The 288,358-nt window shown below is 43.6% G+C and overlaps 5 protein-coding genes across 12 annotated transcripts; 3 read left to right on the top strand and 2 right to left on the bottom strand.

The window, feature by feature from the left end:
• The first annotated feature begins 57,211 nt into the window (after positions 1-57,211).
• FAM169A (family with sequence similarity 169 member A) lies at positions 57,212-122,884 on the top strand. Of its 3 annotated transcripts, XM_089779354.1 has the most exons (14): positions 57,212-57,368; positions 85,655-85,801; positions 88,937-89,036; positions 90,873-90,958; positions 97,514-97,685; positions 105,600-105,779; positions 109,023-109,151; positions 109,419-109,531; positions 110,801-110,855; positions 111,215-111,350; positions 112,671-112,839; positions 116,411-116,617; positions 118,949-119,527; positions 120,105-122,884. In XM_089779354.1, exons 2-13 carry the CDS (start codon positions 85,667-85,669, stop codon positions 119,495-119,497), a joined length of 2,031 nt encoding a protein of 676 aa, XP_089635480.1. In that variant the 5' UTR covers positions 57,212-57,368; positions 85,655-85,666; the 3' UTR covers positions 119,498-119,527; positions 120,105-122,884. The 3 variants fall into 3 exon arrangements, with proteins under 3 accessions (XP_089635480.1, XP_075788386.2, XP_075788388.2); XM_075932271.2 differs by having other exon boundaries at positions 118,949-122,884; XM_075932273.2 differs by lacking the exon at positions 88,937-89,036 and having other exon boundaries at positions 118,949-122,884.
• A 3,832-nt stretch (positions 122,885-126,716) lies between these two features.
• NSA2 (NSA2 ribosome biogenesis factor) lies at positions 126,717-134,233 on the bottom strand. The gene is made up of 6 exons (XM_006124280.5): positions 134,042-134,233; positions 132,263-132,450; positions 131,026-131,176; positions 130,055-130,234; positions 128,267-128,459; positions 126,717-126,990 (listed from the first exon to the last, which is right to left on the bottom strand). The coding sequence occupies exons 1-6, from the start codon at positions 134,042-134,044 to the stop codon at positions 126,923-126,925; spliced, it is 783 nt and encodes a 260-aa protein (XP_006124342.2). The 5' UTR covers positions 134,045-134,233; the 3' UTR covers positions 126,717-126,922.
• Positions 134,234-134,281: 48 nt separating this feature from the next.
• Positions 134,282-168,471, top strand: GFM2 (GTP dependent ribosome recycling factor mitochondrial GFM2). 3 transcript variants are annotated; one of them, XM_014574162.4, is made up of 22 exons: positions 134,282-134,622; positions 137,146-137,255; positions 137,760-137,849; positions 139,466-139,553; positions 140,991-141,039; positions 141,753-141,850; positions 142,801-142,926; positions 146,241-146,329; positions 149,674-149,762; positions 150,049-150,109; positions 150,339-150,524; positions 153,528-153,608; positions 154,229-154,377; positions 155,614-155,754; positions 155,838-155,937; positions 156,352-156,541; positions 160,086-160,162; positions 162,024-162,162; positions 162,320-162,505; positions 165,246-165,361; positions 166,651-166,833; positions 167,240-168,471. In XM_014574162.4, the coding sequence occupies exons 3-22, from the start codon at positions 137,787-137,789 to the stop codon at positions 167,366-167,368; spliced, it is 2,340 nt and encodes a 779-aa protein (XP_014429648.2). In that variant the 5' UTR covers positions 134,282-134,622; positions 137,146-137,255; positions 137,760-137,786; the 3' UTR covers positions 167,369-168,471. The 3 variants fall into 3 exon arrangements, with proteins under 3 accessions (XP_014429648.2, XP_075788380.1, XP_089635479.1); XM_075932265.2 differs by lacking the exon at positions 137,146-137,255; XM_089779353.1 differs by having other exon boundaries at positions 134,282-137,255.
• Positions 168,472-169,131: 660 nt separating this feature from the next.
• Positions 169,132-192,686, bottom strand: HEXB (hexosaminidase subunit beta). The gene is made up of 14 exons (XM_075932266.2): positions 192,146-192,686; positions 191,028-191,179; positions 188,905-188,970; positions 186,898-186,944; positions 186,466-186,576; positions 182,245-182,346; positions 180,021-180,150; positions 178,804-178,984; positions 177,118-177,204; positions 175,854-175,926; positions 174,297-174,471; positions 173,523-173,613; positions 172,148-172,252; positions 169,132-169,398 (listed from the first exon to the last, which is right to left on the bottom strand). Exons 1-14 carry the CDS (start codon positions 192,418-192,420, stop codon positions 169,335-169,337), a joined length of 1,659 nt encoding a protein of 552 aa, XP_075788381.2. The 5' UTR covers positions 192,421-192,686; the 3' UTR covers positions 169,132-169,334.
• Positions 192,687-222,273: 29,587 nt separating this feature from the next.
• Positions 222,274-237,092, top strand: ENC1 (ectodermal-neural cortex 1). 4 transcript variants are annotated; one of them, XM_089779352.1, is made up of 6 exons: positions 222,274-222,520; positions 223,546-223,632; positions 224,336-224,443; positions 224,538-224,604; positions 227,909-229,719; positions 233,847-237,092. In XM_089779352.1, the coding sequence occupies exon 5, from the start codon at positions 227,921-227,923 to the stop codon at positions 229,688-229,690; it is 1,770 nt and encodes a 589-aa protein (XP_089635478.1). In that variant the 5' UTR covers positions 222,274-222,520; positions 223,546-223,632; positions 224,336-224,443; positions 224,538-224,604; positions 227,909-227,920; the 3' UTR covers positions 229,691-229,719; positions 233,847-237,092. The 4 variants fall into 4 exon arrangements, with proteins under 4 accessions (XP_089635478.1, XP_075788378.1, XP_075788377.1 ...); XM_075932263.2 differs by lacking the exon at positions 224,538-224,604; XM_075932262.2 differs by lacking the exons at positions 224,336-224,443; positions 224,538-224,604.
• Positions 237,093-288,358: the final 51,266 nt, after the last annotated feature.

Genomic DNA, 288,358 nt, shown 5'->3' with positions numbered 1-288,358 from the left:
TCTCTTTAGTGACCCCTCTCATTGCAAAATCTCTCCTGCTGGCTCTGATCACAGCACTGTTCTCTGGCAGCTTGAAGGCCTCCTCTGAGCCATTCCCAATGCTGCTCTTCGGTTGTCAGAACGCAGTTGAGTAGCAAGCATGCGGCACTTTCGTTCTGTAGCCCAAGCACTTCCCCTTGAGAGAACAACCTCCTCTAGCATTAGACATGTAACTTTTGATTTTCCTCATCATGACAGCCTTCTCTGACAAACAGGGCACAGATTATAAAATCTCTTTGGTGTGGTTACTTCTCATAGATTGGGCCAGGGGTAGGAACAAACATTCTGTTGCATTTACTTGTGCTAAACATATAAAAAGGAATTGTGGTTAATTCAATGGAGGATTATTTCTTAAGGCAGTCTGAGGAACTTATCTGTTATATTGTCTCTTTTACCCTAATGTGTCTGAGTATTTTTAAAAGTGCTTGGTTCTGACCTAATTCTGCTCTGATTGAGTCAATGGGATTTTTACATGGATTTCTGTTCTCTGGCTGTTCTCATCCCTGTGGCATGGGAGCAGAATAAGGCCAACACTGAACACTTTTGGAAATCCTGACCTCTGTTTCAGTAATCTATACAATATGGTCTAGTTGTCAGAGCAGGGGACTGAGAGCCAGAATGTGTAGAAATGATGTCCCTGGCTTCTTTGTCGGGCTGGAAATGGATGACAGGAGAGGGATCACGTGATGATACCTGTTTCTGTTCACTCCCTCTGGGCCATCTGGCATTGGCCACTATTGGAAGACAGGATACTGGGCTAGATGGACCTTTGGTCTGACCCTGTATGGTTGTTCTTATGGGAGCCAGGAATCTGAATTCTGTTTCTAATTCTGCCACTGATGGCTTGTTTTAGTGGTGCATTGCAGCACTGTGTAGGGGAAATGATTTCTAAACGTGCCCAGAGGCTATACACTAACAGGCCCTTGTGGACCCTGATGAGATGCACTAAAAGACTATGTCTACACTCACAGCTTCTTGCGCAAGAAATATGTAAATGAGGCTAATTGTGGAATATCACCGAGCCTCATTTGCCTACCTAATGAGCCGCCCTTTTTGCAGAAGAGGCTCTTGCGCCAGAAGGAGCTGTCTACATTGCCCCTTCTTGCGCAACAAAACCCCTCTTGCGCAATGCCGCTACGCCAGTTATTTTCAGGAATAACGGCATTGCACAAGAGGGTTTTTGTTGCACAAGAAGGGGCAATGTAGACAGCTCCTTCTGGCGCAAGAGCCTCTTCTGCAAAAAGGGTGGCTCATTAGGTAGGCAAATGAGGCTCGGAGCTATTCCATGCTTAGCCTCATTTGCATATTTCTCGTGCAAGAAGCCGTGAGTGTAGACATAGCCAAAGTGTTCCTAGTGTGCATTAAGATAGTACCATTTCAACATCATTATGTTCATGTGCACTAGGAAACTTTTAGCAGGGTCTACATGGGCCAGTTAGAGCACATCTACACAGCAAGGCTAAAGCCGAAATAAGCTACGCAATCGTAGTAGCTGAAGTTGTGTAGCTTTAGTCAAAATAGCATATTTTGGCTTGTCTACATAGCAGGAAGTCTGAGGAAAAGTACTCCTCCTTTGACTTCCCTTACTCCTCATGAAATCATGGTTACAGGCGTTGGAGTAAGAAGTCCTCCAGTTCAACATTATTTCGACATTATGTCAAAATAACTGCTTGTGTGTAGACACGGACTATGTTATTTCAGAATAACATCAGTTATTCCAAAATAACACTGCTGTGTAGACATACCCTTAGTGGGCAACACGTTGAAGTACGTTAGGCCTTGTCTTCACTGACAAGGTGCTGTGCAGTATCTTTATTGCTCGGGGTGTGAAAACACCCCACGTTCCAGAACACAGCAAGTTACAGTGCTGTAAAGCACCAGTGTAAAGCAACGTTCAGTGCTGGGAGCGGTGCTCCCAGAGCTGTTAGCTACTTGTCTCTCGGAGATGATTTACCTAGATTGCCGGGAGAGCTCTCTCCCGGTGCTCTTACTGCATCAGTGTGATCACAGCAAAACAGCTGTGCCTCTGACATCACACTCCTCTAGTGCACAGTCCCTTAGTGGTTGAATCAGAAAAGGAATTGGTGACTTTGGACACGACACTTAATCACTGTGCGCCCATTTATCCATCTATAAAACATTTAGCTATTTCATGGGGGGGGGGGGGGGGTGTAAAGCTTAAGCAACAGTATTTGTATAGTGCAGCATTTCCCAAACTATGAGTACCGGGCCGCGGCAGAAATATACCGGGCTCAGCATGGCTGCTGAGGCACTGCGTCCCGGAGCCCTGGCCCGGGCTGCACAGAGGATGCAGCCGTGAGTTCCTGCCTCCCAGCTGGCCTGTGTGGCGCCACGGCCCCGAGCCCTGGCCTGGGTTGCCCGCAGAATTCAGCCGGGAGTTCCTGCCTCCCAGCTGGCCCATGTGGCGCCGCATCCCTGAGCCCTGGCCTGGGCTGGATGGAGGATGCAGCCGGGGTTGCTGGATTGTGGTCTCCATGGGTGAATGGCGGACTACTTCCTATGGGATTTGAGTGGCTCCTCCAGGGGGCGGGCCCTCTGGGGCAGCACAGTGCTTTGGCAGTGCTAGGGAGCGCAGGCCACCTGACAAGGGCAGGGAAAGGGCTTCGTCTCCCCAGAAGCATGTGTATTTTCATGCAGCTAAGCCTGTGTCATTGGTTTTCTTGTCCCATGATACAGCAGCCTCATCTTGTTTCTGCACAGTGGTACACATCCTCTTAGGTTAACTGCTTAAGCTTTCTTCATTTACTTTCAGTAACATACCCTCTCATTTTCATCTTCAAAATGGATAAATGGCTGAAGACGGTGACTGTAAATACAACATAAAATGTTTGAATGATGTGCAGCCTAGTACCAGTGTGCAGCCTAGTACCAGTGAGATTAAGAAGATAAAAATTTCTTGGATCCGCAATTATTCTGATGAGTATTTGAAATTTGGTTTTATAAGTGTTGGTAGCGATAATCACTTGCCATTATGCCTAATCTGTCACACAGAACTATCCAACGAGTGCATGAAACCATCAAAACTGAAACGCCATTTGGAATGCAAATATCTAGAATACGCGAGTAAGCCCATAGATTTTTTCATAAATAAGAGAAATTAATTAGCTTTTGCTAAAAAAAGCATGAAAAGTGCACTTTCAATGGGCTCTTCAAATGAAAACTTTGTGTTGGCTTCATATGAATTTTTACAGAATAGTCAAGTTTTTTGCATTACAAGTGGATGAAAGCACTGATATAGCTGATGCTGCCAATTTGATGTGCTTTGTTAGATATGATTATGAAAGCTCCATTCAAGAAGATCTCTTATTTTGTAAACCACTTCCAACAAGAACAACGGCTGCCGAAATTTTTAAGCAAATCAATGATTTTACTATTCAAAGCGATATTGACTGGAAAAAGAGTGTTGGACTGAGCAGTGATGGGGCTTGAGCAATGGCAGGGTCTCGCACTGGGCTTGTCCCACGGATTTGAGCTGTAGCGCCTAACTGTGTATGGGTGCACTGCAGTATTCACAGAGAGGCACTAGCTGTGAAAACTATGCCATCACTTTTGAGTTCCACTCTTCAAGAATGTGTGAAGTTTATTAATTATATAAAAGCTCGTCCTTTGAATTCCAGAATCTTTACTGCTTTGTGCAATGAATTAGGAAGTGAACATGAGCATCTCTTACTACATTGTGAGATTCAATGGCTATCGAAAGGAAACATTTTGAAACGACTCTTTGAAATGAAGGATGAAGTTTTATTGTTCGTGGAGCGATACCCTCCATCAGCAAAAGATGTTATATTTACATTTAAAGACAGGCCATGGCATGTCAGGCATCTTCTGCCTCAATTTCCCCTTTCACAGTCCCTATTAACTCCATGCAATTTCTACTGATTAAATGCCGTGCAGACTATTTAATTAATTCTGTTTCATTTCTGTATTTAGCATCTTTCTCCCTTTACCAATACCCAGACATTATTGTAGATTTTGCATGCAAGTTGAAGTCCCACCTTCCTCTTTCACCATGGTGATACATTACTGAGTAATGCACATATAGCAAAAAAATAAATTAGTGCAATTGAGGGGGAATAGATTTTTATGTTTAAAAATAATTGTTAGATGAGATTCTAATATGAGAGAAAGAATACAAAGAGACCCTCCACATTGAAAAAATAATATGAAGGATATGACATGTTTCTCCAATTTATGCCTCTTAACTGTATAAGAAAAGAGGGGAAAACACAATGGAATTCAACTGAAATAGAAATGAGAAACCAATGGACTACATAAAATATATTTTTGTGCTCTGAAGAGGAACATCTTAGCTTAAATATTACCTACGAGTTAAGGAAATCCCCCTGAACTAATCAACACTGATGGCTGGCTGTCCTGTGTTTTTTCAAAGTTTCACAGGTAAATCTATTTTAGATCATCCCCTTTATTACTGTTCCTAGAAACTTGTCTGCAGTCTGACCTTTGAAACACTGAACCCTGCTGGTGGGTTCATAAAGAGAATGATTCATATCTGATAACCATGATACTGACAGTAAGGCTATGTCTAGACTGCAAAGATGTCCTGAAAAAACTCTGCTGCATCCAGGGAACGTGTCCACTTTTTCGGAACACTTTCCAAAAAAGCAGGCACATTCTTTTGGCATCCCTGTATTCTTCTGCATGAGAGAAAGAAGGGATGTTCCAAAAGAGGGTTTTCCAAAATTTGGCCCCATATGACAGGCCAAATTTCAGAAAAGCCTCTTCCGAAAAAAAAAGAAAAAGATAAAAAATTGCGGTTTGCAATTTGCCTATTTCCCCCCCCCCCCCCCAAAAAAAAAAAAGTGCAGTCTAGGCTTAGCCTAAGAAGGGAGGATGTTTGGTTAGATCAGGGAATTGAAAATCAAATCCCTATGTGTTTTTCTCAGTTCTTCTTGGGCCTGACCCATAGCCTTTTGAACTAATGGGAGTTTCTGACTTCAATGGGTTGGAATTTGTTTAGTCAACTTCTTTGCCATCAGAAGGCTGTCTAAAAGTGGTTCTTGGACATGGGCACTAATTAAATAGGATCCTGAATATACTCAGGATAGCACTGCATAGCTCAATTTGAGCCAACTAAACACTGAGCTACTTCTACACTGCAGGCTTCTTGCGCAAGAACTGTTTTGCTCAAGAGTTTCTGTGCAAAAATTCTTGTGCAAGAGTGCATCCACACTGCCATGTGCTTTTGCGCAAGAGCACCCATGGCTGTGTGGATGCTCACTTGTGCAAGAAAGTTCTGATGGCCATTTTAGCATAGGGGTTTCTTGCGTAAGAAACCCCTGTTGCCCATCCACACTGCCTTCTTGCGCAAGACAGATTATTCCTCATCGGGAGAGGAATAACTCTTGCGTAAGAAGCCCTCTTTTCTGACGCATTACTATAAATTTATTTGAACAAGAACACATGTGCAGTGTAAAGGCTCCATGGGCATTTTTGTGCAAGAAGCCTGCAGTGTAGACATAGCCTGAGAGCAATGCTGTGTTTATGCTTAAACCAGTCGTTCTCAAACTTTTTGACCCGCGGCCCACCTGACTCAATGCAAACCTTTCCACGGACCACCAGTTGCTAATGAAAACTCACGGTTAATTGCATAATTATGCCAAAGCCATTTTGCTAGTGCGGCAACTAGGTAAAATGGTTTAATTTAAATTATTGAACAGATTAAGTGTTTCAACTTTCTCATGTTAGTTTATCAAACTTCATTTTAAATAAAGTAAAATATTAATTTATGTCCAACACAAAAGATTTCAATTTTTTCACAAGATTTTCTTTATGGCAAGGGTGGGGAATCTTTTTTGGGTCATGGGCCGCTGATCCACAGAAACATCAGTTGGGGACCACACAAGAGAGAAATAAAAAAACTTCTCCAAAAACCCCCAACCCTCACTGATGTGGCCCCCAACTGAGACACCTCCCCCTCTGGTGCTCCAGTCCCACAGGGTGAGGGACACAGACAGGGAGGACTGAGGTTCAGGGCTTCCCATAAGCCAGATTAACTTTTCTGGGGTTCTGGAGTTAGTGGATTTTGTGGACCCCCTTAGGCTTTGGGGTGGGGACAAAACTGAGAGGTTCGGTGTCTGGGATAAGGCTGCCAGTGAGTAGGATAAGGAATGAGGGTGCAGCATCTGGGCATGAGGTGGAGTGCAGGAGGGGGTGTGGTTGCAAGGGCTGGGTGGGAGGTTGGGCGCAGAAGCAAGGGCTGGGTGGGAGGTTGGAAGTAAGGTATTTGGCTGGAGCAAGAGCAATGGAGGGTGCGGTTTGTGGCCAGGAGGGAGGGTGCGGGAGCAACAGTAGATGCAGGAACAGGATTGGGAGTAGGTGTCTGACCAGGGGGAAGGTGCAGGAGCAAGGGAGGATGCAGAGTCTGGCCAGGAGGGAGGGTGTAGGAGCAAAGGAGGGTGTAGAAGCAAGCTGGGACTGCAGAGTGTTGGCAGGGGAGGGGGGTTGAGTGAGAGGGATGGGGGGGTCTGGGCAAGAGAGGGGGTGCTTACCTGGCTTCACACCCCCATCGACCAGCCAATAGAAGCAGTGGGGAAAGCCTCCAGGCAGCACATCTCTGCGCTGCCATCCCCCCAGAAGGATGGGGGCAGGGAAGCTCCTATGCTGGGGAGCCCATGCTGCTGTTCCAGTCTTGCGGTCACTGTACAGTCACAAGTCTGGAGCACCAGCTCCGGATTCCTGCTTGGAGGACACAGGGTGAGGTGAAGAAAGCCCCGTCCTTCCCCACCACACCTGGCTCACAGAGACAGGCTGAGGAAATGGCTCTGGGCACAGCCATTCGGAGCGGCAGCACACCAATCCACGTGCTCTGCCTCTCTCTGCAAGCCGGGTCTGGTGGGGAAGGACGGGGCTTTCTTCACCTCCCCTCCAGTCCCCCATGCCCTCTGAGTGGGAAGCCAGAGCTGGTGCTGCTCTGCAGTCACAAGGCTGGAGCAGCAGCGCAAGCTCCCTACTGTGTGGGGGAAGGGAGGGCTGAGCTCGAGCCATGGGCCACACTTTGAGAACTACTGGCTTAGCCTGATGTGAAGGCTCATTGGCCTTGAACCCAGGCCCACAGACAACACTCAGGCCACAGCAACCCGTTAGCAGATTACTCCAGTAACTAGGAAAGGGTCCAATGGGGCTAGCTTGCACAGAACCCTGCCACCAAACTTGCTGATTGAAAGAAATATCCAGCCTCCCAATTAACTAAGGAGTACTAGATAAGCCAGGAAGTTTTCTGAACAACTAGAGGACTCATTGGCTGACTAGGATGGTGCTTACTTCCTGTTTAACTGAAACCAGTTCCCCTACCTTCTCCTGAGTCTTGTCTACCCCTTCCAGATTCCTGTCCACTCAGTCTGTGCTCTTGTGCCCTGCTCCTCTGTTTTGCCCCTGACTTTGTCTCTCTGGTTCTGCCCATTGGTCTGGTACTTGACTCTGGCTCTGTTCTTTGTTTGGCACCTGATGCAGCCTGTTTTTGGTTTGGTTTGATGGCTCTGACCATTAGGCATAACTGCCCATGCCCCAATCACTGTAGCCAGTGTGAAAGAGAATATAAAATAACAATGAGGATTCCCATTGCATCTTAGAAACTAACAGATTTATTAGTGTATAAGCTTTCATGGGTAAAACCCACTAATCATCTGATGAAGTGGGTTTTACCCATGAAAGCTTATGCCCTAATAAATCTGTTAGTCTCTAAGGGCATGTCTACACTAGGAAACTATTTTGAAATAACTCCCAAAATAACTATTTTGAAATAAACTTATTCCCCAAGGAAAGTAGGAATTATTATTTTGAAATAACCAGCCCCTTATTTCAAAATAATGGGCTTGGTAGTTTGGACGCTCTGTTATTTTGAAATAACAATGTAGACCAGGGCTAAGGTGCCATTGGACTCCTTGTTGTTTTTGCAGAGACAGACTAACACCGCAACCTCTTGGAGACTAGAAAATAGCAATTATTGCAAAATATGTAACAAACTTACCTCATCATATAGCTTGGGCTTGCTATCTGTATGATATGGATGGACACCCATGTTCAAGAAAGATGTGCTCAAATTGGAACAAGTGCAGAAAAGGGCTATTATATTCTCCATTCCCAGAGTTATCCTATCTTATGAGAGGAATCTAAAAGAGCTTAGCTTATGTAGACTAGCAAAACAATGGCGGAGAGGGATATGGTTGCTTTCTACAAATACTTCAGGGGAAAAATACTAGGGAGGGAGAAGAGGCATTTAAGCTACAGGACAATGTTGGCACAAGAACAAATAGCATAAACTGGCCATTAATAAATTCAGGCTGGAAATTAGAAGATGGTTTCAATGTATCAAAGGAGTGAGGTTCTGGATCATCTTACCTATGGGAGCAAGCAACCTAACTAGCTTTAAGATGGAGCATGATAAGTTTATGAACAGGACGATATGATGGAGTTGCCTTCCATAGTAACAGACCAACCTCCCTTTTCCTAATGCATTAAATATCTCCTTGTCACCTGGATTCCCATATATATCTCAAAACAGTCTTTTTTTTCTACACTTACTTGATTTACATTTGGGTAAAACAAAGAAGAAAAGTTCCATGGAAGTACAGGCAGTCCCCGGGTTACGTACAAGATAGGGACTGTAGGTTTGTTCTTAAGTTGAATTTGTATGTAAGTCGGAACTGGTACATATTGTAGGGGAAACTCTAGCCAAACATTTCTCCAGAGCTCAGTTTTATTCTCCCACACCTCACTTCCCTCAGTCCTTTATTCTCAAGCTGAGGTGTCTGCTGAGAAAAGCCGCTCCGTGTCTCCCTGGTCTGCTGGGGGGGAGGGGCGCTAGCTTCGCGTCTCCCTGGTCTGCTGGGGGGAAGCAGCTAGTGCGGGGTTGCCTCACCCCGTTTGTAAGTAGGGATCCGATGTAAGTCGGATCCATGTAACCCGGGGACTGCCTGTAGTTGAATACAAAAAGATATATCAAATCACAAAAAGTAAAGGAAAATAATTACATCTTTACAGTAGTCAATATCCATTAAGGACTAGTTTTGCCTGGCTCCTTTTTATAATTCATATTTCACGTGGAAATTGAAGTTTCCAACTAACGAATTTTCCTTCACATCCCTATTAAACTTCATTTAAAATCGAATTACTAAATGCTGATAATATTTTGTGGAATACAGGTTGATTTGGAGGAACACTTGGGTATCTTTCTACAGTCTAAAGTGGGAGGTCACTGCATTTACCATGTTAGTACCTGCACAGTTTATAGAAGCTTCTTCAGTGTTCTGTTTACAGTGAGTTAAGAGAGACTCAGCTTTCATATAGCCATATGTGTAAAGTGACATTGTTGGAACAGTCAGTAGATTTATGACAAGGGTGTTTTTAACTACAATACACTTTGTAATTTGTACTCTTAAATCATTGCCAATGAGTTGGCTTTAAGTTCAACTTCCATGATATATAATAAAAGTTTAAACAGTGAGTCACCTATTAACAAAGGTATGAAATGGTTTATTGTTGCCTAAAATTGGCACATATGAGGTGGCTTCATTAACTATGCAAGCATGAGGCTGACAGTCATCTTTAGAATATCTTAAAGGTAGATCTTGATTTGTTTTGTTCAGAACGCAAGGTAAATTCATTCTGAGGTGTTCAAAGTTCAGTACTGTTAGGTCCCTAGGAAAAGTTTCTGACTGTCATTTGACACCCCTTCTTTTTCAGTTATCATCTTGCTGTTTGGGAGGAAAAGCTACTCGCCTGCGTGTTTGGAAAGATGCACAGAATTTAGCCCAAATTACTTGATTGCCTTTCTCTATAGTTGCTGAATGGTGTCTAGAATAGGATGTTGTCTGATCTCCTGAGGCAGAAAAGTGTCTTTGCCATAAATCAGTTTGAAAGAAATAAAAGGAGATCTCTGTACTGCTCCAGGACTTTAGTAGGTAGGGCTGTTCTGAGTTCATGTAAAATGTAACCCATTTCAAACATTGAATGATAACTGCTCAATAATCTGAAAGTTTAAAAAAAAAGTTTAAACTTTTTTTTTCTGCGTTTTGAATCCAAGAAGTTAATTCTTGGTTTCTTTGCAAGCCAGGTAAAATGGCTGCTTTTTCTATCAATGAGGTAGAAGTACTTGGAGGACTTGTAGGAAATTCAAATTCTCTCACCTTTTGTAAGGCTTAAAACATAAGCACATGAGAACGGCCGCACTGGGTCAGACCAAAGGTCCATGCAGCCCAGTGTCCTGTCTTCTAACAGCAGCCAATACCAGATGCCCCAAAGGGAGTGAAGAGAACAGGCAGTTATCAAGTGACCCCTCTCCTGTCATCCATTTCCAGCCTCTGACATACAGAGGCTAGGGACACCATTCCTGACCATCTTGGCTAATAAATATTGATGGACCTAATCTCCATGAATTTATCTAGTTCCTTTTTTGAACCCTGTTAATGTTCTGGTCTTCACAAGCATCTTTGGCAAGGAGTCCCACAAGTTGACAGTGCACTGCATGAAGAAAAACTTATTTTTGTTTGTTTTAAACCTGCTACCTATTAATTTCATTTGGTGACCCCCTAGTTCTCATATTATGGGAACAAGTAAATAACTTTTCCTTATTCATTTTCGTCATTTTATAGACCTCTATCATAGCTGGAGTACTGTGTCCAGTTCTGGGCACCACATTTCAAGAAAGATGTGGAGAAATTGGAAAGGGTACAGAGAAGAGCGACAAGAATGATTAAAGGTTTAGAGAACATGACCTATGAAGCCAGGCTTCATGAACTGGGCTTGTTTAGTTTGGAAAAAAGAAGATTAAGGGGGGACATGATAGCGTTTTTCAAATATCTAAAAGGGTGTCACAAGGAGGAAGGAGAAAATTTGTTCCTCTTGGTTTCTGAGGACAGGACAAGGAGTAATGGGCTTAAAGTGCAGCAGGGGAGGTTTAGATTGGACATTAGGAAAAAATTCCTAACTGTCAGAGTGGTCAAATATTGGAATAAATTGCCAAGGGAGGTGGTGGAATCTCCCTCTCTGGAGATATTTAAGAACAGGTTAGATAGACATCTGTCAGGGATGGTGTAGACGGAGCTTGATCCTGCCTTGAGGGCGGGGGGCTGGACTCGATGATCTCTCGAGGTCCCTTCCAGTCCTATTATTCTATGATTCTATGATATTCCCCCTTAGTCTCCTCTTTTCTAAGGTGAAAAGTCCCAGTCTTTATAATCTCTCTTCATAAGGCTTGGTGTAATGTGCATGGAAAGGGGTGGAGATTTTACATTATAGTAAAATGTGAATACTTTTGTGTCCTTGGAATGTGAATGTCTCAGGGGAATATCAGCCTGGAAATTTACTAGTCTCACTGGATGGTTGCCTGAGAACATCACCTCTGATGTTCTTGTATTTCATATAAAACTAACAGACTTACCCACCATTGTCCAGTTCCATCAGGGCAGGGATCTGACCATGCAAGGGTGCAGGAGTTAGGGCAGAGTCTTGGGGATGTTGAGGGGGGCAGTGCAGGAGGCTGGAGTTGGGGGTGCAAGAGTGTGGTCTGGGGGAGAGGAGGGGCTAAGGGCTTGAGGTCCCATCTGGCATGGGCCTTTCTCTCCCTCCCCAGTCTTGCCCCCCAGCAATCCCCAGCTGCCAGGGGCATTTTATCTCTACCCCCCAGCCTTACACCCAGCCACCAGGAGTGTTTTCTCTCCCGCCAGACCTCCCCCCCTCCTTGGTGCCAAGGGGATTTTTCCCCCCTCCCCGCCCCCGCAGCACTGTGGCCAAAGACTGAGATGAAGGAAAGAATTTGGGGCAGGGGAGCTAATTGCCTGATGTTCTGGCAGGCAAGATGGCTGAGCCCCAACCCTGCTAGCCACTTTCTTGGTGATACTACTGCCCTCAGTCGCCACTTTTAGTATTGTGCTCCTCCAAACAGCAGTGCCTCCCTTTGCGTGTTATGGAAAACAGTTCCATTCCTGGGGCTTCTGGTTGTCCTGACACCACAAACTCTAACCTTGCTTTAAGTTATGATAAGAGGAAGCTGCGTACCAAATTTGTTGGTCCTAGCTCTTACCATTTAGGAGAAGTTCTTGAGCAAATGGACTTGCAGACAGACATGTAGACAGACCCACAGACTCTAAAACATATATATGTATAAAACAGGTGTACACACACACACACACACACACACACACACACACACACACACACACACACACACACACACACACACACACACACAATACTCTATGTTTCTGAGGCTTCTTGAAATAACTGGACTCTCATGCATTCCTGAGATAAAACTGGATGTCATTTGTGAATTCAGCAGGTTTTTTATGTTCATTATCATCACTTTTAATGGTATGAATCTCTGAAAAATCTAATCACTCTCCTAAAAAGGTCAATGGCTAGAGCAAACCAAAGCAGTGAGTAAAGACAACCTTGCTTGGGGCCATTCTTTAAGAAAAAGTGTCTGATCAGGAACCATTCAAATAAAGGCATACCCATGGAGAATGGTAGAACAGCTTGCTGGAGGTTATAAATTGATGCCCAAACTTAAATTAATTCAGGACTATAAACATATGGTCCCAAAAACTTCTGTCAATGACAATTGGCCAACTTGATCTTTACCTAATATTATATATTCTGGATTAAGTATTCTCATCAGAATGATAGATAATCTTTAAGCTTTTTTAAAAATCTGTTATCAGTACAGCTGTTCTGCCTTTCTAACAGGAATTAGACATTTTTTCCCTTTTTAAGGAAGCAAGAGAAATTTGAAATAGTCAAGACACTAGCAACACCTGAAAAGACTGAAAGATCTTGCTGCCCAGCCCTAGTAATTGGAGGGTTCCTTATAACATTTTAAATTTTGTCAGTTAATTCTGTTTCAAACTCTTCTTTCTATTCTTCAGTGACTTGCAGGATTTTTAAATTATTCCAGAAATTACATATTTACCTTTCTGTAGGAATTTCTGGGGGAAGGGAGAACTTTTTTGTAGTAATTTTTAAAAAGTATGTTCCTAGAGTTCTGCTTTTATTGTCTAACACCCTAATTGTAGGCCTCATGTAGGCTGAGTCCTCACTGAGTTGATATGTTTGAAAGCATTTATTTCCAAATAGGAAAAACAGTTGCTGAACACACTGAAAGAGCTGCTTGTGCCTTCCATGTGATACTGTTGTCAAGTTACAGCTATGCAGGAGATTTGCAAAAGCTCCAAAGGATTTAGAAACACAAGTCCCATTTAAAATCAATGGGATGTGAGCCTGATGTGCACTAGACTTTTGCTGGCATAGCAAAGTTGGTTGGGGTGGTTGAATTTTTGGAGTGGGGGTTGGATGCAACACTTTTTTTGCCAATATAACTGCATCTGTGAGAGTTATTTTTCTGGTGTAGTTTCTGTGTGTGAGGAATTGCTATATTGACAAAAGCATTTTTTCCATAGTATAAACTATGTTTACACAAGGAGGGTTTGCCAGTGTTGTGATACCACCATAACTATAGCAACAACCTTTTCCAGACCTTCCTTTGCATTCCTAAATCTATTAGACATTTAAAAAAATCTTTCCCTCCATGTTTTCAGCGTGAGGCTTTGTCTCTTTGGAAGCAACAATCAGTTGTTGTTGATAGGATTTCAGTTTCTTTTCCAAGATCATATTCTTTATTAGAAAGGCTATTTTAATTTTTGTCATACATATAATGGGTGATTTCTCTTGTTACTCACACAAAATTCTTTATTATTCTGTAGGGGTGCCCACCTTTACCCAGTTTCTAGAGTTCAAGGTATAATGCTCTTAAATCAGGTACCCATCCTTACCCCATTCATAGGGCTCAGACATAACCATGTTAATTTACAGGCATGATAGCAATAAGGGGGTGGTCAGGGAAGGTGCGGGACCCTTACTGGATGAGGGAGGTAACCTAGTGACAGATGATGTGGGAAAAGCTGAAGTACTCAATGCTTTCTATGCCTCTCACAGATAAGGTCAGCTCTCAGATTCCTGCACTAGGCAACACAGTATGAGAAGGAGTTGGGCAGCCCTCAGTGGAGAAAAAACAGGTTAAGAATTGTTTGGAGAAGTTGGACATACATAAATCTATGGGGCCAGATCTAATGCATCCGAGGGTGCTGGGAGTTGGCAAATGTCATTGCAGAGCCATTGGCCATTATCTTTGGAAACTCATTGGCTACGTCTAGACTATATCCCTTTTTCGTAAAAGGGATTGTGGAGGCAGGAAAAGGGAATAAGGGAATTTGTGTGCAGCCATCTTGGTCTTGTTAACAAGAGAGCAAGAGTCAGGCTAAGTCTGTGGCCTGACAATGCGAGATCTGTAATTAGACGCTGCCTTCGCCTCTCGCCTCCATATGGAGATAAGGATAGAATGCTGACTCTGGCATGAGATAAGGAGCATCTGGGTGGAACTAAATAACTGTTAACCATTGGTGTTTGTAATGGGAAGGAGACTAATTGTTATTGTTATTATATCTAATGGATAGTATATAAACTGTTTCATAATTGCTTGTATTCGAAGATCTGCTTCGGATGGGAAGGGGGGGCTCCCCCTGTCCGAACCATTTTTTCCCTTGCTGCAGCTCGTAATAAAACTGCCTCTGGCTACTTGTTGCTTACAAACTCAGAGTGAGGACAATGTTTTCTTCCACAGGATGTAAATTAGACGTATTGCAATAGCTAAGGAAGCAGGGATTTAAATCTCCCCCGCTTCATTAGCATAAAAATGGCTGCCGTTTTTTTCCGCACGGAGCTTCGTCGGAAAAAAGCGCCAGTCTAGACGCTGATCTTGTGGAAAATAAAGCCTTTTCCGAAAGATCCCTTATCCCTCTATGAAATTTACATCCCTTTTACGAAAAAGGGATGTAGTCTAGACGTAGCCATGGAGATCAGAGGAGGTCCCAGACAAATGGAAAAAGGCAAATGTACTGCCCATCTTTAATAAGGGAAGAACCACCATCCAGGGTACTACAGACTAGTCAGCCTCACTTCAGTACCTGGAAAAATCATCACCTTGAGGTGATCCTCAAGGAATCCATTTTTGAAGCATTTGGAAGAAAGGAAAGTGATTAGGAATAGTCAACATGGATTCACCCAGGGCCAGTCATGCCTGACCAACCTGACTGCCTTCTATGATAAGGTAACTGGTTCTGTAGACATGGGGAAGTCAGTAGGCATGATATACCTTGCCTTTAGCAAAGCTTTTGATACAGTCTCCCGCAGTATTCTTGCCAGCAAGTTAAGGAAGGATGGACTAGATAAAGGGACTGTGAGGTGGATAGAAAGCTAGATAGATTGTTGGGCTCAATGGGTAGTGATTAATGGCTTGATGCATGGCTGGTGCTCGGTATCATGTGGTGTACTCCCAGAGTTGATTTTAGGGCAGGTTTTGTTCAACATCTTTATTAATGACTTGGATGAGGAGATGGATTGCACCCTCAGCAAGTTTGAAGATGACACTAAGCTAGGGGGGAAAGGTTGATACGTTGGAGGGCAGGGATAGGGTAGGGAGAGAGTCCAGAGTGACCTAGACAAAGTGGAGGATTGGACCAAAAGAAATCTGCTGAGGTTCAACAAGGACAAGTGCACTTGGAATGGAAGAATCCTAAGCACTGCTACAGGCTGGGGACCGACTGGCTAAGCAGCAGTTTGTCAAAAAAGGAACTGGGGATTACAGTGAATGAGAAGCTAATGGCATATTAGGGTGCATTAGGAGGAGCATTTCCAGCAGATCTAGAGAAGTGATTATTCTCCTTTGTTCTGCACTGGTGAGGCCACATCTAGAGTATTGCATCCAGTTCTGGGGCCTCCAATAGAGAAAGGATGTGGACTCATTGGAAAGGGTTCAGCAGAGGGCAACGAAAATGTTTAGGGGGTTGGAGCACATGACTTAGAAGGAGATGCTGAGGGATCTGGGCTTATTTAATCTGCAGAAGCGTAAGGGAGGATTTGATAGCAGCCTTTAACTACCTAAATGGAGGTTCCAAAGAGGATGGAGAAAGGCTGTTTTCAGGAGTCACAGATGGGAGAAGAGGAGCAATAGTCTCAAATTGCAGAGGTGGAGTTGTAGGTTGGATATTATGAAAAACTATTTTGCTAGGGGGTGATGAAGCACTGGAATGGGTTACCTAGGGAGGTGGTAGAATCTCAATCTCTAGAGGTTTTTAAGTTCCAGCTTGCTAAAGCCCTGGCTGGGATGATTGGTCCTGCTTAGTCAGGGGGTTGGACATGATGACCTTCTGAGGTCTCTTCCAGCCCGATGATTCTATGAAAATGAATCTAATTTAGGCACCCACCATTACCCTTCCATGGTGTCAGAGTATAACCTTACACTCTGTGGCTATGTCTACACTGGCAGCTTCTTGCGCAAGGGTTCTTGTGTAAGAACTCTTACGCAAGAAAACGTCCACACTGCCATGTGGGAGATGTGTTTTTGTGCAAGAGCATTCATGGCAGTGTGGACGCTCTTTTGTGCAAGAAAGCTCTGATGGCCATTTTAGCCATAGGGATTTCTTGCGCAAGAAATCCCTGCTGAGCGTCTACACTGCCCTCTTGCACAAGAGCTCCTGCGAAAGAGGGCTTTCACCTGTTAAAAAAGAGCGTAGCTCTTGCGCAAGAAGCCCTCTCTTACCACGCCGTACTGTAAATTTCTTTGCGCAAGAGCGGGCAGGCAGTGTGGACGCTCTGCGCATTCTTGCGCAAGAATGACCGTACTTGCACACGAAGCCGCGAGTGTAGACATAGCCTGTGGGTTTCAAGGGTCTTCTACCAGTGAAAGAGCCTCATGCAATAATATCCTGTTTAATCTTTATTTATTAACAATTACCAAAGAGAATGAACTTTTTTTGATGACCCATCAGTACCAGGTCATCTGGAGGACTCCACTTTCTATATGGTGTGGTTGGCAGGGTGTTGTGGTCTAGCAGCTTTGATCTTGGGGTTGTGTGTTATTAACCAGCCCCTGTGCTCTTGGGGAGCCAGGGAGTGACAGGGAGTGAGATTCTTGCCCTTGTGATTATAGAGGAAAGTTTGAACACACAAATACTTAAGGCTTGAAAAGCAGAAAGCAAATAAAGAGAATCTCAAATTTAATATTTTTTAAATCCCATGATTTTAAGCCAATATACTGATGGGCAGAGACTCCTGGCTCACAGATTTTGTATGCTTGGGTGGACAATACTAGTTTATGTTTATTCATTGTACCTATTTGAAATATTTCAATAGTCTCCCCTGTGGCATTCAGCTAGCATGCCCTTCACGCCAGAGCAGCTATCCTGGCCAATTAGTAATACCTCTGTTTTCAGTTTAAACAGATTTTTACCAAAAATTCCTGGGATTTACAAAAAAGGATTATTCAGTTATTTTTATTTTCACCCTTCTTTTGTATCATTCAAATATATAAAAATAACATGTTTTATTAGGAAAATACAATACATGTCATGAGATACGTATTTCAATAATACATTAGTCTGTGTGTGTATGCAAAGCTGCCTGTTGAAATAAGGCTATGTATAAGTCCAGAAGATGTGTTGCAAATCTGAACATATTGATGAATCTCACGCCCACCACATATGCTTTTCAAGCTGTTATCAAATCTTTAAACTGTTACCAGCTACTCTAAAATAAGAAGAAAATGAAAATCTACCCAAATATATTTCAGAATACAAGGAAATATTTAAAAGAATCATAGAACAGGAAGGGTCCTCAAGAGGTCATCAAGTTCAGTCCCCTGCACTCGTGGCAGGACCAAACACTGTCTATATCATCCCTGACAGGTGTTTGTCTAACCTGCTCTTTAAAATCTTCAATGATGGAGATTCCACAACCTCAATAAGCAATTTATACCAGTGCTTAGCCACCTGACAGTTAGGATCTTTTTCCTAATTTCCAACCTAAACCTCCTTTGCTGCAGTTTAAACCCATTGCTTCTTGTCCTATTCTCAGAGGTTAAGGAAAATAATTTTCTCCCTCCTCCTTGTAACAACCTTTTAGGTACTTGAAAACTGTTATGGCTCCTCTGGTTTCTCTTTTCCATACTTAACAAACCCAATTCTATCTTCCCTCATTGCTCATGTTTTTAGACCTTTTAATCACTTTTATTACTCTTCTCTTTTCCTTATCCAATTTGTCCATGTCTCTCCTGAAATGTAGTGCCCACAACTAGCCAAAAAACTCAAGTTGAGCCCTAATTATTGTGAAGTAGAGGGGAAGAATTACTTCTTGTGTCCTGCTTACAACACTCCTGCGAATGCATCCCAGAATTATGTTTTCCTTTTTTGCAACAGTGTGATGCTCTTGATTCATATGTAGCTTGTGGTCCACTATGACTCCTGGATCCCTTTCTGCAGTACTCCTTCCTAGGCAGTCATTTCTCATTTTGTAGGTGTGAAACTGATTGTTTCTTCTAAGTGGATTATTTGCACTTGTCCTCATTTACCTCAGACCATTTCTCCAGTTTGTCCAGATCACTTTGAATTCTAATCTATCCTCCAAAGCACTTGCTACCCCTTCCAGCTTGGTTTCATCTGAAAACTTTATAAATGTGTTCTCTATGCTATTATCTAAATCATTGCTGAAGATACTAACCAGAACTGGACCCAGAACTGATTCCTGCAGAACCTCACTTATTATGCCCTTCCAGTAGGACACTGAACCATTTATAATTACTCTCTGAGGATGGTTACCCAGCCAGTTAAGCACCCACCTTATAGTAGGTCCATCTAGGTTGCACTTAAGCAAAAACAGAAGAAAAGGATGAACTTGAGTGTATGTGCTGCCCATGGTGTGGCCCAATTATTAAATGTAAGCAGTGACGGTTTACAACAGTAAACTGTTCAAATGAAAAGTTTTATATGGGGATTAGAGATGATGGGATTGTGTTTTTTGAGTTCTGTTTTAGTTCTGCAGCAAACAACATTGATGAATGGAATTCAAAGTGCATCTAAACAAAAACACAATAAATAAAAATACCACCAAATAAATCCCAATATTTACCCAGAAAAAAATTAATAAAAGTGTTTGGCACTGATTTTCACCTGTTTTTGTTGTGGTGATAATAAATACTGATACATTCCTGGGAAAAATTAAATAAAATTAAAATTAAAAATGAAGAGCCCTACCAATTAGTAGGGAGTTGTATTCACATGAGACAAGGGAAATCTACAAGATCATAGCATTACTATTTCTTTGTCCTCTTTCATGGGGACTAGGCACATGTTTATCAACTCTAGTGAGAAATCATAAAAGTGATTGAGTTTCAAGCCAATATCTAATAACAAGACCAGCAATAGATTATTTATATGATGGGTTCAGACCATGTTTGTGGGAGAGCCTTGCTTTCAATTTGGCATGGATCTCAGTATGCAGTTGCAAAGCACATTGGCAAAAGGCCACATTGTTTAAACATCCATTAAGGGGTAATGAAGCATTGCATCAATTAATGCAAACGTTGATCAAAGTATGCTTTCAGAAACTCAAAACCTTTGAAAGGAATCTTGAAATGGACTGACCCAGTTGCTTACCAGAAGCAGAGAGCTGTACAGAAAAGGTGGGTGGAGACTCAGCAGAAGCAAAAGTGAAGCTCAGTTTCATAGCATCCCTAATGTAAATCTTTATGTATAACATATGGGAGCTGCAATTGCAAAAATGTGATCTTTTTAGTTCCCACTCTGCTGGAAAAAAAGAAATTGAATTGTAAAGTGGTTACAAGTTTCTATCTGGAAATTGTTACCTCTGGATATTCCCCAGAACTGCAGCATGGGAATTTAATTGAATAATTTTCTTGAAAATATGGCATTTTGTCTAGATACCATTTAAACAGCTATCTTTAAAAGTACTCATAAGTTTGAGTTTCACTTGATATTTTTTACCTCTCTACAGTATGAAACAAATTCAACCATGTCCCTGAGGCAATGGTTACACCAGAGACAAAATTATCTCTATTTTTTAACAGTCTATAAGGTTTTTTTCACTATTAATAGAATTAAATGTTGGATCTTTTCCCTATAAATACCTTTAACATTCATGATTGTATTTTTCATTGTTGTATCAAATAATTCTTATTTATACTACTTGATTGGTAGTTCCCCAGTGTAAACCTGGAGATCTCTTTATTTTCAGAAAGATATGACAATACATTTATTTCTGACATCTATTAGCTAGGTTATAGCTGATTATTATTTATTATGCATCACAGTAGCAGGTTGCTTGCTGTCCCCTAGTGGCTAGTTCATTTTAATAGTTCAGTATGTTCATTATGGTATCTTCCACTCTAACAGAAAATATGAAGTGATTTGTGTTAATTTTACATGACACAAACTAACTGTTAAAACATTCACCAGAACATACAGTAGCTGCATGATAAAAGTCTTATAAAATAATTAGTAATCATTCATGTATTGGTTTAACTAATCAAGATAATTTCAGAATTTGTACAGCAGCTTTTAACAAAAGCTAATGGAAAATAAGTATAATAAAATCAATAAAATCAACTAGAGAGAGCAAGGTTTATATCTTCTGAAGTGATTATTGTTGTTTAGACTGCGTGTGAACTTGCTTAATCTCTTCCAGAAAGGAAAGGAAATAACATTGGAGAAGGCAGAAATGGCACATAGAAATTTCTGTACTCATATTCTGGAGTGAAAAATAACTTACTTTACTTTGATTTTCAAAAGCCCACATATACATCATGCTCAGAATTCTGCTAGGATACCACAATCACGTCACAAAATGACATCAAAGCAATGTTATGTGGAATCCCTTAAATTATAATGCTTTCCCAAAACATAGGAGTTACTGTAGCTCCTACTGTAGTCAATGGCAAAAATGTCAACAGACACACTTTGCTTTGTCTGCAGGGATTTTTGCTGCACATATCATGCAAGGAATAGTCTTGTAGCACCTTAAACACTAACAAAACATGTAGGTCGTATCATGAGATTGTGTGGGTACAACCCACTTCTTCAGATGAATGGAGTTATTAAAGGTCCAGTTTCTAAATAAAGAGGGGATGTGGGGGTGGGGGAGAGAAAGGAAAAAAAGGAGAAATAGTCAATTAGAGTGTCCATGCTATGTGAAGCTGATAGAGAAGGTGCAAATTGTTCTTAAGTACCGATTGTTTGGTTTTTTTATGTCATTAGAATGTGGAATGTAGTGGGCCATCCAGCCAATGTCTTTGTGATAGGAATCAAATCTGTGAAGGAAGTTAAGTTCTAAGGCTTCCCTGTGCAGTTGGCTTGTGGAATTGGCCTGAAACAATACAGTGACTTTGAGATCCATTAATGAGTTCCTGAGCAAGTTAAAATTTTCCCCAACAAGTTTCTGTGTGTTGTCTTTTTGGGTATCTGATTTGTGTCCATTAATTCTTTCCCGTAGAGACTGTCCAGTCTGGCCAATATACATGGCAGAGGGGCATTGCTGCATTTGATGGCACAGATGACATTAGTGGATGTGCAGTTAAATGAGCCTCTGATGTGGTGGTTTATATGGTTAGGTCCTGTGATGATATCGCTGGTTTAGATGTGTGGACAGAGTTGGCACCAGGGTTGATTGCAGGGTTAGGTTCCTGGATGATTATGATGGAGGTGTGCTGCATGGTTACTGGAAAAAATTTGAGGTTAAGGGATTGTCTATAGGCAAGGATTGGCCTTTCCCCTAAGGTCTGTGAGTGTGAGGGGTTATTTTCCAGGGTAGGTTGTAGATTTTTGATAATGTGTTGGACGGGTTTAAGTTGTGGGCTGTAGTTGATGATAAGTGGTGTTCTGTTGTTTTATTTTCTTGACCTGTCTTGAAGTAGTTCATGTCTGGGTACTGCTTGGGCTCTGTTGATCTGTTTTTTCACAATATCTGGGTGGGTATTTCCATTGTAAGAATGCTCTATATAAATCCTGTAGATGTTTGCCTCTGTCCATGGGATCGGAGCAAATCTGATTGTATCTTAGGTCTTGGTTGTAAACAATAGATGGAGAAATGTGTCTTGGATGGAAGCTAGAGTCATAAAGATAAGTGTACCGGTTGGTAGGTTTCCGGTGTAAGGTGGTGGAAATGTGGCCATCATGTAATTGTATTGTAGTGTCAAGGAAGTGGATCTCTTGTGTGGACTGGTCCAGGCTGAGGTTGATAGTGGGGTGGAAGTTGTTGAAATCCCTGGCTACGTCTACATTGGCCCCTTTTCCGAAAGGGGCATGCTAATTTTACAGGTCGTAATAGGGAAATCCGCGGGGGATTTAAATATCCCCCGCGGCATTTAAATAAAAATGTCCGCCGCTTTTTTCCGGCTTTTAGAAAAGCCGGAAAAAGCGTCTACACTGGCCCCGATCCTCCGGAAAAAAGCCCTTTTCCGGAGGATCTCTTATTCCTACTTCGAAGTAGGGCTTTTTTCCGGAGGATCGGGGCCAGTGTAGACGCTCTTTTCCGGCTTTTCTAAAAGCCGGAAAAAAGCGGCGGACATTTTTATTTAAATGCCGCGGGGGATATTTAAATCCCCCGCGGATTTCCCTATTACGACCTGTAAAATTAGCATGCCCCTTTCGGAAAAGGGGCCAATGTAGATGTAACCCCTGTGAAATTCTTCAAGGGTCTCCTTCCCATGGGTCCATATGATGAAGATGTCATCAATGTAGAGTAAGGATGCTAGGGGGTGAGAGCTGAGGAAATGTTGTTCAAGATCAGCCATAACGATGTTGGAATATTTTGCAACCATGTGGGTGCCCATGGCTGTGCCATTGACTTGAAGATACAAATTGTCCCCACATCGGAAATAGTTGTGGGTGAGGACAAAGTTGCAGAGCTCTGTAACAAGGTGTATAGTAGTGTCATCATGGATAGTGTTCCTGATAGCCTGTAATCCATCTTCATATGGAATATTGGTGTAAAGAGCTTCTAGGTCCATGGTGGCCAGGATGGTGTGTTCAGGAAGATTATTGATGATCTGTAGTTTTCTCGGGAAGTCGGTGGTGTCTTGAAGATAGGTAGGTGTGCTGGCAGCATAGGATCTGAGGAGAGAGTCAATATAGCCAGATAGTCCTGTTATAAGTGTTCCAATGCTTGAGATGATGGTTTGCCTGGGATTTCCAGGTTTGTATATCTTGGGTAACTGATAGAAAACTCCTAGTTGGGGATTAGAGGTGTGTTTGTGCAGATTTGGTCCTGAGTAGTATCAGGGAGCTTCATGAGCAGTTGTTTTAGGGTTTTTTTGGTATTCTCATGCAAGGACTGTTAGCTTTGGTGACATGCATAGGAAAGAGATTGTTGAATGCTGACTCCTAATTCCTGTGCTCTAACTCACAGTAGTGGATCACAGAAGCTTACCTTTGCACCTAGATTTTTCTCTATACTCTTCTGGTTTTGGATTCATTAGGGGGCTGTGCACCCTCCTCACTATGTTCGCTGACCTGCCTCTCTCTGGGGTTAGGTGTTGGGGCAGGACTGGACTGGGGACAAGTGTCTGGCCAGGGGGAGTGGGCAGGAGTGGGCTCGGGGGTGCAGAGCCTTTCAGCACCCTGGCCAGCAACAGGAGCAGTAGAGAGGCCCTCTGAGTGGAACAGAGTGGCAGCCTCCACTTCAGCCAATCAGATGCAGCAGGAGGATATAAAAGGAACTGCTAGTCCAGGACCTGTCAGTTCCTTCCTGGAGCTCAACCCAGGCAGGCCTCAGAGCTGACTGGGGAACACCACCACTCCGGACAGTTCCGAGTGGGACCTGGGGCATCGTTCCTGGTTGGAGCCAGGTCTGGTGGCTGAAGGCTAGCCAAGAAGCCAAAGACAACCCTGCAGAACCCCAGAGAAGGGGAACTCAATCACAAGGGAGTTGTGAAAGGGCTGGATGAGATAACATCCCAGGGAAGTAGCCCAGGGATGTGACAGCAACTAAGTACCTTGAAACTCAACAGGTAACTGCTACTTATAGGATCCTTGGGCTGGGACCCAGAGGAGTGGGTGGGCCTGGGTCCCCCCAACCCCCTTGCAAACTGTACCCGGGGGTGGGGGAGTAAAAGAAGAGGCCTGATCTCTGGCCACTTGTTGGACCTTACCTCGCCTGAAGACAGGCGAGTAGAGACTATAAGACTCCCCTCAGCCACCAAGGGATGCGCGTCGGAAGGATGGAACCCTTTATAAGTGCCCAGACAGACCTCTGTCCAAGCTCTGAACCTCCCCTTATACCCAGTCTCCTGCCCCAGATGTGAATCCCCCTGCACCCAAACTGCTGCCTAGAGCTTGTACCCTGAAACCCATCCTGGACAATAATCTCACACCCTGGGCTATGCTCGGAGCCCCTCCCACACTCCAATCTCTTTGGCCCAAGACCAGAGCCTGCACCCCTACCCCAGTCTGGTGAAAGTAGGTGAGGATGAGGGAGGAAGGGAGATGGAGTGAGCAGGGTGAAGCCTCAGAAAAGGGGTGGGAAGGAAGTGGGGCAATGGTGTTTGGGTTTGAGGTATATCTTACATTGCACTTAAATTGAAAAAGTGATTTTGTGGTTAAAAAGGTTAGAGAGCATCGGTATCAAGCAAGGCAATTAGTCTAGATTTCATTTTAGGGCTACAGAGTAATCCTCTTGTCTGTGTAACCCTCAAAATGTTTAGGTCAAAGTCGTGTAAAACTTGGGGAGCAGCACTCTGGAGTGGCAATAAGGCCCATCCCATCCTCTCTGCTAAGAGGTGAAAGCTGAGCACATATGTAATATTTAGTGTGGGTATTCCATAAAGTCCCAGGTGCCAGCCATGTCATTTTGTGAAAATCTCAGCATTCATTTCTTAAACTAAGGCTACATCTAGACTGCACTGTTAAATTGGAAAAAGATATTCAATCTGAGGTACACACATTTTTTTAATTTACTTTTGAAAGAGGCTTTTTTGAAATTTGGCACGTCTACATAAAGTCAAACTTCAGAAGAAAGTGCTCTTTTGAGCCATCCTTTATTCCTCATAGATTGAGGTTTACCGGAATGGTGAAAGCGCAGGTCTGTTCTTTTGAAACAATTTTTGAAAAAGCAGACGTGTTCCTTGGACGCGGCATTCCTTCTTTGGGATACCTCCGATATCCTGAAAAGCAATGCAGTCTAGATGTAGCCTAAGTTTCTAGTTTTCATGGTTGTGAAGGAATGTTTGAAAACATTGCCCAAGTTTATCTAAAAGGCTCAAAAGCCAAAAACCAAGTAAAAAAAATGGTCAGTGGGATGCTTTTAAAAACTGCCATGATTTTAATCCACTCATGATTTTGTAGGGCCTTACTCAGGATAATGCTAGGGGCTGGCAATCCTGCCAACTCTAGGTGGTGGGGAGTGATCGTTTGTGATGAACTCTTTTAAACAGAATGAGATGGAATATTTTCTTAAGTGGGGTAGGTTGAAAAGAAAAGCGGATGTTTGAGGCAGACACTGGTTGTGAAAGAATATAACTGATAGCTCCACTCAGGGGAGGACTGGATTGTTATGTGAATGGAAAGTAGGGGAAATTGTACTGACCTTTTAGCATATTACTTTTTTGTTTGTATCTGTTTCCCTTGCTTTTTACGTAGTACGCATTCCAGAACTGTCTTCTAGTCTGTGTGTAGAGTGCCTACCACTGGGAAGCACCAGCTGGGGTCTTTAGGTGCTACCAAAACACAAACAAACTAATAATTCTAGTAAAAAATAATTCTATTCATTTGGGGAACTATGATGGGATGTTTGCCCTACACCATCCCTGAAAACTCCGATGGGGCCAGTTAGTGTGACAAGCTGCTCATGAGGGGATTAGTTTGGTGAAGCAATCCCTGAATGGAAGGCAAAGCTCAGCTGAGCAAGTGTGAGCTGGGCTAGTAAGCCATGACGCTGACATCAGAAATGGCAGCCTTGAGGAAGTCTGCGGACACCCTCTGTGCATTAGAGAGGGAAGAAGAGTGCCCAGGGAAAGAGTAGAAACCCTTGGGCTACGTCTACACTGCAGGCTTTTTGTGCAAGTAAATTTACAGTACAGCGTCGGAAAACAGGGCTTCTTCCGGAAGAGTTATTCCTCTCCCCACGAGGAATAAGTCCTCTTGCACAAGAGCTCTTGCACAAGAGGGAAGTGTAAACAAGCAACATGAATTTCTTGCGCAAGAAACCCCTATGGCTAAAATGGCCATTAGAGCTTTCTTGCGCAAGAGAGTGTCCACACTGCCATGAACGCTTTTGCACAAAAGTGCATCTCTTGAGCAAAAGCACATGCAAGTGTGGATGCGCTCTTGTGGAAGACCTTTTGCACAAGAAATCTTGCGCAAAACAGTTCTTGCGCAAGAAGCCTGCCGTGTAGACGTAACCTTGGAGCCTGGCCTTGAGGGAAGGAAGCATTGAGAGGGGTAGAGAAGAGACCCTGTGGGAGGCAGAGTAAGAAGGAGCCCAGTGAGAGAGCAGCAAGTTTGGGGATTGAGCAGACTTTGGCTGAATGTTGTAGAGACCCTGAGCTGGAACCTGGAATAGTGGGCAGGCCTGAATTCCTCTACCAGCCACTGCTGGAGTGGCATAGCCTGGAGAGCAGCTCCAAGGAGGCTTTGTATCCCATAAGGCAGGCCTGGGCAAAATACAGCTCATGGGCTGAATCTGGCCCACCAAGCCACTGGATCCAGCCCGTGGAGGCAGCAAGGAGCCCCGGGCAGGCTCTCCAGCTTGCCCATCAGCCCCACATATCGGGCAGAAATGCAGCTGCTGGCCTCAGTTTCTGATTTAAAGTTTTAGGAGCCGCCCCAATGGGAGCTGCTTGTTGGAATAACAGGCAGCTAAGAAGAATCACGCCCCCTCTCCTGGGCTGAGTTATTCATGAAGCACATGGCCAGGCAGCTGGCAAGTAAGTCTCTTGGGCACCGCCTACTTCTGGCACCACAGCCCTTTCCTGCCCCAACTGTCTGCCCACCCCCCACTCAACATACCCAAACCCTCTGTCCCCCTCTTACACCCATACCCCCTCCCAGATCTGGCACCCCAGTCTCCTGCCCCAGATCACAATCCCCTCCTACCGTAGGTCACGTCCCAAACCCCTGCACTCCAGTCCCCTGCCCTAGGTCACAACCACCTGCTTCATCCCAATTCCCTCCAGTCTCTCTCCTGCACCCCAGTCCTCAGGGGTGGATGAGGATTTTGCGGGGCCCAGGGCAGCACAATTTCACGGGGGCCCCCCTTTTGACACAGCACATGCGCGGGACTTCTTGAAGCGCGGGGCCCAGAGCAGCCGCCCTGCTCACCCTGCCCTATATCCGCCACTGCCAGTCCCTTAATACAAGCTCCCTTCTGCACCCAACATCCATCCCAGACCCCACATCTCCATTAATATCACGGAAGAGTGCGGCCTTGCCCACTTTCCAAAATCTTGAAGTGGCCCCCCATCAAAAAAATATTGTCCACCCCTGCCATAAGGGGAAACTATATAATGATCTGGAAAGAAGGTCCAGTCACAAGGAGGGCCTGCAGTTCCTGAAGTAAGAAAGGGGCTGCAAAGAGAGAGAAGCCAATTGGTTGAGAGTCTGCTAAGTGCGTCATTGGACATAGAAGAGAACTAATGCCCAGAAAAGCCAGGAAGGGGTGCTGCTTGCAATGAATGAGAATCCATGGCAACTTGAGGGGGTTTTTTCTCCAAAGACTGGCTACAGGCTCCCTCAATGCAACCATTTCTGTTGCCTCTTCCAGTCTTTATGCTATCTCAGCCCATGATTGCTCAGATGAACTTCATCTTCCAATCAGGGATTGCTTGTCCAGCCTAATCTCCTCATCTGCCACCTCTCACACTAATTAGCCCATCTTCTGCTTTCATAAACCTTTCAGGGCTGGTGTGGGGTGAACATCTCATCACAAGGACATTTATTCACCTAAATCGTCATTTATTTAACAGGAGAGCTTCTTCGTGGGAGCAATGGATGTCGGAGGGAACAACCTAAACACAGAGAATGAAGATTGTATGTAAAATTCACTTTGCAAACAAATATTTAAATATCTCCATCCCACAGACACATGACTTTCTGTATATATCTACATAGCCTCACACTTTATATTACTGTGTTAGAAGTCTAAGCTGGAATTTTCAAGAGCCTAAATTCCATTGAACTTCAATGGAATGTGCGCCTCAGCCTCGCTTAGTGCCTCTGAAAATCCCAGCCCTAGTAATTATTGCTGGCAAAAAGATGTGCTAGCATTGACCTGCAGCAACAGGAGCAGTAATTATTAATTATTACTTCTTATTGCAGTAGTTCCCAAAACCATAGTCAGGTCTCCATTATGCTAGATGTTACATAAACAGATAGGCAGACACAGTCTTTGCTGTGAAAAGTGTGCATTGCTTTTGGAGGGGTGCAGCAGCTGAAGCTAGTCTTCCTCTTTTCAGCATTGGAGCCTTAGTGTTTGTGTAAGACTGTATCTCATGTAACATTTAACAGATTCCTGTTCTTCATGATTTTTTAAAGTATATTTCCTCTTCCTTCGATCCATTCTTTAGTGCACGCAACAGTGGTTTGTTTTGTTGAGCTCCAAAAGGGGAGAATAAGACATGAATTCAGTTGTTTCCATCTGCTAGGCACAATAATAATAAACTAATTTATTTGTTATTGGATTTTTCCCTAAGGGTGTGTCTACCCAGCAAAGTTATTTCGGAATAATGGCCATTATTCCAAAATAACTATGCGAGCATCTATACAGCAATAGTGTTATTTTGAAATAACAGACAGCTTATTCCGACTTTTGTAAACCTCATTCTACGAAGAATAACACCTATTCTGAAATAGCTATTTCAAAATAAGGCGTGTGTAAACGCTCCACTTTTGCTATTTCAAAATAACCCCTCACCAGGGACATTCAAAGTTATTCCTACTGGGGCTTTAAATCAAGATAGCACGTCTACATTAGGGAAGCCTGTCTCGGTCTAATTTTGAGGCTTCCCTGCAGTGTAGACATGCTATTTTGAAATAAGCTATTTTGGAATAACTGTGCAGTGTAGACATAGCCTAACAGTCCAGAAAAAGAAAAGCTCTGCTCATTTGTCTACTGCTCTGTTAGTGTGGGGCCAAATGTAGTCTTTATATTTAAGTCAGTGGGATGAATTTGGTCCACTGACCATATCTCATAAAACATATTTTATTTTCAGAGTCAGACATGGTGCATTAAAAGAATATCAGAATCTAATAATAGAAGGGGAGCTGACAGCATCCACAGGCCTCCGGGCTAGGTGGAGAGGCCTGGTTCCATGCTCTCAAAAGGGGTGGTGCCTTTGGCACCACCTGGAGTGCGGTGCATCACTTCCCAGCCCTCAGAACTACATGGTGTGCACTGTGCAGCACTCCAGCATCAATTTAAAGGGACCAGGACTCCTGCTGCCACTACTGCCACAGTAGTAGTGGGGATGGTTGGGAAGGCCAGGCCACAAGGCAATTGTCTCCTTTGTCGTCCCACATCTTGGCAGACCTGAATAATAGATGCCTCAATAGTCTTTTTTTTTTTCAGTAAGACATCCACATAGCAGTGAAATAAGTTTTTTGTAATACTGACTCACAATGTAATTAATATAATCATAATGAAATTCTATGATCTTCTGTAATGAGTTCATTTATACAGATGAATGCAATTTTTCACAACAGAAAAGCATAAATCACAGAACAGCTTTTTGGTCTAAAATTACATTGATTCTCTTAATTTGCTATGTAACTTCCTGCACACAAGATAATTTCTTCAAATAAGACATTGTTAGTGAATCATGTCCAAGTATAAACCAATTGAAGGCCCTGATTCAGGAAAGCATTTAACCACATGCTAAGTTGTTCCTATTCTGAAACGTGTTTAAGCATTACTTCAGTAGGACTTAAGCATATATTTAAAATTAAATACATGTATAAGCACCCTTCCCTGATAAAAGCTGCTTTCTTAAATCAGTGACAATGAGAACATAAGTTCTTTTCAACTGTTTTTGCAATGTATGCTCATATCAGGGGGAATTGGATACCTAATTCTTTTTTGCAATCCCACCCCAAGGACATCAACAAAGTGCATGATAAGTAAAGAAGCCAAAGGTCTCTGCTAAATGCAAAATATTGCACAGACAATAGCAAAAAAGAAACAATATCAAACACTATCAAATATGTTCCCATGCTGAGGAAATGTACCAGTTCCTAATTCAACATGCTACAAAAAAATCACACAGGGGCATCAAATATCCATAAATTCAGCATAATGATTGCAAGCTCCAGGGCCAGAAATGGGTGAAGTATTCATGGTTAAAAGTTGTGTGGGGGGCTTAACTAAAGTTTCATTCAACATTTGCCTTTTCTGTTTTTTTTTTTAAACAATTTTCATGTTCAATAGTCATGAAATTAAAATCTCACTCTTCAAACTTCCCAGTAGTGAATTTTCATTCTTAAGAGAGTGGGATTATTAAGTAGATTAAGCAATGGGCTGGTAGCAAGGGACACCTGAGCGCTTTCTCTCCCTACCCTCCCATAACCGTCACTCTCTGACTCTATTTTACTTGAGTAGTCCTATTGATTGAATGGGAATTGGCTCATTACTCAAGTATGCCTTTCATAGATTCATATAATGTTAGGCCAGAAGGGACCACACTGTTTAACTTTCTATATAACACCAAACATTACATAGGACTTCCCTGAATTAATTCCTGTTTGAACTACAGGGCTTTTAGAAAAACAATCAAAATCTATTTTAAAATTTTTAGTGATGGAGAATCACTTAACTGCTCTTTATTATCTTTTCTAGTATGATTTTTGGCTAACTGACTAGTACCCCAATAATGTGCTTTATCTGTTAAGATGCTGATCCATAAGCATTCAAAATTGTTTGCTTCTGAGCTATCATTATTTGGAAAAGGGCTGATGAGTGTCTTCACTGGGCCCGGGCTGGGGAGAACCAGCTCTGGAATTCCTGGAAGCAGTGTGGCTGGGAACAATCCTTCCCCGGCAGCCATTCAATGCCCCTGGGACCACAGTGCACATACTACTGGAGGTTTCGGTGGTCATTTAAAGGGCCCGGGGCTTCAGCTGCTGCTACTACTAAGGTGGCAGCAGTTAGGAGCCCCAAGCCCTTTTAAATTGCCAGGTCTTGAGGCAGCTGTCGCCTTTGCCTTCCCTCCCCCTCTCTCCCCCACCATTGGCAGCCCCAACTTAGAAACAAATAATGCCATTTTTATAGAGAACACCACACCCTATCCCCTCCTGCCTGTTTGGTCCTTTCTAAATATGTTAAAATCACTGGTTATAACCTTCTAATCATGGGAATATCCCTTCCAGGGCTCAGTAATATTAACTAGGTTGAATATACAGAGGGACCCTAGTATATATCGGGTCTGCATTCTTAAAAAGGATGACAGATACTGAAATGACTGACACTGGGGAATTTTTCCCCATAAGAAATAATGGAATAAGGAAAGGATGCCTTCACAATGTCACCATGCTCGCCTATGACAATGGCCTCTCTTCTGACCATGTTCCAGCCTGTTCTTTCCCCTCTCTCCCAGCTCCTCCTGCACACTGCTGAACAGCTGTTCCATGGCATGCAGGAGGCATTGGGAGTGAGAGAAGGAGTTAAAAGGAGTTAACTGGTAGATGGGAGATGCTGGGGGCACCCCCAGAAAAGTGATACAAAAGGTGAAACGAGTAAGTTGCAAACAACAGATGTGAGGACCCGGATTGGCATGAATCGGAACATGTTCCCCTACTGATGAGTGACAGGTGGCTGAGGGAGAGATGTATACCAGAGACCCTCTGTATGTTCATAAATGGGCAATATTTCAATTTCTTTTTTTTTTTTTTTGTTACTCAGGCACTTAGAATTGGTATACAAAGAATTAAAACAATTCTTCTCTTCGCATCTGTTGGAGCCTTGATGAATTTTGTCCTCAGTCTCTTTTTTCTTCCTGTTTTCATCCTTGCCTTTTGGTGAATTAGTTTAGTGCTCTCCTGACTGGTCTAAGCAGGCTGTCCCATAAAAGGTTGGTTCACATTCTACTGAGATGGAGACCATCCTGTGCCCCTGGAGGAGAGAGCAGTGTTCTACAAAACTAAAGCCCTCTTCCTTACACCGCTTACTTACACAGTGGTTCTCCTTAAAAATCTTTTTTCTGTCCTCATTTACTTGTGGGACCGGAGTGATCTCCAAGAAGATGCATAGATATTTTTCTCCCTCAACATTCTCAGGTTCTCTGAAGTGGTCTCTAATCAGTGAGGTATGCTGTGAAACAATAATAGTGCCAGGGGCTGCAGAATGCCTTTGAACTTTGTGTATGTGTGTGGGGGGTGGGGAAGGAGATAGATTTGCATCATCTCTCATTTTAACCTCCTCTTCCCTTGTCAGGTTCTTCTCTCCCCACCAGCTCAACTACCCTCTCTCCCTGCCTATGAACCCAAGTCTGAGTGGTGCTGTAATCCCATGCACCAAGTTGCAATGCCACTAGCTCAGATTTGGCCTGGCTGCCCCACTGTCATGACTGGGCCCATGTGGCCGGACCAAATTTGATTGAGTGCTGTTGGAACCTGGCACCCAGCGTTAAAGCACCACTCTGATTTAAGCAGGTGGAAAAAGTGGTTGGGCTATGGTACAGGCGGTACACCCTAGTTCTGTGGTCTATGGTTGGTGCTGATACGTATTATCACCAGTAAATCCTTGGCCTCCCATTTCAGAAGCCTATCCAGTATTCTAGTACGTGTGAGAAAACAGCATGCCAGAATGCTGAATGTTTGCAGAATGTTCTTTCCATACTTCTTAGGAAAAAGCCCCCAGGAAGGATCACCTGCATGGTAGGTTGGACCTCTTTGTAGGCACTTTTAATAGTCTTGCATGTTGGGCTGAGCACCCATCCACAATTGAGCCCTGTACACCTCTCCATCGACTTGGTCAGTAGGATCTTCAGAGATATCTTCCTCAGTTTCCATGCTCCGGTTCTAGTAACTACTGGAAACTTCTAACAGTGTGGAATCTCTGTCTTCTCCAATGATCACAGCCTGCCCATACTACTCTGTTTCCAACTGTGGAGAAAGCTGCTTTGTTGTTTTGCCTCAGGTAGTTATGGAATGCGAAGCTTCCTCTCTGGTTTCTTTGTTTCCTTTGTGGCTTTAGTTCAAGAATCTTTTTTTTTCAGCACAACCACCAGCTGGCACTTCAAACTGTTACCCCAAAAAATTCCCACTGGAGACCATCCAGGGTTACACGAGCATGGGTTTATTGATAAACCAAAGAAGATACAGCTGCCACCAAAGGTTTAAACTAAAGAGGGAACCAGCTATCTCTCGCACACACACAAACAAGTACACACACACCTTCATTCATTTGCTTATTCACATACATTCATTCCTGCCCTCAGGCATTCACACACTTACACAGGCACATGGGTTGCAGAAGGAGCCAAAGCATGGTGGTTCTGAAGGGTCTGTCTGCTGATCATGGCTGGGGAGCTGATCAGGAAAGGAACTGGCTGTATGTAGAAAAAAGAGCTTCTCAGGAAGAGGGAAAAAATGTCCTTCTGCCACATGCTCTCTCCTTTTATTGCTCCTTTGACTCATCCACCTTTGTCACCAGAGAGCATGCCCAGACTTCCCTTGGTCCAGCAGAGCATCAGTCTGATGACTCATCAACATGTGCCCAGCCTTGCACCTTCAAAAACACACAAACACACCCCTCTCTTCATTCACTCAGGGGAGAATGCAGTTTAGAGCAAGTTACAAAGTAGCTGAGAGTTACAAAGTTGCAAGATTTTACAAAGATTACAGCAAGTTGCAAGATTTAACAAAGATTACAAGTTGCAGAGTTTAAAAGGCAATGCAGTTACAAAGCGTCAGAGAATCATTTACAAATCAATAGTAATGAAATGACACAGAAGACGATTGCCCCCTCTCCCCAGCAATGCAGTCAGCAGGAGATTTTTATCAATCTCTAAGTCATGTGTTGGCAGGACCTTATAGTTCAGTGTATTTCCAGAAAATGCATGTGTAAAATCAAGTAATAGCTCAGGCAGGGGCTTTTTATGCAACACACACCACACCTAAAAAGCAATCCTTTCACACTCCCTCCAGAACTCCTGTAATACAGATGTAGTTGTGTTAGTCTAGTCTAGATTAAACAAAAAACAGGACTATGTAGCACTTTAAAGACTAACAAGATGGTTTATTAGGTAATGAGCTTTCGTGGGCCAGACCCACTTCCTCAGATTAAATTGTGGAAGAAAATTGGCACAACCATATATACCAAAGGGATGCAATAAAAAAAAGTGAACACATATGAAAAGGACAAATCAAATTTCAGAACAGAAGAGGGTGAGGGAGGGGGAGGTCAATGTCTGTGAGCTAATGATATTAGATATTGGGGAAGCTATCTTTGTAATGGGTAAGATAATTAGCGTCTACATTGTCCTGTTTTTTGTTTCAGAACTCCTGTGTTTGCCATTTCTATTTGCCTAACAATCAGTGGCGCTGTAGCTCATTACTCAGAATACAACGTATGCACCAATAAGTTCTGCTGGCTGCTGAGTCTGATGTACGAGTGACAGTCCTGCCTTCAATTAGGGTACACCCACGCACTAGCAATGCTCTGAATTCAAGCAGCTGATATTTTCCTCTTCTTATGACAGTCACCACAAAGCTTGGTCCAGTCTGCATCACAATGCCTCACTCCATTTACAAGCTGACTCCACCAACCAGGTTGGCATTTTGCACTCCTTTTGCAACCATCCACAGAGATTCCAAAGGACTGAAACACTTTATTAAAGCCTAATGTTTCCAAGAAAGTTTGCGGTACCCAAGTTAAACAGGAAAGCACTGGACATCTGGGATCAAACTTAGGCTATGGGAAGTTACAAATATCAGTTTACAGAGTTTGTGAGATCCACAGTATACATAACTGGCATAGTCCCAGATTGAGGTGTGTGAGTTTTAAAAGCAGCAGAGAATAAGTGATCTTGGGAATGTCATCCCTAACAGGTGTAGAGTCACAGCTTGTAGTGCTGAATTGCATACCACATGGGTGGAGTATATTCCTGGTCTTTTGTGGGCCTTCTGTGGAAGGAAGTGGGCCTGTCAGGGAAGAAAGTGGGTTTTATCTCTGTTGCTCATCAGTGGTCTTGTTCACTCATTCTGGTACTGACAGTGGCCCATGATGTGCTCCATGTAGATGTCTCTGGACCACTGGATAGTATCAGATGCCATCAGCTGCCTCATGAACCAGACATAGTGCCAAACGATGCTACACACTCACAGCACTGATTCGCTGCAGGGGTCCTATGCACTCAGGTCTCCCATGATTAGGACATGAATCTGAACTTCTGCAAGCATCCTGAAATCTGTGCAGTGGTCTACCTCTCTTTCTAGACCCTTTGTAAGTTTCAGAATACTGCACATGCTTTGGGACCCTGTAAACCAGCATTCCAATATTATCTAACAATACCCATATTGTAAATATCTGCCCTCTTTTACAGATGGGAGAACTGAGTCTCAACAGGAATAACTGTCAGAATGATAAATGGTCTGGTAGCACATTATAGATTGACAAAAAATGATGATGGTTGGGTGCTGGAGAAATTGAGACTGATACACGACAATCTCATCCTTCATTGCACAGAAAATGGTGACCGTGATGAAGTCTGTCTGAGGTTCTGTTTGCCCCTCATTTTGAGGGTTCATGAGTCTTTGTATGCGGAGGGGGTCAGAACCAGGTATTATGTACCTCTGGCTCTTACACACTAAGGGTGTGTCTAGACTACATGCCTCTGTCGTCAGAGGCATGTAGATTAAACACATAGACAAAGGCAAATGAAGCTGCGATTTAAATGATCGCGGCTTCATTTACATTTACATGGCTGCCGTGCTGAGCCGACAAACAGCTGATCAGCTGTTTGTCCGCTCAGCGCGCTAGTCTGGATGCTCCCCTGCTGACATCAAAGCCCTTTGTCGGCAGCCCCGTTATTCCTTGTGGGATGAGGTTTACCGGGGCTGCCGACAAAGGGCTTTGATGTTGGCAGGGGACTGTCCAGACTAGTGCGCTGAACGGACAAACAGCTGATCAGCTGTTTGTTGGCTCAACGCGGCAGCCATGTAAATGTAAATGAAGCCGCGATCATTTAAAGCGCGGCTTCATTTGCCTTTGCCTATGTGTCTAATCTACATGCCTCTGACGACAGAGGCATGTAGTCTAGACACACCCTAAGGCTGTGTCTAGACTGCACCCCTTTTGTGGAAAAAGGATGCAGATTAGACACAGCGCAATTGTAAATGAAGTGGGGATTTAAATCTTCCCCGCTTCATTTGCATAAACATGGCTGCCGCTTTTTTCCATCTCGGGGCTTTGACAGCAAAAAGCGCCAGTCTAGATGGGGATCTTTCGGAAAATAAAGCGTTTTCTGAAAGATCCCTTATTCCTGATTTTAAGAGGAATAAGGGATCTTTTGGAAAGGCTTTATTTTCCGAAAGATCCCCGTCTACACTGGTGCTTTTTGCCGGCAAAGCCCCGAGCTGGAAAAAAGCGGCAGTCATGTTTATGCAAATGAAGCGGGGAAGATTTAAATCCCCACTTCATTTGCAATTGCGCTGTGTCTAATCTGCATCCCTTTTCTGCAAAAGGGGTGCAGTCTAGACACAGTCTAAGGCTACAGGGAATCCACAGAATTCTTCCCAACTTCACTCAGCATCTTCTAGGATAAATTCAGCAAGATTGGACTCTTTGAGCAAAGACCATTCACAGGCTTTATATTTAAAAATCAACCATGTTTGAACATCTTAATTAAGATTGGTTGAAAAATTGGAAATTACCAGATCAGAGAGAGGAGCCAATTTCTTTCATAAATTTAACCTTTAAAAAGCTTCAAACAGTTTTAGAACAGCACCACCTAGAGGAAAGAATAATAACTTCCCCACCAAAATGTAGCTTATAAATCATAGCTATACATTTATACACATCAGACCTTTTCTTTCCCAATGCTGCTCCCACGGAAGTTAGTGACATAATATACAAATCTCCTAAACAGATAAAAGTATAAATTGTTGCTCCTTCCAGGTTAGCTGGCGTCCATTTAATTTTTTTTTACATATTCAGTTTTGGTGTACAGAAACTGCACCCACTTTCCTTCCTGACATTAGTGCTGCGTTATGATTCAGCTTTGACCAGAAAGCTGCCTCTTACTATAGAAAATGCCTAGTCCTAGACAAAGGACTAGGGACCAGGCCACCCTTTCCTCCAAGACCCCATTCCTGTGCTGCCTCTTCTCTTCAAGATTACCCCCCACACACTCTCATCATAGACATAGGAACCTTCTTACTGTCTGCTGGCATCTGCCACTATGAAAGAAGGGTCACAGCCAGGATAGCTGAAAGGATTTCTGATGAGTAATAATCTACCAGGGTATGTCTACACTACCCCACTAGTTCGAACTAGCGGGGTAATGTATGCATACCGCACTTGCAAATGAAGGCCGGGATTTGAATTTCCCGGGCTTCATTTGCATAAGCGGGGAGCCGCCATTTTTAAAACCCCGCTGCTTCGAACCCCGTGCAGCGCGGCTCCACGAGGTGTACCGGTAGTTCGGAATAGGAAGCCTAGTTCGAACTACTTAGTTCGAGCCCCGTGTAGCCGCGCTGCACGGGGTTCGAACCAGCGGGGTTTTAAAAATGGCGGCTCCCCGCTTATGCAAAAGAAGCCTGGGAAATTCAAATCCCGGGCTTCATTTGCAAGTGCGGTATGCCTGCATTACCCCGCTAGTTCGAACTAGCGGGGTAGTGTAGACATACCCCTAGAGATGAAGTCTAGGCTTTAGAATGCACATTATGGTTTGGTTTGGTTTTATTTTATATGTAACAATGTGTTTGCAGTAATTCTACTTACCATTACTTGAATCTCTATGCTTTAGTAATACACTTGTTTCTTGTGAAATCAAACATAAAAGTGTAAGTGCTGTGAATTAAGCAAGACAGTGAACTAAGATGGCTCTGCTAAGCTTGGGTTTTCTGCTTCTTTGGATGTAGTGACTTCATAGAATCATAAAACACTAGAACTGGAAGGGCCCTCGAGAGGTCCTCATAGCAGGACCCAGGGTATGTCTACACTACCCTGCTAGTTCGAACTAGCGGGGTAATGTATGCATACCGAACGTGCAAATGAAGCCCGGGATTTGAATTTCCCGGGCTTCATTTGCATAAGCCGGCCGGCGTCATTTTTAAATGCCGGCTTGTTCGAACCCCGTCCCGCGCGGCTACACGCGGCACGGGCTAGATAGTTCGAACTAGCAAGCCATTCTGAACTATCTGTACGCCTTGTTCCACGCCTTGTGGAACGAGGAGTACAGATAGTTCGGAATAGCTACGTAGTTCGAACTATCTAGCCCGTGCCGCGTGTAGCCGCACGGCACGGGGTTCGCACTAGCCGGCTTTTAAAAATGGTGGCGCCGGCTTTATGCTAATGAAGCCCGGGAAATTCAAATCCCGGGCTTCATTAGCAAGTTCGGTATGCATACATTACCCCGCTAGTTCGAACTAGCGGGGTAGCGTAGACATACCCCCTGACAGTTAGGAAGTTTTTCCTAATATCCAACGTAAAGCTCCCTTGCTGCAGTTTAAGCCCATTGCTTCTTGTTGTATCCTCAGAGGCCAAGAAGAACAATTTTTCTCCCTCCTCCATATGACACCCTTTTAGATACCTGAAAACCGCTATCATGTCCCCTCACGGTCTTATCTTTTTCCAAACTAAATAAGCCCAATTCTTTCTGTCTTCTTTCATAGGTCATGTTCTGTAGACCTTTAATCATTCTTGTTGTTCTTCTCTGGGCCGTCTCCAGTTTCTCCACATCTTCGCCTTTCTAATCTTGCCCCTGCATACCTGTATTGTTTGCCTATATTCATCCTTTGTAATTTGTCCTAGTTTCCATTTTTTATATGACTCCTTTTTTATTTTTAGATGATGCAAGATCTCCTGGTTAAGGCAAGGCGGTCTTTTGACATATTTTCTTTCTTTCCTACACAGTGGAATAGCTTGCTTTTGGGCCCTTAATAATGTCCCTTTGAAAAACTGCCAACTCTCTTTGGTTGTTTTTCCCCTTAGTCTTGCTTCCCATGGGACCTTACCTACAAGCTCTCTGAGCTTACCAAAATCTGCCTTCCTGAAATCATTGTCTCTATTTTTCTGTTCTCCCTTCTACCATTGCTTAGAATCATGAACTCTATGATTTCATGATCACTTTCACCCAAGCTGCCTTCCACTTTCAAATTCTCAACCAGTTCCTCCCTATTTGTTAAAATCAAATCTAGAACAGTAGTTTTTCCTCCCAGTAGCTTTTTCAATCTTCTGAAATAAAAAGTTGTCTTCAATGCAGTCCAAGAACTTATTGGATAGTTTGTGCCTCGCTGTGTTAGACTCCCAACTTGGTGAATACTGCGACTGTACAGTGGATAAGTGGCTTGCCACTCCACAGAGATACTCAGGGTACTCAAGTATGACTATTGCTAACCTAAAGAGTAGCAGTGGGGTCTCTGAGGCCAAGAGGAAAGGGTTTGTGCTGACAGTGACTTCTGGGGCATGGAAAATTGGTTGAACAGCTGATTCCCACCAAGCACAGACAAGATTTCCTCAGGCAAAGGGCAGGTATTAGCTAGGTGCTAGGTTGGTGTCCCAGGAAGCATCACACAGGGGTGGAGAGGATGCCAAGAAAACAAGAAGTCCTCTTGAGCTGTTTCCATCAAAGTCCTATTGCTTTTTAAGTTAAAATTATATAGTCATATCCAGGGCTCGACAAATAATGTAATCTACTTGCCTGTGGTGAGTAGATTACACCCCGGAAGAGCTGGCGCAGAGAGCAGAACCGTGTGGCTGGTGAGTGGGGCTCGCCACCGCTTGGCGAGCCCTAGTCATATCTGATTTCTAAAAATCCTGTAAAAATAAGCATCCTGTATTTGGTTAAATGTTATACCTGTGTCTGTCTGTCTGTCTGTCTGTCTTAGGTACTTTTCTGGCCCTATGAGTGCTGTGACCCTAAGCAGCTCTGTATTCACACCTTCCACATGACTGTAATAATCGTTGTACAAAATATCACTTACAAGGTATCATTTGAAAACTAATACCTCACTGGTCATTGTGTGATATATGTACACAGCGTGTATGGTTTATAAACTGGAATTAAGACTAAAGTGTGTTTAAACCAGGCATGTCAGGGGAGTTGCTTCCTTAGAAAAAGGAACGTGTATTCAATTCTCTGCAAAGCCAGGTGTGATAGGACCCAGAGTACAATCTGGACCAACAAACCACACATGTCCCCTCAGTTCTCCAACTTGGGATGCCTTTATGCTGCTTACTATCAGAGCTATCACTGCTGGTCTGCTCACAATGTCTCCAATCTATAAATTTCTCTGTTATATTGTAAAAACAATGAGGAGTCCTGTGGCACATTAGTGCTATAGCCAAACACTCTTGAATTACACCAAAGGGCAACACCAGCAGTAAGAATTATGATACCTACGGGCAGATCTCAAGCTGCATGACTGAAAGGGGTTATGACAGAGATGCACTGCAAAGTGAAGGAGCTGTGAAATGTCTACCACAAGGCGCAGAAAGCAGCCCGTTGCTCTGGTGCTGCACACAACCTGCTGGTTCTACTGAGAGCTGGATGAAGCCAGGGGGAAATTGTGGATGAATGTACTGAGGGGGACCCAGAGGACAACTCTGCATTCATGGATGCATGCAGTCAAGAGCTGTTTTCTACTCCCGAGGAGGCGAGCCAGTTGCAGCAGTCGGAGGTTGTGGAGGATGTGCCCAGTAAGTGGGTTTGATTTCTGGAAGTGTTCAAGTGAGTTTCTGGAAGCAGGAAGGTTGCAGAATGTAGGGTTGGGTCTGTGTCTTGCTGCTACCAACACAGGGCTACACAGATGTGGAACAGGGCCTCTCACTTCACAGTAATCTGCCTCAAAGATCACACTGTAAGTGTCATGCAGCTGTGGGGCCGTGCGTCTGCATAAATTTTCTGGCAAGGCTGCTTTGTTCACTATCCCATTAAGGGTAACATTCCCTTGCCACTGTGCCATTAGCAGGAGAAGGACCATCGTGCCACGAAAGAAAAGCCATGTATGGGCCCGGATGGAACCTGCAATTGACTAAAAGACCCTTCTTTGCTTCCTTGCTCACCCTAAGCAGTTTCAGTTTGCCTTCAGGGATTTAGCCTTGGGATAGCCGTCAGCCCTCATATTGCCTGCTGGGAGGCTTTGCAGGGCCAGAAAAATGCTTGGAAGAAGTCGGGAGGAGTCAGGAGGCTGCTTCTGACAAGAAAGAATTGAAGGAGCAGAAGGAGAACATGGAGCGGCTCCTAAACATTATGGAGCACCAAGTGGACACACTCCAGGCACTGCTAGCACCACAGACAGCAGCTGCGTAACTGGCCCTCGCCAACAGCCAGAATCCCAAAACTATTTTCCATATATTCCCCTGTCACCACCAACACAATCTGGCCACCAACTTGTCCCCAGTTGGCATCTGCTGCACTCCTCACCTGCCCACCCAACCTCCACCCATGCAGACTCCACAGGCACCCAACGCCCTCAACAGCCATCCACATGCAGTTTAGCTCTGATGAACTGCAGCCCCCATTTCACAGCACATCAGATGGCAGGGCTGCATATGAACAGTGGAGATATAAAAAAAATCTATGAAGCTCTCAAGGTCTGCCTCATCTCCTGCCCTCTCCCTTGCTCCTTGCTTATCTGCCTCCTTTCTTCCCTTCCTCCCATGCACCAAGTGCAGCTGAATCCATGTGAAGCATGATACTACATTTGTTAAACTTAAAAAATAATAAATAGTCTGGTAGCACTTTAAAGACTAACAAAACCTGTAGATGGTGGTATGCGCTTTTGTGGGCACGCTCTACTTCTTCAGATCATTTGTTGTTTTTAATAAAATGAAATTCTTTTGTTTCAAAGCCATCTTTATTCCATTACATGAAAGCAAGCAAGCAAGCAAGCATACCCCAGCAAAGCAATGGTCACTTTCACAGTAAGTGCATCACACAGACCAATCAGAGTAACCCCCTAGGGGTATGTCTACACTACCCTCCTAGTTCGAACTAGCGGGGTAATGTAGGCATACCGCACTTGCAAATGAAGCCCGGGATTTGAATTTCCCAGGCTTCATTTGCATAAGCGGGGAGCCGCCATTTTTAAAACCCCGCTGATTCGAACCCCGTGCAGCGCGGCTACACGGGGCACGAACTAGGTAGTTCGAACTAGGCTTCCTAGTTCGAACTACCGTTACTCCTCATTCCACGAGGAGTAACGGTAGTTCGAACTAGGAAGCCTAGTTCGAACTACCTAGTTCGTGCCCCGTGTAGCCGCGCTGCACGGGGTTCGAATCAGCGGGGTTTTAAAAATGGCGGCTCCCCGCTTATGCAAATGAAGCCCGGGAAATTCAAATCCTGGGCTTCATTTGCAAGTGCGGTATGCCTACATTACCCCGCTAGTTCGAACTAGCGGGGTAGTGTAGACATACCCTAGCAGTGTAGCCACTGCATGCCCACTCATGGCAACAAATATTATTGACTTTCAGCATCACATTGCTGCCTTGAGCCATCCCTGATCCTTACAGCTCTGCACTGTGCTCCTCTAATAGCCCTGGTCTCAGGCTGTTTAAACTTGGCTTCCAGGAACTGAGCCTCAGTGGTCCAGCCCTGAATGAAACTTTCACCCTTCTCTTAATAAATATTATGGAGGGCACAACACATGGCTATAGCCATAGGGATGTTATCATCAGCCAGGTCTAGCTTCCCATACAAACATCACCACCAAATAGCCAAAAGCACACTTTACAGTCATTCTGCACCTGCTCAGACTGTCATTGAACTGCTTCTTATTGTTGTCAAGGTTCCTGGTGCATGGCTTCATGAGCCATGGCATTAATGGGTAGGCAGGGTCTTCCAGGATTACAATGACCATTTCCACTATACCCATGGGCTACGTCTAGATTGGCATGATTTTCCGCAAATGCTTTTAACAGAAAAGTTTTCTGTTAAAAGCATTTGTGGGAAAGAGCGTCTAGATTGGCACGGACACTTTTGCGCAAAAGCACCTATCTGTGCCAATCTAGACGCGCTTTTCCACAGAAAAGTCCCGATCGCCATTTTCGCGATCGGGGCTTTTTTGCGCAAAACAAATCTGAGCTGTCTACACCAGTCCTTTTGTGCAAAAGCTTTGTGCAAAGGACTTTTGCCCGAACAGGAGCAGCATAGTATTTCCACAAGAAGCACTGATTTCTTACATGAGATTGTCAGTGTTCTTGCGGAAATTCAAGTAGCCAGTGTAGACAGCTGGCAAGTTTTTCCGCAAAAGCACTTGCCAGTCTAGACGCAGCCATGGTGATCTTCCGGTCTTGGATGAAAGTCCCTATTTTCAGCTTCCTGAACATAACAGAGTTCCAAAAGATGTGAGTGTCATGCACCCTTCTGGTCCAGCCTGTGTTAATGTGGGCATTTCATGGACAGTGATCCACAAGTGCCTGCAGAAACATGGAGACATACCCATTGTGTTTAATGTACTCAGAGGCTAGGTGGTCTGGTGCCAGAATTAGAATCTGTGTGCCATCTATCACCTCCCCGCAATTTGGGAAGCCTATTTGTGCAAAGCCATCCACAATTTCAGGTGCATTGCCCCAAGTCACATCTTTCAGGGCAGAGGATGAGTGATGGACCTGCAAACTTCCAACAACACAAGTCCATTGGTTGACTTTCTCACTCCAAACTGATTGGTGAAAGCTGTCTGGATTAGCTGGCTTCCACAGGGCTTCACAGAAGCATCCCCTGTCTGTGGGTGGTTCAAGCTATTCTGCATCCTGCCTCTGTCCATGGGGAGCTTGGATCCCCCTCCCCATGGATAGAATCTGCTGCCACCCCATGCTGTTGCCTCTGTATCAGAGGTAGCAATGTGGGGCAGGCAGCCAGTCTGTGAGGGGAGCTGGTTTTTAAACTGTCTTCCTTCACGGACCAGCTTCCCCTGCCACCGCATGCTGCTGCCTCTGATACAGAGGCAGTAGTGCAGGATAGCAGGGGGCTCCCTGGGATGGGGGGTCAGAGCACACTGGCAGCCAGCCCCACCACTGGGGACTATCGAATAGTCATGTAACTGCTAAGATTTCATGTGATTACACGACTATTCGATTACCCAATATCTAACATCCCTAGTCTCAAGTAGTCAGAAAACTGAAATGTTCGTTCCACTGAAAATTGGCATTCATAATCTTTTTCATTCTGAATTGGAACCAAAAGTCCAACCCTTGTTTGTTTTTGATTATTTACATACAGGTTGAATCTCTGTGGTCCAGGACTCTCTGGGCTGACAACATCCATGGTCTGGAAGGACCATGAATGTTTCTGGACCAGAGAACCCCAGCCACAGAGGTTGCCAGCAGCTGGGAGCTCAGCCATCAAGCAGCCTGCAGGGCCGGTGGCCCGGGAGCCTGGCCAGCAGCCCTGCTAGCTGGCTGCGGAGCTCTACCAGCTGGGGACAAGGAGTATTGCTGGCCAGAGGGCAGGGAACCACCATGGTTAGGGAGCTCTGCCAGCTGGAGTGGGGTGGCAGCCGGGAGTGGGGCCCCACCAGTGGGCTGGGGGCAGCACACTGGCTGGGTTGGCGGCCAAGAGAGGAATCCCCAGGAGAGCCCAAGGCCTGACCTCCCCTGGTCTGGCAAACTTCCTCCTTTGGAGCCACTCAGGTTCTATGCCGAACCAGGGAGTCCAAACTGTATTTAGTTTTGAAGTCAAATCACTGTGTTTCAAAACAAAGACATTTTATCTTATATATATTTGTAAATGTAACCGGTGTCTAACAACCCACCAGCTTGGACTGGCTGCTGGGTAGAGGATTTAGAGAGTCTTAATGAGTACTTTGGGAGACATGCAGGCTTCCTACACAGCCAAGTGTGCATACTTGTGCAGCACAGTTAACATCCTTTGGAAACTTGGTAGTTAAGTATCTTGTTAAAACAACCCATACTGAATGTGTGTAAATCTGCATAACTCAGCAAACTCTCAGCCAGTTTTTGCCCGCACATTTAAACCCTCTCCTGATTAAAACAATTATTTTGAAAATGTAATGACATTATTCTGTTTTCCACCTTTTGGAAGCTTGCCACAAATCTTGTGCTGTTTTTACACTGTGGCCATTTACCATAAATGTCAGATTTTTTTGCACTTGACTAACTCAAAAATGCCTTAAATTTTGAAATTCAAGGCTGGTATATTCTTGCTCTTAAGTAAGCATTGAAAACTAATTGTTATATATATATATATATATATATATATATATATATATATATATGTCTGCAAATGCCTTTTTGTGTTCGGCTGCAAATGTATTGTTAATTTTATGTTTCTGTTTGCGTATAACTTGTACTGATTGCATTTGATATTCAAATAGGCCCTGTGCGTATTTGGAAAATTAGTAAAACTCTCTGTTTGGTAACACTTGCATACATGCTAACTTCTCCACAATGATTGTCCTGCAGTTTTCCTTCCCTTAGGCTTGTGAGATGTTACTCTTATCCAAACTTTGTATTAAAAAAGGGGAGGGAGAGGAAGATGGTCTGCAAATCTGTGTACCTTATCAAAGAGTATTAGCCTATAACTGTAGTGTTAGCTATACAGCAATATATACGAGTATAGTTACATCAATGTAGTGATACCTGCATAACTCCCTGTGTGGAAGCTCTTAAGTTGCTTTAGAAGTGGTATAAACTAAACTGAAAAAAAGCATTCTAACTCCAGAATGTGTGTGTCCATGGAGATTGTTATGGTGATAAAAAATTACAGCAGTATTATTATATCAGTATAGTTATATTCAGGGCTTGAGAAATCAGTGAATCTAGTTGCCCGTGGTGAGTAGATTTCAGCCGGTCACCCTGTTCACCAACGGCGTGCGCATGTGCAATGCAGGTCTTGCGCATGTGCAGTGCGGAGCTGGTGAGTAGATTTTGCTGTGGTTTGTATAGCCCTGGTTATACTAGTGAATTTCTCCATATAGACAAGCCTTGAATCTTTGACTCAGTGTCTGCAGACTAAAAATATTAGGTTAGATGTAACCTTGCAATTAGGTCTTCAAACAACCATGAAGAGGTGAGACAGTTTGATCATTTGGTATTTTTGAAGGTCTTCTTTTAAAATGTTGTTTAGGGCTGTCAATTGCAGGACAGGATTAACATGTTAAAAAATTTAACGTGTTAATTGCAGGTGTTAATGCTGCACTGCCTCTTTGAAGTGCTGCTCTGGCACTTCAAAGAGGTTTTGCAACAGCGTAGCCAGGGATCAGTCCCCAGCTGATCCCCGGCTCCTAATGGGCTGCTCTTTAAAGTGCCAAAACAGCACTTCAAAGGAGCAACACAAGTGGAGCCCCTTAGAAGTGCCGGAGTGGCACTTCAGAGGGGCTTTGCAATGTAGAGCAGGGGATAAGCTGGGGACTTCAGCTTATCCCTGGCTCTGCTTGTGTGTCCCTTGGAAATGCCACCCTTGTGCTTCCAACGGGCAGTGCTGCATGGAGCCCTGGGTCAGTTGGGAACTCCAGCTGATCCCAGGCTCCATGCAGTGCTGCCCCATTGAAATGCTGCCACGGCGTTTCAAAGGGGAGTTGCATGCGATTAATTGTGATTACATTTTTTAATTGCACGATTAATTGTGATTAATTTTTTTAATCACTTGACAGCCCTAATGTTGTTATTCATTAACAATGACAACAGCAAACCTGATGATGTGTGCATGTGCATGTGCGCGCACATGCAAGCGTGCATTTGTGTATCAGTCTATGGAGTTAATTTTTCTTTGTAAGTTTCTAAATGAGCCAAATGAATTAATGAAAAAGTATTTACTATTGAGGTATTTAAGATGTTGAACATTTTACTTGCATTTACAACCTACCACAGCACTGCAGTTTTCCCCATTACTGTGAGGCATTTTTCAAAAGTCCCTTTCAGCGGAGGTTAGTGAGAACTCATACACAGAGACTGGCTTTTCAAGTATTTTAACCCCTTCTGACATGACAAATATTTTTCCTGCCCCCTTCTTCCTCCCATCCCAGCCTGTCACTGTCTGCCAGTGATCATATTTCCCTTGATTTCCTTAAGTGACAAATCCAAGCCCCCACTTCAGTTATGTAACAGTTGAACATGTGGTTAGATGAGTATTCAGGCGCCTGCACTGAACACATGATGTGATCACAGTCATGGTTGGTGCATGTAAGAGGTCAGATGAGGCTAAACCTCACCTAAAAAAACTGCCCATGCAGGGGGGAAATGTGCCGATGCTGTGTGCATCACCCCTGCGGAGCCTTGCTGGCCCACCGCTGCCTTTGGAGCACTGGAAGTGAAGCTCCATAAAAGTGGGCTCTTCCCACACTGTGCCTCTTATCCTAAGGCCTCCCCCTAGCTCCTGCTTGCTCCTCTCTATCGCTTCTCTCTCCCCCTCCCAATCCCAGTTGTTCATCTAAGGCAGGAAAAAGTGATTGGGCCATGACAGAGTGAAGGCAGAGTCTTGGTGGGAAGAAGCTGAGCAGGAGCAGGGGGCTTAGGAGCACAGCCTCAAGTGCAGGACCATGGTCCAGGTGCCGGTGCCCCACTCCTCCACTTTTAGGTAGCTTCTGCACTCACTTGTGAGCCTCCCTAAGTGGAAGATTCATGTGTAGCCTATGATCACAATATACATTTGTATGTATATTGGGCCATTTAGCCCTGGGAGGAGATTGTGGCAGGAGGGAAGAACTTGTCAGACTGAAATGTTGTTTGTCAGGCAGGGGATATGGTGAGATACTTGTCATCTTTTCTTTCTCTTCCTCTTTGTTTTTTGAAAAATATGGCTTATACTTTGTATTGCAACAGTACAGGCAATATCCGCGTTACGTCAGTCCGACTTAAGTCGGACCCCTAGTTACGAATGGGGGGGGCGCAGCTAGTGCGGGGTGCCTCCCCCACTGTCGCTGCCTCCGGCGGCGCGGGGGGTGCTTCCCCCCAGCAGACCAGGGAGATGCGGAGCTAGCGCCCCCCCCCCCCAGCAGACCAGGGAAACGCAGAGCGGCTTTTCTCGCCGCAGAGGACGCGAGCGGCGGGACCGCCGAGTCGCACCACAGTCCTGCCGGCCACGTCCTCCGTTGCTAGAAAAGCCTGGTCTGCTGGGGGGTGGGGGGCGGCGGCACAGTAACTGCCCCCCCGCAGCAGACCAGGGAGATGCGGAGCGGCTTTTCTCGCCATGGAGGACACGGTGAGAAAAGCTGCTCTGCATCTCCCTCGTCTGCTGGGGGGGCGCAGCTAGTGCGCCCCTCCCACCAGCAGACCAGGCTTTTCTTGCTGACGCCTGGGGTAGAGCAGCTGGGGGGCTGCTGGGTTGGTCCCACAGCGCCGAGGTGCGGCGCTACTGGACCAACCCAGCAGCACCCCAGCTGCTCTGCCCCAGGCATCCCCAAGTCAGCCGCTGCTGAAACTGACCAGCAGCTGACTACAGGAAGCCCGAGGCAGAGTTGCTCTGCCCCGGGCTTCCTGGAATCAGCCGCTGATCAGTTTCAGCAGCGGCTGAATTGGGGACACCTGGGGTAGAGAAGCTGGGGTGCTGCCAGGCTGGTCCCCGCAGCACTGAGGTGGGGCGCTGCGGGGACCTACCCCGCAGCGCCCCAGCTGCTCTGTCCCAGTCATCCAGATTCAGCCGCTGTTGAAACTGATCAGCGGCTGATTCCAGGAAGCCCGGGGCAGAGCAGCCCATTCCAGGGCTCCCCTCATCCAGGTCATTAATAAAGATATTGAACAAAACCGGTCCTAGAACTGAACCTTGGGGCACTCCGCTAGAAACCGACCGCCATCCTGACATCGAGCCATTGATCACTACCCGCTGGCCGCTTCTAGCCATCTTTCTATCCATTTTACTGTCCTTTTATCCAATCCACATTCCCTTAACTTGCTGGAAAGAATATTGTGGGAGACCGTATCAAAAGCCTTGCTAAAGTCAAGGTATATCACATCCACACTGACTTTCCCATGTCCACAGAGCCAGTAACCTCATCATCGAATCTAATCAGATTGGTCAGGCATGACTTTCCCTTTGTGAATCCATGCTGACTATTCCTAATCATTTTCCTCTCTTCCAAGTGCCTCAAAATGGATTCCTCAAGGATCCCTTCCATGATTTTTCCAGGAACCGAGGTAAGACTCACCGGCCTATAGTTCCCTGGATCGTCCTTCTTTCCTTTTTTGAAGATGGACACTACATTTGCCTTTTTCCAGTCATCCAGGATTTCTCCCGATCTCCACGACTTTTCAAAGATAATGGCCAAAGGCTGCTCAATGACATTCACCAACTCTCTCAGTATCCTCCGATGCATTAAGTCCAGACCCATGGATTTGTGTACGTTTAGTTTTTCTAAATAGTTCCTAACCTGTTCTTTACCCACCATTTTTAGCGCATTAGTACGGGAGCCCACCTTGTCCATGAATACAGAGACAAAGAAAGCATTGAGTACTTCAGCTTTCCCCATATCATGTCACAAGGTTACCTCCTTTATCCAGTAGGGGCAGCGCACCCTCTCTGATCACCTTCTTCTTGTTAACATGCATGTAGAAATCTTTCTTGTTATCCTTAGCCAGTTGCAATTCCATTTGCGCTTTCGCCTTCCTGATAACCCCCCGGCATTCTCGAGCTATACATTTAAACTCCTCCCTGGTCATTTGTCCAAGTTTCCACTTTTTGTAAGCTTCCTTTTTGTGCTTAAATTCACCAAGGATTTCCCCTGTAAGCCAATCCGGTCTCCTACCACGTTTGCCTCTCTTGCTACGCATTGGGATGGTTTCTTTCTGTGCCTTCAATAAGGCTTCTTTAAAATACTGCCAGCTGTCCTGGACTCCTTTCCCCTTCATGTTAGCATCCCAGGGGATTCTGCCCATCAGATCTCTGAGGGCGTCGAAATCTGCTTTTTTGAAGTCCAAGGTGTGTATTTTACTACACTCTTTTCTTCCTTTGGTCAGGGTACTGAAATCTACCATCTCATGATCACTGCTTCCCAGGTTGTCACCCACCTCTACTTCCCCTATTAGTTCCTCCCTGTTTGTGAGCAGAAGGTCAAGCTGCGCACGGCCCCTGGTCGGATCCTTCAGCACTTGTATCAAGAAGTTATCCCTGACATTCTTCAAAAACTTCCTGGATTGCCTGTGTACTGCCGTATTGGTTTCCCAACAGATGTCAGGCTGATTAAAGTCCCCCATGAGAACCAGGGCCTGCGATCTGGAAGCTTCGCTCAGTTGTCCAAAGAAAGCCTCATCTACCTCATCCATCTGATTTGGTGGCCTGTAGCAGACACCAACCACAACATCACTGCTGTTGTTTGCTCCTTTAAACTTAACCCATAGACTCTCAACAGGTTTTTCTCCCTCTTTATACTGGAGTTCAGAGCAATCATAGTGCTCTCTTAAATATAGTGCAACTCCTCCTCCTTTTCTCCTCTGCCTGTTCTTCCTGAACAGTCTATACCCTTCCATGACAGCGCTCCAGTCATGCGAGTCATCCCACCAAGTCTCTGTTATCCCAATTAAATCACATTTCTTGGACTGGGCCAGGGCCTCCAGTTCTTCCTGTTTGTTGCCCAGGCTTCTCGCATTAGTGTACAAACACCTCAGATAACCAGTTGATTGCCCTATCTTCTCCATTCGAATCAGGGGTCCTCCTTTGTTGCTTGTTCCTCTTTGCATTTCTTCCTGGTATCCGACTTTCCCACTCCCCTCAGGGTTTTGGTCACCATCCCCCGATGAACCTAGTTTAAAGCCCAAGGATTGCAAGCCTGCCCATGAAGATGCTCCTTCCTTTCTTGGTTAAGTGGATCCCATCTCTTCCTAACAATCCTTGTGCCCGGAACAGAGTCCCATGGTCGAAGAAACCAAAGCCCTCTCTGTGACACCACCTGTGCAACCTTGCATTTACTTCCTCAGTTTGATGATCCCTGCCCAGTCCTTTCCCTTCAACAGGGAGGATGGACGAGAACACCACTTGTGCTTCGAATTCTTGGATCCTTCTTCCCAGCACTACATAATCCGCAGTAACCCGCTCAAGGTCATTCTTGGCCATATTGTTAGTTCCCACATGGAGAAGCAGGAAGAGGTAGCGATCCAAAGGTTTCATCAATTTGGTAAGCCTCTCAGTCACATCCTGAATGCGAGCTCCCGGTAAGAAGCACACCTCTCGAGATTCCAGGTCCGGACAGCAGATGGATGGCTCAGTCCCTCTTAGGAGGGAGTCCCCGACCACCACCACCCATCTTTTTCTTTTGGGGGTGGTGGCCGTGGAACCCCCATCCCTAAGATTACACATCCCATGCCTTCCAGTAGATGGTGTTCCCTTCCGGTTTCTTCCTTATGAGGTCCCTTCCAAAGCATTCAGCACTGCAGAGCCTGTGGAGAGAGCCTGAAAGCGATTACTTACCTCTATAGCATTGGGGGGATTCCCGTGTTGGCCTTTTTCCCCTTCTAGAAGTGACATGCTGCTAGTTCTCTTCCTGGTCCCTGTACTGCCCTCTTTGGTTCTTCCACCTGTCATGCTTGAAGGATTAAACGCTGCCTTCTATCGAGGAAGTCTTCATCCTCTCTGATTGAGCGTAGGGTCGACACTTGGGCCTCCAGTCCTCTAATTTTTTTCTTCCAAAATGGCAACCAGCTTGCACTTAGTTCAGATGAAATCCATTCTTTCTTCCGGGAGGAAGACAAACATGACACACTCCGTGCAGGTAACAACAGCAGACCCATCCATCGCTGCTGTCCTGGAGAAGGGATTTAAAAAGAAAGGCAAGAGAACCTCGCCCCCTTCCCTCTGCCCTTCCCAACTCCCTCTCTGAACTCCCTGTTAGCACTCACCTGTGCGCAAGCTCATTGGTCACTTGTCCACTGCCTTATAAAGCCCTGGAGTGCCTGAAAGTCCCTCCCGCTACCAAGGCTCAGCCAATCAGCATGTCATAGCTATCTCTTTGCTTTCAGTATTCCCTGTAAGCTGTGTGCTTGGGTGGCCACTCAGGAGAGATTCAAATGTTGTCTAGATGATTAGCAGAGCACCCAGAACTAGCAGCATGCTTTTCTACAGGCACATTCACATTTGCCTTCATGCATATAGCAAAATTTATTCTGCACACGAATGGAAAAATTAGAGGGAACATTGCTGGGTTCCCTGAAGAACTGGATGGATGAAACTTGGACATTAAAAGTGCCAAGGGAATGAATCCTGAGCAACCGAAAGGGGGAGGTATTTTTATTTAAAGATCCTGTTTTATTAACAAACATGCTTAATAGACGCAATAAAAGATTTTTCATACACATCTCTGTCCATTTTACTGAGGGATACTGAAGGTTTTGCTCCACTTCCCTAGTCTTCCAAGGAGTCATCCAGCAAAAACTAGGAATAATACATTGTATATTTCTGATAATCCTAAATAAACAACAACAAACAAAAACTACTATCCAGTCTTTCTTCTGCTTCTTGAGAAGCAAAGATACTGTTTTGGTCATTTTTGCTCTGTTCCATCATTTAAGAATTTAAATCCATGAAAGTGAGGATGTTCTAATTTTCAGGTACAAATGTTGCTGTCATGTTGTACACATGAAATATGGAGCATTTCAGTCAATGTTTATACTTTTAGATGTGTGCTTTATTTACAAGTTAGTAAATAAACCCAATGTGTATGACATTAACTCAGGGGCGGAGAGACGGGGGAAATGTTCCCTCTAAGAGTTTCCTCCCATGAGCAGAATGAATTTTGTGTTGTGCACCAGTACTGAGTTCATGTGGCTTGTTTGGATGTGCCACTGTGGTACCCAAGTTATTAATAAATATCTTATAAACCTCTACCTTTTCCCTCTGCTGCCATGTCTCCCCTTGCTCCATCAGCTCCCCTGGTGCCTGCTGCCCCCCAACCCCTCACCTTCCTCTGCTGTCCTGACTCGGACTCCTGCCCTTCTCACTGCCCTCAGTCCTCCAGAGACCTGCTCCCCTCCACCAGCCCTTCTCTACCCTCTGTGCCCACTCCTCCTGTAGCCCCATTCTGATTATGTGAGCTCCCCTCCTCATCCCCTCTCCTAACACCTTCCTCCACACACGTGCTCTGCCTCTCTCCTCTGGTGCTGGTGCCTCCCTTGCAGGTGTCTGCCCTTCTGCTTCACCCCCAGAATCCCCTGGAACCTGCACCTTCCCTTACCCCTGCACCCTCCTGGTGCCTCCCCATCCCTCACTGCCCCTGTGCCCTTTGCCCTCTTTTTCCCTGCCCCTCATGTCCCTGTGCTCTCACATATGCCTTGCTCCATCCCCACCTTCCTCATGCCCACCCCTTCTTTCGATCCTTATCCCAGCACCTCCCGCTCCAGCCCCCAATGCCCTTACCTTCTCCTCTCCCAGCATCACCCTGTTCCCCCCCCCCCCACTGACACCTCCCCTCCTGCCCTTTTCCTCATTGTCTGCACTTGGCCCCCTGGTATTTGTCTCTCCTCCACCCTGTCCCTTGGTACCTTCCCCTTTCTTCTCCTGACCTGACCCCCTTCCTCTCAGCACAAGTCCCTTCCTTTCCCACCTCTTCCTCCTGTTTTTCCCCTCCTCTCCACCTACCTTCTACCTTCCAGTTTGCGGGGCTGGAATCTGTGATCAGGCCCCAGCTGCTTCTGGGACTCCAGACCACATGCCGAGCCTCAAGCTGGGCCACACAGTACAACTCTGGGCCGAGCGCTTTTAAAGTCCCGGGCCGTGATGTCACGCCACGCCCGGAAGTCTCCCCTCTTACCTGTTACATAGCATTTGAGCACGCCCTTCCTGGCTGCCTGGCCCTGACTCCTGTAATCACATCACATCTAGGCTGTGCTGTATCCTGGAGAAGCAATAAACCCTCTATACTCTACTGGCTGGCGGAGTCTCATCTTGTAGCAGACAGAATCATTTGCATAATCACGTTCTGGTGCTGTTTCGAACAAGCGCCATTTTGAAACTGAAACCGCGGTGTAGATACGGGTTTTCTGACAACGGGGCAATTTTTTCAAAAGATCCTGTACTCCTCATGGTGCTTGTTTGAAACAGTGACAGAACACAATTATGCAAATGAAGCGCAGGATATTTAAATCCCCACTTCATTTGCACTTTCAAAACGTCTAATTTACATCTCTCTGCCAACAGAGTGGTGTAGTTTAGACACGGCCTATAAGGCCCTGTTTTCAGTTTTCTATAATAGTTTTGCAGAGTTAACAATTTGGGTTTCAGTTTTTCATGCCAGGTGTCTGCCTCAGCCTGATATTTTTTGGAAAGTTACAGCATAAACTGTTCAGCCACTTCCAAGAATGAGGTTAGGGAAAAATATACTGTTTTTCATCTTTTTTAAAGTAGCAACCTTTTCTCTGAGAAGCTTTAGTGCCCTCCTTAGGAGTAAGGACTTAAACTTTGGCAGAGATTGACCAACTTTGGTTAGGAAATATGCCTTTTTCTATGAAGGCCTGTTAAAGCCTTGAAAAATTTGAAAAATTTCTGTTTGAACATGCTCAGACTTCTTAAGGGTTTTAGCAGTTAAAATCTCTGATGATTGCATCCTCGCTGAGTAGGCTCCAGGTGCTCACAGCTCTTAGGGTGTATCTAGAGACTACAGGTTTTTTTTGAAAAAAATGGCCTTTTTTCGAAAAACTTTACCTGCATCTAGACTACCGCCACGTTCTGTCAACAGTAAATCAAAAGAACATGGCAGTTTTGTTGATGGCAGTAAATTCTATGAGGAATAACACCTTTTTTTGAAAGTCATCTTTCGAAAAAAGGTGTTATTGCATGAAAACAGGGCTTTTTTGAAAGAGAGCGTCTAGACTCTCTTTCGAAAAAGTGAGCCGCTTTTTCGAAAAATCTTCTTGTTGTCTAGACGCTCTTTTTCAAAAGAGGCTTGTAGTCTAAACGTACCCTTAGTGTTAACCAGACTTCATGCGTACCATCACCATATTGACCATGCAGGCTCCAGCCCGGGGCAACAGGAGCTAAAATGGATTTTTTTCTGATTCTTGTTCTGGACAAGGGTGGGCATGGGGACAATAAGGGTATATCTACACATCAGGGCTTAACTTGAAATAAGCTACTCAAATTGAGCTGTCAATTGCATAGCTTATTTCGAAGTTGGGAGCATCTACGCAGCATTTATTTTGAAATAGAGCACTCTTCCTCCGACTTCCCTTAGTGCTCATACAATGAGGGTTACAGGAGTCCGAGTAAGAAGTCCTCCAGCTTGACAGTATTTCGAAATAATTGCCTGCTGTGTAGATGTAGACTGAGTTATTTTGAAATAATGCATACATCTGTACAATATATCCAAGATAATATTTATGTGAGAACATAAATTTTTGAATTTCCTTACTTTTGGATGTCAACCAAAAATGATATCATAATATCATTCTTACCTTTTATTATTCTACAAAGTAGCATATTTTGCAGTATTTTGTAGCTCTGTGTAACAGCACTGCAGGAGTAACAAAACATCAGCAAGACACATTGATACCACGAAAGCTCATGATACCATTTACATATTTTGTTAGTATATAAAGTGCTACCAGACCTTTTGTTGTTTTTTAAGTTTATCCTGTACAGCCTAACTCAGCTGCCCGCTGAAGCAGCAGATAAAAGACAGTAACAATCAAGTCTGGATCCTGCAAGCAGAGCTGTGTGGATGGCTCTTGGAAGCCACAGGGTGCCCCATTTTGCTGTTTTGTTACAGACCAATTCCACAAGTCAAATACAGAGAGAAGAACTGGAACTCCACTTCATTCACAAGTTTAATTCTCATGCAGATGGTTTAAATCCCGACACTGGATGTCTGGGACATTATCAACCAAAAAACAAACAAGGAAGGTGCCAATGGTTCTTGATGTCTGTATAGAATCTGTTGTTAGTCTATTAGCACCTTAAAGACTAGATAGTTATAAGGGGCTGATAAGAACCATTAGTTTGCACTTAAAGAGGAACAGTATTTTTCCCTGTGTTTTTCCCTTTGAAACTTATCTACCCCCTGCCTCTTTTTCTCTTCCCTCCTTCACTTCCCCCCTACCCCCAGTCTTTCCCCCTTCTTCCTCCATTTATTCTTGGTTCTGGACAGCCAACACTCCCGTCATCAGAAGCGGACTGTGCCCACGAAAGCTCGTGATACCATCTACATGTTTTGTTAGTCTTTAAAATGCTACCAGATACAAAGATACGCTTAAAGCCTCTCTCAAGTCCCTGGATATTGACACGACCTCCTGGGAGACCCTGGCACAAGACCAATCAACATGGCGCACGCTGATCTACCAAGGCTGTCAAACATCTGAAGCCAGAAGGACAACCATAGCACAAGAGAAGCGAGCACTCCGTAAAGCCAGAGTTGCAAAAGCTGCAACAGTGGTGCCCACACATGTCTGCCCGACATGTGGCAGAACATTCCGTGCCCGTATCGGCCTTATCAGCCATTTGCGGACACACCATGAACAGTCCATAACCCGTTAGATGTCAAGGTCCTCTTCGAATACGATGGACGAACAACAACCAGACTATTTGTTGTTTTTTATGTTTTTCCTGACAGACTAACTCCGCTACCCCTCTGAAGCTTTTGGTAATATGATGTTTTTCAGTGAAGATACAGTACTTGAAATATAACCGTTATAAAATGATATTGTGTGTGTGCCCTTCTCTCCCTGTTGTTATAATAACAGGCATCTTTGTAAACGACCATTGCCTTCAGCAATAAGTGGGGTGACTACCTGGCTCTTATATTAAGGGAGGCTCCAATTAGATGTCTACCATCCAGCCTCCCATGGATGTTAATTTAGAACGCATCTTGTGCTGTACTTGGGCAGTATCTAGGCACAGGCTTGCACCGTGCTACACTCGGCTATTTTGTACCATGAATCAAGCATGCAGGGCGGTCTCTGACAATAACCTGTGTCCTGCTCTTCTCTGTGGTTGCTCTTTATGTCCCTGACCGGCAGGCGCTGGCAGTCAGGGCAATACAGCCCATCCCCGGGAGTGCCCCCGTCCGTCGGGATACGTGCAGGCAAGGTGTCTGCTTTTGGACTATAACCACGGACAAGTCAGTGGCTCCGGTATTGTCCTTGCCCGGCCCTGGCCCCTGCTGCGCAGAAAAAGGAGGCGCAGCGCCGGTGCCGCGTGGGCAAGGCTGGCAGGGCCGGGAGCGCGGGGCTGCCCGCGGAGGGGAGGGAGCCGCGGGTGGGCGATGCAGGAGCCGTGCGTCAGAGGGGAGGCGGCGCGGCGCGGCGGGGGGCGGCAGGGATGAGCTGAGGCGCCGGGCAGCGGCGCGGAGCAGGGGAAGGTGCGAGCCACGCAAGGCAGCGGCGGCAGAGCCCCGCGCTGCAGCCTCCGTGCAGTCCCGCAGGCCGAGGTGAGAGCGCGCAGGGCCGCGCGGCGTGTGCGGCTAACCTGGCTGCGGCTGCCCAGCCCCCGCCCGCCCCCGCCGGGCCTGGCTCGCAGGCTTCCTCCGCGGCCGGCCAGCGGGGGGGCCGCTAGTCCCGGGGGCGGCGCGCGGGCGGCGGGTCTCCCCGGGGGCAGGTGGGCGGGGAGGCGCTGGCCGGGCGCGGGGGATGCTGCGCTGCGGGTGTTCCCCTCCCCCGCGGCAGGCCGGTGCGCCAGGTGTGCGCTGGCCCCCCCTCTCCCGTGCTCCCCACCGGGCTCTTGGGCCTGCGCCTCCAGGGCTGCAGCCGCCGCGCTGAAAGCCAGCCGCGTGGAGCCCTCTCCCCAGCTGTGTGTGAACTGAAGGCCTGAAGGCAGCGGCTTCAAGATGGGGTAGTAAAAATCAATGGCGATGAGTTTGGGATGGATGGAAGGAAAACCAGGGTGACTCTAAAGGCCTCCGTGAAACACATCACATTCCTTCATTGATTCGTTTGTAAAGAGGGTTATAAACCCCCAGCCTTACAATCGCTCCTTCCTAACCTAGATGAGGAAGGTTTATTATTACCTTTGCTCAGGCTTCATCCTAACACACAAGGAGCTAGATGTTCCATAATGTTAAACACTTAAAAAACAACGAATAGTCTAGTGGCACCTTAAAGATTAACAACATATGTAGATGGTGGTATGAGTATTCGTGGGTGCAACCCACTTCTTCAGATGACAGGAGTATTAAAAGTCCAGATCCAAGAATAAATAAGGGGGAGGAGGGAAGAAAAAAGGAGGGAGAGCCCCCCCCCCCCATTTATTCTTGGATCTGGACTTCCAACACTCCTGTCATCTGAAGAAGTGGGTTATGCCCATGAAAGCTATACCATTTACTTGTTCTGTTAGTCGCTACGGGGCTAGTAGTCTATTTGTTGTTTTTTAAAGTTTTCCCTGTTAAAGACTAACTCAGCTACTGCCCTGAAGCTTTCCATAATGCTAAAGTTTATGTAAGTTTATCTTTGCTCTAAGGAAATGGCCACTTCTCTGGCCAAAGCTATTTAATGCAGCCAGGTGGTGTGTGGTTTTTTGTTGTTGTTTTTTTTCTTTTTTTTTGCAAAAGGTATATATTGTACAATGAAGCCTTTATGGGATGCATCTTCTTTGCCCCATGAGCTACCATTGATAAAGCAAAGAGGTCTTGGCTATAACTTGTAATGTCTAGTGTTTCTTCAAGCTGATTTGGCTCTCTACAAGTGGAATGACTCCATGGAAATCAGATTTAGAACAATGGCTTTCACCAACCTCAAAGGAATTCTCAAGCATAATATACATAATACTTATTTTTAATTCCTGTGTCTGAAAAGTAAAGTTCTCAATAAATCCAGTTTTTAAAATAACACCAAATAGGAAACTACCATTTTGTAAGTTTTATGAGCTTTGATTCATTTCCCTCTGCCCCTCCTTAATCATGTGCACCCTGAGGAAAATTAGTCAACTGTGGAAGTCAGTATTGGCTAGCTGATACTTACTGCTTTCTCTTTTTGGATCCAACTTTCCCCCCCTTCTCTTACCTACTGGCTATTTGTTCAGTAAACAAGTATTCACTTTAGTATATCGTGCATCACTGTTTGCTAAAGTGTGGTGTACCTACCTATTCCAGATTTTAAGTGGTGTATTTATTATAAATTGAGGTTAATTAGTTAACCGAGAAGTTATAGGAGGGTTAGCTCCCAGGGGTGGTACAAGGTAGAACTAAATAGTCCCAGCTCATGCTGGATCTGGGACTGCTGTGGCTCTTTTAAGCTGCACTCCCTAGCACCAGTTCCTGCTCTCCCTTCCCTTGCTGCCTCTGACACAGAGTCAGCAAGGTGGGGAAAGCAAGTAGTTGACTCAGATACTGGATAAGCCTTTGGGGCAGTCCACTACTGCCTTACATCCTTAGGCTATGTCTACACTTGCGGCTTCTTGCGCGAGTAATATGCAAATGAGGCTAAGCGTGGAATATCACTGAGACTCATTTGCATACCTAATGAGCCACCATTTTTTTCAGAAGGGGCTCTTTCGCAAGAAGGAGCGTCTACACTGCCCCTTCTTGCGCAAGAAAAACCCTCTTGCGCAATGCCGTTCTTCCTGTCACGTAATAGGTGTAATAGCATTGCACAAGAGGGTTTTTCTTGCGCAAGAAGGGGCAATGTAGACACTCCTTCTTGTGCAAGAGCCTCTCCTGAAAAAAATGGTGGCTCATTAGGTATGCAAATGAGGCTCGGCAATATTCCACACGTAGCCTCATTTGTATATTACTCGCACAAGAAGCCCTGAGTGTAGACATAGCCTTAGTGTTCATCATGGCAGAAGTATCAGTGTAATTAAATTAGTGCTGTGTCACTGAATGGTTGGTGAAGGGTTACTGGAGATCTCTGTAGTCTGTCTTCCTCCTCCCTCAACCTTTTCATACAGTAATTGAGTACCTTGTCAGTTTATTGTTCCAAGTTGGTGGTATTAGCTGTACCAGTACTTTTCCTGGGTTGGTTCATCAGCTTCTGTATAATTTAAACTTTCAGTTAAAATAATTTCTGATTTATTAATTTAATGGTTCCAAAGCAAACTTCATGAATATGAATTTGTCCATTTCAGTTAGTTGGAAACAATGAGTCTGCAAGAGGTGTGAAATCTTCAGTTAATTTTGAATGTTTAAGGATAGTAATTTGTTTGAAAAACAATTATTTTAAACTGCTGAAGATTTTTGTAGAAACCATCTGAAATACTCTGGGACTATGGGCATTACTTCTTTTTAATATTAAGTTTTTTCCCAATGTACTTTGCTGTATTTTGAGTTCCTATTCATGTAAGTGTTTTCAGAAATTTGGTAATTTGACTGTGTGCGCATCCCAATCCTTTACCTTAACATAGAGAAGTGCTTCTTCCATCCTCCCAAAGTTGTAACCTATTCATCAAATCTTATCAGTCAGTACATTCCAGAAAGTATTATTCATCCTATTGTGGTCTGTGAAATGTAAAATTTGGGACAGATAGTAGCTTGCATGCTTTTAATAATGTGAGGTGCATACTCATGTCTGGCACTTAAATCCATGCATGGTATTCTAGTGTGTTCACACTGTAACATTGAGCTGGTAAGAAAATTGTTTGTAAATTAAGAAAACAGTCAAACCCTTGCTTAGAAGAAGGTCGTTATGGGTATAAGCCATTCTTAGTGCAAAGGGACTGGATAACTTCTCCCTACTTGCACCCTTTTAAAGTCTGCTGAAGTAGAAGGCACAAAAGGATAGTTATGCCTGGATAACTATTGTCTGGCATCCCTGCTGTTTTGTTTGCACATAGTGACTTTTTTTTTCAAATGACAGAATACACTCAACACTTACTTAGTGATTACAAATAATAATGTTAACATTTTGTTGTATTTGAAGCTCTCAAATTGTGATCAGTTTCAGCAAGAGAGGTTTTAAATATCTCCCTGGAATTCATTCCCTCAGTCTTCTCAAAAGTGAGAAGCTTCAGGGGGCAGCCGAGTTAGTCTGTACAGGATAAACTTAAAAAACAACAAATGGTCTGATAGTCTATAAAGTGTTAACAAAACATGTAGATGGTAGCATGAGCTTCGTGGGCACAGCCCACTTCTTCAGATGACCAGAGTTTTGAGTTTAGGATATGCAGACCCAAAATAAATAGGAGAGAGGAGGGAAGGAAAAAAATGGAAGGGGCAGGAAACAAGGAGCAGAGGATATAAAAATATCAAAGGGAAAACCAAATAGGTAGAACTGGTAATCTATGAGCACCAAAGACTGGATAGTTAAAAGAAGCAGATAAGGATCATAGGATAGCAATTAGAGAGGAAGGGTACTAATGCAAGAATCTACACCAGTGTTTCTTAAACTGTGTTCTGTGGCACACTGGTGTGCCGCAGGGAACAACAGAATTCAAAATGGCCACCCATAAAGAGGCAGGCGACCCTTTTTTGGGGGGGCGGGGTTGCTCAGTAACCCTTTTTCCCCCCAACCTTTTTTTTCCCTCAAACAAAAATCCTTAGAGTTCCTCAAAAAAAAATTGTTTGGTGGTCTTTAAAAGTTTAAGAAACATTGATCTACACAGACAAAGAGCTGTTGGCACCTTCATTGAATGTTAGGTTGATAATGTCCTAGGCATCTGTTATCTCGATTGAGGACACCATCAGTGTGAGAATTGACTTTGTGGATGAATTGTAATTCCAACACCTCTCTGTGTATTTGGATAGTAGAATTGGTTTGTGACAAGACAGCCACTTGAAGATCTTTTAAAGAGTAATTAGATAGATTGAAGTGTTCCCCAACAGGTTTCTATATGTTCCCTTTACATATATCTGATTTGTGTTCATTGATTCTTTCTCATAGGGACTGTCCAGTTTGTCGAATCAGTGGGGCATTGCTGGCATTTGATGACATAGATCAAATTACTGGATGTGCAGTTAAATGATTTTCTGATTTGGTAGCTTATGATGTTGGCTCCAGTGTTGAATTCGCTTGTATAGCTATGTGGGCAGAGTCGGCACTGCAGCTGATTTCAGGGTTGGGTTCCTGGGTGCTTATGATGTGGTTGTGTATCATGGTTACCAGAAATAATTCGTTTCAGGGTGGGGAGTTGTCTGTAAGCGAGAATAGGCTTTTTCCCCAAGGCCTCTGAGAGTGAAGGATCATTTTCCAAGATGGGTTGCAGATTGTGTATAATGCTTTTGAGGGGGTCTGAATTGTGGACTGTAGATAATGACAAGTGGAATTCTGTTATTTTCTCATTTGGGTCTGTCTTGAAGTAGTTCATGTCTGGGTACTTTTTTGGCTCTGTCAATCTGTTTTTTCGCTTCTCCAGGTGGGTATTTCAGTTTTAAGAATGCTCTATAAAGATCCTGTAGGTGTTTTTCTCTGTCTGTGGGATCAGAGCAAATCCGGTTGAATCTTAGGGTTTGGCCGTATATAATAGATTGAGAAATGTGTCTGGGATGGAATCTGGAGTCATGAAGGTAAGTGTAGTGGTTGGTAGGTTTCCGGTATATGGTGGTAGAAACTTGTCCATTATTTAACTGTACTGTAGTGTCCAGGAAGTGGATTTCTCACGTGGACTGGTCCAGACTGAGGTTGATGGTGTGGTGGAAATTGTTGAAATCCTTTTGAAATTCTTCAAGAGTCTCTTTTCCATGGGTTCATATGATGAAGATGTCACCGATGTAGCATAAGTAAAGTAGGGTATTAGGGGATGAGAGCTGAAGAAACGTTGTTCAAGGTCAGCCATAAAGACGTTGGCATATTGTGGTGCCATGCGGGTACCCATGGCTGTGCCGCTGACTTGAAGATACAGATTGACTCCGAATTGGAAGTAGTTGTGGGTGAGGACAGTCGCAGAGCTCTGTAAATCAGGTGTGCAGTGCTGTTATCGGGGATGGTATTCCTGATGGCCTGTAATCCGTTATCTTCATGTGGAATGTTGGTGTAAAGGGCTTCTATGTCCATAGTGGCCAGGATGGTGTTTTCAGGTAGATTACTGATGTTTTGAAGTTTCCTCAGAAAGTCAGTGGTGTCGCGGATGTAGCTAGGAGTGCTGGTAGCATAGGGTCTGAGGAGGGAGTTGATATAGCCAGATAATCCTGTGGTGAGTGTGCTAGTGCTTGAGATGATGGGCCATCCGGGATTTCCAGGTTTGTATATTTTGGGTAGTAGATAGAAAGTTCCTGGTCAGGGATTTTGGTGGGGGAGGGGAGGGCGATGTTAATGTAAATTTGTTCCTGAGCAGCATCAGGGAACTTCATGAGCAGTTTTTTCAGGTTTTTTAGTATTCCTTAGTGGGATCACAGGAGAGAGGCTTGTAGAATCTGGTACTGGTGAGTTGTCTGTTTGCCTCCTGTTCATAATCTGTTCTGTTCATGATGACTACAGTGCCTCCTTTGTTGGCCTCTTTGATTATGATGATAGGATTGTTTTTGAGGCTGTGTATAGCAGTGCGTTCTGCATGACTGAGGTTGTATGTTATATTTTGCTGTTTGCTGATAATGTCAGCTCGAGCATGTTTGTGGAAGCAGTCAATGTAGAAATCAAGACTTTCATTATGACTGTTAGTGGGAGTCCACATAGAAACCTTCCTCTTGTGGGATTGGCAGGGGGGAATAGTAAGGTCAGGGTGTTGTACATCAGTGTGCTAGAAGTATTCCTTCAGGCGGGGACAGCAAAAATAGAATTCCAGATCCCCACAGAACTGAATTATATTTATGGGAATGGTAGGCCAGAAGGAGAGTCCGTGGGATAGGATAGATTCTTCTGCTGGGCTAAGACAGTGGTTAGCTAGGTTGATGATGTTATTGGGTGACTCAAAAGTATCTGGAATGAGAGATCCTGAGGCATATAGCAGTTTGGATAGTTTATTGTCCTTTTTCTTCTGAAGGGAGATGAAGTGGTCCTTGTAGGTGATTTGTTGAATTGTAGTAAAGTCTGGAAAAGATGAAGCGTGTGTGGAGGCTTCATTTTTAATAATAGTTTCTCATGTAGAGAGCTTCTCCTTGATTTTTTTCTGTTTGTTATATAGAATGATGATAAGGTGGTTCCTTAGGTTTTTTTTGCGAGAGTGTGGCATAATCTCTGGCTCTAGTCCATGGGATATGTAGATTGTAGTGGGTTTTTCACCCGTAGGCCCTTAGGTACAATGTCCATCTGTTTGCATTTGGGAAGAAAGATGATGTCAGTTTGGATCTATGCGAGTTTCTTTGTGAAGTTGATGGATTTCCATTCCATATGGCTGAATGCAGTGCCTTGCATGTTCAGAAACTTCAGGGGGTAGCCAAATTAGTCTGTACGGGATCATTTTAAAAAATAACAAATGGTCTGATAGCACTTTATAGACTAACAAAACATGTAGATGGTATCATGAGCTTTCGTGGGCACAGTCCACTTCTTCAGATGACCGGAGTTTTTGAGTTAAGGATGTGCACACTCAAAATAAATAGGGGGGAAGGAAAAAAATAGAAGGGGACAGGAAACAAGGAGCAAGGGTATGAAAATATCAAAGGGAAAACCAAATAGGAAGAACTGGTAATCTATAGGCACCTAAAGATTGGATAGTTAAAAGAAGCAGATAAGGATCATAGGATGGCAATTAGAGATGAAGGGAATTCTACTAGACAAATACACAGAGGGGGGTTGGAATTACAATTCATCCACAAATTCAGTTCTCACACTAATGGCCTCCTCAATTGAGATAACGGATAGCTGGGACATTCTCAACCTAACATTTAATAAAGGTGCCAACAGCTCTTTATCTGTGTAGATTCTTGCATTAGTACCCTTCCTCTGTAATGTACCTGAAGCTTATAGATTACCAGTTCTACCTATTTGGTTTTCCCTTTGATATTTTCATATCCTTGCTCCTTGTTTCCCACCCCCTTCCAATTTTTTCCTTCCCCCCGCTCCCTTTTCTCCTATTTATTTTGGTCTGCACATCCTAAACTCAAAACTCCAGTCATCTGAAGAAGTGGGCTGTGCCCATAAAAACTCCTAATACCATCTACATGTCTACAAAGTGCTACCAGACCATTTGTTGTTTTTTAAGTTTATCAAAAGTGAGAGACTTTCAAAGGTGACTTAAAATTATTCCAAAATTAGTGAGAACAGACAGGACTAACTTATTTTCAAAATACAGGCAGTCCCCGGGTTACATACAAGATAGGGACTGTAGGTTTGTTCTTAAGTTGAATCTGTATGCAAGTCGGAACTGGTACATATTGTAGGGGAAACTCTAACCAAACATTTCTCCAGAGCTCAGTTTTATTCTCCCACACCTCACTTCTCTCAAGCTGAGGTGTCTGCTGAGAAAAGCCGCTCCTCATCTCCCTGATCTGCTGAGGGGGGTGCTAGCTTCGCGTCTCCCTGGTCTGCTGGGGGGAAGCAGCTAGTGCGGGGTTGCCTCACCCCGTTTGTAAGTAGGGATCCGATGTAAGTCGGATCCATGTAACCCGGGGACTGCCTGTATAGAAAAACTGGAAGTTTTATTTTTTATAAATAAAAATTGAACGCTTATGCTATGAGTCTAGTGAGTAGATTTCACAGGGAACTGTCATTTAGTATTCTACATTTTTGCTTGTACTGCCATAGGGTGCTATGTATTTTTGAATAGTAAAATGATTTTAATAAGAGATTCATGTTGTAACATGGGATCAGGTCCTCCAATTGCATGCATGTGAGCAGACTCTTGTGCTTATGTGGCTAAATTGGCAGCTGTGGGTCAGGATGAACAGAACTTGACACTGCCGTTTATATTTGTGAGCTTTCATGAAGTAAAATAAAATGAAGTTGATAGGTATGCTTCGTTAACATGTTTTACCAAGTTTCTTTAAACTTATGCAATCACTGGGGGGTGAAGGGAAAGGGAGAGGAATACATAACCAAGAAGGGTGGAGCCTTCAACAAATCAGTAGCCCCTGGAGCAATGTTAGAAGAATGTGTTTTATTTGAAAACAACATAGATGATTTTTCCTATTATGACTTCAGTGGCCATTTCTAGGCATGATGGCATAATTTTATTTCAATGAACTTTAACTGGTATTGAATGTTGTGCTAACAAAAGTTAGCTTATGCTTTTATACACAGGCTATCAAAATACCACAGGCATTCTATTAATACATTCTGATGTGTTACTAGAAGACAAATAATTTGTTTGGCTCTGTGTAATTCCGTACATACAAGCAAGGGAGTTTAGAGAGTAAACAATTCCTAGTGAATGGCAGCTCTCATAACTTCAGTGGAAATAACCCAGTGCTTACTCTTTTATTGGAACTTGGGTGATTTCTAAATTGATGATAAAAATTCATCAGAGATTTTCAAGTGCATATTAATTGTTCATCACAGCAGCAACATAACCAGTGTCATATTGCAGCATTTCCAGACAGAAGGAGGGCTCAAAAATTCTGAAATTGGCATAGAAATCAATAAATTCCCAAAATGGGAGCGTTGCCTTATGGAATTGGCATTTTAGGGTTCATGACTTCAAGCTTCTCTGTGAAGGCTTAAGGGCTAAAAACTTTTAACTTTTTTCAATGAAAGCAAAGATTCTCTGCTTTTAAAAATTTACCTTAATACCTTAGCTTTAATAAAAATACCCCCCAAAAATCACAAGACTTGAGATAAAATCATGAGAGTTGGCAGCCCTGATATTGGAACAGACTAGCAGTCTATGTACTACACTATCTTATTTGAAGCAGTGGTTTGTGCAGCATGCTTTGGAGGAAGTAATGCTTTTTCGATTGTACAATTGCTTAAAACCATCCCTAAAGTACATATGTGCAGCTGTAGCATTGAGGTGTCTCAGCTCTGCTCTAACTTAAACCATTCAGCCATTTTTGGATATCTGAGGATACTTTGTAACTTGAGTGCCTATTTTTACACTGGAATGGGACCAGAAAAAATTGAACAATTAGCAAATTGTAGGTTAGCTTGAAGAAGTGATAGAAGACACAAGCTTGGGAAAGGGAGTATAGGATGCCCACAGAGGAATGTGGGGCTCAGGAGAGTTCCAGAATGAATAATGAAGAGAAAGATAGATATAGTAGGGAGAGGATTGTATATGAATTCCTTTCACCTACCAATCAAACAAATTATCATCAGTCTTGTCTAGAGTTTTTGTTTGCATTGTAACATGTTAATTGGCTGCCAGTTAATGTGTTAACTAACATTTTTGTATACACCAGTGTAGCTACTTCATTAGTGTTTGTTCCAGGAAACAGTTTGTTCCTTCTCATGTTTCACTTCTATTTTTTGTTACATTGTGTCATCCTTAAAACAGAAGAATTAACAACAGAATACAGCATTAAAAGTATGGCTGTACATAACCTCTGAGTTATGAAAACCTTGGGAATGGAAATTGTAACTCTGAATTTTTCATAACTCTGAACCAAGTGTTAGGATGATTCTTCAGAAGTTTACAACTGAACATCGACTTAATAGAGTTTTGAAACTTTACAATGCTGAAGAAAAACGCTTCTTTTAGTCATCTTAATTTAAATGAAAAAGTATCGAGTTTTCTTACCTTGTCAGTTCTTTAAAACTTTCCCTTTAATTTCTTTACATTTAACACAGTACTGTACTGTATTTACTTTGTTTGTTTCCTGCTACCTGATTGCATACTTCTGGTTCCAAATGACATGTATGGTTGACTGGTCAGTTTGTAACTTTGAGGTTCTATTGTATCATTGATGTTCAGTGGGGGCATTGCAAATTATTCGGAGGTAGTGCGTGTCCTCTGCTTAAGCCTAACATCTTACTTACTTCTACTCTACTGCTATAAAATACTAGAAGATTTACTCAGTGTTACTTAGGTCCTTAACTCAAGTTTTGTTTTGCTTGTTTTGGTCTGGGGCTGGGGATGAAGGATTCAGTATGCAAGCTTCCTGGGGAGACAGGACAACCTCAGCCCTATCTCATCATAGCAGTTTTGGTCCAGGTAAGAAGTGCCTGTCCATGGCCACTGCACCTGGCACTGTGGGGGGACAAACAGGCACACAAACAGACAAACTCTCTGAAATATATAGTAGATCGCTGTCCCTTCCTCCACCCTAAGCCCCTGCTGGCACAATGGGGTTATAGCTGTCCTGGTACCCATCTCTGGCTCCTTGCTGCCCCCTGTGGTCATTGTATAGTAGAACTGTCCCTGCTAGCAGAGCCTTCCCTTTCTGTTGTATGCAAAGCCCTTATATTCAGGGCACATCCCATTGTACTGGCACAACCACACCCTTACCTTGCACATGTGATAGAGAAGGCCGAGCCAGTTAGAGGGATAGAGCTGATGTAGTGGCTAAGCAACAGACTAGGAATACTATCTTTATGGCTGCATACTGAGTGATCATGAGTGGGACAAGAAGACAAGAGAAAAGGTTGTTGTGTTAATCAAGATGATGACACCATGGTGTTTGGGGGTTTTTTTTTTTGGTCTGTGGATGAATAGGAAAGGTTGTTTCTTAAAGCAGTGGTTCTCAGAATGGGATTGCGGGCCCTTCTGAGTAAGCCACTGGTGGGCCTGCGATACTTTACTTGTCTATAGCCATGGAGCCTCACAGCCAACACAGTTTCCAGCCAACTTTGAAAATCACCGTCTTAGAGATCTTATAGATTGTTTCTGTATAAGCCAGTTATGGGAGAAGGGAGGTCTAGTTGAAAATGATGAACAGATTATGGACCTACTGTGTAACAAGAAAGATGGCAGTGTTGCCCACAGTGATAGAGAAAGAAGCTAATACAAAGGATTGTGTGTGTAGAGATTAAGAACTCTGTTTTAGCCTATGCTGAGTTTGAGCTGATGGCTAGATGCCTCTGAGAGGAGGTATCTGAGAAACCAGTTGAGATTTTAGTTTTGGCAGAAGGAAATAGGTCTGATATCAAGGGGTAGACTGGTGAGTTGTTAGCATAAAGATTTTAGTTAAATTTGTGTATGTGAATGAGGAAAAGAAGAGGACCAAGGACGGAGCCCTGTGAAAACCTAGACAGTTGGAGGAGAGGTGAGGAAAATCCTATAAGCTTTTAAAAGAGCAGTTAGGTAGAAGAAATTGGAGTCGAAGAAGCCATGGAGAAAATTCCAAGAAGAAGAGTGGGGTCACCAGTATCAGGCAACTAGCTGACAGGTCAAGAAAGATAAAGATGGAGTCCTATCATTTTATAGATTTTGGTGAGAGTGGTTTCAGAGCAGAGCAAAGGGTGGAAGCTGGATTGGAGCGGGTCTAGGATGGCATTGGATGGGAGGAAGTCCAGACAGCTATTGTAGACTGTGCATTCAATGAGGTTAGAGATGAAAGGGAGAAGGGCCATGGATGGAGAGACAAGTGGGGTCAAGTGTGGATTTTTTTAAAGATAGGTGTGTTACCCACACACAATTCTCCTGTCACTTCAACACTCAAAGGGAATTCACTGTTACCCAATTCCCAGGGCTCAGGGTATAACTTCCTGTGAGTTTGCAGGACCTTTTACCAGTGAAAGAGCCTTACACAGTAATATCCATACTCTCTATTAACCATTACCAAGGAACCAGAATATACATGCTAATCATTCAGTGCCATGCCTATCAATCCTGATCAAGGCAGGGGAACTTTCCTTGTTGGCTTTATTAGACTTGGCATGACAACTTCCTATATCCTTCGAACAGTTCTCTTCATCCAGCGAGCCAAAGCTATTATGCTCGCTTATAAAGACAATTGTATTATATTTCGTATACTAGTTGAAGAAGGTGACCACCCTAAAAATATTTTTCACCGGGAGTGATGGTGTCCTGCATCTGCAATAGTTTGTAGTATGTGAGATTACAAATGTTACATTGTGGTACGATTGTGGTTTAAACTTCAAATAGTTTACAGTCCATACAGGTACATAGTATTCAGAATTACAACTTTTAATCTTTGTAATTTGTAAAAACATCTATTAACTAAGTGAGTCATAACATACAGCTCCTTACAATCCACTGCAACTGTTGGACAATGACTTCTCACACAAACACATCCCTTTCTCACATATAAATCAGCTGAGTTTTATTCAGTGAATGTATCAGACCTATATCTTTGGGTTCATTTGTCTCTTTTTCTTGTAAATTTTGATCCTCACACAAACACATGCCAGATTTTCATGGGCCACATATGGAAACATGTCAGTGGTTTTCCATTGTTAGTTTTCTTTATATGCCCAGGAAGAATACATGACAGTAGAATACATGACAGATTTTTTGTTGTGGATTTTTTCATATCAGACTCAGTGGCAATTTTAAAATTTAATTTTATCCAGAGGCTTTGCAATATATGTTAATATCAATGTCCCCTCCTAGTTGCCACACACATCCCATAAAATTTAATATCCCACATTTTGGAATCAATTCAGGCATCCTCAGTGGATTGATTCATTTTTGTTGTTTCTGCATGAACTTAAGGCAGTCGGTATTATATTGTGGTTTTTGGTCTGGTACAATTTCCTCTGTGTTAGAGAATCCAGTCATTAACAACAACCGAGATTGTGATGTGGCTTCTGGTGATAATCCACCCATTATTACATTATAGTTATGGACAAATCCCTTTTCCCAACACACGAAACAGCTAGTGTGATTGAACACTAATGGATTGATCCAACATTGTGCCGTTACCCAGAAATTTTTTTCCACACATTTACTATATGGATGTCAACAGGCTGGAGAATAGGATTAGCTATCATAGAATAGAATCATTCAAAAAACTTGCAACATAAAACGCATGCACGTACACAATTGCAACAGTAGCTTCCTCATAATTGTTCCTGGGTCACTTGTGTTCTTCAGCTGTGCTAGTCTTTTCTTAGAAATCTGAAAGACAAAATACACATTTTTCTAACCTTCCCTCACCCGTGTGGAGCTAATTAGAGGTTACTTCTTGAAATCCCCTTTCCATGGTTTAAGCTGTGAAGAATTGAACCATTTTAACTTTGGCTTTTTTATCCTCTTTGACCAGATTTCTACTTGGTATACTGTTAGGCTGACCTTTTCTACAATAAGTGGTCCTGTGGCACCTTAGAGACTAACAAATATATAGTATCATGAGTTTTTGTGGGCAAAACACACTTCAGATCATCTCTTCTGAAGAAGTGGGCTTTGCCCACAAAAGCTCATGATACTATATAATACATTTTTGTTAGTCTCCAAGGTGCCACAGGACTACTTGTTTTTAAAGTTATAGTCTAACATCGCTACACCTCTGAGACTTCCCCACAATATTCACTGAGACTTCCCATTTCATTCCCAAAGAATGATATAGCACCTGATCTCCAACCTCCCATTCAACAGGCTTTTTTTTCCCTTGCCCAGTCATCTTTTTTTATATTTTACACCCAATTGTTCTGCTATTTTCATGTAGATTTCTATTAATGCTTCTAAAAGAGACTGGATCTATGGATAATTTAGCATTTGGGTTGCCATCCATCTAGAATATCAACATCTAACCACCACTGTTTTGGGGTGTTCTCATGTCTCTTCTTGTCATTGCTACAAAGGGAGTATAACCATTACTTGCTGGGATTAACCTTAAGGCCATTAGAATCATAGGCAGCTTTTCATCCCAATCTTTCCCATTTTTTTACCATGTTTTTTAGCACATCCGTTAGTGTGATTCATTTGTTCCACTAGTCCTGAGGACTGGGGGTGTCCTGCTATGTGGAACCTTTGTTTATGCCTAGTATTTTACACAGCTCCTGCATAGTTTCCCCAATGAAGTGTGGTCCTTGGTCCAAATTAATTTCCTTTGGCAGCCCCCACTGGCTAAAAACTACATTTATCAGTTGCCTGGCTATAGTCAAAGCTATGTTAGTTTTTGTTGGGATGGCTTCTGTACATTTTTTTAAAGGGATCTACAGTTACCAAACAGTATTTGTTGTTGTTCCTTGGAGCAACTGTTCTATCTGTGACTGGGCTCACAGACCCTCGATCCTTTGGTGAGCAACAGGACACTTTTGTACTTGTGGTCTGCATAGACCATAGCGAATTGCAAGCAATTATTACACCACTTTACATCTTCCCTTAAGTGGGCCACCATCCTGTATCATTGATCCTTTCCTCCATTGTGTTCACTCAAAAATGCCCTTGCTTTAGGGATGTAAGCAACTAATCAACTGGTCAACTATCCAATAAGCAAAAGGTTATCGGATAGTCGACACGCTAATCGACTAGTTGCTTTCCTTCCTCCTTCCTGCCTCTATCAGAAAGAGGCAGCAGTGAGGAGTGGGAAGAGGAGGTGGTGCTGGAGGTAGCCAGCTTAAAAGCCAGTTCCCTCCAGCTCCATGGGAGGGGGCAGGGCTGCAGTGGCAGCGTTCCATCTTTGAAATGTACAAGAGTCCCCACTGTGGCTCTTGTGCATTTCAAAGCTGAAGTGGCCCATGGGACCAGTGGGGTTCCCCACCAGTCCCCAGGCTCCAAGCGGCGTTTCAATCTTTAAAATGTACAAGAGCCCCTGCTGGGACTCTTGTACATTTCAAAGGCAGAACACGCTCTGCAGCACTTCCTCCTTTGAAATGTAGCAACAGCCGTGGGTTCTTGCTACATTTTAAAGCAGAAGCACCCTTATCAACTAATCGAATAGTTGATAGAAATTCCATTAACTGTTCGATTAGTTGATTAATCTAATTTTAACATCCCTACCATGCTTGTGCACATATTGAACCAAATCAGCTCTGACCTTTTTAGGCACCAACCACCTTTTAGATCTAAAACATTCTTGAATTGAGAAGGGTAAGAACCAGAAGAGAGAGAGGTTAAGACAAAGAATAAGGGTAGGGATGAGTGGATGCAGGGCAGATCAGGAGATTATAATAAGAATATGTACTATGAAATAAAATACATTTTGCTCTAGTTAGTCATATCTCTGTCATTTAGATGTTCTATTGGCAAAGACATACTACTGTTTTTGTGAAATAGTGCATTATCTGGTAGCTTGAGTGATAGAGATGGAAGATGACTCAAATAATTTTCAGATTGATGTGCTCTCCATTCAGATTTAAATATTAACTGTACCTGCTTCAGAGGCTCTCAAACACAGATTTTTAATTAATTTAATTTAAAAGACTTCTGGCCTATTCTCATTATAAGAAAGTACCCTGGGTGTTAATGGGTAAAAATCTTAGAGTGGAGATTACATAGGAAGAAATCTAGTGATTTCCTTGTTATAACAAGAATACATGGGACAGAGCATATAAGTTCAAGCCAGCATGTAAATATTGTCTATCTGAATTATTACTAAAGAAACTTAGCCCCTGCTTCAGCAAGGGTATGTCTACACTACCCCGCTAGTTCGAACTAGGAGGGTAATGTAGGCATACCGCACTTGCAAATGAAGCCCGGAATTTGAATTTCCCGGGCTTGATTCGCATAAGCCGGGCGCCGCCATTTTTAAATCCTGGCTAGTTCAAACCCCGTGCTGCGCGGCTACACGTGGCACGGGGTTCGAACTAGCCGGGATTTAAAAATGGCGGCGCCCGGCTTATGCAAATGAAGCCCAGGAAATTCAAATCCCGGGCTTCATTTGCAAGTGCGGTATGCCTACATTACCCTCCTAGTTCGAACTAGCGGGGTAGTGTAGACATACCCCAAGATACTTAATCACGTGCCTAACTTTGCTTGAATAACTTCAGTGGAGTTAGAGGTTTTAAATGAGGCGCATATGCATAAATACTTTAATTGGGGCTTTAAAAAGCAGTTCTAGAATATGCTTGCCTTAACTGAACTTTATCATATCTGAGTTTCTAACCATTAATTATGGTCCCAATTATGCTTCTATTGAGGTCATTGTTTTTTGCTATTGACTTCAATAGGAGCAATATTGGACCCTAAATAGTTAGTCAATGTTGATAAAGCACTTCAAAGATATAAAGAGCTGGGTAAGTGGTGTTCTTCATATTAAATAATGTATTTGTTTGTCGCCAGGGCTTGTGTTTTACTCAGGATGTGAATCTAAGGTAGGAGAAATTTCTAATGATGTTAATAGAAATAGTTACAGTAAAACTCCATTAGTCCGGCATCCAATGCTCCGGGACTCCTGATGGTCCGGCACCATCAGGAACCCGGAAGTGCTGGGGCAGCCGGACAGGCTTCCCCCATTCAGCTGCTGCTGAAACTGACCAGCAGCTGAATCGGGGAAGCCGGGAGCAGAGCAGCTGGGGTGCTGCTGGGTTGGTCTGGTGGCGCTGCCCCTCGGGGCTGCGGGACCAACCCGGCAGCACCCCAGCTGCTCTTGGGGATGCCTGGGGCAGAGCAGCTAGAGTGCTGCCGGGTTGGTCCCGCAGCGCCAAAGGACTGCGATGCGGGACCAACCCGGCAGGACCCCAGCTGCTCTGCCCCAGGGGTCCCTGATTCAGCCGCTGCTGAAACAGATCAGCGGCTGATTCCAGGAAGCCCCGGGCAGAGCTGCTCTGCCCCGGGCTTCCTGGAATCAGCCGCTGATCTGTTTCAGCAGCGGCTGACTTGGGGACCCCTGGGGCAGAGCAGCTGGGGTGCTGCCGGGTTGGTCCCGCAGCGCCAAGGGGCGGTGCTACGGGACCAACCGGGCAGTACCCCAGCTGCTCTGTCCCAGGCGTCCCCAAGAGCAGCTGGAGTGCTGCTGGGTTGGTGCCGTAGCGCCGCCCCTTGGTGCTGCGGGACGAACCCGGCAGCACCCCAGCTGCTCTATTGCAGGCATCCCCGATTCAGCTGCTGCTGAAACTGACCAGCAGCGGCTGAATCAGGGACTCCTGGGGCAGAGCCTGACTATCGTAAGGGGGGGCTATGAGGGGTCTGGGGTGGCATCCCCTCCCACCCCACTCCAGACCCCTCATAGCCCCCCTTCTGATAGTCCGGCATATCTGATAATCCGTCACCCTCTGGGTCCTAAAGGTGCCGGATTATCGGAAGTTTACTGTATATATAAATTGTTATACTGACAATAGCATGGTGTGTTAAGCATCTAGTTGTATTTTTAACAACTATAAGTTAAAAATATTTGGCAGTAGTGACCGAATGTTGTTTAGTAATACATGATAAAAGTAGGCACCTAGAAGGAGGATGGTGATCTTCCATCTTAATACTAAAAAATTAAAATTTTAATCCTTTCTCAGAGTTAGACTCCTGCTTCAGCACAATATCGTTTAATGTAGTAGTATTTGAATGAAAAAAGTCCATAACCTAGCAGTTTACATGCTGATGGCTTTCTTTTGCAGAACTGAGTGTTTAGATTCACATTTAAAAAAATACACACTTTGAGCCCAATCCTATTGGCCTTGCACAAGCAAAATTGTCACTGATCTCCACTAAATTCTGCTTATGTGAGGATTATTGAAATGAGATCCTTTATCTACAAAAGGGTTTCGTGTCTCTGTTGTGCAAGAATGTTAACATTGGCGATTGTCAAATTAGCATAGACCTGACAAGGGCAAAAACAAACAAAGTACTGTGTCTGTCAATTTCTGTTTTTCAAATCAGAAGCTCAGATTTGTCTCTGGTACTAACCCAGAGCAGTGTAAGAAGCTTGAAACAACAGATTACAAATAATGTCGTTGGTGCATTAATCTGATGCACTTGGTGGATGTTGACAGTGTTTTCTAGGCAAGAGATTTTATTCTTTCTCAGCAGTATAAAGCTGGGTGTATTAAGAATCTGAGAAGTTACTTGTCTTCATATGGACTCTTTCCTTAAAAAGAGAGAAAATACAGCACTCAGATTCACTATGTTATCACAAAGGGATTATGAAGAAAATTATGTAATCAAGGTTGGTTTATGCATATTTTTTAAATAGGAATACATTGAAATCTGCACCAAGAACTTTCTTTTCAGCTTAGTAATAGAGATGACCTTTATCTATTTATAAAAAGGATTAACAAAACCTCAGGGATATTTTTGGGGAACTTCTTGTTCAATTCAGACTTGAGGTTTCATTATGTATATTCTTGTTTGGTTTGATATCCTGTTGTAAGGCTTTTTTTTTTTTTTTTAGTTTTTAAATCTCGAAATTCAAGTTTATGTAACTTGTGTGGTTTCATTGTTTGTAGTCTTTTAATAGTTTAGTAGAAGAGAAAAGCATCCCTAGTATAGTTTATATATGTAAGATAAGGAGTCAGAAGACCTAATTTTATTTTGTGCTTTGTCACAGGTCTCTTTTGTAGTCTTGGGAAATTCCCTGGGTAAAGTCATGGACGCAGTGGGCATAGTAAGGCTAAATTAATTAATATTAGAAAATTGTTTTGAGAGCCTTTCATAGAAGGCATTGTAGAAATGAAAACTGTTTATCAGTTCTTTTGAATCCATTGTTTTCATTTTGTTCAAATATTTGATTAATATTCTCATCACTTCGTTTCCATTTGTTTGGGGTCTTTTAAAAATGTTTTGCAATAGAAGGTAGCTGTTCTTTCAACATTAAAAAAAACACAGCACAAAATGGAGTGTATGACCAACAAAAGATTAAATAATCCAAAAAACTAACTGGATTTTGCATATTTATAAAAATAATCTTTTTCCTTTTTATAAATATGATGATTGGCTTATCTAATTTTTGAAGCTTCTGCTTGGATTTGTATACATTACTTTTAAAAATCAATTTTATTTTTTAAATCTTATTTGGTACTTAATTTAAGTTTGTGTGGCAGACAGAGAAATTTGTTAGGGAAGTGCAAATGCTAAAGATGGTAGTGAAAATAGTAAGCTAAAAAGAGTTGCATTTGTGTGTGGTTAGTTTCTATTCTGAGTCATCTAAATGCAGAATTGGTTAGGAGTCCTACAGCCATTTTGCAATGTTTGATATTGTATAAAAATGAATACATTCCATTACCTAAGCGTAGAAGTTTTACTTGCTTTAATGATGTGATGTGGTTCATAATATTTGAAATACACTACGGAAGGTGCAAAACAAGTATTTTTGAATAAATTTTAAAAACCACAAATGTTTGGTTCTTAAAATTTTGGGTTGTTTTTCAGCTTTGTGTTGTTTTCATTTCTTAAGCTTAGTGATATCAGTATGCAGACGACTACACAATTAACCAATAATTCTGGGCTTATTGGTTAATCTTATCAACTATACTTACTCCCCACCTCTTGCTGCCTCTGTAAAAACCAGCTCCCCACCAACACTGGATCCTCCTGTCCTGCCCCACGCTGCTGCGTCTGTTAGAGAGACAGCAGTGCAGAGTGTGAGGGCTGCAGACAGGCGCCAAAATGCACAGAGAGCTGGCTTTCAAGAGGCAGGGGTGAGGCAGAAGGCAGTGCTGGGGGGAGCCGGCTTAAAAGCCAGTTCCTCCCAGTATGAGCTTTGTGGTGCCACCTGCGGTCCCCCACCCTGCACTGCTGCCTGTATCAGAGGTGAGGGGTAGAGGGGGCGCAGGGCAGGGGAGGCTACCACAGAGGCAGCCTCTCTCTGTGACGGCCCAGGCTTACAGCAGACAGAGGCTGCTTTGTGGCAGCAGCTCCTGTCCCCCGGGAGACCGAGTTCTCCATGGACAGGGGCTTCTGCCATGGAGCAGCTTCTGTCTGTGGGGAACTCAAGCCCCCCTGTGGACAGGGGCTGCTGTCACGGAGCAGCCTCTATCCATGGGGAGTTTAGACCCCTCACAGATAGGAGCAGCAAGCAGGAGCCAGTCACATTGGAAGCTGTTTTTTAAACTGGTTCCCCTCGCAGACTGGCTCTGCCTGCCACCCTGCACTGCTGCCTCAGATACAGAGGCAGAAGTGTGCGGTGACAGGGGGCTCCCAGGGAGTGGGGTCAGAATGCACTGGCTTCTGGCCCCGCTCCTGGGGACTATTGAATAGTTGTGTAACCACTAAAATTTCATACAGTTACGTGACTATTCAATTACACGCTATCTAACATCTCCACTTAAGCTACGGAGTTACCAATAAATGCAGGTATACACCTGAGTCAGTAGAAAGACTGCGTGGTTCCTGAGGGCAGGCTTACTGATGCCTTGATGTACAGCTTTACTGGGATGCCCATATGACATATTTTGACCATACAATGATAACTGTACCAGTTATTTTTTATTCTACTAATGTTTCTTGGTAGATATTTTAATATTACAAGCTGGTGATGTATTTAAATAAGTAAATGTTATCTGCCTCATTATCATAGTCTCACAATCTAATGAATTTATCCTCCCAACACCAGGATTGTTCCTAGTTTAAAAAGTGAGAACTGAGGCATAGAGAAACTAAGTAACTTGTCCATTGACACTCAGGGAGTCTTTGGTAGAGCAGGGAACTGAACCTGGGTTTTCTGAGTCCTATGCTAGCACCTTGACCACTGGACTACTCTTCCCCTCATATTCCTAACAAGGAACCATAAAATATTTTTAAGTACTATCAGTCTGTGACATGCAGCCTTAGAATATGTAACAATATCACTTTTTTAGTTTCAGATTGATCATCCTTCATTTTTTCATGCAGGACTCTCTGTACTCTAGGGCAGTGGTCCCCAACCTTTACGGGCTCCCGGGCGCCCGGGGGCGGGGCCACACTCGCGCCGGGCGCCCGGGGGCAGGGCCACACTCAAGCCGGGCGTCCGGGGGTGGGGCCACACTCGCGCCGGGTGCCCGGGGGCGGGGCCGCGCTCCTGGGGCACGCCAGGGCCGGGGCCGCCCGAGCCCCTTGTGCCTGGGGCCGGCGCCCGCATGTGCCCCGGGGCTAGGGCCGCCCGAGCGCCGCGCACCAGGCGCCGGTGAGTGTCGCGCGCTTGGGGCCGGCGCCTCCAGTGCGCCGCGGGCGGGGCCAGCCCGGGTTGTCGGCGGGCACCTACAAATGCCCCGGCGGGCGCCATGGCGCCCGCGGGCACCGCGTTGGGGACCACTGCTCTAGGGTTTATACTGCACCTTATTGAAAGCTGAATTGGCTAAGTGCAAGTTAAGCATCAGATGTCAGGGTATTTTTTAAAATCAGAACAGATTTGCATGGCTTTTGAGCCACCCTATCCTTTCAGAAAATGTATTTTGGAATAGTTTGCTTGGAGTTTGCCCAGGTTTAATGTAGCTGTTGACTTTCTAAATATTTTCCTTACAAGTAGTGAAGTTTTTGTATTTTCCCCCAAAATATAGATATTTGTTTAGGGGTGTTATCCCTTACCCCCTTAAAAAAAAAAGATCTGAAAACTCACTGATCTGATAGGGACTGACCCTCTTATTTTCAAAACAATCTGATTCTCCTTTTCAGTATGGGTACTTTCTTGTGCATGTGATGTTGCTTTGTATAATTTGCATTTAGGGCATAATTTTACTCTGAGAGTATTGGCCTGAAACTCTCAATTATTGTAATGGGCGTTCCACGAGCATAATTGACTTTGTTTTCAGACAACTTTCCATACTGAAAAACAATCAGCAGTTGAGCTATAGCAGCTGATGCTGGCCGTTACTGACTGTTAATTTTACATTGGGTAAAGATAGGCATGGGTATATTTACAGGATCAGAACATGGGCTATTCCAGTGGATAAAAAAATAACAAAATATTTAAATTAAGACAAAAAAGGAACGTGTCTTGAAATATATTGGTTATGGTTTATGAATATTCTAATAAACCCCCCTCTAATCTCTTTTTCACCTACCTATTACAGTAAAAGATTGACAATATTATTGCTTAAAAACTCACTCTCCTACAGTATGACTTCCTTCCTCTTCTGTTATAGTCTGTTTGTATATAGTAGAACGTTGTTGATTTTGCCCTCAATCTATGGATATATGTTCATGGTGGTGATCACAAAATCAAAAATATCCTAGAGCTATCTGCCTCCTTTATCCCCTTTGTGAATTGAACTGAAATAACCCCCAAGATTTTTTCCTTGTATGGCAGAGTACCTCATTTTTTGTCCCAGTGCAGTTACCAAAATGTAGTAAAACTTTGCTTTAGAAGGGGAAAGTTTTGATGTAAACCTAACAAATATTATCATCTGGAGAGTGAATGATGTGACTCTTTATGATGATGATTTTGTGTGCACACACACACGCATTGATGGACAAGAATACAGGATCAAATTTATGGTGCTTTTTCAGAAATGAGACTGAGAATATGAGTCATAGTTAATAATCAGACTCAAAACTTGAATGAATTTTCAACCTTGTCTTCATTATTATTAAATACATGGGAGATGATTTTTCAGCCTTAACACTAGGGATGTGAAAGTGTAATTGTGTACATGATTAACCGATGAGCCTAGCCTCATTGGTTAACCTTCACGGTTACATGCAGGCTCCTGCTGCATGCAGGGAGCTGCCTCTGTCCCCCACTGCTGCTCCTGTATCAGAGCAGCAGCATGCGGAAGGGGGCAGGTGGGAGCCGGCTTAAAAGCTGTCTTCCTGTGCACACTGGCTCCTGGGGAGCTGCCCCACGTGTAACCATGTAACCACTGAAATTTTCAGTGGTTACATGGTTACTTAAGTAAGCACATTTTAACATCCCTACTAAATATTTAAGTTAATGAAGGTTTTGTGTCTGGTAATTGAGGTTTGCTGGAAAGTCATACAGAAACATCATGCTCACTCATTTTGTTAAATATTTCAAGGAGCTTTGTGAATTGATCTCAGGCACTCTTTGCTATCCAGTCTCTTTTAAAAAGAGGTTGTGCCTTTTCTAGCATAGTAATTTATAGGGGCGGAGGAAAAAAAAAATCTCACTCTCTTCCATGCTGAAGGAAATGTAACACATATGACTTCAGTACAATGAATTTTAATATTTTGTGCAAGTTGCTTGCATTTAAAGTGAGAGTGAAATTTTTGTTTTAATAAAAGAATAAACTGCATTATTTGCCTAATTAAAAAAACAAATTATTTGGGCATTCTTTCCCCTTTCATGTCCGTTTTTCATGAAAGCTCTTGATGAGTTAGATTGCTTAAGGCTACATCGAGTTTGCTCATTCAGCCAGAATATGTCCTGGCCAATCAGAGGATTATCTCATGAACAGAACACCGTTTCACAGGATGTGACAAGGATTTGACATGACAGTTTTACAGTCACATAGCACACAGAAGCTTAAAGAGACAGAGGCATGATAAGCTTTGTGATGAGGACCTGCTTTGCTCCTGGTGCCCTTTCATTCCCCAACTCCCTCTCCAAAAAAGTCCAAAACCCAGAATTGTGATGGTATACAAGGCTTTCTCATCTGAAAAACTAAATAGTAATTCACACAAATATGGATTATATAAGCAACTTCTTTCTGGAGATGAAAGCCTTCATGGTTTTCACTTTCTAGAGTCTAAAAGAATCTTGAAAATGTGAAATGTATTGTTGTAGCAGGTGGGAATGGAATTTGCTTATTACTGGAATTGCTTATTATTGGATTGCCTTCAACTGATTATTCTCTCCATTAAAATTCCTAAATGATAGTTCATTGGGCTGCTTGCTGGTCTTCAGAGAGCTGTTGGCTTGTGTCATGTTGCTGGTCTCTCTTCTTGTTTCCAGCTGCTGAGCTGCCCCAACAGACATCAAAAGATCCATTAAATCCTTCTCCATTTAAGCAATTACTATTATCTTTAATGAGAGTGAAGGTAGTCCACAAGACAGACTCTAATGCAGGGATGGACAATAATTTTTGATGGGGGGCCACTCCAAGCATTTGGTAAATGGTCAAGGGCTGCATTCTTCCAGTCTGGGTTAGAGACTGAATACAGAAGGGAGTTTGGGGTAAGGGATTGGAGCACAGAATGGAGTGTGAGAGCAGGGGAGTGGGACAGGTAGCTCCCTGGAAACTGGTACACACAGGGATCCAGCTTAAAAGTTAGTTCCCCATGTGTATGGGCTCCCTCCTGCCCCCTGTGCTACTGCCTTTGACATAGAGGCAGCATTGGGAGGGCGACAGGAGGTTCCCCAAGAGCCTGTGTGTAACTATGAAGATTAACCGATAAGCCCAGGCTCATCGGTTAATTGTGTACATGGTTACACTTTCACATCCTCCTTCACATGCTGCCTGTCTTAGAAACAGGCAGTTCCTGTTGGCTGTAAACTGGCAAATGGGAGCTGCAAGATTCTTCTGGGGGCATTCATGAGAAGCTTCTGCCCCCTCCCCTAGGCTCACAGCATTCATAGAAGCACATAGTCTGGTAGCCTGCTTTCCTGAATGCTGAGCAGGGAAAGCAGGGAGCTTGGCTGAAGCTGTATTTGCCTGGCCCTACTCTAATGAATTACCCCATAAATGTGCTTTAGAACTGTTCCTTAAAAGAAAATCTGTAGCTGTCAAGGCTGCTTTCCTTACTCTGGGATGATGAATGCAGAAGTGGGGGCCTGCAAAAGCACCCCAAAATCTTCTGTCTCCAGGCTTTGGTATAAAAGTTCCCCCTAAAAGCCTAGATTTGGGGGATAAAAATCTGCTGCCACCATCAAGTGCTTTTGAACCCCCAAACTGGGGTGGACACTTGAAACCAACCCCAGGGGCACCCCAAGCTCTTTTCTCCAAAGATTGCTGTCTGTGGCTGCTTTCCCCTAGTCAGAGTCATGCAGATCCCACAGACAGATTTTCCAGGACACTGAAATGAACCAATACCAGGTTAATAAAAAAAAAGAAAGAACTTTTTTTTATCAAAACAATACTCCTGTTACAAGCATAGTTGATGGGCTAAATGGTAAGAGCCACCAATTAATAAACTCATGGGGAATTTTCCCATGGGCTCAAAACTTAGTTACAAAAGAGAGGAAAGCCCATTTCTAACAGCACAGACATCATATTCACAGTCCCAAACCATAAAACAATAAAACCTAGTGGATTTATCTAAACTTTACCCTACTTACAGATGGTGAAGAGTCTTTTCTTGGAGAGAGACATGTTGTCTGTCCCCCTCAATATTGGAGAGCAAAACTGGCTCAGAGACAAAGGAGGGAAAAACCCCAAAATTCCTTTTTCTCAGTTTGAAATCCCTATCTGCATTTCTGTTGGCTGACTGCTACCTGGCTAGGTATAGTTAAATCCTTAGTCCCCAGGCTGCTGGCCATCCCTCATGACCATGACAGTAGCGCATTCAGATTTATGGATGATGAATAACAATAATGGTCAGGCTTTCCGCTGTTATCTACTATAGTAGAGCTGTAAATACAGTTTTCTTACACAAACACTGTAAAGATCTGAGTTGGAAATTCATTAGCTGAAGTGAGGAAAAATGTAGGAGGGAATACAATTGAGAAGTTAGCTTTTTTATTTTACATCATTTACTTCTGCTCTCCTTGTTGCTGAGTTGGGTACATGTTAAAAAAACTCAGAAACAGCAGGGATCAGGACTCATTAAATGGTAATCAGTTCTTGTTGATAGAAGACATTTTCTTTAAGGATGTGAAAGGAATGTTCTACCTATTATTAATATTTTCCTAAAACATGAACCAATTATTTTTTCATTTTTAGATGTAAACAATTATATTGCTTTGTTTTAGTTTTCACAATAGCTTAGCAATCAAAAAAATTCATTCAATAAGCCAGTTGTTGCTTCATGCTTTGTATTTTGATTTTGCCTTTTCCCCCGCTAAAAATGCCAAAAACAATAGCCTAGAAAGACTTACAGAAATAGTAGACTAACAGGAAATCTGTATGTTAATAGTTCAACCTCCTCCTTTATTGCAATGAAGGTTAGCTTTTGTCATTGTCTCTTAATCTCCTGAGTGAACTGCTCCCTTGTCCTCTGCTCCCTAATTCCACTAGACAGGGAAGGATGAAATTTAATGTGGAAGAGGTTGGGAAGTCAGAAAAAGACAGGAAGATTCCCAGGACAATCTTTATTCTTTGGGTTTTTTTGGCCCCACTGAAAGGATCTTTTGCTGTATTGTCAGTGTTGTCTTGTGTTGTAAAGGTTGTGAGAGTACCAATAAAGGAAATCAATCCCCTCACCTGAGATTCAGCTAATTAGGCACAGGTGGGGCTAAGCCCAATTCCTGTATGTGGTAGGATAACTTTTTGACAGTAACCATAGAGGTCTAGGCTGGCACATGTTTACTATCTTATTGCCATTAGTGCTTGTACTGGGGAGTAGGGAGGGAGTAGGGGATATTGAGCATTTGTGTGATATTGAGAGTATGGTGCATGTATTGGAGTGAATGGAGAGCAGAGGTATTACAGAGGCAATGGTGGGCACAGGCAACAAAGAAATCCAAGGAACATAGTAAATTTCAATACAGATCAAACCAATGGTCTGTCCTATTTTGTGTGTATAAATTATGTCTGTGTGCTACTTAAACCTGGAAACCCTAATTATAAGAAATGCCTGCTAAAAGATGCTGGATTTTGTTAATACAGTATTTGTGAATGTTGCAATGTAAGCTAGTGTAAATGAACGCATAAAACTATAATTCCTGTGATGCATGGACACTGAGATGTAGGTGTCAGCGCTCTCTCTGAGGGAGATCACAGTCTGTTTCATTTTTCTCTTCTTGTTTTTGAATTGTGGTAATGCTCAAAAACCCTTACCAGATTAAAGTCTCTCTGAGTTAGGCATAGTACAAATACACAGGAAGGTTGCAAGTCCTGGCTTGAAGAACAATATTAGACTGCCTGACACGTGGAAAAATTTGAAAGATAATTAGTATTTATTTAGGCAAAGGGTTTGCCATGAGTTCTTGGACAGAATCTTGGAGAGTCCTGGTGAGCACTCCTGGGTGAGTAGAGAAAGTAAGAAGGATTCTTTCCCCTCTCCCCCCCTTTTCTTCTTCCCTTTTCTCTCTCATTCTCATCACTGATACTTAGAAATTCTTACTATAGGTGCTGTTACTGTCTTTCTATTGAACCAGCCCCTCTACATGCAGGTTTCCCATTGGCAAGGAGGCATGCTGCTGCCTATAGTGCTGATTTATCAGAGTTGAGGGACTAGTGGAAAAGTACAGGCAATGGCAATTTCAGGAAGAGAACTTCAAAATAAAACACACAGACCAGTGAAGTCAGTGAAGCAGCATGGTGAAAACAGGCAAGGAAACCTTCCCACGACCTGTGCTTGTCCTTCAGACCATGGACAGACATCTACATGGATCCATTGGGCAATCCTCTTCTCCCTATTTTTCCCCATACATAGGTGGGGACTAGGCATGTAAACAACTAGTCGAGTAGTTGACTACTCAGTAAGCCTTATTGGGTAGTTAAGTCACTACTTGACTAGTCGCTCCCCCCCCCCCTTGCTGCCCCTGTATCAGAGGCAGCAAGGTAGGGGAGCAGTAGGTGCTGGGTGCTGGGGGGAGTCAGCTTAAAAACCAATTCCCCCCCCCAGCACTGTCTCTGGGGGTGGGGCAGAGGAGGTAGAAATGCAGTGTCTGGGACTGGGTGTGAGCTAGGACTCAACTGTCCCAGCTAGTTCCCAGTTCCAGACCACTGTGGTTCTGCCTTTTGAAATGCAGTAAGAGCCTTGTGACTCTGACTATATTTAAAAAGCAGAGCCTCAGTGAACTCCCTTATCGACCGATTGAGTAGTTGATGGAAATTCCATCAACTACTAAATTAGTTTATTATCCGCTATTTAACATCCCTAGATGGAACATACGCCTTGTTGTGTTGTAAAGCTGTAGACGTGTGTGGAGAAGATTCTGTTCTTTCCAACGTCCATGCAGTACCTTCTGAAAAAATGGCGGGCACCACGTTGGGGACCACTGATCTACATGTTTTGTTAGCCTTTAAGGTGCTACTAGACTATTTGTTGTTTTTTAAGTTTGAAAGAGGCTGTCATTCATGCTCCTTGCTCCCAATAAAATTGTATGGCTTCTCTGTAGAGAAGTGCTAACTAATAAACTCATTCTAATTTTAATTTTAGTAGGACAAAATATCTGCAGGCAGATACTGTATAGTATATCTACAATAACATACTCATGTTCAGTTTTTTAGGGGGATGGCGTTCCCGGTGGACATGTTGGATAATTACACTCATGAAGATTTGGAGAATTCTGCAGAAGACTATATGTCTGATCTTCGATGTGGGGATCCAGAGAATCCAGAATTCTTGTCTCTTGCCAGCAACATCCAAGTAAGAACCAATAAATAAATCGGTTCAGATTGTCTCTTTATTTGCAATGAAATGTAGAGGAAAAAAAAGGAAGGTAAATCCAGTCTATCTCGTGATTTTAATATTCTGATTTTAATATTCTGATGTTAATAAATTATTGCATTTTCTATATATTTTATCCATTTTAAACTGTATCTTTTTATTTTGGAACACTAAAAAACATGTTTTATATCACCTGGATGTTTGTGTAAACCACACAGATTATTGGTTGATGGATCTATATATATTGAACAACTCTTTTTAATTTTAAATCTCAACTGGTGAGTCAAGCAAACTCTTTGCTAGAATTTATCGCAGAAACGCACATGTTTAATTTATGCTAGCAGTTACTGCATCTAATTGGTTGCTTATGCCTCAGTCTGGCAAAGTGATCTGCTTGGATGTACCTTTACTCCTATAGGCAGTCCCATTGACTTCCAAAATGGTGTCTATATTGGATTACCAGTATTTGTCCTAAAACTTTTCCTGTTGCCATCAGAGCAGCTGTACTAATAAGAGACAAAACACTGGAATTTTATTGATCTGGCCCTCCTTGCCTTTAGCACATAGCTTGTCTTTGTGAAATAGTGGTCAAAATCGGGTCTGCCTATGCAGGCTCTCCCACTTGTATTACAATAATGTGACATTTTAACTAAAGAGTCTAGAATAAGTGAGGTCAGCGGGAGTAGGGCTCCACACTTGCAGATCCCTTTGCAGGAGCAGTGTGTCAGGCATTTTTCTCTAATCATGCTAAAAGCAGATGCTGTGTGTGTAAAATAAAAATTCTGAGCCATAACATACCATGATGTTAAAACTGTTTAATAAGCAAGCTAATCTTTCTCATAGTTTGAATGCCCAGTCATTTGTTCACCACACAAACAGTGCTAATATATACTTTATATAGGTATTTTCTAAAACAACATAATTAAATATTATAAATACTTGAATTTAAATAACTTCAGAATTCTTTTGATGAAGATATTGAACTCTTAAAACTAAGTGGTGCCAGTTTTCATATGTTGTTACCTTCATGCCACATTTCAGTGCTCAATTGAACATTTGGACACTGAAGTGCCTATTTTAGCACCAAAACTTGGGAAATATTGACCTGTTTTAAAGATGACCTGGCTTGCAAGGGAAGACCGTTTAGAATTGTGTATCAGGCATATCAAGTATTTTCTTTCTTGTTTCCTGGATGTCTTGACTTAGAAGAGTCTACAAAAGGTATTTGAGGTTTTCTTAGTCCTTAATTGAGGATGAGATGTTGAATCTTTAAGAAAGACAGCTTGTCTTCCAGTTGTTCATACAGATTTTGAGTCAAATGGCTATGAACATAAATAAAATAGCTTTCCCTCTCAGTAGAGATTCACTTCCTTGGGGTCAGATGATAATATTAGGGTGAGCTTTGTTCAGAGCAGGGCCTAATAGTAGAGAGAACAGATTGATGTACGAGCTATATGCTACTGTTCCCTGGCACAAGTTAGAGCAGCCAGAGATCACTCCATCATGCTCCTTGTCAGAGGCGTTGAAGGATATTAAGCAGTGGAATCCCCAGTTGGTTGCTTAGGGTATGTCTGTGTTGCACTAGAAATAAAATATATTTAGGGGCAGTGAATAACAGCTCCTGGGTTACTACATTGCTGAAACAGGAGTATAGATGTTGCCAATTGGGCTCTGAAAGCCATTCACCTTCCCCTAGGTTTCTGAGCCTAATACAGTAAAACTCCGATGGTCTGGCGCTCCTGTTGGTCCGGCACCATCAGGAACCCGGAAGTGCAAAGGGCAGCCGGACTATTGGAACTGCTCTGCCCCCAGCTTCCCCAATTCAGCCGCTGCTAAAACTGACCAGCAGCTGAATCGGGGAAGCCCGAGGCAGAGCTGTTATGCCCCGGCTTTCTGGAATCAGCTGCTGATCAGTTTCAGCAGCAGCTGACTTGGGTACACCTGGGACAGAGCAGCTGGGGCGCTGCCGGGTTGGTCTCGCAATGCCAAGGGTTGGTGCTACCAGACCAACCCGGCAGTGCCCCAGCTGGTCTGTCCCAGGCATCCTGATTCAGCTGCTGTTGAAACTGACCAGTGGCTGATTCCAGGAAGCAACTCTGCCTCAGGCTTCCTGGAGTCAGCCGCTGGTCAGTTTCAGCAGCGGCTGACTTGGGGACACCTGGGGTAGAGCAGCTGGGGTGCTGCCGGGTTGGTCCAGTAGCGCCACTCCTCGGTGCTGTGGGACCAACCCGGCAGCCCCCCAGCTGCTCTGCCCCAGGCGTCCTGATTCAGCCGCTGCTGAAACTGACCAGCGGCTGACTCCAGGATGCCGAGGGCAGAGCAGCTCTGCCTCCGGCTTCCTGGAGTCAGCCGCTGATCAGTATCAGTAGCAGCTGACTTGGGGACACCTGGGGCAGAGAAGCTGGGGTGCTGCCGGGTTGGTCCAGTAGCGCCGAGGAGCAGCGCTGCGGGACCAACCGGCAGCGCCTCAGCTGCTCTGCCCCAGGCATCCCCAAGAGCAGCTGGGGTGCTGCCGGGTTGGTCTCGCTGCACCAAGGGTCGGCACTACCGGACCAACCCGGCAGCACTCCAGCTGCTCTGCTGCAGGCGTCCCGATTCAGCCGCTGCTGAAACTGACCAGTAGCAGCTGAATCAGGGCCACCTGGGGCAGAGCCGGACTATCGGAAGGGGGTGCTATGAGGGGTCTGGGGTGGCATACCCTCACCCCACCACAGACCCCTTATAGCCCCCCCTTCCGATAGTCCGGCATATCTGATAATCCGGCACCCCCTGGGTCCTAAAGGTGCCGGATTATCAGAAGTTTACTGTATTCAGCCTGAATGGCAATATCTACTCTGCTGTTATTAGTGCCATTGTGCGAGCCTAAGTCGATAGGACTGGGCTGTAGGACTTGCTCCCTTGGGATGGTAGGGTTTTTTTCCCCTCCAAAGGCTGGCCTTTTGAATTTGAGGAAATTGGTAGTTTTGTTTGTTTTTTTGTTTTGTTCTGGTCTGGTTTTGCAGGTCACCTTTAAGCATGTTTGAAAACAGTTTCCTTGTCATCTTTAGCATGTTCTATATATTTTACTAATGCTATAGCAAGAGTCCATTGAACCATTCTAAACTCTTGTTTCAGATTCCTATTAGCTTGTCAACCGTAGGCTTCGTTCCTCTTTATGGTGGAGATCAGACTCACAAAGTTCTTGCTTTATTTGCACCTGAGGACTCGCTCACAGGTTTCATTTTAAAATTCTAATCTAAATGTTGTAACATTTTGCTTCTGTGACAAATACATTTAACCAATCATTTACTCATTCCATTCTAGCTTGCAATGACTAATTACCTTTTTCAGCTTGAATGCAGTGTCCATTACCTTCACTTTCATATTATTGTTAATTTCTGTTGTAGATTCTTATCCACATTTTAAATAAGTGTGAAATTATTGTACTGATCAGAGCAGAACCAGCTAGATTAACTTTGGAAGAAATGTAGCAAATGAAAGGTAGAGATTTGATGATTTAATGTTCAAAGGCAACATGTACTTTGTCTTAAAAAAGCTTGAGAGGAGAGAATTTGATACTCAGCCTGTCTTCCTCTGTCTATCCAAATTGAGGCTACTACATTGGTTTTCCTTTTTTGTCAAGCAGGAATTGAGTTCCTCTACAGATCTACCAATCCAGGCCCCTTCTAGCGTACTGCATGAAGTTCCGACTCATTACCTTTGCCTTCAAGACTAGGGATGTTAAGGACTAGTTGACTATCCGATAAGCAAATAGGACTAGTCGATTCCCCTCCCCCCGGCTGCCTCTATGAGATAGTGGCAGCAAAGTGGGGGAAGAGGTACTTCAAGTGGCAGCACCACACAGCTGAGCCGCAGCTCAGCTATGTGGCATTGCCCCTTTAAAATGCTGAAAGGGCTGTGGAGTCTGGGGTCCGCTGGGAACTCCCCAGCTAACCCCGGGTTCCGCACAGTATTTCCCCAGAACTCGGGTTCTGGGGAAATGCCACGTGGATCCCGGGAGCCCCCCAGCTGACCCCGGGCTCCATGGCTGCCCCTTTGAAACGCAGAGGTGGTGTTTCTAAGGGGAAGCTACAGCGCAGCCTGGAGCCCAGGGTCAGTGGGGACTCTGAGTCCTCTGCTGACCCTGGGCTCCATGATTTTGAAATGCACAAGAACCCCCATTGTGGACTCTGGTACATTTCAAAGCAGGCACCAGCATGTAGCCCGAAGTCACAGGTACTTTCCATTGGCCCCGGGCTGTATGCGGAGTTCCACATTCCTCCTTTGAAATGTACAAAGCTATGGAGAAATTCCATTGACTACTCAACTAAGCAATTAACCACAATTTAACATCCCTATTCAAGATCTTGTGTAACTCAGCTGCAGCTGCCTTTTCTTGTGGCATTTACCTTCCAGTGTTCCACTATGACAACCTCAGTGCTATTCTTATCTCCTTCTCTAGTTCTGTCTCTGAATTTGTCCGTGCTACCTTTAAGTACAGAATATCTCCCTCATGCTGATCACCATCCTATCACCCTCTCCACTTTCATCTCCCTTTTTGAGATTCACTTTTTCTGTCATGACCACAATAGAATAATTAAACAAACAAACAAACAGCTCTTCTATTATTTCTCTGGGTCCCAAGCATATTCCAGAAACAGCAAGTGGGGGGAACGAGAACTGGTGCCCCATGGGGAGCCAGCTCCTGTGGAAACACCTGCTCTCCCACTCCTCTGCTTCCCACAGAGGCAGCAGCACGGGAGTGGGAGGCAGGTGGAAGCTGGTGCTTGAGGGGGGCCACCTACTCCCCTTCCTGTGTTGCTGCCTCTGATAGAGAGGCAGCAGTGGGGGACTCTCTGTGGAGCCACCTGCCCCCCCCCATGCTGCTGCTTCTCCCTAATCTGCACTAAAAGCAAATAATTGAATTAATAATGCTTCTTACTGTATCTTAAAAGATGTCTATTATAATTTGGTAACTAGAGTTGTATAACTAATAACTTTAAAGACTTATCTTAAGTTGTAAAATGTCAAGACACACTAATTTTTTTATATCCATCTTTTTCCTTTCAAGCTATAGCCCTGTATCTTGCTGACCAATGGTGGGCCATCAATGATATTGTGAGAACATCTATCCCTTCTAGAGAAGGGCTTCATCAGGTAAAGCGCTCCAGAATTGTATCTTACCTGTTTTTCTCTTGTAAGGTCAAATTTATATATAATTTTAATAGGGATAGCTCATGATCTGAGATGTGTTGCACATTTTGATTTGATTTGGAAGTGAATCTAATAGTGCAAAGAAATGGGTGGACCATCTCGCATAGCGGGAACATCAGCAGAAATTGAGACGGTTGTGCTCTTTCATGTCTTAGTTTTCTATTTAGCTGAATTCTTCAAAACAGCATTGCTCTTGTGAAGCAGTCTCTCGTGAAAGATACTTTACCGTTAATGGTTTAAGGGCTACCTTCTGAGACCCATACTGTCTGAGTGCCTCGCAGTTTGACACATCATGCGAGTTGTGTATGGTACTACTGGAAAAGCTTGTTGGCTGTGCATCTCTCTCTCTCTCTTTCTTGTTTAAGTTCATTGTCAGTTGCTAAGAGTATCTTTCTGATGGACAAGGCTGGATATGAGTTCAGAATATTTCAGCATTCCTGCCACCACAGGCCTCTTTGGTGCCCCCATGTCCAGTAGAATCGATGCAGTGTTGTTTGTTTAATTTGTTTAAATAGATTTTGAGTGCAGCTCCCTGCTTCTGCATTTCTTTCAGTGTGAAGTATAATTGCAGTGTGTGTGAAGAAATGAAGAAAACTTGGTTAGAGCACAAGGGGGAGTGGAATTCCTTGTTTCCCAGCACAGAAAATCTTGATAATAACTAGCTGCACCACCTCCCAAAATCTGCCAGTGTTACACTTGCAGACGAGAGACCATTATAAAATTGGAGTTTCATTAAAATTAGTATTACAAACAAAACTGTTTGCATATGCCCCATTTCAGTTCTTTGAGAGCACACACAACTTTTGAAAGCTGTATTCCCATTCCTTGTAAATATAATATTGTCCCAGTATTTCTATTAACAAAATTTAAAATACAGTTCATCCACTTGACTTATGATCTTGTGGATGACTTCTAATAATAGTCATTCTCAAGTGATTCTTTGAATCATGCCTTTGTCACCATCAGTTCTGGTACTGATTATGGAAGCTTCTGGAGCTTTCTTCAGTTGATTTCACATTAAGAAGAATTTTTTTGCAGCAATTTTAGTTTCACTATTCTACAGAATAGTCAGTTCTAAACACGTTAGCACCCCAAAGACACTAGTACCTTATGAAATAATATTTTTTATATGGTCAGTGGTCTAATGATGTAACTCCAAGTTTTTCTTTGAGTGATAGTCTCTGTATGTGTTCCTCATGTTGAATTCGCATGCGTACCATGTGCCTGAGTGTGCAGTTTTTTGCAAGCTGTGTCTATTGCTCTTTTTGTGCTCCAAGCCAGGAACATAAAAAGTGTGGTGAGTCAGTGCCTCTTCAGATCCTTTTTACCACCTCATGGCCAGAGTCAGAATCTTCAGTATCCTCTTTCCTTTTGTTGTTGTTGTTGTTGTTTACTGCATCATTGTGGGAAGATATTATATATAGTTATTTTTAGTAGTCTTTATACTCTGTTATCTACTGTATATTTGAGTGAGTCTGTCTATTCAAGAACTCCTCTTAAATGGTAAGAGCTAGGACCACCATATCAGGTATGCAGCTTCCTCTGACCATAACTTAAAGCAAGGTTAGGGTTTGGGTGTGCCAGCAAAATAGGACGTGCCTGGAATGGGATTGCTTCTCATAAAATCATGCAGAAGAGACAGAATCACCAGGAAGGTAAAAGGGGCTGGCTAGGGGCGTGCCCCCCTCCCCCAGCCCTGAGCCTCCCATACCCAGCTGTCCTTTTGGGAAGGTGGTCAGAGGCTGAAGCTCCTCTCCTCCACAATTTGTGCAGGGATGCAGCTGGCTGTTCCCCTTTGTCAGGGGGTGAGAGGAAGTGCACAGTTTGCTGCATCTCTCACTCTGTCTGGGGAGTACAGGGGGCAGATGAACTTGGACGTGCCCCAGCCCAGAGACATGCTCCCCTCTGCCAGCTGGAGCTGCAGCAGCCATGGAGAGGCGCTTCTCACCTGGCCCTTAGCTGCTACAGTGAAAGGGGGCTAGGCGAGCCCTCTTTCCCCAGGGCAGCCTTCATACTTAACTTCTTATCTCCAGCCCTACCTCAGAGCAATGATTTAAATCCATGGTGTCCAGCATGCTAGCCACTAGCTACATGTAGCTATTTGGCATGTAGAATGTGGCTAGTTCGCTATAGCACATTTCAGAACTGGTTGGACACTATGGATTTAAATGAAGAAACACAAAAATTAAGTTAAGGATCTGAGCAACACTGGGTAAATCTTCTTGTTGTCTATATAGTATAGCTAGATAGTATTTTTCCCCATTTTCTTCCCAGCCAAGGCCTTTTTCCTCTTGAAAAGTTTGAGATTATGTCCACAGCCTTGAGGTTCAAAAACTTTCTGCCCTCCTTTTTGGTGAGTTATGAACATCTTCACTGCCTCTACAGCCTGGGTGAAACTCATAGTTTTGCCATGTGCGGTGTCTACTGCTCTTTTCCTCCCAGAAGTCATGAGTGTCTAGAACTGAGACTCAAAAAAGACTCATGGAGGAGACCTGGGCCAGAGACCACCCTTTGTTGATCAGTCTCCTCAAGTGGGCATCACCCCTCGGAGCATAAGAATGGCCATACTAGATCACATTAGCCCAAGTTCATCTAGCTCAGTATCCTGTCTTCTGCCAATGCCAGGTGTCCCAGAAAGTACAAACAGAACAGAAAATCATCAAGTGGTCCATCCATTGTCTCCCATTCTCAGCCCCAACAGAATAGGAGCTAGGAATGCCATCGATGGACCTATCCTCCATGAATATATCTAGTTATTTTTTAACCCTATTATAGTCTTGGCCTTCATACCATCCTCTGGTGCAGAATTCCGCATGTTTACTGAAGAAATACTTCCTTTTGTTTGTGTTAAACCTGTTGCTTATTAATTTCATTTGTTGACTCCTAGTTTTTGTGGTATGGAAAGGGATAAGTAACTTTTCCCTATTTGCTTTCTCCATGCTATCTAATTATATTATGGTCATTATTGCCAAACAGTCTTGCTATACTCTTGGATCAGATCCTGTGCTCCATTTTAGGACTAAATCATGAATTGCCTCTTTTTTGGGTTCCAGGATCAGCTGCTCCAAGAAGCAGTCATTTAAGGTGTCAAGAAATTTTATCTCTGCAGCCCATCTTGAGGTGATATGTACTTAGTGAACATTGGAGTAATTTTTAAAAAAATTTAATAGCTTCTCTAATCTCCTGGAGCATTTCATATTCACTAGGACTATCCTGGTCAGGTGATCAGTAATGAATCCCTACTGCTATATTCTTATTATTAGAACATGGAATTACTATCCATAGAGATTTTGTGGTACAGTTTAGTTATTTTAATATTTTTGCTAATCTAATTCTAGCATTACATAGTTACTAAAAGACACAACATAGTTTGCAGTGCAGACAAGAGGCATAACTTAATTTGTAATGCTAACAAGAAGCAAGACCTGGCAGCAAACAGTGTTTAACTATGAGAGGCAGGAGAAAATTATATAGGACTTACTTATATTTATACTTGTATTCTTATAGCAACATTAAAATACTACATTTTGGCTAACTTGGACTGGCAGCCCCAGTGTTTTGCTGTAAGTGGTTGCCCCATGAGTTGGGGGTTGGTAGCAGGCAGCCCAGATGTGCCTACTTTTAAGATACAAGTACTGAATTGTGCCTATATTGAGGGTTTTTTTTAATCTCTGCTGCCTGATTGGTTGCTTCCAGTTTCATGTGGTGTAAACTGGTCAGTTCATAACTCTGGTGTTAGTATCTTTTGACGTTTTAAAATAATTATAATAAGTTTTTGGAAATAAGGGCAACCTCCCAAAGAAGCCTGCTTCTAGGCCTCAGTGGATAAGGGCAGATTGATGGCCAAAACTTCTCACCAAGTCACAGTGGATGTGACAGATACTGCACCTAGATTCTAGAAGGATGCAGAGTGCCTTACAAGATCTGCCCCCTCAGCATTTTCAATCAATTTCTTGAGAAGATGGAAGAATCTCTCCACTCCCTCAAAGACTCCAGGACAAGACTTTGCTTATTAGGCATGTACACCCCTTCCCTAAGAGAAAACACCACAGACAGGGGTATAGGGCAAGAATGCCTCTTGAGCCATTTTACCACGACCATACAGGAAAGACAGGGTTCATAAACCCAGGCACATAGTTGGGTTAATAGCTTCTCTAATCTCCTGGAGCATTTCATATTCACTAGCACTATCCTGGTCAGGTGGTCCGTAATGATATCCTTGGCATCAATAATTTACTCATTACAGGAGGATTCATGAGTCTTGACATGGAAGATACATCTTTTCACATAGACATTCATGCCATTGGGGGGGGCGGGGGGGGGCACATGGCCCTTTAGAACGTCCTTACATGTTGACCATGATCCTTGGTACCATCATCTCTCTCTTTTGACAGTAGTGCCTCCAGTAAGGCTCCTTCATGCTGCCTCTGTCCCCTGCTGCCTCTATCCAAGTATCCCACGGAGCAGCCTCTGTTCGTGGGCAACCTGGATCCCCCATGGACAGGGGCTACTGGCACCCTGTGCTGCTGCCTCTGTATCAGAGGCAGCAGTGTTGGGAGGCAGGAAATCGATTTGCACAAGGAGAAGGTGTTTTAACTGGCTCCCCTCATGGACAAGCTCCTGCCTGATACCTCGTGCTGCTGCCTCTGATACAGAGGCAATAGTGCAGGGTGGCAAGGGGCTCCCTGGGACTGGGCCTCGGGTGCTATCAAATAGTCATGTAACCAATAATATTTTATGCAGTCTACATGACTATTCGATTGTACAATAGTTAACATCCCTATTTTAAATCCCACGTTTAGTCTGATAAATCAGACTAGTTAGGCTTAACTTGCCCTTTTGGTGAGAGTTTTCATGCTGTCTTGTTTTAAAGTCTTACTTTAAAATTTGGTTTTGTTTTTCTGAGTTGTGGGTGATAGATTTTTCATAGAGGTTTGGCTTTTAATTTTTCCACACATTTCTGAAACTGTATTTTAACAGCCTTAATTTTTCAGCACTGTTTCTGAGCACTGTCTCCTTCAGTTGTTCCCATTTGCTCCTTTGTTCTAGCAGTAAGATGCAAAAGCTTATCTTTTAATCACAGCACTCTGTACAATCCTTGAGTTGATCTTTCAAGTATCTTCTTATCTATTTGATTAAAACAAAATTAGGCTGACCATATTTCCCAAGTGAAAACAGGACATGCTATGTGGGGCTAGCCTGAGCCCTTCCCTCTCCATGCACAGGGTTGGTCCAAATCACTCACAGGAGCCCCCTCCCAATGTGGGGCTGGCATTGTCGCTGCCCCGAGCCCTATCTGCTCCATGTAAGATTGGGGATGATATCTCTGCTTGCCTGAGCCCTGCCTCCTTCCCTCCCTCCCCCCTTGCTTAGGGCAAGTATTGTTGCTTGCTCTTTTGTATGTTCCTCTGCACCTCAATTTTCTGACAAAACTGGGCATTTTTCCCATTTGCTCTTGCGAACTGATCGAGTTAGTAACAACAAGTGGGGACAAATTCCTGCTTTTGCCAAAAGTCAGGACAGGGCTTTAAAAATGGACTGTCCCAGCTAGAATGGGATGTATGGTTGTCCTAAGCAAAATGTGTTTGTGTTTTTGTTTTGTTTTTTTGCTGAATTTTCACAACAGCTTGTCTCAGATTCTCATCCTTTAGCTGATAGAAAGTGTGCCAACCTCCTCGGGGAGGTCTTCTAACTCTTTCCCACCCATAATGCTTGCAAATTCTTAACTCTTCCCTGGCAGCTTTTCCTAGAATAGTCTACAGCAGCTTTAGGTAGGTTCATCTCTTAAAGAGGTCAGATACTGCATTTAGCGTCTCCTATCTGTGCTTAAGAGTTACATTCCCATACAAAAGACTATTCCAAAGCTGGAGTTTAATCAAACTGAAAGAGCAAAAAAACATGGCTTGCAGAAGCCCATTGCTGCGTAGTCCTTTTAGTGCATATGCAACTTTTGCTGCTGCAGCCAGAGCTATCTATTTGCTTTTGACCCCTTTATCAGGCCTTCAGTCCAGTGGGATAGGACACAGGTAAATCTAACCCCAACATATCTCTGTGAATGTTATATGTCTACTTCCAGCAATGATGGAGAAGTATGTTATATGGTCCCTCCCAGAAGATTTGAGCACATGTTCTTTGTAGCATTCCAAATTCAAATTCCTGCTAGCCTCAGAAGACTAACTGACACAGTGTTGTTGTATTTGGTAAATGTTTCTTAAAATAAAAAAAAATGCTATGTTCATTCAAATTAAAAAACAAACATAAAGCCTTTAAATCATCCACACACCTTTTTAACATTAAGGTGTACAATAGATGTGATCTAATCTCTAATTTTATACACTGCTTATCACTATGGCAATTTCTTACCCTCAAAATGTGAGGCCTGATCTTTCAGAAGTGCTGATCATTTGCACCACTGAGAATAAACCCCGTAACATCTAAACTTCAACTAAATTATTGTCATTAACTGTTGAACATTTAAATGTACTTGTGTTTCCATAGGTGAAGACTCTTGGAGAAAGAGTGGTTCTGTATGTTTTGAATCGAATTATTTATCGCAAACAAGAAATAGAGCGAAATGAGATCCCCTTCCTCTGTCACAGTAGCAGTGACTATGCTAAGATTCTGTGGAAAAAAGGAGAGGCCATTGGGTTCTATTCTGTTAAACCAGCAGGTAAAAACATTTAAGTATTTTTTTTAATAAAGCAATGGAAAACCAAACTCCTTTATCAGACCTTTTAAACTGCACTAATGGTATGATTGATACGTGCATCTCTTTCTGAATTCTTAAGAGCAGGCAAGGTTCTAGGCAAATTTTTCAAAAGTGACTTTAGGGTCCTAAATCACTCTGGCTTTTTTTTAAAAAAATTGCCCGTAGTCTTTGCAGTAGCTGTTATGGGTACTAGACTATGCCCAGGACTTCAGGTTTCAAAATTTTTGCTTCATTTACATACTCCTCCATCAGCCATGCTTGTCAGCGTTGCCCACCAAAACCCCACATTGTGGTAAGGTACAGTCTCTGCTGCTTGTTCCCCAGTTGTACCTGAGAAATGTGGAAACTTTAAGTAGAACCTAACAGAAAAGGCTTTGAGGCTGCAGTAGAACCAGGCCCGGGGACTTCTCCCAGACTTCAGCATGTCTCAGTAAAGTGAATGCTTCATGTCCCGGGGTCTGACCTCAGGAGTGAGAAAGTCTACTCTCAAAAATTTCTCAGTGGGATCTTTTCACAAAGATACGGAATATTTTCATAAATATAAAAGTAAATCTTTCAAATCCACTTAGAAGAAGTTGAATAGAACCCTGCCTAAATTGAACAAGTCTTCTAGCTCAATTCAGGAGAACTTAGAACATCCTAAGTTTCAAAGACTTAACAAGAAAGCCCATAAATCTAGGATTCTGTTGGTATCAGAGCACAATTTGGCAACATTAGTGTACCTTCCATTGTCAGCTGATCTCGAAGCGTGACTTCAAACAGTGTACTCACCAAACTGGGAGTCCATGAACACCATAGTAACTGTTGCCATGAAAATATTATAATTTCTGCTATGGTGGAAGACTCCATACCAAGAATGCATGCATTCCTTTCTCCTCACTGGACAGCATCATCATTACAGATACTTCGATAAGTTAGGGAACATGTATTGGCAAGCACACAGCACAAGGCACTCTATCTCAAGAGTCCAATCAGAAATCTCCTAAGCTGTCTGTCACTGTAGTGGAACGTGTTTGGGATCAAACTATGTCAAACTATGAACAGTATGTCAGGCTGTATTTTGCTCTCTCCACCTCAGTCATGGGGTAATGGCTCATTCCACAAGAAGACACGTGACTTCTATGGCATAGTTTCAGGAAGTACCTCCACTTGATATTTGCAAGAAGCCTACATGGCATTTTTGAGGTGTTTTGTTTAGTACAAGACTCCTTTGCTGATATATGCTTTGGAATTGTAGTCCTTTGTACTTCTCTGCCATCTGTACCCTCTCACCCTCCTACTTGAGTACTGTTTGCACTCACCCACATTAGAATACACATAGGTACCAGTACTCAAAGTAAAAGAGAAAGCTACTTACCTTTGTAATTGGAGGTAATTCAAGATACATGGCCCTGATCTGTACAAACAAAAATGATTGGCCCAAAGAGCTTACATTTAACTAGCATGTTTCAATGTCATTAACATTGCTCATAGATTGTTCTCTCATATTTTTTCATTGCTTAAATATACATTATAAATTCCCTATGATTGTTATAAAACTTGATTGCATTTTTCACTTTTGCTGAATTAAATCTAACTTATTTGTAGATAATTTGTTGATCACAATGATGGCCCTCTTTAATAATAATACTACTAATAAATAAAAATATCTAATTTTGGACCAGAGTGATATGATATGACATCCTAACTTTATCCTACTCTCAATAGTAGGTTTTTGGATTAACTTTAGGGAAATTTGTGGTGAATTGCTACTATTGTACAGCAAAGTGTACCAAAAGCATTTTATGCCTTCCTCTGAAGCATTTGGCTTTGTCCACTCTTAGAAATATGATATTGGGCCACAGGGGCCATAGATCTGTTCCAGTACAATTCCGCTGGGGAAGGTAATTGGCAGATGGTATGACTTTGTTCTGTTTATCAATATTGTGCCTTTGTGAACATAGCTACGAAACTGCCCTGGTTTTCACGTGTCTTAATAGAGCAATTTTCAAGCTAAAATTAAGCCAACACAAAAATGACGTCTGGGTTGAAATGTTAATTCTTTATTCTAGTTTCTATTACAACTGATTTTATTGAATTCCGAGGGAGGGTGTTTATATTAAATGGTTGTTCTATATGCTTTGTGGCAATTAGATCATGCAAGTACACTTACTTTTCGTGTTCTACCATTTACTGATCCTGAGCTAATAAACATTCAAGACAATTTGCATATGAAATAATGTTATACTTCATATATTTTTATTCTCTTTCTGTGGAGATAAACTGAGATGTAATTTAGTAGTCAGAGCATAGGCATGGGATTTACTCCTGTTTTTCTAATGTCCTCTCTGATGTGGACCCACTGCATAATGTTAGACAAATGACTGACTGTAATCTCTCTTGCCTGAGTGTTTTTTTTTTCTTTTTTGTAAGGACTAATTAGTTGATGTTTGTGGTGAGTGATAAATATGAGATGTGTTGTGTGGGTTTTTTTATTGTGAACTCTTTGGGGGTATTTCTACACTACAAAGTTAGTTAGAACTAACGGACGTTAGTTCGAACTAACTTTCATAGGCGCTACACTAGCGCTCCGTTAGTTCGAACTTAATTCGAACTAACGGAGCGCTTAGTTCGAACTAGGTAAACCTCATTTTATGAGGATTAAGCCTAGTTCGAACTAGCTAGTTCGAATTAAGGGCTGTGTAGACCCTTAATTCGAATTAGTGGGAGGCTAGCCCTTCCCAGCTTGCCCTGGTGGCCACTCTGGCCAACACCAGGCAAACTCTATTGCCCCCCTCCTGGCCCCGGAGCCCTTAAAGGGCCACGGGCTGTCTACACAGTTTGTGCCAGTTGCAAGGCTGCCAGCACCCAGCCAGCAGACCCTGCACCTGCCACAACATGAGCCAGCCACCCGAGGACACCCAGCCCTCCACTGCTCCCCAGGACCAGCCTGGCGGCTCCCAGGAGCCTGCCCGGGGACGCAAGAGGCAGGCACCCGCTTGGTCAAGTGCGGAGATCGTGGACCTCATCGAGGTTTGGGGGGAAGCCTCCAATGTCCACGATCTCCGCACTAGCCACAGGAACACGGCAGTCTACGGCCGCATGGCTGCCAGCCTGGCCGCCAGGGGCCACCAGCGCAGCCGGGAGCAGGTGCGCTGCAAGATCAAAGACCTGCGGCAGTTCTACTCCCGGGCCTGCCTGCCAGGGGCCGACCCGGAGGCCTGCCCCCACTTCCACGCCCTGGACCGCCTCCTGGGGGCTCATGCCGTCCCTGCCCCCCGGGACGTGATAGACCCTGGGGCAGAGGGACCGCTCCAGGAGACGGAGGAGGAGGAGGAGGGCTCCGAGAGCCAGGAGCCTGCCGGCAGCCTGCCCAGGACCTGGGACCCCCGAGGCACCCCACAGAGCCACTCGCCTGTGTCGTCCGAGGCCGGGGAGGCGTCCACCTGTGAGTACCATCCTGCTCCTCTTATGTGTACGGGGGGCTGGGGTGAGAGGGAGCCCCGGGACCGTGCGCCTGGGCCTTGCCCACCACGGAGCAGCAGCTGGGGATCCTGCAGGGGCCCTGGCCTTGCAGAGGGGAGCTGGGTTTCACACACCTGGGCCCCTGGGGTAATTGACTGCTGGTCTTGTTGCACCACAGCCGCAGCACCTGGGCCTGCAGGGTGCACCACCCCGCCTGCAGCAGCTGCCCCGGGCCAGCAGGAGAGCCAGGAACCAGGAGGACTACCAGAGGCGGCACCTCCAGTTCCTGGAGCAACAGCTCTGTCTCCAGGACCACTGGGTCCAGGAGGACCTGAGGCTGCACCGGAGGAGTTTGGAGGCCCTGGAGGAGCAGGGCCGTGCCCTGCGAGGCCACCTCCAGAGCCTGCTGGACCGCTTCCCAATTCCTCCTGCTCCTGCTCCCCCTGCTGCTCCCCCTGCTCCCCCAGCTCTCCCTGCTGCCCCCCAGCTCCCCCTCATGCTCCCGCTCCTGCTTCCTCCACACCCCCCGGCCCTCCTGCCCCACCCTCCACAACCATTCCCCACCGACGCCCCCGGACCCGCAGTGTGGCGAGACGGGAGAGGCAGCCGGACTCTCACCCCTGAGCTTTCCTTTCCCTTCCTCCCTTCTCTCCTCTTCCAGCTCCCTCGTCCCAGGTTTCCCCCTCCCCTCTCCCACCCTCATTCCTCCCTCCCCCCACCCCAGTTATGTGAAATAAACAGACGTTTTTGGTTGAAAAACAGGTGTCTTTATTTTACAGTAGGTAGGGAGGGGAAAGGGGAAGGGGATAGGGTGGAAGAAGGCCCCAGTGGGGCATGCAAGGGAGAGGTCAGTCCTCCTCCTCCACCTGGAAGCTCTCCCACAGGGCTTCCCGGATCCGGACGGCCCCCCGCTGGGCTTCCCGGACGGCGGTGGTGCGGGGCTGACCGTAGTGTCCAGCCATACGGTCAGCCTCAGCCATCCAGGCTGGCAGGAAAGCCTCCCCCTTTCGCTCACACAAATTGTGGAGCACACAACATGCTGCCACCACGGGAGGGATGTTGTGCTCGGCCAGGTCCAGACGGGTGAGGAGGCATCGAAAGCGGGCTTTCAGTCGCCCGAAGGCCCCCTCCACCACGATGTGGGCCCTGGTCAGCCTGGCATTGAAGGCCTGGCGGGAGGGATTGAGGTGCCCCGTGTACGGCTCCATCAGCCACGGCTGCAGTGGGCATCCCCCACCAGGCACACGGGCATGTCCACGTCCCCGACCCTGATGTGGCGGTTGGGGAAGAAGGTCCTGTCCTGCAGCCGCTGGCACACGGAGGAGTTGCGGTACACCCGGGCGTCGTGTGCTTTGCCGGACCAGCCCACATTAATATCCGTGAACTGTCCCCGGTGGTCACACACGGCCTGCAGGATCACAGAGAAGTACCCCTTGCGGTTCACGTAACGGGATGCCTGATGTTCCGGGGCACGGATGGGGATGTGCGTCCCGTCGATGGCCCCCCCGCAGTTGGGGAAGCCGAGGGCGCCGACTCTCCGGATGACGGCGTCCGGGTCGGCGAGGTGGACCACCCTCCAGAGCAGCACCCGGTTGATGGCCTTGACCACCTACGGAGAGAGACACAGCAAAGCGCCAATCAGTGGGGCGCCCGTGTGGCTGGGAGCGTGCATGCCCTGGCAGTGCCCCGTGCCCCACTCCCGGAAGCAACCCCCCTGGCGGCGTGTAGTACGGCCGGGACAGACCGACCCCTCCAGTGCGGGGCGCGTTCGCCTCCTCCCGCCCCCCTTTGTCCCTGGGGCGGCCCATCCCCTCCTCGCAGCCCCCCTCCACCTCCGGCGCGGTGGCCGACGAGTGCCATACCTGCATGAGCACCGCTCCGACGGTGGATCTCCCCATGCCGAACTGGTTCCCGACGGATCGGTAGCTGTCCGGCGTGGAGAGCTTCCAGAGGGCGATGGCCACCCGCTTCTGGAGGGGGATGGCGGGCCTCATGCGAGTGTCCCTTCTGCGCAGGGCAGGGGCGAGCCACTCGCAGAGCTCCAGGAAGGTGTCCCTCCTCATCCTGAAGTTCTGGGTCCACTGTTGGTCCTCCCAGCGCTCCAGGACGATGCAGTCCCACCAGTCGGTGCTGGTGTCCAGACACCAGATGCGGCGGGGCACGCCTGTGCCGAGGCGCCGCCGCGGCTCCTCCACGGCCCCCAGGGCGGCCAGGCGGAGAGGCAGGGGGCTGACGTGCACCAGGAGGTGCCAGGCAGCCTCGAGCCATTGGTGGCAGGCTTGCAGCAGCAAATCCAGAAAATGCACCAGAAGGTGCAGGGCGAGCTGTGGCTCCATGTTGCCACCTGCGGCGGCGGCCCCGAAGGGAAGCACTGACACAGACGGGCACAGAGACCAACGCTTTGCTGTCCCCCGGCGAGGTTGGCAAGCAAGCAGGAAAAGCTGAGAACCGGCTGTCCAGGGGGGTCCCTTTAAGCTCGAGCCTCAGATAGCCTCAGACAGCAGCCACACAAAGCAACTACTGACCTGATGCCCTGCCAGAACCGGTTTCAGCTGCCCTTAAATGCGCCCCTGCATCCAATCAGTGTGGACGCGCTAGTTCGAATTAGCAAAACGCTAATTCGAACTAGTTTTTAGTTCTAGACGCGTTAGTTCGAATTAACTAGTTCGAATTAGCTTAGTTCAAATTAGCACTGTAGTGTAGACGTACCCTAGGTTAGGGACTATCTTCCCTGTGTACACAGGGCCTAGCACCATAGAATTCCAATTCCTCTGTGGGACCAGCAATATACTGTAATACAAATTCAGATAAATAACATTTATTTCTCTCATACCAGTAAATTCATGGCTAGCATTCATGTATTCTCCAATACTTAAATTTCTGTGTTGTGTCACAGTGCACTTGTTCATAATTTGAATTATTATATTTAATCCATGCTATCCTGTGAATAGAAAAATCCTTCTTATAAAATTTTACCTTGACTTCAGCATTATTGATGTTCTGTAAAAAATTGGGGATGTTGATGATGATGATGACTTGTGTTTCAGTTCCTAAATGAAAGCTGACTTCCATACTTATGGGTTTATTTTTAAATAAAGAGAATATATTTGGATTTAAGCCTTCTGGCTTTTCTTCCATCCTTTCACTTCATTCTTTTTTTCCAGATTTCCTCAAGAAATAATTCAGCAGGATTCCAAAGTATGCCCTTCATCCCACTACCTTCTGCTCTTTAGCCTTCCATTCTTTTTCATGTAGCAGTAGGCCAATAAACCAGTCAAGCTTTCTTACATTGTGTTGCTTGCAGTAATGCTGCAAAAATACGAAGTTGACCCAGTGAGTGGCTGATCTGTGGTTACTATGTGTACTGTAGCCTTTTATTTTCTTTAAAGTGAATTTTGAAATGTGGTATTGCACCACTGTGGTTTGGCTCTGGTGACAACAGTTTCAAGCTTAACAGAGTGAAAGTCACCTCTGCTACTTGGTCTTTAGGGACTTTAAACCAAGGGTAGTGACCATACATAAATTCACGAGTACAAGGCAGTCAGTTTTACAAGTTTTGTTAAAGTTCTGATTACCTAAGTGTATAAACATTCTATACAGGCCGATATACAAGTTACAAATATAGTTACCCTGTTGTTAAAGTTGTGAGTATTAGAGTTTGATGAGTCTCTCATGGCTTGATCATCAACCAGACGGATGGTTCCTGCTGGAGTGTCCCGGAGGGAGCTAGTTTTCCCATTCTGGGCATTAGGTATGTGAGCAATTAGTTGATTATCCGGTAATAAAATGCTAGTCACGCCCTCTCTTCTCCCCCCACCCCCCGGCTGCCTCTATTAGAGAGAGGCAGCGAGGGGGAGGAGCAGGAGCCAGTGCTGGGGGGAACTGGTAAAGCCAGTTCCCCCCAGCACCATCTCTGAGAGGGCCAGGAGAGGCAGAGGCACAGTGGGAAACAGCGCGAGTGAGGACTGCTTTTGTCTCCACCCCTGCCGGTTCCTACTGTGGGTGCTTCTGCTTTTGAAATGTACAAGAGCTCTGCAGGGCTCTTGTACATTTCAAAAGCAGAAGTGCTGCAGGTAGCACTGGACGAGCAGGTACTCAAGCTGTCCCCGCTTGCCCCATACTCTCTGCGGCGCCCCCCCCCCCACTGCCTCTATGAGAGGCAGTAATGGGGGGAGCCCAAGCACCATCTCTGGAATACTGCCTGCCCTCCTGCTGCCTTTATCAGATAGGAGACACTGCTGCGAAACAGCCCCCTGTTCACAGGGGTCCCAGCAGGGAGCTGGGCCCCCCCATGGACAGGGACTGTTGCTGCCAAGGAACCACTGTTTGCGGCAGTTAGGGTAAAAACCAAGCCATTATATGATGTCGATGATTTAAAGCTGTGACAAATCAGTGATGAAATACTGATGTATGGTTTCCCCATAATTTCAGGAAGCCTATGTAGCTCCTACCTTACCCAGAGCTATCAACTTCCAGTGCTGGACACAATGTTTGTGAGGAAGAAACATCGTGGGAAAGATTTTGGGTTAATGATGTTGGAGGATTTTGTGGATTCCTTTACTGAAGACACACTTGGTCTTCGCTACCCACTGTCATCTTTCATGTATGCAGGTAAATTCTCTAATTTTTTTCCTCGTCTTCTCCCTCAATTCAACGTGGAAGGAAGAGATTAAATTTCTTAAAGTTCATAGTAGGGGTGTAAGAGACTAGTTGACTAGTGATGCAACTAGTCACTTCCCCCCTTGCTGCCTCTATCAGGCTATGTCTACACTACAAGATTTTTGCAGAAAAACAGCCATTTTTGTGTAAAAAGCGGCAGACTGTCCAAACCTCAAGGGTGTTTTTGTGCAAAAAAAATTACGGTAAATCAACAGGACAGAGGGCTTTTGCCTGTAGAGTTATTCCTCTCTCCACAAGGAATAACTCCTTTTTGCACTACAGCTCTTGTGCAAAAAGGCATGTGTGGATGCTCTGCAGGGGTTTCTTGTGCAAAAAGAGCCTATCAGAAGAAGCACAGGTGCTCTGATGGCCATTCCATTAATCAGAGCTTTCTTGCGCAAGAGCGTCCATGCAGTGTGGACGCGCTTTTTCTCAAAAGCACATTGCTTTTGCGATGTGCTTTTGTGGTGTGGACGTGCTTTTGCGCAAGAAGTTTTTGCGGAAGATCTCTTCTGGAAAAATCTTGTGCAAAAACCCTGCAGGTAGAAAAAGCCTCAGAGAGAGGCAGCAAGAGGGGGGAGCAGGAGCCAATGCTGAGGGGAGCCAGCTTAAAAGTGCCCTTATAGACTAATCGAATAGTCAGTAGAAATCCCGTTGACCATTTGATTAGTTAATTAATCTAAATTTAACATCCCTAGTTCATAGCAGACTTTAAATAAATATAAAATATGTTGCTATTCAGTGAACCTTAAAAAGTCATATGGAGAATGTGTATGTTGCTTTATTTTCTTGTAATCCTTGCATTTCTATTGGTTAATGTTATAGCTTGTTGATAGGTGCACTCTCTTGTTCTCTCTGACAGTAAACAGAATACACCCATGTGATTTGCCTCATTCTCCTTTGATCTAGTTCTAGAGTTGAACTGTAGTAAAAATGAAATCTGAGTTTTAGAGAGTCACTAGTGAGAGGAGAGAGCACATTTTCTAGGTGTGCCTGTCTGTGGGCACCCTGCTCCCTCTGACTCTGTTACTTCTGTAATTGCAGACATTACTTGGCTGAAAGTGCTTTGCCCAAAACAAGTCCATAATGTTTCCCCCTTTATTTTTAAAAGTAATAACATAGATGAGTTTAATGTTATGATTAAAATACTTAGTATTAAATAAGTGGAAGGGTGCTGTGTTTCAGGGGCTGGCTTGTTGAGGTCTTGCCACCAAGGTAAAAAAACAGTCCAAACAAGTGAAATAATGGAAGTGTTCACATATATGTGAGAGACAAGTACTGACAAGGTATGAGAGCTAATGTTACCCCAGAATATGTGTGGAGTTGGAAGAGAAGAGTCGTTGGTTCCTGAGACTGTTATGTCCCAAAGCCAAAATATAAGGGCAGTTTAATAAAATATAGAGACTCTTCCTGCATTCCCACAACAAAGCATACTGGGTGTAGGAATCCTCTGGGGTTTCTGCCTGCTCTTTACTGCTGGGGCAATGTCCAGAGATTAAGGAGGATTCCGAATACGCTGTGTCTTCTGCCCCCCTCCCCTACCTGCAGAGATAAGCCTTTAAGAGAAGGCCTGCACCAGAAATAGTAGCTGATTTACTCTGAGGAGAGCAAACTGCTCCACAGAGTGATCAGCTCCCCCCACCTATTGCTAGTAGCAGCTGCCTCTCAGCTTTAGAGTAAGACTAGTTAAACTAAGTGGGAGTGATGGGGGTCATATAAATGGGTAGTTGCTAGCATTGCTTTTCTGTGGATGTGGGTGATACCTGCTGTGGTGTACTTTCCTCCCAATGCATGCTTTGGTTGAGTTGTGTGGAATGTGCCAAATGAAAAGATTCACTGATAGTATTTTAAGAGGAGAGGGGAGAGGGAAATAAAAAAGATTAATGATGAGTGTGTTGTAGTAAACAGTGCCAAAACCAACTCCTCTGGACTCCAGCAAAGTACTTTACATGGGTGCTGTCAGCAACATTGATTGACAGAATCTGTTGGCTATATGCACTGTTCAAGAGCATATCTCTGATATGTAGACAAGTTTAAATCCTTGTTCAGTGTAAAATTCTCTAGAAACAAATAACCTTGCAACATGTGTGTAAAATAACAGGTAATACTGTACATTTGTATTCATTTTTAAAAGTTGGATTTCAAGGATATTTTTTTATCGAGAAAGAAAATTTTCTTTGCACCTGTAATCTGAAGCGGGCATAATGAGTGAGTATTTTGTACTGCCCAAAATGCTTACTAGAACTCGGGGGAGAGGGGAATCCTATAGTCCCTGCCCCCTTAAGGTTACATCTAGGGATATGATTCAGATGATGAAAATGAACATACATTGTCCTCACTGCTTTGGATCATAATTGAGCAGAATCTGTCATCAGCATGGAAGTATGTCCTCTGGAATGGTGGCTGAAGCATGAAGAAGCATATGAATGTTTAGCATCTCTGGCATGTAAACATTGAAAATCTGTTCTCACTTTCAGGTCACTTTGTAAGTAAGAAGTGAGCAGCATTTTGCCTTGTAAAAATAAACAAACTTGTTTGACTGAGTGATAGGCTGAACAAGAAGTAGATCTGAGCAGACTTGCATGTGTTAAAATTTTACATTGTTCTATTCTGAAAGCATTTTCTCACATAATTCTATATTTGTAAGTCCAGTGTTCATGATAGATTGCATTATAGTACTTGTAATGGGGGAATGTAAAAATTATATTTTTGTTTTATAGCACTAATATTTATCATAAAAATAAAGTGAGTACTATACATGTATTCTGAATTGTAAATGAAATCATTTGAAAATGTAGAAGACATCAAAATATTTAAATAAATAGTATTCTATTTAATAGTTGTTTAACTATTGTTTAATTGCTATTCATTTTTGAGCTAATTGTATGAGTTAATTGTGATTGGAAGCCCTACTTACAATCTAAATTGAAGACAGTACAATGATGGAAGGTGCTAAGAGGAATGGACTAAGATCTTGAAGGATGAGGGTTGCAGAAATGTTATTATCTAGTTACTCAGGTTAGATATGCACATCTTGGTGACTCAGTTTCTTTTTGTTTGTAATGCATTATAAATATGATAAAGTAGAAGTCAGACTATAATTGAGTGATTAGGATAGTGTTTTGTAATTTCTCAAGCTGAGTTACAAATACACCTAATGGGTACTGTGGGTTGGTTTTGTTTCTGTTTTTTCAGCTTGTAAGCAGTATTTTGAAAAGTACCCAGGGGATCATGATCTTCTATGGGAGGTTGAAGGAGCAGGATACTGGTTCCAGAGAACGCCTATTACAAGTGTATTGCAGAGAGAAACACTTGAAACTGAAGGTAAGATGCTTTGGAAACAGAGCCAGGAAACTATTGAGACTTGAAAAGTGAAGTTATATTGTACAGTGATTAGCCTACAGTATTTTTTGTAAACAGCCCCGGTTGTGAACAATCTCCACTGAAGTCATTGGGAAGACTACAAATGGCTTAATTAGTAGCCAGTTTGGGCCTTATGTCAGTTTACATTCAGAGTGGATAACAGGTTTTCTGCATTTTTTTTAAAAAATGTATTTGCATTTTTTTTCTGTTGAATTTTTCTAAGAGCAGGAGCCTCTCAAAAAGAAAACAACAGTTCCCAAACTGAAGAGTGTTTTCTGCAGTCTGCCATGGAATCTGTAACAGGAAGCGAACAGAGCACCAAGATGGAAACGCAGCTAAGGGTAGGTACACATGTCTATGTATATATCTACAAAGCAAGAGTAGTCTTCTTATAGCTTCATGTTCTTCTAGCTTCCTTAATTACTTTTTCTGTAAAATCTTTTACTGAAGAGAGAGAGACAGGTTTCCAAAACAGAAGTGATTTTTTTTAAATAATCCATTTCTAATGTCTAATTAGAGAATGATGATACTGGATAAGATTTTGGGAAAAATCCATGAATTTAATAAAAGTGTGTGTGGCTTGTTCAATACTCTTTCTTTATCCCTCGCTTTTCTTTATCCCTCGCTTTCCTCTCTCTGTCTCTGTCTCTCTGTCTGTCTGTCTGTCTGTAAGTCTTTTCAGGAATCAAGTTGAACTTCCATTATCTCTTCAGTGTTCTCTGAACCTAATTGCTTGGACCTGAGCATTTCTTTTGAGCCATCCAGTCTAGGGATGTTAAATATCAGTTAATTGAATAGTCGATTAACCTCATGATTCTTATTGGTTAGTCAACTATTCTACAGTCTCCAGGCAACCCTTATTTGGGGGGAAGCTCCTGGACCAGGCATGAGCCAGAACTGAGCCTGGCTGCCTGACCACCTGGCTCCTAATACACTTTAAATGCATAGCCGCAAGGGGGTAGGTCCAGGACCCAGTGCAAGCCGGGACTGAGATGGGCTGCTGGCCAGTCTGTTAAAAAATATACTGGCAAAGGCTGTGGGGGGAAAGTGTGTAGTTTATAGCATTTACCTATAAGCTTTTGCTTATCGGTTAATCGGCTGTACTGTTACCTCCCTAATCCAGTCAGACAGAACCCGTGGCTTTTATCAGAGAAACCTTATATACATAGTTGTGGCTTCAAATCAATCACAATCGAGAAGATACATATGAAATTTTGTTGAACGAAATTGACGTGGGTGTCAGGAGCTATGAAAGACAGATGCTTTTGTTACACTTGGACTAATGTTACCTTTTACAGTGAAACAGCTATGAGCTTTGCAGCTGGCTACCCAAGAGTGGGGCTGGCAGTTCCTGGGGAGCCAGCATGTAACTTGTGTTGAGGGGCCAGGCCCATCACGGATAGGGGCTGCTGCAGCCAGCCTGAGCAGCCCTTGCCTGTAGTAGGCCCCTCAGGATGAAGCAGCCCCCTGTTTGGGGTGGGCGGGGAGCTGCTCCAGCCCCTACCGGTTAACCATATACATCCCTAGTTGGGATATGAAAGCATTTCAGTCAGGAGAATACAATCTCCAGTGGTTCAGGCTTTAAAGAACAGTATGTTTTTCTGCTTTAGGTTGATTCCCAAAAAGGCAAAGAAATCTTAGATGCCCATGCAAGCACTTCTGAAGGTAAAAAATAATGTTGAACATCAGTGTTATGATTCTTAAATTCTATAAGGGTAATGGCCCATTTTCATCATTACCTTTAACTTCTCTGTGCCTTGATTTAGTCATCTGCAAAATGGATAAAACACCAATACCTCTTTTAGAGGTGCTGGTGGCCTAAACAACATATGTAAAGTACTTGGATAAATGCCAGTATCGTAGATTTATTTTGATCTGTTTAAAAAATTCTCATAATGAAATGCTTTTTCAGTTAGGCCCTGCATATGCCTACCTTTTATGAAATACTAAAATTGTTTTACCTAATAGATCTGCGTATTGTATGTGTATTCTTTCATTTGCATTAATTTTGCTATATCTTTAAGAGCTTGGTATTACTCCTGTTTCCACTCGAACACGAAGCAGTAATTTAAAACGTCCCAGGATAGGAAAGAGGAGCCAGGAATCTGAAACTGAAACTCCTTCTGGAGAGGATGAAAACCTTTGGATATCAGGAAGCAGGTAATGTGTTGTTTTTCATTTTGCCGTTTTAGTGGTATTAGTTGTCGGTGCCCACTCATGTGGTACATGCTATTTCCTGTCCCATTAGAAAGTAAAACTGATATACCCTCCTCCTGCTTTAGTCTAATTTGCAGATTACTTAAAAAAAAAAAAAACCAACAACAAAACTCAAGGGAAAAAACAAGCTGCCACCTCCAAAGTGATCACAAGAAAACAAAGATTTGTGCTTACATATCAACTCAGCAGACACTGGGAACAATATACACAACAGTGTAGTGACTAGCTACACATTGAACACTTTTTATTGTATTGGTATCTTGAAGAATCAAAGTTTAAATATACAACTGTGAGAGTGTTGTTGGGTGTGTGTGGTATTTATAACAAGGGAACATAGCTTAGCTTTTGTATTCTGATTTCTCTCTTGTATATTACAAAAAAAAAAAACCACACCACATCTTGAAAGGCTACTAAGACCATGAAACATTGATTGCACAGGCTCCCAAAGAAAAGATGAGCGTTTTTTGTAAAAAGCAGATTAAAAAAACCAAACCAAAACAAAAAAAAACCACCTAAAACCCCCTCACTGACATGAAGAGAACTTTACTTTTTAGTTAGATTCAGAAACTTGTTTGGATTGATAAAAAGTATAGAATGGATCAAAGGAAGCTGGTTGTATTTTGTTAAAACAGTATTTCTAGTGGATGCCAGAGAACCAAGAGGCCAAATTACTACTTTGTAGTAATTGGAATATAGTTTTTGTAAAATGTCTGCATTCATGAAGCATGTCCATATGATATCTGTTTTCATCACTGGAAGAGGAGCGGAAATGAATATCCTTACTGAAACCTGACACAGTTCAAAAGACTTCATGTCTAAAACAATTGCCACTCAAGCTACTCCAACAGTTAAGTCGTATAAGACTGATACTGGTATACCTGGGTTGGGTGAAGTTCGGTCTCTTTCCGCAAAATCCAGATTTTCTTACAGTAAGGGATTATTAGCATTTTATAACTTCCAAAGCCTATAACCTTTGTGAAACTATTCCTGATTTCTAATTTTGAAATCAATGAAAGCAAGATAGAGGCCTCTCTCTCTCTCTCTATATATATATATATATTGCTGCAGCAACAGTTTAGTTGAACAACTATCTAGTTAGGAGTTGGCCATTTTCAGTATTTAATGTTTATTTTGGTGGGTTCTACACTTCTGTATGATGAATGTGTGCTATAATAATTAACTTGTAATGGGAGGAATTTTTCATTATGAAATGGTGTCACTGAGATTAATCTAAAATAAAAAGTGTTTTATTTTCTGTTGCAGATTGGAACCTGTAGCACATACATCTGAAAGCTCAGAAGAGTTAGGAGAAGAAAATGAAGAAATTGTAGATGAAAATGAAGAAGAAACAGTTGCTGACAATGAGGACCAATCAATATTGGAAACACAAGAGTTATGTACATCACCATCTGACAAACAAAATGAGAAAGAGGTAAATCTCAAATGGGTGGATACACTCAGTCCAGATAAGATCCAGGTGGTGGTGATAGGTTTGAGGAGGCTTTCCATCCTTATCTGAGCAGGAGATTGCTGCAGTCTTTTGTATCAAATATAGTCTTTGCTACTATATTTGCCTTTGACAACTCAGCGTGAAATTATTGCAACACACGTTATCAGGGATGTAAGGGACTAGTCGACTAGTTGCTTCCCCCCTCCTTGCTGTCTCTCTCAGAAAGAGGAAGCAAGGGGGGAGGGAAGCAGAGGGAGTTCGGGGGGAGCCGGCTTAAAAGCTGGTTCCCTTTCCCCCCTTTTCCCTCCCCCCGCCAGCTGCAGCTCCATGGGAGGGGGCAGGGATGCAGCAGCAATATCCCAGCTTTGAAATGTACAAGAGTCCCCAAAAGAGCAGGGGCTCTTGTGCATTTCAAATATTGAAACGCTGCCCTGCGTGGAACCCAGGGCCAGTGGGGATTCCCCTCTGACCCCAGACTCCATGCGGGTGCTTCCACTTTGAAAGTTACTTCAAAGGTTGAAACGCTGCATGGAGCCCAGGGCCTGCTGGAGCTCTTGTACATTTCAAAGCGGAAGCACCCACATGGAGCCTGGGGTCCATGGGGGAACTCCCTGCTAGCCCTGGGCTCCACGCGGTGTTTCAGTCCCATTGACTATTCTATTAGTTAATTAATCGAAATTTAACATGCCTACACGTTATGTGGAACTACATATTAAATCCATTTGGAAGATGAAACTGGTACAGAATTAGTCAGGGAAACTTCCTCCATACTATTGTGGACATTAGAGTTTAGTTTAGTATCTCTGGCAATATAAAGTAGTTGGAGCAGAGGCCAAAAACTGGTCTAATATCTCTGAAGAAAATTAGATGATCTTCAAGGAACTAATGGCTTGCTATGTATCAGTGACACTTTTAAATTTTGGAAATACTCGCTTTATTTTTTTTACGCTTGAAAAAAGCCAAAAGATTTAAAAAAAACCCCATAAATACGACTGTTTTCACAATAGTTTTAGTCTGTAACAGAAGCTGTTAAAACTAGAAATAATACTGGTGTCTTGGGAAAATCTCACATTCTGCTGATCAATGTCTCTATGCAAAAACTTCAGAGAGGTAGCCAGTTTAGTCTGTAACTGAAAAAAAAAATTAAAAACAACATACACTTGCAGCACCTTAGAGTGCGTTCACACTGCACCATACCTCGAAATAAGATAGGCAATCTGAGCTATGCAAATTGCCAGGGCTCACCAAGTGGTGGCGAGCCCCACTCGTCAGCTGCGCGGTTCTGCGTTCTGCGCGCACTCTTCCAGGTTCTTGCCACGGGCGAGTAGATTACATTATTTGTCGAGCCCTGCAAATTGCATATCTTCTTTCAATGCTATTTCGAAATAGCTTATTTCGTCATTTGATGCTGCCTACACAGTGCCAGATTTCAAAATAAAGCATTATTCCGAAATGTCCCTTACTCCTCGTAGAATGAGGTTTACAAGGATGTCAGAATAGCGAGCCCGAAATAACAGGTTTGCTGTGAAAACATGGGATAGCTATTTTGGGATACTTTAGTATCCCAAAATAGCACTGCAGTGTAGATGTAGCCTTAGGGTATGTCTACACTACAAAGTTAATTCGAACTAACGGACGTTAGTTCGAACTAACTTTCATAGGCGCTACACTAGCGCTCCGCTAGTTCGAACTTAATTCGAACTAGCGGAGCGCTTAGTTCGAACTAGGTAAACCTCATTCTACGAGGACTAAGCCTAGTTCGAACTTACTAGTTTGAATTAAGGACTGTGTAGCCCCTTAATTCGAACTAGTGGGAGGCTAGCCCTCCCCAGCTTTCCCTGGTGGCCACTCTGGCAAACACCAGGGAATCTCTATTGCCCCCCTCCTGGCCCCGGACCCCTTAAAGGGGCACGGGCTGGCTACGGTGCCTGTGCCAGGTGCAAGCCTGCCAGCACCCAGCCAGCAGACCCTGCACATGGCACGGCTCGAGCCAGCCACCCGATGCCCCCCAGCCCTCCCCCTCTTCCCGGGACCAGGCTGGCGGCTCCCGGCAGCTTGCCCAGGACCGCAAGAGGCAGGCACCCGCCTGGTCCAGTGCAGACATCGTGGACCTCGTCCATGACCTCCACACTAGGCACAGGAATGCGGCCGTCTAGGGCAGGAGAGCTGCCAGCCTGGCCACCCAGGAGCAGGTTTGCATGAAAATCAAGGTGGTCCAGTGAGACCCCCGACCCTGAGCCCTGAGCTAAGAATGGCCGTACTGGGTCAGACCAAAGGTCCATCTAGCCCAGTAGCCTGTCTGCCGACAGCGGCCAACCCTAGGGACCCTAGAGGGGATGGACCAAAGACAGTGACCAAGCCATTTGTCTCGTGCCATCCGTCTCCAGCCTTCCACAAACTTCGGGCAGGGACACCACTCCTACCCCCTGGCTAATAGCACTCCATGGACCCAACCTCCATGACTTGATCTCACTTCTCTTTAAACTCTGTTCTAGTTCTAGCCTTCACAGCCTCCTGCAGCAAGGAGTTCCACAGGTTGACTCTTTGCTTTGTGAAGAAGAACTTTCTGTTATTAGTTTGAAGCCTGCTACCCATTCCTTTCCTTTGGTGTCCTCTAGTCCTTCTATCATGGGAACTAATGAAGAACTTTTCTATATGCACGCTCTCCACCCCACTCGTGCTTTTATAGACCTCTATCAATTCCCCCCTTCATCTCCTCTTTTCTAAGCTGAAAAGTCCCAGTCTCTTTAGCCTCTCTTCATATGGGACCTGTTCCAAACCCCTCATCATTGTAGTTGCCCTCCCCTCTCCCACCCTCTCTCTTCCCCTCTCCCACCTCCTTTTCCCAGTCTCCCCCAGTTTTGTTCAATAAAGAGAGATTCTATTTTTGAACACAATTGTCCTTTATTTTGTACATCAGGAAGGGGGGCTAGGGAAGGGTAATTGGAAGGAGGTGAGGGAGGAATGGGGTACGAACCCCCGATGGGGAGGACTGGGCTGGCTCTGCAGGCTTCTGGGGGTGGAAGCTCTCCTGCAGCTCCCCAATTGCCCCCTCTCCCCAGATGGCAGCCTGCGGCAAGTGCAGCCGGTCTGATGGCCGAGTGCTGTGATGTGCCCAGTGTGGGTACTCCGGGCAATCCAAGCCAGGACTGCTTTGCAAGCGGGGCACCCATGAGAACTGTCTGTCCGGGGTGGGGGTCAGGTCCCTTTAAGCACAGCCCTCGGCTAGCCTGAGACAGCAGCTCCACGCTCTAAGTCGTCATCTGATGCCCTGCCGGCACTGCTTCCGGCCAGCCTTAACCCCGGTTCAGGGTCCACTCTGTTTGGACATGCTAGTTCGAATTAGCAAAATGCTAATTCTAACTAGTTTTTTAGTCTGGATGCGTTAGTTCGAACTAATTCGAACTAATTTGGTTCGAATTAGCGCTGTAGTGTAGACATACCCTTAGAGAGTAATAACAAATGTAGATGATATCAATTTTGCCTCTGAGTTAGTTACGCTGATGTTCCGAACAACAGATGTGTCTAATTTGACTTAAAAATATCATTTTAGGAAACTGAATCAGAGCCACTCAATGGTGAACTAATGGAAGAAACTATCAAAACATCACTCATGAGTGAAGAGGAAACAGCTAGTGAAATACTAGATGGTGAATCCAAATTACAGTCTGATAATCCAGAAGAAGAATCTTTAACTCTGTTTGTTCCATTAATCCTTGACTCTTCAGTGAAATCTTCTGAAGATACAGCATCAGATAAGGTGAGGGAAGTACAACAAAATGATACTTTAGGTCTTTTTTCCTACAATGCATATATTAAGCTAATTTATTAAATAAGTATAGACTCTGAATTATTTGCAAAAGGAATTACCAGAACATATAGCAAAATCCATAAATAAAAGGAGTTTAGTAGTAATCAGTAATAAATAAAATAAAAGGAGTTTAGTAATATGCAGTGCAAGGAAGCTCTGCTTCCTAAAACTAAGGAAAACAATGCTTTGGTCCTATCTCCCTTAACAATACTCATGTACACCTCTGAGAAATAACTGTACTCAGAGAGTAGTTATTAATGGTACACAATCCTGCTGGAAAGATATAACAAGTAGGGTTCTGCAGGGGTCTGTTTTGGGACCGGCTCTGTTCAATACCTTCATCAACTATTTAGATATTGGCATAGAAAGTATGCTTATTAAGTTTGCAGATGATACCAAGCTGGGAGGGGTTGCAACTGCTCTGGAGGATAGGGTCATAATTCAAAATGATCTGGACAAATTGGAGAAATGGTTTGAGGTAAACAGGATGAAGTTTAATAAAGACAAATGTAAAGTGCTCCACTTAGGAAGGAACAATCAGTTTCACACATAGAGAATGGGAAGTGACTGTCTAGGAAGGAGTATGGCAGAAAGGGATCTAGGGGTTATAATGGACTGCAAGCTGAATATGAGTCAGCAGTGTGATGCTGTTGCAAAAAAAGCAAACATGATTCTGGGATGCATTAACAGGTGTGTTGTGAGCAAGACACGAGAAGTCATTCTCCCGCTCTACTCTGCGCTGGTTAGGCCTCAGCTGGAGTATTGTGTCCAGTTCTGGGCAGCGCATTTCAAGAAAGGTGGAAAAATTGGAGAGGGTCCAGAGAAGAGCAACAAGAATGATTAAAGGTCTAGAGAACATGGCCTATGAAGGAAGGCTGAAAGAATTGGGTTTGTTTAGTTTAGAAAAGAGAAGATTGAGGGGGGACATGATAGCCGTTTTCAGGTATCTAAAAGGGTGTCATAAGGAGGAGGGAGAAAACTTGTTCATCGTGGCCTCTGAGGATAGAACAAGAAGCAATGGGCTTAAACTGCAGCAAGGGAGGTTTAGGTTTGACATTAGGAAAAAGTTCCTAACTGTCAGGGTAGTTAAACACTGGAATAAATTGCCCAGGGAGGTTGTGGAATCCCCATCTCTGGAGATATTTAAGAGTGGGTTGGATAAATGTCTATCAGGGATAGTCTAGACAGTATTTGGTGCTGTCATGAGGGCAGGGGACTGGACTCAGTGACCTCTCGAGGTCCCTTCCAGTCCTAGTATTCTATGATTCTATCTTGGGGGAAGGTAGCCTTTTTCAAAAACTCATCTCTCTCTCTAGTAATGTCTCTCAGTGTTTAGACTTGATAAAATGAATAGGCAAAAGTAAAATATATTGCACTAATTAATTGCTGAAAGTATAAGAAACTTTATTTTTTTTGTAATACAATAACACCTCATTGTGCATGGTACTGCACACAGATCCAATGGTTCCTGTTGCAAAGAACATTACTATCTATCCAAGACAAGAGATAAATACAGACAGATGGGAGAACACAGAAACAATGAAACAGTGTTGGTCACCATGACACTGTGGTCTCAGCACAGCAGCATCTGAACTGTTGTGAAGTTTTTTGTAGGCCTCGTGGCAAAAGAGTTCAAGAGATTTTCAAGGAGGATGATGTAGTTTTGTGGATGTGTGCCAGGAGCTTCCCCCAAGAGTGGGGGGGAGCAGCACAAGAGAAAGCACGAAGATTCTGGTTTGAAAACTGAACAGTGATGGTAGCTGGCATTATGGTCTGATTGGAGATGGGAGCTGACTCTTTGATACTGAAAGATGATTGGTAGGGTGTGGATAGGTCTTGAAGGGCCTTGACAATGAAGACAAATAGCTTATATTAGATACAGTAGAGTGGGAGATTGACACCTCAAGGAATGTACAACTTAAAGGCACAATTATAGGCACCAAACAGAATGTTAACTATTGGAAAGGGTACCGAAAATCCAGTGTCCATATACTTATTACCTCAGCACTAATTTCGAAGTGTGCCCCGTTGTGTGTGAGTGATCCTCTGAATGTTTGAATTTTCAAAGTTTTAGGAAAAAGCAGAGCCCTAAACCAAGAAGCTGGCTAGTGAGAGAGGGTAAGGAGAGGATTGTTATGTATGCATAATACTTTGAATTGCTGAGTGCTTCCAAACGCCCATTGCAAGCTGAGGTGTTCAGCACATTACAAGGGATGGTCCAGAGTCAGTGTATCAGCTCAAGAATGTGTGAATTGTTTCCTTGACTGTTTTTCCCTTCAGGTTGTGAACACAACTGATTCAGAAATACTGACGGAGGAAAGTATGGAAAAAGAGGGTACTGAAGAGGAGCAGCAAGCAGCCGAAAGGAAGAAATCATCTGATGAAAGTGCAGATACTATAAGTTCAGTGCCAAAGGAAGAACCATCTGATAATGGCCTTTCAGACTCTGTGGTAACTGAAGCACTAGAAGAATCTGCTTCTGAAAATGTATCACCCAATGCATCATCTTCCATGGAAGAGCAAAGTGAGGAAGCAGGGCATGACTCACAAGAAACCCCTGTTGTCCTTGGTCAGAGTTCTTTGATAGTGGTTGAACTTGAGGATGTGTCATTCCAGCAACATTCAGAAGGTCAAAAGAACCAATCAGAAGAGCAGTCTGAAGAGTCTTCTGAGCAGATGGATCAGTACTCACACACAGCAGCGGAGAGAGTTGCTGACAGCAGCTCAGAAGAAGCAGAAATTGAGGTACCAATAGTAGATCGGAGGAACTTACGAAGAAAGGCCAAAGGATACAAAGGACCACCCAAGAAGAAAGGGAAGCCTGCTTAACAATGAAGTCAATTGCTAATACAGCTATTTGTAAGTTATTATTTTGTTTAATTTAGGGTATTATTAAACTGCATGAGACACAGGATACACATGTATTCAGAAGTTTGGGTTGGACTTCCCTTTGGGATTCACCACCCTTCCTTAACTTTTCTTGAATTTTTAACCAATATATAATGAGCTTCATCAGGGTATGGAAGTAAATGGAGAGTCTTTTCCTTTTATAAAGGATAAATGCTGAATAAATGAACAGTTGTGCTAGTAAAGCAACAGAATTTACTTTTAAGATTAGAATTGTTAGAAGAAAACACTGTCTGTGAAATCCTAAACTTGTTGACTTCAGTGAGGCGAGGATTTCACACCAGATGTTCATGAAATTGTATTCTTTGCTTGAGACAAACCCACACAGACTACCAGAAAATAGAGAGAGAGAATGTATGGCATAAATAATGATAGCAAGATGAAGGGTGCATACACGAGAACTTACTCTTACAACTTAATGGGTCAAAATAATTTGCACAGTGCTAGCTGTTTTTTCTCTAGTATTATGTTTTAGGTGAACTGATTTTTCCACCACTTCTTCCAAATTCCGTTTACTGTTCATTTGAAGGAATATCAGCTGGCTCCCTGATCTGAAGCACTGTCAAAACAATGTCTAGCAGTGTTCTGTACAATAATGAAGCTTTTTAGTGGAGCATTAATGAAGCTTATATATGGTAAGTTATACGTTTATAGTTTCAAAATTCAGCATTAAGCATACATTTTACAACAAATACTTTTACTTGTGCATTGAGTTGCTAGCACATTTACAGAACTGTTTGGGTTACCACCCTAACTATGTACCTGTGCTAATATGTTTCTTGATCATCTTTGTGTCACATTGTGGAAAATAACCTTTCTACTAGAAATGGGCTAAGTATGAAGTGCTACCTGCTATCTTCCAAATACTTGGCTGGTGCATTCAGCAGCTGTTGGACATGATGTATATCAGGGGCATGACTCCTGTAGATCCCAAAAATTCCAGGTATACCATCACATTTAATTAGTGTAAACTAAATCAGGTTGCAACAAACATCCTGTATTCCAAATTATTGTCTTTGTGTAAATACCAGGAAATTGTTGCAGTTAGATGAAAAAGTGAAGTAGCCCTGACTCTGATGTAATTCCTGGGATAACAACTTTCCATTTGGGTGGTACTTGGATAGTAACATCCAAGCTTGCAGCATTAAGACTGACAGTAGGCAGAAGAGAAAAAAACAGACCATTCCCACATGTTTCTAAAAAATCCTCTTTATCTTCAGAGATACTTCTAACACATTTGATTCAAACTGCAACGTCATACAACAGTTATGAATTTTTAAATCACCATTTACTTCTATCCAATAATGAAGCTCCTGCAATAATGGGTAAAAACTCAGGAATAAGAAAGAACAGTGGTGCATGCACAGAAAGGAAGAAATGTGACTATTTGTATTCTTACATATTTTATAAAATAGATGAGCAAAAGTTGGCTCCTAAATGTCTCAAAATTGGAGGTACCTACTTATTTCTCTTTAGAGTTTATAAATAAAAGGTTCACTTGAATAACATCAATGATCTTTTAATTTTTATCCTCTATGAAAAAAGTATAAATATGTGTTTTGATTTTATGGATGTACAGTTTAACTTTTTAGCTATTTTCTTATCTATCTTAGTTAGCTGGTGAAACACACTTGTTCTTTTAAACTACTTTCACTCATTTTAAAATGAGGGTGCAAGTTTTTTAGAGGCTTGTACTGCATATGCTCTGGAATTGGGATGCATAGAATCATTGAGTTATATCTGTATTTCTTAGAGTGTTAAAATTTTTCCTGTCAATGTACATTTGTTATATATGAATATCATGGCTGAGAAGTATAAGCAGAACTTTTCTTGTTTATAAATATTCAAGTGAACCTTCAGCTTTTCTAAAACCAATTAAACATTTTCTAAGCACACAAGAAAAACCTTCTGTTATGTATGCTGTGGCTTCTCCTTTAGTGTTAAGATCTGTTGTAAAAATAGACAGTTTGAAAACACTGCTTTTTTTGTTACAAGAGTTGAACTTGTTAGGGGCAGAGGATTGACTTAAAAAGATGTGGATTTTGTGTGTGTCTATAGTACGTTTTAAAAAGTGGAGGTATGAATGTTATTAGGCTGCTAGTTGCAAACAGTTACACTTTGGGAAAGAGTGATAGACTCGTGTTCTTAGTAGATACTTACAAAATATCTACTTTTGATTAAAACTCAGTTTCATTTTCAATTGTTAAATGACAACATTTTTTTAGATAATGCACCCTGGCTTGCACATTTAAAATCAGTTCACTTGCATGTTTCCCTCGTCATCTAGTTAACCCAGAACTATCTTATGTTAACATATCCTGTTTCCAGTTCTTTGAACATTTGAATTTGCAGTCACACAATTAATACCTATTGCTATTTCAACAGTAAAAATCCACTTGACTTCAGTGGCCACATTGGTGTAAATTGAGTTCTTCATTGATGTCCAAAGCAGTTAACTTGTATAAAACTAGCAAAACTAAGACCAGAATCAGGTTGTTGATTATTAGGAAGATCTGAATATGGAGAACAAGTTCATAATTAGCCATTCTGCTGCTATCAGAATTCTTATCAGGGAAATCCTACAATTCAAGAAGATTACATCAGTGATTTGGCTAAATGTCTCATTTAGTATTTGCTATCTTATAATTAATAATGAGCTGGTGAAATCAAGCTACTCGTACAAAAGCATTAATTTGCATTACAATGCTGAAAATCCTAAATTACAACATTGCATAATCTCACATATACCTTCTGCTTTGCTATTACAAAGAGAACATCTCCATTTACAACTAAGCATGTCAATTAAGACCTTAAATTTGCAAAATAAAATTATTCTATTTTAGTCTTAACAGAAGTAAAATACTGCCTTCTTGTTTCAGATTATCAGTGAATGGTTAATTTTTTTTACGTCTTACTACACCAGCAATTCAAATCTGAACAGTGTTTGATTTTTATACAGTTTGGATCAAATGTTACTAAAACATGCTGTGGAACAATATATGGACAAACTAAAGATAGTGGTATTATTCTTGAGCCTTTTTTAGACTAGAAACAGAGCTTAAAGAACACTAACTTTTGATCTCAGCCTCATCTTTAGATGATAAATAGTTTTGTATTTGAATCTAACATTTGTTCATGTCTTATTGTGTTGCTCACTAATTTTCATGGAGATTTGTTTTGCTTCCCACAAATTCATATTCTTTGCTTTGTAGAGAAATATTTACTGTTCTCATCCTGTTTCCCAGAACCTATCATATTAAACTTACATTCATATCTTCTTTCAGAAATAAAATTTTATTTTTAGCTTGATACATGTTGGGTTCCCTATCTTTGCTATTCCCCCTCCCCCATGTTATCACACTATTCCATGGACTTCAGTGATTAGATATCATTTCAGATGACAACACCACTACCTAAGTTATACATACACAAGAAATACACAGTTCAAGTGTCAGCTTATGTGCTCCATTCTGATAAATGATACACCATTATCAAACTTTATTTCCAAGGAGACACATTAAAATTTATTTTAATGAATGTGGTGTTAGGTGTTTTCTAAACATGTGGTAGTATGTTTATAAATCTCTTATGGAAGATGTATTGCTATTCTGGATTACTGTGTTAAGTCTTGTTATAGTATTTTTAGTTTTTCTTTTGGTATTGTCTTGATGGCTACAAAGTAGTAATTAAACTTACATTTTTGTGACTTTTCTTTCTTGGTTTCAGTATTTGTTGTTTAGCAGAGGGGACACATATTTTCAATCACTCTAGTTCATGAAGGTATAGTTTATAGTTCTCCAAATGTCAGTATTTAACTGTTAAATTTAATCCATAATTTAAATACCGTGGAACTTCGAAAGTTCACTAACCAGAGTATAGAATACATATTAAAATAACTTAGCTTTATAAATATGAAGGTTTCATCTAATGAAAACTACTGTTCAATAAGCCCTAAGATTGCAGTCTTAAAATGTGAACTGTAAGACAAAACTGATTCCCTCGCTGATCCCTACTTCATAGCTTCATATGTCTACATTTCATCTTTTTTTATAAATTAACTTCAAACTAAACCACTAGAGGTATAAAGTACAATGATTAATTTCTCCAGTCAATGCAGAGTTAAAGATTCTTTAACCTCAGGTTTAAAACAGTAACAAAATATAAATTGCAACATGATCTTCCACAGGTTGGAGGAACAAAAACTTAAATTGAGAGAAGGTAAATGGCACGTGTAGGTCCTAATCCTGCAACAGCATCTTTGCAAGTGGACCTACCTGAACCCCATAGTGAAGTTCATGTGGCACCAGGAAGATATAATTGTAGGACTAAATCCTTACTGGAAGCAACTTTATTGTGCAGTTAAAAATGGATTGTGTTCACAGTATGAAAACAACTTAAGTTAAAACATGCATTGTGGTCCCCGCTTATGAAAACAGTTACATAAAAATGTTTCTCTAATTGTCTTACTTGCCATATGTGAAGATTTAACAGATTCAACTGGCATTTCTGATATGAGAAGTGGGAGGGATTGAGGCCAGAGTCTCTCTCAAAAATGTCTTCCCCCACCTTAAGCAAATATTAGTACACACTATATATTTGCTTATGATCCTCATTAAATTCAAATCAGTCATGTTACTTTTTTGTTCATTATATGAATGTTTATTTGAAAACTACAAGTAACCACTTCGAAGGCATAAACTTGGGAAATACATTACTGACAAGATTTTCTTAAAATAGACTAAATTCTAGCTTTAAAAAAATGCAGTGAAGCCAGTCACTGCATGAACACAACTTTAGATGGAAGCTTCTGCAGTTAAATTGCATTTAGTTTGATCCATTTAATGGCAGGTTTTTTATGGACTAAGTCCCAATTCTGCAGATCCTTGTATTGTACATATGCTTCATTTTATGCTTGTTAGCAACTTTTTGATACATGTAGTACCACCAATGCCAAGCATTCAAATAAATGAGTCTGGTCCAGAAAAATCACTGTCAGGAATGTTTTAGGCATCTTGGCCTTAAGCCTCAAAGGTCTTGACATCAATGGAAGCTGGCAGCCTAAATACCTCTGGGGCTCTGGAGCTTTTTTTTTTTTTTTTTGAGGGCTGGAACTTTATATTTAAATAAAAAATGATTCTACTGTAATCACTGGACTACAAGAGCTGGTCCTTGAAGAAATGAAATATGCCATGAGCTTGCAATAACGTGTTTAATATAAACCCTGCTGAAAAGTGGGATTACAGACTCAAATATGCATGCAAATGTTTGCAGGTTTGGGGGCCTTAATTTATATTCTATTTTGTATGTTGCTTTCTATTATAAAAGCTCTATCTTTATACCAATAAAGAGTTAGAAATGTGATAATGCTGCGTAGGCACCTGCAATGATGTAGTCTACATGCACAAAATAACTTATTATTGCAAGTTATTTCGTTGTAAAGGATTATCTCTGGCTTCTTATGTCAAAATATGATACAGGCAGTCCCCGGGTTACGTAAAAGATAGGGACTGTAGGTTTGTTCTTAAGTTGAATCTGTATGTAAGTCAGAACTGGCGTCCAGATTCAGCCGCTGCTGAAACTGATCAGTTTCAACAGCGGCTGAATCTGGACGCCAGTTCTGACTTACATACAGATTCAATTTAAGAACCCCAGGCATCCCCAAGTCAGCTGCTGCTGAAACTGATCAGCGGCTGATTCCAGGAAGCCCGGGGCAGGGGCTTCCTGTAATCAGCCACTGGTCAGTTTCAGCAGCGGCTGACTTGGGGACGCCTGTGGCAGAGCAGCTGGGGTGCTGCTGGGTTGCTCCAGTAGCGCCGCCGCTCCTCGGCGCTACTAGACCAACCCAGCAGCACCCAAGCTGCTCTGCCCCAGGCGTCCTGATTCAGCCACTGCTGAAACTGACCAGCAGTGGCTGAATCAGGACGCCTGGAGCAGAGCAGCTGGGGTGCTGCCAGGTTGGTCCAGTAGCGCCCAGAGCGGCGCTACGGGACAAACCGGCAGCGCCCCAGCTGCTGTACCACAGGCGTCTGGAGCAAAGCCGTGGAGCACAGGGGCAGCAGGACAGCCCAGACGCGCCGTGGCTGTCCGCTGCCCGCATGTTCCGCCGCTTTGCTCCCCGTCCTCCTGGTCTGCTGGAGACCAGGGAGACGGCCCGTTCGAAACTGCGGATCCGACATAAGTCGGATCCGCGTAACTCGGGGACTGCCTGTAGTTGGTGTGTATAAGTGCCAAGGGCTTGAAGCAAATGCAAATGGAGTAGCTCAAGATAAGTTAGCTTTTAAATCTCCTTGCTTGGAAGCAAAAAGTTATGCTCTCAAGCCTTACATCCTCCTCTGATTCAGCTGAGATTTGGGAGTAATGATTACAATGAAGACCGTAGGTTCATGCATATCCATCTCTGGCAATCCTTACATTAAAAACATATGAGTGATGGAAAGAATCTGTTCAAAGTGCATAGGCTTTCAGATGGCTAATACTTGCAAGTCAGATTCTTTTCCCTTCTTACTGCAGTTCTGACTTTAGAATATTTAGTAGCAAGTACTAAAATGCTGGTACTATAACTTGTGGTCACTTATCACTAGGAAGCTAGACCTCTCTCCTTCCGTTGTCCCAGGTGACAATGGGTTTTCTCCATTAGTTTACAGATGAACACCATCTGAAGAGTCTTAAGATATACAGCTCCATCAACAAGTAAGCTGGATCTAGGGCAGAACATGCTGCATGTGCTGTGCAGTTGAAAATCAGCATTCTTTGCTGAAACTGCTTGGCCCTCACTGGAACATAATCCTCTGTATCTGGGATTTCCTCTTTTCTTTTGTACTTCTTTAGGACCCCAACAGGCAGTTTGTATGACTCTGCCTTTTATTTCTTACTGTAAAGAACCTCCATTGCATTTTCTTTTAAATTTAGGCAGACATTCTAAAACAGGAGCGGGGAAACATTTTTTGGGGCAGTGGCTGCTGGCCCACAGAAAAATCAGCAGGCGGGAGAGGAGCCCTGAGCCCCAAGTACTGCATCTGGCCCCTAGACCTTTGGGTCCCCTGTTCTAAAGAGATCCTGAGTTACAAGTTTCAGGAGAGCAATCATCACTTTCAACTAATAAGTTTAGAAAAAATAATTTCTCAAAACAAAACAAACACAATTGGAAAGCTGTGAACAAATTTATTCTGGTGATGTTCAATGGATCAAACAGTTTGTATTTGTAGAATTTGCAGGAGCCGTCCTCTTTTGGGTTCAAGTTTGATGGTTGGTTTGTGGAAAGCTAAAGGTTTTAAATTACAGGTAATCTTCTTGATTTACTTGTCTTGATTTTGTAAGAGTCCATATACAATATTTAGTAACTCCCATTCAAACAAGTAGGACTGCATTAATGCAGCCATCATTTTCTGGATTGTTAGTAACTTGTGCATATTTCCCTAAAGAAAAGAGGAAAGAAAACAATTTTGAACAAAAGTATAATTTTCCAACAACTTCTATTACTATGAAAAATAAACAATCCTGAAAATCAAATATATGTAAGAAGAGCCATATTGGTTCAGACCAAAAGACCTATCCCTCCGTGAATTTATCTAGTTTTTTTACATTGTTAGTGCCTTGGCCTTCGCAACATCCACAGGTTGACTGTGTTGTTTTAAATCTGCTGCTAATTTAATTTCATTTAGTGACCCCTTAGTTCTTGTGTTATGAGAACGTAAATGTATTTATCTTTAAAAGTTCCCACCACCAATCCCACCCTATTAGGCGGGTAAAAATACGGCTTTCCGAGCCTCCAGACCACAGGTACCTCAGGCAGGCTGTGCTTGTAGAAGCTCTCTGAATACTGTGAGCCTGGGGTGCCTCGCCTGGAAGCCTCTTCTCACACTGCCCTTGTCCCCAGAAAAATTTTGCAGCTCCCACTGGCCAGTTTCCAGCCAATGAGAGCTGCCTGTTTGGAGGACAGGCAGCACGTGAAGTACCTCCACCTCCAGGGTCACAGTGTTCAGAGTCAGCCGCCCATGCCCCTGCAGCCAGTGCAGGGGCATGGAAGACAGGGAGCCCAGCTATGGAACCATCTGGGCTGCTGGCCACAGCCTGCCTCTGGCACCCCAGCTCAATCTTCTGTCCCCCATGTAACCCAAACCCTTTGCACTCCTGCACCCACAAACCCCTCCACACACACTTTGCACACCTACCCCCTAACCAAAATACCTACATCATGAGACTTCAACTTAGCATTTTTAGCTTAGTTTGAAAGCAACCTCCAGGACTCTGGATGCATGACTGAGTCTATATTTAACCACACTGAAAAAAGTGGCCTCTAACACTAATTTGCCAAGTCTTGAGTTCAGGAATTTGTCCTCTGCAACTACACAACTAGAAACAATAGTCCTGATCCTGCAAACCCTTATGCATATGCTTGAAACTAAATGAACTACTCCTATTGCATAAACTTATGCATTTGCTTAAATTTTTTGCAATATTAAGGTTACTGGTTAATAACAGCAGAGCAAACAAGAACCTTGAACTCAGAGCCAGCTAAAGTTATTTTCAAGTGTATTATATTGGTGATTTTGGACCCTTAAGCTTTCAGTTCACCGTATAACTGTTAGTCTTAAATAATTTAACAAGTTTATAACAAATTAGATTCAAATCTTTATTAAAATTCTAGATGAGCTATAGAATACAGCTGATAACGTCTTGTTAGATACTTACCCCAGATGACTTTTCCCCCTTGTGTCACAAGGCCAAGCTCACTTACGTTCACCTCAATAACAGTACCTTTGGTAATTACACCCAATGTTGTGTACAGAGGGGAAGAGGGATTCTTCTTTACACCAAGGATTGGCAGACAAAAAGTAGCTTTAAGTTCAGGATGTGTTACATGAGCCTTCTTGAAACGTAAGCCCTGTTACATAATCATAAAATTATTAAAGCCATCACTTAAAAAAAAAAGTTAATCCACTAATTACATTATTTCCATAATTTTCTTTAGTTAAAGGAATTATTGAAGTGATTTGGTGGTTGTTGTTTTTTAAATCAGCTGTCTATTGTAAGTTGTCAGATTTATTCAACACTGAAAAGATCAGCTTGATTAAATTCTTTAGATACTATTCAGATTTGTTCATTTTCAGTATGTATCACTGTAGAATTAGTATGGAAAGAAGGATACTTGCTGTTGCAGTTTTCTATATGCTGAAGAAATCAGGAGCTAATAGTCAAGTATTTCACATTATTTTTAGGCTCAAGTTCTTAGTTTCTAAGTGTCCCTTGTAAAACCTAAAACAGCCATTCTTCCCGTCTCACCTACTGCGGGATTATAAATCTGAGGCTGTCTTTACACTGGCGCGATCTTGTGCCAAAGTGCCGCTCTTGCGCAAAAACTTGCTGGCCGTGTGTTCTTGTGCAAGTTAACTGACGTTCTACTGTATGAAATCAGGGCTGCTTGCGCAAGAACTATGATGCTCCCGCTTAAGCCCTTTTGCACAACTGTTCTTGCGCAAGAGGCCAGTGTAGACAGGCAACATGAATTTCATGGTTAAAATAGCCATCAGAGCTTTCTTGCATAAGAGAGTATCTACACTGGCATGGATGCTCTTGCGCAAAAGCACATCTGTTGCACAAAAGCACATGCCAGTGTAGACGCTCTTGCACAACTACTTTAACGCAATAACTCTTGCGCTAAAGAGTTTTTGTGCAAGATCATGCCAGTGTAGACGTAGCCTGAGAGTTTTACAGAACACTCTTCCATCCAGACTTCACAAAATACTCTTCCAGGGAGACAAGTAAAATTAACATTTACTGAAGGAATCTGAGGAACTGAGAGATGCAGTGACTTGCCCAAAGTTACCTAGCATGCCAGTGGTAGAGCTGGAAATAGGACCCAAGCACTGAATCTCAGACCAGTGCCCTATCAGCTGGGTCACTGCCTCTCCTGAAAGAACTCCGGGGGTCTCCTCATACATCAGATTTCAGTTGGTTAGACAAATACCTCTCGAGGATAATCTAGGTTTACTTGGTCTTGCCTCCACGCAAGAGTCTGGACTAGAATACCTTACAAGGTCCCTTCCAGCCACATATTTCTATAATTTAGGCTTTTACAAGGAAACCACTAGAAATGTGGCTACCTTACAACAGTTTCAGCCTTAGCGTGGAGATTATCAGTTTGTCACACAATCCATGACCTCCATGATTTCAGGACTTTGGCAGCATGCTTGGGCTGTTACCCCTGTGCCGCAGGGTGAGTGCTGAGAAACAGGGCTCTTGCTTTCAGGCACCTGCCCTCTGCTCTAGCTGTCAGTCCTAGCTCTGGGGATTGGCCGTTAGTGCTGGGGTATCAGGCTTCCATGAATTCCTGATTGCCATACACTTGCGACCTTACTAAAAATAAGTGGTAAAATCTAAACTAATTAGCAAAGTACATTTCCTCACTGGGAAGAGTCACTTAACAAATATTATGTACCAATTCAATGCTTATACCATGTCTTTACACAAGTAATTTACCATCGGTCGAATAAATCGTTCATATTTAGGAGGTTTTCGAGTAAAGCCATCCCCAACAAAGCAGACTTTGGTAACCATCCTCTTCCAGGCCTTCTTCTTTCTCTTTCCTGTACGGATGACCTTTAAAACTTCAGTTTCTCCTTGTGCACGGACTTTTGGCACAGGAACTTCCCATTTCCCCTACAAAGAAGAGCCAGTAGTATTACTAAAGTGTTAGTACATGGAAGGGAAGAGATATCAAAGAATAAAAAAGGGAAATTATAATTCCTCCTTTTATATAACTAAGGTGTAGCAATTCTTAAATATTATTGTATTAAAAACATTTATAAAAAGACATGTCATTCTGATAAAGTAGGACAATTAGCATAAGGAACACTATTGTCTCAAACATTTGAATTCTTTATATCAGTCAATATATATTTAGCTCCTTTTCTGGCATTTAAAAAAAGCGATTGATTTTTCCCTCCCCATATTCTATTGGGGTCTAGGATGATTTGACACTGTTGCTAAATGTCATGAAAGTTACTGTATATGCTTGTTAGCTATTTTTCTGACAAATTCTCCACCATTAAGAGTTTTTGCAGGCACAAATATACTGAGTTTTACTGGGAAAAAAAAAAAGAAAGCTTAACATGCCAATTACGGATGTTAAAACTGTTAGCCAATAGTGCTTAACTGGTTAATCATTTTAACCAAGTTTCACCACCTATCCCCGCTATGGCCATGAGGTTCCACCATAGCTGTGGCTGCTTTGGCCAGCGCGGCACGGCTGGCCACTGCCTGAGTTAACCAGCAAAGACTAGTTAAACAGTTAACATACCAGTAAGCCTCATGCTTACCAGTTACCGGTAATATCCCTTATGCCAATCAAACCTGCACAACTATTCAGACTGCCTCCTGATTGCAAGTGAATGGTTATTAAACAAACCCCAGGAACAGAAATTATCTGTATTTCTTCTGTTGTTACATACAGCTTTTTCTTTTCGTTTCTGTTTGATCATGTTGGAGAGAACTTTCGCCCGGGACTGGCCCTCTCTATCCAGCAGGTATGCTGGTACAGCTCCTTCTGGGGTTTTCTCATCATTCTTTTGCTTGGTGTTTCTTTTTTCATGCATCTTAATCCTAGAAGGAAAACCAAAAAGTATTCAGAAAAACATCCTGATGCTGTACGAAAAACATCCTGATGCTGTACAAAAAACATCTAAAGCTAGAAGGCCATATCACACTTGACTTTCAATATAAGCCCTAGGTATGCTCAGAAGCTCTCTTTTAAAGATGTAACAACTTTTCAACTCCAGGATTTAGGACCAAAACTGACTGTACAAAATGCTGTGAAAGGGCCTAGTGATGTGACTGACAAGTTAACTGGTAGTTGGTGCAGGAACAGCTCCTGCCTGTGATGGGGAAAAGGGTGAAGGGACCCACTCCAGCCAGCCCACCCCCTTTAATAAGTTAACCACCACAATTAATTAGCTAACCAATTAAAACAGGATTTTACATCCTAAAAGGGATATGCTAAATCAGTGGTCCTCAAAGGGTGTTGGTGACCCCTTTTGCATAGCAAGTCTAAGTGCATCCACTCAAACTTTTTTTAAACTTTAAAAAAAAAATCACTATTAAAAATGCTGGAGGTGAAATGAGGTTTGGGGTGGAGGCTGACAGCTCATGACTTCCCACTTAATAACCTCTCAAACAGGGTTGTGAACACCAGAGCTGAATAAACTTTTCCTCTAATTAATTCAGTTATAAGTTGTGGGTAAAAATGTCAAATACAAGTATGATTTTAACTTTACAGATTAGTACAGTAATTTAAGATCTTAAGTGTTGCACCACTTCTGATACATTTAAAGAAGGCAGAAAAATATCTGAATAAATAGGAGAGTCATGGAAAGGCCCTAACCCATTACTTAATAATGATGTTAGAAGCAGTTCCAGTGTTTAATGTTCATTATTGGTAGTGCTAGTGCTAGATACTAGGTCCACTGCTAGCATTGAATAGACAGGGGAGAGCAAGGAGAAATATTTTAATTATGGCACAGAACAATTTTGTTCCTGTAAATACGCATTTTTGAAGCTGTAGTGCATAATTTAAATGGGCCTCCTCTACGGATCGTAGCTTAATATTTCATAACTACATCAACTACTCTAAGTCACAACCTTGAGCTATCATGAGATTTCAACAATATCAATGAAAACATGGATACTCACGTCTTTTTCATTTGTATCTTCTCAGCATGGCGCTGCTTATGGTAGAGTTTGGCCTTCAACCCAATCAATTTCTTGGCCTTCTTTGACCGTTCATGAGCCTCACGGCCCTCCTTCTTCCTCTTCTTCTCATGGTAATCCAAGCGATAACCGTATCGCTTGCGGTGTAACTCTATGTAATCATTCTGTGGCTGTAAAAGCAAGGAATATTGTTTAGAATTTAGTAAAGTGTGTCAAAGAAGCTTTTTGCACAATATACTCAATTTGCTCTTATCTTCAATAGTTTGTACCACAGAGCCAACATTCGCTATGACTGAATACTTCTTAGAGATAGCTGATGACAGCATAATGTGGTTACAACAGGGGCAGTGCACATACAGTGTCTAGATCCGCACACACTTGGTTCCTGAGATCAGCTTAGTGAAACTAAAACTTACTCCCTCACTCTGAAACTTAGCTGTTCTCATCCTCTCTCCAGAGAGATAAAACAAACGTTCCCAGGTTTATTTGACAACATACTTCCTGGATGATCAGTCTGTGTCTCTGACTTAATTCTCATTATGAAAAAAGTGGATCTAATAATCTTTCCCTCTCTCAGGGAAATCTTGTGAGGCTAAACACCCATAAGGCACGACTATGGTAATAGAAGCCATATGTAGAATTGACGACATAGGTTGACATATCTACCTCTCATATCCTATTTGCAATGAATGAGATTTATCTATGATCATGGTTCATGCTCCACTTCAGGATGACTCAAAAGAGAAGTCCTGTATCCCTCTACAGACTGTGGGGAACCTGTCTATATTAGCAAAGGCCTATTATATTGAATTCTGCTATCATCCCCTTCCTCATGCCCTACTTGAACCACACAGAAAGCAATGGTGGCTTGTGTGCAATGATAAGCACTGAAATTATAGCTCAAATTTACAAGATAGTCTTTTGAAATATCTGCCTATCAATATTGGGTCTCCAACATTACAGGATCAGACCATCCCCCAGTTGTTACAAAACAGGTATAAATATTATCATCTTCCATCCAATCAAAGAAAAGCAACAACCAGATTAGTTTACTAAATTTTTGTTTGCAGGAACATGATTCATGTGGTGGCAGAGCATCCCTTCACAGACATGGAGCTGGGGGGGCGGAGCACAGTACCAAGCTGTCTATAAGTACGGCAGCAGGGACTGTAGATTGAGACCACCTGGCTCCAGGGCACTGGTCTGAACTAGGGATGTTAAATGTTGATTAGTTAACTAATCAAATAGCTGATGGGATTTTCATCAATTAGTCGATAAGGACTAGTGTGCGGCATGGAGCCCAGTGCCAGCAGGGAGTCACCCACTGACCCTAGGCTCCATGTGGGTGCTTCCTGCCCCCTCCCACGGAGCGGGGGAGAACCGGCTTTTAAGCCAGCTCCCCCAGCACCCTCTCCTCTTCCCCCTCCTGCTGCCTCTTTGTGATGGGGGGGGGGGGGGGGAGGCGGCTAGTCAACTATCCCATAACCTTTTGCTCACAGTCCATTAGTCCCTGTAAGTTACAGCCCTCGTCTGAACGGCGGGGCGCGCCCCAGAAAGGGGGAGGGCAGGGCAGCAACGGGGAGAGTCCCCGGTGGCAGGGAGGGGGACTCCGGGTCCAGGCCGCGCTTGCCCGGAGAGCGAGGGCAGCGGCTGTTTCGGGACGCCCCGCTGCTCTCGGGACAAGTAAGCTCCGGCTACGCCCAGCCCAAGGCCCCCTCCCGCCGGCGGAGCCGCTCTTCACCCCTCCCGGCGCCCCCTCACCATGGCGGCTCAGCGCGTGGGGCTGGGGCCGTGGTGGGCAGCTCGCGCCTCAGCCACCGATGCTCCCCTACGGGCGCCGCACGAGAAGGAAAAGACTGGTGCGTCTGGAAAACGGCTCCGAGTAGAGCCACTTCCGGCCCCGGTAGTTCCTTTCGCCCGTAGCGAGCGCTACACGTCATCTTCCGCTGACGGCCTTCGCTTCCATGCGCCTGTCGGCGTGGAAGAAAAGCTTGATTCGTAGCCTGGCAGGCTAATCATGGGCAGAACTGGATGGAACCTTCCTGCGTGGGCCCGGAACCTGGGAAGAGGGGTGGGCGGGGCTGACCGGGAGGCAGAGAAAGGGCACCGCGCCGCCGAGCGGTCGGGGAATAAACTTCCTTATCACAGGCTTTCTGGGTGGAGTGTAATCGGAAGGTGGCGGGGCCAGGCGGAAGCGGAAGTGAGCTGCTGCAGGGTCGCGGGGTGAAGGGTCAGACTTTCCCCGGTGGCCGGCAGCGGGGCCCGAGCGGGTGCGCCGTTGTAGGTCAGCCCGGAGGGTCGCGAGGCGGCTCTGGCAGGAGGGGGTGTCTTGGCTGCGGCCGGTGAGTGTCGCCAGGCAGTGGAGGCCTGGGACCGCGTGTGACCCGGCGAGCCGCTCTGTGGAGAGCCCGGGGGTGCCGGGCCCAGCGCCCCGCCTGCGAGGGTCACTGAGGAGTTTTCGGTGTGGCTGGTTGCTGGTGGCGGCTAGGGGTGTCTGTGGGCAGACGACTTCACGATTAACTGATACGCCTGGGCTACTGCATCTCCCCCCTTTGCTGCCTGTGATATAGAGGCAGTAAGGGGCGGAGTGGGAGCCGGTGCCCACAAGCACTGGATCCTCCTGACCCTCCACCCCTGCCCCTGATAGTCAGCAGTGCGGAGGGTGAGGGGGCAGGAGGGAACTGACACGAGCAGAGAACTGGCTTTTAAGCAAATATTCTGCATGTGCCAGCTCTGTAGAACCCCCCCACCCCATCCCCGGCCTTCCCTCCCTCTGCAGGCAGGGGCTGGTGCCACTCCATGCTGTTGTCTTTGTATCAGAGGCAACGGTGCAGGGCCTCAGGTGGGAGACAGTCTGTGCGGGAAGACAGGTTTTGGACCGGCTCCACTTGCCACCCTGTCCTGCTGCCTCTAAGAGGCCAGGTGGGATCCCTGCCAGTTAGGGAGGCAGTGACTTGCCTGAGAAGTCTGTGAAATCTAACCCTGTCCCTGAGGCCCAGTTTAGTGCCTTCCCTGCACAACTTGCCTGCCTTTCTGCTGGCATTGGAGTTGGTGATGCTTGGGGAATTTTTTTTTTTCTTATCTCCCTTCTCCTTAGAAGCTGTGATTGACAACAGGCCATTTACAACTTGTAATTGCACCAGGTGTTGTTATTACAGAGACAATATATTCTTAAACAAAAGATGAAAATGTAAAAAGCAAATGTACATGGAAGCTTTAAGCAGATGACTTGTCCTGTGGTAGTGCACAGTGTGCTAACTTGGATTATTTATATGGAAAAACACTAGATACTAATTTAACCACAATTTCCTTTATTAAGTTTGAAGGCCAAAAGGTATTTTATGCAATTCTGACAAACCTGCATAATATCCTAACAATAGGCAATCATTACTCTCAATAAAGTATCTAAGTTTTCATAAGCATGTGATATTTACAAGTAGGTTGGACCTAGAGGAAGATGTCTTATTCTGGCATGCTCCATTCTGACACACATCCTTCAGATTCAGGGCTTGCTTTATACTCTCCGGCTAACTTGCTAATTTTAGCAAAAAACTAGTTTGAATCTATTTATTCTTACTGTCTTTTTTATGTCCTCCCTCCTTGATTATCAACAGAAGAGAGAGAGGGTGTGTGTGTTTCTTTAAAGACAGTTCTTTTATTTGTCTTGTTACAGCAATTTATTTTATTACTTTTTGAACCATGCATTCTTCAAAACCTACAAGTAATAAGTAAGATTACTTATTATTCTTACGGTCTTCTAGGATTTTGAGTCTTTGAGTCTGATTGCTATGTAATGGATTTGGTGCTAGGGATGTTAGCGACTAGTCGACTATCTGATCAGCAAATGAAGAAGTTGACTAGTCACTTCTCCTCTCCCTTCCTTTGCTGCCTCTATCAGAGAGAGGCAGCAAGGGGTGAGCAGGAGCCAGTGCTTGAGGCACTGGCTTTAAGCCAGTACCCGCCACCCTCCCGGCACCGTCTCCACAGGAGAGGCAGAGGCACAGTGGGGAAGCAGTGCGAGGGGGGACTGCTTCAGTCTCTGCTGCACTGTTCCCACTGCAGGCACTTCTGCTTTTGAAATGTAAAGAGCCCTCTGGGTTCTTGCACATTTCAAAAGCAGAAGTGCTGCAAGGAACATGGGTGAGCGGGGACTCAAGTAGTTCCCGCTCGCCCCATGCTCTCTGCAGTGCCACCCCCAGCTGCCTCTATGAGAGGCAGCAAGAGGTGGGGGACAGGAACCAGTGCTGGGGGTGGGGGGGGGAGAGCCACCTTAAAAGACAGTTCCCCCCAGCACTGTCTGTGGGGTGCTGCCTGCTGCGAAGCAGCTCCTGTCTGCAGGGCCCTTCCCCTGTAGACAGGGGCTGTTGTCACCAGGCAGCCTCTGTTTGCGGGCGGCTGCATGAGCAGCCCCTACCCGTGGCCAGCTCTGGCTTCTGCGAACGGGCTGGTCCAACACCAGCCCTTGTTCGCGGTGGACACAGCTGTCCACCACAAACATGGGCTGGTGTACTCAGCGTGAGCTGGGACTGAGCAGTCCTGGCTAGCACTGATCGATGAGCCTCTGTTTTTTGAAATATAGGAAGAGCTCAGTGGCTCTTACTACATTTAAAATCCAGAGCTGCAGCCCAGGTGTCTCCGGAGCCAGCATGAGCTAGGACTGCTTATTCCTGGCTGGAGTGGGCTCCTTTAGTTACCCCCACTGTGGCTGTGCACAACAGCACTTATCTACTAATTGTATAATTGATACAAATTGTATCGACTATACAATTAGCCAGATAATTGCATTTTGACATCTTTATTTGGTGCTATTGGAAAGTTGAACTGGTACTATGCTGTTGCTGTCAAACAATATTTCCTTCTCGCAGTTAATTAGAGGCACACTATGCAGCTTAGCCCTGTAGTCCTGGAGTTTCATGGGCTGTTTGGACTGGATTATGTCCCATGCTTTTAAACTGAATACATAAATAATTAAAAAGTAAGTACTGGCATATTTTTTTCATGTAAATCAATTTTAGCAGCTGTTGGCTTTACTGTACATGAGAACTTCTGTTACAAATAACCTCTATTCACAGGTATTTGTAACTGAAATATTCATAACTGAACAAAATGTTATGGCTGTTTTTTGAAAAGTTTATAACTGAACATTGACAGCTTTGAAACATTACTATTCAGAAGAAAAATGCTGCTTCTTCCCCCCCCCCCCTTTTTTTTTAAGTAATTTAACACAGTAGTGTACTATATTTGCTTTTTGTCTCTGCTGATGCCTGGTTGTGTACTTCTGGCTCCAAGGTGTCGTAGATTAATCAATTCTAACTGGTGTTTGTAACTCTAAGGTTCTGCTGTATGCATCTGATAAAATATGGCCCCATGCAGTTCCCATTTAGGCATGTGAGAGTTTTCCTATTGATTCGAATGTAAACAGGTCAGATACTTAATTTGAATCATAATCTTTTTCTACAGTATTTGTTTATATTGGCAGGGTACAGCTGTAGATTGCAGAGCAACAATGTTAAGAGTTCTAAGGAGACTTTCTGTGAATGTCCTGAAAGCATCAAGTGTGTGCAACAAGGTAAGTTTTTCTCAGATTTTTATTTGCCAGAGAGCAGTTGCTTGGTATTTTCTTTTAAGCAAAATGGGATACTTTAAGCAATCTGAATAACTCTATATATTTAATGTCAGGAATTAAGCTTAATATGCATTCTGTTTCAAATATCAAAATAGGTTTTTATTTTACAGTTTGTGAGGAAGTTCAGAAATAAGTAGATGGGTTTTCATGTGTATATCTTTACTTCAGTGAAGTGGTAATTTCAGTAAAATGTTTTGTTTATATGTGTAACTCCAGTGAGGCCCAGTATGCCATTTGGTCTCATTCCCTGTATGTGTTTGAACTAGGGATGTGAAGGGTTAACCAGTAAGCCTCACTGTTAACAGGTGAGGTTTACTGGTTAAATTTAACTGGTGGGGCTGGAGCAGCTTGGTGCCTGCCGTGTGCGAATAGGGGCTGTTCCAGTGCAGCTCCTGCCTGCAGTGCACCCTGATTCACCAAGGACAGAGGTTGCTTCGGCCGGGACACCAGAGCAGCTCCTGCCTGCAGCAGTGGTGAAAGTGTTCCAGCTGTGCTGGGCACCCCCTCCCCACTACGCACAACCCTTTCCCCGATAGTCAGTTAACCAGTTAAATAATATGTTTAACTGGTTAGCCAATTAAACACGATTTTACAATTCTAGTTTAAATACTGTTCTTACTGACAGTACAGGCAGTCCCCGACTTACGCGGATCCGACTTATGTCGGATCCGCACTTACGAACGGGGCTTTTCTCGCCCCGGAGCTCACGGGCGGCAGGTCGCCACCCGTGTCCTCTGGGGCGAGAAAAGCTTCTCCCGGTCCCCCAGGTCTGCGGGGGGGCGGGGGTCCAGCAAAGCCGCTGGACCCCCCCAGCAGACCAGGGACACCTGCTTGTCAGTTTCAGCAGCGGCTGAATCAGGACGCCTGGGGCAGAGCAGCTGGGGTGCTGCTGGGTTGCTCCAGTAGCGCGGCTCCTCGGCGCTACTGGAGCAACCCAGCAGCACCCCAGCTGCTCTGCCCCAGGCGTCCCCAAGTCAGCCGCTGCTGAAACTGACCAGCGGCTGATTACAGGAAGCCCGAGGCAGAGTTGCTCTGCCCCAGGCTTCCTGGAATCAGCCGCTGATCAGTTTCAGCAGCAGCTGACTTGGGGATGTCTGGGTTTCTTAAGTTGAATCTGTATGTAAGTCAGAACTGGCATCCAGATTCAGCCGCTGTTGAAACTGATCAGTTTCAGCAGCGGCTGACGCCAGTTCCGACTTACATACAGATTCAACTTAAGAACAAATCTACAGTCCCTGTTTTGCATGTAACCCGGGGACTGCCTGTACTCTTTAACTTTAACATGTATTTTCATTAGGCTTTTAAAATTGTGTTGGGTTTGGATTTGGTTTTGGTCTTTGACTCTAACAAGTAATGCTGAGATGCCTGCAAGTGTCCAAATATTATTATTCAGAATAGCTGAAGCAAGAGATGCATGAAAATGTTATCAGACTATTCATGCATTTCTTGCTGCAGATATCATTAATAGTCATTTTAGGAAAAGGACAGTGCAAGGAGTTACTACAATTTTAAAAAAAGTATTTCTACAAAGTAACTATTTTTAATTTTTTCCCTTAAAGTGTATATGCTGCAGGTGGTCAAGAACGATCATTGTAAAAAGATTAAAATCACAAGAATGTCATGAAAGAAACTACAGCTTTCCGCCAGGTAATATTTTAAATTATTGTTGAATTTTTCTTAAGTTGCTTTTCACTTATACGTAGTAGAAAGAAAATAGAAAAAAAAATCTTAAATTATACTGTTATAATCTTATTGTTCTATAACCATTGTATATAACATTAGGTATATCAAACAGGAAAAGAGTAGAGAAGAGGCTCAAGGGCACAGCAATGAGGCATTGCATAGTAGAAGGCATAAGAGGAAAATGTAAATTCTTTAGCAAAAATGAAAAAGAATCAAATAATGGGCTAAGTGTTCTGGAAAACTAGCCTTATGGTTTGAAGTACTCAGTAAAGATAGGATAACTAGTAATATCAAGATCTGCCTTGAGCAAGTAGCATGTGAAGAGAGAGAGAGATTCCTGATCAGAGAGAGAAAGATTCTTAGCTCCGTGAAGGACAGTTTCATTACTGAACATTTGTTAAAAGGGGGCTGACCAAAAAATTTCTGTGAAAACAAACATTAATTTAAATTTCCTGTTCATTTGGGAGGACACATCTGCTGGCAACTTCACTGCTATTCAATATTTTCATTAAGGGTTTGAGTAATGTGTGTTTATAACATTTGCAAGATGACACTGAGCTGAGAGGGGTTACAAGCATTTTGGAATACAAGTTCCCTCTGAAAACTGGAACTCTCTGGTCTGGCCACATCCCATCATCCAGCAGGACCATGGATGCTCCTGGACCAGAGAGCCTGGGAGCTGAAGGGCCAGCTGGGGGTGGGGACAATAGGGTTGGCAGCCTGGGGGCATCGTGGGACCTGCCTGGAGTCCTGCAACAGCATAGGGCTGGAGCCCCATGACGGCCCCAGAGAGTACAGGGCTGGAGCCGGAGACCCAGAGCAGCCCCAAGGAGCCGACAGCAGCTGGGTGAGCAGCCCAGCCAGGTTTGGTGGGTGAGCAATGCAAGGTGCTTGTTGGGGTAGCCTGCCAGCAGCAGGCAGTAGACTTGGGGGCCAGAGGTAGGGGACCTCCCCTGGTATGGCAAATTCTCTCATTTTGGAACTGGTCAGGTCCCAATGGCGCTGGATCTGGGAGGTCCAACCTGTACAGGATTAGACTTCAAAATGACCTTGACAAATTGGAGTGTTGGTCTGAAATCAAAAGGATGAAATTTTAGCAAAGTCAAATGTGAGGTACTTATTCTTAAGAAGGAAACATCAAATTTACAAGTACAAAATGGCAAATAAACTGCTTAGGAAGTATTGCTAAAAGGATCTGGGGATTATAGTGGGTCTCAGACTGAATATAATCCCAACAGCATGATGTAGTTGCAAAAAAAGCAATAGATTGTGGGATGTATTAATGGGGTGTTGTATAAGACAAAGCATTTAATTGTCATATATTAATTGGCAGTGGTGAGATTTCAGGTTTCGTTCATGCGGTGGGAATTGAAGTTTTGACTAGTGCTTTTTTTCCTGCAGTAGGAGATGTCAAATCTTTGCGTTCTATCATTACCCCTCCTATATCTAAGTAAGTAGTGCCTGTTAATATTCTGTATGTAAGCAATAGATACAATGGTGATGTGTGTTGCAGAAGAACCATAGAATATTATAGTGACCTCTACTTCAATCCACTCAGGCTCTAAATTGTGCATGATGACAATTCTCTTTTTTTTTTAATGGGGAGTCGAGGGTATATCCCCATCAATAAATCCAAGGTGGCAGGAACCAATTGTGTGTTTGGGGGGAAGGGGTTCATGTTGGTGGATTGGGAGTCTTTATGTTGACTTCAGTGGGCCCTTGATTGGACCCTCAGAGAAAAGGTTGTTATATATGCTGGTTTGACTTCAGTCTGTTCTGATCTTGGTAATGTTTGCCAGTGAGAACCTAGTGACATGCTGTCTAGCTGTTTGTTCTCTGATTCCAGTGCTTGATATCTGAATATAAACTATAGTACAAACATGTATTCCCTGGTTTTTAATCTTCTTAGTACTGTCCCCATCTGTTTTGAAAATAGTTGATTAGTGGTGATGTGAAAGAAACCCCAAGACTATATTTCTGCTGTTTTTAACATTGAAAAGTTATACATACTACAGTTATGCACAAACTACATCATTGGTGAGGTGAATAGGGATGGGGAAGGAGCTACCTTTGACTGTTGATTATGAAGTAATATATTTGATCAGAACCACAATATTGCTGAATAAAAAAACTACATGAAATACTTTTGCTTACTTTATGCAGAATTCGTAACATTGGCATCATGGCTCACATAGATGCTGGGAAAACGACAACCACTGAGAGAATGTTATATTATTCTGGATACACAAGAGCACTGGGAGGTTAGAATTTCTGCATTTATTTCAGTTACTTTGAGAAGCTTAGCAGATATTAATGTAAAATTAGAGGTTGTCCTGTAGAATAAGTTATACTGAAATTATATATTTTGTACTATGCTGAAACACAATAAAAGTACAATACATATTCCACTATATAGAATAATGTATAACATGGGCGGGTTTTTTTTTTTTGTTTAGTCCATGGAATTCTGGGACACTTCAGTGTCAATATTTGCAGTGAACGTAACAAATCCTAGGATAGTAAGAAACTTGACAGCTTCAGTTTTTAATTCTTAAATGGCTTTTAATTGGATTAGCTTCAAATTCCAGGATGCCCCTCATTTATGCATTGTATTGTTCACAGAATGTTCTAGACACATTCAGATGAAAATGCTAGTGAGATCCTCAGGCTTGCTCCAGAATGCCACATAACAGGGACAGAGTGGTATAAAAAGTGCACAGGAGTGCTTCTGTGCTCTGGTGAGCTCTTGCTGCTGGATTAGGGATTATCTGATTGAACAATTTAAAGTGGCTCTGAGACTCTGTTTTAAAGTTACTCAGGACTTGGGAAAGCACAAACCAGCCCATATCAATCCACAGCAGTGAGGAAACTGAACAAAAAGGTGGCATAAATGTACCTTTGCTTCCCCTTTCTCCGTTACCACTCCTCGGCTGTATTCAATAGTCTTCTACCACACCTGAGGATTCAGCCATGAGTGCGGAGGAGAATTTAATTAGATAATTTTTTTCCCCAGATTAACTTCTCTTCAGAAATCAGCTGGTTACCAATAGCTTTATCATTCTATTCCCTGAATCAAAAGCAATGTTCATGTTTTGAAAATATATAGAGTAGACAAGGTCTAGGATAAATAATCATATTTACTTTGGTCCAAGGCAGATAACTTTACATTTTGAATTATGTGACCAAACTGTGCATATGTTCATACTGATAGATGTTGATGATGGGGACACAGTGACGGATTTTATGGCGCAAGAGCGAGAACGTGGTATTACCATTCAGTCTGCTGCTGTTACTTTTGATTGGAAGGGCTATAGAATCAACCTGATTGACACACCAGGTACAGTATTTTGAATATGTTCTATCAGGCTTTCTCCTGCTGGTGGTCGGGCGGAGTAGATGGGCTTAGGTAGTTTAGAAACTGAATCTGCAATTTCAGAGGGTTCAGATGGATGCTGGGCCTAACTGTTGCTGTGGTTTTATGAAGAACAGGTTAAAGAATATTTAGATAAATTAGGTCTATTCCAATCTGCAAAGGCTGATGAAATTCATTCTAGGATACTTAAGGAATTATGTTTAAAACGGGGGACAAAGATGACCTGGGGAATTAGACTAGTCAGATGAACTGTGATACTTGGAAAAGTATAGAGCAATTTTTAAGCACTATGAGGATAATGGGCTAATAGCCAGTGTGCATTTATCAATAACAAATCTTGCAAAACCAACTTGAATTCCTTATTTAATAGGGTTTCTGGCCTAGTGGATGTGGAGGAAACAGTACTTGTGATGTATCTAGATTTGTAGTTAGCTTTTGGCATGGCCCCATATGACAGTTTCATAAGCAAACTAGGAAAATGTGATCTAGATGAAATTATTATAATGCAGGGAGAATAACTGATTAAAAGATCATACTCAAAGTAGTTATCAGCGGTTTGCTGTCAGACTATCAGGATGTATCTGAAACAGGTTGGACCTCTTGGGAGGTCACCTGAGATGCCACTAAGTCAGCCTCTTCTGCTAGCCTGGGTCTTCTTTACTTGGGCTTGCTGGGCCAGGCTCAAAAGATCATTCTAGCCAAGCACACAGGTAGGGCAATGCCCAACAGCAGAATCATACAGATGCTGAGATCAGGTCTGTGAAGGTTCAACTTAAGGGACTTGCCACAGCACATGGATGTGTATCTCTCTCTTCAAGTGCAAACCCAAAATTATATGAAATTTGACTCTTCCCTCCATGTGGAGGAAGTTATGCACAACTTCCTGCCCCCTGTTAGAAACGGCATAAACTGGGTTCTATTATAAATCAGAAATACCTTAACTAACTATAAAAGGTGTATCTTAAGTGGTAAAAGAGGTGTCAAACAAAACAAAGCAGATTACTAAGAAAATAATACAAGGCATGCTAGCTAAGCTAGATTCACTTAAGAAATTGATTACAAATACATATTCCTCCCTCTAGATATTGTTTTAAAGTTCTTCACAGTCCAGGGGCATTTTTTTAATTTGGGTCCAACAGTTCTTTTCTCCTTCCTCCACCTCTCCCTGCCCCCAGTTTTAGTCCTCTTGTTTTCAAGTATCTTTTTGGGTGGGGAGATGGAGGAGAAGCAAACTGAAGACCTTGGTTGTTTTCCACTCTCCCTTTATATAAGATTTCCATAAGGCAGGAAACCTTTGTTTGATTCCCCCACCTCCCAGTAGAATGGTTCAGTCCAAGATGGAGGTTAGCATCAGGTGACCAGCGGTATGTCTACACAACAACATTATTTCAAAATAACTTAGTCCACGACTACACAGCAAACAGTTATTTCTAAATGATGTTGAAATACTGTCAAGCTGGAGGACTTCTTACTCCAAATCTTATAACCCTCATTGTGCGAGGAGTAAGGGAAGTCAGAGGAAGAGTGCTCTATTTTGAAATAAGTGCTGTGTAGACGCTCCCAATTTCAAAATAAGCTGTTTCGAAATAAGATATGCAGTTGACACAGCTCAATTTGCTTAGCTTATTTCGCGTTAAGCCCTGCTCTAAAGACACACCCCGGGTTACCTGACTCTGTAGCATCATAATGCCAAGAGTCTGTGGCAGTGTGGAGCGTTCACAGGAAGGCCAACCCTTTTTCACAGTCCATTGTTACTGATGGGCCATCAGCTGTCTGGTTTTTCTATTGTTCTTCTGGAAGTGTTAGCAGAAGGTGTCACCCAAAGTTACATAGTTGAAATATAAATAGTACATAACTGATATTCCTAACTTTGGACACAAAAATGATGCATGCATGCAAACAGGATAATCATATTCAGTAAATCAGACCTTTCTAACGATACCTTACTTGAGTTATCTCAATACATTGCATTTAGATCAAGCATATTTTCATAAAGAATATGGAATGTCATGGTGTCTAGTAAGTTCTACATGGTTACACCTACGTCTGCTGCTGTTCAGTATTTTCATTAATGACTTGGATAATGGAATTGGGAGTGTTCTTATAAAATTTGTGGATGTTACCAAGCTGAGAGGATTGCAAGCACAGTAGAGGACAGGATTAGAGTTCAAAACAACTTTGACAAACTGAAGAATTCATCTGAAATCAGCAAGATGTAAGACAAGTACAAAGTACTATATGTACAAAGGGAAAAGCTCAAATGTACAACACAAAATGGGAAATAATTTGCAAGGCAGTAGTACTGCTGAATAGGACCTGGGTGGATCACAAATTGAATATAAGCCAATGGTGTGACACACTTGCAAAAAAAAAAAAGTTGTAATATTCTGGGGTGAATTAACAGGAAGGCCATGCAAGACTGGAGGTAATTGTCTTGCTCTACTTATTGTTGGTCAGGCATTAGCTAGAATATTGTGCCTAGTTTTGATTGCCACACTTCAAAGAAAGATGTGGATAAATTGGAGAGCGGCAAGGAGACAGACACAAAAATGATAAGAGGTTCAGAAAACCTGGTTTACAAGGAAAGGTAATTAATTCTGGGTGTGATTACAATGGAGAAAAGAAGACTGAGGGAGGGACCTGATAACATTCTTCAGATAAGTATAGGGCTGTTATAAACAAAAGATGATGATCAATTGTTTTCCATGAAGGTAGGCAAAAATAAGCTATATGCTTAATCTGCAACAAGTGATATTTAAGTTAGATATAAGTGAAAAATTAACTATAATCAGGGCTCGCCAAGCTGCGGCGAACCCCACTCGTCAGCCGTGCAGTTCAGCACGCTGCTCATGTGCAGACCGCACTGCGTGTGCGCTGATCATGCTGCGGCTCCGTGCCAGGCTATAATCTACTCACCCATGGCAAGTAGATTACCTAGATTGTCGAGCCCTGACTATAATGATAGGTAAATACTAAAATAGATTACCAGAGGAGGTTTAGGAATCCCCATCATTAGAGGTTTTTAAGAACAGTTTAGAAAAATACCTTTATGGAGAAGTCTTAGGTGTACTTTGTTCAGTGACTTCTAACGGTCCTTTCCAGACGTATTTTTCTATGATTCTGTAGTGTAATGTATGCATGTGAGCCGATAACACTTGATATGAGCATTTTTATAAACTTAAAGAATTGTTACCATTCTGACAGAGTGAAAAATGTTATATGTAATATACTGCTTTTACCTGTTTGAATAATGTTACAGCATTTTGTAAATCATTTAGGTCATGTGGATTTTACAGTGGAAGTTGAACGTTCCCTGAGAGTGCTGGATGGTGCAGTAGCTGTGTTTGATGCTTCAGCTGGTGTGGAGGTAAAATTACTCTGAAGATTGTGCCACATGTAATGTTTTTAAATCGGCTGAGGTAGCTTCCTCTAACACCCTGTTCTGTGTTCTTGTGTTTATGCTCTGATGGATGCAGTCAATCAAAATTTGGTTTCAGAAAGCCAGTCACTTAAATTGAGATGTGATTCCATGTGGAAATTATGACTTTTCTGTGGTATTGAGAACTTTCTTGCTCCTGATGGCAGCAAAAATAAATGTGTTCCATGTTGGTACTTTGTAAGAAATACAGAGCTCGTTAAGATGTTTTGACTAGCTTCATCTGTGGGAAGAAATAAATAGGTGTTAATATTCTTACATAAAATGTAATTGTAGAGAATTATTTTAATTCTCTGCCAAAATGCTGTTTCTCCAAGTCACTCTTGGAGTGTCTAGTGTGACCATTAGATCAGAGTCCAGAAGCCTGGTGGACAGGCCTGAATTTGATTTTTCCTTGTGGCACTACATGGCCACGTCTACACTGTGCAGAAGATTGATGCCCCAGAGATCAATCTTCTGGTATTCATTTTAGCCGATCAAGTCTGGACCCATAAATCAAATGCTGAAGGCAGCACCGTATGGTGTTTGGTACTCCTCATTTTGTGAGGAGTAGGGGAGGCCTACGGGAGCATTTGCTCCTGTTGTGACCTGCTGAGAGGATGGTGAAGAAATGTGATTTAAGATACATTGACTCCAGCTACGTAATTAATGTAGCAGGAATTGCTTATCTTATTTTGACCTTTCTCAGTAGCTTAGACCAAGCCTATGTACTGCTATGATGGAGAAGCTTTTTTTTTTTTTTTTTAAGCTAAGAGTTCTCCTATTACATGGAATACAGGTATTAACTTCCCATGTGTGTTAAGAGACTAGACTTCTATATTTCAATTATTTCTAATATACCAGATTTAATTTGCTTTAATAAAAAATATTAGAAATGCCCAGCAATGTGCAAGTTGCATTGATTGCTGTAGTTGTGCTTGCCCAATTGCAATAAAAATCAGTGGCCCATCTGTAGCTATACTTTATGTGCACTTCACCACTGTGTTAGCAATATGTATAGTGTATATACTTACTAGGTTTTTATTCTTTAAGGCAGTGGTTCTCCAAGTGCGGTGAACTCAGCCCACCTCCTTGCAGTGAGGAGCCCGTTCTCCCGCTTGAGACTCATGGTTGCTACGCAGCTGCAACAACAGCTCCAGCTTTTGGCTTGAAGGGAGGGGAGATAGAGGAGGTGAAAGAAGCCCCAACCTTCCCGACCAGACCTGTCTTGCGGAGCTTGATCTGCCTCTCTCTGCGATCTGGGTCTGGCAGGGAAGGTCAGGGCTTCCTTCACCTCCCCCAGCTCAATCCTCCAATCTGAAGCTGTTTTTGCATTCTTGCGGCTGTGCAGGCTGCTAGGCTATAGCACCAGCACCGGCTTCCCACTCAGAAGACGCATGGTGGGGAGTGTGGTGTGGCAAGGTGTAGGGCCAGGGCAGCCTGGTGAGTGGAGCAGGCAGCAGCATGGAGCTGAACGTGGGACCCTGTGCCGAGATGCTGCAGGTGACCAAGGAGGCCTTCCACGGCAGCAACTTCAAACTGGCAGCTGAGATCTGTAACTCACAGCTAGCTGAGCTGCCACAACCTGAGCTGGGCCTCTGCCTGCGCCGGGGAGGGGAAGTGTTGTACACCGTCCAGTTGGCCTGCTTGTTCCCTGAGGAGCTGCGGGAGCTGGCTGAAAGCCTGGCATCCTGCCTTGCCAGCTGCCCTGAAGGGGTGGGTGAGGTGTTGGGCAACCCTGCCTGCTGCTACCCACTGGTGCTGCTCAGCTGCCTTCTGTGTCAGCAGCTGTAGTGCAAGCTGGTGACCCTGCACTATGGCCACCCCTGCTGCACGGAGCTCAGCGACTGTAACTGCTGCCATAGGCCCCGATGCGCTGCCACTGACACACCCAGCCCCTGGATCAGCATGGTGCTAGGTGATCTGCCAGAGCTTGTGTCACTCGAGTGGCAGCGTGGGCACCCCGCTGCATTGAAGAGGAGGGGGGCTGAGCTCCCCCCCCCCCCCCCCACCCTGCTGAGGAGAACTGCAGCACGGTGATGTGCTGTCCAGAGGCTTTTCTTGCTGCTCCCATTAACCTGCCAATGGGAGCGCTGGGGGAAGGCAGTGTTTGGGAGCAACGGGGACCACCCCTCCATGCGCAGAATTATGCACCCAATACCCCCCACTCATCCCCTCTCCTTCCACCAAGACCCCACACCCGAGCTTGCTCCTACCCTTGTCTTGCACCTTCCCTTGCCCTGCACCTCCCCACTGTCCAGACACCCAATTCCCAGCCTGCTTCTGCACCCTCCCTCCCACCCAGACCTTGAACCCTCACCCCCTCCTGCATCCCACCTCTTGCCCAGATCCTGTACCCCATCCCTATCCCACTTGCTGGCAGCCCTGTCCCACACACTGAACCTCTCATTTTTGTCCCCACCCCAGAGCCTAAGAGGGTCCACAAAATCCATTAACTCTGAAACCCCAGAAAAGTAAATCTGGCCTATGGGAAGCCCTGAACCTAGTCTTCCCTGTCTCTTCTTTTCCCCTTGCCTGAGGCTGGAGTGCCAGAGTAGTGAGGTGTTTCAGTTGGGGGCAACATCAGTGAGGGTTGGGGCTTTTTGGAGGGTTGTTTTTTGTTTGTTTCTCACTTGTATGGTCCCCAGTGGACTTTTCTGTGAGTCAGTCGCCCCACATAAAGGTCCCCCACCCCTATCATTCATAAAGAAAACATTGAAACCTTTTGTTTGGACATAAATTCATATTTTACTTTATTTAGAATTAAATTTGATAAACTAACCTGAGAAATTGAAACACTTAATCTGTTTAATAATTTAAATTAAACCAGTCTCCCTCACTGTAGCACTAGCAAAATAGCTTGGGCGTAATTATGTAATTAACGGTGAGTTTCAATTAACAACAGGTGATCCGTGGATAGGTTTGCATTGAGCCCAGGTAGTCCATGGCCCAAAAAGTTTGACAACTATGGCTTTAAGGAGTCCCTCACAACACTTAGATTTTCTTCCTCATTTTGTCTCTGTCAACCCTTAGGCCTCAATTTGGAGCACAGTCTTCCATCTTTGAGAAGTCTAGATGGGACCAGGCTCATTTTGGAGCCCATCAATGCTGTAGTTTAACATGTGAGGGAGCAGTGGCTGAGCAGTTCAATTCAGAACCTACATATGCTGAACTCGCTGTCTTTCCAAGCACTGGAGCAAGAGTTTGAGATGAGAAAATGAATCTGGGTTTTGAATATCAGTGTATTGCCATTCAGCCACCAGGACAAGCCTTTTGATGGTTTCATTTTGCTTTAGGCACAGACTCTCACGGTGTGGAGACAAGCAGACAAGCATCATATACCACGGATTTGTTATTTAAATAAGATGGACAAAAATGGGGCAAGGTACAGAGACCACTTTATTTATATTTATTTAGAAATATGAAGCACATGACAGGTGGCTGGCTTGGGAGGCTATTTCTAATTATAATGAAGTGGCACATTTTATGAAGTAGAGTTGCAAATACAGTGAGGGTGGTAAGCACAAAATTATAATGCTAAACCTTTTTCAATATATATATATATTTTTAAACTGAAGAACTTATTTTGCAGTAAATAAGATTAAACTGATGTATATCATTAGAATTGGGTCATTCTTCTTTTTAACATCTGGTATTGTTTTTTAATATAGTTTTACCTATGCTGTTGACAGCATCAAGCAAAAGTTGAAGACAAAACCTTTGCTTTTACAGGTAAACTAAGAAATGTAATGTTAATTATTTTAAACTTTATTGTATTGTTTTATTTGCTGTGTTTTATATAAAACAATTATAAATACATGCACACCATGGAGGTAGCTTATAAATAACAATTTAGTGCTCATTATTTTCAGTGTTAATAATTTTATTGTTAAATCTGTATGGCAAGTTTTATCTTCATACTAGTGTTTCTTAATTGTGTAATTTTCCTTTCTCTTTGCAGTTGCCAATTGGTGAGGCCAAAGCCTTTAAGGGACTAGTTGATGTAGTGACCATGGAACAAATTATTTGGCACCCCACTTCTAATCTGGATGATGGAAAGGTTTTTGAGCAAAAACCCTTGATGGAAACCACTCACCCAGAATTGTTCAAGGAAGTCAAAGATACAAGAAATGCCTTAATAGAACAAGTAAAGTTTCTAAAGTAAATATGTAAAGTACTTAAAATATATTTACTTTTAAATTACTCTGAATATCTACGCTGCTTTCCTTGCATCACGAGATTTCAAGGCATTTCGCGAACATTAATAAATAACACCCTCAAACCTACTGAAACTGAAGATGGTGACAAAACTGTCACTAACTTGAGTGTAAGCAGAAGTGATCACTTTAGTCTCCTATGTGACAAAAAGAGGAACAATCCCTATTTTACGATCACATAGGAATGACAAAACTGAAGTGAAGAAAGAGCTTCGCTAAGCTCATGCAGGAAGACCAGGACAGAACTGAGATTAGAAGAACCTATATGCCCTAATTCCTAGTTCTTTGGGTTAGTCCTTCACTTACGCAGATAGTAATTTTTAGAATCTTTTCTGCACTACTGTGCTATGAAGACTAGATAAAAGATTAATTTATATCTACATAAAAACACAGGTGATATGGTTGGCTCAGTTTAAGTTGATACTTTTTGGGCCCAGAGAATAAATATCAGTGTTTTCTTCTAGCTTTATATTCTATGACTCTGACATTTTAAACAGGACAAAAACTCTGTGAATAATGTGTTCAAAGAATGTTTCCTGAGCTATGATTTTGATGTCCCACACTGTTCCAAATAAACTAATGAATTGTAATACAGGAATAGCTGTATCTAAATGATTTTGCTGTATTCCATTGAGGTTTATTCTTTCAAAATGTGGGGGTTTGCATTGCTGTTAGCTCTTATGATATTTACAAGAGCATTTATTGTTAAGTGCAGAATAAGCAAACTAATGGATAATTTTATAATTTCAAATATTTGTACTTATGCAAGTTAAAATTGTGGTATAATCTGACTTGTAGGAAAAAGGCCTTCAGCCATGCATTTGTAGTATCACACAACGGGATAGGTAGAGTGACACTGATCACTTCACTTAGAGAAATTTGAAAATGCTCAAACTGAGGTATGGGAGATTTGTTTTACTTTCCTTACAAAGTCACACCAAAAAGGTTATTTAACCACCCAGTTTCTCAGATTTTCCACTTGTAAAATGGATAGTAGTGCTTCACTACTTTCAAAGGACTTTCATTGCTATGCTCTATAGAAGGTGCTACATAAGGGCAGAGTGTTTTGTTTATTTACTGGTTCTTCTCAAAAGCTGTATATAAGACTTGATAGACCAGTGATGTTGTTTGATGATTGGATAACTTTGTATTTCTAAAATGTTTTGCTATCCTTCATTTTCCATGAGTGAGAGCTGTCCACTCAGTACTAATCTATAATTTAATAATTGGAACACAGATCTGGTAAAAAACATGTAGCCTTTTCCTTTCATTTTATATATTCAGCTAAAACATATAAAATATATTACTTTTCATGTTTTCTGTTTTAGCTGATCAGTGTCACTGTTAGCTAGAGGGAACATAATCCTTTACAAGTGTGAAACATTTATTCTAATTGAGCCCTTCAGAGCTGTCACTGTTGATTGGAATTTTTTAGTCTGAGAGGTGATGGACTTGTATTGTCTATGCATCTGAGATGTTGTCCAGCAACTTTAGACGAGCCTGTAGTTTCCCCTTTCTTTCTTTTAAGACACTTTTTTCCCCCATTGAGTCTCTTTTTCTCCACTGTGGATTCATTCCCCAGACAATCCCCTGAAATCACAGGTAGATGCCTAAAGTAGCTAAAAGGAACTGAAAAAGTTTATTATACCTAATGGTTGGGACTTGGTAGGGAGTGCATATTGGCAAGCTGGTCATTTTAGCATTTAATGTGTTTTATTATTTCAACATTTTCTTTCTTCATAATGAAGTGCATTGCTTTGGCCTACTCATTTAATTTGGTAGCATATGAAAGTATCTTTTGTTATAAACTAGAGATCACAATAGCTAATCAGCTAATTTTGTTATAAATTAGGGATGGCTAACCAGTAAGCCATCACTTATTGGTTAATGGTCCCAGTTAACCGCAACAACTACCTTCCCTCACATACTCTGCATTTAAAACTTGGATCGGGTGGCTGGATCAGTCCCATTCCTCCAGTCGGAGTTTTAAATGAAGAACACACGGGAGCCTCCTGCCGCCCCATGCTGCTGCCTTTGTATCAGAGGCAGTAGTGTGGGGCAGCAGGGGGCTCCCTGGGAGTAGCACCAGGAGCACGCTGGCTGTCAGCCCTGCCCCTGGGGTGGAGAAGCATTAAGTAAACACGTAACTACTAAGAAATTTAGCAGTTACACGATTATTGAAATAATCAATTTCTAACAACCTTGTTAATTTATAACAGATTCTGTAACCTAAGAAGGAAACATTTGTTTTAACTAGGGATGTAAAAGAGTAGTAGAATAATCAACTACCAGATAAGCGTAGGCTCTGCGCCTGGTTCCTACTACATTTAAACTTCAGAGCCCCAGCGGGGGTAGCGAGCGCATTCCCCTCCCCCATCAACTAATTGGGTTGTCGATGGAAATTCTCTTGACTATTTGATTAGCTGATTAATCACAATTTAACATCCCTAGTTTTAACAATGTATTTAAAACCTAAATTTTCTAAGATTAAAATCGTTTTTATTCAAGTTCAGCTTCTCAGTAACTCATTTAATCTCTTCACTCAAGCTCATCTGAAGAAGTGGATTTTGCTCATGATATGTGTGTGTGTGTGTGTGTGTGTATATATATATATATATATATATATATATATATATATATATATATATATATATATATATACACATACATATTTGTGTTAGTCTCTCAGGTGCCACAGGGCTACTCATTGTTTTTAAAGTTATAGACTAAAACGGCTACCTCTGAGTAATTTCATCAATTCTGCATCTTGTTATAATACATTTAAATTACATTTGCTAGACTTGGAATTCCTAATCTCTAATGTTTGCAAAAACATCATTCTGCATTAGTTTTCTGGTCCAAATAGCTAGTGGCAATGAGACAATAGTACAATATTATAGTCGCAGATAATGTAGAAATATTCTCTCTTGCAGGTTGCAGATCTAGATGATGAATTTGCGGAGCTGGTTCTAGGAGATTTTAGTGAAAATTTTGACTTACTTCCACCTGATAAGGTAGTTTTTTACTGTCCAGTTACTATATATTTTTACCGGCTGTCATTTTGATTATGAACAACAGAAAAAAATATATAGTGTGTGTGATGCAGGGAGTATGCATTCTATATTGACCAGTGCTAAAAAAAAAAAAAAAAGATTTAAGCTTCAGACATAAGCTACTGTAACCAGCTCTAGGTTATAAGAAGTGTCCTCATAAGATTTGCTTCCCCAGGTAGTTTCCTTTTTGTTCTAGTACCAAAACATTAAGCCAATTTAGATGATGCTTTAAGTGCTGTAAATTGAATAAGCTGTATTATGTGCAGACTGTATAATTTTTCAAAAGCGTCTAGTGGTATATCTATATTAAAAAAGACTCATGGCATCAAGTTTCTGAGTCCAGACCCTGAGACTCAATAAGTGGGGATGATTTTTGTCCACCAAGAAACTACCTGATTTATAATCTACAGTTATAAATTATAGGCATGGTTCTGTGAGGAAAAGCTCTTAATTCAAATCAGTGGAAAGCCTATATATGGATGACTTCTGGACTTGTGCTTTAGTTTTTCTCACTGCTTCCTTAGTATTAGTTTTTAAAGGCTAAATACGTGACTTGAACATACACTTCTCTCCTTTTGCAGTTACAGTCTGCAGTACGTAGAGTAACGCTGGCTCAGAAAGCAGTACCCGTGTTCTGTGGAAGTGCATTGAAGAATAAAGGAGTCCAGCCTTTACTGGATGCTATTACTATGTATTTACCAGCACCTAACGAGCGTTCCTATGATTTTCTGTAAGTATAATGAAAAGACTAAGTAATTTAACTGTTTGGGAAGATGAATTGGTAAAATTGCAAAGAGAAAATGTAGAATTGTTTGTGATTTTCAAAATCACAAGTATTTACTGTAGGTTTTTATCCAGTAGGAATGCTATTTTATGCAGAGAATAAGATTTGTAGTCTATACCCATGTACTGAAGCTACTTGGCTAGTACTATCCAAAATGTCTGTGTGTATTTTTGACTGCAAAACCAGGTGTTTTTACAGTTGTACACCGCCTTTCATCTGTGGATCCAGATGTTTTCCAAGGAGGGTAAATATTGTCCATTTTTTTTAGGTGTGGGAACTGAGACACCAAGAGACTAGGTGTATTGCCAAGGTTACTCAGTGTGTTAGCAATGAAGGCGAAAATACTGTCTCTTACCTTTGTAGTTGTCTAATTGCTGTTACCCATTTAAAAAAAGGGGGGGGGGGGGAGTAGGCCAGCTTTTTACTATGTTTGTCAGAGTGAACTGTTGCTTTTTCAAGGCTTAGTGCATTTGGAAACCATACATGTGAATTATTATTTCATGGTTTTGCGGGCTTGATGCTTTTGAACTGGTGCATTCTTGTTAATAGGAGCAATCATTGGCTAGGCACTATTATAGAATAACCCGAGGTACTCCAAGGCCTTGTCTATACTAACCCCCACTGTAGATATACTTCAGTTATGCAAATAGTGTAGCTGAAGTCAACACATTGCAGCGTCTTGCGTGTGGTAAGGTTGGTGGGGGCTGGCTACTTTTCTGGTTGAATACTGACATTGACTGGAGAGAGCTTGGAGATCAGTTGATCACGTCTAAACAGACACCATAAAATGACGGCCAGTGGATCTATCATTGTAGTAGAGACAAGCCTCAAGACAACTTCCTGCAGAGCACAAAGGCCTTGCATGAGCCCTCTTCTGTTACTTTTTTGAGGTGAAATAAAGATCTGACCACCATAAACCTGCAAAGCCCAATAGTTAACATCTCTGATATCCACTGATTTACATATTTTAGCACAACTATTTTTAATTGAATAAATTTACATGGTAAATAAAAATTCCTGCCTCTGAGTTAATAGCTACAAATACCAAACACATGATATCTTAAATTAGTGGAAATACAGCTAACACTGGAGTTAAGATGTCATGTGTTGGGTTTTTTTGGTTTCATTTTTTATTAGTGAGTTGTATGACATTGCTCTTCTGATTTGTTGTTTGTTTTACAGGCCATGGTACAAAGATGATTTGTGCGCCCTGGCATTTAAAGTTCTTCATGATAAACAACGTGGGCCATTAGTTTTTATACGCATTTACTCAGGCACAGTGAAACCACAGTCAGCTGTATATAACATCAACAAAAATTGCACGTGAGTAGGAGCAAGAAAAGATGTTAATTGATGCATGGGTATTTGCATTTGAGTAGTAGATAACATGAATCATTCATTTGCAGAGAAAGAATGAGTCGCCTTCTGCTGCCTTTTGCTGACCAGCAAATAGAAATACCTTCTCTAATGGCTGGCAATATTGCCCTTACTGTTGGGCTAAAACAGGTAAAGGAAGATGTTTGATTTTTCAAGAGAGTTTATTTGAAAAGTTAGTTACCCCAAGTATGAAATACAATATCATGTTTTCTTTTTGTTTCAAATATTTTTAGATTTGACTGTTATAAAATATTTAAATTAACTTAATTTTAATTATTAATTTTTAATAAATGTAGTTCTGTTTCCTCAGTTTTCTGTATATGTCTATTTCCATGCCAAAGTGATTGTATTTTTAAAATATTAAAAACTTAGCTAATGCTGAATCAACAGCCATGTAATTAGAGTTTCTGATGATCTTCTGATTTTGGTTTATATGTAATTATGCAAAGCGAACCTATAATAACGACTTAGTTTTTATTATAAAGAGCGTACAAAACAATTATTTGCAGACAACCTGATGTATCAGTTGTTGGTGTACTTTAGAGTGCCACTGGAGATACCATAGTGTCATCAAAGGCTTCTGCTGTGGCTGCAGCCCGTCGAGCTGGAAGAGAAGTTGGGAGAAAACCTGACAGTGAAAGTGAAGTAGACAACCTTGTATTGGCTGGTGTAGAGATCCCTGAGCCAGTTTTCTTTTGTACAATAGAACCACCTTCGATGGCCAAACAGCCAGGTACAACACCGCTACTAAAGCATTTTCAGAGCTATGCTATACTAGACCCTTGATCTATGAACGTGCATGCAATTCAATTTCATCAACTGTATGCATGTCTCAGTAATACATTAAGGCCCTTGATGGTCTTTTGTGAGTGCTAAATTCTATAAGTTGAGTGCGCTTTGCTACTGTTCTTTTTGCAATTTTTTTGCCACCTCTAAATATTAGAGGAGCAGTTCTTAAACTTTAGCAACCTGAGGACCTCCAAGTTCTCCCACTCTGTCCTGTCCCCTTCCCTGAGGTTACATCCCCCCACCTGTTTTCTGAGGCCCCGCCCTCCCTCGCTTTCCCTCACCATACTTCACTTTCATCAGCCTGCGATGAGGCTGGGGGTGCGCTAGGAGGAGTGGGGGAGACTCAGAAACCTCCTTCTCCCTCTCCCCAGCCAGGAGCTGCAATGACATTGCTTTTCACTTCTGGGAACATTTCAGAGCCAAGGTTCCCACTTTTTCCTGTCCTTCCCAGTTCCTCTTTCATGTCTCAGGGAAACTCTCAGATTCTCCTGGAGTGCCTTCAATGACCCCCAGGAGCCCACAGACCACACTTCAAGACATTCTGGATTAGATGATTTATTCTTACCTCATTTAGGAGGAGGAGAAAGCTGCATTTTTGTATTCCGTTGTCCATTGCTACTTACACAGTTAGCTTTGGCCTCTTGCTGACAGACCCTCTTTTCTGTCTCCTTAGTCCAACAGAGCCTAGATTTGTTTGCTATCGGAACTTGAAGTATTTCTGTCTGGTCTCCTGAATTCTTCGGGAGTTGGAGGGAAGGGGTGCAGAATGATTGAGTGGATTGTCTGGATATTGACCATTTGATTGCAGGATTTTTCCAAAGATTGTAAAGTGCATAAACAAGCCCAAACTATTGGTTTGTTACTTTATTTGAAGATTTATCCAACGTTGTTTGGGTCCTTAACTCAATACATTTTTGTTTTTCTTAATTTAAATTAGGGATGTAAGCAACTAGTTGACTATTTGATAAGTAAAAGCTTATTGGATAGTCAACTAGTCCCTCGACTAGTTGCTTCCCCCCACCCCTTGCTGCCTCTATTGGAGCCAGCAAGTGGGGGGAGCAGGAGCCAGTGCTGGCGGGGAGCTGGCTTAAAAGCCGATTCCTCCCAGCACTGTCTCCAGGGGAGACAGTGGAGTAGCGGGAAATGGGCATGAGCCAGGAATCATCTAATTCATGGCTCATGTCTAGTCCCAGACACGCCTCTGCCTTTTAAATGTATTATTGGCTCTTAATAAATTTTAAAAGGTTAAAGCACAGCAGGAGGGACCAGTGCGAGCCGGGACAGCTGATTCCCGGCTCACACAGGGCCCCTTCCCCCTGCAGCTCCCAGCTTATCAACTAGTTGATGGAAAATCCATTGACTAGTGGATTAGTTGATTAAACTAAATTTAATATTGCTAATTTAAATCATTGCTGTGGGGTGGGACTGGAGGTGAGGGGTGTTGGGTCTATAGGTTGTCCTAGTGCTTTTTTTGTAAAAAAGGTGCTGGTACTCCAGGGGAAAAGTTGTTGAGCTCTGGCTGGAGGTGCCGGTACTGCGTACTGGGCAGTACCATCAAAAAAAAGCACTGGGTTGCTCTGGGGAGAGAGCCCCAGCCCTCTCTCACTGAAACAACTTGGGGCCAATTGAGAAGCACTTGTCCATGGCCCCTGCAGCTTCAGTGGGCACAGTCAGGGAGGGATGCATGTCCCCCAGCTGGGGCAGATCCAGGTTCATCTGCTCCCTGTGCTCCCCTGCTAGAGTGAGGAATGCAACAAACAGTGCACTTTTCCCTTGCTCCCTGATGAAGGGGAACAGCCAGCAATGTTCCCATACAAATTTGATTGCTGGGGGGGAGGTTCAGCTTTCTCTTTCCTCCTGCTCCTCCTCCCCTGCTGGGCAGTCTTGGATTGGGGAGTGTACCTCCAGCTAGTCCCTTTCACCTACCTTAGTGATTCAGTCTCTTTTCTGTATGATTTTCTGAGAAGCAATTCCATTCCAGGCACATCCCATTGTCTTGGCACAACCAAACCCTGACCTTGCTTTAAGTTAGGATAAGAGGCAGCTGCATACCAAATTTAGTGGTCGTAGCTCTTGCCTTTCGGAGGAGTTCTTGAATAGACAGATGGACGGGGACATAGACTCAAATATATAGTAGGTTTTTGGAGCTGCAGTTTTCTAGTAGTTAGAGCAAAGGTTGGGGACTTAGTTTGTTTTGAACTCCACAGCTGACTTTCATTGAAACCAGAGGCAAATCATGCTTCAATTTATGATGGGGAAACTGGATATTTTCCTATTTTGATAAAGTGCTTTCAGATGAGCTGAGAGAGTGCCAAATATTACTTGGACAAAAGGCATTTTGAAACTAGTACATCAGTTACTTTTATTACACTTTGTCTAGCTCAAGAACCCATTACTTGGAAATGAGGCAAACTGTGGTTCTATACTTTTCTTGTAAAGGCTGCCTTGGTATGGTTATACTTTGTGCATGGAGTAAAGAAAACAACTTCTTCAGTTACCAGAGACTTTATCTAGAATCAGATGCCACAGATAACTGGAAATAATCTGATATTGAGAGTTATCTCTAGCACTCTACCATATTTATGGCCATGAAAAGCGTGTCATGGGCCATAAAATCTGGTCCACACTCCCCTTCCCTCCCCCAGATGAATTCTGATCTTGTGTGCTTTTACCCTGTACTATACAGACTTCACAGGGGAGACCAGCATTTCTGACATTGGAGGCCCTGATCCAAAAGGGAATTGCAGGGTTGTTGAAAGGTTATTAGAGAGATTGTGGTATTGTCACCCTTCTAGTTCTGAAGGCAGTGCAGTGGCCAGGGAGCAGTGGCTGTTAGCTGGGCTCTGGGTGGATGCCCAGCCAGCAGCAATATAGAAGTAAGGGTGGCAGTAACCTAGCATACCACCCTTACTTCTGCACTGCTGCCTTCATAGCTGGGCAGCCAGATAATGGCAGTTGCTGACTCAGGGCCCAGCTCTGCAGGAAGCAGCACAGAATTAAGGGTGTGTGTCAATATCATACATCTTTACTTTTGCACCGCTGTTGGCTGTGGGTTTGTTTTGGATCCTGGCCAGCTTCCCAGCTCTGAAGACAGCACCATGGTCAGCAGCAGCACCAAAGTAAGAGTAGCTCTACCGCAACCCCCCCTCCCGAATAAATTTGTGACTCTCCCCAAAACTTCTGTTTGGTCAGGATCCCTAAAATTATAACCCCATACAAATTTCAGATGTAAGTAGCTGAAACCATGAAATTCATAATTAAAAAAAAATCCTATCACCAAAATGCACCTTAAATTTGGTGGGACCCTAATTATCTGTGACTAGAGTTGATTTCTAGTGTCTGAATTTTATCGTCAAAATCTTTTTTTGTAGAACCTCATAATACCACTGATTCCAACTAAGGATAGAATCTGATCCTATGGGTGAACATTTTAGTCACAAATTACTAATATATTTTCATATATGGCAATATTTGATATTTATACACAGACTTGAATAATGCCTTGAACTCCCTTCAGCGTGAAGATCCAAGTTTGAAAGTGAAGATCGATCCTGACACTGGACAAGTAAGATTTGCTGATACGTTGTTGACTTAAGTTTCCTAATTCCTGTAGTTATAAGCAGTTATTTTAGTGTTCTGAGATCTTTGGTGAAAGGCACTATTGTTCACATTATAAATGTAATAAATATTGTGTTAGATTAGACCAAAATTAAACCTATAACCATGACCCATGGAGGGAGTGAGATTGTAATCTTGCCTTCCTTGCTTATGTTCTCTAAATAATGTATCTTTTATCAGTCTTTTTTTTCCTCCTCTCAGCTCTATAAGCAAGTTCAAATGATGTTTAAATTGCAAAACTAATATAGTGTGGTCTTGTTTTTTTAAGTAGCATCAGCAATAATAACCATCTCCACTTAAGTATTTTTTTCTGCTAAATCATTGGTCACCAACCAGTAGATTGGGATCTACTGGTAGATCTTGGAGCCTCTGACAGGTGACCCTGACTGGTTTGGCCAGGAAGCTATCAAGCGCTGGCACTTCAGTTGCCCCTCCACCCACTGTCCTGCTGCTCCTGCCCTCTGCCTTGAAGCTGCCCCCTGGGAGCTTCCTGCGCAGGCTGTGGGAGAGAGAGGAGGGGAGTGTTGATGTCAGAATGTCCCTCTTCCCCCCGCTCCTGTACTCCCATCTCCACATAGAGAGAAGGGGATGGGAGGAGCTTGGCAATGCAAATCTCTGTCACTCTCACACTGTGTCTGTCATTCTCACAAACACACACTGTTCTTCACTCTCATCTCCCAACCCAACACATACGTGGGGGGTGTGTTACTACTTTTACTGCTTGCAAAGTGGGTTATTTTTGGTTTTTGACTGGTCTGTGCATTTCATCATTTTCACTTCTCTCTTACACTTACATTTAATTCTTTGAGTAGTGAGTTCTAAAATGCCCAACCTGTCATGGCAGGAGTCATCCCATTATCCCTAATTGCTGCTCTTGAAAGTGGCTGGCATGTCCCTGCAGCCCCTGAGAGAAGCAGAACTGGGGGTTTCCACATGCTGTCCTTGCATGCAAACACCACTCCTGCAGCTCTCACTGATCAAAACGGGGAACTGTGGCCAGTAGAAGCTGTGGGCTCAGTTCCTGTAGATGAGAGGCAGCACATGGAGCCATTGCTGAACATACCAGCTGCTTTCAGGAGTGGTGCAGGGCCAAGGCAGAAGTAAGCCTGCCTTAATCCCACTGCTCCACCACTTGGAAGCTGTCTCAGTGAAATGGTGCCCAGCCAAAGCCTGCTTCCTGAATCCTGCCCTGGACCTCGACCTCCTCCTACACCCAACCTCCTGCCTCAGAAGTGAGTCCTCCTGCACCCAATTCCTTCCCAGAGCTTGCACCCTGAAATCCCCCCTGAAGCACAATCCCCCACCCTGGGCTAAGCCTGGAGCCTTTCCCACACTCCAGACTCCTAGATCCAAGACCAGAGCCTGCACCCCTACCCCAGCCTGGTAAAAGTGAGGGAGAATGGGAGAGGAAGGGGGATGGAGTGAGCAGGGTGAGGCCTCGGAGAAGAGATAGGGCAGGGTCTCAAAGAAGGGTCAGGAAGGAAGTGGGGCAAGGGTATTTGGGTTTGAGGTAGATCTTACATTGCACTTATATTGAAAAAGTGATCTTGTGGTTAAAGGTTGGAGACCACCGTGCTAGATCATCTGAAATGGTGCTTCCTAATGGTTGTTTTGGTTTCACTTGTAATATCTGGGCTTTTTATAGAATTTCTAAAACATTTAGAAAATATGAACAGTACAATACTTGCAAGCCAATTCCTAGCGTAAATAGTGCATCCCAAAAGCTCCCCATCTGTGTCTGCAGTAACCATGAGTGCAAGTGTTCACTTTTCTCACTTAATTTATTTGTGATTCACTTCTTTAACTAGACTATTCTCTGTGGCATGGGAGAGCTCCACATTGAGATTATTCATGACCGAATCAAACGGGAATATGGCATTGAGACCTATCTAGGACCTCTTCAGATAGCGTATAGAGAAACCATCCTAAACTCAGTCCAAGCCACAGGTAAAATGAGAGAAGAGAGAGACACTAATTTTCTGTCCTTTTACCTTGTTTACTTATTTTTAAATGGTCTTCTAATGATGTGAATAGTTAACGTTACTTTTAAATGGAGTGTGGAACTTATAAATTTTCTCAGATATGTGCTTCACCTTCCTTACAGATACCTTGGACAGAACAATAGGAGATAAACGGCATATGGTCTCCATACAGCTGGGAGTAAAACCCTGGGTAGGAGAGAGATCGTTAATAACACCACTCATTGAATATACTGACAGTTTCATTGAACCACTTGAAAAAGACATTAAAGAAGCTATAGAAAATGGAATTAATTATTCATATCTTCAAGGTAAAAAACCATTATGACACTAACATTTTTGTGTGTATTTGAATAAAATAGTGCGAGTGCTATTAGGAAGGCTAAGATTTTGTCATATTTTTAGTAGAAGTCAGGGACAGGTCACAGGCAATAAACAAAAATTCATGGAAGTCTGTGACCTGTCCCTGACTTCTACTAAAATATCCCTGACAAAATGTGGAGAGGAGGGATTAATATCTATAGCTGCTGAGGCTCTGGAGTCATTCCTCCACCCCGCACTTGTGGCTGGGAGCTGCAGGGTCCCCCTGCTGCTTCGTATCTGGGAGCTGCAAGGGGGCTACCAGCTGGCAGCTTGGCTGAAGTGGAAAATGTTAGAGTCTCTGGAAGTCACGAATTGCATGGACCTCCATGACATAATTGTAGCCTTAGCCGCTAGCAAGAAGGGCTTCATTATAGCCCCAAAACTAAAATGCATTATGATAGCACTATTAAAATGATGGGTACAAAAGCAAATTTTCAGAATCCGTTCAGCTTCTACAGTATGTGCTGAATACCCTTTCACTCAGATGCTGGAGGGAATTTGGCACATTTTTAAAACCTCACTTTTTTCCTTCCTCTTGGATACCTTGATATTGAACCTCACTTGGATTTGATTCCATATCCAGTATGTATTATTCGTATGACATCCATAAACAATGGTAGTGTAATGGAAATGACATAAGGTAGGAGGCAATAATGAAAATGCATGTTATCTGGCTTGTTTTAAGATGCTCTCTGAAGGTATCAAATAAAAAGCTTTGCCTTACTGCACAATTTAGACCTTTTTAAAAAGAAAATATTAAATTGACCTTCTATATAACTTCATTCTGTAGTTGTAATGCTGGTTGATGTTTGTCACCATCTCCCTGAAGTTAACAGAAATCTGAGTCTTCGAAAACCTCCTTGGCCAGCACATAAATGCCTTGAGGTTTCAGTCACTTTCCCTGTACTGCTAAGATGCTTGGCTCAGAACATGATGGAAAACACAAAGCAGGATATGGAGTGAAAGAGCTGCATGAGCTAGAAGGGAAATTAAGAAATAATGAGAAATTGAGTGTAGCCGTAGTAATACAAAAGAGAGCAGAGCACAAATTCAAAGAAAGTGAGAGAGTTAATGTAGACTGAGTCACTGATTCAGATCTAGCCATTGCCCAGATAGCAATCAAGTGAGTACCTTCAAACGATATTCACCTGAAGTCCAAATACAGATAGAGCATCAAGTTAGTCAGACATATTGTACTGATTGATTATTGGTATTCTGTTTTTATTTAACATCTTTTGACATCACAACTATTCTCTTATGGTGTAAGTTAATAACATGGCCATATTGCTCTTTGCTATAGTAAAATCCATGGGAAGATGGAACAGTAAGGGAAGAAAAAAGCTTGAGGGAAATATTGTGTAGCTCCCCTGTAATATTCTGACACTATCAGGAGGTCAGGGTTTGCTCTCCAGTCCTGCTATATGTGTCACAAACAGGTCTCTGACAGTCTCAGGCATACATCCCCTCAATTAAATGTGAATTGCAGAAAAGATGATCTGATCATAATATCTCTCTTTTGGAAAACATATGGGAGTGCTAGCCTGTGTATTTGTGGTGTGATGAGGTAGGATAGGATGAGGGGGGGTTTCCCCAGGCCCCGTCCTCACCAGATATGGGCCTCTGCCTACTGTATTGTACAGATCCATGTTCTGCTAAGGAGGCTTTTTAGGATTTGGGTGCCATGGAGGCAGTTGACCTCACTCCAGGAGGGTTGCAATCTATATTTGGATCAGGTAATCAACACCTGCCTTTTGTTATAACAATTAATGAAGAAAACTCCTATTTTTGACTAAAGATGTAATGAAATTCATGTTAATCATAATTAAATGGTCTTTCTTCCTATGAAGACTTTTAGCAGTTAAGCCTATTCTGAAAAGGATCGCTTTTTAATTCTATGGGTACGTCTAGACTACGTGCCTCTGTCGCCAGAGGCATGTAGATTAGGCTACCAGACATAGGAAAATGAAGCAGCGATTTAAATAATTGCCGCTTCATTTAAATTTACATGGCTGCCGCGCTGAGCCGACAAACAGCTGATCAGCTGTTTGTCGGCTCCGCGCGAAAGTCTGGACGCGTGGGTGTCGACATCAAAGGTATTTGTCGACCACCCAGGTATGCCTCCTGGGATGAGGTATACCTGGGTGGTCAACAAATACCTTTGATGTTGCCACCCGCGCGTCCAGACTATCGCGCTGAGCCGACAAACAGCTGATCAGCTGTTTGTCGGCTCAGCGCAGCAGCCGTGTAAATTTAAATTAAGCGGCAATTATTTAAATCGCTGCTTCATTTTCCTATGTCTGGTAGCCTAATCTACATGCCTCTGGCGACAGAGGCATGTAGTCTAGACGTACCCTATGAGTAATGTATAGAAACAAAATAGACTAATGCATTCCAGGAACATCATAAACATCATTCTGACAAATGTTGCTTATAATACTGTTGACCAAGAATGAAAGATGATAAATCACAACTTTACATTATGATTTGACTATCTGCGCCTTTTGGCAGAGTTGGACAATGATAAACTGATTCTTGGAGCAAGGAATAATACAAGTAACCCTACTACCTAAATAGGCCAGAAGGAATGTCGGATCCTTCAGGTTAATCCAAAAATATATTTTCCATAACTTAATATTAAAATCAACATGAAATGCTGAAATGCTAACACGTTGGTTTTTGTTTGTCTAGGACCACTCCTGGGGTTCCCAGTTCAGGATGTAGTAGTGACCTTGTATTCCATGACTGCACACTCTGAAACTTCCCTGCCAATGATTTCTGCTTGTGTTTCTCGTTGTATGCAAAAGGTATATTTTCTTGGCATGTTACAAAATCAGAATTGCTTTTCAAAAGATAAGAAAGATTCTAGTACAGCGTATGAATTAGTATTTGCCTTATGCTCTTCTTGGCTGTCTTTAGTGGCATGTACCATTTGCCAGCTTTGGGTATAGCAATATACTCAGTTTTGTCACCTGAAAAATGAGTGTTATGGGCTTGGCAATGGATTCTCAGTAAATTGGCTCTAGTGCTTAACTGAGTGAGCTATTGGAATGTAAAACATGCTTGCCTGTAGTTACAGTATTAGTAGGGTTTTTTTCCCAAGCTATTTTAAATACCTATAGAAGCACTGCATAAAACTGTATAGTTGGTTGGAATTAAATACGTTTCTTAACATCCCCTCTGCCATCACCCTTTTCCCCCAGATTATTGTGGATTTCACTGTGCAAATATGCACGTAAGTTTTTGGCACTGATTTTTTTTTTTCATGTGGCTGTTTTGGGGTTGCATTAGAGATTCAGTGTAATATATATGTCTTGTATGGAGTGAAGTCAGTTGTATTCCTAGCTTAACTGAGCTCCTCTATGGTCTATATTTTTCCCTTTCAAAAATTCTCTTGTCCTTTTTAGCCTTGATCTCATGTGTTAATCTTCTAACGTATTCCTCATCTTGTTTTAGTTTTGTTTTGTTTTTTTTTAAAAGGGTATGTATGCATACACGCGTATCGACATGGCATAGGTTCGCTTTTTCTCTGCTCTCATACCCTTCATAGGAGCATGTGCCCTTGAATGTTGGGAGTATGAAACAGAAGTTAGGATTTTATAGCCCTAAAACTATTTAATCAGTTAACCAGTTAAATGTTATGTTTAACAAGTTAATTGCTTACATGGAGATGGACAGAGGCTGCTCCAGTCAGGCTGAAATGCCCCCTGCCTGCAGTTTGGTGGGCTGCTCTGGCCAGGCCAGGCCGTCACTTACCAGGCGATGCTTACCAGTTAACCATTCACATCCCTAGTATGGATGTTTACGCTCAAATGCCTAACTGTTTAACTGATAAGTGGATTCTTATTGGTTAATAGTGTTGATTACACTCAGTGAAGCTTCTTCACTGGGAGACGAGCAGGGAGCCCCTCCTTTATATTGGAGAGCCTGCAGCATGGCTAACTTTGTAACCACTGAGATTTTCAGCAGTTAGTTACCCTAATACACGATTTTTAACATCCCAAATCCCTCGTTAGTTTCATTATATAATCCACACTATAGAAGAATTACATCTTAAAAGGAGGAGTAATGGTAATTTATTTCTTCTCTATTTTAGGCTTTGAAGAAAGCCAGTAAACAACTGCTGGAACCCCTAATGAATCTGGAAATTACAGTGAGTGAAGATCATCTCACTGCAGTGCTTGGTGATCTTGCACAGAGGAGAGGCAGCATACAGGAAATCCAAAGTCGGCAAGATAACAAAGTAGTGGTTGCAGCTGTTCCACTAGCAGAAATGATGGTATGTGGTCATGTTAATGGTGAAAGCAAAGTAAAAAATGTGCCTGCCCTTTTCTGATTCTTCTTGATATTTATAATTTTTCACATGATGAAGTTAGGAACCGATACTTCTAATTTTGCTGAAGGAATCAAAAACCTCTCTGGAGATACAGTGTGGTTCATATATGCTGACCCAACACTTGTTCATTTGATATTGGGAATATGGATATTTCATTTTAGACACCAAGTGAGAGAGTGCATTTATTAAAAATACGTATTTTTCTAGTGATAGTCTTTCTCCAGCTGAATCTCTCTAGTAAACTAAACCACGGCAGAAAACTTTCTTCATCTCTACCTAAACATAAATTGATTGATTATGGTATACCTATATACTTATAAATATGGTTGTTGGGTTTTTTTTGGTTTAGGGCTACTCAACAGTTCTGCGCTCTTTAACATCAGGCTCAGCAACTTTTACTTTGGAACTTGCCAGCTACCAAGCCATGAACATTCAGGAGCAAAATGTGCTGCTTCAGAAGAAAAGTGGATTGGTGTGATCACTTGACTCCATAGGAGAACATTAAAGATCAGATTCATGCTTAGAAAATATATGGGAAACTATTTGCCAGGTTTTGGTGTACGTTGTTAGTGCTGTCTTAAAGTAACTTGCTTTGACTGTCCAGTGGAAGTGGCAAAGAAGTGTTGTGAGATCCTGGAATTGCCTGGTTTGCATGGAGGCAGTTACAGGCGCTAACTGGAATGGACTGTTTTGATATGCACCATATTCTGTACTGTACTTCACATGCCCTAACAGTCAGAGCCGCTATCTTCCTGGAAGATAGCATTTCAAATCCTCCACAAGGAACAATGATGCCTCTTTCTGTGAAAGTGAGCACTACATGCAACTTGATGAATCATATCAGAACTGTTTCACTTAAAGTATGTAGGAAAATTAGTTTTTAAAATGTTACATTTACTCAGATGTGAAATATTAACTGTTAGTCAGTGTCTTCTATTGATCTAGCTTCAACTGAACAATGAAAGCTGCTACTCTCATTAAAGGGTTTTAAGCTGAACAAACAAGAATTACTTGCCTTAATGTTGGAATGTTTTATGAAACAGTAGCACAGACACAAGGTGAGTGGCCCTGTGTAAGTTTGTCTTTCACCAGCAGAAGTTGGTCCAATGTTGCTTCACCCACCTTCTGTTTCTAATATGCTGGGACCAGTATAGTTATAACAAACTGTAGATCAGGCATCATTGTTAAACTACTGAAACACATTTAGATAAAGATAGAGTGCGGAATATTTTATGTAAGACAAACTCCTTTGCTGGAAAGGGAGAAGCGTTGGTTATGTGCAAAATCTTTCCACAAGACCTGGGCCTCACTGTGAGCTTATTCAAAGGAAAAATTCTTTTTGCTGCTAGCATTGTGTAGAAGTGCAAAGTCCAGCTTATATGAATCTATGACCCTTAACTAAACAAATGATTTTAGGGTAATGTATATCATAGCCAGTCAGCTCTGGATCAGTACTTGGCTACCTGAAATTTAGTCTTAATCCATAGGTTGCAAAGTACAGGAATATGTGAGGTAGTAGCTTGTATTGTTAGCATACTTTACAGCTGTAACAAATTAAATGATTTATCAAATGTGTCTTCAGATCCCTTCTTGTCAAAAAGTATATCAATAACTTGCCTTAAGTGGTAAACTCAAAATAAGCTATGCTAATTGCTTATTTTGACTTTTGGCACTGTCTATACAGCAGTTATTTCAAAATAGAGTTTATTCCTCATACAGTGAAGGTTATAGGAGTTGGAGTAAGAAGCCCGTTGTTTTGAATTTATTCTGAAATAATGCTGCTGTGTACACATAGCCTTAAGCTCTGAGCCTCTAGGCATCATGTTCTGTTGTCCTTTACTGCCTAATGTTGAATGGTCTTCTAGTCACCTTGTTAGGATTGTCATGCTCAAGGCTTATAGAATGAATTCCTGTTGACAGAATGGATAGTGAAGAATTCCTGTTGACAGCTTTATGAATAGTGATATCTAGATTGGGTGCTAGTAGCTGCTATTTTGAATTATGCATATTCAATAAGAATAAAACCTGCTTGGTGCATCATAACTACACCGCCCATTAAGCGCGTTACAGCCAGTCCCTGAGTTACGAACGCGATCCGTGCTTATGAACAGCGCAGTCACATTTAAATGAATGGGGTCCGACTTACGAACAGATTGAGTTACGACCAAGTGTTTGGTACATAGCTCGTTCGTAAGTTGGGGACTATCTGTATACAGAAGCTTCAGCAGACGAGTCCTTGACTCTTTGTACACCTATTGTGATTTATTATTGTATTAATATCAATTTCTGTAACTTTAAAACATCTGACTTCTGCCAGAAACATACATAACTAACTTCCAGCTTTTCAGGATCTATTTTTTCAGTGCAAATCTCAGGTGCTGAACGTGCAGATTCACTTCCTACAAAGGAACTTCACATAATTTAGTGAAATCTTGCTTCAGTGATTACAGTTCTCTAATTTCATGATCACAGTATCCGACATACAGGGGTTCAGCTGCTATTCCACGTCTGTAAAAAAATAAAATATATAAATGTGTATGGTATAAGGCAAGTAAGGAATTAGTGCAAATGATAAGGTATGAAAGTACTAGCTTTGTTTATGGAGCAAATTAAGCCTGAGCAGGCAAAGTAAAATGACTTTGAGGGGATGAAAAGATGGCCCTAACCAGAGCTTTAAATGGCACAGTTGGCTTATGAAGTATGCTACTGTGTGTGGTCTAATCTGAGACACTGGCATATTATAAATCTTAAGTACAAGGTGCTCCAACTGTATGGAGGAGCATCAGCACAGCCTTCTTGCCATTTGAAAACAAGCAGCATACAGGAGAAGCATAAAAACAGACTACATTTTGCCTTTATATTCAGCTTTAATTACTTTTTGGGGGGGGTCTGTTTATAGTGCAGTATAGCATTGAAGTATCAAGTTCACTCCATTCTCACTAAATTTGTCTTTGGTCTTTTATTTTATTCTATTTTTGGGGTAGCAGTGTAGGAAATACTAAGGCTTTAAAACCACACTTGATGGTGTAGTAGATCTTTAACTGCCCAACAATGTTTTATATAGAAGCTGTGGTGATGAATGTTGTGCAAATAAGATGTGCAGTATGGGTTGAAGAAAGTTTGAGGGGGGGGGGGGAGAGTGGTAATATTCATCATTGTTGCTAAAATGATCAACAGTGCAATATTTAATGTTTCCATCTAAACAAAACGTCAAAGCTACAGTGAAAGGAAGAGGTAGTTAATATTGCACACCTCTTACAGCAGGTTTAATGGAGTCTGCAATGAGGGATTCTAGATAAGGCATGGTTCTAGGGAGCTGGGGTTTAGCTACCAACCCTACAGACCTGCACTTGCAGCTAGGCTTCTGTTTTCCTGCATAGGGAGTTACAGCTGTCACTGAACAATAGCCATTGCCTTTTATCACCACTGTACCAGCAGTCACTGAGGTTGTATGTATCTTTCCACTGAAGATTCAGACACTGATGTAACCACCCCAAACTACAGGAATAGCTAAGACCTTAAATCCTTGGTTAAAAGTTTTTACAATGGTAACTTTACTACTGAGAAATGCCATGTCCCTCCTCCCTCCAGGATTTCACTATTCCAAGATAGCCCTTTGTAATAGAGTTGAAAGTTATTTAGATCATTTACATAAGGAAGTAGTTTTGAGTAACTTCTGCATGATTCTACCTGTAGAAGGCACTGTCTGGTCTATAAAAGTCTGACAGCAACATTCAGCACAGGCTTAAAATGAGGGAAGTTCTGGCCACCTCAGTTCCTTTCTGAGACTAGTTATAAGTTTAGGACCTATGCTCTGGGCCTGGAAAGATTCAGTTTCTCCCACCCAGCATTGCAGTGGTGCATTAGCAAAGCTGTCTCCGTAACAACAGAAGGGAAGCTTCAGTCCATACATCCTTACTGGAGCAGGGGAAATAGGCTCGCAGTCATTGTCTTTTGGGAGTTTTTCTTTGGCCTGCCTAGCAAAGAAAAATGGTCAATCTATGGCCACACGATGCTGACTGTAGGGAGATATTCCATTGTGGCTATGAAGTTTAATTCTTCCTCATCCCATGACTTTAGACTCTCCCAAGACCTGGCTCAGAGCAAAGTTGGGAGTCCTTATTAACAGGAGGCACCTTAGATCAGTAGCATAGGCAGAATGGCTTACAGAGTTACTCAGTTTACTAAAAGCTAAGCATTTTAAAATTGGTTTGGGGTAAGCTAGTGTAAGTTACTGTTTGGTTTCCAGTTCCAGTTGCTAACTGTTTGCTTTTGTTGTCCCCATCCTCTCAGACTACTTTGGGGCACTTTACCTTTTAAAAAACTGGAATCCTCTCAGCAGTCAGACCAGCTTGTGGTGGCGACAGGTCACTTCTGAACTTGACATTTATAAAACTGCTGCAGAGCATCGGCTAAAATACTAGCTGTGATAGCCGCAAATCATAAGCAGCAGATAATAGCTACAGCCGCTCCCAGAGTTGCGAACGGTCGAGTTACAACCGTCCGCACTTACACTCAAAAGCTCCCATGGAGCGGTCGTAAAGGCGGTCCCCGAATTACGAACGTGACCCGCGCTTACGAACAGCGCAGTCGCGTGTAACTCAATGGGGTCAGAGTTACGAACGGATCGAGTTATGGCCAAGTGTTTCATCTGTAACTCGTTCGTAACTTGGGGATAGGCTGTATTTATCCATTCCTGGATATGTAAGTAAGAGTCTGAATAGAAAGACTCCCTACAGTCAGCACCATAGAAAGGTTTAAAAATACCTGGAAAGAACATGCATTTTATTTCAGTTCCTAGATGTGTGGATAAGGCAGCTGCTGATCCTCTTTCAGCAGGTCTATTGTGGATGTAATACAAACTAGAGCATTTTTTTCCCGGAAGAAAAGTTTCTGCACATTGTTAATAAGAACTCTCCAAGCAGGAACATTTCTCCTTAGACCCGTGGCCTCCATGTATGTGACCTTGGCTGAACATGAAGGAGTGTTTGAACAGCCTATAGGCAGCTTTTTTTAGAAAGCTCCTGAAACTCAGACCATTTGACAAGTGTGACTATGCAGCGGTACTACAAACTAGAGTGAGCTACATTTATTGGAAAAGTAACTGTTCTATCCAAATTTTAGAATTGAAGACAGCAAGATAAATGCATTATAAACAGTGAACTGTTTCCAAGTGAGCAACGTAGAATCACAATTTCAAACCACTATTCAGTATTTCTAATAAATCATGGAACGGAGAGTGACCCTGTTATCTTACCTGACCATGCGACAACGATGCTTCACTAGTCTGTTATAAGCATCCCCTATGTTAGTCACATTTTCACTGCTCCAGAGCCTCTCCCCGACAGCACTTGCTCGAGGCCTGTACAAAGACATTAAATCCAGAACAGAACAAATTTAATAATGGGGCTTAAGCCCACAGGAAACATTTTTACTGCTGACCTGTGTTAGCAACCAAACAGCTGTACAAAATGCTGCAGTGCCTTCAACATATGCCTAATGCTTGCAGCTCTTCACTGACACTGATTAATCAAACCTCATGTTTGAGCTGTTATTCTGATCTCCTCAGGTATGCAATTCTACCTCAAATGCACAATTGGCTAAAGGTAGGTTGGATTTTTTTGGCCTTCTCAAGTATCACGGAATTGGCCAAAATTGAAGATGGGAATACCTGATAGCATGAGATTGCTCTGAAGTGGTACAGAGAATCTTCTTTAATGCCTGGCTAGTGAGTCCTGCCCACACACTCCTGGTCAAACTAACTGACCCATCTGAATCAAGAAGGGATTTTTCTCCCAGGTCAGACTGACAGGGACTTGAGGACTTTCACCACCTCTGCAGCCTAGATCATCTGTACATCTCAGCTAATCCATCCCCAGGGATTAATGCGGGGTGGGCAATAGTTTTTAATGGGGGGGCCACTCCCAAGACTTTGGCAAGTGGTCAAGGGTTGCATTTCTGTGGAGGGATGAGGGGTCTGGGAAGGAGGTTGGGTGCAGAAGGGAGCTTGGGTGCAGGAGGGGATTGTCATCTGGGGCAGGAGCTTGAGGGTTAGGGTCCAGGTGAGGATACGGGCGCACAAGAGGATTCTGGTCTGGGGAGGTGTTCTAGGAAGGGGTACACGGTGTAGGAGAGAGTTGTGACCTGAGAAGGGGGTGCAGAGGGTTTGGGTGGTGATCTGAGGCAGGGGAATGGGGTGCAGGGTCAGGGAAGGGGGGTATGGATACAGGAGGGGGTTCAGGGCCTGGGAGGGAGTTGTGATCTGTGGGAAAGGGGTACAGAGTTTGGATGGTGACCTGAGACAAGTAGTTGAAGGGGAAAGAAAGGGTGGGGTGCCAGAGGCAGGTTCTTTCTGGGAGGTGCTTACCTATGTGGCTCCCAGCCAACAGTGCTGCAGGAACCTGAGCTGCAGTTACAGGCTGCTCCATGTGGTTCTGCTCTTAGCAGGGTGCGGGGAGACTTCACACACTGCTCCTCTAGCAAAATTTTTCAGCTCTTATTGGCCAGAATCTGGCCAATGGGAGCCGAGAGATTTTGCTGGGAGGCAGGGCAGCGCACAAAGCCTGCCTCCTTCAGCATCCAGAGCAAAGAGCAGCCAACCTTTAAATGAAAATGATCAAATAGTCCCATACCATAATCTTGGTGTCAGGTTAGTTGCATCCACAAATTCTCCCCAAAGGCAGGCTTCTCCACCTATCACCAGCTTTTTTTGCTTTTCAGATCCTGTGTTCAAAGCACAAAAACAGCATGGAAATTAACTATTACTCCAACTGCAGGTAACAGGCAACGGCTATAAACTTCACCTCTGATAGATTTTTTTTTTTTTTGGAAAAATCTACATTCAGCTATCATGCATGTCCCAGCCTTTAGAAATATATCAGTCTGAGGTGGGCTTGCAAGCTTAGCATTAACTAAATGAAGTCTTGTGTCTTAAGTGATTCAATATGGCTTCAGAACATGTAGAGCATTCAAGTACCAGTAGGCATTTGATGGCAAATAGGAAGTTAGGTGTATGGATCTGAAGATTGCATCAACTATGAAAAGCAGTTGCTGTTAAAATGTATTAGTTGGGGATGTCTTAAGCAGGTATTGCAAATAGCTGCACCTTTTTACAGTGTATTAGTCTCCCAGAAAAAGAGCCACCTGGACACCCCTTCTTCCCCAGGCATCAGGACCCAAATTCCAGACTGAGCCACACTGTCAGAATGCTGTCTGTTACAGCAGTTTTTAGCGTGGCAGCGTCAGCCCCTGTTGCCTAAGGCTACTGGCCCAGGCTGGCAGGTTTGCTCCAGCAGGCTCCAAAATGCTATGTAGACATACCCTGTATAGCCAAGGGAAAAATGTTCATGTATACAGAAAAGCCACAGAAAAGTTGAAATAAATAATTTAAAAGCAGCTTAACACACCACTGAAGTTTAGTGGCTGTACGTTGTAGTATTTCTTCCAATCCTGTCCATAACTAATATAGTCTAGGTACCAGGGGGCTGCCAGGATTGTGGTGAACCCAGCTCTCGTTACATTGCTTAGTTCTGTAGTATACAAATTTCCAATCCACACTTCAACTATTGTGTCAGATTTTATCTAGAAAAAATAAGAAAACACACTAACATAAGTAAATGGCTATATATGATTTTGCAATCTGTCACTGAATGCCTGAGTCTAGTTTCAAACAAAGGAGTGGTTTGTTTTAGTAGGACCAACATTTCAAAGATGTCAGATTTCCATTCCTTGTTTTCCTCTAAAGAAATGAGAGCATTCTTTAAAGTTAAGTTTTTAGTGTATCAATGTGATTGTTTTAAAAGGAGATTGTAACAAGATGAAGTCAAACATATATTTGAAAGTAAATGCCTTAATGTTGCTCTGAATTAAATAAATGAATGAAATAAGGGACTTGAGATATTAGTGCTATTCCAATGCAGTTAGAGTGCAAAGTTATTGATCACAGAGCAATAACAAGTGAATACAAGTGAATAATCATACACTTATTATACAAGTGAATAATCGCTGCACATTCCCACACCTATCTAGAAGTTCTAATGTCCTTATGACTATCAGTTTCAAATCAAGTGCTGTAGAAAGAAGCTTGGTAAAATTCCTGTTCTAGCAATCTTACTGTGGGCAGCACTAGGGGCAAACAATCTTAACTGGCTTCAAGACTGAGCTTTATAAGTTTATGGAGGAGTCTGATGGCACTGCCTATAATGGCACGTAGCTGATCTGCTGCTAGCAGCTGCAGATCTCTCCAGTGGCTGGTGATGGGGCACTAGACGGGGAGTGCGCTGGGTTACTACAGAGAATTCTTTTCCTGATGTCTGTCTGAAGGGCCTCGCCCACGTGCATTAATGGTGGATTCTTTAACTTGAAGTATTTACATCATAATTTGAGGACTTCATTGGCACAACCAGAGGTTAGAGGTCTGTGACAGATGTGGGAGGTTCTGTGGTCTGCAATGAGCAAGAGGATCAGACTAGATGATCATGATGGTCTCTTTTAGGGATGTAATAGAATAGTTGACTACCTGATAAGCCTAGGCTTATTGGGTAGTCGACTTGACTACTTGCATTTCCTCCCCTTCCTCCTGCTGCCACTATCAGAGGCAGCAAGCAGGGGAGGGGGAAGGATTTGGGGGGTATCAGATCATCATCTCCCGTTGCCCCCTTGCACCGTGGAGGCAGAGGTATAGCAGGGAACCTGGTGCAAGTGGGGACTGAAGCAGTCCCCTCTTGCGCTGAGTTCCCCACTGTGCTTCCCCCCCCCCCATCAACTAATCAAGTAGTTATGCAATAAGCTGATTAATCAAAATTTAACATCTGTAGTCCCTTTTGACCTTAAAATCTGAGTCAAGCTAGGCTCCAATTCTGTAAAGTTTCAGCATCAATACAGTTCCATTGGTATCAGAGACTAAATTAAAGGCATTTTGCAGTATTGTGTTTAAGTGATTTGTCTATTTTGTCAGATCTTACCTTCACACCTTTATCAAACACCTCCTGCCAGACTATGTATCCTTTGTTAACAGAGGAAACAATACCCAAGATTCTAGAATTTTAAAACATAGGATTATAGTTAAAAATGGTAGTTCTTAGATCACCTAATTTTAATGCAAAAATACTACACTTGTGTGATATTTATGCAGCAATAGGCTCTCAGCCCAATGCATAGTGTTGCGTAAGGCCTACAACAAAGCCTGATCTTTGTATTTCTTGTCCTTCACCCATCTGCCTTACACAAAAGACACAAGCTTTAAGAATCTTCTGAAAGGGAAGGATTAACACAAACCAGTGACTCTAGCCAGAGATTCACAACTACAAAGGGGTGTGGTTTTTAGTTAGAAAAAAAATGCAGGGTATAAGTTAGCTCAAAAATGTTAAGGGATACAAAGGTTAAATCTGGTTACTTCTATCAAAATATTAAATTACCACAGTCAACTCAAACCGAAGACATTTAAATGACAAGACACACATGGATATATATTTAGAGCATGCTTATCACTAGCACCCAAGCATCTGAATGTTAAATCTGCACTGCACCAAAAAGTTGTAAGTCTCATGCTCTGTATCTGAAGAGGAAAAATGTGTGGTCTTGTAATTCAACCCCTCTCCATGCCATCATGCACACTTACTAATAAACTAGGTGTTTTTTAGGGCTGACAGAATTTGAGGAGGGGGACAGGTCTGGGAAGAAAAAATTAGGGATGTTAAAATTAGATCAATCAGCTAATTGAATAGTTGATGGAATGTCCATCGACTACTTGATTAGTCAATAAGGTCAATTCCGCTTTGAAATTTAGCAAGAGCCTGCCCAGCTGTTGCTACCTTTCAAAGGCAGAAGTGCCCCAGCATTCTGCCTTTGAAATGTTCAAGTGTCTTCTGCTGGCTCCATGCTCCAGGTGGGACTTCTGCTTTGAAACGTACAAGAGTCCCAGGAGAGACTCTTGTACACGTCAAAGGTGGAAGGCCACTACTGCACCTCTGGAGCTGGAACTGGGGGGAACTGGCTTTAAGCTGGCTCCTCCCAGTACCCCTTCCTCTCCCCCCGCCCTCACCCCAAGCACACATTACTGCCTCTGATACATGTAGCAAGGGGGGGGGGGGGCAGAAGCGGCTAGTCAAGGGACTAGTTGACTATCCCACAAGCTTTTGCTTATTGGATAGTTGACTAGTTCCTTACATCCTTAGGAAAAAATAAGTTTTATTAAATATGCTGGTGAAAGTGAAAAACACAACTTACTTCTCAATATAGTAAGATTCCAGTTTAGCATAGTCAGTGCCAAATCCTTGCTGTTTCATAAACTCTGTCACATCAGGGTTAGATTTCCTTAAGAGGGGAAATATTAGAAGTGTTACCCTGATCCCTTACTAAGATTCCCAAACCCAGTTAGACAGCTAGCTATGTGTTGCTGCTACTGCTATCCCTTTGTAGGAGCATGACATGAGCTTAAATGTTACAAACTAGAGTATAAGGCTAGGCAGAGAAAAGCAATTTCCTTTCACAGAAATTTTTGGTAATTCAAAATTTGAACTTTTAAGTTTTGTTCCAAATCAGAAAAAGGAATGTGTTCCCAGCACTGGAGCACTTCAGTTGGCAGGCCATTCTGAAGCCTGGGGGTCCCCTTCTATGGCAGCCTACCTAGCAGAATATCTTGAAGAACAGGGTAGGGCAGCAGGCAGAAATTTAAATCCTTTCTAGATCAGGCCTAACGTGACAGTGTTGATATTTTAAAATACAGCTGTATTGTATGTATGAAATGTTAAATTACTACAGGTCGGACCTCCCAAAACCAGGACTCTTTGCTCTGGCAACATCTGTTGTCTGGCAGGACCACAGATGTTCCTGGACCAGGGAATCCCGGCTGGGAGCCCCAGTGGCAAGAGAGCTGGCAGCTCAGAGCCCAAAGAGGCTGGGGCTGGGACCAGGGCAGGAGTCCTGGTAATGCAGCTGGGACTGCAGCAGCCCTAGTAATGGGAGTGAGGATGTGGCAGCCCCGGTAACAGAGCTGGAGCCACGAACTCGGAAGCCCTAGTAGTGAGGCCAAGGACTCAGCAACCACAGCAGCTGCTGGGACTGGCATTGGGGAGGGGAGGTGTGACCAGTTGTTTGGGACCAGTCAGGTCCTGAGGGTGCCAGACCAAAGAGAAACCAACCTATAGTACCGTGATGGATAACTAACATTTTCCCAATTCTAGGAAAAATTTAGTAAAGCTGGTTGAAAAAAATTTCAGTGGAACGTGTCAGAATTTGTCAACTTGTCAAAACAGAAACATTTCAGAGACTGATTTCAACATAGGTTCACTGGAACCATTCCTGCAAGGCATCTTTCAGAACCCAATTACTGTATCAATAGTTACTCTTCCTAATTGCAAATGGGCTTTCTGAAATATTCAGTGCTCACTACCTTTAAAGTAACTTAACTGGTGCAAACTAACAGCATGCAGCTATCTGTACTATTGTCCTTTTACCCCAGTTGGGCAGATGCAAGAAAGGCAAGGGTTTTTTTTTGTTTTTTTTAATTAAGAGGCTGCTTTTCAGTATTCAATGTCTTAATTCCTCTAATCCAAAAATTAGAAGTGGTATATGAAATAACATTTCTCTGCAAGACTGTAGCTTCCTTTTGCCATATGAATTTTAAAGGGATCTTTCTATTTTAATATTACTTTGTTATTTTGAGTAAGACATTCAAAAATGGCCCGCTCTAATTCTTTCACTGCCTGGAATTTGCAAACACTTCTCCCTATAATGCATGTTGTAATAGCAGCTATGACTGGGAGAAACCTAAAGTCATGTGACCCTGTTACATCAAACAGGGAAAAGCTGAATTACTTTCTGTATGTATCAATGAACGAAATGCCATAATTGCTGACTTTAGACAGATTTTAGATGCCCCATCCCTTTATGCTTTGAACTGTCACATCATACCAACAAGAGAAGTCCACTTCATCTCCTCCCAAGTGGACGTAGGTATCAGGAAATACTTGGCTAATTTCTTGGAAGAGATCCGTCATAAAATGATAAGTTGTATTCAAAATGGGGTTAACAGGACCATAAGAACCACTCCGGTGTTCTCCATTGTAACATGGTGTGAGAAGGTCTTTCTGACCTAATAAAAGAAGCAATTAAGAGGATCTGTAGCAGCAGCAGCAGCAAGTAGTTCTGTGGCACCTTAAAGACTAACAGATTTATCTGGGCATAAGCTTTCAGGGGTAAAAACCACTTTGTCAATTGCACGGAGTCCGCAGGATTCCTCATTGTTTTTGCAGATAGAGACTAACAATCTTACCCCTCTGAAACTTGATACCTACAGCAATCACTTCAAATACTAGTGCTTCCCACCAAAGCTTTGCTCCTGGGTACTTGTGAGGAGGCATGTGCAGGTTCTAACAAGAAACATGTCAGGCTGTTGGAAAGAATGGATGGTGGAAAAGAAATGAAGGACAGTCGGGGAGCCAAAGCCCACTATTGGGAAACTGGAGTTCGGTCCTAATCCCAGCTTTGCTACCAGCTTTCAGTGAGACTTAGATCAAGTCACTGAGTCTGCATGTCTCATTTCCTCATCTGAAAATGGAGCCTGATTCCTTACATTGAAGAAGGGAGAACAGACTTCATTCAATCCACTCTGCAAAGTAACATGCAATCCTCCAATGCTAGGCTCTACCTGGGCACGAAACCATTGGCTCTCAATTTCATCTAGTACAACATGTTGCAGGACAGCTCCTTAACATAGGGTACTCTGTGCACTTCACACCTGACTTCTGCTTTCTATACTGGCTTCCCATTGAATTTCTAATAGAGTTCAGGGGCTCAGTCCTTATCTTCAAAGTGCTCCATGGCCTGGGCCCAAGATACCTAAAAGACAGTTTAAAGATGCAGAACAAAGATTGGGGTTGACAACTTTGCTCTTCTGGCACAATGAAACACTCCATAAGAAACTTCACCGCTATCCATACCAGTTGGAAGGCACCTTTTCTTGGATTTTGCCTTCTTGAATATAAACACATAGCGACGGATCTATTTAACAAACAAAACCCCACACAACCACCTTATCAAATAAGACATTTCACCTCACACACTTCCCTCTCTGGTGAGGTTGAGCAAATAAACATGTGAAAGATGCATAGTCTATTGCTTAATCTTACCTTTGCCCCAAGATTGTGTATGTCCCGGGGTATCAAACTCTGGGATAACCCTAATGCCTCTTAACCGAGCATACTCAATCACCAGACGGACATCAGTTGGAGTGTAGACGTGATTATAAAAATAAGATCCCTGTGAAATGTTCACATTTAAAAAGAATGTTTATATAATATACAAGGAACATGCAAAAAACTTTTACTGAAATTTTGTAATCCCTTTCCTGACAAAGTCACAAATAATGTGCAATTACATTCAGGGATAAGTATGGTCTAGTAGCTCTGGCAGCCCAGCGAAAACTGCATTTTTATTCTGCAAGAATGAATGGTCTACACTTAGAGATTTACTCTGATCTAGATCTTGCTTAATAAATGAAATCAGTCACTGGCTTCCAGTTACAAAAAAAGTCTGATTCACCAACTGCCTTGTTCAAAGAGTCATGGGCTTAAAGTACAAAATAATTGTTTCACTAGACATCTCTCCAAACCCATCTGGTCATACCTGCACTACTGGTTCTGAAATATTAATGGAAAATGCTGATTTGAGTTGGGAGGTGGAGTCAGTTTAAAGTTACTATGTCTCTGGTTGTCTGTTTCTTTCTGCTGCCTGATCTGGAACCACTATGTCTATTTTATAGTGGGGCTCGTCTACATTGGCCCCTTTTCCAGAAGGGGCATGGTAATTTTTGAAATCGCAATAGGGAAATCCGCGGCATTTAAATAAAAATGTCCGCCGCTTTTTTCCAGCTTTTAGAAAAGCCGGAAAAGAGCGTCTACACTGGCCCCGATCCTCCGGAAAAAGCGCCCTTTTCCGGAGGATCTTATTCCTACTTATTCCCACCCCCTGCATCCCCTCCATCTCCCCAGTAGCCCTGTTCCCAGGCAGCCCCTGCTGCTGGCTGTAGATCCCATTCTCATCCCCCTGCAGCCCTGTTCTGTGGCATCGCCTGCCATGGGTCAGTAGCCCTCATTCCCGGATGCACTTCTGCTGAAACCCTATCAAGCCATGAGTGGTGGGGCTCAAGATGAGAGCAGCAGGGCTTAATCCTGCATTCCTGGAGCTCCCCTTGGGGGAGAAGCCTCCACAGGCCATGGGCAGAATCAGGGCCAGATTAACCTTCTGTAGGCCCTGAGCCAAAAACTTTTGTGGGCCCTCAGGAGGTAATGGAGGAGGGCATTGGGATGCCAGTCACAAGAGCAAAGGGGCATAGATGGCAGGGGCAGCCCTGCTCTGCCCAGGGGACTATTTACAAACTCGCAGTTCTCAGGCATATATACAGTGGCCTGACCAGACCTATGCTGCCAGTATGCCCCTTTCTCCTGAAGGCAGGGTTGTGCCATGCTCCGCAGCTCCTTGACTTAACATCCCCCCTATAGCTAGAGCCTGCTGGAGCCCTGCCAGACACACAGCACCCTGTGTATCACCCCTGCCCACAGCCCCACCGCAGATACCTAGAACCTCGATTGCCTAGACCCCCCCCCCAACACACATTTATTTCCCGTCACCTCCCAGCCCAGTACACACACAACGAGGCCCTCCTAGAGACCCACTCCCCTACACCCAGCCTCCTGAACAGCAAGATGAGGACAAGGCAGGCACTTCTAAAGAGCAGTAACCACTTAATTGCAAGTATATTTTTTTACCTATTAGTCATAATAATGCAGTATTGTCTTTAATGGGTGCTCAGTCAACTTAATGTTATTTTGAATGTTTGTACTGCATTTGAATTTGCTTACATCCCAGCAATTTTATCAGGTGTCCCGTACTTGGCATAGGGAAATATGGTCATACTAAAGTTTCCAGAAGTTAAACAATCTATTCCAAACTTGGTGAACATCAAAAAGTAAGCCACCTAAATGAAAGACATCTCGACTTTTCTGTAGTTGTTTCAATTGCTATATTTAAGATTAAAATACTTTAACATTTTAAATCTAACCAGTGTTAAGTGACATGAGAAGTTTTCAGAACATGTCAGTATTAGAGTGAATGGGTTTACTGTACTTTCCTATATATAGGAATTAATGTTCCTGTCAGCTATTTTCTACGTTGTTTGAACAAAGAAAACTCCAAACCATAGCATAAGTGTCACAGTAGCCTCCAAAATAACAATTGAAGCTGCTCCCCCATCTGAAATGGCAATCCTGTGACAGACGCCTAAATATTTTCTTGTAGTGGATTTTATGCCAAAAAAAAAAAAAAAAAAACATTCCATTCCTGCATTTGACTCACCTTGCCACTCAACTCAGGGAAAGTGGTGCTCTGGTAAGGGAATGAATGGTCATCTACTATGTGCCAGTGGAGAACATTAAACTTGTTAAAAGCCATGGCATCCTGTAATGAACAACGCAAGATCAACATTTTAGTTAAGCACTTCACTGTTTGAAGGGTGCTACTACTGGTCCTGCTGTAGTTTCAGCTGCAATATTCTGCACTGTCTTATGGAGCATTGCAAAGTATCCTTGTCTCCTCCCCTGCTACATACATTCTTAAATCCTAAATAGGGGTGGCCCATCCATATAGTCAAACTAGGCGGTTGCCTAGGGCACCAAGATAAATAGGGCGCAATGGGGTGTGAAAGGGTGGCATAATATCGTTGAGGGGTTTGGAGGTGGGGGCGCCAATTGCATGGTTCGCCTAGGGTGCCAGTTGCTGGCAGCTAGTCTAGGGCCGCTCCTGATCCTAAATGCATTTTGTATATGCTTCTAGGTGTATTTCTTGTTTTTTCCTATGTAGTCATCCATTGCAGAGAGTCACTCTGATTCTAGTTGACTGACTCATAGGAAAGTAACTTCCAAAATAAGAAACTGAAGAGTATGAATTTCACACCTAATCCTGCTAATTTTTCATGTAATGCTAGTCAGCTAGCACTGTCACCACCACTCTCCGCTCCCTCCACCGTCCCCCTATACCATGGGTTTGGATGCAAGCAGTGTGCCAAGGAATTCTATAGTTTACACATTTCTATTTTGTGTGCAGCTGCATTTTAATTAACTGTTTCCTCATCAGGGTTGGTTTTCCCCCCTTATGTTCACAGTTATGTAGGCAGCAATACTGGTGTTCTGGAAACTGGATACAATTGAGATTTCCCACATTATTACAAGCCCACACAGAGAGTTGTATTACTTAGAAACTGATATATGGGATTTAGGATTAAAAAAAAATTACCATCTCTTTTTCAGGTTCTCTCTTAAGCCAAGACCTACACCATTTGTAGTCCCTCAAAATTGTGGTATCCATGATAGAGCAAATATTTTAACTGAATTGGTAATTGCCTGTAATTCACTGTTGGAAGGCAAGTATGGACTTCAAACATGTTTAGATAGGAAGTTGAGTAGGGATGTCAAATTTCGATTAACTATACAAGAGTCCCCACTGGGGCTCTTGTACATTCAAAGTGGGGAGTCCACCGCTGACCCTGGGCTCCACGCAGGCCCTTCTGCTTTGAAATGTACAAATGTCCCCAGTGGGGGCTCTTGCATATTCAAAGTTGGCTGCCACTGCACCTGTGCCCCCTCCCACGGAGCTGGAGCTCGGGGGAACTGGCTTTTAAGCCTGCTCCCTCCAGCACCCTCTCCTCCTCCTGGGCTGCTGCCTTTCTGTGATAGAGGCAGCAAGGGCGAGGGAGGGAGAGGAGAAGCAACTAGTCGACTAATGTGTCCACTATCCGATAAACTTTTGCTTATCGGATAGTCAATTAGTCGCTTACATCCCTAGTTATGAGGGAAGTGTTAAAGAGCAAGAAGGTTAGTCGATAGCAGAGCCATTGAAACGGAATACATTTAGGAAAAAATGAGGAAAACAAGGAATATGTGGATGAGCTTTAAAAATAATGCAAGTCTTAAGAATCAACTTACATTTGTTTAATTTTCTTAGTGTTAAGATGTCAGCCCTTTTAGAGAAGAGCAACAAATGTCATTTTGATTAGAAATGCTGTGACTGTGCAGTGAGTCTATAAATTACTCACTGGGCAAACACTTGGTTTTCTGGGCTCCAACTGAACTCTAAAAACAAGCATTTTAGAGGTCAAACACACACTGAGTCAACATACTACCTGACCTATATCTACATGCACTAGGGTTGTCCCCTGTTCTCAAATTTACTCCATCTGTGCTCCAGAACTAAGCACACAATTCAGCATTAAAACAGCAGGAAAAAAAAGAGGTAGTAGACATGTAAGGAAGTTATATATTCTCACATTCAAAGGCTTCTCTACACAATCACAGGTACGTATTTCCTCTTCCATTAAACCACAGTGCAGGAGTGTGGAGGGAAAGAAAGGGACCATAAAGCCCAAAGCTGCATGTGCTATAATATAGTTATTGGAAAAATTATGTTCCTTTCCACTAAAACAGTGATCTGTTTGAAGTGAATCTGAAATCTTTGAGATAAATCTAACATTATTGCTATTCCTTTAAATGCATTACCCTCAAGGGTGGGCTCAACTTCAAATTAGGTAAGAATGCAAAAAGCCTTATAATCAAGTCTGTTTACATGGCTCCACCATTTGGATAGAGGATGCATGAAGTGTAGCATGCATTAAAATGTTATAGTATAACTCCACTGGTGGACACTGCAAGTGCAAATAAAAATATGCAAATGAGCCACCTAGTTTATGCCCACAGCATCCATCCAGTGGCGTTATAGTTAAAGTCCTGCAAATCCACAAGTACCTGCAGATATCTACATCCATGGATGTGGATGTCTACAGCTCATTTTTGCAGATATGGATGCAGTTACAAAATTTGTATCTGAACCCTAGAAATTTGTAGATATCCACTTTATATCCATGGATATCAGCAGATCATTTTTGCAGGCAGAAATTTTCTATCCATGCAAAGCTCTAGTTACAGTGCAGCACACTAATGCATGCTGCAATTTACACACATCTAAGTCTGAACTACGCAGCCTCTATTTAATGGGCTGGAGAGAGAGAGACCCACACAACCCTATCCTGAAAGACTAGGTTGTCAAGAACATCTACATCATTCCTTAGTTGTAAAGCTCACAGTTAGAACACATAGTTTGATGAAAGAGAAACCTTTTAGGAGTTCAAAAACCATGAACTGTAATGATGTGCCTCTATGGCTCTCTGAATACTATGAAGATGTACTGGCAAATCAGATTAAGAGCTACGAAAGAATCCAGAATATTACTAGATGAAGATGAACTTTAATAATAACTCTTGTTGAATAGGTTAAAACAATTACATTGAAGTGGGTTACAGTACAATCAAAAGGAAAACTACTTGTGACTTCATTGCTGTTTCTAAATAATGGAGACAACTTGGTTCTACCCCTTAATTCTATTTTATTTGTGAACCACTTCAGATACTTTTAAAAATATTTAAGTGTTTCATTTTTCTCCTTCTCCCCAACCCCTGCCTCCACTCCTGGCCAATTTCCTCTCTTGAGGATCATGATGTAGATGCGGAGGTCACTTCCAAATCAACAGGAAGAAGGGCTATCAATCAACTCAAAATAGGGGGGGGTACCTCAGGTTAAGACTTCTGGAGTGTCTAACCACAGCAGGTATCTTCTCTGTATGACGATAAGGAAAACAACCTAGTTAGGAGCAGCAGAGCAAGAAATACACTAAAATCTCAGGAGTGCTTTACAAAGTGGGATACTACAAAGTGTCTCCCCTTTCAGTTTGGTGAAGTGGAATAAGAAAGTGTGATTTGTTTGGAGTCTCACACTAAATCAGTATATTACAGAACCCACATTTTCCTGTTCCACATTCTCTTATTCAGGCCACTAAACCACACTAACCTTCCAATAGCTCTATTCCCGTAGCCCTTAAGTGAAGTCCTAATATAAAAAAATATTAATTCAATAAGGTCTCTCTTGCCCACTCCATTAAACAGTTAAAGGCCATGCATTATCCCATTTACTATTGAGAATTCAACTTGACACTATTACATGAGAATATTTGCTACTCATTTTTTTAAAAAGAGTTTTTTGACAGTGCCTTTACATTTGTATGCATGTAGATACTGAACAAATTACACTCCCCCACCCATTTCAGTTTTCTGGACCTTTAGTGTAGCCACTTATTTAAATAAGTTATAAAATGTATTTGAACAAGGTGATATTAATCCCTCTGCTCTAAATTTAAAGCTTTTCCATCAGTCTATGCATTGCATCAGTTTCTTTTCAGATTAAAATTTACAAAGTAAACCAAGCTATATGTGTACACAGAGGAAATTAGACCAGGGTAGTTTTAGAGGCTTCTAGGCAATTCTAAGTTGCCTAGCAATAGAAATAAGTGTTTGTCAAATGTCTCTTGGTGTCTAGCACTAATTGCTTTCCTAACAAATAGCCACTTAAGCTTATTTTATAAATGTATAGCTTTACAGTGACAAATTTAGTGAAGTTTGTTGAGCTAAGGTGTAGAACAAGATCAGCAGACATTTGAGGAAAACCCACCAGTTACTACAAAACGCCAACTTACCAGGTTTGTAAGAATACTTTTGAGGGGTAGAAAGTGTCTTGATGTATCAAGTAAGATTCCTCTGTGGGCAAATCTTGGGTAGTCAGTGATTTCTGATTCATTGATAAGGAACTATTACAAACAGGATTTGAAGAATTAAAAAAATGTTAATTTATAATTGTCATATAAGTTTACTATTAAGTTCAGCTATAGTGCAGTATACAGAAATATAGCTCAAATAAAAAACACCTATGAAGCTTTAAGTTAACCAAACATCAAGAGAGAAGTCTACATTAACTAGCTTCAGAGGACCATTTAGGAAAATAAGACATCATGGAGAGGAGCATTTGTGTTGCCTCTAGTCTAGAAGTTCTGTAGTGCTGTCCCTTAATAATAGCAGCATGTGATTCTATTGCTACCAAGAATTTGGTTTTATTTAATAGCTATACTCACACTCCCGTAATCATCTTCATAGACCAACTGGCTGAAGGTTTCCAAACCTAGAAAAATCAAAGAGAACGTTCTCCACAAACCTCAATCTAAATACTTATGTCACTAAAACAGTCAAAGATGAGACCATTAGAAGCTTAGATGCCTGAAACATGTTTTTTTAGCTGTCTTTTGAAATATATTCTCCTCTCCACCATACACTGCATCTCTATTCCCTCCAAGTCCCAACTTTAGTTAAATGGGAAAAGGAAACTTTTAATCCTGAAGAGGTTAACTTGTATCCACTATTCTAAGTGTATTAACTTGGAAAAACTTAAAACAACAAATAGACTAGTAGTATCTTAAAGACTAACAAAACATGTAGATGGTATCATGAGCTAAGTTGAATTGCACTAAGACTGTGCCACTGCATGTAATTAATCTTCTAAAGCAGGCATGTCCAAAGTCCGGCCCGTGTTCCGGTTTAATACGGCCCCCCAGGTAATTTGGCAATATCTATCTTTTATGGCCCCCAACGAATCCATATGTATTGAGATGAATACATTGTAAAATCTCAGTTAAAGTCAGTTGGTCTAAATCAGTTATAAATATATTTGGACACAACATGTATATTTGGTGTTATGTTCCTGTTCATATTTTTTGAACTTAAAAGTTGACAGACAATCTTTATTACCAATAATATGTAATGTACTTTACAATGTTCCTGACATATATTTCAGCTTCCTGGATTTTTTTTTTTCATCTGGCCTTCAGATATGAAAGGCAGAGTGATTTAACACCTGTTTAGATTGGTCATCCATGTGACGAAATGAAAAGTATGCCGTTTGCAATAAACTTTGCATAAAATAGTTAATTTGCATTTAATTTTAATGGTTCAAAGAATGTCAGGCAAAATGGTCGGCCCTCACGCATGTTCACTTCATCAAATCTGGCCCTCTTTGAAAAAAGTTTGGACACCCCTGTTCTAAAGGATTGGAAACCCACAGGCATACAAGAGCTCACTAAGCTTGTGATTTGCAGCCAAGAAGTTCCAAGATACTGACAAGTCCAATTGCTCATATTTGAATAGAAAGAGTTGCAGAATGGGGGAAATTCCAGATTCAGTGTGAAATAGGGATGAAAGCGACTAGTTGACTATCCAATAAGCAAAATCTTATCGGATAGTTGACTAGTCATTTCCTTCCCCCCCTTCCGCTGCCTCTAATAACCAGTTTAAAAGCCAGTTCCCCCCAGCACCATCTTTGCAGGGGAGGCAGGGGGTAGCAGGGACTGGGCACAAGCAAGCTGATTTCCTGCTGGCTCTTAATAAATGTAAAAGGCTGGTGCGCAATGGGGGCAGGACCCTACGTGAGCTGGAAATCAGTTATCCCAGCTCATGCTGGGTCCCCTCCTGATGCACACCAGCCTTTTAAATGTATTAAAAGCTGACAGGCTCTGTATACATTTAAAAGGCAGAGCTGCAGAGCGGTCAGCTCCCAGGCCAGGAGCTAACCCGGTTGCAGTTTCCCCGCTTATCGACAAGTCAATGTAAAATCCATTGACTAGTCCAATGGTCCCCAACCTTTTGGGGCTGCTGCACGCCCGGGGGCGGGGCCGCCCATGCGCTGTGTGCCCGCGGGCAGGACTGCCCATGCGCCGTGTGACCGGAGGGCACACACAAATGCCCCAGCGGGTGCCATGGTGCCCGCGGGCACCGCATTGGAGACCACTGGACTAGTCGATTAGTTGATTAAACTAAAATTTAACATCCCTAGTGTGAACACTCAACTTCACATCAAGTCTAAGAAGGATTTGGACAACATCCTTCTTCTACAAGATATAGAAGAACAGAACTTTAAACAGAATGATAATGTTGATAGGTGTTTTGACGACATTCACTTACTAGATAATTCAGAGTATACATTAGTAGTTTTACGGTTTTCTCGCCAAGAATTTGATTTAATTGTGCAACCAGGAATACTTCCCTCTATGGTACTGAAACCCTTAGATAGCATATCAACATCAACTTACCTCTTAATGCACCCCAGACCTTTTCTGCCTTCAGTACTGCCATGGGTTCTGTTACACTTAACTGATCTTTGATGGAAATTGACAAAATACAAGTTATTGTCTTAACAAGATGAAATAGAGATTCATTACATTAAATAAGAGACAATAATGACTTTAATATAGCGCTAGAATGGGACTCTACAAATCCTAACATTTATCTACAACAACTTTTAACTCTGACTTCCGTTGTTTTTAACAGTGATGGTGATCTGTTACTTTATATTCACATAGGTCATTTTGCACATGCACCAGTATATTTATTAGCAACGAAAATTCCTTTTGTTACTGAAAAGGGCTAATTACACCCAATGGAAGGAAAGCAAGTAGAGGTGCAATATGGAAAGAAGAAAATTATTTCAGTAAATACTTCCTATATTTCTTGAGATTTAAATACCACAGTATTTATGCTAAGAGGTTACCTCATCTGCGTGTGTACTGATTTCAGGGAGGAAGCAGGTCTGTAAGAGGATGAAATTCATCTCCCCCCCTACCCTATCTTTCAGAATTTGAACATTTAAGTCTTGAAAAATATTGAAATGTCAGTTATTAGGATGTAAGTGTTGTCAATTAACTGATGAGCAAATGCTTATTGGTTAATGCTACAGACTACATGCATTTCTCACCCCCGCAAGTACATTTTTTTGGCAGGCTGGCCAGCAGCCCAGCTCACGCCCAGCTTGTGCCAGGTCTGGGACTGATCCCTGCTACAGCTCTGCATTTCAAGAGAATTAGGAGCCAGGTGGGCAAGTAGCCTGGCTCTGTTCCAGCTCTCATCGAGGCTGGGAACTCTGACTCCTTCCCCTGGACAGAGGCTGCTGCCACCCTACACTGCTGCCTCTGTGTCAGAGTCAGCAGCGCAGGGCTACAGGCAGCCGGTCTGCAAGGGAAGCTGGTACAGAGGCAGCAGCGCTGAGTGGCAGGGGCCTCCTTGGGAGTGGACTACAGAATAGTTGATTGACCTCATGAATTCTTATAGGTTAATGGACATTTCATTAACCGATATTTAACGTCCCTATTAGTTACTACAGGATCTAACACTATCATAAGTGGAATGTCCACACTTAAGCAGCCTTTACAATGAACACCCCACTGGTAAAGGTATAAATAGCAGGGCAGCCCATGAGTTACGGCTTAGGTGCATATAGCACTCTGCTTTCCTGAGTCCTAGGGTGTATACCATACATGGTGCTTTATGGACCAAAGCAATGGGCTTAAACTGCAGCAAGGGAGGTTTAGGTTGGACATTAGGAAAAAGTTCCTAATTGTCAGGGTGGTTAAACACTGGACTAAATTGCCCAGGGAGGTTGTGGAATCCCCATCTCTGGAGATATTTAAGAGTAGGTTAGATAAATGTCTATCAGGGATGGTCTAAACAGTATTCGGTCCTGCCATGGGGGCAGGGGACTGGACTCGATGACCTCTCGAGGTCCCTTCCAGTCCTAGTATTCTAGGATTCTATGATTGTTTCCTGTATCTATGCTGTGGTAGCATCCTATTACTTCCATGCTGTCTGAGTTTCACCCTGCCATCAGGAAACACTGCAGAAGTGCTAAAAGGGTCTGGCAGTGGGGAAAAGTTCTGACAGCTGAAGCTTTCGCAGTGACCACAGATACAGCCTGCCTTTCACTGCGATGCAGTGCTGTATCCTATGCGCTGCCTCAAGCATGGAAAAGCTTAGACAAAGTGTAAGACTTCCACCATTTAACCTGTTTATCTGGAATGTAAACTGAAGAAGTGACTGACCAATTTATCTTCTAAGACAAGATAAAAACTCATCAGGCTATAAAGCAGCAATCAGTGTCAAGCTGCTGCAACCGTGAGGTTCGCAAGATCTTTTTATTCCTTAAGTGAACCTATTGTTACTCAGTATCATTTGTAATCCACCTTTAGATAAGTTGCTGACTGTTACATTCCAATGATATGTGTGCTTGGAAAACAAGTGCCAGTGAGGAAATTGAGTGGAACTTAAACTTACAGCTGTGGAAGGAAAAAGCAGATCTCTAGAAAGCTGGAATGTATGATTGTAATGGACTTTTTCCTTCCCTCCCCTGCTATCCATAGTTCATATCCTGTCAGATACTCACAGGCCTCATTAGACGTGATGTTGGGATAATTGTCACACTCAGAATCTTTGGAGCTAATTATGACTTGAAGCTGCAATAACTCTGTTCCAGCATGAAGCGGCCTTTGACCCCGATTTTGCCATTGGGAATAACCAAAGATGTAATCATAATATCTGCACAAAGAAGCAAAACCAAAAAAGGAAGCTTTGAAGTGAGTAGTGGGCTCTCTACCCCACCCTTGGTCCCCACATTCTGTGCAATGGAGCTAGGGAAATTCTGTTCAGGGAATCACTAGGGATGTCAACATGTAGACAACTACATGATTAATCCATAAGCCCAGGCTTCCCCCTCAGTATCAGAAGCAGCAAGGTGGGGGAAAGCAGTAGCACTCAATCTGCTTCCCCCCTTTTGCTGCCTCTGATACAGACACAGCAGTAGGAGGATCAAGAAGGCAGGTGGGAGCTGGCTTTGCACACCTGCCTGCTCCTCCCTACAGAGGTCGGGGAGAGGCAGGCAGGCAGGAGCAGGTGCTGGGTGTGGGGGTGGGAGTAGGCCCAGGCTCCCTGCAGACAGAGACTGCTCTGCAGCAGCGCCTATCCGTGGGGGTCTGAGCTCCCTATGGACAGGGGCTGTTGCCGCACAGCAGTCTCTGTCTGTAGGGAGCTCAGGCCACCACCCCTGGGACAAGGGATGCTGCCACCTCACACTGCTGCCTCTCTTTTTAAACTGCCTCCCCTCACAGTCTGACTTTCAGCTCCCCTCTCCTGCTGCTGTCCCTGACAGAGGCAGCAACTTGGGATGAGACGGGCTCCTGGGGCCAGAGCTCACAGGCTGCCAGGCTCACCTGTGGGGATTACTGAATAGTCGTGTACCTGCTAACAACCCTAGGAACCAGGGCCACCCACCAATGAGCAGCTAGTTATAAAACCAATCAGGAGCCCGTCCGCAGAGGCTCAAAGTCCAGCTGCCTCTCCCCTCCGATGCGGTTGCGCCTAGGAGAAAGGGGAAGTCGCGCTCTGCTTTTCAACCCCGCACAGAGAGCGCCCCACCCTCAGCTGAGCGGGGCCGGGCGGGCTACGGAACAAGCCCCCGGCTCCGCCGACCCCGCCCGGATGGCAAGTGCCGGCCGCGCCCCTCACCTGCGGAAGGCGTCCTGCAGGAGGGCGCAGCCGGGCCCCGCCGTGGAGCCCGGGCCGTGCACCAGCTGGAAGCGGCGGGGGGCCAGCTGGAGCTGGCGAGGCAGGATGCTGAGCGAGCGGGGTAGAGGCCAGAGGGAGCCGGAGGGGGACTCGCCCAGCTCCAGCGGCTCCTCCTGCAGCAGGGGCTCGGGCAGCGGGGGGCGCTGGTGCAGGCTGGAGGCGGCCAGCGCGGCGGGGGCGCACAGAAGCGCCAGGAACAGGCAGGCGGGCTCCATGGCTCGGTGCTGCCTTTGCGATGAGCGCGGGCGGGCTCAATCGATCCCCGGGCCCCGCCTCCGACCCGTCACGAGGCAGCGAGGCGGAGCCGGGCTCCCTGCCTATGGGGCTGGCGCGGGCGCGGCTTCCCCGTGATGCTGTTACAAGGGCCGATTCCTCCTTCCCCCAAACTCTCAGGCGCCGCGCGTTGCCTCGACCGGGACGCCCGCCACGTGTCGGGTCAGCGCGCTGGGCTGCTGCCTCTGGTGGGGTTGTGTTAATAATTCTCCTGGGCGTGAGTGCCACACCCCGCCTTGGAAAGCGAAATGCCTGAGTTCCTGGGGTCGGACTCTTCTCTGCCCGCCCCCTTTTCTTGCCCTTTAAAGAGGAAACCCTCCTCTCCAGTACACTTGAGCAAAGCCTGGACCAAGTGAATGGGAGAAGTTGGTGGATCTGGTTACCCTGCTGCAGCAGCAAGTGACTCTCATTTCATAGCAGCTGGAGTAATGAGGATGACTAGTCCAATAGGCACTTCCACATGCCTCCTTTGAAATGTACTGGAGCCCCTCGTGTGACTCTCGAACATTTCAAAGGAGGAGTGCAGAACTTTGTGTGCTGCATGGGGTCAGCGGGAAGTCCTGGTGGGGGCTCTCGCGCTTTTCAAAGCAGCAGCGCAGCATGGAGACTGGCGTCAACAGGGGACTCGGGACGGCTGCTTTTGTGGAGAAACTTGCCAGTTGTCTATACTGGCCGTTTGAATTTCCGCAAGAACACTGACTTCCTACTGTCTGAAATCAGTGGTTCTTGCGGAAATACTATGCTGCTCCCGTTCGGGCAAAAGTTGTTTTGTGCAAAAGCTTTTGCGCAATAGGGCCAGTGTAGACAGCTCAGATTTGTTTTGTACAAAAAAGCCCCAATCGTGAGAATGGCAATCGGGGCTTTTTTGTGCAAAAGCGCGTCTAGATTGGCATGGACGCTTTTCCACAAAAAGTGCTTTTTGCGGAAAAGCGTCCATGCCAATCTAGACACTTTTATGCAAATGCTTTTAACAGAAAAGTTTTCCATTAAAAGCATTTGCGGAAAATCATGCCAGTCTAGACGTAGCCACCAGGTTCCAAACCTCTCTGAGGCGCTTACCTTCTAAACAGGGGCTATAAAATCAGTTGTAAGAAAGGAGAAAACTCCAACAAGGTTTTTCCTCATGCTCACATACATTAATCCTAATTCTCTCTCAGTCCCCAGGGAGAGCCCTTGAGAAGGAGCCCTGCTGCTGCAAAGCCATGGGAGTCTTTGAGGTTGCCCCTGCCTTTCACCTCTGTCCTGCCTGGCTGTTGTCAGGGTCCCTCCCCACTAGTGTCCCCTAATAGGCTGAGGTCTTGCAAGAGGCCTTTGTGATGTCACTGCCACACTCACCTTCCCTTGTAAGGCTGGTGTCCTGACCTTGGCAGCCTCTTTGAATGTTTGACTGGCTTCCCCTGGATCATCACGCTTCATGACGGCTGAGTCTGGGGATGAAACTGGATGTACAGTGAAGCCTGAGAGGCTGCTCCCTATGCCACACTCGGTTTTTCATTTTCCAGTTGACTTTTAAGGTCAGAAGAGACCATTAAAGCATCAAATCTGACCAGGGCTGGCCCACAACATTTTTGGCACCTGAGGCGGGGAGCTCAAATGATGCCCTCATGCCTCCTTGCTGCACCAGCAGCAGACACAATTTTCTACACTCTGGGTCCTAATGGTGCTCCCTCTTCCACACACACACTCTGGCACCTGAGGCAGCCACCTCAGTTTGCCTCATGGTAAGGCCAGCCCTGAATCTGACCCCTGATATCCCAGCCCTTCTGTAAATCATGGTTGCTATGTTTTTATTCAAGCACACACTACAAAGGCATCTAGTATTCATTAGAAGACATCAAGAAATGGAGGATCTGTCACTTGCTTTGGTAGTTTGTTCCAATGGTGAATTCTCAGCGTGAAGAATTTGTGCCCTATTTGTAAGATGAATTTGTCTGTTTTCACCTTCCAGCCACTGGTCTTGTTCTGTCTTTTTCTGCCACACGGAACAGCTTTTTAATATCTGACATTTTCTCTCTAGGAAGGCACTTAGATATGTCAATGAAGTCACTTCTCAGCAGAGGTAAAAGTAAGGCAGTGCACCCTGGTGCGCCACTCCAGTAAGAACTGGCTGTGCTCCAGCAAGAGCCAGCTGGGGCACTCTACCTGTGTGAAGGGGCCAGCTGGGGGCATGCTGTAGGAGATGATGCAGTGTGTGGGGCTGGCTGCTCCCCTGGCTAGTCCATCAGTGCAGACTCTGCTATGTGCCCACTCTTGGCTAGCAGGTTCTCCCATGCACACCCTTACCCATTTCCAGCCAGCACTGGCTGGTGGCTGCAGTGGATGGTGAACATGGGTAAGCAGTGGCTGGTTACATATCACCTGTGCTGCCCACCCAGCTCCTCTTTACATGTTTTCTCTCTCACTATCCTCTCCCTGCTGTGCCCATTCACCCTCCTCCCCAGCACCCTTCTTCTCCAAATTCCCCCAGCAGGGGGTGTCCAACTCATAGTGCTATGTGGAGAATCAGCCACAGTCAAATTATTCAGCTCACTAACAGCCTGTCTGGCAGGCTCCTTCCTTCCCCAGCTGCCTCTGGTTGCACTGGGACTATGGGCGTCTGGTAGCCTAGGCAGGGGAAGGCTTTGCCTTACCAAACAACCAGGCATGGCCCTGCCCATACTCTGCCCCCAGAATGCCTGCTGTAGGCATTCTGGGGCCGGAGTGTTGCTACCCCCAGCACCTGCCCTCCGCGCTGATCCAGGCCAGGGAAGCTGGGGAAGCATGCCACCCTCCCTCCCCAGGCTCTGGGATCTGGGGGGGGGCGTGGGCCAGCTCGGGCTACGCAGCCTCCTCCCTCCCTGGTGCTCCGGGGAGGCTGGGGCATGCATGCGCTTCCCCTTCTTGTGATGGTGGGAGGGCACGTGTGTGTTCGGTGCACTTCCCCACCTCCTCTCCTCCCCATAGTGGGGGCAGGGCCTCAGTGGAGGGGATGGGGCTGTAGGTGAGACTGGGTCCTGCCTGGCTAGCTTTTCCATGGCTAGCACCCAGGGAGAGCTCAAGCTCTCTGTCCCAGGGCACTGGCCTGGAAGAACCAAGCCCTGCATGTGCCAAAGCCCCACATGGAGTTGGCAGAAAGCTTCTCCACTTCTCAGTTAGCTTCCTCCCCACCACTCCAGAGCCTATTTCCAGCCTGTTTATGACCCAACTCTGCATGTCCCCAGCAGGGCCGGCCCGAGGCATTCTGGCGCTCCGGGCACGGGTGTGCGGCGCCGCCCCAGGGCGCACGGCACATGCACAGGTCCGCCCCGGGGAGCGGGCCCGCCCTCCTAGGGAGTGTAGGCCCGGCCCCGGGGTGCATGGCCCAAGCGCGGCCCAGTCCAGCCCGGCTGTCGCTGCTGGTGTGCGCACCGGGCTGTGTAGGGCCCCATGGCCGTGGGGGGAAGGGCACTGCTGGCCGGCGCCGCAGAGGTGCGGGTGGGCCAGCACTGCAGGAGCTGGGCACGCAGCACCTGATGGCAGCTGTAAGGGAAGCCACGCGCCCCTTACAGTTGCCATCAGGTGCCCCCCATCGGTTGGCGCCCTGGGCAGCTGCCCGGCTCGCCCATGCCTCCGTCCTGCCCTGATCCCCAGAGAGAGGTGCTCCACACCCTCTTCACATGCTGCTCACTGTCCTAGGTCTTTCTCACCCACACGGAGTGCTGGGCTGCACTGTCCCTTATGCACCCTCCCAAGCTGAGCCACCAGTTCTGGCCAGGTTGGCTGAAGCTCCTGCAGTCCGGTTTCCTGGGCTCTGGTGCTCCATGCATCCTTGGGGCTTAACTCCTTCCTGCCTGGGCTTTAGCCAGGGAACAGGAGGTGGTGAGGTTGTGTTGGTGGCCAGCAGCAGGTTGGAGATGTGAGCTGCCTTTCTACACTGCAGGCAGGAAGGGACAAGCTGCTTCTGGCGATAGGAAGGCGGGGGATGGTAGGGGACAGATGACCTCTGGAAAAACATGGGCCAGGTCATCCCTACCTCCGCCCCCACCCCTATTCCACTGGAAGCAGATCTCAACCCTTCCCTCCTGCACAGTATGGAAAGGCTGCTGCTTGCCATGGTCTGATGTGAACCCCAACAGATATTTGCAGAGGGGTCATGTGACCCTGCATACCCCGCACATGTTGCCTTGAGAAGATCAGGTGCCAGGAGACGTGGGTCCTTCCCAGGGACCCAGCCAGGCATTGGAGAGCACTGGGTAGGAAAGGGTGGGTCACGTTGGCCAGTCACTTCCATATCTGTTTGTGAGAGGTGTACCTGAGTGTGTGTGTGTGAGAGAGAGAGCGCGAGCTCCATGCAAACCTCAAAGATAAGAAAGGATCTAAAAAGAGTACAGCTAGCTAGGCAGTATTTCTTTTTAACAGGGGCCCGGTCAACTTGATATTAATTTGAACATTTACACTGCATAGTTCTGATTGATTGGCATTGAACTCACCTGAATGCAAACAGTTTTACCAGGTGTCCCATATTCAGCATAGGAAAATCTGGTCACTCTATTTAAATGGATCTTAAATCCATACTGTCAAAAGTTGCCTTCTTTTAAAAGCAATTATCAGAAAAGTCAGGAACTGTGATGAGTGTGGTATAAATAACTGGCCAGGTAGACATATGTAAAAAGTCCATAAACAGGGTCCGCCTTCTTTATGTTATTGAATCTTGTATCTGGTGAGATTCCCACAAACAAAAGCTCCATTATAACCAGGTAAGCATGAGTAGGAGAAAGACAGCCACACCAGTGATTCAAAACAACAAACTGCATCCTCAAATCTCCCTTAAGAGTATTAGAAATTGCCAGCACACATGTGACATGTCCATGTACTTTGGCTAAGGTCAGCATTGAGGTTTTGTGCTGTAGTGCATGTTAGTGATGTGTGTAGTATGTGAGTGGTGTGGTTATTTTAACTTTTTAGAGGTAAAAGGAAGTTATTTGGAGAAGTGTGGGAATGGCTAATGGGGTGTGTGGGTGGTGAGACATCAGGGGTGTCATTTTTGTTCCTCCTCCCTATGAGTTTTCAGGATGTGATATAATCACATATAATGTTCTATACCCTGACACAACTTTCTCCCTCTCCTCATGAGTTTTTCTCAAATGACACCACTGGGAGACATATTAAAGAAGGCCCCCTGAACTTGTAAGTTCCTATTTTGAAGGACTTGTGTGGGTGGATGTTACTTTTGACTGCTTCTTAAATAAGCTCTGGCTTGTGGGAACTTCCTGATTTTGTTTAATTTGTATTTGTATAGAATCCTGTAGGGGTTAGTAACTTGGGGGAAATGAGAGCTGTTGGAGAGCAGAGGAAAGAGGAGTTCAGGGATGGAGTAGGAAGGAATAGTAAGTGTGGAGAAGGCGGGGGGGGGAGGTTTTGCTGTTCTCCAAGGAAATGGGGATAGAGCAGCTAGGGTTAGTAGCTGAGAGAAGCTACAATCTCCACAGACGAACAGTCTCCAGTCTCATTGGGTATGTTGTCCACATCACAATTTAACAGCCCCCCAACTGGCTGGGCTTGTGAAGCTCTGGCTATGGGGCTATACAGTTGAAATTTAGACATTTGGGCTTGGGCTGGAGCCCAGACTTTGTAACCCTCCCTGCTCATGGAACAGGAACATGTCACAGTGTATCACAGAGACTACGAAATTCCAAGACACCGCTATGAGTGTTGGGCACATGGTTTGAGTTACAGCATGGGTTTAGTCATGGGTGGGGAACCTCAGGTCCCAGGCCTAGATGTGGCCTTCGGCTTGCCTGGATCTGGCTCCCAAGACTCAGAGATCCCCACCCCCTGCATTGGGGAATCTGTTCTGATGCTCCAGTCCTCCTGCCACCCACCCACAAGGCTGGAGTACACAAAATCTACTAGCCTGCCCCCCGCCCCCAGGCTCTGGTGTATGAGGGGAATGTGGAGAGTGTCTTTCTCTTTCTCAGTCAGGGGCTTTTCACTCTGCTTCTCACTTCTCACAACTGATTTTTCTGTGCGTCAGTGGCCCCCCCACCCAAAAACGGTTCCCCACCCCTGATTTAAATGCTGAATCCAAATGCAGCCTCAACTGGGGTGACATTACTATGCTTCCATGTGCTAATGCTAGCAAATGTTTCTGCTAAAGTCATCTTCCGCTTTGGCCCATTCCAGCTTTCTGCTGCTAAGACATAAAGCACCCTCGGGAGGTGCTGTAACTTATGCCAGGAGCCATTTTGGCATTCACAGCAGCCTGGAGACATTAGGCTACAGTTTCTAAAGAGGTAGCAGAAAGCCACCTCCACAACTGTTCCTTCCCCAGGGGTACAAGGTTTGTGCTGTGTCTCTTAGTACGTCTACACTGCAAAAAAAACCTGGCAGCAAGTCTCCAACTCTGGGTCTACAGACTCTGGGCGCCCATGGCTCATGTTACAGTGCTAAAAATAACTATGTAGACATCCCCTTTTGGCTGGAGCTCAGGCTCTGAAATCTAGGGAGAGGAATGGGTTTCAGAACTGAGCTGGAAAATCTTCCTGGCTATTTTTAGTGTTGGAGCACAATCCCTATAAGCCTGAGTCTGTAAACTTGCTGCTGCAGAGTTTTGTTTTTCTTTTTTGGAGGGTGAGGGGGGTTGCAAGGTAGGTGTACTCTTAGGCTTTGTCTATGCTACAAAGTTTTGTTGGGAAAAAGTAGCTTTTGTTGATAAAACGGGAGGTGTACACACTACAAAGCTACTTTTGGCAGTAAAACTGCTGTTTTGCTGACAAAATAAAACCACCTCAATGAGAGGAATAATGCTTTTGCAGCAAAGTTAGTGACAAAGAGGCCATGTAGACACTGCTGTTTGTTTTGTTGACTGAACTGGCTTCCTCCAGTATCCCACAATGCCTGCGGGGACCACTCTGCTAATTGTTTTGATCTCTGCTGCTCTGCAGGCATGCTCCCCTCCCCTTTCAAAGCTCTGGAAATATCTGACAGCTGAATTAGCTAATCCATTTGGGGAACAAAGAACAAATTATTAACGTGGAACACTCCTGTTTTGCCCTGCATTAGATAATCGTTGCAGGCTGACTGCTGTTGTAGGGAATGGGAGGAGAGACTGCTATGTTACTTTGACAGTCCTCAGCAAGGACAGCTGACCAGGATGCAGCTCCCACCAGCTGAGGAGGCAGTGGGAGAACTCAGGGGAAATCACAGACCCATAGGCAAGTGGGTAGAGCAGGCTGCTTTGGGAGAGACTGCAGTACAGAGAAAAGCTGAGGTTGGTGTATGTGTGTGCGGGGAGGTGCCCCTCCCACTGCTGTAGGATAGGTCCAGCAGCCTATTATCTCCCTACCCCAGACACACCACTCTCCTCTCCCTCCCCCAAACACTTAAGTTGAAAAAAACAGCAGACAATTTACTATGATACCCTGAACAACCAGTTTGAGAAACCTGCATCATGTGACACTGTACCTGCTCCATAAGGCAAACCCTTTCCAAAGCACCATTTGCCCAGTTGCATGGTGGGGGAGCTACCATAATGCACACTAGGGTTGCCAGGTGTCCAGTTTTGAACCGGACAGTCCGGTATTTGAGCTTTCTGTTCGTGAAACAAATTGAGAAAATACTGGACATATAAATGTCTGGTGTTTTCTAATTAAGTAAGTTTTATTATTATCCTGAGTATCAGCACTGCATGAGCATGTCTACCAGCCAGGCAGTACACAAGTACATAGTAGAGAGGAGGGGGGCAGGTCCGGGGTGGGATGGAATCCCCGGGGCTGGGCTCACCTGGGCACTCTGCTGGGACTGTGTGTGGGATGGGCAGCGCCCCAGGATCTGTGTGCGCCCGGGCCAGCTCCGCTCCCCGCCGGCCAGTTACCCCCCAGCCAGCCCCGCTTCCCCCGACCTTCCTTCCAGCCAGCTCTGCTTCCCACCAGCTGGTCCCCCCCCCCCAATCTCCCCTGGTCAGTCCTGCTACCCCTGACCCCTTCCCAGCTTCCCTCCAGCTGGTTCCCCCCTGGCCAGCCCTGCTCCCCTCAAGCCCCTCCCAGCCAGCCCTGCTTCCTGCCGGCCGGTTCCCCCTCCCCCGCCCCAGCCAGCCCCGCTCCCCTCCTGGCCAGTCCCCACCCCCATCCCATACTGAGATCACATGTGTCAAGTATTTTTTTGAAACCCATCTGGTAACCCTAGTGTACACTCTGCCCCCTACAAGGAGCTAGTGTGGACATGCAACAGCCATTTTAATTAAAGTTACATAACTTTGCAGACAAAACTTTGTAGTGTAGACAAGGACAAAATCTCACTCCTTATCTGACTATTCTTCAATGTTTTATCTTGTGTGGATTGTAAACTCTTTAGGGCACGAAACATGTTTTTATCTATGCTTGTAATAAAGACTTATGTGCAGCCCAAATCTGACATATTTAAAACGAGGGACAGTAGTTAATGATACTTTGCATTTCTATGGAAATTAAAAAAAATATTGCAAGCAGCAGTCATTCAGAAACTAGAGGGAGCTTGTCTGTTCTTCTTGCTAACAGAGCTATCCTCTAGATCTTGTATAGAAGATTCTAGGCATTTATCTTAAAACATTTATAGCCCTTTGCCTTGAGGAAACCTTGAAAATAAAAACTAATTGCTAAGATAAAAAAAATTGAGCTAGGCTCCACTTCTGAGGCAGGCAGATGGAGTGATGTAGAGAGCTTCCCTCTCACAAGTCGTATGTAAAATGCATCAGTGAAATGCAGGGAGTATCCCAAAGAATCCTCTTGCTAAGCAGAGTGGTGTGATAGTTTTGGAAAGATATTGGGTGTCGGAGTTAATGCAAGGTGGTGGCAAAACAATTATGGCAAAATGGTGGTAAAATAATCATGCCAAAATACTTCCAACACTCAGAGAGGGCACCCACAATTGTGACTGCAGCAGCTGTTGCAGAAGTGCACACCCTCTCCCCCACTTCACACCATTATTTGCAGGTGCTCATTGGGGATTCCCCACATTGTAATCCTTTGCCCTGGCAGCCGCTCCAGAAGTAGACAGGGCAGGAGGCATGGAAGAAATAAAGCTTGCCATTGCTGGGTAGAATTTTGTAGCTACTGCAGCTTGCCTGCTCCAACTGGAGACAGCCTGCCCAGCCAAAGGTTGGAACAGCTGGAACTAGCACTTTTTTCCTACATCCCAGCCAGGACAGATTCACCCCTCCACTGACCTGGAGAGACCTTTATCCTGATCTCTCCACCATCCCCTTCCTCCATGGGAGCCCATTAGATAGGGGAAAACTGACCTCATCATCTCCTTACTGACCACTCAGGCCAACTCCAGAGAGGGCCAACTCCTGTCTTACCTAGCCCTGGTACGTGCACAGAGCAGATAGTAACTTGCCTACCACCATTATGGCAGATGTGAGGAACATCCACTGGGTGGGAGAGCCATGTAAACAGAAGCAGCAGAAACTGCCTAAAGTTGTGGGTGGGGAGGTGCGCATTGGTGCCCAAAGTATGGTCCCACCCTCCTGTGCTGCTACTTCCATCCAAAGCCTGACCTGTGCCAGCCTTTCTTCCAGAGCCCCCACCCTTGTGCCTTCCCTTCACTCTGAGCTCCCAACCTCGTGCCATCTCTTCTCCCCCAGGATCTCCTCCCCTGCTCACTACTCTCCACTCCTCACCAAATACTCACCCTTATAGCCAGTAAAAAGTAGTTAGGACCTCAGACAATGAAAGGCTTGTAAGTCATTCCTACCCATTTTTTATCATTGAAGTTATTTACAGTTTATAATATATGAAATCACCAGGCTTTTGGGAAAAGTTTTGACCTTTTATCAGTCCTAATTAACTTGTGGCAAGTGTGCCTGAAATAACATAGTACTGTACCTGTATATCATGCTGCTAAGTGTCTCAAATGGAGTCTTAGTCCTTTGGGAGAGGACTGTGCAGACAGGGACACAAGGTGTGGTCTGATGTGATGCAATTCCTGTATATGGTCTGAAGTACTTGAACAAAGATCCATGGACTTTAATGATATTTTTTCTTAAATCCCTGATTTGCAAGTGTTTCTTCCTTGATAAAAATTAATGCCTAAAGGGACCATTGTGATCATTTAGTTTGACCTCCACCACCACCACCACACAAAGTACAACCCATAGTATTTCATCCAATATTTCATTGTACTATGTATTAACTTGACAGTGGTGCCAGATCTCACTAGTAAGTTTATTACAGATCTCTCAATATTTAGTGTCTGTCTTAAAGCTACAACATCAGAATTCACATGATTCCATGAAAATTTCTGCTTTTTTTAAACAGATGTCCCAGCCCTCATGGTTGTGGATGAAAGCTTGAAAGAAAACCTTACAGGCTTGAAAGCAAATAAGAAGATGCTGATGTTTACTATTTAAAAAAAAAATTCATGATATTTTAGCCAGTCTCAATGACTTTCTGAGGCCTGACTCCTGTATTTTGAACATTTGAGGTTGGCAATACTGCTTGCACTAATATTTCCAGTTTCAATTACATTACAGGCAGTCCCCGGGTTACGTACAAGATAGGGACTGAAGGTTTGTTCTTAAGTTGAATCTGTATGTAAGTCGGAACTGGCATCAGCCGCTGCTGAAACTGATCAGTTTCAACAGCGGCTGAATCTGGACGCCAGTTCTGACTTACATACGGATTCAACTTAAGAAACCCAGGCGTCCCCAAGTCAGCTGCTGCTGAAACTGATCAGCGGCTGATTCCAGGAAGCCTGGGGCAGAGCAACTCTGCCTCGGGCTTCCTGTAGTCAGCCCCTAGTCAGTTTCAGCAGCGGCTGAATCAGGATGCCTGGGGCAGAGCAGCTGGGGTGCTGCCGGGTTGGTACAGTAGTGCCAAGGAGCGGCGCTGCGGGACCAACCCGGCAGCACCCCAGCTGCTCTACCCCAGGCGTAGGCAAGAAAAGCCTGGTCTCCTCGGGGGGGAGGGGAGGCACTAGCTGCACCCCCCCCCCAGCAGACCAGGGAGACGCGGGTGACGGGACCGCCCGTGTCCTCCAGGCTTTGCTCCGTCTCCCTGGTCTGCTGACCAGGGAGACGGGGAGCAAAGCCTTGGAGCATGCCTGCAGCGGGACAGTCCAGGCGCGCCCGGGCTGTCCCGCTGCGGGCGTGCTCCGCGGCTTTGCTCCTGGTCTCCCTGCAGACCAGAGAGATGGGGAGCAGCTTTTCTCGCCCCGGAGGACGGGGGCGGCGGGACTGCAGCGCATCTGGGCGTCCCACCACTCCAGTCCTCCGGGGCGAGAAAAGCTCCGTTCGTAACTGCGGATCTGACGTAAGTCGGATCCGCGTAACTCGGGGACTGCCTGTAGTTGCTTGATCTGTTACTTGTGTCTGCATTTATACATGAAATAGTAGGTAAGTGCATCTCTAAATGTGCAGCCTTTGACATTTAATCTACTAGCTTTATTTAAATGTATCCCGTTCAATGTAATGGGTGAATGAGACTCCCCATCACTTGTCAATGTCACACAGAATAACAGAAATGTTTCACGTAGCATAATCTTCTATCTCTCTCCCTTGCCCCTTGAAATGAATGTACTTCAGCAACAGTTTTGACAGTACTCTTGTCTACAAGTTATAAAACATCTGGAAAATTAGACTAAATGGATAAAACAGTTCTATGTAATAATATGGATCTGGCATCCACACAACCACTATATAACGCATTTTTTAATGGACCAGATGTGGTATTTATGTGTTATGAACAACAGAGGCATGTTCAGTCATGCTTTTTATTGCATTTAAATGCAAGGTATATTTTAATAACTCTCAAAGGGAGTTGTATTCCACTGATTAGAAACTGTCAATGTGTTGGGTATAAACCTGAAAAAGCAAGTGAATCTGTCACAAAACTGCAGATATAATTTAAGCTGACATTAAACTATGCACTTATTGTGAGATGGCTTTTAAAAAAAGAGAACTCCACTAATAAATTTCCATTTACTATTCCAATGAATGGGATGCATGAATCCTTTGATCTTGCAGTTGTTTATGTCCTTACTAGGCCTGTGTTCTGTTAAATTTACAGCACTATGAAATAATTATTCCTTTATGTTTATTCTCCAGCCTTTCACATTTTCTCATTAAGATGATAACTTTGCATGTGAGCCACCTGCACAATCTCTGTTTTTATAGTCTTACATGGAGGTTCAGTGGGATGAATTTAACATGTGGGATAGAATAGTTACTCCATCCACCTTATTTTTATGACTGCTGATTCCCCAGCTGACTTTAAAAGTAGCTAGCATTGATACTCTTGTTTTCTAGTCCTCTTTGCCTCTCTTCACCTTCTAAAATCTCTGTTATTGTCAGCCTTACTCATAATTATTTCAATAAGAGCAGAGCCTAGTTCTATAAGGCCTTGATTCTGGTCTGTCTCCCGACTATACCACACATCCCTACTATTATCTTCCTTCTTTGTTGAAGTCTCTTTTGTTCTACGTCCTTTATTTCATTTTCATTTTCCTCATTTGAGCTCTCAATTTCAAATTAAATCTAAGTGAATAAATGACTTTTGGTTTCAGTAGCCAAACTAAAGAGAAAGAGTAAAATGTATTTAGTTTTGAACTAAAACTGAATGTTTTCCATTTCTCTTGCCAAAATGAAACAACAAAATTTCACTTAGGTTGAACAAAACTTTTCAAATGTCAATTTGAAGTATCATTCCAAAACATAATCTCAATTTGAAACATTGATCCAAACAAAATGTCAAATTGGTTGGCTTTGACATTTTCAAAATGACATTTCTGAAATTTTGGTTCTTGCTTTTTCTTTTTTTTTTTTTAGCCCATGTCTATGAATAGTTTCATTGCCCAACAAAATATATTTTCAGCAAATTTACTGTTTGCTGAAAGCTCTTTGCTCTGTCCTGTTTCTGTCCTCTCTTTAACCTTTTTTTATTGCATTTTTAACTGAACATAACAAACACAGTCTCAAGAACATATACCAAATACACTGTATGTGTAGTCCAAAATGGCTGCTTTATAGACCACACTGAGAAAAGTGCATGAAGTGAGAGAAGGCTGAACTTGTGTAAGTTGCAAGTATACAAAATATTATTCTAATACTCATAGAACATCTCTCCTTATGCTATTAACTTTTATCACGCAGACTGAGGGAGGAGATGTTGACTTCACTTCTTAGTTAAGGAATCTTCCTTAACTTAATAAAAGGAACCCAGGTGACATCATTTGCATATTTATCTTTCATGGGGGTGAAGGCCAGAAATCTTGGGAATATTTTTGAGCCTGAACTTGCTTTTTCCTTCTACGTTTTTCTTGTGTGTACTTCTAGTACAACCTCTACAGCATGGCCAGACTTCTTTCTAGTTTTAACTCTGGCTCTGCTGAAATCCTTTTTCATAATTTAAGGTAAACCACCAGTGATGACAATGGGAGTTTGAACAAAAGTGAATAAATTGCTCATCATTTTGCTCCTTGTTTTCCATTTAAAGTACAGTACAAGGCTTCCAGGAATGCAACATGGAAAGAGAGAGTTACTATTATGGATTGTATTATAAAGATCCTTAGACAATAGGATTAACATAACATTGAATCATGATCTAAAGTTGCCTGAGGACTATAGCTTACTATATAGTTGCTGAAAAAAACCAATACTTGTGAAATGTATTGGGAGAAAAGGGAAATCACTTTTAAATAATAAGGAAACCCTAGAAAATGTCAGTCTTCAAATAAGGTAAAATATATTTAAAGTGGATTCTGGATTGTAGAAGCTCTGGAATGATTTTGATTGCACCTTAATAGTAATACTGTTTTCCTTGTAATAAACACCATTAACAGATGTTCCTTCCTGTGTTAGTAGTTAATAAGCAATCTCTTTTGTTCTCTGGGTTCTAAAGATTGTGTCCTGCATGTGCAGCAAAGGAAACCATGTGATATATACTTAATATTTCACATGTCTTTTGATCAGTGCAGCTACTGCCATTACCTCGGTAGGGTTGCCAGGTGTCCGGTTTTGAACCGGACAGTCCAGTATTTGAGTTTTCTGTATGGGAAACAAATTGAAAAAAATATAAATGAGAAAATATAAATGTCCGTTTTTTTCTAAATAAGATGTAATGTAGATTGTGACGTAATGTCAGGTGTGTCTGGTATTTTTGTTGAAACCATCTGGCAACCCTATACCTGGGATGTTCTGTGTAAAGCTAGTCTGAATTATATTTACTGGAATTAATAGGTGTCTGTTCATTAACCCGTGCCATAGGCCAAAGGATTCTATTAGTCAACATAGTAAAAATACTAAGTCAGATATAAAAATAAATATCACTAAGTTTTTAGAACTTTCCCCCTTTGTTTTTCACTCCTGCTGGTGACTTCAAATGCACATGGCCATTGGACCCCTGACTCAGGGAAGGATGTTACTCCAGTAGGGGCAAGAGGCCTAAGATCGGGGCAAAGACAAACTTAAAGGATCCTTGGGGAAGAGTGTAGGTAGAGGCGGGTGCTGGACTCAGATGGGGCATAAATAGACTAGGAATGATGTAGTCACCCAGCTGAGATGTTGAGGTGAGAGTGTTGTTTATGTTCTGGCTTTTCTGTTAATAAATGAGATCCCCACTGAGGTGCACCCTTTAGCATCTACTGTCTGTATGCACTTGCTAAGACACTGGATGAAGGGAAAATGAAATGAAATGGTTCAGAGGGATAGCCATCTTAATGAGTAATTTCAAAAACAAGTGGTCCCATGGCATCTTAGAGATTAACCAAAATATTAATAGAATCATGAGCTTTCATGGATTAGACCCACTTCATCAGAGCTCTCGCTTATCGCATTTGAATATTCAATGTAAAAGAATGAATCTCCACACTTTTAACCCTTGCTTTTTCTGGGTTCATGGACTCAAGTGCATTAATTCTTACAGAAAGGAAGATGATTTTCCTATAACAGATGCGGTTTTGATTATTTTTAAATAACAAATTTAGAGTGTTTCTTATCCCTTCAAATCTCTTGCATGTAATAATAGCCTAGAGCCTGTGATTAGTTGAGTTAGTACGCCGCCTTTCAAAGGCTGATTGTTGGCTAGTGTCACGAATCAGTTTCACTTCAGAAAGACAGGAAAACCTTTATTTAAAAAAAAAAATCTCCCATGAAACCTTAGAGCTTTTGTGGGTAGGATTCTAACCTGTCAGCTCTGGAGACTTGGACTTGAATTTCCTATCTGGTTAAAAAATGATTGGGGGAAGGGGCTGATTGTAAGGCCTGAGTCTGCTTCTGTTGACCACCCTGAATTTTTCCATTGACTTCACTGGGAGCAGGACTCGACTCCTCATAAAGTCATTCCATAATGTTTCATGATTGGCAGTCTCTGCTTAAGAAGGACCTAGACATAAAGAACAGTAAAAGTGGCTGAAATGTATTGGTAAAACTTGCATTTGCTTCATTGGAGCTGGGATTTGTTCTTAAATGAATATTGACTATGCATTTCTTCCAGAAATGTGAGTTAAATTGGCTTAAACTGGTACAACCAGAGCCATCCCATCCATAGGATGCTTCGGGGCAGCCACCACAGTCCTTGCACTTTGTGGGGTTCTGCAGTGAGCGCCTCAGCCATCCTATGGATGAGTCCCAGGGCAGCCTAGGCAATTACCTGGGAGGGAGGAACCTGGTGCAGGATGACAGCAGAGGTTGCCCTTCCCCCATAATCACAGGGGCAGGAGCTGGAGCTACATGGCAGCCTGCTCTACCCTGCTCTACTGCCCTCTCCAGGCTGCTGTGCTTGGCTCTCCAGAGCCCTCCACTTCCCACTGCTGCAGAGAAACAGGCCACAGTGGACTGGGAGTGGGCAGCAAGACATCAGAACAGGCTGTGGGGCTGCTCTGGCTCCCACTGCCGTGATGAATGCAGAGAGGATGGAGGAGGAGAGACCCCCAGCTGCTACTCCACCCCAGGCCTTCTGGTAATCTCCCAGCTCAAGTTGTTCAGGGGAGGATCTTTGGCAAGAGAGTGGGGTAGGGGTGAGACTTGGAGTGGGAATGGAGCAGAGGTGGGGCAGTGCTTGCGTCAAAGGATTTCCCTGAACCCCATGCCTGGGGCACTGGAGGGGTCGCCTCAGGCCCCATGCCCTCCTAGGGATGGCTCTGAGTACAACTAGATTGAAGTGGAAAAACTATGGTCTGCAGCAGGTATCAACAGATCAGACTGATCTTTTGACAGCTCCAGCCATCTGTATGGTGCCTACTAAAATAAAAAAGAATTGCATGGTGATTGGATTATATAAAGAGTGTGGGATGAAATTCTGCCCTTAGTCACACTTTTGCAACCTTACTGAAGTCAATGGAATTGCAATGACTATGTAGACTCTCATGGTACATCTACACTGTGGCACTATTTCAGGATACTTCCAGCGTCCCAAAATAGCTATTCCGTGTCTTGACAGTGTGCCTGTTATTTTGAAATATCTTTTGAAATAATGGGTGCATTATTCCAACATCTCTGTAAACCTCATTCCACGAGGATTAAGGGACATTTTTGAATAGTGGTTTATTTTTAAATTTGGCGCTATGCAGACAGTGCCAAATTACAAAATAAGCTATTTCGAAATACAGTCGAAATAAGCTATGCAATTTGCGTAGCTCAAACTACATAGCTTATTTATAGCTAAGAGTGCAGTGTAGATACACCCTCAGTAACTCTCTGCAGCACCTCTCGTCTTTATAGACCCAATATTGCAAAACCAGAAAGAGGTGCTTAGAGAAATGGCATGTCCAAACTATCCTGGGATGAAGAGAGGCAGACAGACACATGAGGATAGAGAAACACAGAGAAAGAGTTGAGGAAAACAGTGACAGTCATGGGTGTCTTATGAATGAGGATTGATTGATTGCAAAACTCCCATTTACTTCAATGAAGCCAGGATTTCACTCTCTTTTTAATAACTTTGTTTATTCTTACTTCTGTTCATAAATTGTCCAAAACAATCAGTTTATGATCAAGTCTCATTATCTTGGCCAACATTCTGTTTTATTTGAAAGTTTTGGCATGGTTCTCTATGTATGTGCATCTGTTGGCATCTTTTAGTGTGTTTTGTGCGTGTACTTTATCATGCACATTATTTCATAACCTGAAGCCATAAGAGGGCGCTCTTGTTTCATGCAATTATATACAAATACAATTTCACCTGCAGGTATCTTCATATCCAGTATATTCAGCAGCATTACTACATGTTGGAGGCTAGAAGTGTAGGAAATATAGGTATAAAGTTCCCAGTCTGCGTTTTGTGGCTGTCACCAATGAAAAGTAATATTGAATGTCTAGCAAATAAACAATTTCTTGAGTTTAAGTCATGTCTTTGGTTGTATAATCTGTTTTGCCATGTAAACACTAGCCTGGGTTTTGTAATACTTTGAGTAAACATGGCTAAATCATAAGACAGAATAAAGAAAAACTGAACTTCTGAAAAATAAAGGAGTTTAAATAATAGCCTTTATTTACATTTATTCTAGAATGATAGTGATAAAATTCCATGTAGTTTCTTGCTTCAGATACTTGGATTTTTGTGGTTTTTTAAATTTAATTTTGTACAATGCGACTATCACTTCTATGCACACTGTAAAAACTGTAAAATATTAAAAAAAATCCATAAATTATTCATTTGCTTAGAATTACATGCAATGACATCATTTGGTCAAAAATAGAATGGTAACTGCAGCAGTATCTCAGACTGTTTAAATGTGATTCAGGTTATATGGTTCTTTCTAACTCTAAAGACAAATTTTTAGTAGGGTCACTCAAAGTAATATTAAACAGGATTATGTAGCACTTTAAAGACTAACAAAATGGTTTATTAGGTGATGAGCTTTCGTGGGCCAGACCCACTTCCTCAGATCAAATAGTGGAAGAAAATTGTCACAACCATATATACGAAAGGATACAATTTAAAAAAATGAACACATATGAAAAGGACAAATTTCTTCCACTATTTGATCTGAGGAAGTGGGTCTAGCCCACGAAAACTCATCACCAAATAAACCATCTTGTTAGTCTTTAAAGTGCTACATAGTCCTGTTTTTTGTTTCAGCTACACCAGACTAACACGGCCACATTTCTATCAAAGTAATATTGTGAAATCGCTTTTATTTTTTCAGACTTTTTTTGTCAACTTCATCAATCTGTTATACCAGGTACTGCTTTAACAAGAGTGTTATATGCTTTTCAGGCAGGTTTTTCTTTGGTTTGTTTTTATTTTGGTCTGACCTTTCTGCTAGTAAAGTCAATCTGAACAGCATCAAGCCCTTCAAATGATCTTATTAGATATTTCATACTTCATCAGATTACACCTTACCACTGTTGCCTCTAGTAGTAGGCTGGGATAGACAATGAAAGAAAGACTGTAATGTAGTTAAAATATGGAATGAGAAGCCGAGAGACCCTATGTTTTGTTGAGCTCTGCTACAGATTTCCCGCATGATCCTAAGCAATATACTTAATTTCTCTGATCTTCTCAGTTTCCACATCTGTAAAATAGGTTTAATGCTTACCTACTTCAGGGGGCTTTGTGAGATGTAATTGACTGACATTTGGACAGCACTTTGTGATCTCTGCTCTTTAGCAGTCAAAAGTATTGTAACTATGTATTGTTCATTAATTATTTCTTAGCATCAGATTGGTAATATGTTACTACTGGGCCCTCATTGATTCCCAACAAACAAAAGGAAAAATACATCTAATGTATTTGGACAAAAGAAAAACAGAAGTGCTGGCCAGAGCGTAACTGAACTCATAGAAGTTCAAGTGGATTCTGTTTTGTACTTGCAGAAAGTTGCCATTTGCATGCGATTCTGGCTGTTAGATGTGCAGCTATGCAGTTTGCACCCCACACATTGTTCATATGAAAAGTGCACACACTAAATTGACATGCACAATTGTTGAGGCCTTGTTTGAAAAGTTGACATATATATTCTTGGCTGTTTCTCCACACCTCACCTGTGTATTTCAAAGATCATTCATGACCATTAAGAAAAAATGCTACAAATGTGTTGATGTGAATGTCAGGGTGTTCCTTTATGTATCATAGGAGACATATTGATGCTTCAACATGTATTAATTAGATGTCAGCTTCTCTACATTTACAAGCAGGTGACTGCACTACAGAACTAGCCACTTAAATGCCATTTTGTTAGACAGTACTTTACAGGCAAACAGTTCAGAATACAGATTTTTAAAATGCAATATGCTAATTTTAATGACACTACTCTAAACAATTTTTCTATCCAGAATTGTGAGATGAAGAAACTTACACTTTTTCTGGCCACTAACAACATATGTGAAAGATGTGCCTTATATTTACAGAAGAACATACTGGTTAACACCCTCTGGTCATTTAGTAAGCAAAGGTTAATGCTTTCTTTCATTTGTCTGTATTATTCCATTATGAAATTATAGTATTTCCTCCTCTGTGTATTCAAATGAAATGAACAACCTGCCTTTGTAATTCTGAGTGAATGTTAGTATCTATGTAGAGTTAAAGGTAGATTCTGAAAAGACTTTGTGAAGAAAAGTAGTAGGTAAATTTCCTGATATAAACTTTGGTATTTCTTCTAATGTATATTTCAAATTCTTTCTAGTTTAATGTAAGCTTTACCTTTTCTATATCCCAGGACATAGCTGATTATTAAGGGGAGAAAGTATTGCCTGTATTTCCAAGCTACTGAGAGTCCATTTATTAAACTAGGATATACATAAGTTTTCATACTGCAATGGTTCCCCTTCAGGTATGAACATGTTCAGACATGCTCTGGAGATTTGGAAAATTGCCAGAAAATATATAGCACAAATAAAATAGTTTTCATTTTTGCCACTTTTGGCAATGATCAGATCTCTAATTTATTTTAAAACCAGTAATCTAAAAGCAAAAAGAACTTTATAGATGCAAATTAACAATCAGATCAAATGTCTTTCTAATGATATTACTAAAAATAGTTAAAGTCCTGCCTGCCCTATATGTATACCAAGCCGACTAGGTTGAAACGTGGGAAAATATGCAGTGCACACAGAGGCTTATACCCAACTAATTTATCGAAATGAATATATGTAAAGCAGAAAGACAACTTAAACTTTTGGAATAAGCTTTAACAAACAGGAGTTCTGTGGAACTTCTAACAGATTTATTTGGAGACAAGCTTTCATAGGTAAAAACCCCATTAGATGCAACAGGACTCCTCATTGTTTTTGCAGATACAGATTAACACAGCTACTCTTTTGAGACTTGACTACAAGCTTTAGTGATTTTTTTTCTCTGAACAGGAATATTTCAAGGTTTCAGACTAGTTTAGCCTGTAATTATGTAGATTTTTTTCATATGTATATTGTTTTCCCTTTAAAAGGTTTTATTATACATAACAATAGAGACTGCAGCAGCATTACAGCAACAGTGAATTTCTCTTTTGCTCAAGTTATTTTTGAAAAAATGCTACTGGTTTCAGTGAAGGATTAAACCTCACAAAGAGTCTGTAACCTTGTTTATAATGCATAAATTATATGGCAAAAATCCAAGACAATTGTTTCCTGTAGGCACAAGAACAGTAAAGGCTCAAATAAATGCTATGAGGAAATAAGTAAACTAATTTAAAACAGAAAACAAAAGTGTCCCCCTAAATCAATCTAGTTCAGCTGAAATGGGTGGTGGAGGCACTTGAAGATTCTCTAGGAGAAATGCTGGGAAACCACCTCTGTACTTGCTGATGTCCTAAGGCATTCAAAAGTTAGATCTAAACCACAGAAATAACTTATCCAGATGACACATTACATTTCTGTGAAAATACTATGGAACCAGGGGAACGTAGCCAGTCTAATTGTCCAACTTCACAGAGCAAAAGCAAAGAATTGAGACTCCAATGTAGCACTTTCCTAGTCTGGCAGGAGCTTTCAAAACGTGTCCATTTGTTGATATTCTCTTGAGGATCTGCAAAGTTCAGATGGCCTCCGAGGTAGTGCTTTTTCCAGTTGTACCTGGTAAATAGCTCAGCAGTAAAATGGATAAAGCTGCATTCACACAAACTTGCTTTCAAATAACTCTGGATCTGCCCAGAATCCATGGAATTCTCTGTTAGAATGTCTCTCAATACTGACATGCCCCATGTCACCATGCAATCTGACTGCCTCACAAGGACACAACAATATAAATAACGCTCCTTTTTTTCTTCCTTAGCAGCCTGAAATAAATCTGAAGCTCTGTCACGAGCACACATTTCAGCTCATGTGCATCACCTACTGTTCTAACGGTGCTGCAAGTCTTGTGCACAGTATATAAGGCTTAAAGTAAGTAGGAATTTTGCCATTGACTTTAATAAGTGCAGGGTCAGGGCCTGACCTATTTGAGGGGATACAATGTGAAAGTGTGTGTGGGAGGGGGAGGAGGAGACGGGGGACATGTAATAAGTGAAGTCCTAAAACTAACTTAGAAAAGTTTGAGACAAATACAAAGGTCTAATTTTTTAGACATTAGTGCCCCAAGGTCCACCCATTAAAAATATGCACTCCGGTCAGATGTACAAAACAATGCACACCTTTTAAATACATATACAAACTGGTACTTATAAATGTGTAAACAAATTCTGAGACACACACTCCTTCTATTTGTCTGTACAAGTAGGTTTGTTGCACTCAGGGTGAGTACAGGTACATTTTACTTCATATGCTTTAGGGAAATGTGGCCATAATGTGGAGATAAGCAAAATCCTTGATCATTCAGGGACCTGATATATTCTATTATTTTATTTAATTATTGTTCATGACTAAAAGTCTTTAAGAAAAAGACTAGCTAAACCACTGAAGTGATTAATGAAGAGGACTATCTGACTCTAAGAGGTTAGACTAGGATCCCAGAGGGGCTGAGGGGGAGCTCCATGCTCTCAGAAGGAGTGGAGCCTTGGGCAGAAAGCCTTCGCCAGCCCTTCAGTACTACCTAGAGCATGCAGCAATTTAAAGATCCCTGGGCTCTGACTGCTGTCACTGTTGCAGTAGTGGTTGGGTGGGTGGGAGCCCTGGACCCTTTTGAGTCACCAGGTCCTGGGGCAGTTACTCCCTTTATTCCCCCTCCATCAGCAGGCCTGTTGGATCCCAAATTGTGATCTGTGGGGTCCTTGAGGATGACCTGGGAATGACTTCTCCACCTATATCAGTTTTCTGCTTCCAGGCTTTTTTCCTTGCAGTCTTCATGGTTATAAAAATAGGTCTTTCTGCTGGGGGCCACTGCTACATAGGAAGAGAAGAGGAAAATGGGAGTTGTCTGTAGGGAGCAGAGACACCACTGGGGTGCAGGAGAGAAGCCAGGAATTGCCAAAGGAGCTGGTTGAAGTAGGAAACCTAGCATCAGAGGAAATGAAATGTGCAGAAAGGACAAGGCACTAGTCCAAATAGACCTTCAGTGTGACTTAAGTGGTACAGTGTCATTGTTCTAGTCTTCTGCACAAAAAGTTAACCTCTCCTGGTAAGAAGAGAACCAGGTATCAATCAGGCAACTATTTTCAGGAAGTAAAGAAAGAGCCAGAGAAGTCCATCCTGTGGAGCCTGAGAGAAATTGGAGAATAGCAGAAGGATGGGGGGAAACTAAAAGCACATCTGGTGAATTTTTTTTTAAATAACAAAACATTTATTGCCCCCAAAATGAGGGCTTCAGAGTGCAGGAGGGACTATAGGTTGAAGCAGGGAGCTGGGTGTGGGAAGGGGTAACGGCTCTGACTGAGGGAGCAGGCTGTGGGGTGGGGCTGGGATGAAGAGTTTGGGGTGCAGAAGGGGACTCCAGACTGGGGCTAAGGGGTTTGGAATGTGGGAAGAAGCTTAGGTCAGGAGGTGGAAGTGCAGGGTCTGGGAGGGATTTAGGGTATGGGAGGGAGCTCAGGGCTGGGTTGGGTTGGGTTGGGTTGGGTTGGGTACTTACCTGGGGCAGCTCCCCTTTGGTGTGCAGGCCCCAGGGAAGGGAGGGAGAATGTGGCTTTGCACACTGCCCTGTGTTTGCCTGAAGGCTCCATCCCTTACAACTCCCATTGGCCACAATTCCCAGCCAATGGGAGCTGAGAGGGCAAAGTCTGCAGGTGAGGGAAGAACTGGGTGGGGAGTTTCCTGGTGCTTGCAGCTCCAGCCTAGCATGGGAGGTGGGGGTGGAGGGAGGGGGGGAAGGGGGAGGCAATAGCACACAGCTGTCTCCCCCACCCTGTTCCCCACCAAGTGGGATCAGAATGCTGGGGCTTTAGTGCCTGCAGCCCCAAGCACCACAGAAAGATTTTCATCTTTGGCAGCCTGAAGAACTTTTTGAGGGACTCCCCTTAGCCCAGGGCCCTGGACTGCAGCCTTTAAAGCTCCTTTCTTACTCTGTCCTTGCTCCCATGCAAAGATGAAATCAAACCAGAACATGTGCAGAGAAGGGCTACTAGGATGATCAGAGGAAGGAAAATATACCTTAGCACGGGTTACTTGAGGAGCTTGGCTTGTTTAGTCTAATCAACTGAAGGCCTGGAGGACTGAGAGATATGATTGTGCTGTATAAATACATCAGAGGACAAAAACCAAGGGTGGGTGACACGTGGGAGAGCATGAGAGGTCCCCCCATTTTGCCAGGATTGGAATCGGGAGCCCAGTGGCACTGCAGAGCGGTGCCTGGGAAAGGCACCAGCAGCTGGCAATCCCAATGATCCCCACTAGGTGGAGCCCAGAGCTGGGAAGCAAGTTTGGGCTGGCTGCTCAGCTCTCTTGCAGATGGGTGCGGACAAGCAGTTCTGTCCTTTCCTTTCTGGCAGCCGCAGTTAAACCTGCTCAGGTACATGTCTGGGCTAGCCTGCGTGAGTGCCACTGACTGGGGTGAGCGAAGGAAACCCGGGGAGTCGGGGCAATGGTGGCAGGGGGAGGCAGCAGGACAAATGGGGGGTTATGTAGGGGACCAGGGAGGCAGCAAGGGCAATGGGGATGAATGGGGGGCTGGGGAAGGCAGTAGGATGAGGGGCCATGGGATGGATAAGTAGGGTGCTGAGAGAAGGGTGGGCATCTGATGGGGGTTGAGGAGGCAGGGGGAAGTGGGGGAAAGCAGCAGAACAGTAGGCATGGGGGGGACTGTGAGAGGTGTAGGGGAGGCAGTGGGTAAGGGAGGCTGTTGGGTTCGTGTCTGGGAGAAGGCTGCAGGAACCATGAGCAATATTCCTTGTAAGCTGTGCACTTCTGCAGCCCTTCAGGAGAGATTCAAATGCTGCCCTGCTGATTTGCAGAGCATCCACAGCTAGGTTTTGTTTCTACTAGTGATGCACATCCGCACACACCTTGGTGCACATAAAAATTATTCCATACATGGATGGAAAAAATCTGCACATGAAGGGAAAAGAATAGAGGTAACATTGGCCATGGAGTGGTTGGGTTAGGCAGTGTGTGTGGGGGGAGGGAGAGAAGTCAGCAGAGGTCAGCTGGAATATGGGATATGTGGGGGGAGAGACTGGGGGAAGCAGTGGGGTCAGGGGTGATAGTGGGGTATCTGGGAGAAGCAGTGGGAATGAGTGGAGATGGGGGAATGGGCAGGCCTGGGGAGGCCACAGGGGAAACATTGGGTTGGGGGAGGCAGCAAGGGGATGGGGGGATGTGTGGGGGAACAGGGTTGGCAGCGGTGATCGGAGCAATGGGTAAGTGTCTGGGATAGGCAGAGGGGCCAGAGCAAATGGGGAACCTGGGGGGGGCAGAGGAGTAATAAGAGTCTTGGGAGAAGCTGGGGGCCCAGGAGAAGCATTAGTGTCCTGGGACAATGGATGGGGGGGGCTGGGTGAGGCAGCAGGACTAGGGTGCCAAAATACAAATTTGCCTCTCTGGTTATCATTTCCCAAGGTCAATCCTGGTTAAGGGTGAGCAGTCTTGTATTTTGGTGTCCTGCCCCCCTCAGTCCCTTTCCCCCTCCCTCTTGTCTCTGTGTGCTATGATTGGAGTCTGAGGGCAAGGAAGGGTGTCTTGGCAGTTGGCAGTCATCATGAAGTTGACTGTGGCTGTAATGGTGGGATTGTGTTCCCCACTCTCAGCAGTTACCAGTCACTTAAAAGTTAAGGGACAATGTTGCAACAAGAACAAATGGATATAAACTGGTCATCAACAAGTTTAGGTTTGAAACTAGACAGAGGTTTCTAACCATCAGAGGAGTGAAGTTTTAAAAGTTCCATTTCCAAGGGGCCAGGGTGGGCAAAAAAAAAAACCCTCTAATTTGGCTTCAAGACAAAGCTTGGTACATTTATGGAGAGGAGGAGGATATGATGAGATTGCATATGGGCCATATGCCATTGTAGGCAATTGCTAGTAGCAAAAATCCTGACAGTTGGAGATAGGGCACTAGATGGGGAGAGCTTGGAATTACCGCAGAGAATTATTTTCCCGGTGTCTGGTGGGCCTTGTTGATGTGCTCAACATCTAATTTATCTCCATATTTGGTGTTGGGAAGGAATATTCCTCAAAGTCAGATTGCCATAGATCCTGGGAATTTTTCATCTTCCTCTGCAGCATGGGACACGAGATGTGCTAGTTTAATGTAAATGGTAGATCCTCTGTAACTTGAAATCTTTATATTATGATTTGAGAACTTCAGTGATCATGATGGTCCATTTTGGCCTTAAAGTCTATAAGCCGAATTTGCCCCACAAGGCTACTGAATTTCAGCCTGAAGCAGGCTTTATTTTGCTCTGCATTTCAAAGCCATGCAGTCAGTGAGAACATCTAATGGTGATAGCCAATCCCTAGAAAGCAATTACAATCCCTGGAAGGAAATATAAAATAGTTTCCCCCCTTCCTCTCAAAAGTTGAATTATTTTCCTTTTGTCTTTTCCCATAAAATGGGCAATCAATTTGTCACTAAGAATCACTGTATTGTAACCATCTTTCCAAAGGCTTACACATATCTTTGGCATTAAACAAGAAAATACTTTACTAAATCAAGCTATATCCAATGGGAATTATATTTTAGAGGCAGATTGGAGGAACCCATAAAAGTAAATTGATAAGAAAAGCAGGTGTGGACCATTGAGAAGCGTGCATGGCTGTATCCTCCTGAGACATGTCTGACACTGGTATGGCTGTTGTACAGTGTTAATTAGATCATTCTAATTAATTCAGTCAAAGTGTAAATTAGGAAGGAATGAAGAAAAATTACTTTTGAAGGCTGCTAATACATTTAACCTCATGCTGTTTATTTAGCAGTCTAACAAAATAATGATGTTAAGAGTCTAACAAGGCAGCAGACCAGGACACAGCTGTTAATAGCTTTAAATATGAGATTGCAGTCTGTGTTACAGGCATGTATGCCTGATCTGGGCTGGGGGTTGGCTGGTGCAGCTATATCAGAAGACTGTGGTAGTGTAGATGTGCTTCATATTGGGGGGGAAACCCTACACTGTTTCTGGTGTAGTTTATACCATTGTTCTGAGTGAAATAAGCTATATTGGCAAATTAACTTTTTTTTGGAAGTATAACTGTGTCTACACTAAAAGGCTACGTCTACACTGGCCCCTTTTCCGGAAGGGGCATGTAAATTTCACTAGTCGTCGTAGGGAAATCGGCGGGGGATTTAAATATCCCCCGCGGCATTTAAATAAAAATGTCCGCCGCTTTTTTCCGGCTTTTAAAAAAGCCGGAAAAGAGCGTCTAGACTGGCCCCGATCCTCCGGAAAAAGTGCCCTTTTCCGGAGGCGCTTATTCTTACTTCAAAGTAAGAATAAGAGCCTCCGGAAAAGGGCACTTTTTCCGGAGGATCGGGGCCAGTCTAGACGCTCTTTTCTGGCTTTTTTAAAAGCCGGAAAAAAGCGGCGGACATTTTTATTTAAATGCCGCGGGGGATATTTAAATCCCCCGCCGATTTCCCTACGACGACTAGTGAAATTTACATGCCCCTTCCGGAAAAGGGGCCAGTGTAGACGTAGCCAAAGTGTTTTGTTAAACCAGATGGCTGTGACTACACTGGCATGAATTTCCGGAAATGCTTAAAACGGAATACTATTCCGTTTTCAGTTTTTCCGGAAAAGGAGCGTCTACATTGGCAGGCTGCTTTTCTGGAAAAGCCCTTTTTCCGGAAAAGCGTCTGTGGCCAATGTAGACACGCTTTTCCGGAAAAGAGCCCCGATCGCCATTTTCGCGATCGGGACTTTTTTCCGGAAAAGACTACTGGGCTGTCTACACTGGCCCTTTTCCGGAACAGTGTAGGGTTTCCCCCCCAATATGAAGCAGGAGCAGAACAGTGTAGGGTTTCCCCCCCCTTTGCCCGAGCAGGAGCAGAATACTTTTTCCTGAATAGCAGCATTTTGTACAGTAGAGCGTCGTTGCTTTTCCGGAAATTCAAGGGCCAGTTTAGACAGCTCGCAGCTTATTCTGGAAAAGCGGCTGATTTTCCGGAATAAGTGGCCCAGTGTAGACACAGCCGATTAGTTTAAATGGTGCAACTTCTGCAAGTGGGTCAGGCCATACTGGCCAACTCCAAAATTCTAAAGCCCCTTAAGACAATGGGAGACTTTCCAAAACTCTCATTGGGCACTAGATGGGGCTTGATTTCTAGGGCTGTGTCTAAACTACATGGCTCCGTCGACAGAGCCATGTAGATTAGCGTTATAGGCAAAGGGAAATGAAGCGGCGATTTAAATAATCGCCGCTTCATTTAAATTTACATGGCTGCCGCGCTTAGCGGACAAACAGCTGATCAGCTGTTTGTCGGCTCAGCCTGGCAGCCATGTAAATTTAAATGAAGCGGCGATTATTTAAATCGCCGCTTCATTTCCCTTTGCCCAATAAACAAATCTACATGGCTCCGTCGACGAAGCCATGTAGTGTAGACGTACCCTAGGAGACAACATATTTTACAAGAGGCTGCTTACTCTGCTTGAATTCTGAGAATTTCACATACCCAAACAGATGTTAAACATATTGTATTACATAGAGATGTGCAATATCTTAAAATATCTGTATCTCTTGTGCCTACTTTTATAATATGATTTGGAAATAAATAAAAAAGAACAAAGCTGTGTAACAAATTACCCATTCATTTGCTCACCCTTTCACCATTTTGTTTCCCTGTGCTTATCCTTAGGATCCCTAGAATTCCTCATGATGTGCTCCTGCTATAAATTGATTGTGCACATATATGTATTCTATGGAACATTTTGAATCCAGACATATAAATGAAAAAGGAAACATATTATGAATTGACCATTGGCTTGTTTATATCATAATAATTTTAGATGTCTTTTCTTTCATTTTGAAAAAAGAATGCACTTCCCAAACTGTCCTATTCAGTGATCTTAAGTTACTTACATTTTCTTCTTGTACCTATTACAGACTAAAAACAACCCAAGCGAAACAAACAAAACCCCACACCAAACGCCCCTGCACACCACCTTACATATCTTGATATAAAATTCTTCATACTTGCTGACAATATCAGATTTCTTTTATCTATTAAAATGCAACGAGCTGCTTAGTGTCTTTATTATGTAGCTAGATGTTTATTTCTAAAATGAGATTTCTTGCCAATTACTTTTTTCCGCTTTGCTAATTGGGGAATAATTAAAATCAAGCCGAAGTCTGCGCTGCTTAATTACTTTATTGTATAAGCGTTAAGCGGTTAAAAAACTAAAAAAGGCTGAATGGAAACGCAATCACACCCGAGTGTTTTATCTCTGCAGATAGAAGGAACCCCGGCGTGCTGTTTCTATGAGCATTGTAGTTTGCTTTGAATCATGCGCTGCCGGCTATTGGTTGGGAAACACGTGGAGGGGGCGGAGGGAAACGCAGTGCTGGCAGAAACTAGCAGCTCCCGCTTGCCTATATCCCAAACCGATAGCGTCATCGCGGTAGTGTCTAGTGTTCCCAGGTTAGCAGTGGACGCTTGAGGCGCAGCCGCCTGCGTTTCTTCCCGGGAGGAGGATCCTAGCGGAGTGCAGACAGAGTAGCTAATAGCTGCTTTGTTCTGCTCCCAGCTCCGTCTATTAGTTGTATCGTCGCACAAGCGAAGCCTTTTAAGACCCGACAGCCCTACTTGGCTTTCCGTTTCCTAAAGCCTGGCTCCCCCCGTGTGATCGATTCCCCCTGTTCTCTGGCATTGCACTACTAGGCAATGCGCACAGTGGGGAATCGGCACAGCTGCATTTCTGCACATCAGAGCGTAACCCTTTTTATACGCAGTCGGCTCTGTGGTGGTTTTGCTCAGTGGTCTCCTCGTGCACCCTGTGAACCCCTCATGGAGACCATCTCGTAAAACACACCCCACGGCAGCCCTAGAGACGCAGTGCCTCTAGTAACAAAGCTGGGTTACAAAGCCTTGTCTGTAGCCTTGTGCATTAGGACCAACCCCGTCTCATCCCTTTGGAGCCCTGGCTGGCAGGGTATCCCCGCGGGGTGGTGCGGAGCAATGGAGACTGCATCGATGCTGGGGCAGAGCTTGCTGCAAGAGGCCGGAGAAGCCACCTTTGGAGCCTGTGTCCAGTGTGCCTGTCCAAGGGAGGAGGGAGGGCTGTTGGGGCCCCTGTCTCAGTGCAGCGGGAACCACCGGGGTGGGGAGGGAGACGGCGGAGTCCGGCTCGGCGCTGGGGCAGCCCTTCCTGGCGGGGGACACGGCACACGTGGGTCGCGCGGGCCCTCCTGTGTCCCGGGCTGGGCGAGCTGCCCCTCCCCGCCGCGGAGCCCTCTTCCCTTTGTGTCCCTCCCCCGCGGCTGGCCTCCGGCCCATGTGACAGCATCTCTCGCTGCGGCTCCGTCTGTTAACTCGCGTCCTCCTCCGCCAGCCCGGCCCTCCCCTCCCCTCGTGTCACTCAGCCTCTTTGCATATGGGCCCCCCACCCACAGGCAGCCCATATACCCGCTTCCCCGCGCCGCCAGACGCGCAGCAGCCGGCGAGCGGCCGCCTCCTGCAGTAGCAGCGGCAGCGGCGCCTCCAGTCCGCGCAAGCGCTTGCCCGCCCGAGTGCGGCTGCCCGCAGCCCCCGGCCCGGCGGGGAAGGGAGGGAGGAGCGAGCCGGAGGCGGCTGGCCGCTGGGGAAGGGGCGGGACAGGCTCCCGCAGCCGCTCGCCTGCCCGGAGCTCGGAGGCAGGCGGCAGCGCGGCGCCGCGGCGGTAAGTTCCTGCGCGCTGACCTGTTGCGGGTGGCCGGGCGGGGGCTGCTGCCCGCAGGGCCGAGCCGGGGCTTGGGCAGCGCTCGGGGAAGGGCGAAGCGGCGCTTCCCTCCCTGCCGGCGGTGACAAGGCAGGACACGCGTCTGCCTTCCCCAGCCGGGGGAAGAGGGAGGCGGTGGGCGGAGAGGGCTGCCCCAGCCTCCGCGGGGCTCGCTCCCGGTCTCACAGGGGGCCCCTTGCACGGGCAGCTCTCGTGTGGGTGGGCACATCGGCTTCGCCTTGCGGGCGGCTGGCAAGGAGCGGTGGCAGCGCGCGGCAAACCTCCGAGCCCGGCAGACTGGTTCCCGGCGTGGATCAGCTGCCGCTTCCATGGCTTGTGTTGCAAAGAGTCAGAAACCTGCGCGGGAAGCACCCCGCCGCTGCGGCTGTTAAGTGGGGAGACACTTTCACCTCAGTGTCGGGCTCATTTTCAGCTGCCTCCTAGTTTTACACAGACCTGTCATGACCCGAGTCTTGGTAGTGAGCTCCAATGGAATATTGAACGACTGTGTGGGCTTGATGGTAACCTCACACCAGCCACACGATATTCTCTATACTAGTAAGCATCCCCTGTTCAGTCCTGAAAGCAGGTCCTGCTGTTTGTGCACCATGTGCCCATTACAACACTGGTGGATAATTATTTGCACTAACCGTTAGGTATTTCTGGTATGTGACTGTCTTTGGCAAATAGAAACAGTTGCTTCCCTTAATGCTAGATACTGACCTTAAATATTGACTTCTTGTCGTTTCCTTTTCAAGTTTCTCAAATGACTAATTTGGCAAATACACATAAGAAATGTCAGTTGACTTTTTAATAAGTCTGAGTAACCAGAATTAGAATGACCATGGACTTCACTTTCAGAATCAAATGCAGAACCCATTCCTTTTTTCTTTGAGGAAGTTTTTCATCCACAACCAATACAATGTTCATGTACACAAAGATAAAGTAGACATTGCTAGAAACTGATTATGATATTTCTTCTGCAGGTTGGGAAGAAACAGATACTATTTTGAAGTACCAGAGGTGTTCAGATACTATATTGAAGGGCAGCATATAGACACGTGGGTATATAGGTATGTACTGTCACACAGTCATTCAGAAATGACCTGCATTTGCCAAAAAAACACACCCCAAAACCCCAGGGACTGTACCAAAAAAATGCATAATAAGTGATGCCCCAATTTACGCTTCATATTACTTCTGTGTAAGTCCATGGGGTTACATAGAAGATCTGTCTAGACTACAGGGATTTTTTTTGAAAAATCTTTACCTACATCTAGACTGCCGCCGTATTCTGTTGACAGTAAATAGAAAGAACGAGGTGGTTTTGTCAACTGCGGAAAACCTCATTTTACGAGGAATAATGCCTTTTTTTGAAAGTGCTCCATCGAAAAAAAGCACTATGTAATGCAAACTGTGCTTTTTCGAAAGAGAGCATCCAGACTGCCTGGGTGCTTTCTTTCGAAAAAGCAGCTTGCTTTTTCAAAAGTACTGGTTATAGTCTAGACGCTCTTTTTTGAAAGAGGCTTTTTGGAAAGAGGCTTGCAGTCTAGACATAGCCAGTGTTAGAAAGGGGTTGACTGTAAATGTTCACAGCATCACTGCAGACTTAGGAATTTGAAGAAGGGATCAGTTCAAACAATGGGTAGTTGAGCAACAGTGACTTTTTCCCCCAGTATCACTTTGGAGAACAGATGAGATTATAGTGTTTTAAGAGGAAGTTGTATTTTGTACATCATAAATGTTCAAATAACAAATCACCTTTTTTTATTTGAGTGAGCCGAGACCTTCTACAACCTCTTGTGCTACCTCTTAACAGCTTTAGATTCTGAACACTGGGTACTACCAGATTTGAGGTTGCTGTGACAAGTAGCTGGTTGAAAAGTATGTTGATTCAGTCTCTTAGTTCAATATTTATTTAACAATTCATGATAAATACATATTTCTATGGTACTGACCATTTGTCCTTTACATTCAGATGTTACTGTTTCTAAGGAAAAATTGCCTGAAGGGGGTTGACTCATTTTATTCAAGATGAACACTTGGTCAGTGACTATGTGAATTACCTTTGCTGAAATATTTGAGCTTGCATAATTTGCAACAAATAGAGAAGTCAGAGATGTCTGTATATTTGTATTGCTTTGAAATATATGTAACATTTCAGAACAAATTGCATTGTCAAAAATTGCAAATCAGACTTGTTCAGAAAAACACTACTTTGCTAGTAAATTATAAGGAGTCTTTTAAATAGTATTTTGCCTCTATATTGACTGGTAGAACAACTTGAAAACCTTTGGTGGGACTTGAGGGCAAAGATGTACAAATATGTATCTTTTGTTCTGTTTGAGGAAATATGTTTAACTTCTTTCTTCTAAAGAGGCAACTTTATTGTGACACAGGTAATGCTTTTGTTACATTTTGCTAAAGAGAAATTCATGAATAGTGCAAGTAATTTAATAAAAAGAGCTTTGGTTATAGAAAGATCAGATCTTGTCTTAGGATATTGCCATGTCCAAAATAGAAATGAGGTGAATCCCTGTACTTCCTATCACATGATAGTCTCAAAGGGGTTTTCATCTATTTTTTTTTCCCAGCTACAATCTGTATTTCTTGCTAGGGGTGTGAGTGGGCTTGGGCAACATGCAGTGATCTGCACTTTCCTACCTCTTTGACACTTCTCTGCATATGGTGTGGAGTTCACTACTCTAAAATATAGGGATAATGCTAGTTCCTAGTTCAGAGCCTGATCCTGCAAGGTTCTGTGCAGCCATATCTCATGAGAAATCACAGCACTCCTGTGGGATCAGAACACACCTGTATATGTAATGTCTGAACTTTCCTTTATCAATGCCTCTATGATTTTTTTTTTGTATTATATGTATTTAGTACTGAGTGCTGTCCAAATGCTTAGCAGCAGATCAGGAAGGGATACATGGTCTAATCTTATGAAATGCTAAGTGCTGCCTAGAGATGTTGAGTGCCTGCATCTCCTGTTGTCTTCAGAGAGTGGGAGCTGAGGTTGTTCCATGCTCCACAGGAGTTATTCAGCCTCTTGTGGAATTGGGCCCTAAATGTGAGGCAGACCAGTCCAGAAAGACATACAAAATGTTGTATATTGAATCATAACTTATGAAATTACAAAATCGTTGTGAAGTTTTTAAAATCTGGCTCCACAGTGTTTTCCAAATGAGGGCTGATCTTCCTCCTTTTGCCTCTAGTCTACACTATGGATGCACCAACATCCAGAGCCAGGATCCTCTCTGTAATTCTATAGCTTCAGCAAATCTGAAATTGAGGCGCATATTCAGTATAACCTTTGGCAATGGGGTAATTGGGTTTATTTAGTCCTAGATTAGTGTTTGTGACTCTTGAATGCCCTCTGAATGTTGATTTTTGTCAAGTACTGTGATTATATTTAATGGGTAATTAATTACACTTACACGTGAAACTGGTTACATGTATTTTAATAGCATACTTGGCTATTTCTACTGTGCAGTGGTTATAGTTACTGTAGTTAACCTAAAACATTGATCCAAAGTGTATTGTGTAGTTCATATTTTTCTGTCACCATGAAAAGGGCTTGATCTAAACCTTTCTGAAATAACTGAAAAGATGCCCATAGATTTTAATGGACTTTGGGTGAGTTTCAATAAAGACAAACACTATGTACTTCCCATGTTGTTCCTTTTTTAAAGTCTTGATGACAATCATCAGGAAATTAAGTTCCAGCTTAAAGAAAGAGTAGTTGCAGCATTTTGGTGCATATTTAAGCATGAACATGAGTGAAAGGCCAAATTTAATTTAATTTTTAGAATGCCATAGAAATTAGGGATGTAAAATCCCATTTAATTAGTTAACCAGTCAAATGTTTTGCTTAACCAGTTAACTGATTAAATAGGGAGGGCCACTCTAGCCCATCCCCATACTGTGGGTGGGGACTGCTTCAGCCAGGCTGGAGTGCTCCTGCTCATGGAGCACTGCGGATGGAGGCTACGGCTGGAACACCCCCAGACTTGCCGTGGGGCCTGCAGAGCTAGAGCAGCCCCCCATACTCCAGCCTCCACCAGTTCACCAGTTGATTAACCATTCACATCCCCAATACAAACTTCTGAGGCTGTTCAAATTCTTATGCAGTCTCTTTATCAGAGTGTTAGTTTGAGGCCATCCAGCAAAGTGTTTCTCTAAAAAACATAAACCTTATGGAAACAGAATGATCTGTTACTAAGCTGTTAATTAATACATGTTCAGGAATATAAATGCCATGAAATTCCCCTCAATCAGAGAAGCTGAACTTCACCAAACCTCTCTTCTCCCCCACCCTCTACCCAGGTTATAGAGCACCCCTGAAAGTGTGACATGATGGCCACCAACTATGTAATCACCACCAACTATTTAGAAGTGTTTTGTTCAATGCATCTCTGTAGATGCAAATCCAAAGCCCAGGCCCTGACATGTCCCCATATCACAGAGATCATGGAGGGCAATTGAATCTTTAGCTGGTCATTAATAAAATAACTAGGCATTAAAATGGGAGCAAAATAGTGTTGCTTTTGAAAAGACAGGCGTAACAATGTAGAATATTGATTTCCCCTACCCCCAAAACAACTGCTGACCGCTTGTGCTCTAAGAACCTAACACGGGGATTGTGGAATAGCAATTCGGTATTAATTTCAGCAGATAGTACTATACTATGAAGAATGTAAGCACATCTAATGTCACCCACTAGCAGGCTACCACTGGACAGATACAAGATGTAGATTTCTGTAATATTTAGCCAAGATATTGTAATACAACTCTCGTCACGTAACAATATCCTTGCAATGCTACTTTTCTCTGTCTTACCTTTCCCATTCCCTGATATTGGATATGGATATTTAAGAAAAACATCAAAATGGATTAGTACATTCTTTATGATGATGATTATTATTATTATTTTTTTTACAGTCCATAAGATATTCTGGAGAATGTTTCAGGGTGTGTGTGTGTGTGTGTGTGTGTGAAATGAATCAGCTGTGCTACACTGGGGAAGGGTGAGAAAATCAGCTCTAGGTTTTTATTTGTCCTCTGTCTTCCTTGTCCTGAAAGTAGGAGATCAGGTTTCCCAAGATAAACCTGCTCTTGGGCAATAGTAGATGGGGCATCTCTTTTAAGAAACTCATCAAGGCAAAAAAATAAACTTATACGGAAGTATATAATTATTTGTCCTATGATGTCTATAATAGGCTCAAACCTTTCTTCCTCCTTAACCATGATTATCAGGGATACCTAAAAAATGTTTATTAAAAGAAGTATATCTTAAACATTTGTCATGCAAATCCTTACTCTTACCTAATTTTTGTTTATTTTTAGGTGTGGCAAAAAATGTCAGTCAGCATGCATGAGAACCGCAAATCTAGAGCCAGCACTGGCTCTATAAACATATATTTATTCCACAAATCGTCATATGCTGATAGTGTTCTTACTCACCTGAACCTTCTACGCCAACAACGGCTCTTTACAGATGTGCTTCTCCATGCTGGGAACAGATCATTCCCTTGCCACAGAGCTGTTCTAGCTGCATGTAGTCGCTATTTTGAAGCAATGTTCAGTGGAGGACTTAAGGAGAGCCAGGCCAGTGAAGTCAACTTCCATAATTCTATTCATCCAGAAGTCTTAGAACTTCTGCTGGACTATGCGTACTCCTCCAGGGTTATCATCAATGAGGAGAATGCAGAGTCCCTGCTAGAGGCTGGAGACATGTTAGAATTCCAGGATATCAGAGATGCTTGCGCAGAGTTTCTGGAGAAGAACCTTCATCCCACCAACTGTCTTGGCATGCTTCTGCTGTCAGATGCTCACCAGTGCACCAAGCTTTATGAACTCTCTTGGAGGATGTGTCTTAGCAACTTCCAAACCATCAGTAAAAGTGAAGATTTTCTCCAGTTGCCAAAAGACATGGTTGTGCAGCTCCTTTCCAGTGAAGAACTAGAAACAGAAGATGAAAGATTAGTATATGAGTCAGCTATTAACTGGGTTAACTATGATCTGAATAAGCGCCACTGTCATCTCTCTGAACTATTGCAAACTGTGAGACTGGCTCTCCTACCAGCCATTTACCTTATGGAGAATGTTGCAATGGAAGAACTTATCGCTAAGCAAAGGAAGAGTAAAGATATAGTAGAAGAAGCAATAAGATGCAAGTTAAAGATCTTACAGAATGATGGTGTAGTAACAAGTTTGTGTGCCAGGCCTCGCAAAACTGGCCATGCACTGTTTCTTCTTGGGGGCCAAACCTTTATGTGTGACAAGCTGTATCTGGTGGACCAAAAAGCAAAGGAGATCATTCCAAAGGCTGACATCCCAAGTCCACGGAAAGAGTTCAGTGCTTGTGCTATCGGCTGCAAGGTGTATATCACTGGGGGCCGGGGATCAGAAAATGGAGTCTCCAAAGATGTTTGGGTGTATGACACTCTTCATGAGGAGTGGTCAAAGGCTGCTCCCATGTTGGTGGCTAGGTTTGGGCATGGTTCTGCTGAACTCAAACACTGTTTGTATGTAGTAGGAGGGCACACCGCAGCAACTGGTTGCCTTCCAGCTTCCCCTTCTGTATCCTTAAAGCAAGTAGAACAGTATGACCCTGTGACCAACAAATGGACAATGGTTGCCCCACTTCGAGAAGGAGTAAGCAACGCGGCTGTAGTTAGTGCAAAGCTTAAGCTATTTGCATTTGGTGGCACCAGTGTTAGCCATGACAAGCTGCCCAAAGTTCAATGTTATGATCAATGTGAAAACAGATGGACAGTACCAGCCACCTGTCCCCAGCCCTGGCGCTACACAGCTGCAGCTGTTTTGGGTAACCAGATTTTTATTATGGGTGGAGATACTGAATTCTCCGCATGCTCAGCGTATAAATTCAACAGTGAAACATACCAGTGGACTAAGGTGGGAGATGTGACAGCTAAACGAATGAGCTGCCATGCAGTAGCATCTGGAAACAAACTGTATGTAGTTGGAGGTTATTTTGGAATTCAAAGATGCAAAACATTGGACTGCTATGATCCCACATTAGATGTATGGAACAGCATAACCACAGTGCCCTATTCGCTTATTCCCACAGCATTTGTCAGCACATGGAAACACCTCCCCTCATAACTGTATGTGTTGCTGTTGCAGCTAGTCAGGTAAGAAACTATACCTATAATACAAATATAATAGAACTTAGTGCTCATAGTGCTTTTCATCCGTGGAGCTCAAAGGAGGGTAAGTAAATTATTTGCATTTAGCAGTAAGGAAAACTGAGGCACACAGCTGTTAAGTGACTTCTCCAAGGTCATGCATCAAATTATCTCACAGAGCCAGGAATGGAATCCAGATTGCTTGGTTCCCAGTACCATGATCTCATCACTAGATTGATCACTTGGCTTCACAGTTTAGATGATGAATATGTTACTTCTACTAGGTATGACACTGATTGGGGGAGGAGGGGGAGAATTTGTTAAATCATTAACAAAGCAAAATGGGGAAAACTCAGACCACATGTAGCTTCTGTCTTGTATCCTCTTACTGGCTACTCTAAATTCAGCTTTGCTTGTTTAGCTGGTTATGTGGCTCTGCTATAGATGGATTGTCTGGTGTGTTTTTTTTTCTTCTTCATTTGGAAAACCACTAAAATATCTGAGCACCTAGAAGTTTTCATGTCAGTTTGTATCAACACCACAAAACAGTTAACTTGCATCAAATTAAAATTGATTTTCATTATTATCACCCCCATCTTTTCATGAATTGTATCACTTAAGCCTCTGATATTTTCTAGGGTACTTGTGTTATTTTGCATTAACACAATTGTTTGTGTTGCATTAACACAATAGTTTGTAGTTTTTTTTTTTTTTCTGAGAGACTGCAATGCAGTCATGACTACAGATACATTCTGATGGCATATTTAACCCTCAGAAACAACTTATGTTACCTAAATGAGCCATGCTCTGTGAGTAATAATTTTTAAGGGATTTGAATACTGCAACTATAAAACCAGCCAGACTGAAAAAACTATTAAAGGAAAAACAGTTTAAAATAGCGTAATCAGCTCTGTATTAACTTCTGGAGTCATCTAGAAACTCCAGATCAAAGTAGGTGCCTCAGAACAATAATACAGTAAATCTCCAATTGTCCGGCATCCAGTGGTCTGGCACACCCCATAGTCCGGCACCAATTGGAACGCGGAAATGCTCTTGCCAGCCGGACAATTGAGCTGCTCTGCCCCCAGCTTCCCCAAGTCCTCCGCTGCTGTAACTGACCAGTGGCTGACTGGTTGGCCCCCCAGTGCCGCCCCTCACCTGAGCTGCGCTGCGGGACCAACCGGGTAGCACTCCAGCTGCTCTGCCCCCGGCTTCCCCAAGTCCACTGCTGGTCAGTTTCAGCAGCGGCTGACTTGGGGAAGCCGGGGACAGAGCAGCTGGGGTGCTGTTGGGTTGGTCCTGCAGCGCCACTGCGTAGTTCCCCGCCGACCCCACTCACCACCCCAGACCCCTTATAGCCCCCCTTCCTGTATGCCGGCACCCCCTGGGTCCTAAAGATGTCGGGTTATCAGAAGTTTACTGTAATACCAATCTGCTTTTGTAGACTTACATAGCATCTTCCTCTTCAGAAGGGTTGTTTTGACAGGATTTTACTGGCAACTGGACTACAAGGAGATTGCTAGTTGGCTTCCACACTAAATAGCGGGATACCCCATTGTTCTTGTAACAGGGTAAAACTGATCATTTGGAGAGTCTGGAAATTTTTCACCCAGTGGTATGCTGAGGCCTCATGTTTCAGTTTTCCCTTTGAGCTGAATGGGAATTTTGGCTAAGTAAGGAGTGCATTTTTGGACCACTGCAGAATAGCAGTGCTGAAATGCAGTAGGAAATGTAGCGAGGTCATGTTTTCAGTGACACTTTCGTTCTTTAAGTTGAATACCACCTGTAACTTTTTTCCATCTCCCTGCACAATTTAGTCTTTGAAAAACAAAACCTTGAATTTAATCCAATTTTTTGCATACACTAGTGGCTGATCATATCCTGGGTGTCGGTGAATTATCACACATTTCCGATAACTTAAAAACTGAGCAAATAGAAGGCTATGTTTCTTTCAGAGTCCTTCCTTGCTTGCCGGAAAGCTAGGAATATATCTTTAAATCCATACCATTTAGCCAGTTTCTATTATTACTCATTTCAGCAGTACTCAGTGTTATCAAGTAATGAATGCCTAGATTCAGAATCTGTGCCAAGAAAAATATTGACTTTTATTCTTCTAAGATTGACTTCATTGTTCTAAAATTTACAGCACATAAAATTGAGATGTTTTTTTTTCTTGAAAAATAGTAGTCCAGGTATAATGGCACTAAAGGTTTTCTTTTGCCTTGCAATATCCTGTTAAAGGCCATTATTTTATCTTCACTAACCTATAAGATAACTAGATGAATGCAGCTGTAAACTGAAAGCATGCTCATCCAGCTAGTTGTGGTTTTGTGTGTGTGTGTTTTTTTTTTTTCTTCTTCTTCTTCTTCCCTGACTCCCGCTGTTCTGTCAGTGGGTGGGATGGACAAAAAGGAAATTACTTCTGATTACCCTCTGTTTTCATGGTGTTGTGTGGCCTCAGCTTGCCACAGATTAGGAAGATGTTAGTCTGCTTTGTTTCTTACTTCAAACTTTGCTCTTCTGAGTAGATTTAGTTTTATTTTCCCTTTGCAAAATGGTCTACTCTTTGTTAATCATCCCATGACAGGAAACATTATTTTGGCTTCAGTGTTGAGATAAATTTTTCACGAAGGGAAAAAACAACACACTAGTCTGAAAAATGTCTAGGCAAGCTTAATCAGCAATAAGAAACTGCAAAAAATTACATTGGAAATAATGAAAAGAGTCTGTCTTAAATCCAATTTCAGGCTAAGGTAGTGGTATAATCTTGTCGTTTTAGGCATTGCAGCACTACAGGGCTACATTCTGCTCTCCTGCATATGTTTTCAGATTAACTGCATTCAGTTCAGTAGAGTTGGTTTGCATGTGTGCACCTTTGTAAATGACTGCAGAAGCTGTCTCCTAAATTCTAGCTGTGCTATCTAAATCTACTATAATAATGAGACTGATGCCTGGTTTGGAAAGTGAGGTTTGGAAACTTGCTCTTAACATAGATTTCATAATAAAATATAAAAGCCATCCAGGAGTTTTATTTTTCACTGAATAATCAACTTCTGGAAAAGACTCCAGTGTGGAGGAGTTGAGGCATGGTGCATTGTTGTGAAAAGAAGCAAGACAAATTTCTGCTATAATGAATGGAAGAGAAGGTTTAAATAAGGGGATTAATATGTCCTTTTTCTCTACGGTGAATAAATCTCATTTAGAGTTCTCCATGGTGAACAGAGGACATAGGTGTGAGCCTTCCCTTTCTCCACTCTACCCTCCCTGCTCTTTTTTTCAGTATCACTCTGATCTAGTTTGACTTGGTCCGTAAGTAGAATAAATCGATTACCCTAATAATTTTTTAGGCTTTTCTGGAAGAGAGAAGTTGCACAAGGTTGTTTTCTTTAAGCACATCCCCCTGACATTTTTTGAGAACGGGAAAAACAGTATGTTGCAAAATCCAGCAAAAATAGAAGTATTGACCAAATGCTATTTAACCTTTCATTTGTAAGGGCTAGAATCACGGTGGAGTCTCTGTGTTTAGTAAGGATGTTAGATATTGGGTAATTGAAGAGTTGTGTAACTGCATGAAATCTTAGCAGTTACATGACTATTCGATTAGTCCCAGAGATGGGACTGGCAGCAGGGTGGCAGATGGAGTCAATCCACGAGGGGAGTCATTTTTAAAAACAATTCCCTGCACAAGACTAGCTGCATCTGTGGGACTCTTGGACCCCTTGCAGACAGGGGCCACTTCAGGGCAGCCTCTCCTATCCCCCTCCGTGCTCCTGCCTCAAATAGAGGCAGTAGCGGGAAGGGGGGCAGGCAGCACCACAGAGCCGGTGCTGGGGGGAACCAGCTTTTAAGAGGCAGCAAGGGGGGGGGGGGGAGAAATGCGTGCAGTTGACAAGAATAATCTTATAGTTGAGTAGACGTTAACGTCCCTAGTGTTTAGTCACTATTGGAGTCTCAGGAGCTCCTTGCAGAGTAAGGGCCCACCAAGTAAAGGAGGTAGAATGTGACTGTAAATGTGATGGATTAGTTATTGCATTGAGACATGTTTTGGGTCTAATGAAAACCTTATTGTCTGTTGTCTCACAAGAATCCTCTAAACCTTTTCTCTCTCTCCCCCCCATTTCTTCTTCTTCCAGTTTACACCATTATTTTGAGAAGAAACTTGGAATTTCAGCTATAGAGAAATGGTTTTAATGAAGAAAAGTCATTCAGAGTCTTTTGAATTTGAAGAAAAATATTTGCACCTTGTAAATTATCTAACCTGAATATGAAGGAATGGGAAGAAAAAAACCAAACCTCTGTTTGGTGCATCAGCACGTGGTTTCAATATGAGAATGAACCTATGATCTGATTCCTTGTTCAAGTAGTTATGGATTAATGTCAGAGTTAATCAGATCTTCAAAGGGAGAGGGTGAGGAAAAGGAAAACAATGTACAGAACTTTCCTTAATTGTGCAACCTACAACTCTCGATTTTCATGGACTCCACTGTGAGTGCATGAAATTTGAAATGGTTGTCACTGCTCACTGTGACGGTTTGAAGTGTCAGCACCAGCTGCCAGAGAAGCAGGCGGGGTCTGAAACAGTGAGATGTTGCTGTGAATGAAGATACAGCTGTGTCACTGCAGAATACTTGCTACAGGAATGAACTTGTTTATAGGCAGTGTGTGAAGAATCCATTAGATAACCATGTTGTGTTGTCCTAAAGTTTTTGCAATAGTGGGGAATTAAAAAGAACTCATTTCCCCTAAATGTTCAATTTCCCTTTGTCCCTGTATTTATAAGTGACTTAAACTGTCCTATTCCTCTTATGTTACTTGTAGATATAGCTATTTATTGTTCAGTGCTTGCATGCTGAAACAACACCTTCAGTTGTCTTCATGTTGTAAGGACTTGTGTGTATTATTGTATGTTTTGCACATTTTGTGGTCTGTTTAGCTCTGCTGCACAAAAAAAAAAAGAAAGAAAAACTGTTGAGTGAATAATAGTTTGAGGTGGGAGGGAATGAATGGATGGCTTCCTCAGTCGGAAATGGAAGGACTGCAAGGCAGCGTCTTAAATTACATACGTACTAAAGGAAAAAGCCATGGAGGTCACTTTCTCAGGCCACTAGCTCTCCAGGTTAGATGTGGTGTATCCAGTAGATAGTGTCCTTGTTACATTTCATTGGCCTGCTCATGCCTTTGAATTTGGAGCTGGCCAAAACCATTTACAGTTTTCTCTTTATGCAGACTCTCCATTAGCTAGAACAGGAGAGGGGAAGGGATGTGGCCCCCAGCTTGCCTGGACCTGCCCCCTGAGGTTCATCCCTCTCCACCAGTATTGAAGAGCCCGCACTTGCGCTCCAATCCTCCCGACAGTGGGACTGGAGCTCACAAAATCTACTAGCCTGGGCCCCCCTACGCTCTGGTGTGCGAGAAATGTTGGGAATGTGTCTCTGCAGTTGGGGGTCACATCAGTTAGGGGTTTTCTGCGTGTGCGCGGCACCTTGACTGATTTTTCTGGGGGTCAGTGGCCCCAACTCAAAAAAGGTTCCTCACCCCTGACCTAGAAGATGCCTAGTTTCTGTACACAGGGCCCTGAGAAAGGCATTGGCCAAAAAATTATTTATTTATTTATTTGTGTGTGGGTTTAAACAATGAGACATTTACCATAACCACATTTACCTGATTGAGTGTAATGCGGCTAACTCACAAAATTAAAACAGATTAGTTCTGAATTATGTAAAAAACAAAACACGAAAACCCCTGTGTCTTGCATTGACAGTTTTGGCTCTTCTCTCTGCATGGATGAAGGGGTACTATAGTGTCAAAGACCCAGGCATAGCACAGTTGCTGCAATGATGAAGCATAAAAAAATTGAAAAACTAGAATCTAAAAATAATCAAGTTTTGGTGCATCTTTTACTTTCACACAGCTTGGTGAGTCTTCAAACATTTGGTATAGAGAAATGTCAAATAAACCAAAGGATTAAACAATTTCATTTGCTCAGCCTGTTCTGGAGTCAGGTATGCATATACACATCATTTTTTAAAATTTCTGTTTCACAGATGCTTTTCTTGCCAGATTTCATTGTGAAGCATGTGTTGTATTTTTCATAAGTCTTTTGAGCCCAGCTTAATAATGATGTGCTCAACAACATAGTTATAGTATTCCGTTGCAAAGTATACGTAAAAAGATTCTTAGTTGCATGTATGCAAAAATGAAAGTTATAAAAGGTGTTTGCATTTCTTTCTCTTACGGTGCAATCACTGTACTTTTTAAAGCTTACCATTACCATGAAACATTAACAGTGCTCACCCTTCAATTTTTCTCACAAAGGAAGAATTTTTAAAGGGCGACCCATGGTTTGACAAGAACAGGACTCCACAGCACAAGTTACTATTATAGTGCCACTAAGTTGGGTTGAGCAGTTAAAAAATAACACAGAAAAGGGGAATTTATTTTTAAATTTCCATGTGACTTTCAACAAATGACATGCTGCTTAGGAAGAGCATCCTCTCATAAGCCCATACTTCTGAGTTGCCCCAATAAAGAAAATGGGCTGGATTCGCCACTTCTTGGTATGTTGGGTAGTCAGTCATTCACACTTGAGCAGTATGGGTATAAAATGCTCCCGAATACAAATCGTTGCATAGGTGGCACTGGCTATACAAGTTACAACAGAAGTGAAGTGCTGGGTCCAACGGAACTGCTCATTTAGTAACTAAAGGTATATCTGCTCAAACCTGTTAAATGGAGGGATGTAATTTGACCTTAAAGCTGCCCCATACATTGCTTATGACAAAAATCTGTTTTATAATACCATGTCACTTTTGAAAGGATGAATTTTCTGCAGCTGTTTTCAAAGACGTGTAGTGCTTGATTAATTCCTGTGTGTAGGCTGAAGGAAAAGAAGTCCGGGTGGGCCTCAGGCGCTGCAGGGAATATTCTGAGCTTCTGCTCTTTGAATTGATGTGGGAATTCTGCCTTACTACTTGACCATTCTAGTCGTGCAAAACATCCCACACTTTGAAGCAAATGCAATTCACAGCAGAGTGCACACAAAAACCTTGGCATAGGACGGGAAGGTTCCTCTTATTTTGTGAGCTGGTTGCTGTAGAAACTTACAACAAAGGACAACCTTCCACTTCTGGTATAATTGTGTAGACCCTTTTCTCTAGGCCTGACACCTGTCTAATAAGAGTGATTAGAGCTGAATAATGCCTCTTCCCTGGCTATTGAAGATGTGGTTCACATACTAAAAGAAAATTACAAGTGAAGAAGGAAAAATGTCTGTGTTCTGTCACTGTTTGCTACTATATGTTAAGGTTTTGTAAAACTGGATTTTTTTTTTCACAATGTGAAACTTAAGGTCAATAAATTATTAGAGATTTTCTCTTGAATGAGTAGTTCCTTTGAGGGCTAGGGTTCTGTGGTTTTTTTCCCTTTTTGCTTTTTTTTTATTGTAACATCTTTTTCTTAAACATCTTTGACATGTAGTTTACTGGTGTGTTTTAAATGCTGCAGTTGGACTTAGGTTTGCCAGATGGTTTCAACAAAAATACCGGACACACTTGACATTACATCACAATCTACATTACATCTTATTTAGAAAATACTAGATATTTATATTGTCTCATTTCTATTTTCTCAATTAGTTTCCCGAACAGAAAGCTCAAATACTGGACTGTCTGGTTCAAAACCTGACACCTGGCAACCCTAATTGGACTTGCTCTGTTCCCTTTGGTCTGTTGGGCCACTTTACTATAGTCTAGCTCTCAAAAGTTCAATAGGTGAGAGCTTTAAAACCACTAACATTAGGAAATGTTGGCATTGTATAAAACATTTTAATACATATAGACTAGAGGCTGTGCCCCCTGCGTGCTATGTTCACCAGCCCTCCTCTCAGTTGGGGAGGGCCTGGGGCTGAGGTTGCTCCAGCCCTGGCTCGTCCCTCCACTCCAGCCACTGGGGAATGTCCGAGGCCATTCTGGCCCCGGCTCTCCACCAGCTCCAGCTCTCCCCTTCTTTAACCCTGACGGCCAGGGAGGGCCTTAGGTGGGCCCGGCTCCCTTTCCCCGTCGGCCTCCATGGAGGGTCCAAGGCTGCCCCTGCCCCAGCTCTCCCCCACTCGAGAGGCTGAGGCAGCCCCAGCTCTTGTCCCACCCCACCCCCAGCCGGCCCTGGTAGCTGGGGAGGGGAATCGAGCAAGGTTGCACCTGGCTTTTCCCCTAGACACCAAGGAGGGCCCAGGACGGGTCTGGCCCTTCCTTACTGTCCCTGGCTCCCAGGAGAGGCTGGGGCAAAGCCGCATCACATGGCAGCCCCGGATCTGCCACATTTCCCCGCAGCCTTTGCAGCCCTGGCTCTCTCCCCTCTGCTGTCAGGGGGGCGGGGTAGGGCGCGGAGAGGCTGGGCAGAGCTGAGGCCTCACCAGCTAAGGCCAGGGCCAGTTGCTGGGGTGTGGAAGTGGGAGGGGAGTGAGACCAGGCCACTCCTGGCTCTACCCCTTTCCCCCCATTCCCCTGGGAGCCTCAGCTCTCTCGCCTCTCCTTGCCAGGCCCAACTCTCTCCTCCCGGCTGCTGGGGGGTTTGGGTGAAGCCTCGCTGTAGCAGGCCTGTCTCTTCCCCCCCCCCCCCCCATCCTGTCGCTGAGCGGGTACTGTGCTAGGTCCGGCCAGAAGCCATGCGGCTCTTCTCTTCCCCCCACCCACCCCAGCGTGGGGGAGGAGCAAGAGGGGAGGCTGCATGGCTCACATCTCCCTGGAGCACAGGGGTGGCCGCAAGGCTGAGGGAAAGGTTGTGGGAGAAGGGAGGGGCTCTGTTGTCCTGCAGAAAAAGTTTATATATATATATGAGAGAGATATGTTAGAATAAAATCTCCCTCCCCCCCCCCCCCCTGAGTAAAAAGTTTGGCCAGGCTGCTCTTGCTGTAGTGGGCTGCAGTACTCCTCAGGAGAAACCGGCTGCACCCTTCCTGCATACCATTGCCTTTAGAAAAAGGGAAGGTGTGAAAAGGGGAAAATAGCCTCAGACTCTCCCACCTTGGTGTGAGAACTGCGGGGCTTACCTGGTTGCATGAAACCTGCTCAGTTTCGGCCCAACCCCTGAGACACAGACCCCCACTTGGTGACCATTGGGCCATATATGGTAATATGCAAGCGCGGGAAAGCGATGTGCAGATTTGGGGATAAATACCCATCACACAGTTCGCTCGAGGAGGTCTTCGCAACACACATACCACCGTGCATGTGCCTTCCCGTATACTCCAAAGCGCTGCCGGCCTGATCAACTGACCAGCCACCTCCCCCGACTCTCGGGCGTAACCAAGGCCTTCGCAACCGAACCGATATCTTTGAAATGTTCCGTGTGCTGTGCAAGTTGGTATGTATGATTTGATTTTTATTTGTTGTATACGCTTAGTGTTGTAGTTGGTTTTGGTAGTACATAGAGTTTGTAGTTATCACTGTTATTTAATTACTGTAGCTGGATATCTTTAGAATAGAGACTATTCCCCTTGCCATTCCCATCCTTATATTTCTGACACATTTAACTAGAAATCGTAGAATAAATATAATAAATACTGTAAATTCATTATTAACACGGTCTATTAAAAATCTTAGAATAAATACTATAAATTCATCACTGTTATAAATAAATATCTTTTATTTGCTAAAACGGTCCACCTGGTTCTGTCCTTCCCCCCTTGGGTATGCATCAATGGACCTGTGATTGTGTGAGAGAGAGATGTACACATATATCCAGCACTGTTCTACTAATGCTATTCTGTTCTATAATACCTAGGATTCCTAAACATTTTACAAACTGAGGCCCTAATCCCACAATGAGGCCCCTGCATATGTACCCCAGGGATTTGCATGCACAGGTTTGGGTCCCAATAGCCCCATTATCTTGCTTGGGGAGAAAGAATTCACTTGTCAACCTGTTGTTATTCCTAGGAGTTCTTGCTGGAAGGTGGAGGAGGAGGGGATTATTTCCTGGGTAGAAAGAAACTGGCTGTTCTACAGTTCAAAGACACAAGATGTAACCTTGGACTGTTGCCTGGTCTCACTGGCTCCCACTAGTCTGTAGATAGCATAGCTGCCATAGCTATAGTTTCCCTACCATGGTTGTCCCCAGAAATACTCTGCAGGATAAGGATGAAAAGCAGTGTGACGTAGTAGCTAGAGCGCTGGGCTGGGAGTCTGGAGATGGGTTCTGCTGCTGGGTGCTAGTCATGTCACCTCTTCATGAGCCCATATTAAAAAAAACTTGGTAGCTCATGAGTTAAAGAACTGATTTAAAGCCCACTGAAATCAATGGCCTCTCTACATTGACTTCACGGGTCTTTTGATCAGACACTGTGTAGATATATGGCTTCCCCTTAGGTAGTGTGGTTATGTATGTGCAATCACTTGTGTGAACATAATGAGACAAATACATCTAAAATCAGACTCCAATTGATACTGCAACCTACAGTAACCTATTATGTTTAGGAGTGCTCAGCCCTGGACTAGGTAAAGTTAACCAACATGGCTTGATCAACATGATTAGTTGTTTACAATCCACAGAAGGATGAAACAAATTAGTTGGTGGAATAATTATGACTAATAAAAAAGTCAGAAGCAATCATACTCTTCTGAGACAAAAAAGGTTAAATTAATGAAGTAAATTATTCCCTGCACACTTATTTGTTCAACACTACTCTGGCTTCTGTATTTACATCCAATCTGGTAATAGGCACTGTGAGCAGCACTGTGCATGGCCATGTTGACTCCGATTTGAGCACCACCAGCATTGTTTCCTGCAGCAAAATAGAGTAGAATGGATGGGTTTCAAAAGGACAACTGATGCCTACTGCCAGTGCAGAAGGCTAAATGCTGCAACTTGATGGTACCAAGGGGAGAAAGCTAAAGCAGAGTAAGAAAAACATGTGCATATAAGATGGCAGGCTCATCAGAGCTTTGTCAAAAGCAGGTAAAGTATTTTCTGCTATAGTTTTATGAAAATAAGGTCTAATTAAGCTTTTTAATCTGTTGTGTATATATAATATGAATGTGTAGGCACGTGCCTATAGCAATACTCTGGTGTGGGAAGCAGAGCAGACATCTGGGAGCCAGTTAGGTTCTGTGGCTCAAATCCTCAAAGTTATTTGGGGTCCACATTTTTCTTGAAATTAATTGAAGTTAGGAGCTTAAATACCTTTGAAGCTCTGGACCTTTGATTCTATTGGTCAAGGCCATCCCCTGGAGAGGATGTGGGGCCCAGGACATAGGTACCAAGTTTTTTTCTGCTGAGGGTGTGCTCCTCCCAGGCCTTGCTCCTATCCATCCTGTCCCCTAACACCTAGCTCTCACCCTCCCTCTTCTCACCCCCACTCCTTCCCCATCACACTTCTTCTTACCCGCATCCTGTCTCTTCCACAGCTCTTCCTGCCTGGCCTTGCCTCTTTCCCATGCAGTTTCGGCTCCTTCCCCAAACATGTTGTGACCTCACTCTCCTCTCCTACCCAGCACCTCCTGACACCAAGAAACATCTGATCTGTGGCAGGTGATAGGCTTCGGGAGGAAGTAAGAGGTGCTGAGAGGCAGGGCCCACCAGCAGGCAGGAGGCATTGGGAAGGGGAAGGTTTTGGAAAAGAGTCTGCTGGAGGTGGTCACCCCGACTGGCTGTACCTTAGGGATGGCTCTGCTATTGGTTGACCCTGCCGCCAACATGAGTTAGTACAGTTTACTCTAACTTTGATTACGGGCATAGTGTTTCTGTTAGCTTTTACACAAGTGGAGGATTGACGTGACACAGTCCAGCTCACCCTGCTCTCATCATCCCTGCCATTGCTCACTCTTCTTCTTTGTCTGAATGGTGCAAAAGAGCTGGAGCAGAAATTCGACTTTTGCCTTTTATATGTGTTTATGTGTACATATACGACATACACAAATACACACATATATCTTATAGGTAAATGTGTGGTGCACACACAGATTTACATTGTATTTATAGGCTTGTTGTTGTAAATGTATAAAATACAAGTTTCCTCAGTGTCTAAGACATGCACATAGGTGAAACCATCTGTCCAGTATGTGTTTTTAGTGGTGGTCTATGAATTTTAAAGCATCGTTATTTGTTAGAGATGGTACAGCTAGGAGTAAGAATCAGCCTCAATGTGTAAGGCAGGAGTAGGGAACCTTTTTGGGCAAGGGACTACTTGACCCACAGAAAAATTAGTCGGGGCAGCACACAAGTGAGATGCAAAAAACCCCTAAAAAACAAAAACAAAACCCCTCACTGACATGGCCCCTGATTGAAAAGGAGAGACACTCCCTACATTCCCCTCCCACACCAGAGCCTAGAGGTACCCAGGCTAGGAGATTTTGTGTGCTCCAGCCCCCCGAGGGAGAGGTGGGGTGGAGGGGGGGGCGGAGAAGAAGGGAAGGGCTGGAGTGCCAGTGTAGGCTCCCCAATGCCGTGGGTGGGAGCCCTTAGCTCTGGGCCTAGATACAGGCAAGCCAAGGGCCGCATCCAGCCCCCAGGCCTTAGGTTCCCCACTCCTGGTGTAAGGAATTAAAATGAGTTGAGTAAATTAGAAATCTCTCACAATGATGTTGAGGCTATGCTTCTGGCCCAGCAGTGTTTTCAGAATCTCAGGAAACCAAATGAGACAAACTTTCCCTCTTTTTCCTTTTTTGGTCCAGTTGCCCTAGCAACCATAATCTTTATCTCTGAAGAGATGGGGAGCTCTGGAGGAGGGAGAGCAGTTGGAATTTCAGCTAAACCCTCTGCTAATCCTTTTCTTATGTTATCAGATTTGTGCTGTTCAGTTATTTCACACTTGCATACTAGATGGTGCAGGGGGAAGTGTTTGATATTTTATAAATTTTAAATCACCTTTTATTGATCATATGCAGATCCCTTGAGTCAAAGATAAAATCTATGGCTGACTGCATTTAATTTTAATAAAACTAGACAGCAAAGATGGGTGAGGCAATATCTTTTATTGGTCCAAATTATATTGGTGAGATACAAGCTTTCAAGCTTACACAGAGCTCTTCTTCAGGTCTGAGGAACTTTATGGCTGTGTCTACACTGGCCACATAACCCGTAATAGCTATGGAAATGAGAGAAGTCAGAATAGGGAAATGCGCGGGGGATTTAAATATCCCCCGCGGGATTTAAATAAACATGGCCGCCGCTTTTTTCCGGCTTGGGGAAAAGCCAGAAAAGAGCGTCCAGACTGGCGCGATCCTCTGGAATAAAGCCCTATTCTGGAGGATCTCTTATTCCTACTTGCAAGTAGGAAGTAGGAATAAGAGATCCTCTGGAATAGGGCTTTATTCCGGAGGTTCGCGCCAGTCTGGACGCTCTTTTCCGGCTTTTCCCCAAGCCGGAAAAAAGCGGCGGCCATGTTTATTTAAATCCCGCGGGGGATATTTAAATCCCCCGTGCATTTCCCTATTCTGACTTCTCTCATTTCCATAGCTATTACGGGTTATGTGGCCAGTGTAGACACAGCCAATGAGAGTGTCAGAAAGTGTCAATACAAGGTGGAACAGATTGTTTAGCATGAAATAGTTTTACACATATTTCAAGGAACCATTCAACCCTTTAACACACCTTTAACACACCTCTTATCATAGGTTGTGGAAAGCAGATGAGGGTGGCGGTGTGAGAGGTTATTTGTGGGTTCTTCCTAGGGTGACTATATATTCTGTTTTGGCCACAACTGTCCCTTTTTAAAGCCTTGTTCTGGCCATCCCAACTGTTTAGGCGAAAGTGGGCATTTGTCAAAAAAGTGGGATACAGAAGAAAATGCCTCTACATTGGCCACCCTCCCTCACAGGGAGGCACGGGCCAGGGCAGCTTCGTTGGCTTTTCTTTTTTCCTTTGGAACACATCCTTAGCTCGTCCATCTTACATTCACTGCTGTGCAAGTTGCCACCGACATCTACTTCTCCTAACAAATCTTCTCTGCTTGGAAGCAGCAGGTCAGAAGGAGCATGACACCTGATTAGTTCCTCCATCACTTGCCCTGGGAAGTTGTCCTCAACGCTCTCCACAAACTTCCTAACTGGTTTGTGCACAAATGTTTTGCTCTTCCAGCAAATGTCACAGTGATTGCAGTTCCCTGTGAGAACCAGGGCCTCTGATCTGAGGACTTCAGTTCATGAAGTTCATAAGAACATCTGTCAGTTGTCCAAAGAAAGACACATCTGCCTCATCCTCCTTGTAAAAACAGATCCCCACCAGCGGAGTCACTCTAATCTTACCCAAAGACTTCCAATGGGATTGTCCATTGTTTCAGGCTGAAGTGATGAACAATCATGCTGTTTTTTTTACATACGGTGCAATTCCTCGAACTTTTCTCCCTTGCCGATCCTTTCTGAGCAGTTCATGTGGTTCAATGGGTGTGCTCCAGTCATGCAAGTTACCCCATCAAGTCTCACTTATTCCAATCACATTGTAGTTCCCATTCTTTCCTGTTTGTTTCCTAGACTTCTTCCGTTCATATACAGATACCTAAGATAACTAGGCAGTTGCCTTATTTTCTCTGTATGAATCATGAGTCTTTCTCTCTTCTGCCCTTCTCCTCATGTTTCCTTCTGGTATTCCTTAGTTACCACAGGGCTTAGGTCTCCATCTCCTGGATAGTCTAATTTAAAGGCCTCTTCATTTATTTGGCAAGCCTGGCTGTGAAGATGATCTTCCCTCTCTTTGTTTGCTAGATCCCATCTCTTACTAACAATTCCTGGAACACCATCCCACAGTCGAAGACTACAAAGCCCTCTCTCCATCCTCATTGTGGTCCCTGTCCCTCACAGGACAGTGAAGCCTGGAGGATACAATCAAGTAGCTGCACTCGTACGTCATTGCAGGTCATTTCAGCTTGAGGGTCATGGTGAAATCCTGGCTGCTACCTTCTCTTCCAATCTGGCACAGTCTGAAGGAAGCTCTAGAGTCTCAAGAAGCCATCTATTTGGGGTTCAGTTAAGTTTTTTTATTGTGATATGCACCCAGGCAAGCTCAGATATGCACCAACAATACAGATGTTTACCAGTTGTGTGCGACTATGGGCTGTCTGCTTATCAGTTTGGTGGCATCTTCATCTCTCCTGGAGGGCTGTTCAAGCGTTTAGCTTTCAGGGAACACTGGTCAGAGAGTTCTTCCCTTTTGCAGCTGCTTTGTCTTAACACAGTTGCACTGCATGCTTCTAAACAGTGCAATGAATTTCTTGAGAAAAGGGAGTGAACATTTGCCAGTGTTACTCAGAGCTAGCGTTCAACTTCACAGTTAAACTAGTGACAATGTGCATAACATAAGCCTCCACTTTGTAGTTTATGTTATTTCTTGCTTACATAGAAATTCTGTATAAACTGTGCTGTATCTCCTGGATTATTAATGACATCATCATCAAATACTTCTAAAATTGACGTTGACAATGACTAGTTTATAAGGTTTATTGCATGTCCATGAATTCCAGAGATGTTGTGTTTTGCAAAGTTTTCATGTCAGTTGTCATTATGGTTTTGCTGATGGGTCTGGCAAACCAAGCTCCTCCACTTTCACTATATAAATCCATGGACATCTTGAAAACTGTATGTCGTTCTGGGCACCCAATCTCAAATAAGCTAATTTGAAACTGAAAAAGCAACAGGGACCAAAGTAACCAAAATGATTAAGGGCATGGAACATGATTCCATATCAGGAGAGATGAAAAAGACATTTTCAAGTTGGAAAAGAGATGACTGAGAGGGGATATGATTGCAGTCTATAAAATCTTGACTGATGTGAAGAAAGTGAATAGGAAATGTTATATACCCTCTCTCTTAACTGAAAAACCAGGGGTTGCTGAATTACATTAATAGGCAACAATTTAAAACTATCAAAAGAAAGTACTTCTTCAGACTGTGCACAGTCAGCTTTAGAAACTCCTTGTCAGAGGATGTTGTAAAGTCTAAAACTATTTAAAAAAAGAACTCGATAAGTTCATGTAAGCTTTGTCTGTTATGTCCATGTTGATTAGCCATGGTGGGCAGGGATGCAATAACATGCACTGAGTGTTCAAAGTCTTTGTTGGCTAGAAGCTAGGAGCAGACAACCAGGAATGGATTACTCAAAGATTACCTGTTGTGTTCTTTTCCTTTGAAGCACCTGGTATTGGCTACTGTCAGAAGACAAGATACTGGACTGCATGGATCATTGGTCTGAGCAGTGTGGCCATTCTTATGTAAGAATTAATTATAATAATTAAAATATGTAGTACAGGAACTCCTCAAGGTAATGATCTCTCCAGACAGAAAGTATGTGACAAAATGACCTTCACAAACTATACATTTTTTAAAATTTGGCCTACTAGGAAACATATATGTGTTTCTCAGTAACAAATCAAACATTCTGAAGCCAAGTCACTAAAACATAGATCAAGAAACAAATATCTCTTTAACATGTCCCTCCCTTCTTCCTCCATCGTACCTCACACTTGTTGTCATTGGTCAGTGGAGACAAAGATTTCAGACTTGCTTTCATGTGAGATCACCTCCCACCCTGTGGATCTGGGGGCAGAATGTACTTCACTCATTCATCCAGCTGTTTGCATTCACTCCATCGCTCCATCACCCATGGCCCTGCATTATTAACTTCTGATGCCACCGGCTCAGATGCAGCACGCCCTCTGCAAGTCAATATCTTAAGGCAGCACCGGTCATACAGGTGGGCCACCTACCGCCATGACCTCCCAGGAAAGTCAAGGGCCCAGGTACACTGCACTGCAGGACAGATATGTGCACTGCCAGATACTCATGGGGAGCAGTGTGCCAAAATACAAGTTTTCCCAGGGTGTCATTTTCCCTAAGGTTAGCTCTGCTGCAGGTTCCGCCCAGCTCTCAGTTATTTCAGTTTTCAGTGGGCAAGCCCTCACTGATAGTGTGAACTGGGCAGTCTCTTCAAGAGAAACATTGTCCCACAACCAGTTTCAGCACTTAGACCAGATTTTTAGAGAGTGCAGCTCTATTAGTCACTGTAGAGTTTAATCAAGCTTAGTTTAAAAGAGGGGAGTGGGCAGGTCAGATAGTGCCTGTGACTCTTAGACAAAGTCTATACGAACAAGGAACACACAGGTTCCCCCTTCTCCCTTTCAGTCACTTTCCACTGAGATCAGGCATCCAAATCGCCTGCTTAGCAAGCACAGTTCAGTTGCCCACTTAGCAGTGAAAGAGGTCCTGGGGCTCAAGCAGTTGGTTTATCACTAGCTGTCACAGGAGAGCTCCTTATAAATCATAATTTGAAAGTATTAGGTCGGACAATATCACTGAAATAATTGTGCCAATATTATCATAAAAAGCAACAGCTGTGTGAAGAAGCTAATCTTTCATCGTACATTTCAAACTTATGCTTTTTCAGGCATGTGTATTTTACCCTGCACATGCTTCTAAAGTGTATTAATGCTTCAATTTCAATGGGGAAATTCAGGGAGATGAGGTCTTACATTTTCCCTAAAGAGGGAGCATAGATAGAGAAATCCCATTATGTAGGTTAAAGATGTCTTCACACATGTAGCCATGCTTATGATATAGGGAATGGTAGGAGTCCCTACCATTCCTGGAGGCCAAATTTACGCTGCTAGGTACAAGATCGAAATCCATGACTTTCATGGAAGCATTCTCTGAAATATTTCCAGTTCCACATGCTGGGCCAGTTAGATAGGTAGATCTGCAGGGTCTTAAACTGTAGATGAGACAAGGATGTAGGGAGAAGGGGGTTAAACTTAACAGGAACTGGGGACCCTAGTGGGAGTTCTTCTTCCTTGCCAGAGGTTGCTGTGAAAGCCAAGGCACTAAGAGAATTTTGTAAAAACCCTAAATTCTTGGAGAGTGGATCCACCCATGTTTTCTAGGATGGGCAGGGATGAAGCCCTTAGCCTCTGTTTGTCAGAAGATGGGAATGGGCAACAGGGAGGGAAAACTTGATGATTACCTCGTCTGGTCACTCTTTCGGAAGCACATGGCACTACCCAGGATGATCATGCACTCTGGACCATCTGCCAGATGACACGGCACCTGCCATTGACCACTGCCAGATGACACGATGCTGGGATAGCTGGACCCTTGGTATGACAAATATGGCCCTTGTGTTCTAATGATCTTATGTTCTATTATTGTGTTGCCATGGTAAGCATGTTCTAGCATCTCTTGTACCCTAACTGAAATTCCCCAAATACACAGGCTCCAACAACATTGTGTCATGGATACTGTTGCCCCCACAATATAGATCCTGTCTACTGGACACGGTTGCCCTGGTAGCCAAGGCCTGAGCAGCAACCTTCCCTCCTCCTCAATCTCTTCTCCCCTTTCTGTGCTGGGACCCATTCAGACCAGAAGTGTGCAACCTCTGGCCCCTGGAGCCAGGGCTTTGCACTTCCCATCTTGGCATTTAGGGGGCAGGTGGTGCTGCTGCTGCCAATCAATGCTTGGCGAGTCCCAGCCAGAGAGAGGCAGAGAGACACTGGATGTGAGAGATTAGAATACCCCAGTGTGGGGAACAGCTGTGCATCATGGCATGAGAGAGCATGGGGGCATCCCCTGCATTCCAGTGCACAGGCTAGCATGGGAAGGAAGGTTTCTTATATAATAATTAATTACAATAATAGAAATATTTACTACGGGAACTCCCTTCTCCAGATTGTGAGGATGTGACATTATGACCTCACAAATGATGCATTTTAAAAAATTGGGCCTACTAGTCTAGATTTCCCAGTCACAAATCTACCATTCTGGAGCCAAGACACTAAAACATAGTGCAACAAACAAATATTCCTTTAACATGTCCCTCCCTTCTCCCTCCACCATAGCCCACTTACAGTTGTTGGAATCATCAGTGGTGATGAAGAATTTAGAGGTGCTTTCATGTGAGATTATGGGGGCAGAAGGTCTTTCATTCATTCCTCCCGCTGTTTGCTGTTTCCTCCATCACCAATAGCCCTGCATCATCAACTTCTGAAGCTACCTGCCACTGTGTTCTCTGTAAGTTAGTCTTGAAAGCAGGGCTGACCTTAGGGGTGGGACATCTACCTGGGTGACTGCCCAGGGAAGCCAGTGGCCAGGGTAAACTTGCAGCAGCACAAGGATAAGAACATAAGAACATAAGAATGGCCATACTGAGACAAACCAAAGGTCCATCTAGCACTGTATCCTGTCCTCTGACAGTGGCCCCAAAGCCAGGTGCCCCAGAGGGAATGAAAAGAAGAGATAGTCATCAAGTGAGTCCTCCCCTGTCACCCATTCCCAGCACTTGACAAGCAGATGCTAGTGACATTGTTCCTACCCATTCTGGCTGATAGTCCTTGATTGACCTACTCTCCATAAATTTATCTAGTTAGTTCTGCAGTGCCGGGGACCCACAGGGAAGCAAAGGTATAGTTTCCTCAGGTGCTCTTTTCCCTAACCACATTTTAGATGTACAAAGGCTCATCCCCAGTAGAAGTTAAGTGTTGGGACTGACCCTTGAATCAGATCAGGCTAAATACAGTTCTGCTGCCTTCTACTCATACAATAAGCAGAACTTTTAATTACCCCTGCTCTCAGTAAAGAGATTTGTAACTCAGTACCGGCCAAAAGTGATCTCTTGGGCAATACAGCTATGTCTGCTTGACCCCTACCCAGAGTAGGTGTGTTCCTTTAAATACAGCCTGGTCCTAAAACCTTCCTCACACCCTTTGGTTTATCACTAGCTGTCACAGGAGAGCTCACTCAGACCTTCCTTATAAATTATAATTTGAAAGTATTAGGTTGGACGACATTACTGACATATTTGTGTCAATATTATCATAAAAAGCAACAGCTGTGTGAAGAAGCTAATCTTTGATCGTACATTTCAAACTTTTGCATTATCATGTATAGAATCATAGAATACTAGAACTGGAAGGGACCTCGAGAGGTCATCGAGTCCAGTCCCCTACCCTTTTGGCAGGACCAAATATTGTCTAGACCATACCTGATAGATATGTGTATTTTACACTGCATATGATTCTAAAATGTGTATTAATGCTTCAATTCCAATGATGAAATTCAGGTGAAATGGGGTCATACATTCTCCTTAAAGAGGGAGTAGGGATAGAGAAATCCCATTGTGAAGGTTGAAGTTGTCTTTACACATATAGCCAGGCTTATGTGTGGCTGGGTAGGAGCCTGTTGCCATTTGGAGGTAGGAACCAATGAGATAGGGAATAGGCCCTTAAGGCTAAATTTAGGTTGCTAGGTAAGAGACTGAAGTCCAGGGCTATCTGAAATTTTTTCAGTCCACAAGGAAGTCTTATTGGACTGGTAGAATTGCAGGGTCATAGACTATGGATGAGACAATGATGGGGGAGCAGCAGAAATGTATTATGAATTGGGGACCCTGCTAGGAGTCTTTTGTTCCTTGCCAGAGGTTGCTTTTAAGTCTGACACACTAATAGGTGGGGATGTAAGTGAGAAGCCGTGTAAGTAAGTTTATTGGTTATCCAAACTGCTACATGGCTGCACTTAGATCTCCGTCTGGTTCCTGGGGAGTCACCTACCGGCCCGTCCTGCTCCCTTTGAATTTTTAGCAGTTACGCAGTTAATGAATAACATGCATTTTAATATCCCTACTAACAGAATTTTTTAAATAACCCCCCCCCCCAATTCTTATAATGTGGCTCCATCAACATTAGCCAGCATGGACAGGGATGATGCCCCTAGCCTCTGTCAGAAGCTGGGAATGGACAACCAGGGAGGAATACCTTGATGTTTACCTGGTCTGGTCATTCCTTCTGAAGCACCTGACATTGACCATTGCCAGATTACAGGATTCTGGGCTAGCTGGACCTTTGGTCTGACCAGTATGGCCCTTGTGTTCTCATGGTCTTATGTTCTATTACTGTGATGCCATGGTAAGCACATTCCAGTATCTTTTGTAGCCTAACTGGAGTTCCCCAAATACACAGTTTCCAGAAGGACTGTTTCATGGCTACTGTTGCCCCGACAATGAAGTTCCGGCATTCCCTGTCTTCTGGATGCTGTTGACATGGTAGCAGAGGCCTAAGGAACAACCTTCCCTCCTTCTCAATCTCCCTTTCCCCTTCCTGTGCTGGAACCCATGCAGAGCAGGAGTGTGCAATCTCTGGTCCCGACAGCCAGAGAGCTGCACATCCTATCAAGGCATTTAGGGGGCGGGCACTGTTGCTGCTACTGGAGAGAAGCAGAGAGATGCCATGTGTGGTAAATTACAATGCCCCGATTCTGGGAGCAGACATGCCCTACAGCACAAGAGAGCATGGGGGGAAACCCCTGCACTCAGATGCACAGGCGAACATGGGAGGGTGCACCTGCCATGCCTGCTGCACAGAATAGCAGGGGAGGGTGGATTTGCCACACTCTGGTGCACAGGCTAGGATGGGAGAGGGATAACCCACTGCAGGTGGGAGAGGGGGGAAATTGAGCATGCCCTGATGTACGAGGTACATCAGGTAAGACCTGGGCTTAGACTCTGGGTGGTAAGAGGCATGGGATCCACCTTGCCCCAGTGCATGGGGTACTGGGGAAGTGGAGACTGGCTGTGCCCCCTTGCATAGGATAGTAGAGGGGGGGATCTGCTGCACCAGCTGTACAGAGTAGCAATGGGGAGGGGGGCCGAGCCCCTCAGTGCACTGTGTAGTATAGGAGAGAGTTGAAGACACTGCACCTGCTGCATGGCCTTTTGTAGGACTTCAGTTTTGTTTGTTGACTAATGCCTCTGCACTCCCAGACTTTTCAACATAGTCTGCCAAGGTCACACTTGCTTTATCACTACCGGCATTGGTTTAATTGTCCATGTGAACTGTACATGGTAAGTGAACTTGTTCAGTGCCTGGAAGGTTTGGTTATTCACTGTGATAGCAGGCTCATTTGATTGAAACTGTGAAAGTGACTGACCTGCTGTCAAATGGTAAAGCACCTGGAGCAGATGCTATACTAGAAGAAGTCTATAAAGTTGATACTGGCTGAATTTTTCCAGCCACTATGGACTCAAGGAGCTGTACCCCAGGAGTACAAGGATGCCTCCATCTTACACTCATACAAGTGGACTGGTAACGCACAATCCTGCAACAACTATCAGAACCTCTCCTTGTGGTCCATAGCTGGCAGAATTCTCACCAAAATTCTCCTGAATTACTTTGTGCAACATTGAACAAGGGCTCCTGCCTGTGGCTTCAGGAAAGGATTCGGGACCACAAGTACGGTGATTGCACTTCATCAACTTAAGGAGAAATGCCAGGAATAGAACTCCAAGCTGTGTATGACTTTCATTGACATGACAAAAGGATTTGATACAGTAACTTGGGAGGGCCTTTGGGAAATCATGGCAAAATTCAATTGCCCAGAGAAATTCATCACAATGGTTCAACAATTCTGTGATGGCATGGTCTCTCATGTTATGGATGACCGTGGGTTGTACCCATGAAAGCTCATGATACCATTTACATGTTTTGTTAGTTTTTAAGGTGCTACTAGACTACTTGTTGTTTTTTAAGTTTTTCCAATTAAGGTTGCACCAATAAAAAAATACTACCTCACTCATTTTGTCTTTCTAATATCCTGGGACCAACATGGCTATAATGACACTGACTACACTGAAAAAATAATAATATGGCCACAGCTATAAACAGTAATACTTTACATATCTCTAATACCTTGTATCATATTTCAAAGTGATTCATTAATTGATGTGGTTTAAGAACAGCCCCTAATATATAAGAAAAGGAAACTGAGGCACAGCGTGGCTAGATGACTTACCTTGAGGTCACATTAGGCAATCTGTAGCATAGCTAAGGCCCAAACTTGAAGCCATGTCTACATTACAAAATTATGTTGATTTATCTTATAATGGCCCTGTGATGGGGTGTCTATGCCCTGCACTGAAGCAGGTGGGGTTAAGACCCTGTAGGCAGAGGAAGTCTTGCCCCTTGACCCAGACTGGGCATGCTTCAAAAGCTGGGGCAGTATAAAAGGCAGCAGAGCAGCTCAGTCTGGGCTGCCCAGCAAAGGGGAAGGAGCTCCAGCCAGAGCTGCAACAGCCAGCGATCCAGACAAGGGGAACTGAAGTTCCTGGAGACTGCTGCCACACGGACCCAGTGGAGCCCCAGGGAGAAGCCACTGCTGTGGAGTTGGGAGACCTAACTGCTACATGGCATCAGGAGCAGCCCTAGACGAGCTAGGCGCCCGAGGTGAAATGCGCGATCAGCGCCCCCTGCCTTCAAACTCCTCAACACCATTTAACTTTGGCACCCTAGGTGACCGCCTAGTTCACCTCTATGGATGTGCCGTCACTGCGTGGGATGACGTCTCAGCACTGGTAGGAAGCAACCCAGGGAGGGTGCAGGAGCGGTCTCTCCTTCCCAGGTACACTTGGTGTGTTTTGTCTGGATTCCCCCCGAGGGAGTGGTAGACTGATCTACTGCTCACAGGGTCCTGGGTTGGGACCCAGTAGAGCAGGGTGGGCCCGGGTCCCCCTACCAGAGCACTAACCCCAATCCCACTAATTCTGGGCCTTAGCTCACATTACCCTGAGATAGGAGCTGCTTACAGACTCCGGCTATTAGGCCACACAGTCCTGAGACTCAGGTTGCAGCTAGATTCTGGCTACTAGGCCATACTGCCCTGTGATTAGGGCTATGTACAGATTCTGGCTACTGAGTCGTATTGTCCTGAGCCAAGGGCTGCCTACTGACTCTGGCCTTTAGGCCACACTGCCCTGACACCAGGGCTGCCTAGAGACTCTGGCTGGTAGGTCATACTGCCCTGCGCTAGAGGTCACTAACAGACTCTCTGTGCTATCCTGAGATAAGGCTATTTACTGACTTTTGGCCAGTGGACTATACTGCCCTGTGAGCAGGGCTGTTTATGGACTCTGGGTCAGCCTGGGACAAGGGAATATTCACAGACTATAAAAACAGACAGCTACCTCGCGGCTGAGCTGGTGGCGTCCGCACTCCAGAATATACTCACACCTGTGACAGGGAATGCATACACTGCCACAGGCCACCTCAATATTTCAACAGCTTGGGTGTGTGCACACTTGGCTCCTTGTGTCCGTATTGTCTGTGTATATATTGTGGGACAGCTCCTGAAAGCCAGTAACAGTGGACACAAACTGCACAGTATCTACACTGACACTGCAGTGATATTACTACATTGACTATGACACTATACTGCTTGAGGAGGTTTCATCTGAAGAAGTGGGCTGTGCCCATGAAAGCTCATGATACCATCTACATGTTTTGTTAGTCTCTAGGGTTCTGCAAGACTATTCGTTGTTTTTTTTAAAGTTTTTAGGCAGAAGCCAAGCTTATGTTAACCTACTCATATACAGTAGTGTGAACCAGGCCATAGTCTCTCCCTTAACTTAAACACAAGACTATTGTGAATAACATTCCGTTTTCCTAGGGCAATATTTCTCAACCTTTTTTTATAAAGTACCCCTTTAAAAAAAAAAGTACCCCAGAACCAGGCACCCCCAACCCCGCTCTTACCCAATGCCCTCGCCTCTCCCCCAGAGCCAGGCCCCAGACGTATGTTAATCTTACCTTTGAAGTACCCACTCCCACCACCTCGCTCTGCCTGGCTTGCCGCATGAGGCTGCGCACTCCCACCCCAGCCTGGCACCCCCCTAGCGTAGTGGCTGAGGGCAACTGCCTCCCGCCTCCTCTCGCTATGCCACTCAGCAAAAGCTTATTGCGCCACTTCACTGCCTTTTAGCTCCTCTCCACAGCACTACAGGGAAGGGGTGACAGGGATAAGTTGTACTGAGCTCCTGGTGGGGATGGGAGTAAAGCGCATCTCCAGGTTCAGCTGCCCTCCCTGATGGAGCACCCCAGGGAGGCTGCCGGAGAGAGGCGGCTCTTGAAGAGAGGCGGCTCTTGAAGTGATTTTTTTTTTCTCCTTGCCCAAACCCACCCCCCCGCTTAGAACTGCCCTGGGTCTCACTGGAGCCACCACAGCCACATGCTTTTCCCGCCAGGCACTGGGGTCCGTGCACAGAGTGGCTGTTAACATCCAGGCACGTGGCTCTGAATGTTCAATTTGACAGGCATGTGCCATCACCCCCTCCCCAATTCCCCTTTGCAGGGCAAAATCCTGGACATTTTTGGCCAAATTTCACTTGTGTTGACCCTCCAGACTTCTCTCGTGTACCCTTTACCACTGGTTGAGAAACACTGTCCTAATGGATATCAGTTGAAGTTTGGGGCTTCTCAGGAAGATTGGCTGTGGTAACCTATATTTTTGTTCATTAATTTATAGCAGGGGAGGTAACTAAAGTGTGCACAGAACTGATGTATCTGAGACTGAAATGGAGCTGTAGAAAAATGCCACAAGGTAAATAAAGTGGCTGGCACTTTGCTTAATAGGCTCATGAAAGGAACAATGGCTCTTTCAGGAAGATGGTTACACTTTAGCTAGTTAAGGATAGCTGATAGGAAACAGACAGACTTAGGGACTTGAAACAAAAGAAAGGACTATGCAGCACTTTAAAGACTAACAAGATGGTTTATTAGGTGATGAGGTTTCCTGGGCCAGACCCACTTCCTGCTGATAGCATAGTATTTGCATGTGAGAAAAGTTATCAAGAGCTGCAAGATGCTTTCAGACACTAGAAACTTTTGGTCTCTGTTCAGAGGAGTCCCTATGCAATAGGAAATGAATATACAATTCTGATTGTTCATCCCAAAGTGATATATTTATTCTCAATTATAAGAATAGAATTATCTCATTTTAAAATTAAACAACAGGGCCAGATTCACAGGTTGCTTGTGCAACTTTCATTTTATCTCAAACCCAGCTCCCTCACCTACCCCACTCCACAGCTACACAGACTCCTCCCTCTAGATTCTATAGACACATACCTCTATACATGGTAGGGATGTCAAGGAGTAATCAACTATATGATTAACCAATAAACCTAGGATTATTGATTAATCTTGTCAATTACTCACATTCCTCTTTCCTTGCTGCTTCTGTATCAAAGGCAGTGGGGGGGGGGGGAGCAGGAGCTGATGCTGGGGGGAGCCGGCTTAAAAGCCAGTTCCCCACAGCACTGGCTCCGAGGTGCTGCCTGTCCCTGTCCCCCCTGTGAAGAGCAGGGTGGCAGGGGGCTCCCCGGGCATGGGGTCAGAGCACACTGGCTGCTGGCCCTACCTCTGGAGACTATTGAATAGTCATGTAACTACAAATAATTTCTGCAGTTATGCAACTATTCAATTACGTGATATCTAACATCCCTAATACATGGCTGCATTTCATATACCCTAGAGCAATGGTCTCCAACCTTTTTACACCCAAGATCACTTTTTAAATGACAGACCAAGCCAAGATCTACCGCCCCGCCCCTTCCTTGAAACCCCACCCCTTCCTTGAAGCCCCGCCCTCTCTATTCTCCTCCTCTCCATCACTTGCTATCCCCAATCCTTATACTGCTCCTTTAAAAAAAAAATCTTCTGTAGGAAGGGGTTTTTCCAACATTTGGCCTGTCTAGACTGGACCAAATGTCAGAAAAACCCCTTCTTTTGGAAGCCCCCTTATTCCTCGTGGAAAGAGAAATATAGGGGTGACCGAAAGAGAATGTTTGCTCTTCCACTAAAAAAGAAGAACAAATGCAACCCTGGATGCAGAAGAGTTTTTCTGGGATATCGCTAGAATCCTAAAAAACTCCTGCAGTCTAGCCGGACCCTCGCTGAGTTGAGACAGGATGTGTAGTCTCTGGGTTGGGAATGAAGGTTTTGGTTGTGGGAAGGGGTGAGTGCAAGCTCTGGGAGGAAATCTGGATGCAGGAGGAGATGGAGAAGGAGACACTGACTTCGGGGAGGGGGCTCCAGGCCGGGCAGTGTTGGGGTCAGATGGAGGGTTGGGATACTAAGCAAGCCATAGGCTTGTGGATGTGAGGGTGCAGGAATTTGGGTTGGGATATGCGAGGGGCTCAGGGCAGGGGGTTCCAGTGTATGATAGGCTCAGATCTAGGGTCTGAGGCAGGGGAATGAAAGAGTGGTTGTGGCCAGATGGAGGCTTGGCCCCAATTGGGGGTTTGTTGGCCAGGCTTCATTTTTAAATAAACTACTATGTCAAACACAAAAAGTTTCTGCATCGTCTTTATTTATGAGAATGGCAGGGAACCTTCCTTGAGTCAGGGGTCACTGACCCATAGAAAAGTCAGTCGGGAGCAGGGGATACAGTACTGGGGAAGGGTGCTAGTGGGTTCTGGGGCAGGGAACAGGGTGCCAGTGGGGGTAGGGGAGAGGGAGCAGGGTGCCAGAAGGACAGGTTTCTGCAGCAGGGGCCAGGGTGCCAGTGGGGGAAAGGGTTCTGCAGAGGGGAGCAGGGGGACAGGTTTCTGTAGTGGGAAAGGCAGAGGGACAGGTTTCTGCAGTAGGGGACAGGGTGCCGGTGGGGACTGGTTTCTTCAAGGGGGCAGCGTTCCAGGAGGGCAGGTTTCTGCAGGGGGGAGGCAGGGGAGAGGGAACAGGGGGCAGGAGGGCAGGGAACAGGTTTGGGGTAGGGGAGAGGGAACAAGGTTTGGGGGCAAGGAGTCCCCTACACCAGCCACAGAGGGAAGCCTCTGTCCCGTGTTCCCTCCAGGGCCAACCCTCCCCCCGCCGCGAAAGAAGGAAGCCCCGTTGCGCGCCTCTGCTGGGCCTGACCCCCCCCCCCCCCACTGAGCAGGGAAGCCCACCTCTCGGGGGCAACCCCCCCTGCACATGCCTGCCCCAGGCTGAAACACACACCACCCCCCATGGCACAGAGAAACCCCGCGCATGCCTGCCCCGGAGACAACTCACGCCTCCTGCGCTGGTGCAGAGAAGTCACCATGCTCCTCTTCAGGAGCCACGGCCCCCTCCCGAAGCGCACCTGACAAAGCAGCCAATGCACTTCTGGAACTCCCGGAAGTAGCGCTAAGCCAAGGGACTTCCATCCACCCACAGGAAGCTGGCACTACCTCCATTTTCGCTGGAGGTAAGTATTGGGCTTCTCGGGGGTGGGTGGAAAATGGGAGGGGGCCACGGTCAACGCCTTGCGATCGACCTGTTGGTGACCACGGCCCTACAACCAGAAAGGAATAGCAAGACTTGCAAACATCAGAAGGGAGGGAGTTAAAGTGGGTCACTCCATATTTGAAATTACACCTCTGTGCAGATCTATTGTGTGCAAATTACTCCAGTTTAGACTCCTGTACTGTCTCAATGTGCATGTGAATATATATTAGTCTAAGGGAGTCTGGTCCCAACTCATCCATCATTTGAGCTTGTGGTGCAGGTACAACGGGGTTGCATAGCAGCAGATGTAGAGCCTCCCTCTTATTCTGCTGGTTCTGCACCCTTCTTCCTTTGCTGCAGGGAGTGTGCTGGATGGGGTAAGCTGGGGAAGTGGAAGATGTGGCCAGAGCATTTCTGTGCCTGAGCTATTCCTTTCGGCAGCACCAGGATACTGGAGGCACAAACTGCCCCTCCTCAGCATCCCTGTGCCGGCCCAGGGTGAATTGGGGTCTCTCAGTGTGAAGGGCTACGTCTAGACCGCATCCCTCTGTCAACAGAGGGATGCAAATCAAGCACTTCGAAATTACTAATGAAGCAGGGATTTAAATATCCTGTGCGTCATTAGCATAAACATGGCCGCCTCTTTTTTCAAAATGGGAGTTTTTTTGAAGAAAAAAAAAAACAGCATTCTAGACGTGGATCTGTCAAAAATAAAGCCTTTTTCGACAGCTCCTGTATTCCTCAAAAAATGAAGTTGACAGGATCTGTTGAAAAAGGCTTTATTTTCGACAGATCTGCGTCTAGACTGCTGTTTTTTCGAAAAAACTCCTTTTCGAAAAAAGCAGGGGCCATGTTTATGCTAATGAGGTGCAGGATATTTAAATCCCTGCTTCATTAGCAATTTCGATGTGCTTGATTTTCATCTCTCTGTTGACAGAGGGATGCAGTCTAGACATAGCCAAGGTGTTTAACTTGCACATTACCTCTGAATTCGATCCTGTGTCTGAATCTAAATGTGTGACAGCCCTGGAATGTGTCTCATGCTACCTGAACAGCTTTATCACCCCTTGCCAATTGGTTTGCAACTTAAACAGTATTTCTGGCACATCTCAATATCTAGTGGCTTCTGGTTAACTCTGCAGTTCCCTAAAGATTCCAGAGTCATTAGGTAAAATCTAATGTGTTGTGTTAGGTAGCATGTGGTTAACTCTAAAAAGCTAAGAATCATTTCTCTTCATTTGATGTGAAACACTTTTATTTTAGAATAGAAGGTTTTGGAACAATAGAGTTTCTGTAAATAGCATTGTGGTACATACTGATTTTTAAACATGCCTTACATGATTCTTACAGTTGTTGCAGACCAAAAGCAGGGGGCTGCAGGAGTTTGGTGGAGGGTAGGTACACTGGTAGTTGGGTGAGTGGGTTCCTGTTCCCTGAATAGGCTGCCAGAAACTGTTGCTGAGCAACCAAGACAGGCGGGCACCCAAAACTCATTAAGAGTTGGCCTGCAGCTCAGCCTAATGGAACACCTGCCCCCAGTTAAGGCCTGCTGGCCCAGTATAAAAGGCTTCCCCTTAGGCAAGCTGGGGGAAGGAATAGAGGGATTGACTGGAGAGCAGGAAGTGTAAACGGAGGCAAAAAACTACAGGTTGCAAGCAGGAGGAGTTTTTTCTCCAAGATGCCAGGGAGGAGGTACAGTGGGAGTGGTTGGGGAAGTGGCCCCTACTTGGTGGGGATAAGGGCAAAAGCTCTGCTGGTGGCTGCCATCTAGGGCCCTAGGCTGAAGTAAGTGTGTGGGCCTGTCCTCTCTTCCCACCCCTCCCCCCAACCTTGCCCCCTGGCTGGTGGACAGCCAAAAGTGACCTTTGGACTGCAGAAGGGTTTTTCCCCTCCAACCTAGTGACTGACTTGTAGTGAAAATGGCTCATGAAGTGGGGAACACTTGCCTCTGAGAGAAACAAGAAGCAGTGATAGGGTCACTGTGAGCCTCTGAGGCATACTAAAAATCTGCCAGGAAGTGCAGTACCCAAGGGGCACAACTAGAGCTCTGCCACACAATGTAGCTATCAATATAATATCCAGTCATGTTTATTTTTCACTTTAGATGTAATTTGAGGCTGAGTGAAGATCAAAGATCTTGTAGTAACAGAATGAGCTAGATTTCCTATCCCTATAACTAAATGAAGTCAAATCATTATTTCACCCCACCGTTGTTTAATCCCTACCACTCCAGTTCTTCACTCATGCATGTCTTTCCCTAAATCACATTTTTGCAGATTTTTTGCATAACCGTGTTACCAAGAGTCAATGTCATTTGCTAGAGACAGTGTAGGATCTTAACAATGGCAAGAAGCAGTTCATGTAATTAGACAGCAGTTATGGGCAGATGGTTCCATCCATGTTTGCTCTAACGTCTCTTCCCAATACCAATGAGAATTCCGATCTGCCTGTGTGTTCCGATAAAGCTGAAAGGAGTTCCCTGGACCACCTGCAGTCTCAGTGGAAGAGTCCAAAGTCCTTGGAAATGCTCTCAGAAAATGGTTCAGCCTGCTAGAATCTAATCCCCTCTCTAACAAGGCTTTCATTCAGGCCTTCCCACAGATTACCATATTTTTTGGCGTATAAGGCGACTGGGCATATAAGACGACCCCCTAATTTTCCAGTTAAAACATAGGTTTTGGCCTATACTCGCCGTATAAGACTACCCCCCCTTCCAAGGCAACACCATTTAATAACATCAGATTTGATTTAAATAATTTTAATTAAAATGGTTTTGACTTACCGGTACTTAAAATCCTTCAAAATCCTCATCATGTTCATACAAAGCCTGCTCAGGTTGGCAAAGGTTGTAATAGCCTGCCTCTCTGACTCAGCCAATCTGAGCAGGCTTTGTATGCATTAATAGATGACATCGCTTGCCGTGATTGGCTCAGCGCGGTACATACAGTATCAGCACAGGGACGTTCTGTATGTAGCCGAAGCTACAGTACTGTATTAGGGCACATCCAGCGGGCTAAAAGGTAATAATAGGGACGTTCTGAATATAGCTGAAGCTACAGTATGTTTATACCCGATGTATAAGACGACCCCCGATTTTTGGGGGATGTTTTTTAGTATAAAAAGTCGCCTTATACGCCGGAAAATACGGTATAGAAGGTCTGGTTTCTCCTAACTCTTTCTGCTACAAACAAGGCTCTCCTGCTTTCAGAGGTCAAGTTCTGATTACAACCCCAGAGAATTTATAGGTGGCTTTTGGTCCTGACTCTAGACCTGTGTTCAACTGTAGACAATACAAATAAGGCTGTTCATAAACTCTTCACAACTCCTTCTGTCACCTGATAGAGTGACTCAGCCCAGTCCCTTTGTCTAATCCATTTCAAAATCTCAAAAAGGAAAAAGCCAACTTTTACATAAAAAACTTTTGAAAGACCTTGGTAAATGATACTGGATTATTAACCATTTATATAGTCATACTCTACACAGAAAGTACATGCAAATAAAGGCTATAGAAGCAGCTTTTTAACTCATCTGAGAGAACCACACATTCTTTAATGTTTTTCTCTACGGTTTGAAAAAGTGAGTTTTTTTACATCCATGGACCTGTGCTAATTTATACCAGCTAAGGATGTGACCAATGAAATAAAATCTTTTTTGTCCTCTTACAATCTCTAATAAGTCCCTGATCCTGCACAGATTATGCATGACCTTAACTTTACACAGCAGGAGAAATCCCATTGAATTTTATAGGATTACTCGCAGTCCATAAAGTTAAACATGTGTGTCTTTGGAGGATTGGGTTTAGATTGGTAAAAAAGGCAAAATAGTCCCAGAATTTCCCAGTGTATTGTTTCAGGACACTGCTTCTAATTCAGTCAAGGGACCTGCAAGCTGTTTAATTTTAGTTTTTAAAGTTTGAAAACAATACTTTTGAGAAAGAGAGAGAGCAACAGTATTATTTGAACTGCTATGATTTGACATCAGAAATTGTGTAACTTCTGATTACATGGGATTATAAATGCACCAGAGGGTTTTCTCAGTAAATATTTTCAAAATGTTAGAATTAGATTCTATTTAAAGTTTCCAAATCATACAGGTGGTGCACAGAGTAATGATAAAGCATGCAGTGCAGCAACATAACTAAGCAGCCCCTGGAATTTACATTAACTGGTAAAACAGTAAAGCCTATTGAGAGCACCTCTAAGACTGCCTAAATGGCATGCTTAGCTGCAGTAGCTATGGGTCAGGCAACTGAAATTTATATTGCAATGCATTGGCTCTACAGTGGGTGCATTCATTTAAGTGGCCATGGGGGTAATTAATTCTTCAAGATGAACTGGATGGCAACACCTTCCCCATGCAATGAATCAATGTTCCTTGTAAGATGAGCACTTGCATGGCCACCCAGAAGAGATTCAAATGCTACCCAGCTGATTAGCAGAGTGCCCACAGCACCCACAGCCGGCACCATGTGTTTCTATAGGTTGGGCACATCTTTACATGCCTCAGTGCACGTAACAAAATTTATTCTGCATATATATGCTGTGCGAGAAGAATATGGAGAGCATCTTTCTTTTTCTCAGTCAAGGGCCAGTGATGGTTTTGTTTTTGGGGGTTTTGTTTGGATTTTTTTTTTGCTTAGTTCCCAACTGATTTTTCCTGGGGGTCAGTGGACCGCGATGCAAAACAGGTTCCCCACTTCTGCTTTAAACCTTGAGTATATGGCAATATGAAAACACTCGATCATGTACACTCCCAATTCTTGAGGTGGAGAACATCTATGTCTCCTCACAACCTTGAGGGCTTGTCTCCATTTACCAGGAGATCCATGCTGTGGAGATTGATCTCCAGGGTTCAAGTTAGTGGGTCTAGTAAGGACCCACTAAATCAACTGCTGATCATGCCTTCATCAACTCTGATATCCACCAGGTCTCAAGGAGGAAGGAAAGTTGGCCGAAGGCCTCCTGCAGTGGGGACACCGCAGAAATTCAACTAAGGTACGTTGACTCCAGCTAAGCTATTCATGTAGCCGGAGTTGCATATTTTAGGTAGACTTTCTTCCCTAGTGTAGACCTGGCCTGAGGTACAAGGACTCTTAAGCCATCTGTGGGAGTTTTTCTGAGTGGTTACTTCATTGTGTTTACTGACAGCCCTTGGAAGGGGAGGGCTATCTGGTGCTCAGTTGGAGGACTGAGCCTGTTATGACCAGACTGATATGCTGAAACACACAGACAATTTAGAGCAGAATCCTGGGTGAGCGCTGTGGCTTGGTCCAGGATCCAGGGAGTGCCCTCTTGAAGGACCCTTCATGACAAGAGCAAATAATTAACCAAAAGCTCCTCTATCTAGCAAAGAAAGGTATGAAAACTAAAACAAGACACTCTCGACCAGAAATAAAGTGTACACTGTTAACAGTGACTGTGATTTTTCCATTGGAACAATTTACCAAAGGTTGTGGTAGAGTCTCCATTACTGCCATTTTTAAATCAAGATTGGATGTTTTTCTAATAGATATGCTCTAGATTATGCTGGGGAAGTTCTACAGCCTGTGATATTCAGCATCTGACTAAATGTTCACAACACACCCTTCTGGCCTCGGAGTATATGAAAAATCAAGTAGAAAAAGCATCAAAGTTAATTACTTCTAATGTTCTCATGACTTTGGGTACAGTCAGTTCATATTGGAGCAAGTTGAGTGCAGGCTGGGCTCTTCTGCAGTACGTGATGTAGAAAGCTAGCCCAGGTAGGTTTGGGACCCAGTTCCAGGAAGCCTGCAATCCACCAATTCTCTTCTATCTTCATTCTCAGGCATTTCTTCTTTAATCTTAAGCAAGTTATTCTTTCTGGCTAAACCTCCAGATGTCATAGAGTGGTCTACCACTGACCAGTTTAACCATGCTAGAGGAGGTTGTGAAGATCAGGTCTTTAACAGGGTTCAAGAAAGAACTAGATACATTCATGGAGGTTAGGTCCATCACCGAGGATAGGTAGGAATGGTGTCCCTAGCCTGTTTTTCAGGGGCTGGAGATAGATGATGGGAGAGGTATCACATGAGGATTACCTATTCTGTTCACTTCCTCTGGGGCATCTGGCATTGGCTGCTGTCGGAAGACAGGATACTGGGCTAGATGGACCTTTGGTCTGACCCAATATGGCTGTTCTTATGTTCTTATTCCATTTCCTCCTCTGTAGCAGAAATCACAGTCCCTGATGAAGACATTTATTGTCTAATATTATCTTGTCAAGTCCTCCCTAGTGTAAATTGTTGCACCGTCTTTCCCTTCAATGGAACTCAAAGCTCAGTAAGTTTAAATCACTTCAATGGAGCTGTGCCAGTTTATATAAGGAGAGAATTTGTCCACTTTATTTATCACTTATATTTCCAGTGTTTTGCATAAACATTAATGCTGTATGTAACTGCTAGAGTCGGTGAACCAAACTCAAACCACTGAGCACAAAATTCTATTAGAACCATGTGGTAGCCCCTACATGTGTAGATCTCCCGCTGTCCTCTTTGGGAGCTTCAGCATGTGGTGTAGGGAGAGCAGATTGCCAGAACTGAGCATGGCTGTGTAGACCGCAGAGAAGAATTTTGTCCTCATTCAGTTTTAGCCCTGAGTACTACATTAAAAAACACAACCATTTGAGGGTATACGTTTTGTCTAAAATGACACATGATGGGGATGGAAGTAAGAGCTTTAAAAAGGGGTTTTCTAGCAATTAGGGATGGGTTACCTACGCTAGTCTTGACAGCTGAATTTGGCACCTAAATTGGGAGGAGTTAGACTACTGAAGTGGTAGTGGCCAGGCAGCAGAGCCTGATCTAGAGTAGTGATGAACACCTGCCATTCAATCTGATTTCAATGCATACCTCTCTGGATAGGATAGCATGACCAGATAGCAAGTGTGAAAAACTGGGACAGTAATAGGGACCTATATAAGAAAAAGCCCTGAATACTGGAATGTCCCTGTGATGACCAGATCCATAATTAGGATTCTAGGAACTGCTATAGTGGCTTTTCTAGCTCAGGGGCTTCTCATTCAGGTTATACAGAGTTTATATCCTGGAAAAACTCTGGCACGTCCAGGATAAGTGTCCGTTTTCTCGGATTAGTTTCGGAAAAAGCGGGCGCGCTTTTTTGGAAGCCCTGTATTCCTCATTTTATGAGGACTACTGGCTCTTCAGAAAGAGGAGGTTTTTCCCACATTTGGCTCCGTGTAGATGGGCCAAATGTTGGAAAAGCCTCTTCCAAAAAAAGAATCGGAAAAAGGTACGCTAATTCCTGTTCACAATTTTTCTACCTTTTTCCGAAAATAACCTGCAATGTAGACATAGCCTCAGGGGCCAGTACTAAATGCTTCAGGATTAGTGCAAAAACCAGAGTAACCAGGGGTAACCTGCCTCCAGAGAAAGTTTCCTCCTAACTCCCAATAGTTAGAGCTTGTCATAAGGTCCTGAAACATGAGGAGTTAGCTCCCTTCCAATATTTACTCTAATTACTCTGGATATTCCTGGTATGCACATAAATGTGTAATCCTTTATTCAATTATTTCATAGCTGCCACAACAGAGTACTTCCAGGAAAGATGACCAATGGATGTTCAATACTTTATGTAAGTACCCTATTGATATAATCTTCATAGTAATCTATTCAGATTAATTTTTAAAACATTGGGTATGAAAATTCATTTCCATACACAGAGCTTTTAATTTTATTTATTTACACAATATGTGTCTATACCATTTACTGGAATACTGGAATGTCATTACAGCAGAGAGGCGTTTACTTCAAATTTGCACAAAAACTTGGCTACAGTTGTATTTTTAACACCATATGTGGAAACCATACCCAGGTCATTTCAAAGGATTTCAATAGCACTATATATTTTTAAATAACCTCCTATCCTTTGATTCACTTGTGGGATGGGCAATATTAATTTTGAGAGTTCCATATATTTTCATCATTGACCAGCGGCTTTGACCATAACTGTACCACCTGGGAGTGTGGATCCTAAATGTGTTGATTGTTTAAAAAGGCTACATAGATACAATGCACTACCATGCCTTCCGGATTGTAATAAAAATAAGGATTACTCCTTTTACAGTAGGACATTTTTCAGGAAGAAGGGCATTTACGCAAGTGGGGTTTTTGCACAAAAAGGAGCTGTCGACACATCTCCTTTTTGCACAAAATCCTCTTGCGCAAAAGTGGCTGCTAATTAATTATGGAAATGAAGTGCGGCGATAATTCATGCCATGCTTCATTTGCATAAACTTTTCCGGAAGAAGGATACAGTGTATAAGATATGTTGTTCAGGAGTGTGCATAAGCCACTGCCATGAGGGACATAAGTTACTCCCAATGAAGTGCTGGTGTGGAGAGCTTCTCCCATCAAGATAGCTACCACTTCCCATGGGAGGCTGGCGATAGGAGAGCTCTCTGACATCAGCTTAGCTTGCCTGCACTTCAGCACAACTGCATCAGAGCAGCTGTACTTCTGTAAGCTCTGTAGTGTAGCCCTAGCCTACATATAGCACATGAGACAAAAGATGGATTGAGGCAGACTGGCAGGAGTACAAGAAAACAATAAGGAACCTGGTCAGTGTGATAGACAAAACTCCAAATAAAATTAATAGAAATGTGGGGTGTGGACTTAATACAGGATTGTGCCTGCTGTCTGTATAAAATCAGCTATGCTAATCTGTTACCATGGCACCGGTATCTTACAGGGAAATATCTGTCAGTTGTTACAGGTTATACCATGATGACATGAAAGGCTCCGTAAAGGACAATTTGCATTCGATGGTATACTATACAAACCACAGGTGTGTACACAGGATTGTATCCCTCTTGCAGCACAGAGATGCTGGCTTGTTTACCTGTGCAATACATAAAGCTCAAATGCAAATCACAGTGAGCAAAGTCATCATGGCCTTAATGACTCCTCATTGCCATAATCAAATAATACCTTTGGACATAGACCTTGCTTTTGTGCTTCACAGCCTGCAGGGTGGATGAACACTCCTTTATAAGGATAGGGAATTGCCCGTCAAAAGCACAGGTACAGTAGTCTGTGGCTACAGAGCTGCAAAGCAAGCCAGCATGACTGTGTAAAGGTCTTCTGAAAGAGTTGTTGCACTGCAGTAACAAAAGTGTTGGGACTTTAAGCCTTTTAAACGTGAGCTAATTTGTATTTAATATCTATGCAATGCTGTGAAAAGACCAGGTAGTGTATACGTGTTGTTGGTTTATGTTTGGACTAAACCATTGACCCAAATCGACTGCAGTGCCAGCTAGAGCTATTTAGTATGAACACAGAAAAAGCTGTCTTTCAGCTGAATGATGTCTCTCCATTTTTCACTCCCACCAGTTATCTGCAAATATCTGCAACCATGTTTACTTTCAACAAATGTTCTAGCAATTCAGTTTAATGGCAGGTTAAAACATACCCAAAATACAGAACATTTTCTAGGGAAAATGCTTGCAGACTCTAGACTCAGATTTCACTTTGTTTTAAAGTGATCACTGTTGTGTATAGAATAAGTACAAAAGGGTTAATCAGCTCTGGCTATGTCTAGATTGCAGACCTTTTCTGGGATACCAGAAGTATCCCAGAAAAGCTATGCCACAGCCAAGGAAAGCGTCCAATTTTTCAGAACAATTTCTGAAAAAGTGGACGCGTTCTTTCGTCATCCGTGTAATTCTCATTGTATGAAGAAGACGGGATGTGTTGAAAGAGGAGGTTTCAACAATGTAGCACAAGTATACCTAGTAGGGTAGCCGGGGTAGCACAGGTAAGAGTAGCAGAAGCAGGGCTCAAGTGTGCTAAGTACATATGCAGTGGTTTCAGGGTGTGTACTTGGCAAAGCCATGCCTCTCCTGCCACTACCTGTGCTACTGCAACTTCACTGCTATTTATATGAGTACTCGCTTTGTGAGAGGTAGTGTGTGTACATGCACATGAGCTGGGGAATCACATCCTCACTAGTAGTGTAGATGTAGCCATATACAAGTCTAATGTTGCATCCCCCCCATATTCTGACTTGCTTTGGCTATTGAGTGGCTAGCAAATGATTCAAGGTCTTAGTGTTAGTATTAGAAGCCTGAAATGTAAATCAAGTCTACTCAAGGGAAAACTTCCCATTATGGTGGTGGAAATTAGAGGTAGTTGTTGCAGGGCATTACTCTGTGGTGGGCAAGAGGAGCTGTGCTGGCTGTTCATTTACTACCCTCTGCACAGTGGAACTTAGGAGTGCATGGAGTTGTGGGGGCGATGCTCTGGCAATGCTATGTATGAAGCCAGTCAGCACTGTGGTGCAGCACCTCCTCTTTCTTAGCCTGCTGTTGCCAGGGCAAGAAGATCACAGTTTTGACCTTCCTCAGAGCATTTAGCATCCTTGTCTACATCATGCGCTGTATGCCGGAAGTCTGCCCGGACAGGGCTCCCAGGGAAGCCAGAGGGCTTTGTACCACAACTTCACTCAGCAGTGACTCTCAGGCAGCGTATACAATGGAAGATTTATTAGTTGCCAGGGACACACAGTAGACTAGATCTTGGCAGTCTTCTATAGAAAACAGGAGCCTTCACCCAAGTCCATCGGGGGGGGGGGGGTAGAGGGAGCCCAAATCAATGCCACTGGCCCTCCCTTTGCATCCCCCAGACAGCTGAGCCTGACCTGATTCCAGCTACCTGGCCACCCCAGGTCTCCTCTGCTCCTCCTCTGGTCTTTGTCTCACTTCCAGGGGCAAGAGTCACCTGGTCACATCCGCCTGCTGGTTGCATCCCCCTCCTGGGGCTCAGGTTACGAAAGGGCCGGCCAGGCTTGCTGACCAGGGGGAAGGGCAAAGGGGGCAGTTGCCTTTGGGCCTGATGTTTCAAAGGGGTCTGGGGCTCCCAGGCACCGTTGCTTCTGCCATGGCAGCAGCTGCAGCTAGAGCCCTGGGCCCTTTAAATCACTAAGTGCCTCCTGGAGAGGCAGGGCTGCTGCATGGCACTGAAGGCTGGGGTGTGCAACACTGTGGTCTGTGTGGAGTTGAGGGCAAAATTATTGGGATAATGAAATCAAATGCATTTCTCAAATAGTAGTTGCTCATCGCCTCTTATATTTATGCCAAACATGCAGTCAAGTGAATTATTCAAAATAACTCCACTATGACCTGTTATGTGTCAGGGGAGCACCACTTGACTGAAGTGGACTTTTTAGCTTGATCATTGGCTTCTGGTTAGTAAGTTGTCCAGATATTTTCTGTGGATAAAGCTCTTTATTGGGCAATTGGACAGAAACTATATTCTCATGGAATGAGAACTCCGAGCATAATTATTATATATTTATTAATTATCCTGTCTTCTATAGACATTTACTATATTTGCATTAATGTAATCACGGTATAGTGGCTTTCAAGTTCACTTCTAGTGGTGCCCACACTCTTTCTAACATAGACTTTGCTCTCCATATTACAATGGCTTTCTTTGGCTATTGTGAGAGCCAAATTCCTGATAATTGCTTTTCTCACAAGGCATAATCAAATATGGAATTAGTTTGCAGCCAGGTGGTAGCTATTGGCTATGTGAGTACATGGCATGACTCTTGCTGTGTAATCACTTATCTGGCTTTTTTTAATATGAAACTTGATCAAATAATATTTGAAGAAAAAATTGTAAACACACCTGAGAATTACTTATTGAGTTCAGTGTGATTATAAATTAATCTACATGCATGGGATGATACATTTTTATTTTCTATTTGCTATATAATGCAAGGCAATGAATGTTTTTCTCATTTACACTGGTATAACAATAGTGTGACTTTATTGAAGTAAAAGGAGAAGCAGCTGTCACATTGAGTGAAGGATGCTCCATATGCTTAGACACTAGTACAAAAGTGAAAGCTCCAGATTACTCAGCAGAGGCTGACAGCTTTAAAAGGACAAATGTGGTGCAGAGAATTAGGGAGAGGCTTGCTTGTAGGAGGTTTGTACCCCCCCCCCACTGTTTGTGTTTTCACTAGCTAGTCACTTGCACTAGCTAGTGAAACACAAACAGTGGGGCAGAGTAATAGGAAAGGACATGTGCATGGTGTTTGTCAGTTGTAAGCTAAAAGTGAATATAACAAATGGCAAGATTTGGAGGTATGGAGATGCAATCTTTCAAACCTGTAGCTGAAGGGGTCCTTGAATTATGAGGGTCCCCATTTGCTGACATCATCCTAAAGTTAACTCAGCACTATGGGTTCTGGGTGTGTCTGAACCGGGGTGCGTAAGACAGCCTCCTTGGGCCAGATCCAGCCCACCAAGCTGGTTGATCCCGCCTGTGACTGTTCAGCCACAACCCCACTTCCAGCCCAATTGAAACCTGGAGGAGCATGTGAAGTCTCCTCCTACTGCCAGGAGCTTGTGGCTTCTAGAGGGAACTGCCAGTTGTACAAAACAGCTAGCAGTTCTCTCTAGGCACAGGGACAGAGGGCAAAGACACCATGCACTCCTTCCACTCTCAAGCCAATCAGGGTCTGTGGGCGGGGAAGCATTGGAAGTCTCCTGGTCCCACCCCTTCTCCCTGAGGCCCCGCTCTTTCTGGGGCAGCCCGGGACTACTTCACAATTTTGTGAAGTGGCTCCCCTTCACAAATTACTGTCCACTCCTGGTCTGAATGCATTAACTGATGCAAATAATACCTGCAGAATAAAGGCCACTAATGTCTTCATTTGCCCTCTATGGGAAAAGATCTGGTTGCCAGGCTTCCTTGCCCACTATATGGGTAAAACAGCAGATTGGTGGATACCTCACTTAGCAACTAAGGCACAGAAGGGGGTGAGGAGAAGTATCTGGGTTGATGAGTATGGGGATAGTGAAGGGGTTTGAGTGGTGGAGAGGGGGAAGGATTGAATAAGCAGATGAACAACTTCCAAAAATATCACTCTGGGTGGCTGCAGAATTTTTGAGCATCCCTGCAGAGGAAGGAAGGTCTAAACAGAGACAGGGCTGCTGAAAGAGACTATACCCCAAGTGTAGGTATTACTAGAGAGGAGGCCACCCTTGGAGAACTGGAGTGAGATAGCAGAGAAATATGATATAGATAGAACAAGATGGAGCAAGCCAAAAAGGGCTTTTGAAAACCCAGGTGGGTAGTAGAGGCTGCAAAGACTACAGTGTGGGGCAAACTCTAACTTTATTTTGTAGAGCAGGGGTGGGGAACCTACCTACAGCCCACAGGACAGATCCAGCCTGCAGCATAGCTCAGGGCTTCCACCCACAGCAGGAGATGACAGCACCCGTAGTCCAGCCCCACTGCAAGTCTCCAAGCCCCCAGTACAAGCTGAGCCCTGGGGCCCCTGTGAATGAGGTCTCTCTCTGTCTTTTTTTCCCTTAGGGTGAGAGGGAGGCCAGTGAAGTTTTTTCAGTTGTGGGCCAGGCTAGTGAGGAGTTGTTTTGTTTTGCTTTGCTCCTCACTTGGGGGTCAGGTCAGTGAAGGTGTGTTTTTTCCCCTTTTTTCTTCTCACTTGTGTGTGGCCCCCAACTGATTTTTCTGTGGGTGAGTGACCCCTGACTGAGAAAAGGTCACTGTCCCCCCCCCCTTTTTTTTAAACAAAATATGTCTCAAAATATTTTTCACAGCTAAGTGAAAATAGAAAACAGCCAGAGGGAGAGAGCAGTTAAGAGGTAAAGGCAAGTGAGGAAAGATGTCTTTAGATGAGAAATGGGAACACCTGGCTGGATCAAAAGGGGAGATATAGGGTGCTGCTGTAGATGGCAGGAGCTGTAGAGGAGAAGAGTGTTATGCCAGTAATGGTTAGTTTGAGTAGAGGGACAGAGAAGAGAGAGGGGAGTAGAGAAACAGAATGCCCTGGAAACTATAGGTAGTTAGTGTATGTGTTAGGGCCTGATCCAAGTCCTTGACTTCAGTAGTTTGGCAATCTGTTTTACATAGAAACCAGATTGAGACTATGAATTGAACTCCCCCAGGAACTAAGAACCACCTCAGACATTCTTGCTATTTACTCCAAGTGCCAGGTGTATAAATGAGTCAGAACAGGCAGCTATAGAGTAGTATAATCTTCACTTATATCAGTATATCTTTCCTGTGTAGATAAAGCCTTACTGACTTGTTTCGGGTCACTCAGATGGACTGTGGTAGAGAAGGGATCTGAACCTAGGTCTACCTTCTCTAAAGCAATAACCAGTAGGCAAGCCAGCCTGCATGGAAAGTTGATGAGACTTCTCACAGTGATTAAAATCAAGCATGCGAGTAATTCATTACACACTCATGTCCTTGTGTTGAAATTCTCCAGCCATCTGACTGGATTGTGAGCACTTTCTCTTTGGCTAGCTTGACAGTCATGAAGCTGCACTAATAGGCTGTAGCAGCAATTCATTCTCTCTCCCCCGTACAATATGCCCTCTTCCATATGCTAATCAGTCCTCACTGTACAGCGTGTTCCTAAGCATTCTGACTATGATAAGACTTCCATGTTGAGTTACAAAGGAATTCCCTTTCTTCCAGTGCCTCGCTACTGTACACTATCCCCACCTCTGAGCACAAGAGAATGAGTACGCTTGTGCATTAGCTGCAAATCCACACAAACGGTGGCATGTGGATCACTTATAAGCCCAGTTATGTTTGTGAAGCAGCTGTGAAATATGCAGACTGTGTACAAAAGGAGAAAAGCTTTTCAAAACGCATGCATGAGCCATTTCTAATAAAGTGAGACGGTTGTTTTTAATTAGAGCCAAACAAATAATTTCAGGCCCTGTTGTCTATTTTTGGTGGTACTTCCTAATTTTCTCTTTTCTCTTTACAAATTTCCATCATAAGAAAGGCTTAGGAAACAGTCTTCAACCACTAAAATGAGCATCCTAATACTGAGGATGAGATTTAGAAAATCCCTGTAATTACTTGGAACCAGATTTAATTGAAAATACTCGTTAATACCCCCTTTTAAATTAGGCCTTAATTAAAGATGGTGAGGTGCTGTTTAAGTACAGCGAAGGACTTTAATTTCCATCAGTTCCCAGTTCCACTGGAAGCTGACTTTGTGGAGCTATGGGAAGGTCTCATTCTGAGATCCGCATAGCTATGTATTTCACTTGTTTGTAATGGGAAATCAGATGAAAGGGGATTTACCTACTGTCAACTCAAGTATCATGTAATTAAAAAAATCACATTTGGTTCGCTACTTTTGTGGGATCATCACCATATCCTGTAGATGTGTGGTATGTCTCTAAACTCAACTGCACCTTCTGGAAGCTAATCAGAACAACTGTCATATTAAACAGACAATGCAGGTATAATGTTTATAAACAGTCCCAAACCCCCTTGATATTAAAACAGTGCTAGGACTCCAGACCATGAGCAGCTGTTTCTTCTCTCCCTACCCCCTAGGAACTCTACATCTCTGTCACTGCATTGCTATTTCCTCTTGTCTGCTAGTCATCAGTCTTAGGAATATACAATGGTGCAGTTTCTCCCTCTTCCTGTGAAATCTGCTTTAAATTCTGTTTACCTGCTTGAGGCTCAGCAAGTCATCTTTGCCTGAGCACATACGGAATTCACAACTCATTAACAGTTTGTGTTAAAATTCCTAGCGGAAATGTTTTCCCGAGGGAGGTGCAAATTATATAAAACTTTGATGTAAACTAAAGAGATGTTTTGATGAAGGGATTACTGTAAGAGTTTGCCTGCCTTGCAGCCTAGGAGTAAATCCAGTCCACAGTTCTCTGCAAGAACTCAGTATACAATATCTTCACTTTAAACATTCATGCGAGCTCTTTATGGGTATCACTTAGCTTTGTTCAAATTGCTTGCTTCCAAGTGTGAAAATGAAGCTGCTGTTCAGATGGGTTTCACCAGCTATCATCATTCAAAGAATTATTTAAAACCAATCTCAGTGAGAGGTGGGTCAATATCAAAATGTCCCAGAGCCCCAGCCGTAATCAAAATGCTCCTAATAAGCAGGATGAGCTGACACAACTGATGCTCATTATCATAAGGAGTTACACATCGCTGACTGCCTGGCGTTGGCTCTGAGGCCAAAGAGAAGTTTAGGCTATGTCTACACTATGAATTTTCTCGGCAAAAATATGCTAATGCAGGACTCATTTGCATGAGTTGCGATCTCATTTGCATATTTTCTGCCGATCTGTTTTTGTGCTGAGGTTTTTGCACAAAAACATGCAGTGTGGATGTTTCCTTTTTGCGCAAAAACCCCTTTTCCTGCCAGATTAATAAACCTCCTTTTTTGGGGCATAAGGATATTGCGGGAAAAGGGGTTTTTGCGCAAAAAGGAAACATCCATGCTGCTTGTTTTTGCACAAAAACCCCAGCACAAAAACGGATTGGCAGAAAATATGCAAATGAGATCATGACTCATGCAAATGAGTCCCTCATTAGCATATTTTTGCCAAGGAAACTAGTAGTGTAGACATAGCATTATTGAATTAGCTGTGGAGGAGGAGGAAGTGGAGGAACAATGATGCATCACATGACTGTTTCTGTAGCTAGGGGGACGTTCTTCCAGAGCACTTCATTGGTGGAGACAGGTGCCAACCCTGGTCCATTGTTAGCGAAAGGTAAGTTTTAGATGCACTTTAGTTTGAAAAGCACTTGATAGGGGGAAGAGCTGAAGAGAAGGCTTTACACCACCAGTGGCTGCAGCATGTAAAGTGGCAGAGGACAAATGCCTGTGAGTGGAGGGGAGCCAAGACCCATGAAAAGTGTCAGCTTGTATCTAATGGGAACACTAATAACAGGCCGTGTTGTGGCATGCTATTGTGTTCATGTATTATGTCTAAAATGCAACTGTGTTCATTTTCTTTGTTCTTTTCTATGTTTTTCCCACTCCAATTGCCTACTGGAAGGAAACTCCCCCTATTGGCAGGCATAATTGTCCTTCACGTGATTTATTTCATCCTCCTCTGAACCCACTTGCTCTGGTCTCTATCCTACAGAATAGACGACTAGATAAGCTACTGGTGGCAAGGCAATTCTCTCTTCAGTGTTGTCATGGAAGAAATGATTAACAAATAAGTTTAATCAGTATCAAAAGAAGATGCATCCTTTAGTGGAGTGCCACCAACATACAGTTAGCTTGGTAATATGTAAAAGCTTCACTTAGGCTTGATTCTCCCCTGCTTTGCACTTTGAGTAATGTACTTAGACCTGTGGAAAGAACATGTAAAAACACTACCAGATCAGAATGGTTTGCACTTGCTAAGGCAGTTGTGAATCAACCTCAGTGCATGTACATGGCTAGTTTCAGCCTGCAGATAAGGTAACATGGATAGTAGGATTGTCAGCTATCCTGATGTATCAAAGGCACAAGTCTCTTACATCAGGAGCTGATGATATATTTTGGACTTCAATAGTATGTTGTAGGCACACTGAGGATAACTCCACTGGTTATTAAATGCTCATTCCTATGGGGCTATCACCACTGATATATAGGTTTGCTTTTGTTTTCTCCTTTTGGAAGACATAGTTGGATGCTCCTCTGCCTTCTCCAGACTCTGCTCAGAATGGGGCTAAGGGGAAAGGGTGACAAAGAATGAATATAATGAAGCCTCTGCTTTTCAGAACTACTACAGTGTGGTGCATAACAATGATTTAGTTTCAGAGACCTCTTCAATGATATCTCTACAATGATTCTTGACATTAGCATTTCACTTCAGGGCTGGTACCTCAGCCATCAATATAAGCTTTGGCACTGTCTTCCAAGGAAACAGAGTCAGGCTCTCCTTGGAAGAAGGGAAGTGAGACTGTCTGCAACTGTTGCTGTTCATGATATCACTAGTTTTCTTGGGTAAATCAGTTGTGGGGAACTGGGTGCTCACGGTAAAGGGTATAGAGAGCTGGCTTGCAGTGACTGCATGCTGTTGCTCTTTGTGACCTGGTCTCTATTAAGAATTGCTGCTCTTAGTCCTGTTCTCAATGGACTAGTGGTGCCCATATCTCAGAATATAACAACCCCTTGGCAATAAATCTGACTCCACCGAAAGATGCAGAATTATGGCTATGGAGACTGCATTACCTCCTGACTCTGACAGGTGCCACTGTCTCAGTTATGCCTGGATACAAAGGAGATGCCTATCTCCAGTGCTGTGAACCTACAGTCATTTGAGAGCACTCAACTTTATATCAAAAACACAAGGTGGTTGTTGCTATTTCTGTCTCATTAGCGTGTTGGCTGCCAATGGTTTCCAAGCAGACTTCATAACAATAGCCACAGAATGCAACTTTGCTGTCAGGGCTGCTAGCGATAATAAATGTGGGCCTTAAAGGAGCCATGAACACATGTGTAGTACTTGTAGTACTACAAGTACCATGTGTAGTACTTTCTTTTCCTTTGTGTGAAGAGTTGGTTACTACTGCTGTCATCGCAGCTGGTCATGCTGGAGCAAAAGGAAACTGCTATTTACTGTACTCAATTAGCCACAATAGAGCCCAAGGAGAAAGGCATAAAGTCTTTTTTCAGGCTCTTAAGTATAGAGAAAATATAAACTTTAATTATACTATTTGCATTTAAGAAATTTGGTCCTGCTTAGCCCCTTTCCCAACAGTAAGCAGGCTGGCTACATAAGATATTAGTTTTTCATCTGAGTAAAATATGCGTGTGGCCTGAAGCAAAATGTCAAGAGCTACAACTAAAGCAAATATGCACTTCTGGTGTCATTACTCCAAGGCTTTAATTTGTGTGTAAAATATTCAAATTCCTGATGAAAGTTGGGGTAACCTTTTTAGACAGCAGGCTCCATCTTTTTTTTTCTTTGCAAAAGACAAGTACACGGGATGATTCATCTAAGGCACAAAGACCCTGAATTCTTCCCCCAGTATAAATCAAGAATCATTCCACTCACTTCAAAGTGGTTAAACCAGTGGAGAATCTGGTTTAAAATGTGTTTATATGACCATGGCAGCATTTTGAGGCTGATTAGTATTGCCAAATGCTAACAGTCGGCTATGGTCACACACCGATTTTCTAGGATTACTGAGGATACTTTGAACACCATAATTATCAAAAGTGCACTTCCATCATAGCCAGTCTTTTAAAGGGATTGTCCTGCATTTTGCTTCAACTACCCCAGACTAACACGGCTACATTTCTATCACTTTTAAAGGGATGTTTGCTAACATTTATGTCAGTCCCTTTTTCTTATTTGCAAACACTCTTTTCTGTCTTGCTCAAATATTAATTAAAACACTTCTTTTTAAATGGCACTGTTTAACATTTCACTTCCTGTCTTGCTTCCATCCTGTCAAATACAATTCCAGATAACTAGAACCACTTGTCTTCTGTGATCAAAGTGATAGAGAGTCTTGTGTTCTCAAGACTTCTGGGCACCGTGTCAAAAAATCAGCCATGTCATGAGTGTAATAGGTAATTCACCTTGCTATACTGCATTTTTTCCAAGGAAGGGGGTAACTGAGCAGATCTCGGAAGCATATTTTCAAGTGTGATAAGAAATACAAGGGCAAACAAAAGCCAGAGACAGAGAGCCTTTTTCAACTTTGCAACTGGGAAACAAACAAAACAATACAGATTCACAGATCTTAAGACCAGATGGGACCATAGGATCATCCTACACTGACCTGTTACCCTAGAGCAGGGGTCTCCAAACTACGGCCCGCGGGCCGGATGCGGCCCGCGAGGCCCTCTCATCCGGCCCGCGAGGCCCTCTCATCCGGCCCGTGGAGACCTTTTTGTCTACAAAACTTTTGCATCAAGGTACCTTTCAATCTTTGGAACAACATACCTGTGTGAACAAACATTTTCAAGAATGAAATACGTGAAGAACAATTTGAGAACAAACTTGTCCGATGATAATCTCAGGTCACTGTTGATGTTAGGGACAACAAATCTAAAGCCAGAAATGTCTGCTATTTTGGCATCCAGGAAACAATTTCACCATTCACACTAATACAGGTGTTCATGTGTAGTGTATCAATGTGTTATTAAATAATAACCGAATAAAATAATATTAAATAAATAATAAAAAACAACATCCATGTTTTGATTGTTTTTTATTTGGACCTCAAGTGTGTAGTCGGCCCCCGAACTGCTGTTTGATAGTTAATGCGGCCCTCGGGCTGAAAAGTTTGGAGACCCCTGCCCTAGAGAATACAGGCCATAGAATGTCACCCAGTCATTCCTTCAGTAGAAGGAAATATTTTTTTCCTTGTAATGTAAGTGGTCACTGCATGTGATCGTTGCCTTGTAACTTATTTTTAATTGAATGAAATGCAGAGTAAATTTACTAGTTGTCTTCCTGATTTTATAGGCTTTGAGGTCAGTGACCTGCAAACTCCTTTATGATCCCTGTGTTTTGAGGAGAACCCTGGGGCTGAAGTCAGGGTGACCTCAGAGCCTCAAGAAAATCTACAGGTCAATAACCTTTTATTTCTGACCTATTTAACTGGCTTTAGTGGGCCATGAAGGCCTGAATGCCAGCTTTTTCAGATTCCTGGGAAGCATCAAACCTCCTGAATCTACTTCTCTTTGTTGTTCTCCCATATTCAAGTTGCTGATGTTGCAACAGCAACTCTGTCATGTATGAGAGGAAGCTTTGGGACATCAAGTATAATGCAGCTAGTAGTGTCTGACAATGCAGTCAAGCAACTGAATAATTGTGTCTGCCTTTGCAAAAGAGTCCCTACCCACTCCTCAGCTGATTCTCCTTGGAAAGTAGCAAATATTGTTATATGCATTGATTATCATTTAACTCTCTTTGTCAGGTCAAAGAGTCCATCTTTCACAGGGGCTCTTTCTCCCATCCTCTAGTCTCATTCTCCATAAAAACCCCCCACTGCTTTCTGTTCTCCTCTCTCCACCCCCATCCCTGCCTCCCTGCCACTTCTCCCTAAGGTTGCATTCTAATGGCTTCTCTTTAGTGCACTTGTTTTAAGTATGATTTCTCATATTTTTCAGTCTTCCATTCTTCAGGATCCAAAGCACTTCAGAACCTATGGGCTTGATCTTCATTCTCTGTTTGAAGCCAATCACCAAACTTGTGCTGGATTCAAGGGAAGCAAGATAAGTCCTAACTGAACTCAAGGTTTTAAGATGGTATCTTTTGTACAAGATGAGCTGGAAGTGTTTTGGCAAGAACAACAAGGCAAATCACTATTCTTAAGAAAAGTGGCTTGGAAAAAGACAAGATCTGGATTTTGAGGGGGGGCCTAAAAAGACTTTCATCTGATCAGTTGGATTTAGCTAGCATTCGTTATCTTGAAAGGCTCATGGTGAAAGTTAGGCTTAATGAAATTTCTCTTTCTCTCTCAAATCATGAATGGGGTAACAGAAGTTTTCATGACAGATCTAGTTCTTGTGCTCTATTTTTTCACCATCAAAGTAAATTGTAAGTAATAGTAGTTCTGATGGAAGAATAGACTCTCTTCCATGCAACCTTGGGACAAACTGAAGTCCTAACTTCATCTTATTCTGCCTCAAATTCCTACAACTAAGCCAACAATGGGTCAGAATAACCATATAGAGAAAACATACTGAAATGACAGCATCCACTTACATAGCTGGCTCCTAATGGAGTACAAAGGATAAGCAAATCGTTCCAGAACTAAGGCCCTCATTCATTGGTTTGAAAGTCATTGTTCTTTTTTTCCATACAAGAGCAGGCCAAGCAGCCTGCCTCTGCTAGGTTTTACCTAAAAAATAAGGTTATGTATGCTGTATTTCTATCACTTTAGAATTTTCAAATTTTTCTTGAGTTTTGGCCTTTATCCTTATCTCTTGCTTAATGCTTCCAGGAGCAATTATTTTTCCCTTCTCCTCCAAAAACAAAGGGAAGTTAGGGACTCTAATCAGGTTTATGCATTTGAAAATATTTTCTCTTTTAAAAAAAATTAAATAAGCAGATATATCTGTTAATTTCTTAGGGGATCAATAGAGTGTTCTTGATTTCAAGATGGAATGTGGTGAACTGTGGCAATCTCTGATTGGGGTAATGGTCTCTAGGCCTGCCCGATGCTTGGATGATAGTGCATAAAGCCACATTTGCCTCTTTGTTTAGGTACACTGAGCACTGCTCTGGCTCACTGAGGATTGAATCTATTTTGTTTAGTGTGTTGGAGTATTGGATTACTTTGTCAACAAATGTGGAAGCAAACCTGTGCACTGTGGAACTGCACAGGCATCAAAAACCGACTGGATGAAAACATGAATGGTACTTACTATTTACAAGCTCAGTTAGTCTTGTAAGCGTGTATGTAGCTAATAAGAAAGGTTGTGTATTGCTTCTGGCTTGGTCTGATGGGTCTGCAGATAGAGCTTGAGCCAAGCCAACAGAAATTATTTGGAACCTTTCCAGAGATCAGACTCATAGAACATTATATTGCTATTTAAGAGTTCCTGCTTTTAACCTTGGGAACGTGCACCACTCAATTCATTGAGGGTATGTCTACACTACCCTCCTAATTCGAAATAGGAGGGTAATGTAGTCATACCGCAATTGCAAATGAAGCCCGGGATTTGAATTTCCCGGGCTTCATTTGCATAAAGCCGGCCGGCGCCATTTTTAAATGCCGGCAGTTCGAACCCCGTGCCGCGCGGCTACACGTGGCACGGAGTAGCTAGTTCGGATTAGGCTTCCTAATCCAAACTAGCTGTACTCCTCATTCCACGAGGAGTACAGCTAGTTCGGATTAGGAAGCCTAATCCGAACTAGCTACTCCGTGCCACGTGTAGCCACGCGGCACGGGGTTCGAACTGCCGGCATTTAAAAATGGCGCCGGCCGGCTTTATGCAAATGAAGCCCGGGAAATTCAAATCCCGGGCTTCATTTGCAATTGCGGTATGACTACATTACCCTCCTATTTCGAATTAGGAGGGTAGTGTAGACATACCCTGAGACTTCAGTGGCATGACTAGCAATAAAAGTGCATCACCGAAGTGTAAAGGAAAAAAAGCTGAGAATTCAGGGATCGCTTGGAAAATCTGACCCACAGGGGAGAGTCATACACTGTCTGAGGTTTTAATTCTCTGTGTCCATTTTGTCACCAGTATCTATTCCTGATCCAGTAGCAGGTTGCTACATGTCACAAGGCCATTTCTGCTCCCTTTTTTGTTTCTCCCTATGTCAGGCTGTTTTTCCCAGTTCTTATTGGTGCTGCCAGTACAAACGAAAGTATCACCTCTTTTGGTGCAATGTGGCGTGATATGTGTGTGTGTGTGTGTATCTACACATACAGGGGCAGCATCTCAAAATAATGGGTTTGGTGTGAGGAAACCTCCTATGACCTCTTTTTAAATTCTCCACTATCCCTTCCACTAGTTTGTGTTGAGAGCCACTTGTAATTAAGCCTTGCAATAGACTTCCAAGAGAGGATGTACAATCCCCTTCAGTGAAGATTTTTAAGAACTGGTTGGGCCAACACTTGCCAGGGATGGATAGGTTTACTTGATCCAGCCTGGGCATAGGAGGTTAGACTTGATGACTTCTTGGTTTCCCTTCCAGTCCTCCATTTCTATTTGCTGACAGCTGAGGAAGATTGAGTCTCAAGTACTGGGTTCTGGGAAGTATACTCTGGTGGGTCCAGACACGGGCATTCCATGTTGTCTTCATTCCAGTCTCCTCCAACTAAGTGTGTATAACATAAAGAAGCAGTAAGGAGTTTAACAGCTCAGACTGTTGTAGTATAGATCAGCGTGACTTAGCATATATTTTTTTCAAGTAGCAAAAACACAGCCACTGGAACTGGCAGGAAATACATTTGTAACTGAAAGTTGTTTGAAATGAAGGAATTACATTAAGTAACAACCTTGTCACTTCTTTATGATATGGTAACCATAAAATCTGCTTGTGCCTGTCACCACTTAGTGTATCTTGTGGTACATTTCATGTATGTGAAGTATGTTACAAGATTTCAAGAAAATCATTTTTCCTCTCATCCCCTGAACAACAGTCTTGATATTTGTTTTGCTAACTTGCATCAATCTCTGCTATATGCAACAAAAACCAAGTTGTTTGCAAGGCAAAACTGAAAAGTGATGCTTTTCTAACCTGGCCTAGTGGTTTGACTTGGATAGCTATGTCTTTAAATTCTAGCAGCCTTTATAATGGCATCTCAGCCAGAGGTTAGCAATGGACCTGCATCTAGTTAATGATTTATAGTTCTTAAATGCACATTTTTCAGATAAAATTCTTGGTATCACAAAAGATAAAAACCACCTGGTAAGAACTCAGATGTCCATATTATCTTTGCTCCTCAATTCTCCCTCAGCCTTCCTTACTGATCAAATATACTCTCTATGCAGGAGATTTTGCCTTCCCTTCAGAAACAGAATCCATAGGTATAACTAAAACATGACAGGTTTGGTGTTCTAAGAAAAATATCAGCTTCATATAGAAATACCTCCTGAGAAATGCAGCCTTGGGAAGATAGCTCCTCCATTTCTAGTATGAGGAACTTCACATTAAGGAGTATGTAAATGAGTAGGAGTAGACAGCATATAATTGTGGGGGCAGAAAAGGGGGGAAGTTAGTAACACACTTGTTTATTTGGTGACTAAATCTTACAGTTTTCTAATGAGGATGGCTGGAAGTCAAACAATTCCTGACCATCTCAACTGGTGAAAACTTTCTCTTTTTTGCAAGTTTTGAGATCTCAAAACCAGCCACATGGATTTTTATGAATAAACTTAATTATTTACCTATTGCTCTGAAAATTAAGTATGCCAAATGTCAACCAAAACAAAGGAAAATAATCTGAGTGCTTGAAAACAGAGTTTTCTTAGTTTCTGTAATTTCCACTCCAGTTCATCTGATGAAGTGAGTTTTACCCATGAAAGCTCATGAATCTATATATTTGTGTTAGTGTCTTAAGGTGCCACAGGGCTACTAGTTTTTAAAGTTACAAACTAACATAGCTACTCTTCTGAGACTTGAAAACAGAGGGTTATTATAAAGTACTTTTGTTGTCACAGCAGTAGTCTAGTGACTGCAAACCATAAGATCACCAAAAATATTTAAATGTGTTTTTGATGCATGTGGTTTTACAAAAAACTTTCACTCTCTTTGCACTCCTTCCCCCCTATGAATTAATAACAAATATATTTTCAATTGCAAAGGTCTTAATTTGCCACTAATTATGGAATGCAGGAAGCACAATGCTTAATCATTCAGTCAGTGCTTCCACTGCAAATTCTTCAGACCAGTAACAATTTCCCATTATGTCATTCTTACTAAGATAGATGTGGCTGAGTGATAAGCCTGGGGGAGGGAAGCAGAGCTGCAAATGAACGATGCTCTGTGCATAGCAAAGCCTTATAGACCTTGTCTCTTCTAGTCTCTCTGATTTATAATTGGGGATTTTGTACATTTGATCCTATATCTGTAAGACATGACGAATGAAAGAAATGAAAATGTCATTTGTTTCTTACCCTGGTGACTTATGTGTTATTAAGTGGGTTCTGCTGCACAACAAAACCAGTTTTCCTTGACAGATTGCTTTGCCCGTGTATTTGATTTCGATTTCCCATTGAATAGTGCCAAATGAAATCTGTTATGTTTTAAGTTGCAATATGACTTTCCCCACTACCATCATATCAGTCATCCCACATCTCTTAACTATATGCCTTAAAAAGTACAAAGCACATTTTTCAGTGAGATATATGAACCAAACACTGTTGATTATTATGAAGGCTGATTTATCCAAAGTGAAACACATAGGATGCTCTTAAGTGATGATAGCTGGGTTTCCCTGGTGAAACTGTTTCTTCTTGGTATATAACTGACAAATTGTCTGTTTCTGTGAAATACATTTTTTTAGGTATCTAGTCACACAGTATTTAAAACAACCATCCAATTCAGAAAAAGATAAATTAATGTTTGGCAGAACTTGTCCTGAAGATTACCAGATGGTCTCTCTCTCCCTTTGAACTTGTTCCCTTTAAGACTAAAAGACAAACTCAGATTTGGCCGTGCTGCCTTTTCTGAGAAGTTTCAAATGTATCTTCTCATTTCCTGTTAGAGGGCTACCTTGTAACAGCAATAAACCAGTCATTTTTGAGAATCCCGACTGACAGTGTGCAAGGAGAGAAACCCTTTACCTCCTCAGATATAGTCCAAAATCAATAGCAAGTGGTCAGTTCTGCTAGGTACCAGTTGCACTCAGATCCTGTCCAGCTTCCCATTTTGAAATGGACAGAGGGCTCTTCTGTACATTGAATGTATAGAACTGATATTCACTTTCCTGAAGTATGGGAAAGAGAGCAGAACCTGGTGAAGGCATAGAAGGGCACTATTGACACCTGGAGGGAATGGCAGGAGAGCTAAGCAGGGCATATTAGCGTGGGGAAGGTGAACGCTGTAATCACTGCCATTCACCTGGCTATTCTTGCGAATGTTCCCAGGCTGAGTTCCCTTCCTTCTCTGTAAGACCATAAAAGAAACCTCTTCACAGGCTAGTCTTTCCTTTTTCAACTCCTTTGGGAGAGGAACATCTGGCATTGCTAAGAGCTATGCAACAATACTGAGTACAGACATGGGAGAGACAGCTTTCATCCTGTCTAGAGCCAACATTACAGTGACCAGCACAATGGAATGACTATGGGACAGACTAATGAAGGAGCTTGTGAAAGTGCAGCACCCCTGCTGTCGGTCTGTCTGCTCTCTGGTCTCCTCTAGTCAGGATGCATTCAGAATGTTTCAGCTAATGGTTTTAGTCCAACAGTCAAGGATTGCTGGCAGATGAGCTCACAAGCCTTTTACAAACTGAGGTAAAATGTTCAGGGCTTGTTCCTGGTCTATACAACTGCAGGGTTAGGTTGACCTAAGCTGCTTTGTGTCGATCTAACTGTGGACGTATTTTAACTTCAATTTGACTCCCACTGGCATGAATGCCTTTCAGTGAGTTAATTTGATAACCACCCTACCTTCCCAAGCAATGTAGAATCACAGTTGAAGTAATTATGTCGATGTAGTGTCAGCGAGGAAACTACATTGCTTATGTTGACTGTTGCTGGCTTTCTGGAGCCATCCCACGATGCTCCATACTGACAATGCAATCAATACAAGTGCTCCTAGAGAAGACACACACTGCGGACCCTAGGAGCCAAGTATGCATGCAAGTGACTTAATAACTCTCAGGGTTGTACACTGAGGTAAGTTAGGTTGATGTAATTTTTGCAGCATAGACATGGCTTTTATAATATTTATATTAGAAATCTTTATTTCAGAGATGTAGCTGTGTTAGTCTGTTTTGGCAAAAACAAGGGATCCTGTGGCACTTTAAAGACAAGGGTATGTCTACACTACCACCCTAGTTCGAACTAGGGTGGTAATGTAGGCAACCGGAGTTGCAAATGAAGCCCGGGATTTGAATTTCCTGGGATTCATTTGCATCTTGCCGGGTGCCGCCATTTTTAAATGTCCGCTAGTGCGGACTCCGTGCCACGCAGCTACACGCGGCACGGACTAGGTAGTTCGGCCTAGGCTTCCTAGTCCGAACTATCGTTACTCCTCATGAAACGAGTAGTTCGGACTAGGAAGTAACGGTAGTTCGGACTAGGAAGCCTAGTCCGAACTACGTAGTCCGTGCTGCGTGTAGCCGCGCGGCACGGAGTCCGCACTAGCGGACATTTAAAAATGGCGGCGCCTGGCTTTATGCAAATGAAGCCTGGGAAATTCAAATCCCGGGCTTCATTTGCAACTCCGGTTGCCTACATTACCACCCTAGTTCGAACTAGGGTGGTAGTGTAGACATACCCAAAGCAATTTATTTGGGCATGAGCTTTTGCAAGCTGAACCCACTTCATCAGATGCATGAAACTGATGAAGTGGGCTCCAATCCACAAATGCTTATGCCTAAAAAAATTGTTGGTTTTTAAGGTGCCACAGGATTCCTCTTTGTTTTTACTTTACTCGTGTTGGCATTTGTCTTTGGTGTTGTGACTTTAAACCACCCTGAATGGCTGAAGAAGAGGCTTGAGAACTTGAAAATCCGCCCCCCCCCCGCCATCTTTGTAAAGAACATTTAGAATTTGTGTTTCCACAAGGAATAAGCCTTCTTGCACAAGAGCTCTTCCACAAGAAGGTAGTGTAGACAGGCAACAGGGGTTTCTTGCACAAGAAAGCCCTATGGTTAAAATGGCTATCAGAGCTTTCTTGCGCAAGAGAGCATCCATTCTGCCATGGATGCTCTTGCACAAAAGCACATCTCTTCCACAAAAGCACATGGCAGTGTGGACATGCTCTTGTGGAAGACCTTTTGTACAAAAAAGAACTCTTGCACAAAACAGTTCTTGCGCAAAAAGCCTGCACTGTAGATGTAGCCCTAATGTTTACTTTACCCCCCCCCCCCCCACCACCCTGCTGATTGCTTTCCTGAAACTTGCCTGGGAAGACTCACACTATCTAGATTGTCAGCCAAAATCCAGGAAACATGTTTAAAAACACCAGTGCCTTTCTCTCTTGGGATGATCTGGTGTACATCTATTGCTATCATGAAACCTTATCCTGTTCTTTCTTCCTTCCAGTGATGCTGAATCTGAGGCAAATAGATCTCAAGACTCATGCATCAATCCATAATAACTTTTATTTCTACAGCGTCCATCCAAACCTAAAGGTTTCTGTCACTTCTCCTCTGGCATTTATATTGCACTTTGCTCACATAGCACAGTGATATTCCTTTTAACTTCAAAGATTTGACAGAGCAATGTCCTATGCCACTGTGTTAGTGTGCGTGTGTTTTAACTGTAGGAAGGCCCGGTCACAAGTATGTCTTACTCTGAGTTCCTAACAGGAAATAATTTCCTGTCTTTGGCTTGTCTTTATCCCATAGTGACACGTAGTTTGGGGCCAAATCAAAGCCTGATGATTACCTAAACTGTGCAGGATTGTAAATAATGGGTCCAATCTTGGCTTCACTGAAATTGATGGGAGTTAGGCCACTGACCCAAGTGGAGGCAAGATTTCACCCGATACATTTGAATCCTGTGAATTGTATTTATCAGTGGTAGCAAAGCTGACTCAGTGATTGGGGATATTGTGTGTTCATTTTCCTTTGTTTTGTTTCCCCCTATATGTAGCTTTGACTGTTCTGACTGTTCCATAGTTATCAGTGGTTATGTTCTTGTGTGCTGTTTCACCACTGGTCAAGCAGGGTTATTTCATGTATAGTCAATCCTAGAAAAGCATAAACTACATGGAGACATCTGATGGACTCTCTGTGACTGGCAAGATGATGTAGTTACAGTGGCACAACACCCTTCTGTGGACACTGGCATGTGTCTAATATTGATTTAGAAGCTAAATTGATATCAGATCACTTTTGGCCCAAGGCCGACCCTACCAGTGCTGGTGCTCTATGTAGCCCAGCACTGGCGTACCCCTCTCCCCGCCTTGCGGGGAGAGGCCTATAGGCAGCAGATGCTGTGTGGGCAGGGGTTTGCCAACTTTCCCAGACTGTATGGACTGGACACCATTTGCTGCAATGGCGTCCGATCCGGGAGAGCTGGCAACCCTGGTGGTGCGGGTGGTGATGAATGGCATGAGCATGGGCCAGAGGAGCAGAGGGCAGCTGTGCTGCTGGCTGGAGAGAAGCGGCTCTTTGTAGGGGAAAGTGCTGCTTCTCTACAGCTGCTGGCTATACAACTGCCCCTGGCTTCCTCTGGTCCATGCTCACACCTCTCTCTGATGCCTGTTGAGCAGGGGCTGGGCACTGAGCTGTGGCCGGGGGTGGGGGAAGTCAGGATGGGGACCGCATCCCATTCCTAGGCATACGCAGTATAGGGCCCCGCTATATTTAGTGGTGCCTCATGTAGCTGTGTATGCTGCATATGCCTAAACTTGGCCCCCTCTTAGCCACTCTTATGTTAAGTAGATGATGTCCATGGCTGAACCGATTTTTAGAAACTAGCTTAATCAAACTGGTGCAACTTCTTTACATAGCCTAGGGCTGAGAGATGACATGGTGGTCTTCAGGGCTGTGGAGAGACAGTTTGGAGGTAGAAAAGGGAGCCCTTAGTGTGCAGAAACCAGACTGTGGGAGCTGTTGTGTCTGACAATAGTAGTCTGGAGGCTGCTGCAGTTCTGGGGGAACCAGTGGTCCCAGTGGATGATATGAGCAGTAGAGCCTCAGATAAAATTAGTAGGAGACTGTATTTACAACTGTGTGTAGTATCTCTTGTAAGTTTGCTGGCTCATACTCCAAGTCTGGGATAAGTTGTAATGTTACTAATTCTGTGCAAGGCACTGCCAAATACAAGCCTTGTCCAAAGGAGCTTATACTTCACAACGTAGCCATAGGCAAGGGGAAACATGATGCAGCGGGGGACCAAAAAAAATAAATAAAAAAGCTTCAGAGCACATGGAACAGGTACTTAGTTGACTGTCCTGGATTAGCATTTGTTGGCCTTATGGAAAATCTGGATCTTTAGGAGTTTGGTTAAGCAGAGAGTAGGCATCAGTGTCCCCTGTAAGCTGAGCACATGAGCAGCCACTCGGGAGAGATTCAAATACTGCCCAGCCTATTATCAGAGCACCCACAGCTGGCAGTATGTGTTTCTATTGGTGGTGCGCATCTGCACATGCTTTGGCACACATAACAAAATTTATTCCGTGCATGGATGGAAAAAGTTAGAGGGAATATTTGTAGGGACCTGCTCTCCTGAGGCTGTGGTGCATTGCATACAGAGGACGGAACAAGGAGAAATACTT

Source organism: Pelodiscus sinensis, chromosome 6, assembly GCF_052426305.1.
Source record: "Pelodiscus sinensis isolate ZL-2025 chromosome 6, ASM5242630v1, whole genome shotgun sequence".
Taxonomy (NCBI): Eukaryota; Metazoa; Chordata; order Testudines; family Trionychidae; genus Pelodiscus; species Pelodiscus sinensis.
Note: the sequence above shows the minus strand (reverse complement) of the source record. Positions and strands in the feature narration are given on the sequence as shown.

What these genes read in the sequence shown, in the direction of transcription:
- ENC1 (XM_075932264.2), top strand. Translation starts at nt 227,921, where the DNA reads ATGTCAGTCAGCATGCATGAGAACCGCAAATCTAGAGCCAGCACTGGC.
- GFM2 (XM_075932265.2), top strand. Translation starts at nt 137,787, where the DNA reads ATGTTAAGAGTTCTAAGGAGACTTTCTGTGAATGTCCTGAAAGCATCA. An exon ending in CAACCTGATTGACACACCAG is followed by an intron (nt 142,927 to 146,240) that starts GTACAGTATTTT and finishes TAAATCATTTAG; the next exon opens with GTCATGTGGATTTTACAGTG. An exon ending in AACATCAACAAAAATTGCAC is followed by an intron (nt 155,755 to 155,837) that starts GTGAGTAGGAGC and finishes ATTCATTTGCAG; the next exon opens with AGAAAGAATGAGTCGCCTTC.
- FAM169A (XM_089779354.1), top strand. Translation starts at nt 85,667, where the DNA reads ATGGCGTTCCCGGTGGACATGTTGGATAATTACACTCATGAAGATTTG. An exon ending in CTAGAGAAGGGCTTCATCAG is followed by an intron (nt 90,959 to 97,513) that starts GTAAAGCGCTCC and finishes GTGTTTCCATAG; the next exon opens with GTGAAGACTCTTGGAGAAAG. An exon ending in AAGATACAGCATCAGATAAG is followed by an intron (nt 116,618 to 118,948) that starts GTGAGGGAAGTA and finishes TTTTCCCTTCAG; the next exon opens with GTTGTGAACACAACTGATTC.
- NSA2 (XM_006124280.5), bottom strand. An exon ending in AAGATACAAATGAAAAAGAC is followed by an intron (nt 131,177 to 132,262) that starts GTGAGTATCCAT and finishes TTTTCCTTCTAG; the next exon opens with GATTAAGATGCATGAAAAAA. An exon ending in AGAAACGAAAAGAAAAAGCT is followed by an intron (nt 130,235 to 131,025) that starts GTATGTAACAAC and finishes TCTTCTTTGTAG; the next exon opens with GGGAAATGGGAAGTTCCTGT.
- HEXB (XM_075932266.2), bottom strand. Translation starts at nt 192,420, where the DNA reads ATGGAGCCCGCCTGCCTGTTCCTGGCGCTTCTGTGCGCCCCCGCCGCG. An exon ending in GGTCTGGGGTGCATTAAGAG is followed by an intron (nt 186,945 to 188,904) that starts GTAAGTTGATGT and finishes TGATTTTTCTAG; the next exon opens with GTTTGGAAACCTTCAGCCAG. An exon ending in TACACAATCTTGGGGCAAAG is followed by an intron (nt 178,985 to 180,020) that starts GTAAGATTAAGC and finishes TTCTTTTATTAG; the next exon opens with GTCAGAAAGACCTTCTCACA.